Source organism: Diadema antillarum, unplaced genomic scaffold (assembly GCF_040938485.1).
Source record: "Diadema antillarum isolate AM-2024a unplaced genomic scaffold, OU_Dant_1.0 seq00000659_RagTag, whole genome shotgun sequence".
Classification (NCBI taxonomy): Eukaryota; Metazoa; Echinodermata; class Echinoidea; order Diadematoida; family Diadematidae; genus Diadema; species Diadema antillarum.
This window is the reverse complement of record NW_027271571.1, coordinates 18,782-307,139: the sequence shown is the minus strand read 5'-3', so window position 1 is coordinate 307,139 and position 288,358 is coordinate 18,782. Positions and strand designations below refer to the sequence as shown.

Below are 288,358 nucleotides of genomic sequence, written 5' to 3'. Positions count from 1 at the left end.
TCAAGCTCGCTCGCTACGCTCGCTCGCATTTAATCGTTATGCCATTATCCTCATAGTGCTGCCATCCAATTGCCAGCAGTTGCGCCCTGTGCGCCCCCCCCCCTTCATTTCCAAAGCGAAAAAATATAGCTATACAAACCGCAGTTTGGGATTGTAAAATATCAACATTTTCAAGCTCGCTCGCTCCACTCGCTCGCATTTAATTGTTATGCAATTCTCCTTTTTTTTTTCTTTTCACAAAAATTCCCCTCCCTGGGAGGGGTATCCCCCTCCTACACCCTCTCCCGCTCGGTTGCTTCGCTCCCTCGCCGAGGATCTCACACCACACCGTCACATAAAATGTACCCCCGTAATAGTCCTTCATAGTTTATTTATTTTTACTATGCTCTATAAGCGCGACTTTTACACTCTTGTTTTTGCAAAAAGTTCCTACCGTGGGAGGGGGTATCCCCCTTCCACACCCTCCGCACTGAAGGAGCGGAATGGATCATCGCCGAGGATCTCACACCGTCACATAATGTACCCCCGTATAGTCCTTCATAGCGAAAGATTCGTGTATGTATACAATCACATGTATAAAATATGTACAATATATAGAGTATGTGTAAATGTACATGATGACACAGGAGCCAATAAATCAAATTTTTAAAAAAACTCACAGTTGACTATCAAACTGTAAAAACGCACCCTCCTTGAAAAAAAGCTGGTAACGCCCCTGTATTGTTTGCCGGGTTTAACACTCAATTATCAAATCTTTCGAATTCAGTATTTGGCAATTGCGTGTTTCTGCCTGTTTAGTCGCATTTTACAGTTAAAGAAGTACATATTTTGCTACATTCCTTCGTGTGTCCTATATAGATTTATATTCTTTGCACATTGTACAATTGCTGCTGAAAATATTGGAGGGGCAGCGCATTGCTACTGGCTAGCATGTTGTATTTTAGGAATGATGCATACTTAAACAGAAGTGCTGTCTTAGGTGAAAGCAATTTATCAACACCTTCGGTAGAGTGCATAACTTCTCGGCGGCATGGAGCATGGGCAAAAGAAAAGATTCTCGTTTCTTCTCCTCTGACACCCCCATGCTACTGTCAATGACGGGTAATCCCGGCTCGTAAAGTAATGCGTAATTTGTCAAAGCGGGTAACGTTTCTTTATTCAAATGAAGCCTTTCGAATATCATGCAAATAATGCATGGAAAGCTCGGGGCTGTTGCTCTGCTGTACAGGGATTCGCAGAGATACGCCGGAGCTGACTTTTATTTTGAACATGTCAACAACAACAACAACAACAACAACAACAACAACAACAACAACAACAACAACAACAACACCTGCTCCAGCTTATCTCTGCGAAACTAGCTACTGGAAATAAAGAACGTCAAACTTGGTTTATTGTTATGAACCATTCTTAAGCATTAGCAACGGATCCGAACGCATCTCCATTTTTTTAAATTCGTTTGGGCATTCGTTATCTCGATATGCCTTTAGAGAAGGAGCGAAATCTCTTTGTGCAATTTTTTCGTAGATTCATTGCATGACAACTCTTGAATGCTTACAGACATTCCACTGTCTTTGACTGTGCTCTAAGCCGCTCTTTTGCAGAGTTTGAATATATCATGGAGACCTCCGTTCAAAAGAAATGTGGAAATCCTGTGTGGGACTTGGGGGTAACATGGCAGGGAACAAATCCCTTCAGTTTTTTTTTTTTCATTAAAAAATCTATCAACTACCTTGCGCACAAAATGGCTTCGTTTGGGAAGTTTAGAACTTGAATGTGAAATCTTTCTGATTATGAAATGTAATTGGCTAAAGCATGACCCGATTTATGTGTATCATGTTACAGTTAACAATCCGAAGTATGCCTAAATTTTTTTAACTGATTTTTGTTCACGTGTCCTGTTCTCTATCCACATTGCTGCCGAAGGTATTGAAAGGGGCTTCGAACTGCTGCTCGTTCGGTTTGCTGTGATTGAGGAACTATGCATATTTAAACAGGAACGCTGTGTTTCGTCGAAGCAAATCATCAACACCTGCGATAGATCTCATTAATTCTTCCCTGCACGGAGCGACATTCGTCAAATAGAACTTAAGATAGGGATTTTCAACTTTTCGTCGAGGCGGCATGCACACTGAAATTCAAAATGGCTGCCTTTCGATATGTTTGTCGGACATTCCAAATCCATCCGTCACATGAATGTGAAGTTAGCATGTCCAAAAGCCCTTGTGCATGAAATATTATTGCCACAAGTCATTTAGAAGCCAAGACAAAAAATTTTAAGCCCTAATTGTTTCTTCATAGCGGCCATGATATTGGAATTCAGGATGGGGGCCGACCCAGTGGTCGTGTCTCTTGGAACCGGCTATTTTTTTTTTCTTTACAATCAGCGCCCCCAAAATACCTCTAGAAACAAAATTTCATACTCTCCGCCGATGCAAGCATCTCGACCAATCTTTACAGCTACATATCTGCGCTACTACCAGTCTTATTATATACATACCAACAGTATGCATGAATTCCTGAATCTGTAATGCCTAACAAACATGCTATGTTTGGTACTTTTCCAGACATAAAGAGTCTGCAATAAACATTTGAATCAAACACACCATTTCTAATTGTCCGTTTTGCTACTCGTCCATTTATTTCCATTTGCTATTCGTCCATTTATACTACAGTGTATATACAAGGGTTTGGAATAAATCGTTCCACAGTATATAAGTGACTAATTACTGTACTTGCTTCGTTCAAATAGCTAACGAATCAGCGATTCCGTTAGATTTTCCATTACTCAGCATAAACTGCACGTATATGGTATAACCCCCTGTCAGATAAACCCTTGCAATGTCGAATGTCATAAAAGATTCTATACGGAGAATAGATTCTTTGATATCATGCGAAATCAATGCTCACTATAATTCTCGGTTTTGCCAGTATGTGAGGCACTCGTATAGACCAATTCGGTTTGGGTACTGTTTTTCTGGTAATTTCTAACCGGGGGCTTCAAGTATGCCTGACAAAAGATAATTCATGCACTGACATTGCAACGCACCTGACTCATCTCATAACCCATTGAAAGTGCTTTTGTTCTTCTTTGGAAGCCCCCAGTTACGGCTGCCATTTAAGCTACAGTGCTCTGTTACGAATAATGTGGTATTGTTAGGCAGAACAGTAAGGCCAAACAAGCAGATATTGGTAGAAGTTGAATCCAGAAATTAAAGAATGGAAAGCTTATGACTATCGAAGTTTATTGCATTTTCCAAAACTGCAATGGCCGTCTCAAGCACATTAGTAATATGTGACGAGGACATTGTCATTGCCTCACAATTGATATCTGACTTGTTTGTTCATTTAAAAAAAAATCTAATAAAAGTGTGGGGTTTTTTTTTTCAATATGGACAGGGAGGTATCACCTCCCTGTCCATATTCACAAACAACATTGTAAAGCCGAATGCCCCGTCCTACTAATTGACGCAGACTAATGGAAACTGAGGCAAACTGATGCAAACTAATGCAAACTCAATGCAAACTACTAGTTAATGCAAACTAACGCAAATTGCTAATATTTTAATGCAAACTAATACAAACCGTTAGCGGTGAAAATTAGGGAGAATTACCACACCTGGACCTGGCTCTTTGTAGGCCACTTAGTCGTCTCGAAACAGATATCGATCAAGTAAATCCATCCTATCAACGAATGACTAACGTCACGTTTACTTCAGTTCTTCAAGCATCTCATCTCAACAGTCAACTAAAACGCGGAAAATCATTTGTATTGAAATATTAAGATATTTTTTTTTTTACCAAATAGATGTCACGTAGATTCTATTTTGCTTTTAAAATGTGGAAAATGTAGAACAGAATGATTAATGATTACTTTGAAGGTCGAAATACTAATTAAAGCAAACTCAACACAAATTCCCAAGACACAACGCTATCCTATGTGAAAACCACGTAATATCAATTACAAATATCAAAAAATGACACCCCGAAATACTACTTAATGCAAACTCAACACAAACTCCAAGACACAACGCTATCCTATTGAAAACCACCTAAATCGATTCTAAATATCGCAAAATGACACCCCGAGGCCAAGAGACAACGTTATCCTATGTGAAACTGACCTAAATCGATTACAAATATCGGAAAATGACACCCCGAAATCCTAATTAATGCAAACTCTAAGACACAACGTTACCCTATGTAAAAACGACCTGATTCGATTACAAATATCGGAAAATAACACCCCAAAATATTTTAAAAATCTAGATATTTGACAACCTAGGTTTCACGGAAAGTTGGTGCAATCAAGCATCATATCTCACTCTAGCAGAAGCAAAAATTCAGTTAGCGCCAGATTAAATGAAAATTATAAGGAAGAGTGGCGCAGTGATGTATAGAAGACATTTTAATCCCCAATGTTTGCACTATCGAATTTTCAAGCAGGAGCTTCATTTTAAGAAATACCTCCAACACTGGAATAATTCACAGGGAAATTTTCATGCAAATTCCGTTGTGCTAATCACAAATTCCCAACAGTTTCTGGAAGATACTCAAATGCTTTAAAATCAAAGATTGTGTGAATAAAAGTGGTGATGAATTCTATTACCTTTTCATTGCAGCCTCTGAATGAACAGCGAAAGAAATAGACCTGCTTAATAAGATAACACAGAAAAATACCCAAAACGAAGGTTGATCATTTAATTGTGAAAAGTACGAAAAGAGGGCAGTTCTTTCTATTTAAACTAAGTTTTGTAGTTATAGATGACACATGTTAAGATGACTATATTTCGTCCTTTTCTTAATTACTGCATAAGCCTTTTTTTTTTTTTTACAGATTGTGACTTCTTTATCTGTAACGTGTCTTTTCACTCTCCCCTCCTTCTCTTCATTTTTCTTCCTCTCGCTCTCATCTCCATTTTCCTTCATTCTTTGTTCACTTATCATATGCATATATTTCCGTACGTCTTTGGGTTTTTTATTTTCCCTTTTTGTTTTTCTTAACTATACGTGACTCGTATTTCTTTCATTCTAAATTTGTACAGCTGTGCTCATGTCATCAGTTTTGGGTCCTTCTCACTCTTAGGAATTCCCTTTCCCCTCTTTTTCTCTCCCACCGCCTCTCTCTCTCTCTCTCTCTCTCTCTCTCCATATTTTCATTCTTTTTTTTTGTTCACGGGGTCGTGTATTATAATAGGCCTATATTACATATTACTGTGCATTTTCTTGGTTCTTTTCATCAATCGTGATTCACTCTGATTTACTTATATACTTATTTTTTATATTTTCAAAGTTACTTGCAACTCTGTTTGTATTATTGAATTGAAATATGACTTTACATTGGACTCCGATATCAAGAATATGGGTTATATAGTGAAGGAAATAAAATTTTAACTTTCCACTAATCACAATACTGCAAACTTGTGAAAGGAAAGTGTCTATCGATTAACAGGTTCTGAAATGCAAACTCCTTAGCGCAGTTGGTCTTAAAATAAATCTGTTTCCCCACAAATTACTGACAATTACTGTACCAAAACAATCAAAATCACATTGGCTATATTAATAGTTGCCTTTGTATGTTAGTACTTTTATCAATGTTTGTTCACAACATCAGGTTAAACAAAACCCCACATACAAAGAATATTTATATACTAACCAATTTATATTCAACCTTGACACATCGACAATCTATCATTTATTTTAAGAGACAATTTAGGAACCAAATATCACAACAATGTTATGTTTGAAATGTTGAATTCTTCTGTTCGATATCAGCTCCCCTCTCCATCTCTTCTTTCCCTTCTAATCTTAAGTTGTCTCATCTATTCCTTCTGTTTCGTATCCTTCCATCTCATTTTCTGTAATCATTGCGGGGCTTTAGTTTCAGTTGTTATAGTTATTGGCTTGTTTCTAAAGGTATGAATACTTTGCTGTTGTTGTTGTTGTTTGTGTAAATTACGGTTCTGTTATGATGGGATTTTTTTTCGGGGGCCTATCTAATATACTGGCTGTGCTTTTGATTTTGACTCCTCCACTTAGGTTCTTAAACTAGATATTTACGGTTTGTTGCAAGCGTCTATAATTTGAACATGATTTGAGATTATTATGTTTTTTACATAAAAGATAGATTTTTCCTTTTTTTCATAATCATTGTAACTAATTTTTTCCTGTTCTTGTGAACACAAAGTGGAAATGAATTCAGATCAATTCAATCAAAGTATCGATGTGATTTATTTATTTATTTATTTTTTTTTTGGGGGGGGGGGGCAGGTAATACAAGCTGCGTAGGCTCCTTTGACTACATAAATGCTCTTCTGTTGCAAAAGTTTCATGTGCTTTATCATTTTTTGTACGTCCAAAAAAAATGGACAAAAATGCTATTGTATAATCATTATAAGTCAATTATGTTTGTTTTTGTGCTAGCGAACACAAAGTGGAAATAATTTCAAATCGAATAGAATTAATCAATCATTCATACAATCAATCAATCAATCAATCAATCAATCAATCAATCAATCAATCAATCAATCAATCAAGCAAGCAAGCAAGCAAGCAAGCAAGCAATCTCCTAGACGGTGCATTTTGTTTTACCTATTGTTGTGAACAAGCATTCATGAAAGTATTAACATACAAATATAAGTCAATTATCAGTATTGATATTACCTATTATTCCATCGTTTCGGCACATTAATTGGCAGCAATTTGGAGGAATCAGATACAGTATTATAAAGAAAATCGATCTAATGCGCTCGGGAGTTTGCGTTGCACGATCTGTTAATCGATCGACACCTTCCTTTCATGACGTGTTTGCGGGACTGTAGTCGGAAGTTGAAAGTTCATTTTACTCAACAACCCATATTCTGGCTATTGGAGTCCAATTTAAAATCATATTTCATGTTATTACTTCAATAATAAAGAGTTGCACGTAACTTTAAGTCTATACAAACAGCTATGATAAAGTGAATAAGAGTGAAATACGATTGATGAAAAGAAACAAAGAAGAATGTACAGAAACACATGCTTTATATAAACGATATAGTGAACAAAAAGGAAGGAAAATATGACGACAGATGAGAGAGAGAGGATAAAAAAAGAGCAAGAGGAAACTGTAAGAAGGACACAAAGCTGATGACAAATTCCTTGGACAAATTAACGAAAGAAATATGAGTAACATAAAGAACAACAACAAAGAAAATTAAAAAACGCAAAAACGTACAGATATATATTCATACGATGAATAAAGAATGTTAAATGTTTCTTAGGGGCACCATGTGTGGGTTCACATGTCTACGGGCAATAGTAAATAACTTCTGTGTCCCCTGACCCTCATTTTGGCTCCATTTATTTCATTTTTATTTTATGTGACATATACAGTAGGCCTACAGTGCATTCCTTTGTAATGTTCATTCTGGTTTTGTTTCATGATTGAAATGTTTATGATATGTATCCTATATTCTTTACTTGGTCGAATAATTACATGAAATATGGACACAAGAGCGAGAAGAGAAAGGAAGAGAATGAGGGGAGAGTGGGATACATGTTGCAGATAAGGCACAGGCTGTGAAAAGGGTTATGTAGGAATTAAGAAAAGGTCGAAAAAATATTAGTCATCTAAACATATTTCTTTATTAACTTTAAAACTTGGTTTAACTAGGAAGGACTGCCATCTTTCCACAATTGAATAATTGATCCACCTTCATTTTGGGTATTTCCTGTGATATCTGATTAAGTATTTCTTTCGCTGCTCATTTAAGAGGCTGCAATGAAAAATTAATCACCAATTTTATTCTTATTGCAATGGGTACAAAATCTTTAATTTCTAGGAATGTGATTATATCTTCCAGAAACAATTGGCAATTTGGGATATGCCCGACGGAATTTGCTTAAAAATTTCTCTGCGAATCATTGGAGTGTTGGAAGTATTTTTAAAAATAAAGCTCCCGCTTGAAAATTCGAGAGTTCTAACATTGGGAATTAAAATTTCCTCTACATCACTACCCCACTCTTGCTGGAAACTGTTATTCAGTCTGGTGCTAATTAAATTTGCGCTTCTGCAAGAGTGAAAATTTGATACAGGAAAATAATAGTGTTTTGGAAGTATGGTTTTACATGTCCTATATATAATATCGTGTTTGTTTGTTTTTTAATATCGAGGTGTTATTTTCAGATATTTGTAATTGATGTAGGTAGTTTTCAGGCAGAAAAACTTTTTGTTTTTGAATTTGCATTACTAAAGTGTTTCGATGTGTCATTTCCCGATATCTATAATCGATTTAGGTTATTTTAACATTGGTAAACGTTATGAGTTTGCATATAATTTGTACATCGGGTGTCATTTTCCGATATTTGTAATCGATATAGGTGATTTTCACATAGGATAGCGTTGTATCTTCGGGTTTGCATTAATTAGTATTAGGTGTTACAAAAAAAAAAAACATTTCCCACTCTTGATGCTTAATAGCTCGAAAACTATATATCAGATAAAACTGTCATTGATATGAGTTGAATTGAATTGAATTGAATTGAATTGAAATGGTGTTTTATTAATCAATATCTTTCGCAGCCCGGAGGCTGAATTACAGACATTGTTAACAATGGCCATGTATACATTAAAAATGCTCACAAAATACAATGTATAGCGATGAAAAAAAAATACATTAAAATAACAAAGGGTCAATCTTATTCATCAAAACCATTGCACAATTAGATTAACATATAATACAAAACAAAATCAGATATTACAGATACAATATATTACTGTTCTCAATGATTATAAAAAAAACCAATAAATTTATATTAATTATATATACCAGTCATTTATACTATATTAATTGATACAGATGTTGTGTTGTCATACGGCTCAAATCAACACATTTTACGCAACAAAAATAATCAGTTTATCAAAAATAATCAAAAATAGTCAGATAAACAAAAATAATCAGATAATCATAAGGCTCAAATCAAGACATTTTTACACAACAAAGATAATCAGTTTGATTTAAAAAAAAATGATATCCTCACAATCTTCTCTTCGTAATATACATAAACTTCCATATCAGAATACATTCAATCTATACACAGCGCATTACATCAAATCAGTCAATCAATGATTCGCATTACATAATGTGCATTTGTATATACGAAAATAGCATCTGATAATTGCACATCTCTCCCCCTCTTTCTCTCCCCCCCCCCTCTCTTTTTTTCTCTCTCTTTCTCTCTCTCTCTCTCTCTCTTCTAACTCTCATTCCACTATTGACACACACTCTCACGTACAATATGTATATCTAACAAACAAATAGTATACTATTGTTTCTATGACCAACACTCTGTGTTATATTATTGCACATTTTACACCAAAATTCGATCTCACAAATAACTAACACCAAAACGCTAAAACACAACGTTATAAAAAAAAAATCCAACCGTTTTTGAGACAACGCATACCATGCACATCATAATTAAAACAATATGATATATATACTTTCAAAAATTACATCTTCACATAATGAAGGGAAATAATAAATGCTCTGTGGCATTTTATGAAGGAGACATAAACAAAACAAACAGACAAAGAAACAAAACACTGTACTATTCATTAGTACAATGTATGAGGTAGAGAATGGCACTATTTGAAACCATTTTGTTTGAAACCGCTTTAAGAAAGTCTGATATTTGCACATCTCTCTCTCTCTCTCTCTCCACCTCTCCACCTCTCTTTCTCTCTCTACTCTCTCTCTCCTAACTCTCATTCTACTTATACACACACTCTCCCGTACATCTAACCAGCAAATAAAACACTATTGTATGTAACCAACACTCTGTATATGATATAAATTGCACAGTAATAACTGAATAGTGTACATTTTAGTTGGAGGTGATTTGAATATGAAAACCTATATATAAGTTTTATGAAATCCTATGATTAATTTCAAAGTTAGGGTTCCAGATTTTGGTCAAATTTTTAACCCTCTGTACAAAACCTGAACTTTACTCAGGAACTAATGACGTGTATGTGAGTGTGTACATGCGATGACCCTGAACAATGGACCTGGATACCACCTGTTCAGAGCTCTGCTCCAAGGCACGTGGATGCTTTATTAATTATTCATGATGGATTACCTGGGCACTGCTAGTTTAATTCCTAGCAAAGGGTGAAATACATGCACATGAAAAAAATAAGCACATGTTTCCATGTGCTTGCATACACCACACTTCAGAATGAATAAAGACTATCTGTGATAGCCTTCTCATGAATAATGTAGCATTCAAATCCTGGTCATTGTCCAGGACCATTGACTATCTTGGTGTCAACTACACACTTCCGTCAAGGAGGTTTAATACATTGGAGTTCCAACTGGCTGCAATTATTCAAACAGTTGTCAGATTTCTATTGATGTACAAAAGAATTCCACAGGTGCACTTGTGCCTTTGATGATCGATGTTCCAAGCCGCCGTCTTCCTGAGCAATCTGAAGATTCATTTTGAACGTTATCATAATGTTGGCCATATTTTGCTTATTTATTTATTAAATGACATGAAATGTTACGTAATGATAAAGCATGTAAAACAAAAGTCCATTCCGTCCAGAAATTTGCGCAAAAGTGTAAATCAGAGCTGTATCATGTGAAAATGTTTAAAACTGTACCATCCTGGAAAGCTGCTTTTATCACTTTTCCGCTTAATTTCCACAAATGAAACTAATGTGGAATAATCTTCAAGTATAATTCTTTATTGATAGATATATCAGATTAGTGCCCGGGTATGCCTAGTCGAGTAATTTTCATCTTTATTTCAGCATTTTTGCTCAAATTCCATTCGCGCATCCTCGTGTCTGTACCACCTACCTTTTATAAGAAGGGATAGCGAAAAGTAATTACCATCACAAAGACATATCTTCCTTTGAAAGGGGCTGGTGATTATGCAATGAAACACGAGTCAATTGTCTTCCTATCTGAGCGGCAGATCCAGTTTGCCACATGCTTCAAATATTTTTGAGCGGCGGCTTCGAACATCTAGCAAAGGAAATAAGACGGTTGTGACTCCATTCTCTAGAACCTCCTTGCTTCCATACACACCAATTGACTTCTGTGCAAAGTTAAAGTTTTGTACAGATGGTTGAAAATAGAGCAAAATCTGAAAACTAGATGAAAAATTAATGTTTAATTTAATGAAACTGAATTATGCTGTCATTTTGAAATTGCCTCCAACAAAATTGTAAACCATTTAGCTATTGCTCATATCAATGTCAGCGTTATCTGATATATAGTTTTTGAACTATTAAGCATCAAAAGTGGGAAATGTTTTTTGTTACACCTAATATTTAGGGGTGTCATTTTCCAATATTTGTAATCGATATACGTGGTTTTTACATAGGATAGCGTTGTGTCTTGGAGTTTGAGCTGAGTTTGCATTAATTGTTAGTATTTCGGCCCTTAATGATCGATCATTAAAATCCGTATTTTTGTGCCTCATTCTGTTCTACATTTTCTGAATTTTGAAAGCAAAATAAAATGTAAACGACATCTGTTTGGTCAAAAAAATATGAATTCGATGATATTTCTATAAAATGGTTTTCCGAGTTTTTGCTGCCTGTTGAGGTGAGATGCTTGAAGTAGCAAGTACTGAAGTAAACATGACGTTAGTCATTCTTCGATAGGATGGATTTACTTGATCGATATCTGTTTCGAGACGACTATCAAAGTGGCCCAGGAAGAGAAACAGGCCACAGGTGCTGTAGGCCCTAATTCACCCTAATTTTCACCACTAACGTTTTGTATTAGTGTGCATTAATTAGTATTTTGCGTTAGTTTGCATTAATTAGTAGTTCGCATTGAGTTTGCATTGAGCTTGCATTAGTTTGCATTAGTTTGCGTCAATTAGTAGGACCCGTAAATTAACAAACATGTAGGAAAAAAGGAACCAGTGGGACTCGAACCTGTCATCTCCTGCTTTCCCTTCTTCTCTTTCTCATTCATGTTTACTACCTTTAAGATATAAATATTCATAAGTTATGTAATTATGTTTCAGGAGTCTGTATATATGTTATATTCTTATACACTCTGTACATCATTATGATTATTACTCGTCATGGTGACCTACAAATTTTACAAGCTATATGCTTTTAGTTGGGTCACCCCATTTCCGTTTGTATAAGTACTCTATATTCTGTTAATTCATGCTGATATATTACTGTAATATTATGTGTCAATATGTAAACATCAATGCAATGCAATGTAAATGGAAATGAAATGGATAAATTCAATTCAATTCAATTCAATTCAATTCAATTCAATTCAAATTCAATGTAAATGTAAATGTAAATGAAATGAATAAATTCAATTCAATTTAATTCAATTCCGGGCAGCGACACTACCACCAGGCTTTATGTTATATACGGCACTGACGTAGAGAACCAGAGCGGGTTGATAGATATCTATGAACCCGCTCTGTAGAGAACAATCCCACGCCCTCAACGGATTATTATCAAAATGGCCACCTTTGATTCCATAATGTTGGGCCACGGAACTCTGAGTTCTGTGTGTTGGGCCCACTGAACTATATAGAGTTCAGTGGTTGGGCCAGGCTATCGGCCAGAGTAAGCCCACTTAGCGCACTACGTGCGCTTTATCTGGTAGATAGAGTTCAGTGCAAGAAGAGCGTGCGCTTCTGTCCAGCTAGTCTAGCTTCTGGACTCTTTTTACTCGTAGGGGTGATTCAGTGTACGCGACAAGACGTATGAGGGCGTGACACCCGAGGATTGCGATACGCCGAGAACTGCGATACCCGAGTCTCTCGATTATCGCAATAAGAAAATTTGCGCCCTCTCTTGGTTTATCGCACCAAGGAAAAGGGGACGGAGCCCAGACTACTGTCCAGCATGCAGTATAAAGAAGCGAGACGGCAGCGAGTTAGTGCAATTAACAAGCGCGCTGCTGCGTGTTGGTATGTAGTGTACTGCGCATGTCCGATAACGGAGGATGATCTCTCTCAGCGCGGATTTCAATTTGCAACGATCACAGTGACATCAAAGGTAAGTTTTGTACTAATTGTTATCATATGTAATTTCGTGGTCTTATGAATGAAAGGAAATAACTGGACCTGGGCTTTTTTTCTTTTCTTTTCGCCGTGATGTTGCGTTAGTTTCACTGAAGAACAAACTTCGTTTTTTGGGGGAAATACTCTTAACAAGTTACAATTATACGGTACAGTATACCACTCCACCAGTCCCATCCTATTGCCAGTTATGTACAATTAATGTATGTTACAGTACTATGTGTGGTTTTGGTTTAGAATCTAACGCTAGCTAGACCTAGCTAGCTAACCGCACCAGCGACCCTAACTGCGAAGCCTCAACGTGCAGCGTTGGGGCTGTGCCGTTTTCGCATTCAGATTGAGGAGTTGTACAAAACGGTGCCGTTTCGGCGTTATATTTCCTTAATTTTTCAACAAAAACTACTAGGAATACTTACATGGGTCGATTTAATAAACCTAAATGATTAATTTCGGCGACTGTGTGATGCATTTCATTGCTTATAGTGCAGAAAATGTTGTCTTTCTAAGGCGAATATCTTCAGCACGCTGTGAATGTGGCAATGGAGTTATTCGTGACTGTTGTTATTGCTCCCGCTCAGCTGCGAGGCAGCCGCCAGGACCGCGCCTTGCGGCGCGGTCTCCGGGGCTACAGCGACCCTAACCCCGTCGCGGGGCGCTGTAACACGTATTTGTCCGTATGGGGACGCTGCTGCGGTTACAGCGACCCCAACCCGTAATACAACGCCCCGCGCCGGCCCGGGGTTAGCTAGCTAGCTAACTAACGTTAGCACAGCCCTGTCGCTGTACACAAATGTCGCTGGCGCAGGGTGCTACTGTCACTAGATCTAGACTAGTGTTAGTAATACTCTGAAAACCAGGCTCTCTCAGCAATGCTCAGGTTGAGCATCACTCGGCACTGACAGCAGATTCAGAACTTGACCGACAAGTATGTCTAACCGTAATTCCGCGAAAAACTTCTCATTTATAATAATAAATGACATTGGCTGGGTCAGGTTTTCGCTTCTTTGGACAGACACCATTGATAGTCATTGATTCATACGCTTCTTCTTCTTCTGATTAAGTCTGCCTCCTTCAATAGACTGAAGATTCTTGCAGACTGGTGCTATTTACATTATAATACAATTTATTTACAGATATTTACAAGCACATAGAAAATTTGACGAAAATAACTAGCCACTGTGATCAACCGTTAGACAGTTTCGAAATGATCCCACAGATGGCGCTGAAACAATTCATGGCTATTGCGACGGTTTGAACTGTTCTGGTTCAACGCAACTTCGACCCAGTTGCAGTTTCCCCCGCATAAAAATGATTATTTTTTCCAACCTGGTTTTCAAACCAATCTGGAAAAAAATATAACGTTACAGGATTAATCATACAATCACTATATCGGTACACTTACGTTTATTGACTAAAGTACTAGTGAGTTGTTCGAGCGCTAAATTTAACTTGGTAATATTGTATGGAGCATTTGACTTGCCGCGCCGTAGACATTCCTGCGGTCATTTTTCAAATGAAGGCGGCGATGAATTGGGGAGCGCTGCAAAGAAGTGGGGGAAACAACCAGAAAACAGGAGGAAACAGTGGAAGAGGTGAGTCAGAATGTTGACTGGTTAATCCTGTATATATTTTTTCCAGATCGGTTTGAAAACCAAGCTGGAAAAAATATAAATAATAACCATTTTTATGCTTGGGGAACTGGGTCGAAGTTGCGTTGAACCAGAACGGTTTAAACCGTCGCAATAGCGTATGTATCAATGGTGTCTGTCTAAAGAAGTGAAAAACTGACCCAGCCAATGTCATTATTATAAACGAGAAGTTTTTCGCGGAATTAGACATATACTTGTCTGTCAAATTCAGAACGTGACTGTGAATGGAGTGCCGCTAATTGCTAATTTAATAAGCTCGACCAGACGTCATGCTGTGGGTTGTGTATACATGTGTAGTTAATTAATCGCTAATAAAATAGAATAATAGAACTAGTCCAACAAATGCAAGTGATTTTGTAGAGCTCTTCTTGTTCTAGCTTCTTCTTCTTCTTCTTCTTCTCCTCCTCCTCCTCCTTCTCCTCCTCCTCTGCCTCCGTCTCCTTTTCCTTCTTCCTCTCCTCTTCCTCCTCTTCCTTTAAATGCAGCGTGTAGCTTCGACCATACACCAACGCAATGGCGGAAATGGTGTCTGGATGACGAGGGGTGTTGTAATTTAATTTGTATGCGATTTGGTTGAATTGATGTTGCTCGCTCTCTACCAGTCTACACATACAACATGTTGCTGCCATATCAATTGCACACTGATATAGGATCTGTCTAGATCCTATATCAGTGTGCAATTGATATGGCAGCAACATGTTGTATGATAATAATCTTGGCATAAGGGTCTAGATCCCTTATGCCAAGATATTATCATTAGGCACTTTCAGGATATTACATGTCAGAATCAAGTTGTGAAGATTAAATAATCAATTGCATTTTGTTAAATTCACAAAGATAAAAACCCAGCAAAATATGTGCCGTATAATATTTAGTGATTTGCTGAGCCTGAGTGCAGTGTGTAGCCAGTAGTAGGGGATCTAAGTTTACATGTAGGTCAATGTAGCCAATAAGCAAGTAAATGAGTAATTAACAGGTCATCTTTCGGTTTTGTATTGTATTGCTACGCCCACAAAAGGGAAAGCTTTTTGTATGTTTTAGAGTTAGCTACATTAAGTTTACAATACTCTTGAAACCTAAACAACCCCATCCATCCCCTTCTAGTAAACTAAAGACAGTATTAATTAGTAAACTTTTCAGGAAAAGACCAGACTGCCTGGGGTGTGAGTTTAGTGTATGAGTTTAGTGCATTACATTGCTATGACATGACATGATCAAACCAATTTTGACACATATTATTTACCAGTTTTTAGTTTTAATTTTGGAGAAAAAAAGGTTCAGCACATATTGAAACCCAACTCAAAAGCAAACCTTGAAGAGTTCCTCCACCCCCTCCCCCCCCCCCCCCCCCCCCCCCCCCCCAAAAAAAGAAGGCCCTAGACTAATGTATTTCAGGAAAAAAAAAAGACTCAACAACATTCCGGAAGAAAAGACTCAAATTATCTTTTAAATGTATATTTCATGTTACTATCTCATCCAATGATTTTCAGATGAGTTTCACTATTATAGTAGGCACTTTTCGATTTGCACGTTGAGCCAGGCGTCACCGTGGGTTGATATATTTTTTATGTACTGCGCATACGTGAGTGTCGACCCTCGGCTCATCACCCAATTTTCGAACGCGTCCACCCTGGTTATCACCGTCCACCCAAATCACTTGCGCCGCTCAACCCGCCTTATCTATGACGTCACACTCCTCTCACGATAGACGAAATCATGTGAAAGAGCGCGATGACTCTTGGGAAATCTGTGCTCAGTTCACCTGTTTTCCTATTTCTTTCGAGAGAATATAATTACCTGAAAGCTTATGATCTTGATACGTCACAGCAGCAGCGCTGACATGCAAACTACAGCCTCTGGTACCTATAATGTACTTTATTTGCCCGCTTTCGTTGTTCTGCAATTTGCCACTGCATACTGTAGTCCCATACATGCATTTACACGTAATGCTGTACGCAATTACCTCTCGGTGCATGGCCTGGTGCAGTGCATTTACCTTGTATTCTTTCCATGCATCATGTTTTAAAATCCACATAATTCATCCCAGGATACCTATTCGGCATCTAGTCAAAGACAAAATAGATATTACAAGTTAAAAAAAACAAGTCACAAATTCTGCATTATATGCACCCAAGGCACAGGTTGCCTCCTGCACACGTCACGAGACGTGACGCCCGAAATCAAAATGTTTTTAGCAGCGGGTCAACGTACAGACGTGACGCCTTGACATACTCTTGCACTCGGCGTCACAACCTTCATGTTCACCCAATCGAAAACTCCCTAATATATCTCTCAGTTCTGAAGTTATGTTTTTTATTCTAATGTTGGGACAAGGAATAATATATGACCATGCAAACTGCAGAACATTACCATTGCCACATTTGGTGATCACCATCATCGCATGAAATGTTTTACAGTGCACTCCCGTTACAACGAACACGGTTATAACGAAATTGCGTTATAATGTAAAGTAAAACTTCTGGTCCCAAAATTATTGACATTAAAGTCTATGGTACAAAATTCGGTTATAACGAACACGATTACAGCGAAATTTTTGTTACAACAAAGTCTTTTCCGAGCGCTACTGACAAAGAAAAACAAAAGAAATGTGCTCCGTTATAACGAAATGCTGATAGCTTTCGAAAATACGTAGCGGAACAAGCATTTATAGCGTCCCTGCATGGGCGAACGCTCCACATTAATGTGTGTTCGCTCCGTGTGTCACGCACAGTTTCCGAGGGTAGCTTGCGTTATTGTAATACAATAATCTGAAATTAGATAACATTATTTTATTCGTTTTATTGTTCTGAAGGTTCTTTACAAAACACACAGATTCTGATACACCTAAAATGTCCGTTAGTTTGGAAATGAAATAAGGCTGGTTATTACAAACATTTTGGCATGATTTCAATTTTGTTATCAACAAGGTTTGTTAATCCGGCAATGAAATAATGGTTCTTATTACGACAGTACGTTAATCGGAACATTAAAGGACAAGTTCACCTTCATAAACATAAGGATTGAGAGAATGTAACAATAATAGTAGAACACATCAGTGAAAGTTTGACGAAAATTGGACAATCGATGCAAAAGTTATGAATTTTTTAAATTTTTGTGTTGGAACCGCTGGATGAGGAGACTACTACAGCTTGTGAGTCATATGCCTACAACAGTATAAAGAAAATGTAAAAGAAAATTCAACATATTTTCACTTTTCTCGCATAATAAAGGAGCTCTTGACTTGACTCTTTCTAAAGGCAGGGGGAATAATATTACCCATAACATTTGTCGGTAACGAGTCAGGGGAATGTGTATTTTTTTCAAAAGATGGAATTTTGTGAAATTCTCTTTATATTTTCCTTATATCGTTGTACGCATGTGACATCTAAGTTATTCATACACTGCAGTAGTCTTCTCATCCAGCGGTTACTGCACAAAAACTTCAAAAATTCATAACTTTTGAACGGATTGTCTGATTTTCCTCAAACTTTCACTGATGTGTTCTACTAATATTGCTACATTCTCTCAATCCTTATGTTTATGAAGGTGAATTTGTCCTTTAAAGGTCAATAGCACAATCAGGGTATGCAAATGCGTAACAGGGTAAAAATGAGAAAACTTGGTGAAAATGTGTTTTTTGCTGTTTGTTGTAGCTGAGTGTTCAAATTTTCATTTCATGTAAAGAAAGAGTGAAAATTTTGCATTTAACTGCACATAAATTAGCATTTTAATTAGGGGTGTCAAATTACATTGAAATGACTAATATATTGCAAAAAATCATTTTAAAAAAAAGGAGAATTTTTTTTTTTCATCTGAAATTGCTTTTAGATATTCCTTTTAAATACCCCTTTTATTCACCTCTAGCACAAAGGCATGACATATCACAAAATATGAATTAATGTCATATTTTCACTACTCAAAATTGATGATCAATTTCGTAGGCATTACTTTGAATTCATATAAAACCACTTTTATATATTTTATAATATTTCACTTTTGCCAAAGTATGAAGAGGTGAAACTTTCAGGAATAGGTAACAAACATGTACTGGTCATTATTACAAAGTTTTATGAAATTAGGGCTGGTATTTTATAAGATATGGTATTTTTCATCAAAAAATTATCTGTACAGTTTGACCTTGAAGGTGAACATAATGTTTGGATCCATTCTCATATTTGTAAACACAGATAGAAGAATGAATATGAGATTTATGATGACTTGAGTTGATATCCAAGTTGTGACACTCAAACAATGACATATTAAGCCAAAATACTATGTTTTTACTTATTAAATGATATCTTTAAGAATTGAAAAAGCATTGAAATAAGAACACTGAACACTTATCATATGACCTTAATGCAGTAGAACATGGGCATGGATCAGTCTTATTTTTCCTCAGCAATTTGTAAAAATATAAAAAAGTAAGTTCTTATTGCTCAAATTTGCTCAAATTTTCACACAATATATTACTACATATATGTACAATTCATCGCTAAAAAAGCAAGGATATTCAATTGGGGGAAAAGATTCAAATAGTAGTCAAATTAGGATATACCTCACTGGAAATAATAGAAAAACGGCTGCACTTATTTTCCTCAGCATTTGAAAATGGCTCGAAACTCAAAATTGGCTGAATATTTATTGGCAAACAGCACACCATATTGTAGTGTATCTTTGAGCAGTACTTCAAGGAAAAGCAGAAAAATAAGCTGTTTCTCCATGTATAGCTGTACAGCATGGGTTAAAAGGTCACAATGTCACAAAAATAAGCCAGCATTACACTCCTACCATGACGGGACTCAGACCTCATAACTTTCTCCAGCAGAAAGGACCACTGTTTTTTATTGCATGCAAGCAATGCCAGGAAAAATCCATTGATTTGATACCAAACACATAGGGGTAGACTTAAAATTCGGACCTCAAATCTTGATTTTACATATTAAAAGTTGTAAAACGCTTTTTTTTATGCATTACATGGGTTTTCGGGCACATTTTGGTAATTAATCTTTGATAATTGATAGTAAATGAGAAAAAATTAGCTATTGTATTACCAAATGTGATTATTGATGTCTCAGTATGCTGCATGTGAATTTGAAGTCAGTTGGTGCATTCTTTAAGAAGTTACAAAATATTTTTTTTAAAGTGAGAAAGTCATGATTGCATACCCTGATTGTGCTTATCACCTAAAAGAAGAAGTTTTGTTAATCCAAAAGTGAAAAAGGTGAGTCCACTAACTAAACTTAAGAAATATAAACTTTATTATCATCTTAAGATAACCGGACCTTCAAAATAACCTTTCTCATTTTTTCTTTGATTAACAAACCTTCTTCGGAATAACGAACCTACTTCATTTTTGGATAAAAAAAAACTTCGGGACAACGAACCTTCGGAATAGAGAACCTTTCTCAGTTTTTGATTTACAAACCTTCGGAATGACGACCCTCATTTTGTTTTCCGATCAACGAACCTTTGGAATAGTGAACTTTTCTCAGTTTTTGATTTACAAACCTTCTGAATGACGAACTTCATTTCATTTTCCGATCAACGAACCTTTAGAAAACGAACAATATAGTTTTATCTGAATTATGAACTCTCGAATAACGAATCTTCGTTAGAGCGAAGCTTGAGATGAGCAAACCTTCAGAATTCAGGGAATGGCGAAACCTCAGAATAAGGAGCCTTTGGAATAACAAACTTTAGTAAGAAACGAACTTTGGAATAGCGAACTGTAACCGAATCCTAAACCATCATTTCCTATACATGTGTGACAATACAAACAACTTTATGCTCTCTTTTAAATGTAATATATAAACGAAATTTAAAGGCACCATCCCATTTAAAGGGGTCGTATAGTTTTGGTTGAGACCTAATTTCAGGTTTCTAACATTTTTTGGTGAGATAATCAGAAACCTCTTATGAAATATGAAAGAGCATGTAATTCTATGAGGAATTCAACGTTTATTTGATGAAAATTGGTTTTGAAATGGCTGAGATATCAAAAAAGAGCGATTCTACTAAAGTGTGGGACCCACACTTTATCACGATTGCTTTGTTTTACTTTGTTTTTGGATGTTTCAGTCATTCCAAACCCGATTTTCATCAAATGAACTTTGAATTCTTCTTAAAATGGTATGCTCTGTACTATATAATAAGTGTTTTCTTGGTATCTCACAAAAAGGTAAAAGCCCAATTCTCATCTCCACCAATACTGTACTATCCCTTTAACCCTAACTAGGCCGGGGGGGGGGGGGGGGGGGGGGGGGGACCCATGTATCGCTAACGCGAAAAGCTATTGCCGCGACATTTCATTACTTTTTTTTGTACGAGTCTCCCGCATCTTTTGACACCAAATTTGCGGTGCCCGGGCACGTGGTTCCGAAGTTGCGGCATAAATACGTGCATGTCAGATCAAAAATTACTCAAACACGTGAATTTACATGTATGTACAATTTCAATGCAAACTGTGCTTAACAGGCAAATTTCATAAAAGCATGGTTATTTTTGGGTTTAATTGATTAAAATCAATTAATTGCATATTTTCTTGTTCGGAACAATGTCGTGGACAAGTTTCATCGAAAAAACAAAGAAAAACAAAGTTGAACAAACAAAGAAATTTAAAAAACAATAAAATACTTAAGAATTTCTTTCTGGTGGCACAATTTTATTTCCTTCTATTTGCTCAAGACACTAAAAAGAATATTTACACAAAAAATGTGCCCATTTTGAGCTTTATTTAGTGATTTACACCAAATTGTCTTATTTCATGCATCATGATGCATAAATTAGCATAATTTAGCATAAATGATAATTTTGTTAAAATTTAACTTCGTGGGTACTTTAGATTACATCATAGGCATGGTGTGTGCCAATTTTCGTCCGCGATCGCTGCGGTCGATGGCTGAGATCTGGAGGGGGGCCGGGAGGCCCCCCCCCTCCGGCTCTATGATCTTCCTAAATAGCCCGGCCTGGTTACGGTTAACAAATTTTCCAGTGTATGATTAGTATTCAACAAGTTTTCATTATATATTGTATTTGTTCTTTGTTATAACAAAAGAAAACTGCTGGTCCCGAGCATTTCGTTATAACGGGAGTGCACTGTATTCCAGGAACCAAGTGTTTTGATGACAAGCAAGGAAAATACTGTAAAACACAATATATTTGCGGCATGAAAATTTCGCGAATTGGAACTCGCAGCATGAAATTTTCGCGAATTGCCACTGGCATCCAATGCATAGTGTGTAGGCAAGAACTTTCGTGTGCATTTTAATTTCGCGAATGTTGGCACTCGCGAGATTCGCGAAATTAAAATGCAGGGCGAACATTCCTCGTTTTACAGTACCAAATGATGTAGAATTATGACAATTTGTACTAAAACTGATGACCAAAAGGACTGTATTGACTTATTGAGTCATGTGCAGTCATGACCAGTGATTTATATTCAATTGATATGCATCAGATGACATCTACACCGCAAGGAGAGGCCAGAACTCCAGTGAGCCGAATTGCCTCATCGGCTGGCAGCACTTCAGACTACATTTCACCAACCACAAAACGTAAGAGAAACCCCTTAGCCAGTCAGTCATCAATCCTCACCGATGTTCCTGATAATGACGATGCAGCGGAGAAGCGGCAGCGGAGACACTCTCGGGTCATGGACATGAAACGTCTCATGCAGAGCCCTTGCTCATCTCCCTCTGACAGGTAGAGCATTATTCTTCTACCAAATCATGATAACGTTTCCTATTTGAAATTGATTTTAATGTTTGCTTGTGAGAAAGATGTGCACACATGCAAATACATGCAACAGAAAATAAGTCTTTGTCCTTCCTGAAGTTGTAGCGTGGGAGGAGCCTTACAAAAATGTTAAAAGAACGCTGTTGTTCAGGGATATTGGAAGAGCTTTACCTTTGAAAGAAAGAGCTGAAGAACAGCTAGGAAACAAAATGCTACGCTCTTTGAGACAGCTGGCAGGGCAGACTGTGTAGAAAGATGCACTCAGGAGAAGGCTTCACTTCAGCTTTCATAAGTGAGCCCCCCCCCCCCCAAAAAAAAAAAAAATAAAAAAAATAAAAAAAATAAATAAAAAATTGCCATTGTCTATGCACTGCACAGTATACATTTATGTCCCCCTGAAAGTGAAATATCTCTTCATGTCCTAAGGGCAGAGAAAAGCTTCCCTGATATTATAGATATATTTTGCCCATAGAGATGTTTGTAATACAAAAGTATCTGCCAACGTGTTCTGTGGAGCCTCCCTGATTTTGATGTGTGAATGTCAGCAGCCTACTTTTGCTCATATACCTGTTTGTTAATAGTCATCATAAAGTTGAGGATGTTGAGATTAAACTGGCAAAAGAGTATTAACAGTGGGGAAATGAAAATTAAATTACATTGTACTGAATCACTCAGGAGTACTGTATTAGTGTGAATTTTCATATTTTCAATTACAATTGATCTGTGTTTTGTGCTCTTTCACAATGTCTTTGCTATTTAGGAGAAGATCACTTCCACTTAGTGGACTTTCATCTGGCCAACTGACGGAGCACTATTCAAACTGCATTAAGTTGTCTGCTGAAAATGTGAGTCCTGAAATGCAGATATTGCCTTCATTAAAGAGAAGCATTGAATATCTTATAAAATTCCAGTATGTAACATTATATACCACTACTAACTCCTAATGTAGAGTAAAATCTGTAATTTTGACGGGGGGAGGGTAATATGGCTCAAATTCAGAATGGAGGTTTCACACAGATTTTTAGAAGTGAAAACATGTCTTTTCCTCTGATGTGACAATAGTATAATTTTCATTCTGTAAGGCAGCATATTGCACAGTATTGTATTTCAATATTCTGAAATGCAAATGAAATCAATGTTGATGTATTCTGTGTTTTTCGTCATTCACACAGAAAATCAATTCCACCGAAGGTGAATGAATTTTGGCACAACTTTAGAATGCAGATTTCACACAGATTAGAGAAGTAAAAACATTTGTTGTCCCCCCTGATGTGACAGTAGTGCAATTTTCATTCTGTAAGGCAGCATGTTACACATTTCAGTATCCTGAAACATAAATGAAATCAATGTTGATGTATTCTGTGTTTTCCTTCATTCACACAGAAAATCAATTCCAAGAATGCCTTTGGTCTCCACCTCATTGACTACATGGCAGAGCTCCTCAAATCAAAGCAAGGGGAGATGACAAATTTCCAGGTAAGTTTAAAGCAATATAACAATATCATTTTCTGTGTACTCTATCTGAAGATCTGCTTGTTGCATATCAAATGCAATTTTTATGCAGGTGCCTGCTGTAGATGCTGAATATGTTGTATGTGTTTAATCTTTTTTAGTGTCGTGAGTTGAAAAAAATTGCAAATTTACAATGCTCCAAGATATTGACGTCCAGGTGTGTGAGTACTAAGTATGAGAGTGATGTGTGTACATGCAACATGGGCAGGCAGCAGCTACACATAGATACAACCTATCCAGCTGTGTGCACATGCATAGCTATATGCTGAGCACATGCAAGCAGTGCAATATTCATGTTCCATATTGCATAGTTAACCACCTGTGTAATTGTCTTACAACTCTTGATTCATGAAACATTATGACTGAAATGTCAAGCACCTACAGTACAGTATCAAAATGATGTTATATGTATAATGTATTGACTTATTACTGTAGGTATTTTAGAAGTTTGGGGGTTGATATAGCAAAGTGAACAGAAACATATTTTGAGTGATTTCTTGCTCTTAGTGTTTGGTTATGCAAAAACTAAAATGCTCACACTGGATGTGTTTCATTGACCAGCCGCAGGTCAACAAGTCAACAAAAACTAAAAACTCAATAATAAGCTACAAGGAAATGGTTTTAGATATAGTATAGTAGACAATTACTTGAAATAAACCCTTGATCTCCATTCACATGAACACACAAAGAAAGAAATGGTCAAAGCACTTACATGTGATTCTTGAAATCTTGGTCTTTCACAGAAATTTTACATTCACTTTCATCATCACCATATCAGGGCTCCACACTAACTTTTATTTTTGGTGGCCCAAAGGCAAACATCCGCCCTTTTTTGATGGCCCAATCAGGCCACCAAAAACTTCATTTCTGAAATTTTGGTGGCCCGACGTGCATTTTTGGTTGCCCCGGGGCCACTGGGCCACCGTTAGTGTCGAGCCCTGACTATATATTTATATATCTGTAGAAGATAAAAAAAATAACAGAAGAAACCTCAAAGTAGCTCAAAGGGGATGGCTAGTAACTGATCAGTGGGAATCAGTGGGAATGCTGGGGGATGACTGTTCCAATCCTTGTGGGATTCATTTAAGAGTATATTACATATCTATTGTTGTGTGAAAATTGTTTGCTTCACAATGGTCTCATATTCAAGTAATGTGCAGTTTAATGTTTCCAGGTTAGCATGCCTTTGCAGTGACGGGGCATTGAACTGCACATTACTTGAATATATGAGACCATTCTCAAGCAAATAATTTTCACACAACAATAGATATGTAATGTACTCTTAAATAAATCTCACAAAAATTTGGAACAGTCATCCCCCAGCATCCCCACTGATTCCCACTGAGCAGTTACTAGCCATCCCCTTTAAATTTAGATTTTGTTTAACTTGTACCTCTATGTCAATCTGTCTACTTGAGTTGCAAGAATTCAATGCTGGCTCTGTTAGTCAAAACATTTCTGTTGTGCCAAAGTCAGTTTATTCTGGTGTGTTGTCACTGATTTACTGATTGTATCACAGTCAGTATTGCGTATGACAAGTGTAGTTGTGCCTAGTCATGTCCAGGTATAGAATACCAGGTTTGGTTTGATGGTTAAAATCGTCCTCCCCCAACATGGTCATCCTTTGCAGGTTGCCAGCTGTACTTTGGATGCAAGTGCCAAGATCTACGCAGGGCGAGTGGATGCCATCCATGCTGAAACCTACAAGATGCTTGGTGGTCTCGGACATGATAGGCAGAGCAAACGTGAGACAGATTTTTGTTGTTGTCTTTGTTTTTGTCTGTCTTTGCTTTTCGAACATCAAGGTCTACTCTCTCATGGAAGGCAGATAGCTGCTGTTATGTTTTGCTGCATATCTTTACTGAATAGTTGACATGTGTAATGGCGCACTTTGGGCCAGAAGAAATTGCACAAAATAACTATTGATCAAAGTTCATGGAAATTATTATGCTTTTCTACTTTCCCTTTTCATGAGATGTTTTGAGCAAAGAAAAGACAAAATGTCAATGCGGATTACAAATTACAGATGACAATGATATAATGTATACAGAATACAGTGATCTTCACTGATAATAATACCTGGGGATGAATTCAACAATCTGTTACAATCAGATTATCATGGAAAGCAAACTTGAGGTAATGAGGGACTTTAATAGTCCATTTCCAAATAATCTTGGAATACTGCTATATCAAGATTCAAGATTCAAGATTCAAATCATTTATTATCATGCACTAGGGCATAAAAATCTTCTCAACAGTCTCCATTTCAAAATTTCACATGTAAAGGAAAATAAGTATATATGTATACATAACTGAAAGACAAGTAACATAACACTAGACAAAGTACATCAAATACACATATTATAATAATCAAAGTATTGCACTTTGTCCCAGCATATGTACATGACTTGTGTCTTATTACAAAAAATTCTGATTTCAGCAATTTATCTCAGTAACCTCAGTCAGTTAATGAAACTCAGCTAATGAAAGCAATAAGCACGCATGGCTCGGGACCCCATCCGCCCAACACTCAAAAAAAAAAATACATGCACACCCATAACCGCCCATACACACACACACACACACACACACACACGCACACACACACAAGCACACACGCACACACACACAAACACACCAGCACCTACACGCGTCTCATACACGCCCACATCACACATCACTATATGGTCCAATAAAGTTCCACTGGATAAGTGATCCAACATTTTTGACTGCTGATGATCCACAGGTGGAACAGGCTAAAATCTTGTGTGTGAAATACCCCACACAGATATCAGAAATGCTTGCTCAGTTGCTTTCAGAAGTTAGAGTTACCAGGCCTCCAAATGTCAGTCTATAAATCCAAAATATGCTGACATCCAAACATACAACATCCAAATAGCAGGCAATGATAAGCCTCTCACTGGCAAGATCCTAAGAACTCTCATGGCTTAGGAACTCAGCCCATGTACCGTATGTCCCAAAAAAAAATTACAATGGGGCCCTCCACAACGATATCTTTACAAATAGTGAATGAATCTAAATACAAATTCAGGGTATGAAACTATAACTCATCGCCCACATCTTTCAGAAAACCCCATTCGATTTGCTTCAGTGGTCAAAGAGAAATGAGGAATTTTGTAGAGGATGTCGGGAATCGCTTCTGTCCAAATTCTGTCTATTATTCACACACAAGAACATTGAATTGCTAAAATTGGAAGAATCAGACTCATGACATGCTTTACAACAATCCACATTTCTCTGTGACTGTTTAACCAAATTGAATGGAGTTTTCTGCAAAATAAAGCTAAAATGTTATATTTCAAGACCCTAAAGAAGCATTAAAAAGAATAAATCATATTGGGTGTTATCCATGCGAAAATCCGATTGTAATTTTTTTTGGACAGACTGCAGTAAGTCGCCCCAAAAATTACAATTTGATTTTCGAATTGATAACACCCAATACGATCGACTTGTCTAAATGCTACTTCAGGGTCTTGAAATATAACATTTTAGCTCTATTTTACAGAAAATCCCATTCAATTTGGTTAAGCGGTCACAGAGAAATGTGAATTGTTGTAAAGTATGTCATGAGTCTGATTCTTCCAGTTTTAGCAATTCAATACTCTTGTGTGTGAATAATAGACAGAATTTGGACAGAAGAGTTTCCCGACATCTTCTACAAAATTCCTTGTTTCTCTTTGACCACTGAAGCAAATCGAATGGGGCTTTCTGTAAGATGTGCGCAATAAGTTATAGTTTCATACCCTGAATTTGTATTTAGATTCATTCACTATTTTTAAAGATATCATTGCGGAGGGCCCCGTTGTAATTTTTTTGGGGACATACTGTATAAAGTATCAAAAGTCTAACCTTCTACAAGATTCTACCCACAGTTATGACTCGTTACCTCACACACTTTGTTCACACAGCTTTGATTGCAAAGACTTGACCTACTTCAGCAAAATGCCAGCCTACACACACACACACACACACACACACAATACAAACTATCAGTGGGGGATTCTCCTTTATGACTTCTTGACTAGTTTTGTAAACATAGACTTCTAGTGTATTCTCCCCAGCCAAGCATAATCTAAAATATTCTAAATCATTGTGACATCACAGGTTAATTCATAGACATTCATAAAAACTTTGATACATACTTTGAGAAAAATGTACTGACAAAAAGAATAGAATAACATCTTTACACAATCTAAATGATGAAATTAATTGTATTATGGGTAATTATTACACATATGTTGATGTAAACTGTGCTACACTACACTGGGAGCATAGCCTATTCAGTGAAAAATGAGATTTAATTCATGAATTGATGAAAGTAAATTGCATGAGTAGTCTATTTGAAATTAGAAATATCACTCAAAGTTGCTTCTGTGTCGTTTTTCCAACCTCTTAGTAATATTGTTGATGTTTAATAGTGTCAATGCACCAACTTCCTTCAGTAAGATTCTGTTACACAAACTCTAGCTGCTTATACTGTATGTGCTCGTATTGAAGCAAGATCCTACTCCACCTGTGTGGAAAGCTTGTACAACCATTTACTGAAAGTATATATATGCAGTTGAGAAGAGTTCATATTTTGACCTTTCCTTGTGTTTTGGCAGATTCAGAGGGAGATGGGCTTGATGGTTGTGATGATCCTGGGTCTCAGGACAAACAGAAGAAGAAGAGAGTGAGTTAATGGTCCCAATTGTTACCATATTGTTCATTACTCTTAATTCTCCAAGCAATATGTCCCCCTCCCCTCAGGTTTATTTTCTATTATTTCATTAAAGGAAATCTGGGTGCAAAACAAAATAGGAATCTACCTGAGTTAGTATTGGGATATATTCCTTGGAGACAACCCGTGCACGTTCATATGATAACATTTTGATTGTAGTCCCACTCTTTCTCAGTAGCAGAATTACTTATGTCATCCTTTGAACACATGAGAATGCAAAAAAAAAAAAAAATGGACAAACTGTAGAATGCGTTCATGTATCAAGCTGTCTTGCACACAGGATGCATCCTTTTCATGTGATTTTTAAAGAAGGATTTCTTTTTATCTTGTTTTATTTCTGCTGGTTTCCTCAAACCATACTCGGACTCCTACAAATTATAACTTGTGTATTCCCTTTGTGTCTATTTGCTTCCTACAGGTACGTCATTCCAACACATTGGAAACCAACCTAAAGAATATCAATGTGACTAAGCTGGATCTTGGTTTTGAGGTAGTTATGCTAAATTATGGTTTGTTTTTTACTTTTAGGTTAAAACTATGATTGTACTGCCCTGCCAGTATTAAAGTCTACTGTATCAATCCTGAAAGATGCCAATAATGCTTGCATCTCTGAATTTTTCCTCAATGATTTCAACCCCAAATTGGAAGCAGCTGTAAAAATGATTTGTTTTGAAGGCATGTACTTATAAATCTTATTCTAAAAGTCCAAATTTATAGGGTATTTTGTATTGAATTTTAGAATGGATTGGGAGTTCAGCAAATTATGTATGTAATCTGGGGAAGATGGGGGAAATATCTAAACTTCTTTGGTTCATAATAAGATTTTTTTTTGAAGTGCTAAGAGCTGGATTTGTTATGGCCTTAAACCAAATAATAATATGTGTAAATCAAATTGTTATTGGCTGAGTCTCATTTTCCATTACAAAATGAATATCATTTTTAACTAGAAAAGCACTCTGAGAGCGCAGACCTCCGCCAAGCATGCAGCTCATTTCCACCACTGATCTTGTTCTTCCATAGAGATATAAGTGATTTCAACCGATACGTACAATGTACTTTTATATAGCATTGTGTGCTGAAAGTCGCCCGATTTCCCAATATAAGCCTTTGTTACGTCATAAACCCCTCAGCTGCATGGCGTGCCTCGCCCTGCAGAATCTGGAGCACGCACTTTCGTGCGCGCATGCAAACCTCAAATACGCGCAGCCTGAACTCCCAAGTTCATTGACCCTAACTGCCAAAATATCAAAAATCCTTCGTATATTCCCCAAAAATTCTCGGATCACTACCAAAGTTTAATCATCTATTACTTGTATCATTCCAAACCTTTCCTGCAAGTTTCATCCAAATCCGTTTGCAACTTTTTGAGTTATTTTGCACACGGACAAACTAACTAACTAACTAACCAACTAACTAACTAACTAACGAACATACAAACAAACAAACAAACCAACCAACAGTAACAAAAATATAACCTCCTCCCTAGGCGGAGGTAAATATTGAAACTTAAGCCTTGTGAGTGTGTGATGGACTCCTTGCTGTGAAAGCAAATATTGCAGACTTTACAATTATCTGATGAACAAAGATTTTTCTTTATGTTTCTTTTTAAAAGCCTGATCCACTGTTCCAGCGTACCTCTGCTGCATTTGATGAGGGTGGCTCCTTTGGACTCCTTCTCAACCACCTCCACTGCAGAGATGATGGTTGTGAGCTGCTCCTGGACTCCAACACTGTCCTCAGCCCAGAGGGGGAAGCAACAAAATCAGACATTGGAACACAGACGACTGTTGACATGAGTGACGTCAGAGGTGAGAATATTTCAGGGCTTATGACCAATGGCTGTTCAGGAAATGAGAATTGACCATAGGAAAAGTAGTGCCATAAGTCTTTTTGCTTCTACTGACCCCTACATGAGTACTGACTATCTGGTTCATTTTATTTTGCCCTCTGGCTCTTTCTGTTGATTTTGTGTGCATAGCTGTACTCAGCCTTCCAGTAATAACTTTAGTTCAATTAATTATATGTATTTTGCTAAAGTGGTTCCAGGGACAATCACAGCTCATCTTTGGATGTGATGAGGTCATAGACAAAAAGGTATTACAGAAATATAACATAACTTATCCATATATACTTATTGGTAATACATGTATAATCTTTGTATTAGTGTCACGCTGGAAATACTACTGTGAATGGTGGGGATGATATTAATCAACTCTTATAACACCAGGACAACTGACTGTTTTCTGAAACCATAAAATCTTGACTTACCACATGTCAGATATGCGAATGTTCTCATGAGTCTTGTAAGAGCAATAACAATACAAGAGAAGTGGCAGTAGTGATTGTTTTCTGATTGTTTCTTTGTGTTTATTTGTTTTGTGTAGAAATCTATGCTGGAGTGTCCCTTGATAATCTGCAAATATGTCCAGAGTTTGCCACTTTCGAGTTCACCAACTGGAATGATGACTGTGAGGTAAGACAGACAGAGCTCACCCTGAATATATCTACCTTTGCATGTGTGATATAATATATTCAATATTAGAAAATGTAAAAGGAAGTAACACAAATTTTCATGCATTCACATTTCCAAATCGTAAATATACTTCACTGAATCTTGACCTTATCCTGTTTTGTAATCAGTTCAATCAAATCTAATTTTCTTTTTAGAAGAGATGAAAGTGTAAAACCTGTGCAATCATTATAGCAATAATTCATTATGACTGTAAAGATAAGCTTGCCAGTGACATTAGCAAAAATGGACACGAATTAGTCATGACAGAAAACAGGTATATAAAATCAATTTAGTTCTTCTTGAAGAAGTGTAGAACCAATGAAATATTTTGTTGTCTTGACAGCAGAAGATGAGTCTACATTTGGCCAAACAATATCCCACATAATACATGTAAAATGTTGACAGTCAATTTAAAAGGCACTCTCCAATTTCAATGTTTCCACTTTTAAGAATCTTAACTGCATGGATTCTGTATGTCACCAGAGTCTCTAATATTGAGCAAATCTGAAGCCCCCAAATGGATCAAGGTTGAAAATAAATGCCATATACTTAAACAAAAAGAACCAACCAAACAAAAATCTCTTAGCCACTAGATCATCATGGTCCATAGATAGTAGTGTTGGAGTTTAAACCGTTCAGTAAATGGTTTAACAACATGATGATATTTGGGCATAATAGTGACCACATAATATTAATCAAAACTTGTATGTTGAAGTGTTTATCGTGCATTTGAACATTATTGTCATGCAGCTCAGTCAGCAAAGTTTGTCAATTTCAGACATTGAGCCACCACAATGTTAAACATTAATTGCCTTTAGGAGAGGAAAATAACAACTCAGCGCCATTTTCCCTCCTCATGTAGGAAAGAGCGTCTTCGATGCTGACCAAGACAGCATCCAGCAGCGCCCAGGCATTTGATGTGGCAGCCATCCCTGAACCCCTTGAGGAAACAACTGATCACGCGGGGATGGATGTCATGGGAGGAGGCGATCCCATTGAGGGAGGGTTCAGCGATGATGACGGGGACTGTGATGCACCAATGGACCAGCCCTCCATGTTCATCTCAGATAACTCTGCCACCACCACCACCACCACAGTTGGAAGATCTGGTTCACCATATTCAAAGAAAATAAACTTTGTTTGTTAATTAGACATGAATATCCATTTGAAACTTGCCAGACTTTGTGTGTACCTATGTAACTAGTAGAAACAAAGGATTCATAGAAATTTTAGCTGGATGACAGTAAACCACAGATGGGAGCATGGCTTCAGCTGATAACCAAACAGTTTGTGATGATAATATGATAAAATCATGCATGTATGATGTGCTTTAAACTTAATTTTTATGCCTTTTTGTTTCCATCAGATATTACAAAATAATACTGCTCACACCAAAGTGGACAAGTCTCAGAAATGTTACAATCAAGTCATATGTCTGTATCATGATATCATCTCATCACAGTTCTGTATCAGTGAACACCGGAGGAAGTCTGTGTCTTCAGCTCTCCCTTGCCCCCACGGAATACTCATACTTCAACATGGACATTCTTAATACGTGGGCTGGGCCACAGCACTGGAAGCTCAAACCAAAGTCCAAAGGTATCGGAATGTTGAAAGCTTTTGCATTTTCTTTGTGTCTTGTGTAATAGTGCCTCTAGTAGATGCGTTGCCTTCTTGCAAACTTAAATGGAAATTCCCAGTGACATTTTCAAATGTCTTTATGTCTGTATGTTTGGAAATTTTCTGTACAGTCTATTACAGGTTGAGGTTTTCTCATGCAACCAGATGTTGGAACAAATTAACAATAATTACAGCAGTAACAGTTTTGTTGCAAACAAATTTTTTTTTTTTTTTTCAAGATAATTTCTCAGGCTTGTATGGAACAGTAGAATTGCATCTCAAAGCTGTTTCTAAGTAGCATCATCTCTTTTGTGCATTATATCCTTTGAATGATAGATCAAGCAGCAGATGAGGGCCCCAAGAAGGCAAAGTCTAAGAAACCTCTCTTCAGGATAAACTACGATGAGCAAATCAACTTCGAGAACTCTTTCAGTGAATCCAAAGTAAGTGACAGCTTTTGATGAAAGCGTTTTGGTGTCTGATTCTGATGGAATGAACAGTGAATAATATCCAATTCACTCCTCTCTCAATGCAAATGTAAAGCTGTAATTATCCTGATACACAACATAGAGTATGGAATGTCTTCCAGTTGAACAAGAAACACATATTAAAAAAAAAAAGAAGGAATATTAAAAAGATCAACTAAGGCAATTTGCTATTCTGTGCAATCTCAACTCATTGATTAGACTGTTGTGTACTTGATATACAGTATACTGTTTGCTTCTTTTGATTTTAAGAGACACCTTTGAGGAATCAAATATAAAATACTTTTTTTTTCCTCGGGGAGGGGGGAGGGGTGGAGGAGGGAAAGATGATGGTATTTTGTCAAGCCTGTTGCTATGTCATCAGTGTTGTACATTTTCTTGCCTCAAAGTCTTGCTCCACCTCCTTCATTTTTGTTCCTTCAGGCTGCCACTACCCTCTCCCAGGCAACCCTTAACAAGTACAAGAAAAGTGAGTTGACATTGCCTGACCATGACAACGACTACAAGCCTGCCAGTCTCTTTCAGATGTTCTTGAGGCCAACATTTATGGTAAGAGTTTCAGTAAGATATTGTCCCAGTTAGTGATTTTGGACAAAACTGAGAAAACCAAATGAAACATGTAACATTTTAGCAGGAAGTTTGAATACCAAATGATCAGTACTAGATTAGCTTTAGCTGCACAGCAAATGTTTGAAGAAATGTTGATATAAGCCCCTGTTAAAACCAAGTTTGGTGTCTAGGTCATGTGACTCTGATATTTCTTCACTACCACATCTCAGCAGAGTCCAGAAATGTCTTGATTTCATGAATTTTCTCATGTTAGCTCAAAATATGTCAATGATGATATCAAATTATTGCTCATCCTTCAGTACATGATGCATCGTTACCTCCATCAGATTCTAGAGAAACTTGCACTCCATTCACTTATTTATAAAAGGAATGAAAGAGCTGAGCAATGACCTAAAAAAGATTAACAAATGGCTACCACTTATAAAATCAGTAGCTGACTATGTGTCTTAGAGTTTACTGCAAAAACACTACATAATATTATTATTTCACAAAATGGCAAAAAATAATGACCAGTGTGTGAGGATTTAGTAAAAGAAATTTGGATTTCTCAAGCAAGATTCTCTGAATTTGTTGGTGATGTCACAAAGAGTGATGAAAGAGCTGAAATGGAAAATAAAGCATTGAGACAAGATGTTTCATTTGTATGGCATTACACTTATCTCATGCGGTGCAGGTCAAACGTCAAATGAACAGCGAAGGTAATGATTTGATTGATGACGGGATTGAGGGCTACGACTACAACAATGAGAATGACTGTGCCAACTTCTGTCCCGCTGCTGGGGTTTGTGCTTTCCTTTGTTCATTCCCAACCATCCTATGTGAGAGCTTGTTAGAAGATATTGGAATGAGTGTGGTGCTACAGCACAGTTCCATGCCATGTAAAAATGGCTTTGATAACGAGAGTAAAATGAGATGAACACAATGATACAAGTGTAATCAAAATCAGACTTGAAATAAGAAACTTATGGAATGTTAATTTTTCACACATTTTTCACAAAATATTGTTATTGGTTGCTACCACATATATATGCAAATCGGCTGAGGTGATGATGTAATCTACTCACAGCTATACCATTATTAGTTTGTGCACAAATCTTGTATATCATATTTGGTCAATAACTTAACTATGAGAACCCTATCCTCCCTAAGATTCACCAAGTTGCTAAGTTATTGCAGCACAAAATTTGACGTGCATACAAGTTTTTCTCTGATTTCATGTCAAAAAATGGAAATTCATTGAAGATTTTATTGTTAGTCAGTGGGAGAATTGTGGTGCCACAGCATCATTTCCTCATCTGGTTTTATGGTTGCTACTGAATATTGCCATTTCATGAAAACATGTGAAACTCCTTCTATTCCATGTGTTTCATTTCACTCTGTCTATCAAAGCTTACTTGAGCAGTCATCCTGCATCAATCCTTATTTTATTGTGCGCATAATGCCACACTGCTTGATGAATATTCATGAGATAAATGACTGTACCAATTTTTCTTGTCATTGAGTATTTCAACAAGTTATTCCATGTGGAATGTGCAAAAATCGTATCATTAAGGAATCTTAATTTATTAACATTTTAGCAGCATCTAATTTCATCACTTGAAAGTTTAGAAATTCAAGGCAGTAAGATTTTTTTGCATGTCTTATTTTGTCAATCTTTTGATGTTTTCTTGGCACCAGAATCCACATTTTTAGTAGAGTGATGAAGCAACATTACATTACAATTGTTTTCCCACTAGTATGAATAGGCATTAGGAATATTAGGCCTCACGCTTTCAAGAGGCAAATGTCCAATCATATTACTTGCCCAACAGTTGTTCTATTTGTCCTTGGCAAGTGGGCAAGTGTGTTTGTAGCACCCTGCTTGTGACTTGTCCAATTTATCAAGTGTCGATCGTGTCCAGTGATATTTTGTGGCTTTGACTTTTATTTGAACATTTCATTGTTTGTATTTTTATGCCTCCACCACAAAGTGGTGCCGGAGGCATTATGTTTTCGGGTTGTCCGTCCGTCCGTCCGTACGTCCGTACGTCCGTCCGCTTTCGTTTACGCGATAACTTGAGTAATATTTACTGGAATTTTACCAAACTTGGTCCAAGTATGAAGTATGATGGGGCAATGATTTGATTAGATTTGGGGTGAAATCGGCTAAAGGTCAAAGGTCAAGGTCAAATCATGAAATTGTATCCGTTTACGCGATAACTCAAGACTGGATGGAGCAAATTTCACCAAACTTTGTTGGAGGATGATGTATGATGGGACAATTACTTGATTAGTTTTTCAGTGAAATCGGACAGAGGTCAAAGGTCAAAGATCAAGGTCAAATCCTAAAATTTATCTGTTTACGTGATAACTCTAAACTGGATGAAGCAGCTTTCACCAAACTTGGTCCAAGGATGATGTATGATGGGACAATTAGTTGAGTAGATTTTAGTGACATTGACAAGAGGTCAAAGGTCAAGGTCAAATGCTAAAAATTATGCTATTTCCCCCATATCTATGCAATGCCCGCAGTTATTTTCTTGAAACTTAGTGTAGACATGTACTACTGCGTAAAGATTTTCCCGAGAGAGTTTCATGTCATAAGGTCAAAGGTCAAAAGGTCAAAGGTTAGGTGAAAATGTTGCAATATCACTTTTCTCGCAAATGGTTCAATGTATCTTCATGGAACTTGGTACATACGTACATGTATGCATGTACTGACTGGCAGGGATTATCTAGGGAATTTAGGGGTCATGGGTCAATAGTCAGGGGGTCAAAGGTCAAGGTCAACTCCTCAAAATGTTACCATTTCCCTCATATACTAGTATATGCAATGATTGCATTATTAGTTTTGAAATTTAATATATGTACATGTATTACTTAATGGAGATTCTCTTGGAAATTTCCAGCCTGAAGGTCAAAGGTCAAAGGTTAAGGGTCAAAGGTCAGGTTTAGATGAGAAAAAAGATATACTTTGTACTGTAATTACAGTCTTTCTTCGTACCTTGAAAATTATACTCAATGCATAAACTTATAATAAGGTCCGTCAGAAGTCAAGTAAAAATTTTCAATTCCCCAAATATGTGTACCTGCACTCTTTATATAGACAATTATAGCAAACCCAGTTCGTGGAAAGTGAACATTCAAGATATTTCTGACAAACCTGTTATTTCGATATTTTGCCAGTTATGTGAAACTGTCATCACACATTGTGAAGACATTGTACTATACACCTATTGGGAGAATCATGCCTTATGGCGGAGGCATCAGTCGCCATAGCAACATTTCTAGTTTGTTTGTACAATGTATTTTATCACTTGACATGAGCATTTGACATGACATCTGCAATGAGAAACAGATCACTTGAGTAAATGGAAGTAAGAAATCACAGTAATTGATTCATCATGCAGGGTGATGATGATGATGACTATAGCAGCCAGGCACCAGGTAGCGTGACCTACGACTTTGCTAGCAGTGGAGGTATCGATCTCAGCCAAACTTCTGCTGGTAGTCACAGCGGATTCCTCAACAACAGCATCCTGGATGCCACACTCCTCACTGGTGACAAGTTGGTGGCCCAGCCCCACAAGGTTTGTTTGAATTACTGTAAAGGTGGACGTTTTTGAGTATTTCATGCAACCAGAAACTAGCACGAAAATAAAAGCGCACATCATATTTTTGCTTGTCATATGTTCCAATAGTCAATATGCCTTGATTCTGCATGATTAAAAGCACACAAAATTCACATCACCTGGCTGAGTGCGAAAAAAAATACTCATGAAAAAAATATTCACTTTTACAGTGCACATGGTAGCCATTGTCAGTCATTGTGTTTAGTTTGGATGGATTGCAAATGGATTTATGAGCTAAAGATAAACAGAACAAAATAAGGACTTATCAAAACCATTTTAGAAGCTGCTCCTGAGGTCACTGATATTGAATCAATCTGATGATATATCATCATGTTAGGTTTCTTTTCAACAACAAGTCCAGACTGATGAGGGGAGGAGCTCATGTGAGGATTCATCTAATCCTCCTTTGTAATGAAGATTCAGTTTAGAAATGCAGCCTTGGACACAGAGAAGGACTGTTTTGTAAAACAGTGCTTCACTGATTGATTCTGTGATGCAGATTATATAGCTGCACTCTAAAACTTCTGCATGTTTGTAGTTAGGTCACACTTATGCTGTGACAAAGACTTTAGTCTTCACTGCCTTCATTTTTAAACTCACCAGCCTCCCTTATCTTCCCCCGAATTCTAATTAGCTGTTTACATGGTCCTGCACTTATCTAACTGCTACACTGTCGTATTGGTATTGCATTAAATTCACCCCCCCCCCCCCCCAAAAAAAAAAAAAAAAAAAAACGAAAAAAAAAAAACGGTGACTTAGCCAAGATGAAAATAGAGCAAGTGATTGAATGGAAATCAAGACAAGTACATTATCCCCATTTATTGCAAGTTTTAGGACATCTATGCCATCTGGCAAACAGCATATTAACATACCTGTCCACTGGTAAAGAAAACATGGCAGGGGATGTCCAAAATTGTGATGACTATTCCCTTGCTTCTCATTGTGCCACAATATTTCTTTTTTTTTTTCTCTGCGAACTGCTGGCAGGTTAACAAGATTGACATTCAGTACGCCCGGACAGCCAAGAGGATGGACGTCAAGAAGCTCAAGACACACATGTGGAACTTCCTCACCACCCATCATGATGAGGATGACAAGGTCAGTATCCAATGGAAACCTTATTGTTTGTTTTAGGAGTATGGTGCATAAAAAATAGGGGGTTGCTGATGCATGAGTGTGTGTGTGTGTATCAAATTTATGCAGTCTTGCTTGTTCAGGATATTTCAGTATGGTGGTTGTTTGTTGGGGAGGATACAATATTACTTTGTTAGATAATCATTCCTCTCCACATATAGACAAGGGTATAAATTTGTTCTAGGGTCTAGGGCAATTACCTCCTGGACAATTACCTCAGACCCTTCCCTGACCCTAATCCAGTTGGAAAAAGGAGGATGCTGATATATATTGAGGGAAATATCAACTTGTGATAAAAGCATCATTTTTCACATTGCACACAAGAGAGAATTCAATGTTTGTTTTAAGGATACATAACTACAACACACGTCAAAGAAACCTCTTCCATCGTCCTCATGTAAGGACTACTGTTTCCTTGAATTCTTTCCGAACCACTTGTATTAAAGAGTGGAACCAACTACCTGTTGACATTAGGAACAGTACAACATTTTCTAAGTTCAAAGTTCAGTGTAAAAAATATCTATTAGACAATTTGAAATGAATTTGTCTAAGTACATGTTAAACATTTATTTGATGTTATATAGATTGGCCAGCCTACTGTAGTTTTGAGTGCTTTGTGTGGGTGATTGTGTATGGGGTGTGAGGGTGTGGGTGTGTGTGTGTGTTAGTGTGTTTATGGTCTCCTTTTTTATGTAAGTTTATTTGTTGCCATTGTATATAGCCTACATTATGACTGTTCTGATATATACTTGCCATGTCGTAGTGTTAGTGTGTGAACTTACGTGGTACCTTGGTCTGCTGTCGGTGGTTTCAGTGACTGTTCTGAATGCTCTCTCAACTGATTATTGTGATGGTGAATGTCACCATCTTAACTTATTTGTACCCTGCATAGAGCCTCACTCACAAGCCTTGCTTCTTTCGGGGTCCTAAAAAACCATGTAAATTTTTGTATCAGCGATTTGTGTTATCTTGTTATTTATGTTTGGTTTTTTGAATGAATTGAATTGAATTGAATTGAATTGAATTGAAGGTATATACTAAAGGGAAGTGCCTGAACGTATTGTGTGTATGATGATATGAAAGTTTCTCCTCTGGCGATGATGCCATGAGATATGATGGAATGGAGAGGGAGGGAGTTCCTGATATACGGTGTATGTCAAAGGAGAGCATGAGTTGCTTTCCTTTGGCAAGGGTGTTGATGTCCAGGGATACATTTCAATGTTATTATTCTCATCTGTGTTGGGCTTTGATTCCTGTATTTATTTTAAAGCATGCTGGGAAGGTGTTGGGTGCATAAGATTCTTTGCTTTCCTTTCTATATTGCAATGCAGGAGAATATCAGCCAAGAAGCCGAGAAATCAGATGGTGTGGCCGGTAGTCAGTCATTTTGTGACATGTACTCCATCCTGCCCGAGAGACTCAGTAAGACCATGTCCAAGAATCTCAGTGTACCCATCGCTTTCGTCTGCTTGCTTCATCTCTGCAATGAAAAGGTGAGTGTATGATAGGATTGGTGGCTTTGAGGCAGCAGAGGGTCTAAAATGTATTAAAAGTAATGATGGGTGATAGCAATGTTACTTGATGGATGTGTTGTTGAGGTTAAAAAGTGACAATGATAATAATGGTGCTAATGATGATGATGGTTATGGTAAATGATGATAAAGATAATGTGAATGATAATGATTATTAAACCAGGTGATAGTGATGACGGTGTCGGTATGATGAGAATGTTTATGTCAGTTGATCAACATGGCTGGCTGGGATGCTACTGAGGGAGTGGAGAGTGAGCACTGTCAGTGCTCGCTGGAAATAATGTATCCAGTGACTGGGGTGATAATACATTATAGTATGTAAAGCAAATTGAAACCCTTAAAAAGTCTGGAATATGCAATATAAAGATTGACTACGATAATTATTATCATTGTTGTTATGGAGATGCTGCTGATGATATATACAATGATGCCAATTTGATAATGATGGGGAGGGGGGGGGGGGGGGAGAACGAAGAAGATGATAATGACAGTAAAGATGATGACAATAATGTGATGATGATAATGATTCAGTGTCTACAAAACCAAGGATGTCCTTGTGATTACATGGTGATAATTACATTTCTTACTTACCGGTATTTGATAAGAATGAACTCAGTATAAAAGTAGCTCATCAGAAAGGCAATGGTTAGTCAAAGTAGCTCATGAGATGATGTACTTTGAGGCGTGGTAGGTGACATGATTTCATATTTGACTAAAGAATTGTTCAGAACAACACATTATCAACTTTTGATACAAATCAGTCACAGGAGGGTCTTCTGAAAAGTGGGCTGCCCATCTTCCCTTTTCATTAATTGTACATTGTGTATGACTAGACTTGGATGTGTTATGATATATTGCAATTCCCTTTCTTTTTCTCTCTATGGTTGTATTCAGAGTCTTCGGGTGAGCAATAGTGACCATCTGGATGACCTTATCATCAGCCAAGATTGAGGGCTCATGTAACTGTGTCCAAACACTTTGTGTGTGTGTATATATGTATGATACAACACACTGGTATATTGTCTCTATGTAAAGTGCAGTGTGTTTTACACACTTCTGTAATTATTACCTTGTTTTAACTGGATGAAGGTACTGCATTCTCTCCCCTATTAAGCTCATCACAAAGGTTAGAACAGATCATGTCATATGTTGTCGAATGTCACTTGTGCTTTTATTTTTTACACTAAGGCTAATAGATGCTCTTTAGTACAGGCCATTTGGTCTTCACAATCTCTGGAGGTATAACTACAAATAGTCAATCATAAGTGATCCTGAGGCATTGAGGTTCCATCATATCTGGACATGTCAAACATCATCTCGGATTTGTGGAAAAATATTGACCATAACTGCAAAAATATCCTCAGTAGATGACAAGTTCAAGTCCCTTGGTTCCTTTTTTCCGACATGTTAGTTAAATTATAGATCAGCAGTTGCGATCTTACAAATTTCATTTGTAGAGGCAGCAAATTGAAGAAAACTCACGCCTCAGTTCTGACTGTTCTCAGTTATCAAGTTTAAAGATAATATAAAGTTTTGGTACAGTGAAACCCCGTTACAACGAGGTCCGTGGGACCGGCGATATTACCTCGTTATAACCGGTACCTCATTATAACCGTACGCATCAAAAACAAGGAAAAACATAAGCACGACGTCATATACCCATGAATGAAACTTAAGAACATCCTTTGCATTGTTATTATACAATTATGGATCGTTATTATTGAGAGAATAAAGGGAAATTATCTGTGAATTAGACGAAGAAATAGGGGCTGAAATTAATTCTTTATTGTAATTCTTGTTTGTTAAGTTTTTTCTAAACACCAGCGCAAATAGAATAACATACAGGCGTTGTTTACCATAACTTGCGAGATATTTTTACGCTGTTGGTGCCCAGCGGGAATGCGATGATTTCATGAGTCATTTCGGTTGTAATCTTGTACAAAGTATGCTCGTTGCGCCCAAATGGATTAAAAATGCGTTCTTTATTTTCTTCTGAAAATCTCTTCGCGTTTTGTACAACTGTTTTTGAAAAATATGCGACAGGATTGAATGTGGAAGGTTGTCTTCCTTTTTACGCAAATCGATACCTGGTAGACCATTCTGAAAGAAAGAAAAATCTTCATTGTGAAATGCAGTGTTAAACTTGTGATAATGAACAAACCCAGATTTATTCAAACTACTAAATGCGTTTGTTTCTTTTTCTGATTTAGGTTAACATGCGTCATTCAACTTTTTTTACGCTACTGTCACCTGGCGAGATCGCGATGATTTCCGAGTAACATACATGAGTTGTTTACCGTTAATTTGCGAAGTATTTTACGCTGTTGGTGCCCAGCGGGAATTCAATAATTTCATGAATCATTTCGGCTGTAATTTTATACAATGTATGATTGTTGTGCCCGAAGGGATTAAAAATGCGTTCTTTATTTTCTTCCGAAAATCTCTTCGCGTTAGTACATCCGTTCATGAACTGTTGAATGCGTTTGTTTCTGTTTCCGAACACCGAATAAGTAGGTTAACATGCGTTATTCAACTACATTTTATATGTGTATTTTTACGCTACTGTCACCCGGCGAGATCGCGATGATTTCATTAATTATTTTGGCTTTTATCATACACACTCATATTTAGATCATCATTTCTTAAATGATAATGAGCAAACCCAGATCTATTCAAACTAATAAATGCGTTTGTTTCTTTTTCTGAACACCGATTAAGTAGGTTAACATGGGTTATTCTACTATTTTTGCGCTACTATCACCCGGCGGAATCGCGATGATTTCACTAATTATTTCTGCTTTAATCATACACACTCATATTTAAATTATCATTTGTTAAATGATAATGAACAAATCCAGATCTATTCAAATTAATAAATTCGTTTGTTTCTCTTTCTGAACACCGATTAAGTAGGTTAACATGCGTTATTCAACTATTTTAACGCTACTGTCACCCGGCGAGATCGCGATGATTTCATTATTTCGGCTTTAATCATCCAAACTCATATTTGCTAACCAGCAAAAGAACTGGAAGTCAGAACTAAAATTGGAAAGGATATAATGATGAGTTGCACACGCATTTCAATTATCCATTTTTGGCCACTACATGAAAAGTTTTTGAATGCGTTATCTATTTTTTTTTTCTCGTTGGGCTGTGGTCTGACCTAATATCACGCACGCATTTCTCGCGAAAAAGAAATGGAATGATTATGTTTAATGATTTAGTAGGAACATCGGAAGGCATTCCTGTGTCTTATTGCGTGAATTAGAAGAAAACATGGAAGGAACGGTTCTCTGCAAGACGGAAAAAGACGTGGATAGCGTGAATTCGGTTTTCAATTTTTTGTTTGTCGCATGTTTGAAAGCGGCAATTTAGTCAAGGAATGGAACCTCGTTATATCCGATCAAATTGGTTATGTTTTTCTTTATCATGATTTACCGAAATTGTCCTCGTTATAACCGGAATCTCGTTATAACCGAACTCGTTATAACCGATTCGTTCTGCCATAGGTTTACATGCAAAGGAAAAAGGGACCGACGCGATCACCTCGTTATAAGTGGTTCCTCGTTATTACCGAACTCGTTATAACGGGGTTTCACTGTACCTCAAAAGTTTCCTTGAGTTTCCTTGTCTTAGTTTGTGTTTCAGGTTAAAGTACCTTTCATATGTGTAACACTGTGGGACTTACTCGCCCCAAAGTGCTCTCATGTCTTAGTAATCATGCAATAATGGTTTCGTACAATACGTGTATATTGATTCTCTCAGTACCGCGTCGAGTCAAACTAACGGCTCGTTCTAATTTTTCAGAGCCCGCTCTGCTCTGGTACGAAACCATTATTGCATGATTACTAAGACATGAGAGCACTTTGGGGCGAGTAAGTCTCACAGTGTTAGTTATATGAAAGGTACTTTAACCTGTAACACAAACTAAGACAAGGAAAATCAGGGAAACTTTTGAGGTACCAAAACTTTATATCATCTTTAAGTATAAGTATATTAAGGATTTATGCATAACTTAAGGTTGTGTCTTCTAACTGCCGTCAAGATCTTTCATATGGCAGCCAAGGTTGCAAATGCAGTGCAAGGGCACATGCAGCGGAGATGCTATGTAAGGTATGGTGTATTCGTTTTTTATTACACATGTATGTATATATTCAAAGCTGAAACATAGATGAGATTTATTCAGGATTTGTGCTCTCAACCTTCATAATTTAAGGCTCAAAATATTTTGCTGGCAAAGAAGTCATGCATGCTGACAATTAATGGTAACGAAACACAATGTCCACCTTATTCAAGAGAATGCAGTGTTGAGACTGACATTTAGACTTGAGTATTTCTAGTTTTGCTTTGTTTTCTTCTTCTGAGCCATTTTGTTATGTGATCGCTTGTTGCAAAGTAGTACCGGAATCTTATTGTGTATATATTATACAGGCATATTTGTTATTATTCAAGAGGATTATGTATCCAGCTTGCACAATTGTACAGAATATTATGCTGTAGTTTTCTAGACATCTGTGACCCATTACATTATCTGTCCTAATGTAGATTGATTTCTCACATTAATTTTGGCCTTTATAATTGCTACTTTCATTGTTTTGTAGTTTTCACTGCCTATGCCCAAGAATGGGACCCATGTTTTCTGATTTGAGTTCTGCAAAATAATGCACATTTGTCTGTATGCTCCAGCCTGCTAAAAATGGATGATTCTTGACTGAACTTTATTTTACATTGGAAGCCATGATTCAATCATGAAATAAAGAAAACATGCCAAAATTTTGCAATGTTTGACTTTTATTTTTTAGGAGTATTATTATTATTATTAACGTATCTTTTTATGGTATAACACAGCAATGAACTTTTTATGTGATGTTTCATATACCAGCATTCAGATTTTATGATGTAAGCTCTCGTGGTCTCTCTCTCTCTCTTTTTAACTTGCAGAGGTAAAGTAATTATTGTGAACAATTTGTGTAAATAGACATGTAATGCATTGCTTGAAGTTTGTGATAATGAATAAAGACTGTATAGCACAGATTATGATCTGTTCTGCACTTTATTGCTGTTTTTGATCATCCAGCTCAAAACCCACAAAAAGTAGGCCAAAACGAATTTCCACTTTTCTAAACATGTAGTTTAAGAGAGCAAGCTCTCTTGTTACGATTGGACAATCCTATCCCGTTCAAAAAGTAATTGAAACAAGAGAGAGTTAGGTGCAATTTCATAGAAAAGGCAGAAAATGGATTAGGGTCACTCCATTGTTATGTGCAGAAGTATCAAAGAAAAGATGTGGTCCAGAAAAAAAAGAAATACAATGTACACTGTATCTTGATTTCGGCAACAAGTAAGACACAAAGTGTACAAATTTGAGTTGGTCTACCCAAATTCTCAGTATATACATGTACATGTACTTTTAACGAGAGTGATGGTAATGTTTTTAACAAGTAACTGTCATTCAGGAGACAGTTAATTGCATTGCATATCCAGCTAGTGTGTTTGGAAAAGGAGTCAACCGTAGCTGATCACACTTACTGGTCTATACCAGGTGAACACTATTAATTACCAATACTTTTGGAAATCCTGGCTGAAAAATGCTGTTCATTTTTTTTTTTCACATGGTCTCCATCATAGAGTTAAAACTCAACTTCAATCATCCTATTTATGCACACTGTACACAAATCAACAACTACAGATGACTCACGATACCAATACATGTAGTAACACCACATCAATGTGTAAATCAACTTTTTGTCTGCCCATTTAATAGATAAATTTTCTTTGGTCCCACACATGGTATTGACTTGCACCTTGTACATTGTACTTACACAAGGTAGAACTGTGTGAGTTCATGATAAATTATGTCAAGAAATCTTGAGAGCACATACTGGGCTATCCCAACCTCTCATCCCACTCCACTCATTCACACACACACACACACACACACACACACATACACATACACACACACATATAGTGGTATGATGCTGATATTTTTACCAAACGCTTCTGTCCTCTTGGGAAGAATGATATAATTGAGACAATTATGTTTATTACTCCATATGGTTTGTTATGCTCAAAACCTCTATTCCATTTTGTACAAACAGACAGAGCTGATGAAGACCTGAGGTCGAAAGCTTCTACCACCAGCCGGCATCGTGCTACATCTACTGTTTCATTGTCTCAGTTATAATAGGGGAGATTGTCAGCAATGCAAAAATGGGTGTATATATTGGATGTGCATAGAAATGGGTCATGGGGGGAATGTAGGTATATCTGCTTTTTCTCAAAAAAAGTTGTATTTTCTCATTAACCTACGGAATTTAGTGGTAGGCCTATAAGATGCATGTTGTGCTCTTGTCAATTCAATGCTTCATTGAGCCCATATTGATGCATAATTTTTCAAAAAAGGGCAATATTTGCATTTTTTCTGAATATTATTATGCTTTTTATCAAATTTTCCCCAAACTAACATTTATTCCGCATTTCCCCTCATGGCTGGAAATATATATATAAAATTGTATATATGAAGAGCTTGCAACCGAAAGGCGCTAAATCCATTGAAAAATGATGGATTAAGCGCCTTTTGGAAACAAGCTCTTCATTTATTATCATATATATATAAAACCTGCCTTAGCGGCCAGCTGTCTATACCTGTACAACATGCTACTATGCAACAATTCATGAACACTGGCATTGTTCAATGCATGAAACACACGTGTGCATATGGACGCATGTACATGTACACTAAGTACATATGCAATACCTATGCGATGTATGCAGCGATGATACATGTACATGTATAGGCAATGCACACATATAGTTGGATCCACTTTTTTCGTTTCCCTTGGGTGGCCGCTATAGACAGGTTTGACTGTATATACATTGTATATATATATATATATATATATATATATATATATATATATATATTGTTTTTGTTACAGCCATGGGCAGCACACATGGTAAGGCTTGAGAGGAATTGACGAATTATAGCCTCTTTCTAAAGCTCTGTAACTTCCAAAGATAGTTACTCTTGTAATGAACATTGTGTATGATATCTCTATCCATAACAAAAGTGGTCACACATTCATCAACAATCACTACGTTGCATCACAAACTGACATACTCACACCAGGATGTTAGGTTGGGCTTCTCACAGGAGACCAACAAAAGAAAGACACTAACTTCACCTTGATTGTGTTTAACAAGTGTCAGTGTTCAAAAGTGTGAACATTCATACAGTGTACATCAATGATATCTGTGAGTTTCAATATTCCATGCTTCAGGCTACAAAGCAATTCCACTTTTTTTTCCATCGACAAACATTTCTTGTAGTTTGTGTACATCTAGCATTAAAAAAAACCAAACAAATAAAAAAACAAAAAACAAACATAAGATGCTCAGTAACAGATATAAAGCACTAGTCTCTTCCACTAAGTGTGGGGGTACAACTCTCATTCAAATGATTATATATGCATTATTCCCCTGACAAATAAACAAGTAGAATTTGAAGAAGGAAATCAACATGAAATGTTATACAACCAAATGAATACTCCTTGCTATTCTAATAACCATTTTATCATCCTCTGCTAACAAGCAGAGGTAAATATATATAAACAGAAAACATTCTGAATTGAGTTGTTTTGAATATCACGTCTGTATCAATGATGAATGTATTTGGATACTATGTAGGAAAAACATTAAAACTTGTAATAATTTCTGTTTAATAGTCCCCTTTTTATTGGAAAAGCATAAATATCAAATTGACCATACTAACATCACATTCTTTGATCAACTTTTTTTTTTCTTTTTGGGTAAAGGAAAGCATCAGCCCCTATGATCGATCCAGGACTCCCTACATGCAGAACAGTCAAATGTCAAGTTTCTATACCTAGTTAAAAATTCTTCTTGAAAAAAAAGAGAGGATATAATCAATAAAGGAGTTACATGTAATAGCCTGATCTAATCTTTAATTGGTACTTTCAGTACATACGCACTACACACACCAGTGTATTGCACATAAAACAAAACAAAAATAAACTTAGAGAATGTAAAACTTTTTCTGTGTTCTTTTTTGTCATTCCTATATAAATCATACAGCAAGATGCTTTGCAAAATGAGGTTTATCAAATATTGCCTCTGTTGATCTAAACCTGGTTTTACACTCTGTACTGTAGGCCAGTTCATGTATGTCATACAAAGACTGTTCTTCTCAGTATGTCTTTGGCTACAACATTAACGGTGTTAACACTGTTTAGCTGGCACAGAGATGATCAATATCTGTCAGCAAGCTGTATCAAGTAGAGAAAGTCGGTATTCAATCTATTCAACTGGAGCTTACACTAGTGTAAAAAGATACTCCCATTACAGCACTTGATCCATAATTCTGTGGATTCACAACTCCCATGTACAGTGTATGCCTACTGTACGTACCAAGCTTGGATGTTGGATGCCCCACTGTGACATACAGTTATGATTTATGTTTTACTTGATGCTACGCCACATTACTACCTTGCAGAATTGATTATTCTTATGAAGCAACATGAAGTGTGAAGTAATTACCTTGCAAATTTTAGATGACATTGGCCAAAAGGAGTAAGAATTTGTTGCGTTCTAGTCAAGAATGGATATGAAATGGCATGGTAATTGAATCATGAGCTTGCTCTAAATGAAGTCCCACCTATGTCTATCCATGTTACCGGTACTTCAGTATCTTATCATTAAAGGGCAATGTTATCTATACCCTACATAACATGAAACCATAATGTGATGTGATTGGTGGATAATGAAAACATGTTCTTTCTTATACTACTATCTTAACAGGACAGTTTTACTTTTTATTCTTATTTGTTGCTAATCTTAAGTTGTTTGAAAAAGACCATCAACTGGCATTTGGATATATAGTCATGAGGTTTGTTTTTAACTTCTTCTTTTTTAATGACAAAATGCATTGCATGACTTGGCCTATCATAACTTCTTTGTTACTTTGCAATGATTTGCAATTTGTGAATGCACTAAACAGCATGATAGTTGTAGATCTATAAAATCTGACTGACAGCATATCATTTCCTGTCCATTCCTCCAGTCTTAAATGATAATCTTTTATTTAAAGTAGTGAGTTCATTTACAGCAAAATCTAAATTTCAAGCCCGTTAAGTTTGGCGTCTTGTACATTAATACAGCTGCTGGTCATCTTTGACTGCACAGACATTGAAATGCTAATACACTCTACCAGGTATTCAAGATCAACTCTTCCATTCTGATAGTTGTCATTACTCTTGGGCACTTGCATGGGAATGTGTCCTTGCATTAAGAAAATTAATTTGTACACAAATGCTAACAGATCTTGATTCTCTTACATGAAGACACGTCAACGTGAGCTGTTTACTGCAACGTTTCAGATTAGATCGTGTGCTTGTGCCTTTCCATGGTACCTGAAGACTGTATCACCAATAATACATATACACAGTGCCTTACAAAAATTTTTGAATAGCCTGTTTCAGTACATTCTATCAATTGTTGCATCAACCAATATCACTGCAAATACTCAGAAGACTGCGTGGCTCAAGGAGAGATTGACATGCAATGACACGTTACATGTAAACATATTAAAGGTAGGGAATCCCATTTGCACGCCTTAAATGAAGAGTTGTATAAATACAGTGGTATGTTGAAGAGAATATCATTTTAGAAACTCCCATAAAGTATTGAAAGTGGAAGGTAACATTTAGTACATTTTTTTGACGGTTAGAATTTGAATTGAATTGTTTTCGGGGCTCACCGTAAATTCCAGTACATTACTAGGCTACCTTTGCAGACCCATGTACTGCATGTGTGTCCATCATGTATATTTTGTGAAGAAAGTTCATCAACACTTACAAACATTTCTATTTACCACACACTCTATATGTTATTACATCAGCTCTTGTACTTTTAGATTTGTGTTTATAGATCACAAATACAGAAGAATGCAACAAAAAGGCATAAGTGTGGCTGACACACAGAACTACTGAGTAGTTGAGTTTTGTGCATTATTCAAATTTTAGATAACTGTTGACTTCCAAATTTCTAAGCAGTGGCCTAAGCAAGTCCCCTGAGGTTCATATTTAATGTTTTGCTGCATTTTGGGAGGTCTGTAAAAGGTATCCCCTACCTTTAACACACATACGCACACACACACATGCATACATGCTCACACACAAATTTGCATTCACTTCTGTACCAATTACTCTATAAATCCTTTCACTGCAGTGTGAACAGTCTGCAGATCTTCCTACTTTACCTGAAATTCCCTCATGGAAAACTCATTTTGAATCAAGCATTTCTTCTCTTGATGCAAGTTAGGCCTATACATGTCCAGTGACATTTCTCAACCTTGGTAGCAGTACACATGTACATTTTTACCAGGTGTATGTCCACAATTCATGGAAATAACCATTTTCACACATTTATACACGATATCATGAGTATAGCAAGTGCACTTTTATCATCAAACTCCCGACAAGACCCATACTTTCATATCAATCAATACTGGATCACCGGACTGAGTTATTACAGGTGTAACTTTGACATTTGTGTCCCACAGTCTGCTGTACATTTCTAACACCTCTGTGCCTAGCATAAAATTAGAATGGTTAAAGTGCAAGCAGGTATATATCTACACAGTTTCCTTGCAGTAACTCTTGGACAGTTGAAAGTATAGCAAACATAGGCATTGACATCCACAAAATCAAGATGAAAACCCCCAAACCCTTTAAATACAAAATTAATCGAAAACCAAATCATTACACAGTATTTTTTTTTAATGTTATGGTCATTTGCATGCCAGAATAGACATAATCTGGGCATCCTTTAATCACCTCCAAATAACTGTCTTTGTAATTGGGCAGTTAAATGTCACTTCCATAGCACTATCTATATGTTTAGTACACAACTGGACTCTGGAAAAACAAACAAGCATTCACAAGAAAGGGATTTCAATCTAAAATTGACTTAAGGGATTTCAATTCAAAATTGACTTCTGAATTGAGTTTCAGAGTCTTCTTGGTTTGGAGTAACAGACTAGATGTCTTTGACTAACTGTCTTCAGATTAATACAAGATGCTGGAAAACACACAAAAACCCCTAAAAAAGGTACTGACATCTAAATCAGCATTTTATCAATATTGAAAGCCTTGTTGAACATGTGAAAAACTTGACTGCTATGACTGTCTCAACAATAATGAATGATCACTATCAGGGAAAACATTACACAGTGCAAATTGCGAGACAAAAATGAGGGGGTTATGTGAGTGAAGTCACTATTACACTATCTACATAAAATGTTTCAAGGTGTGACAAGTATCCATCAAGTTTTGTTGACATACAAATGGTCATGCAATTCTCTTCATATGTTTGATTCTCCAGATTTTTCAAGTTCCATTTCTCAGTGACATTATTTTGCAAGCCATCCCAAATAACTCAAATGCTGAACAAGCTTGAGGCCTTAATCCTTCTTTGACCATTATATCAAGTATGTATTCACTCTAGTAAGACATCTTCATGTGCCTAAAATTAAGGATTCACAAAAAGCTATCAGCATGGCCACAAAAATATTGACAAAATTGAAGAAGAATCAAGTGTGCAGACTACATCCTCTTGTGTGCATCTGAGGTTAATATATGTAACATATACGTGCTGTTTACAGGAGTTGCATCTTTTTTTCTTTTTTTTTTAATACTTATTTCACATCTTTTACAGGTTGTACTGTTGTGTGTAATGCCATTTTCAATACACCACTTTCAAACTCTGTGTAACATGCACAAATCCTCGTTTATTTTGTGCACTTTACAAATAATACTATCTCTCCTTTTTGCTTGTGCATGAAGCCTACTTCACTATTCCAGTGAGTCACTGCTGCCTTCTCCAGCAAACCAATGTTATACTAATGAACACTTTGCGTACAAAAACACAATGTGCATGTGTACATGTGAGATATAAATATTTATACATTTACACGTACGAAAATATCATATATTTTGCTCGCACAGACATTACTCCAATGACAATAATTGCAGCTTTGCAGGTAAACATGAGCTGTCTCCTATATAACTCTTCTCCCCTTTTTTTATACAGGGTTGTCCAGTCACACGCTGAGTTGAAATTTGCAATGTGCAGCTTCTTCAATGTGGAAGCAACTTTTGTGTATGTATGCATATACATGTGAATGCACAATAGAGGCAAGGATAGATTGGACACACAGTGATACACCATGAGAGATTGAAATTGAAAGTGAGAGAGAGAGAGATAGTGATGAGTATATATGTATATATGCACAAAGAGACAGAGAGAGACAGACGTTGAAAGAGCAGCAATCATTGCATGGTTACACATTTTGTGTTAGAAACCTTTACACTGAAGCGAATTGAAAAGGTAAAGACTTAACAGATAGCAAGAAAGACAGAAACATATATGAATAGGGAAAATATAGATAGCTAAGAAGAGCAGAAGGAAAAAAGAAGAAATGTAGTGATAGAACACGTAAAGAAAGGATGAAACAAGGACATCTCTCTAATGGTTCTTTATCATTTCAATTTCTTTGATATATGCCTATCTACACTACATAATTCATTTAACATGCCAGGCACAATTTCATAAACCATGATTTTTTTTTTTAATCTCTTGAACTATAGTATGCAAATAAAAAAAAAAATCGAACTACCTGGTGATAAAAAAAAAATAGATTTCCCGGTCACCATTACCAAAAAAATAAAATACAAGAGACCCGCGGGTCTAGCGCTCACCTGAGTATCGCAAGTTCACCATTCACACAGTCACTAATCTAAATTATTCACAGCTCTACCAAAATTTGACGAGGCATTCTCAAGTGGAAGATGAAAATGTACAATAAGGGCCCAATTTTTTCAAGATTCCTTAATTTGGGGGAATTGGGGCCCCCTGGGGCCCTCTGGGTGGGGCATGGTGCCCAGTTTGATAAATTGAGATCCTGACCACCTAGGGATGCTACCTGCCAAGTTTGACAAAAATCCATCATGAGGTTTTCAGGAAGAAGATGAAAATGTACAATTCAGGCCCCTATTTGGACCCTTCCAACCACCCCCCCCCTACCCCCAAGAGGGGCACCCCTGGATCTCCTATGAACAAACTTGAAACTACAGTCATTAATGTACTCACTCATAGTATTATCTCAGCTCTATAACTTCTGATTCTAGAGAAGATTTTTAAAGATTCCTTCATTTGGGGGGTTTGGGCCCCCTGGGGGCCCCCTGGGCGGGGCATGGTGCCCATTTTAACAAATTGAGATCCTAACCCCCTAGGGATGCTACCTGCCAAGTTTGGTGAAAATGGGTCATGGGGTTCTCAAGAAGAAGATAAAAATGTACAATTTAGGCCCCATTAGGACCCCTCCTCACCCTCCCCCCCCCCCCCCTGGGTCCCAAGGGGGGCACCCCTGATTCTGCCATGAACAAACTTGAAACTACAGTCATCAATGTGCTAACTCATAGTATTAACCTAGCTCTATCACTTCTGGTTCTAGAGAAGAAGATTTTTGCGGATTCCTTAATATTGGGGGGTTTGGGCCCCCTGGGGGCCCCCTGGGTGGGTCATGGTGCCCATTTTAACAAATGGAGTTCCTAACCCCCTAGGGATGCTACCTGCCAAGTTTGGTGAAAATGGGTCATGGAGTTCTCAAGAAGAAGATGAAAATGTACAATTTAGGCCCCATTAGAACCCTTCCCCACCCCCCTCCCCTGGGTCCCAAGGGGGGCACCCCTGATTCTGCCATGAACAAACTTGAAACTACAGTCATCAATGTACTAACTCATAGTATTAACTTAGCTCTATCACTTCTGGTTCTAGAGAAGAAGATTTTTACAGATTCCTTAATTTTGGGGGTTTGGGCCCCCCTGGGGGCCCCCTGGGTGGGGCATGGTGCCCATTTTAACAAATTGAGTTCCTAACCCCCTAGGGATGCTACCTGCCAAGTTTGATGAAAATCGGTCATGGGGTTTTCAAGAAGAAGATGAAAATGTAAAAAGTTTACGCACGACGCACGACGGACGACGGACGACGGACGACGGACGACGGACGACGCACGACGCACGACGCACGACGCACGACGCACGACGGACGCCGGACGAAGGGCGATCGCAATAGCTCACTTGAGCCTTTGGCTCAGGTGAGCTAAAAATAAAAAATACACTGAGAAGTGAGGAGAGTAGTTTTCTGGCTACTGACACAAGTACAATGACCCATAATGTTGTTTTTGTCTTCCAACAATTCCATCCCCCAAAATGCGCACAAATACAACTGTTCAACATATACTACAATACCTTCTCAAGTACTTTGTCAGAACAAAACAACAACCATTTACATCAAGTCGACTCCATAATGTGACATCATGCTACTCTTAATACCACATTTCAACAAAAACACACACTCACATTTCGTACTTGAACCAAGAAATATGTCTCTAAAAGTAATATCATTTCTTTGTTACATGTGTGTATAGCAAGAACAGGAATGCTTCAGTTCGTGAAAAAGAGAATATCATACAATACATACCAGATAATAGACACAATATACATTTACCAGCAAGTCAAAATTCTTCCTGTCAGATAATCTTCATGATCATTTTTTGAACAGTTTATAAAAAAAAGCATTAGGCACATCAATTGTATCTACAAATTTCACATTTCATCATTCATACCATGTTTTCTTCCAGGCAAGGTGTTTTCTAACTTTCCTTGCCTTGAGTCTTGATATCTCTCTCTGCCACCACATTCTGTCACTCCTTAATTTACTGTGTACTCATGTGAAAATATGACTTTCATGTCTAATAAAGTGATCACAGATTTCTCTGGACTCATACAAAAATGATATACTCCAAAGTCTGACAAGCCATTACTGACAGAACCAACTGCATCAAAACAATGTGCTCCAATTTCTTCCTTATATAAAGCAAAGTACAACAAAAACTGAACTCCCCCCTCCCCCACCATCCAATTATCCTCAGTACAAAAAAAAAAAAAATCACACTTACAACAATATTTCACATCTGTTGACAAAAAAACAAACAAACAAACCACCAACTGATTAGCTTTTACACTGAAACACCATGAAAAGAATTCAGCAATGTGCTACTAGTATACCATGCCAGAAATAGTGCATGTAAATAAATAATCGAGTAAATACCATAGCATTAAATATGTGTTTACCATGATCACATAATTGCACCAGTCAGAAGAACCCATTGCACAAGGTACCACTTAGTATCCAAAATACAAGATCATGTACTGCTGATAGAGACAGTATCATTTTCTTTGATCATATATATATATATATATATATATATATACTATATATATATATATATATATATATATATATATATATATATATATATATATATATATATATATATATTGTATATACAATACATATACATACATGTATACATATATATATATATGTATATGTATACAACTGCAGATGTCACGCTTCTCCAGGTTTTTCCCTGGCTCAGTAACAAATAAGTCCACTTTTGACACAAGTTGAGTAACATGCATTAAATGTATCATAAAACTTTTGCCTCGAGTTATCAAAGTGTACACACACACACACAAAGAATTCTTTGTGGTGATAAAGTACAAATGGGAAAATACATTTACTGACCAGACAGAACAAGAGGGAACACTGAAGCTTGAAGGGACATATACACTTTTTTTTCCAGGTATAAGCTATTGAAGAGGAAACATAATTGCACCAACTGAAAGAAAGAAAGAAAGAAAAACCTCAGTACATGAGGCCAAATAAATGACAGTGTGGCAAGTCAGTTACATTGCAAGTACCCCAAGCATGTCAGAATTATTTGTCCAATACGTGTGCAAAGAGCAAACAAAATTTCTTGGCAAGAAAGAAACAAAATTGAGAAGATAGGGCAAGGCAATTACGCCCAACATGTTAAACAAAAATTGCCTGAATCAGAATAGCAAAACAACGCTCAATTATTGTCCCTGCCATTCCTACTGCGCCAAGCTTCTAAATAGTTGTACTGCATGGAGATAGTGCCACAAGTTAAGGTGCCGGTCATTTATACTGGCATGCACTAAAAAGCAAAACCATTCTTCTGTCTTGAAAAATGCTTCTGTTTTCAAAGAAAATACTCTCCTTTTCATTTTTTTATGATATCAAAATCAATGGCTTAATACATATCAGCTATGCATCAATCAATATGATAGCTCAAATTTGATGCCATGATATGGATAATGTATGTACAGTATGAATTGCTTTGCTGCAAAATACAAATCCTTATACAGATTTTTTTAAACGAGAGATATTTCAGATGTTTACAACATAGAAACGTCAGTTTATCTCCAAATTTTGTTTGATGTCTAGGTGGGTCAGTGTAATTAAAAGACATATTCTGCACATTAATTCTAATCTCATGCTTAAATCTGATATACCAGTATTAAAAGTTGCATGAAACTACCTTAGAGGGGGAAGGAATTAATGATTTCATTTTGTTTATCAGCATTGCATGTATCTAGTTCCATTAGGGGACAAAGTGTTACTTTTACAGAAATGAAGAACTTGAGGCATTGAATACAACATGGTGTATGCCATTAAACATTAGACCAATGAATTCTTGAAGACAGCTTTATAAAGGAATGTAACTTGAATAGAGACTTTCAGATATCAGCAGTCTTGAATATGGAGTACAAATCAAGAGGGTATTTTCCCCCAATGAGAATATTTTACAAAAGGAGCCAATTCTCTAACTCACAGCAATATACATAAAAGGTTGAATATACTGCATCCCTGCACTGCCCACAAAGTGACTTAATTCCCAAGGTGAATATATTCCTGACTCTCAACAGTAAAGGATATATGGAGGTCACATATATTTCTAGCTTTATACAACCCTACAAACCTGTGGGCATAAACCATTTATTACTTTGATCAGTGTATTGGATGCAACCCCCCCCCCCCCCCAAAAAAAAAAAAAAAAAAAAAAAAAAAGTATTGATACCTGTAGTCATGGTTTGTCATAAAATCCTTCAAAAATAAAATAAACAAATTTATGAAGCTGGGATGTCATTACTGGTATTTTTCAGTCTTTAGCAAGTGAGAAAATATGACTTCACTACAGCAGGTACAACATTTTTGACAAATTGCACCCCTAAATAGCATCAGTATATTTCTGTTTCACTTTCTCTGCATGATCTCATTCATGCTGGTAACATGAAAAAGGGGCAAGGGGCATCTTGTTTCTCACTTTGGAGATGGTCAAAATCATTTGACGAATGATGTAAGAATTCATCCGCAAAACTTTGAAGTCACTACAGTTTGACTAGGCCATGCTTGTGAGTCCATTTGCATTGCTTATCATTATTGGATAGAGTAGTGTCTAATGTATAGATATGTTTGTCATAGTAAATTGTCACAACGCAGCACATCACCCAACTTTTGTTTCTTTGGTTGGCTTATCAAATAACTTTCACTAGACTTAGCCTATGAGTGTCCTATCCTTCAAAGTGCAATTGATATCCATGTTTTGGTGGACTCTCCCCAAAAGAGTAAAAGCATATAAACAAAAGGACAGAAGTTTCATCAAACTGGTGTAGCATTTTTCCAGTTACAGACTTTCCAAGTTCACATACAATTACGGAAAAGCACATGAATCAAGGATGGGAGGCAAGGGAAAGTTGAGTAAGATTTTCTTCTTTTTTTTCATGATCGCTGCAGAATATTTTGTGGTAGCTTAATGTGAATGATTCATCCATTGTCTAACCAGGCTCAAGCTTCGCTATGGGATGCCCAAAATACATGTAATTTCATGTTTTCATTCTTTCAGCCAAAAAAGCTCTAGGACTAGAATCAAAATGAGCATGAGAGAACAAGCCCATGAAAATGAAATGATTGATCTGGTCTGTAATCATACACAAGGTGGGAGGAAACCAAATAAATACAATATGTTACTGTAAAGTGATGGAATATTGCACAACACAAAGCTCTTGTAACTGTATAATTTAAAGGAATAAATATATACTGCATATACTGGTTTTCTACTGTCCATACATGCATCATCCTTTCAGTTTGCTTCCAATAAAGGAAGTATGCCCATATCTAATGCAGTTCTTCAGGAAACTGAGCAACTTTAATTAAATGATGAGAATGTTATAATTATTTGATCATCAGTGGATCATTAGACATGGCATCACATAACCACTCAAAAATTACCTTTCTGACAACATGATCATATCTTGTCAGAAATAGTACTCATCAATTGCATCATAAACCTGGCACATATTTAGAGTGATTTTGATTAATTTCCTGTCCTCTTTCTTGAATAGTGGGTGTGAGAGCACATTTATGTCCAAGTTTGCCACAAGATGAGTCATGTAGCAAATGTTTCAACGGAGGGGGTGTAAAACCACATGTGAAACATAGTACTTGTAACATGACGGAAACAGCCATACCAAGGCCTACACAAGATGCCATCAGATAAGTCTCTAAGGGTCAAAATAATGACAGTGTTTCAGGGGCATTTCATTTTCCAAAATCTGTCCAATTTCACTATTAAACTCACACTATTCAGAGCCTTTGTCAAGGTAGCCTACTGCATTTGGCACTTTCTCCTGTTTAACTTGTCAAAGGTGGGTTTTCACACGGATAAAGATGACGATCCCCCCCAACACACACACTACACCCAATAGATGCACCCAAAACATTCAATACTACCTGACTATCCCTATTGAAATGGAAACAAATCTGACATTGATGAGTAAAAAAACAGCACATATATAATATGTACAAGTATGAAGTGCTCCTTTGTGAGTGTACATTGAATGTATTTTGGAAAAAAAGAAGATGACTGGTGACATAAGTTATCATTTGAAGGGATCATATCTGAATATCAAAGGCATAAGAGCACAGTTTTCACCAGTGCAAACCACATGTTGGCTGTTTGCCAAGACACTACCCAGAAGCCATGAACTGAATTGCACGAGTTCATCTAAATGCTAATTCACGTGGCATTTTGTTCACTAGTGACTACATGAAGGACACGAGGATTTGCAAGCACCATACCACGTGTGGGCATCTCAATTTGATGTTAATTAGCTGATTGAAAAAAAAAAAATGCTACAGAGGCTAATTGAAAGGTGTTGTCCAGAGGCAGCAAATTTTGCCTCCAACCCCCCCCCCCCCCCCCCCCCACCACCACCACAAGCATTGAACATTACAGTGAAGGTTTCATACAATGTATGATGTCTCCCACATTATACGTAGAATTCAGTGGTAATGCATGACTTGGAGTGAGAAACTAGAGATGCACACTATTACACGTCAATGCATCACTCCATAGGAGCTGTAGAATATTATGTCCCTCTTCCTTTAATTGTACCTCAGACCTGTGTGTCATCATTTGGTCAATTTCGTATTTTGTTTTTACTTTTTTCTTTCTTATGGTGAGTTACAACTTCTTTGTACATGGAATGAAATGTGTCCAAAATGTGCAATAGGTGATCATGATTTCTTCGAATAACAGCATCTTTTTTTTTTTGGTTCACAACAACACAAAATTTACAGCCCTGTCTTTGTAACTTAGGGCAGAGTTCTTTTTGAAGATCAAAATAAAATTCATGGGTGAGGTTTTCAGTGGAATTATCACTGATAAGACAACACATTTAAAAATGATGCTCAACTACATTGTCTGTATTTGTTACAAGGAATGGATGAAATTCATTAATGCAAATACATTTTCTTTTTCTGTCAAGTCAACAATTCTAGATGTGAAGTGTCAGCAAAAAAAAGAAATATAAAAAAATAAAATAATAATAATAATAATTATAAAATTGCAATACATGTGCCATCTAATCCAATGTGAATTTTTCAATCTCCTCATAGAGAATATAGTCTAGTAAATTATGTGAGACAGGACAAAATTCCAATACACTGTGCCTAATCCCATTGTCTCCTCTTCACACACACACCCACACATACATATATGTAGACCACGTACAGAGGATTATAACACAGTACCAAGGAGTTGTTACAAAGTTCTAATAACCATTGCTAATTACAGTAAGATACAATATTAACCATCTAGTTACTTGCTAAAAAAAGAAAAAAAATCATGCACTATACTTCATTGCACATCAATGTCAGCTCTTGTCTAATAAATTAACATCTCCAAAAATTAAAAATATGAGTTCTTTCTACACTGCACTTGTGTCTTTACCTGCTTTTGAAGAAAAAAAAAAGAATTCTTTTTGTTTCAGCATATGACAATCTTACCAGATATTAAACACATACAAATACAGACCCAATGCACAAATGAGAATAAGTTAATACTGGTAGGACACGCTTTACCAGTAGCGAGTTTTCCTCTCAACAAACATTCCCTTTCTGACATAGAAAACTAAAATTTAATTTCATACTTGCAAAAAAAGGTGATCTGTGACTTACACTCATGATTTGCATTTGCAATAACAGTGAGCAACTGCCTCATTGCTCTATGTTTTCAAGGCTTTCTTGGGTTGTGGGCTGCCGTCCCGCTCTTCAACAGCAGCTCTGCGCTTGACACGCTGGTCTTCAGTGGGGTCAGGTTCCTGACGTGAGCTGCTGGACTCCCCCAACCTTGCAGCACAAAGATCATGATCTGAAGGGGTGGCACTGAATGGACGATTGTAGAGGGAGCTGTAGAGGTGTGCTTCCACCAGGCGGTTGATGGCGTCACTGACACTCGGCTTCTTGCTGCTGCTCTGCTTGGGCTCCTCCATGCGATACAGCATGCCTGTTGGATCGATGCCCAGGGTGCTGGCCTGAGGCGTATAGATGTTGAAGAATGGGGTGGAAAAGATAGGTTTGGCCAACCACTGGGCCCACTGCTCTTGAGCCAGCTGTGTGTGTGCCGCCAGAGTGGACTGGGCCTCCTCCAGACGGTAGCGGTCAGCCTCTGTCAGTGCTAGGCCGAGACCATGTCCAGCCAAGAGGGCAGGCTGGGCTTCCAGCTGCTGCCTCAGGTAGGAGTAGCTATTCTGCAATGCTTGCTTCTCGCTCATGGCTCTCAACTTCTCTGCAAAGCTCTCGTAGGGTCTTGCTGTGGCTAGACCACCGGGTACAGTGTGACCATCATGTAGGTGGATTCCAGGGGGCACTCCAAGAATTGGAGTCTGGCTGGGCTCTGCCTTCTCAGTGGACTGCTGGGAGCCTGACGGACCCTTCTTTGCCATTCTCTTTAGGTGCCGCTCCTTTACTTTGTATTCAAGCGTTGAGTGAGGAACCCCAAAAACATTTCCTGCCCTTGTGACACTCATCTCTCCTCGCTGCACAGCATTGACAGCTTGGATCAGACTGTCACGATCATAGCATCTATAGCGACCTCTCTTTGGTCGCTTACTGGATGCAGGCACCTGGGAATCGTAGGAGGCACAGTGGCTGGCTTGGTTGTTGTTATTATTACAGGAGGGGGAGTAGGACTTGGTTGGACTACCATGACTGGAACTACTGCTGTCATAGCTATGCATTTTATCTTGTAATTGAGCTCCATTGACGTCACACACTACAGGTTTGAAGCAAGGCACCTTCACGTCTTGGTTCTGCTCACACGATGGCGACGAAGGCTGGCGGATCACAGAGGCGATACCTATATGCTGCCGGACATCCTTCTTACCGCTCAACAGACGGACTTTCTCTGTCTCCAGGAGGCGTCCTATCAGGTGCTGAAACACCTGGTTGGGCAGTTTGTCCTCCTCAAGGCTGCTGGCACTGCTATGCCGTTGCTGAAGATCCTCTACTGTTTCAAGAGATCCAACCTTGGTGCAGGTCATTACAAGCTCCCTCACAAGAGCCTGATCCAGCCCATGGTCGAAACCTGCTGACTTGGGCAGCTTCCCGCTTCCCCCTGCTGATCTACCCTGAAGGAAATTCCTGAGCTTGGCGACCACTTCGTCTGTGGAGCAGTCTTCATAAGCATGGCCTTGCTGCTGGTACTGCTGAAACAGAGCTGTGAAAGGGAATGCTAAATTAGGCACTGGGACGGCGTTCCTCTCAACCTTCTCTTGCTTGCCAACATTGTTGACCATGTATGGCATTCTTTTTGGGATCTTCATCTCCACTTCCTCCACGTTGACGACTCGGCTCTCCTCCTCTGCCTCCTCCTGCCGGTTCACCTTGTTTCGGTTGAGGTGATTGCGGATGGTAGAGCGAGGAATCCCATACAGTACTGAGGCACGGCGTGTTCCTAGCTTGCCCTGTCGGACCTCCTTCAGAGCCAGTTTGAGGTCGTCTTGTGTGTACGAGCTTGAGCCATTGATGCGACAGGACCGAGCAGTCTTAGTCTTGCTAGTTCTGTGGAGAGAGTATACAAAAATTGATCCTTTGTGAATATATCCATTATGTAAAGATATAATAAAGTTGAATGAGACATAATTCATCCCACAGGCAAATACAAAGCAATATTCACAAAAAAAAACATACTCCCCCCTGCCAATAGATAAGACGCAGACAAGAAATGAATGAAGATGAGCAGAGGAGTGAAGCCATTTTCCACAGATAAATCCAGTCTGTAAATCGCATAGGCAAGAGGTATTACATCTCCACTAAGATTCTTACAACAGTATTTCTCTTCTTCTCCCTTCTCTCTCTCTCTCTCTCCCGCTCAAGCCAACCTATCCAATCCCCACTATAAAAAAAAAAAAAAAATCATTAAGAAAAAGAGAAAACAAAGTGTAGTGCATACCTGTACCATCAGAAATACTCATGATTCATCTAATGGGGGTCCACACCCATTACTACGTAGTATGACTCTTGCTCCTCTTTATCTAGTGAGTGGAGGGCACATCATAATGGGCTTATGGAACAGGTCTACTTATACTATACAGGGCTATCATACTAAAACAATGCTACTTTCACTATACATGACAAACTTTCCTTAAATCACATCAGGCTACTTACACTATACAGGACAACTTATTGAAAGGTGCTCGTATTCTCTCTCCGTGCAACAAGTGATGCTGTTTTCAGCTCAGACTGTGAAGATAAAGTGTGAGCCACTAGAAACCTGCATCTGCTAAAAATCCAGGCAAACAAGGTTTGATGCCTGCTGCTTTTATCTATTTCCTGCCATAATTATTACTATACCCCTTTTCTACCTCCTCCTCCCCCCCCCCCCAACAAATCTGGCTTGACTTTAAGTAGAGCACAAATGGGCAAATACTGCTGCAAAATATGCAAGTCAGGAAAAAAAAAGAGGGCAGGGAAGCTCCTTTAATCAAATCCATCAAACACAACATCACAGTAATCAAGCTTGATTTCATATCTTCATAGGGACGAAGGTATTTCCCTGAAGATCAAACAAAGGTTCTTCCTCATTTGATTGCTGAGATCGGTCGGGACGAGTCACAAAAGTACATTCTAAAGACCTCAGAACTTTTTAATATTTTTCAAATTAGCAGAATCATGGACACTGACAGGCTCTTTATTGCATTAATGCTGTCAGCACAATGCTATCTAATGATTACATATAGTACTGTCGTCAAAACTGCAATTAGGCCAGAAAGCAGGAATGCATTGTAATTGAAATATCTATCGCATCAGATTAAAATCACTTGTGGCAGCAAAGAGAATTGGGGTTTCAGAATGTACACAATAAATGCTGTATCAAAGTTTATCTACAGACATCCAAAAATGCTTTCATTGTACCATGCCCACAAAGTTTATAGAGTTCAGCTGATCTTAACAATGGATTAGTAATATTCTCTGTCATGATTGTTGCACGCTGTAAGATTGCATACATCCCGCAAAATTACTTTCCATTAATAGATGATTACTATGAGCAAAGGATATTGAAATTTGATATGACTTCCACATCTTATGACCTGTCAGGTTTGTTTTCAGGATACCACAAAGATATTCAGAATTTTTGCAGACAGAGATGAGGATCTATTTCTTAACTTTCATCAAAGAACAGAGGTCCTTTCATCACTTTGGATGAGGAAGAGCACAATCCAATAAAAACTTCATTTATTTTTATGACTTCATTTCTCTTTGAAATAACCACTTCTCAGATTGTCACATTTCCCCTCTTCTGTTAGGCCTAAGGGAAATTTGAGGCCTTGTTGTGTTTGCCCTTGATGTAAATGTTTTGTTCATTCTATGCAATGCATTGTGGAATGGGTAACTGATAGTGTTCTTCCAAGAAAACAAAATCAAAAACAAAAACAAACAAAAAACCAGGACAAATTCTTCTATTTAACCTGAAATTAATTCAAGCCTCTAAATCTCTATATTCCTCCAGTTCCATTATGATTACTTGCTTTATGGTTCAAACTTACTTCAGAAAATACCAGAATTTGTCCTCAAACAACCTAAAGATGCTTTTAAGCCCAAATGTGTAGTTTGAGATATCAAGTTCCGGTTCCAAAGTAATGCACAATTACCCTGCACATAATGATGCTCATAGGAGAAAAAAAAAACACAAATGAAAAATTGGCTACCACAAAATTGTTCAGCATCAAAATTTGATGAAGTCAGCACACAATATATGTGTAGATGATGTTACTGTTTGATGTGAAGGGCCATGCTCAACAAAACAGAGACAAAACAAAATAAATGGGTCTTGCATGTGTCATACATATTATCTCTGCTCAAAATTTTCCTAGAACACTGCATGTATTTGCCCTTTTTTTCCTTTTCTTTTCAACTTTCTTATTATTTATCAGACATCAGCAAAAAAAGAAAGGCGCAACACGCAAGACATAGAGCAATATGCTGACAGCACGTCTGACTGAAAGATGAATTCTGTATTTCATCGTCAGGAATATGTTCCATGGAGACCATGTCCAGGCTTCACAGAATCCCCTCCTACACAGACTGAAGGCTGTGACATGTGCTATAGTAGGGGGATGCTCTTGCACGGACATCGATTCTCCAGTGATCAGTTATCAGCAAAATGCACAGAAGCAAAAATGCATGCAAGTACAAGTGTGCCATACACACAGAACTTAGCAAATCAAAAAGCATAAGATCGACTCACAGAATGTAATGCCACCCTCCTATCACCAGATCTTTTATTATTGATATTTTATAGATTTGTCATCAATAATATAGGCCTCCTGTAATAGGGAGAATCACTTGTTTACAGGGTTCATCATTCTCAAAACCTTCCCCAAATTCTGCGATCGAGGACTCCTTGGCAAGTAGACTTTCTAGATAACAGTAGAAAATTGATGGTAATTTTGAAAAAAGAAACTAGAAAAGGTCACAGAGAGCACAGTCTTCTGGCCGCCAAGCAGCTCACTTCCACCCATGGATGCATGCTGAAAATCTTCCTATTTCCCTATAAAGAAGCCTTTCTGTTGCACCTTGGAGTCTACATCATCAGCAGCTTACTGCATGCTGTGCCTTGAGCATGCATTCAGTGCATGTATGTGTTAGTTTTCACCTTCTTCACCCACATTCACTCTGTAGGCTACTCAACAGATGATAATAAATCAAGTTCTGTAATTTCAAGTTCTTTAAACAGAGGCTTTATTCTCAGGCAAACTTCTCTCAGCTCATGGCTGTGCTGCTAACAACTGTGTGCCGTAGATGGCGCTATCACATCTTGTAAAACCTTTCCTTTTTTGAACAGACAAGAACATCGTTCTATAACTATTATAACAAATTAAAAAAATTGCTTTAAACCACTTGCAATTCCAAAGAAACATTAGATATCAAAGTATATCTGTATAGTGTGAAAGCATGTAAATTAGTTCTCATAAAACCGGAAGTATAGATGACAGTGGGATGGTGACTTTATAACAACCTGGTAAACTTAAACTTCAAACTTTGCTTTGTAATCATAAAGCTTCATATCTTTGAAGAATGACATCATATATCAACATGTGCAGTAGTACCTATAATTAAAATAACTGCACTGGGCACTTCTGATTACTTCCAAAAATTATAGGCAAAACTGTACTTGTCTCCAGTATCATAAATTGAACATGTTTATAACTGATACTCCATAATTTCAAGTAAAATCTTGAAAACAAACTGATTTTACTTTTCACTTTTTTCTTTCCTTCTTTCTTTTGTTTATTTTTTTCATTTAACTCACTTTGACCAAATATAGTCTTTGAGGTATGTTGGTGAGCGTTTGTTTCGCGAGCTTCTGCGAGTCAGGCCTGGAGCTTGTACATTTTCAGGCATGACTTGTACAACGCTTGTACTTCTCGCTCTTTCTACGCTATTCCTGTTCGCTTCACTTCGCGTTTGGACTGGCTGTGGAATTAGCGAAGATGGCACGATTTCACTTTCGCGTTTATATCGCTCCGCGGTTTTTCGAAGGTGTCTCCGGTTTCTGCGACGTCGAACGCCTTGCTCAGTTTCAACAATGTACGATCTGTGCGAAACTTGCTCAACTACCCTCGCTTTCTCCCAAGTGACATGCTTTTTCTTGGGTTGTATTCGCACAACATCTCCCTCCTTCAATGGTTCCAAATCTTTCGCGGTGGCATTGTAGTACTTTGCTTGCCGATTTTGGGACGCTTGTTTTCGCGTTTTCACATCCTCGACAATCTTTGGTTTGAGGAGTTTCGCGGCCATAGGAAGATTGTTTTTAGTGCGGCGTCCAAACAACCTCTGCGCAGGCGAACTGTCCATACTCACGGTTGGGGTATTTCTCCAGATGAGTACACTGAGATAGAAATCTCCGTGGTCACGCTTTGACCGCTTCACAAGTCTTTTTGCGATTTTTACGGCAGCTTCAACTTTGCCGTTGCTTTGAGGAAATTCTGGGGAGCTCTTGGACAGTTCAAAACCATAGGATTGCGCAAAATCAGCGAATTCCGTTGAATTGAAAGGGGGTCCATTGTCACTATGAACGCAATCTGGAATGCCATGTGTAGCAAAGTGCCGTTTCAGACGACCTATGATGGCACTACCATCTTTCTTGGTAAGTTTGTCCACTTCAAAATAATCTGAGAAGTAGTCAACTGTGCACAAGAAACTATCACCGTCTACTTCAAAGATATCACATCCTACTTTCTCCCATGGGCGGTTAGGGATTTGATGAGGATGGAGTGTCTCTTTCTGCTGGGCACTAGGCATTTCATTGCAAATGTCACATTTCGCGATGAAGTCCTTCAGATCTGCCGTGATAGATGGCCAATATACACACTCTCGTGCGCGTTTAAGTGTGCTCTCAATACCGGTATGTGCGGCATGCAGTTTGTCTCTGATTTTCGTTCTCATGGCACGAGGAATGACACATCTTAAGCCTTTGAAGACTATACCATCGTCCATTGTCATTTCATGTCGTATGCCGTAGTACGGGCGAGCATCTATTGCGCATGCAGCGATTGAAGAAGGCCACCCTTCGCTTATGTACTGTATGACAGTTTGAAGCGTGCTGTCTGCGGCAGTCATCTGCTGAATTTCGCGTTTTGTTGCGTCTGAAATTCTCAGTCCCTCAATGAGATGAATGCTCTCAATCTCTGCCTCAGTGACAGATCGTTGAGTGTCATTGATGTATGCTCGGGATAACGTGTCCGCGACATAGAGCTGTGGTCCAGGCATGTATTGGATCTTGACTGAGTAGCGATTCAGTCGTAGAAGAAGTCTCTGTAACCTCTTTGGAGCTGTAGCGAGTGGTTTTTGCGTGATTGCTACAAGGGGCTTGTGGTCCGTCCAAAGGGTAATTTGACGACCATAGACAAACTCGTGATGTCTTTCAAGGCCGAAGACCTGTGCGAGTAACTCCTTCTCGATCTGAGAGTACCGTTGTTCTGCTGGCGTAAGAGCGCGACTAGCATACGCCACAGGATGTCCATTTTGAAGAAGTACAAAACCGAGGCCATTCTGAGATGCATCACCCTGGCCTTCTGTCGGACATTTTGGATCAAAGTATTTCAGTACTGGGGCTTCACAAACTTTGTGCTTGATCATGTCGAACGCTGCCTGCTGCTCTGTGTCCCATATCCATTCACAGTTTTTATGGGTGAGGCGGCACAGTGGTTCGCTCAAGTCGGACAATGACGGAAGAAACTTCGCGAGATATTTGACCATTCCGACAAAACGTTGCAGTGCTTCAACATTGTCAGGTACAGGCATATTCGCGATTGCAGCAACTTTCGCTGGGTCCACTTTCAAACCATCACTTGCGAGAATGTGACCCATGAACTTGACCTCGTCTTGCTTGAAGTCAAATTTATCAGGATTCAGCCTGATTCCGCGTTCGCGACACCTGTCAAGGAACATGCTCAAATTGTGGTCATGATCTGCGTTCGCTTCCTCCATTGTGTCACCACGTCCTACGATCAGTATGTCATCTGCGATTTTGTACATACCCGGAAGACCTTCCAGATTTTGATCCAAATGACACTGAAATATCTCCGGGGCAGGACTAATGCCGAAGGGCATCCTTTTCCATCGGAATCTACCCCATGGAGTTTGAAATGTTGTGAGATAGGATGACTCCTCATCTAACTCACACTGTAGAAAACCTTCTTTACAATCAGTCTTTGTAAAGACTTTCACATTGCCTAGCATAGGTAACACATCTTCTAACACAGGAAGTGGATAGTGACCCCTCTGTAGTGCACGATTTAAGTGTTGTGGGTCAATGCAAACCCTGATTTTTCCACTGGGCTTTTGGACTGCTACCAAACTAGACACCCATTCAGTGGGCTCAGTTACCTTGGCGATAACAGCCATGTTTTCAAGCCTATCTAGTTCATGCTTCAATTTTTCTTTGACCGCTATGGGCACACGTCTAGGGGGCATAATGACCGGATCAACACTACTATCTGTCTTTAGATGCACTTTTCCAGGCATCTTACCTAGACCTTTGAACACATCTTTGTAAGACTCTAAGACCTCACTTTTAGAGTGAACCATTGGTGAATGGCTATCAGTACCCTGCACTATTGCAATATTCTCATACTTGACCTTGATCAACTTCATGAGTTGTGCAGTTTCAGACCCTATCAGAGGGACACAGTCTTGGTCTACAACAACAAATTCAACCTCATATTTTCTGTGGTTCTTGGGGTTTTTTAGCAAGACTTTACATGTACCCTCTGCTACAATGCTTGCACCATTACCATAGAGATTGAGCTGTCTTGGACTTTGCTCAATTTGCACATTATCAGGTACACATTTCTTTGGAAGAATGTTTACAGTTGCACCACAGTCAATTTGCATCTGTATTTTCTTTCCTTTGATTGAAAATCTACCCATGATTTTCTTCTTGTACTTGTGCTGACTATCTGTCTCAACCGACATGACACTTTCATCTGACTCAGTGTCTGTGTCACTGTCACCATGTAGTGCTTTCACACTTTCTTTGTGTTTACCATATTTCTTTTTTCCATAAACAGCAACCTTGCATTTACTGGCAAAGTGATTTTGACCTTTACACTTATTGCAAGTTTTACCAAAAGCAGGACACATGTCCCTTTTGAGTACATGAGTGTATCCGCAAAATTTGCAATGGCCTTCCCCATGTCTGGGTTTTTGAGCACTTTTCTTCCCGGGCTTTTGGATCGCTTTCACATTTGCTATCGACTCACTAGACATGGCCTGGGACTTCGCCTTTGAAGATTCATGAGCTCTACAAATATCAAGGCATGACTGTAGAGTCAAATTTTGTTCCTGAAGCAATCTTTTGCGGACATTCTCATCTGTAATGCCAACCACAATTCTGTCCTTGATTAGCTCATCAGTGAGCTTCCCATACTCACATGTGGTTGCTAGACTACGCAAACGAATGTAGTAATTCTGAAAGGATTCATCTTTCTTTTGTGAACACACATTGAACCTATAACGCTCATACGTTACATTTGTTCTACCGTTACAATATTCATCCCATAATTTGAGTACAACAGCGAAATTCTTCTTGTCATCATCACAAGAAAATGCAAATCCATTTTGCACTTTGACTGCATCTGGGCCAATAGCCGTCATGAAATGTGCAATTCTGAGCCTATCAGATTCATGTTCCAAGCCAGTTATGATTTCATAATTGTCCCACAATTGCTTAAAAACAGACCAATTTTCCTTTACGTCTCCATGAAGGGAGAGTGCATGTGGAAGAGGGACATTACTCTTAACAAACCGTGAACCTGTACCACGTTCATGACCGGGTGCAGAATCTGCAGAACCACTGGCTTCTTGAGTGTTAGACATTGTTCTGTATAAACAAAACCACCTCACAGTAATTACTCACAAATGTATTACAATTATTGTGTACATGAGCAGTACAACCAACTAAAGTTACTGATATTCCTTTATCATAACTCAATTTCAGGCTCAGTCATAAATAGCTCGTCTACAATGTCATTGTACAAAATATACAATGTACATTCTCACTGTGTGAGACAAAATCCCATACAAATTACAACTTTTAGCTAAAATAAAAGTATTTGCATGTACTGACTCCTACATGTATGCACATGAGCTATAAGAGTACGACCATGAGACTAAGAGTACGACTCAACTTTGTTACGCGATAATGAAGTTTCAGGACATCTAATTGTAAATCCTGGTAAAAATATTCCAGAGATCTACACATAACACATGACAGACTCGGGCTATTAAATTAATTATATTTTGAACACACAAAATATAAGCTTAAATAGCCAGATAACAAGACCATATCCATACATAGGCATAGAATAATATCACTCTGAGTTAGACATTTACAGACATTAGTATTACTCTACCAATAAAGTATTATTAGGTTTTCACACTAAGTCCAAAGTCTCTAGAATGGTAAAATTCATATCAATCGCTCACTGAAACAGAGCATTCCATCGGTACAAACATGATCGCGTCGCGACTGTCAGAACAGCTTGACCAGCTTCACACACGCGTACCGGAAACATACGGAACGAATCGCGATCGCGAGCGAAACAGGACGGGAGGATTACCGATGGCGACATACTGTGCACAGCACCACTGCAGACAGTCCCGATGAATCCTGTACTGGAAGCATACACATGTTCATATACGGTGGGACCACCATGACCACGACCAGCAGCTGGACGACACAATTACAAACGGCCTGAGAGAGAGAACAAAAGTCACTTCACTCCTGACACCATGTTAGTTTTCACCTTCTTCACCCACATTCACTCTGTAGGCTACTCAACAGATGATAATAAATCAAGTTCTGTAATTTCAAGTTCTTTAAACAGAGGCTTTATTCTCAGGCAAACTTCTCTCAGCTCATGGCTGTGCTGCTAACAACTGTGTGCCGTAGATGGCGCTATCACATCTTGTAACAGTATGCACTCCTCAAATTCACACAGCTCAAACTCCCTATTTGTTGGCCCTATTTGCCAATGATAACCCTTCAAAAATATTTGTAAAAAAAAGTATCCTGGATCGTCTGTTCCTTGTAGCATTATCAACTTTTTCTTTAAGTTTCATCCAAATCTGTTCACAACTATTGGTATTTGAACGTTGGTATTTCAACGTTTAAATAGCAATATATGTATGATTTGTTTTCGAGGGTACACTCTTTTTGACAAGCCTCTGGCTTTCTCAGAACTGTACCTGATACATTTTGTAAATATTTCATATCCAAACGGTTTTTATTACTGAATGAATATATGAATTGAATTGAATTGAATTGAATTGAAACTTTTTGAGTTTATTTACAAACAGACAGACAGACAAACAAACCAATGCCAACAAAAACATAACCTTCTTGGCAGAGGTAATAGAGAAATGTGCAATACTTGAAGAAACCAGAGGCCGTGATGATTTATTGAAAGGTATGTCTGGTCAGCCTGGAATTTCCCCATTCTGTCTTAACATTGGCTTGCAATGAACTTGCACTTTTCCTGACCTGTCTGGTATGAAACCACGTGGCAAGATGCTGGTATATGTAGGCTGGGTATAGGAGAGAGTTAAAACAAAAGTGTACAACATGCTTTAACTTGCATCTCATAGCCTTGACCCTCAACCGCTAAGAAGACCAGAATACACAGTTTCAGGAAACTATTACACAGAAGCGGGTAGATATCTTACAGAAGATGTCAATGTAAGTCATTATCTTTTTGATTTTCTGGATTGGCCCCAACACATAAGTGGTACTGATTATGAATTATGACTGTTAAGTGTACAGAGAGGAAATGTCAAATAATAACTTTGATTCAGTAAACAGGGGCAGTATGAGCAAAATATAGTTTAGGATAAGTTCAAATGTACAATGTATGAAATGGTACTCAGTATGTAAAAGTGCTCAGCAATCTATCAGCTCACTTGGCCTTTCATGGGCACTATCAACTAGCCATGTTTTGCCACATGACCAAATAGCTCTCAAATAGTATTCATATCCTCCTTTAAAACAAAACAAAACTGAAACTGCTGTACCTCAATGAAGGATTTTATTTCATCTGCACCAGACGATATGTAAAGTCATAATATTTTTGAGCACCACCAAGAAGGAATGACCTAGAGAAAATACACTTCAGTCTGAAATTACATCTCAGTTGCTTTCTGCTGAAAGTGCAATTTTTCATCTTGTCAAGTCAAACACTGATAAAGTTTTGTCTTTGTTTTAGTATCACTGGTCATCAATGCGCTTTGTGTGATTTATGGCAAGTCATTCACAAGAAAAAGAAAATTGCATCTCAATCAAAAAAACAAAACAAAACACTATTGATTCGCAGTGAGCCTAAACTTTTAGATACTTTGTTGAGAGTTTTCCTTTCCAGCATTGCTGAGCATGGTCTTCTCCGAGGCAAGGGAGATGTGAAACTATCAAGACAATATAACAAAATGTCTGTTGAATGAAACTCCTATAAGATATCTTATATCATTTCATATGATAACAGGATCTGTATTGATTATGACTCTTAGCGCTGTTTTTGAATCAAGAGTTTCACATCTTAAATTACTGTTTTGATCCTTGGAAAGAGACTTCCAGGAATGATAAAGGGAAAGGAGTACATGTATTAAGCGAAAAGAAATTTCTGTACTCATTATCACAGTCCAAATCATATTCGAGATGAGTTGAAAATACATCTACTATTAACACTAAAAGCGCAATTGCTTACCATGTTCAAGTTCAATCTAATATTTCAGAAACAGGATTGTTACAGTTTTAATCTGAAGCGACTACAAAATGTGAACAAGGAAAAGTAGAAATTACGTGGTGCGTAATATATGTCCCCGCCGGAAGTAGCATTTTGTAGCAAAATGTGCAATATAGGTAAAAAAATCAAGGTCAAAGGTCAAAGAAGTCAAAGGTCAAAATTCTGTGTAAAAGTTTTGAAGCCCTCACCTAGTGCCATCACATAAAGCAAACGGAATCGAAATCGGGTTAGAAATGGCGAAGGAGTAGCATTTTATAGCCAATGTACAATACAGGTCAAAAATCAAGGTCAAAGGTCAAAGAAGGCAAAGGTCACAATTCTGTGTAAAGTTTTGAAGCCCTCACCTAGTGCCATCACATAAAGCAAACGGAATCGAAATCGGGTTAGAAATGGCGAAGGAGTAGCATTTTGTAGCAAAATGTACAATATAGGTCAAAAATCAAGGTCAAAGGTCAAAGAAGGCAAAGGTCAAAATTCTGTGTAGAAGTTTTGAAGCCCTCACCTAGTGCCATCACATAAAGCAAACGGAATCGAAATCGGGTTAGAAATGGCGAAGGAGTAGCATTTTGTAGCAAAATGTACAATATAGGTCAAAAATCAAGGTCAAAGGTCAAAGAAGTCAAAGGTCAAAATTCTGTGTAGAGTTTTGAAGCCCTCACCTAGTGCCATCATATAAAGCAAACGGAATCGAAATCGGTTAGAAATGGCGAAGGAGTAGCATTTTGTAGCAAAATGTACAATATAGGTCAAAGGTCAAGGTCAAAGGTCACGACTGAAATTCTGTGTAGAAGTTTCAAAGCTCCCATGTAGTGCTATCATATAAAGCAAACAGAATAAAAATTGGCTCATAAATGACAGAGAAGTAGCAAATTGAAGATTTTGATCACACACGGACGCACACACGGACACACGGACGGACACACGGACGGACACACGGACGGACGGACGGACACACACACGTACGGAGCCCGTTTCATAGTCCCCTGCTCGAACTCGTTCGGCGGGGACAAATTAGCAATGTCATGGCCTCATGATTACAGGCTCAAATCCTGGCAATCTGTAAACAAGGTCCCTGTTTACAAAGTTATTTCCTTTAAGTACATTCAGCCATTGATCTGGAACATTGCAACTCTTATAACAAAGAGCACAGGTGTGCATTTATAAAACAAGAAAAATCCCTCCAAGAAATCTTTCTCTCCCACTCTTAAATTTCATATATTCTTGCAAAATGTATGTATTCTGATTTTTTTCATTTATTTTTCTCTCTTTCTGAGCAAACAAATCCCTGTTTGCTCATCTCTCCCACACTACTTTACACCAGTACTCTTTTAAATTGATCTCAGAATCACCTTGGATGAGTTGTAGCAAGCATCAACCAAGGTTTGTTGCATATTGTGGAAAGATAACGTTACATGAAAGCATATCATTAGACGCAATTTAGAAATCAATACAAAAATTTGACAATCAGCTAATTGAATTTATCAATATCATGTCATTATTGAAGATAAGCATGATTACATTTGTTACAGATATGTGTATTGTTGCATCAGATTTGTCACTGGAAACGCCACTTCAGAGGAAAGAAGATAATGGTTTCCAAAAGCATTTGGGGGTAATACTGATACATTTTGACAGTCATAAATTTTCGATGGCCAGAACAATTGATATTGATGATATAAATGCCACTTTGGCAACATGATGTTCTTTCCTGTTTTATCACTTCAGTCCTTATTAATTTCTGCAAGATATCTGCCTGAATGATGTCTCTGAATCTCAGTTTCTTCCGTTCTGCTCCCATCTTGTTCCAACGATAACTTATCAACCCCTCAAAGATATTCCAGTAGCCTTACTACTTACCCCCCCCCCCCCTGCTCTCACTCACTCATTCTCTCTCTGTTGCTTTATCTGTTATGTCATTTTATTCAAACTTTACATGTCTCAAATGAAAATTATAACAAACACATCACTGTTGAATGCACAAACTTACTGGTAATAAGTTGTCCATTATATGCTAAGTGCTCATGAAATGAAGAAAGCAACAACAATAAAAATATAATGAAGGTCTACATTATGAAAACAAGCTTGTCTAAACTGCAGAGCACTGCAATATCAATGATGTTGTAAGAATGCTAAGCCAGAACAATGTTGTGGAATCACCAGAGAATTGACCATTCCTAACTTTTGGTTCCCTTTGTTGTATCGGGTCACATATGACCTTACCAGGGAATATAAATTTGTCTCATTTTCAGTCATGTAAAACTGGAGGGACTGATGAATGTAGAATATCAACTATAGTAACATTCTACTTATTTCTGACTTTAATTTTAACATGACTGTGAAGTACATTGTATCTTGAACGAATGTCAAACTCAGGTCAGGAAATTTTGAAGAATTCACCCTGATATTGGACAAAATTCACACAAATTAAGAAAGCGGTTTGACATTGATCCTACCAAAAATTAAAGGTACCCCTTTTATTACAGCTGAGCAGTCAAGGTAAACTTGCTGGTATAAAAAGTTTGCTAGTCAAATAACTAAATCCTGGATTTCACAATGATTCTGATAAAAAAGAGTTCTGACATTGCGATCTACTTGTGCATGGACCATTGCAATACAACTGTAGCTATCACAATGAAAAACAGCCACAGCTGATGTGAGTACCATCAATAAATGAAATGAAGTGAATGAAATGAAATAATGAATGAATGAATAAAATGAATGAATGAATGAATGATTCGCTATGTATGGCACACTAGTTTGCACCATAGACAAAGAAGGTCAGGGGGGCATTTCATGAAGGAACTTGTTGGATAAAATATCTGACAAGTCAATTATATCCGACAAGTTTTGAGAAATTCTTTAGTCTGATTGGCTGATTTCTCTGAACTTGTCGGATATAATTGACTTGTTGGACATTTTATCCGACAAGTTCCTTCATGAAATGCCCCCCTGATCTAGGGACAAAATCTATTTGTTATAGACAATAAGCCAGTACAGGGTTCCAGTTTGCACACGAGCAGAAAAAGGTCAGTTGTACTGAGAGACAAGTTGGTTTTTAAATTCACTGAGATCCAAGTTGTAAGCATCTGTGATGCAATGATTATTCATGTAATCCTCAATTAATGGTGCCTGCCAGTACATCCACCTGACAGCAAGCCTGGTATTTGGTAATGTTAACGGGGGAAAAAATTTTTTAATGCATTCAATACAGCAAAATGAAATGGTGCTTCTCAGAGTGTTGATTGACAAACCATTGTGGTCACTTGATCTACGCACCAGGTTCATTCTCTGTTTGAATATACGAGTTCCCATAAATTGCTATGTTGGGCAAACTGATGCATTTTGTTGCTTCGAATCAAGTGAAGTGCCTAACCAACTGAGAAAAATGAAAGGTTATTTGTACCCATGTGCATATGAGCTATCTCCAAACTGGCTTAGACCAATTCGGTTTGGGTAGTGTTTTTATGGTAATTTCTAACTGGGGGGCTTCAAGTATGCCTAACAAAAGATGATTTATGTACTGACATAGCAATGCACCTGGCTCATTGCATAACCATTGAAAAAGGCTTTTGTTCTTCTTTGGAAGCCCCTCAGTTATGGCCGCCATAAGTTTCAGTGCTCTGAAGTTAGATTTATCTATTGGGAAAATTTATCAATTTATCAAGCAACATGACTGTTCTTAACCCACTGAGGATGGATTGATTTTGCTACAACACGAATTTCCCACAGACACCTGGCCAAGTATACTCTGGACTCATCCCCAACAGGTTAATATACTACTTCCTGTTTATTTATTTTTTAATTCATTTATTTATTTTATTTATTTATTTTTTTTTTATTTTTATTTTTTTTTTGGGGGGGGGGTGTTTTGTGTTCATTTGTTTTTGTTGTTTTCTGTTTGTTTGTTTGTTTGTTTGTTTTTTGGTGTTTGCTGGTTTGGTGGGGTTTTCTTCTAATGGTTTTATCCACAGAACAAAAATAACTGGGAAATATAATCATTATATAATGTGGCAAATCATTACCGGTAGTTGGATGAATGAGAGGAAATATGTCTGATGTACAGCAATCCACTAATGACTAAATTTCTGATAGACTCCAGGATAATTCTAGTATTTCACAGTTCACTTCAGCATGCTCTCTAATTCCATTTGAAATGATATGAGATGCATGGAAGTTACACAATTTTCATCAATAGTCATCATGAACTGGTGTAGTGGTAAGGTATTATTTGCAAGCTTCCACTTTGAGAATATCTCACCTACAGCAGAATCAACATTTCGACCATAGAAAGCAAAAATATTTTTGTCTTGAGACGGTAATATAAATTTCACCTAATGAGTTGCTTGGGGCACACCACTGTCCTGGCAATATCCAATCATTCATGGGCAGAACGAAGATAATAATACAGCAGAGCTGCAATAGCTTTTAAGGGAATGCAACATTTAATCTCCTGCTTTCATGATTCTGTTTTGCAGGCGTGCTTGGTTTCAATATGAGAAGGTCTAACAGGCAGAGGATATCAAACCATGATGCTACAAAGCCAACCAGCAAATATTTTGCTCTTTCAACAAGCTTTGTTCATTACCTAAATGAGTTTACACAGATAATTACAGACAAAACCAGACAAGCATCTTAATAATACTTGGAGCTGCTATTTTCATTTCCTTGTTACTTCTATTCTTGTGAGTGTGTGTCTCCTTTTCTTCCACAATAAGCAGCTAAAACCACTGCTTCTGTGTGATAACGGGCACGCTCTGCAAGAACAACATATCCTGTTCAGCCTTTATAGAGGGGAAAAACTTCACAACATACCAGTGGATGGCACTAGACATGAAGTTAGTGTGAATTCCATCAACCACTTTCCCTAATAAAATTTGAAATACTGATTATATCTGAACCATCTAATGCACATGCACAATACTCAGAAAATTCTGGTTATCTCAAAACCTCGTGACTGCACATTACATGGAAGCTTCTGTACTTGCAAACTATACTAATGTAACCTTTGCTGGTCTATTAATTTCATTAATCAACTAGAGAGGGGCCGTCAAAGGCGGCAGACCCACGCCTAAGTACAAAGTCGGGGTAAACATAATGTGCATTCGGTCATCTACCAGAATTCGGCCACTTAATTGCCAGTGTGCTTTATCACCAGCCAGTGAGTTCTACCAAAGATCGTACACTGAAGTGTACGATCTTTGGTTCTACAGTCACATCACACGCAAATCACATCATTACACATACGATATTAACACTCATTCACGTACAGGAAAGTCCTTAAGTCTCCTCCAAAAATCCATCGAAAATCCCAAATTCCACCGTCAAAAGTGCAGAATCGGAACTTTTCCAAGCGCGCGCGAATTAAGTCCAGTTTTAAGAGTATTGTCTACGCCACGGGTCGCGGAAAAAGCGCTAAAAATCGAGAAATACGCCGTTTTCTTGCGGGATATTTTGATTATAGCAAGCCGAGAGTGTGATGATATCAAAGGTCGTATGAGCGTACGATCTTTGATGGTATCCACAAAAGCAAAAAAGAAAAACAAAATTTACGTACCCCCTAGGCAATTACCCCTATGATTAGTGTCTACGGGAATTATTCAATGCAAGGGTTGAATGCAAATGTCTACTGCACCAGTATTCGGCCACCAACGAGCGCCGCAACGTCCCCGGTGCAATTTTGCACCAACAGTGTAGAGCGCGATGCATTTTCAGCGGCCTTGCACACGCATTGATATTGAGCACGCATATCGTGCAGTGTGACTGCGACCGAGCAAAATGCTCCTCCAACGAAAAAAACAATCAATGTTAATTTGAAACATCATCAAATATCAAAGGTCGTATGAGTGTACGATCTTTGATGGTATCCACAAAAGCAAAAAAGAAAAACAAAATTTACGTACCCCCTAGGCAATTACCCCTATGATAAGTGTCTACGGGAATTATTCAATGCAAGGGTTGAATGCAAATGTCTACTGCACCAGTATTCGGCCACCAACGAGCGCCGCAACGTCCCCGGTGCAATTTTGCACCAACAGTGTAGAGCGCGATGCATTTTCAGCGGCCTTGCACACGCATTGACATTGAGCACGCATATCGTGCAGTGTGACTGCGACCGAGCAAAATGCTCCTCCAACGAAAAAAACAATCAATGTTAATTTGAAAAATCATCAAATATCAAAGGTCGTATGAGTGTACGATCTTTGATGGTATCCACAAAAGCAAAAAAGAAAAACAAAATTTACGTATCCCCTAGGCAATTACCCCTATGATTAGTGTCTACGGGAATTATTCAATGCAAGGGTTGAATGCAAATGTCTACTGCACCAGTATTCGGCCACCAACGAGCGCCGCAACGTCCCCGGTGCAATTTTGCACCAACAGTGTAGAGCGCGATGCATTTTCAGCGGCCTTGCACACGCATTGATATTGAGCACGCATATCATGCAGTGTGACTGCGACCGAGCAAAATGCTCCTCCAACGAAAAAAACAATCAATGTTAATTTGAAAAATCATCAAAATACGGGCCAGTTTGTGATGACGGAGAACGAACTTTCATAAATCTAGAAGGACATAGTCCCTCAAATAGGCCTAAACGTAAATTTCGGAATTCTTACGAACATTTGAGCAGCGAAGTCGGATCGTTGGGGAGTTTATGTGTTCGTATGGTAGCGGAAAATCGCAAAGTGAGAAACGGGAAATTTTCGGAATGGTCACTATACCATGGGGTCAAAACTTCAAGGTCACACAGAATTTGCAAGGGTCAACCGATTATCACCAAAATCTAATCGATTCTTTCCTGTCATTATCCAAACATTCCCTGAACATTTCGTGCAAATCCGTTTACCCGTTCTCTTGTTATCTTGTACACAAACAAACAAAAAAACAAACAAACAAACAAACAAAAAAACAAAAAAACAAACAAACAAACAAACAAACAAACAAACAAACAAACATACGGAACCCTTTACATAACCCCCTGCCGATTTTCATCGGCGTGGGTAATAAACTTAATTTGTGTAACAGACAAGCTTGAATACTTTCTTTCACTGTCTCCATTCAAGAAGAGCACAAAGTGGTCTAAAACAATAAAATTTCCACAAATATTAATTATCATTTAAGCATATGGCAAATCGTGCCTGGTCGGATAGCATTTGCTGACAATTACTAGTCACTGGGGATGAACTACAAGGGATAAGCATCATTGCCTGTTTTCTTGTGTGGGTGGGTAAGGGGATCACTTCAAGGGATGGTACAGTATTGGTGGAGGTGAGAATTGGGCTTTTAACTTTTTGCGATGTACGAAGAAAACACTTATGAAATAGTACAGAGCATACCATTTCAAAAGGAATTCAAAGTTTATTTGATGAAAATCGGGTTTGGAATGACTGAATCATCCAAAAACAAAGTAAAACAAAGCGATCGTAATAAAGTGTGGGTCTCACACTTATTAGAATCGCTCTGTTTTGGATATCTCAGCCATTTCAAAATCAATTTTCATCAAATTAACATTGAATTCCTCATGGAATTACATGCTCTTTCATAAAGGGGTTCTCATTATGTCACTAAAAAATGTTAGGAACTTGAAATTAGGTCTCAACCAAAACTATACAATCCCTTTCACCAGGTTAGCACCCTGCTCTTTGCAACAAATGAATGAAGTGGGATCTTTTACATGCATGAGTTATGACTCTCTCACATGGGACCTGCACATGCACTCCAAAAAGACATTTGTAACAGGGGCTGATCCTGGAATTCAGTAAAGAGGTGGTGCCTTTACAAAATCAAAGGGGGCACATGCGCTCCCCTCCATTTTTCTTTTTATTTCTTTTGTTTTAACAAATAGTTCAAAAAAGGGGGGCACACACCCGGTGTGCCCCCCGCCTGGATCCACCACTGTATAACGAGACACACAGAGTGAAAGAAGGAAGACTGTTGAAGGAGAAAGGAAATATACTCTCTCTGCTTCAAAGCAGCAGGGTATTTTAAGATGGTGATGGTGCAACTCCAACTTTTGATTTCTCAAATATTAATTGCTCCAAAACAACCATATTCACTTGAAGTACACATTGTACGCATACTGAATTACACAATGCACATGCACACGCACACACACAAACACACACACACACTCCTGGGATGTTTTCTATAAGATGAAGCAGATGAAAGAAAGCCATACCTGAGCATCCCGTTCACCTTCCACACATTACACACATTTTTGTAGTCTACGAATTGTAATACCTAAGAAGAACAGAGCAAACGAGGGGTGTAGTGCCCATTAATACAAATGTACGTTCTATCATCTTAGTGATAATGCCTGCCAAGTTTGGTGCAAAAAATAGATGTGCTTTTATGAAGATGACAATGCTAAAATTGGAACCTAGTTTACACCCCCAGATCTGTCAAAAACAAACTTGAAATTACAATCACTAATCTACGTACTTATAACTTTAACTTGGCTTTATGACTTCTGCTTTAAGAAAAAGAGGATTTTTTTTTTTTTTTTTTTAAATCACATCACTTGGGGGATTTACCTCTTTGTTGAAATGGATAATATGATGCCTTGACATCCCCCCCCCCTTCTCATCATGGTATCCTTTTGAAAAAATAAAGATCCCATCACCCTAAGAATGCTACCTGTATAGTTTGGTGAAAATCCGTCCAGGGGTTTCCAAGAACATGAAAAAATGGACAAAGTTTACACACGACGTATGGCGCATGACACACAACGAACAAATGGACAATGGATGCCTGATGTGGAACGATAAATGCTCACTTCAGCCTTTGGTTCAGGTGAGCTATGAATGCTCTGGAGGAAGAAGAGAGAAAAAGGGAGGACGAGGTAGATATGAGAAGAGAGAGAGAGAGAGAGAGAGCAACAGGGAGGGAGAGAGAACATATAAAGAAAGAGAAGGAGCATTATTCTACCTTTGCATAACGATGGCAGGCACTTTTAGCATGGATGCTTTCCCATCTCCATCCTCATCTTCCTCCTCCTCTGCAGGCTCCAGATCCTCCTCCAAGCCGTTCTTGCTCAGATCCAGGGGCTGCTCGGGCTTCTTGGCTGGCTGGACTGTCGGCATGGGAACTGACATGAGGATTGATGAAAGGATACCAAATACAAAGAGGGAGAGGGTTTGTTAGGGTTTGTTCTCGTATTCACTTTGATGTTTGGATCAAAAGAATGTCTGTGATCTTAACTCAATCTTCAATACAATGAGCAAACATCTTCAAAGGTTTAGTCTCAAATCCATTGACTGGGGTGATAACATGTTGTAAAACCACCTTGAGCATCACAACAAAGGAGAAAGGTACATTGTATGATAGAAAAACACACAAGCACAAATGAAGAGTTAAAATGCAAAAAGCAACATCCATTTTCATCAAATTAAGATCGTTGAGATTGAAGCTGCTGCAAAACAGAGAAAATAATTACAACATATAGCATAATCTAAATAAAATCTTCAAAAATGTATCTTGTTATGGAACAAGTACAGTATCATTGAAAAGACCTAATTTTTCTTGATTTGATAATGACCACACTTTAAAAAAAGACTTTTAAAATGGCATTTATCTGTTTTTGCATTCACACGCTTCAAATATAGTCAAGTGCTATAGAACCTCCTTTGCTTACTATGAAATTTCCATTTACATTCAGGGAAGAATGTCACATGGTGTCTCAACTACGTATCAGCTTGAGGCAGAAGTATGCATTCTCTGAATCTCTTTCATTTTCTTCAATGCATGATTGAAAAACAATCTAATTGCAATTCACATCCCCTCTCCCCCTCCCCATACCACGTAAACTTTAGCTCATGACTTCTACGGAAAGCTTACAATCATGTCAACATTATGTTTTTCCTGAAGTAATGTGGTACTTTGAATCACTTACAATGTATTTCCTTTGAGAGAGAGAGCCAGTTACCATCAATTGAACTGATAAGTTAGCTTAGTATCTGACCACAGATCAGGGAAATATCCCAAAACAGGTTATACACATACAGAGTTAATCTATTGACAAAATGATTGATTTTGACTTCCAAAACAAGTCGTTCATCACCGTGTCTACAATGAGAGCTGTTGGCTGTGGTCATAGTCTGCACAGTATCTGAATCCACAGAACACCCCAAACTGATCAACAACAACTATTCACAAAAGCACAATGGTATCTTGAATGTGCCATCTAATATGGTATTTGTCATTCTAAGTCTAGCTTGAGCAGGCCATTGTGTCAAATATATCCAACCTTCACTGGTTGCACCATTTTCAATCTCTCACTACTGGCCTGCTGAAACTCACACTCAGTGAATAGCTAGCCTGGTGCTAACAAAGAAAAGAATAGCATTTCTTGACAAAACAGCAAGACTTCACAAGGCCAATGAAACAATCACTTTTGATCTATATGAATTTCATATATACCAACCTCAGTACATGACTTTCATTCTAATACACAATATGAAACAAAACAAAACACACACACACACACACACAAACAAACACACACACACACACACAAAATCCCCAACATTTTACCATTGTGGCTTTACTACCAGAAACCACTCTGTTTTTACACTCAGTAATATTCACATCAGAAATGATTGTTTGAAATCTTTAGAAGTGCACATACAGTTTTCAACCTTTTAATCTTTTTTAAACAGAAACTCAACAAAGACTAACAAACCCAATACAATAATCACAACTGCAACTGCGGGGTATGATTTCTACAATTCTATTTTCTGAGCTCATTGTGTTGTGGAGGTTTACAGTTCCCCCTCCTTTTTTGTTTTGTTTTGGCAAGAGCATATCCTGCTGTGAAATGAGCACAATAATGCGGCCTTTTATAATGCCGGTGAGAAATCATAATCAATGAAAATTGAATAATGTTAATGAAATTGCTTGCCCGATCTACCCTTTCTGCAAATACACAAGTTGTAAGGTGCCTGCATATAATGTATGTTGCAACATGCAGAAGAGTGCTGGGTATGCTATCCACTTTTTGTTTCATGAGCACTTTTATGCCTGTGAATTGACGCTCACCGCTCATGGAACTTACAATTGCATCTACCAACACAAGCTTTTATCATTTGTGAAATAGAAATTAAATCAACTGGATTGTAAATTAATACGGTATACCTTTCACACACACTTTTCTCAGAGTGGGTTGAATGAAATAAAAAAAAAAGGGGGAGAGGCAGTCAGTGGGGGTGGAGGTGGGGGTGGGAGTGGAAAGGGGAGGGAAAACACTTATTGATATCAGAAACAATAGATCTGCCAAGTACAAATTTCAAGACATCATCCCAAGGTTTGTTTTTATACCAAACTTTTTAATAGATTTGAAAGGGGGAAAAAAAAAGGGTAAAATGGCAACCAGGAAACATTACCATGTGGGAAACCAATCAAGATTAAGACAGAAGTACTGGGGTGATGAGTACCATTCATGGTGTTGAAGGATTTCAAATGTAGCTTGTGAAACCAAAGTGGGTGGAGAAACAAAGATTGCACGGTAATACTAAGAAATTATTATATTGCATATCCAGTGAAGAGGAAGAAAAATATACCCTAACGACACTTCCGTAGCAAAACAAAATAACAAGGAAAAGAAACCTGATCACTTGCCCACAAATTCATGCCCATTACTTGATGCGTAATTAGTCAATACTTCCTCTTCCCATACAAAGTCTCAGCAAAGAAGCACCACAAAAATGAGACAGAATGATACTAAAGTGCTAAGATTTACAGTCACGTGGTGAAACCAATACTGACATAGAAAATGTATATTTTTTTTCTTTCATCCTGCTAGCACAAAGATAATTATCAGATGATGGCATACATTATAAACACATTATAATATCATTTATACATATACTACACTGTGTGTGTATATCCATCCAACTTTGTCATAAATAACAGGCATATCAATCTACAACGTGAATGCTTGTGGAGCAGAAGTTCCGCCAGTGTAATGAATAACACATAGCCATATTTAGATACTGTGCACAAAAAAAAAAAAAAAAAAAGGAAAGAGACACAAATGCAGCATGGACACCTCACTCCACATACTTGGATATATGGCAAAGAATTGAGCACACGCATATGATTACTTAGATACACTGAAACTGTGAAAATTTGACCGGGCAATATTTCTTCCTCTGTCTCTCTATTTTTTCTTCTTCTTTTTCTATTCTTTGTTTGAAGGGGGGAGGGGGGTTCATTGTTTGTCTTCATGCACAGCTTGCTGTGTGCCGGAGACCACCGCTGGCTTGGTGCACTGTGCCTCAGAGGATATTAACTACGCAATGGCCAGCTGCTTTTCTACACAAAGGCACGGAGGGACAGTCAAGACGAAAAAATCCTATCGAGAGGGTCTTGACATCAAGTGTACATTGTCTGCTATATGGTTGCCATGGGAACAGGGGGCATAAGAGTCATTCTCTGGGATGGAGTGTTCACAAGTGAGTGTGTGTGTGTGTATGTGTGTGAAAACAGAGAGGGAGAAATGGGGAGTGAGAAATGGGGAAAAAGAGAATTTCAAGAGTAAGAGAGGGAGAGAGCAGAAGTGAGAAAGGGTAGTACAAGAAATGAAAAAGCGTCTCCGGTAAGAACCACTAATCACAAAAGAGTGATTCTAGCTTGCATTATTATGCAGAAATGACAGATTTACATTTAAGTGCGAGCACCGTGTAGCAATTTCCAAGATGTCCTACACATCAGGCAATCTGCTGGGAAGGGGGCACGACTTCGTAATTTGTCCTGCATTCCCACTGATGCTCTCACTTCCCAAATACAAAACAATGTAGATAACACTTGAGATTGTCTCATCAAAAATGTGTTCTGTTCATGATTTTTTCTTTCTAATTTTAAATCTAGTTTTTTTTTTGTAAGACTTTGTGCAGGCCTCCTTTAATACTGGTTCTCTTTTTACATTATTTCTGGTTGGCGTTGAAGTATCCCATAATTAAGCGATGACTTTTAAAGTTATATCTTTTGTATTATTTGTATGTAATTTTGAATGTATTGATGGTTTCAATCTATGTATATGAAATCATTATATTTATGTAATCAATGTATACTTTTGTATGATGTACATCTGGGCAATTTGACCTTTGGTCACCAGTCAAATCTTTAATAAAGACGTTTTCAATTCAATTCAATGTCTCCTTTGACAACCTAAAACTTTATGGATTTGCTAAAATGAAAATTCAAGTCCCATTATCATCACCTACAAGTATTTTTACATACAGTATTTGTTTGGCTGTAACAAAATTTCTACATACCAAAAGTAAACTGCCAGTAGCCGAGGACTTTGCTAAAACAGGAGTTGACTGTATAGCCCTTTTAAACTTGTGTTTCTTAACCCCATACTTTTTCTGACCCAGGACTATCGTTAGTCCCGTATCAATTTTTTCAGCTTTTTACACTCGCCAATTAGTCCCGTACTAAGCTCTTGTCTGGGGCTAAGGAGAAAATTGACCTTTTTACACTCATATTTCTTAGTCCAGTACTTTCCAAACTACATGAATATTCATGATTACGCTGTGCACTGTACACGTACACGCACGCACAGGCAGCACTTGATTACCTCATTTCTGATTGGTCAGTGGGGGTCGGACTTCGTCTCCATCGCTTAGCCCCGGATTATTTTTTCGTTCTGTTTACACTCACTTGCTTGGCACCGCAATTGCGGTGCTAACCCTGCTATTTTGCAGGGCCAGATAGTACGGGATTATCGGTGGGGCTAGCCCACTTTGGCAAAAATGAATGTAAACAGAAAGTGGGCGAAAGCCCTTTTTACACTTGTGTTTCTTAACCCCGGACTTTCTCTGACCCAGGACTAGATCGTTAGTCCCGTACCAATTTTTTCAGCTTTTTACACTCGCCAATTAGTCCCATACTATCTCTTGTCTGGGGCTAAGGAGAAAACTGACCTTTTTACACTTGTATTTCTTAGCCCCGGACTTTCCAAACCACATGAATATTCATGATTACGCTGTGTACTGTACACGTACACGCACGCACCGGCAGCACTTGATTACCTCGTTTCTGATTGGTCAGTGAGGGTCGGACTTCGTCTCCGTCGCTTAGCCCAGGATTATTTTTTCGTTCTGTTTACACTCACTTGCTTGGCACCGCAATTGCGGTGCTAACCCTGCTATTTTGCAGGGCCAGATAGTACCGGACTATCGGTGGGGCTAGCCCACTTTGGCAAAAACGAGTGTAAACAGAAAGTGGGCTAAGGATAGTCCCGTACCAACGGTGGGGCTAAGGCCCCCCCCCCCCCCCCCCCTTTAGCCCCACCGTTGGTACGGGACTAAGCAAAAATTTACAAGTATAAAAAGCCCTGAAGGATAGTCCCATACCAACGGTGGGGCTAAGGCCTCCCCCCCCCCCCCCCCCCTTAGCCCCACCGTTGGTACGGGACTAAGCAAAAATCTACAAGTGTAAAAAGCCCTTATGACAGAGTGATGGTGCTCATTATAGTAGGTACATTCTGTTTGAAGGCATTAGGGTCTCAAGGTTGGTCACATAATAAAAATCCCTTTCAAGGAACTTCTCCCTCGTTAAATATGTCTAGAAATATCATCTTAAAAAATTAAGTGAATGCACATGAAAGGGCTGACTGTCATCTGTGTAAGATAAGGAAGGACACCAAGATGTAGGTATATCTACACAGAGTCACAAAGACAACATTTCTTCCTGGAAAATGTGATTTTGAAAGAAAACGTACGTCATCCTAGAAAGAAGCAATGCATCCTACACAGGCAAGAGCCCCAATGCTTAACTACCACATCTGCTATCGCATTACTGTTATACAAAAACTTCATAATTCCATAACTTTGATCTTTCACATGCAATGTGAATGAAACAGACACAGTTGTGTGTGTCTATTAAGTTGCTACAGACCCCTAGTCAACTTTATCATGGAGAGGATTTTCATTCTACTTTTTTTTTTTTCATAGGTAGCTTGGTCACATTCTTTTTCTCCCATTGATTGTATTTATATTCAATACATGTATGTATACATATACACACACACATTACATGTACAACCATACATGTACACAAACATATTTATCTACCATTAATCTTTTCATACAATTCTATATCATAATTCTATATTTAAATCTGGGCTAAGTCTTAATTAAGAAAGCACTGGGAATTATACTTGTTTGTTTGTTTCTTTCTTTGTTTGCATGTTTGTTTGTTTTTTACAATCCGTAAAAGGATCATCGAGATCAAATATCTTTTATACATCTTGGTGACTGGTGAATTTAAGAAATGCTTAGTATCTGGTATGGGGTCTAGGGCAATTACCCCCTGGGCAATTACCCCAGACCCTTCCCCTGGCCCTAACCCTAATCCTAATCCTGAACCTAATCCTAACCCTAACCCAAACTCCTAACCCTAAACCTAACCCTAACCCTAGCCAACCTTACCATTAACCAGTATTTAGCAGGGGGGGGGGGCATAATTGCCCTGATATTTCTGGTATGCACTAATTATAAGGATGAAACTGAAACTTTTCTGTTGGCTAGTTTGAATACCCTAAACACTCTCACAAAGCATGACATCAAATATCAAGTACAGTATAAAAGAATGCATGCACTGAATAGGTACTAGGCAGCTTTTCAAAGACTTGTTCTAACAAAGTCTTGGTAGTGACACAAGACTCTATTCTTGTGAGAAACAAGCTAAAATCCTTCTAGAGGGCACATGCATTTGTACATATGTGCTAGTATGGGGGATGTGACCATGAGGAATAGCAAGAATGAAATAGTTCACATGAATTTCAATATAGATATTGTTATGTATGATGAGTTGTTGACCTTTTGCTGATTCACATGACACTACCTTCATATGCCATACTGTGGATCATAAAATAATTTCCCTATCTGTATCTTATTTGCATATGGCTCTCATGATGTCTTCCATTTATTCTACTGCAAGATATTCAGAAAATAGCAATTATTATATTTTTTCTCATCTGTGGTTTCAAAGAGCCATACTCTGGCTTTAGTGGAATGAGAGAGAAATAAATCAAGTCTCTATTACCATGGTTACTGCCATTTCAACAAATGCACAATATCAAGTTTGCAGCTGCATTAACAAGAACTTCAAATCATATCACCATGGCTCTCGATTTCTGGCTGTGCAAAGCAGACAATATTTCATTTTTCCAACTATTTTCCAGCTGCGATGGGCTTTCATGTGACACCTGACACCTAACAGTAAGTATAGCTCTTTACATTTGTAAGATCATGACACATTGATCACGACTTCAACCTGTTTGCTTATTCGTTATTAAAGCAAAACCTGTGGCATCTTGTTAAGAAAGAGTTGTCATCCCAGAATAAAAATGGCAAACTGAACTGAAAAAAAATAATATACTGCATAAAATGGGGGAAGTTCTCACTGAACTTTGCATTTGATTAATGCAGCAGAACTTGTGTGTAATACCTTGAATATACAGTGACTACATTTACTTCGGAGGGGAAAACCCAATGAATGATTGCATTGATTTTTTGTTGCGTCTTCAGAGTGCTGATATCAGGTCTAGCATAATCACAATCATAACACTAATAACATGTTTATTCATATAGTGCTAAATACTCAAACATAGTTGCATAGCACTTACAAAATAAGTAATGGAAGTTACATAATTTCAGAAAATTTACCACAAATATATCTAAATCAGCAAAAATGTGATACTTATTAAATTACAAAAATGCATAAATTACTTATGCTAACACAAATAAATGACCTGAAACTATGAAATTACTAAATGGGTTTGAAACTTTCTTTGATAGGAAACTTGTGGAGTATGGGCATAATCACCCAGTTTAAATATAACTTGCAGGTACAAATGTGATCAATATTACTACTGAAAACATGTGAAACATGAACATTCCATACTATAGCAGGATTTCATGCCCAATATTGATGAAATTTCTGCTGTTCTGTGTGTTCGATTTTACCCTGTTTCTTACAGTCAACCTAAACATGAAGTGGTGGAGAGGGTAGCTTATACTTCAGAGTGTAAATGAGGATTATGATCAAAAGCCCTAGCATCGCTAAGGGTGGCATGCAGGAATACAAATTTAACAGGTAAAATGTAGGCTGTATATTTATATAAAGTTACTTTTTGATGCTGTTTAATTTAATTTTTCCTGGACACTCATGAAGTACCCCTCTCAAAAAAGAAAAAATATGACATTCCCCTTGATTTCAATGTTTATAGGGCCCACATTATGCATTATATTACCTAAAGTTAGGGTAGGAAGACAGCTAAAAAACACACACACAAAATGATGCTCTGAGACTAATGGTAATTCCCATCAAAGCCTGAAACCTGAAACATTACTTGTAGAAACAAAGAGTGATCTCATTGTGAACATGTTGTCTTGCGTCCATGTCTATGACAGTAGGTTATTGTTATGAGTACTAAAAATATACTCCTCACTTAGCTCCAAAATTCATATTACGTGCAGAAACATCCATAGAGATACTTTATGTCAAATCTTTACTAGTACATTGTATTCTCCAACTTGGCAGTGGATCACAATTGTCTGACTGTACGTGACTCAGCCTTGTGACCCATAACATTCCCCTATTTTTTGTCTTTTTTGTCTGCCATCTTTTTTTTTTTTAATGGGGGGGGGGGGGGGGGCTCATATCATCTACTGCATAATTTCTATGGAACTTGTACATTCATTTATTTCTATTCTTGTCAGGCTGTTTTGCTATCGTAATGTTTTACATAGCTTGTACACAACACATGATCATATCTTTGGAGATCTGCTGTAAATTATCTGTAACTCCACACAACTACAAAGCTATTATGAGTACAGTATAAACACACACACACACACATACACACACACATGCAGACATATGCATACATATTTGATTACTTTTTATTGAATCAATGCAGAGGGTATTGTAGCAAGTATATCATGTACTATGTACATACATATGTGCAGGGGCAAAAAATATATTTTCTCAAGTTCTCATCTTGCGGCACAGGACTGTAATTACGAAGCACAAGATAAATAGATGTCAATGTCAAGGTCATTATGCCTCAGACTCAATTTTATTATTCATCAATTTTTTATCAATTTATGATTTATTCATTTAATTATTCATCTTACAAGATGGCTGGCAAAAAAAAAGAAAAAAAAAGATAGTGTCAATTACATACTTTGTATCATGTTTCAGAAGGGACAAGAACAATGATTATGTATACATCATGGTACAACACCATGCAACAACAGAACTTTCACTGTTATTATGTTCCCTTATAGACTACATCCACTTTAGACACATTTTGCAGTACACTGTCACAGGCAAGTTTGGGTTATTTTTGTTTCCATGTGGATGATCTACCAATACCAAGAGATACCTGTCTCATTATAAGAATTCAAAGACAGTCTGTATCATGGGAACAAAAACAAAAACAAAAAGACAAAACAAAACAAACTTGAATACAGATAAAACAATATAGAAATATCACTCAAGGCCAGGTACTCCTATCTTTGAAAAAAAATATTCAAAAAAAAAAATTTTGCTTGAATATGGTTTCTTGGGGAAAATTACTGCACACTGTGTTTCTGGAATCTACAACAAACATTCTTGTGACAGCAGCTTGACTTGGGTGATTTTCAACACAAAATCTGTACCGGCACACTTGAACAGTTACTTTACTACTTTCTGCATGCAAAAATACTCTCTCTGCAGACCATACAGATATCTTTTAATTAATCTAATCTCATGCAAACCTTTACTTACAGTCAAAAATAACATTCTTACCGTTGAAATAGTTTGCACAGGCATATGTGAATGGAATGGCTTGTTTACCAGCACCCAGTCGCCAAACATGATAATACATAACTCAGTTTACTAGCGTATTAAAACTCTATGCCTGCCTTTATAACATATGGTTTGTTAATCACAAAAAGTCTTGCCCATTCTTAGACGGCCAAACTTTAATAGCAAGAAGTAATACGGGCAAACTGGCTTTCAGGTATTAAAATGTATTTCATAGGAACACTCAATGAATTAAAGAGCAATAGCTCATTACTTGAGCTCCAAAAGAAGGCTGTAATCCACTCACCTGACTTAGCTAGCCACTGCTGTGCCCGTAACACTCTCTCCTGGGATGTGACGTGCCTGGAGCCTTCCTTTCCTTCCTCCAGGCTGTCCATGTAAGCCTCATGCCGTGCTATGGATTCCTACAACATAAACAGAAAGGTGTGTGTGGGAGAGTGGGAGCAGGAAAGAGAAGAGTTGGAAATTAGTGACTTTTTTTTTGTCAATGTTTCTTCTTGTTTGGATTTTTCGCAGAGTCCTGTAGATAGTTTAACACAAAATCCCTGTGCAGTCTTTGGATAAGCCTCAATTACTGATAGGTAATTTGCTATCTTTCTTGTTTGACCAATCGTACATTATATGCACTCCCACTTCACTCACTAAAATCTGCAGATTTCACGATAAAGAGATCTCAATCTTGTTCTCAAGATTTCATGGGAGAAAATTACACATGAATAAGAGACAACATAAAATATGCTTGAATTTATAAAAATCTACTAAATAGACATTTTGGGTATAATGTGAAAGTTATGCTGTATTGCATCATGTTTCTAAAATCAAATGCTTCAAACAAAAAAAAAATCCCTACCCAAACAATAATTTCAAAAAATCCCTACCCAAACAATAATTTCAAAATGCAAGAAAAAACTATCATTTTCAATTGTCCATGGACGATGAAAAACTGTGCTATTAAAAAATCAGAAAAACTCCTGCCATCTCAATAGAAACTGCTGAACAACTTCACTGATTCTAAAGCCAATCCAAAATATCACTACAAACATTGTACACTACAAACATTGTACACCACAATGCCATAATTCTACTACTAGTACTATGTATTTACAAGAAATTTGCTGAAATGATTTGCAATGACAATGCTCATTGCAGACAAGGCATTTCTTTTCTTTTTGTCCACCTGACTTTCTCTCAATCTTTGGATTCCTCCCTGCAGTCACACAGGAAGCATACAACTAGTTGATCAAGCCGTTTGATTTAAGTCATATCATAGCCATGTTTGCAGTAGACTGCTGAACCATTTGCATATAAAACCCCATGATTTTTCCCAAAAGCCAATACGCACACAATATTTATTAGTGTCAACAGAAAAGTCAAACACTGCCATTATCAATATTGCCACACTTAGATATAAGAATGCATTTATATAAACAATGGAATTTTTAGCATGGTTTAAGACTGGTATGATAAATCAAAGTTAACTGTTTTGCTATTACTTATAAGAAAGTGTCTGATTTCAAAGTCGGGTCAGTTGATTATGTGGATTGTGTAACTCATAAATTATGTTAAATTTTCAATTTTCTCAGACTTTGTATGAAGACCATCAGACAATCTTGACAATAACATACGATAACAAGACAAAGCTTTGAGCGTGGGTCATATCATATCTCTAAACACCATGTGCAAGTGGGACACACTTCACACTACAGTTTGGCAGGATTATCAGAATTCCATCCGGCAAATCTATCACAACTAACCTGCACGAGAACACATATCAGGCAGGAGATAAACACATCAGACATTGAAATCATATCCATAAGTGGAGAATACCATTTTTTATAACAAAGAGGCTCTGACAATTCCAGATGTAATGAGAGAAAACATTTCATTATTCTCAAAAGGAATCTGTCATAACTTTCACAAGAAATTTGCAACCTTCAACAAGAAATGGGCATTGCAAATGAGACACTGAAGAAAAAAAAAAAGAGAAAGAAAAAGCTGACATGTTTCTCAAATCTAATTTGTCTTGATATCACAACCACTCCACATCCTCTGACGATGCGTATCTCCACAACGACACTGATTACCCTTCATTTTGTGAGGAGGAATAAGGAAAGGCAATCTGCACGTCACAATGCATGATGCCAAACAGATGACTGACAGGCCTGTCTTCGCCATCTGTATTACGTGAGCTCTTTCAGACAATAAAATTTGTTTTCTTCTTAATACTTTTAACCTTAAGTGCCCAGCACTGATTGAAACAGCAGTTGCCATGACATTTCAATTTGAAATTTGCAAGCATTACACAGTAACTGCATTTCTGCCATCTGAATATTGGCTATAAACCATGATGGCAATTATACAAGGGACTTCTACCTCTTATCCAGGAGAAAGATTTTAAACTTGAAAAAATTATTGAATCTGCATAAAATCAGAAAAAATTGCACAAAATAATAATTAGACAAATTTGTATAGTGCAGCTACTATGTAAATATACTCTACTGCGCTGTGATGTAACAGAGCTCCTGACATTGTCACTGATTAGACACACAAATAATAATAATAATTGACAACATTTATATAGCGCGTTATTACAAAAAACAGATAACAAATTAATCAAAGGCTTCTGAAAAGGTAAGTCTTCAATAAAGATTCGAAGACAGCAAGTGATGATGCCTTCCTCAGTTTCTCAGGTAATTTATGCCAAAGTTTTGGAGCAGCACAGCTGAAGGTACAATCCCCCAAAGTTACTTTTGTTTTTAAGTGAGATTGCTTTAGAAGCAACTTATCCTGTGTACTTCGTAAATTATGAGAATATGAGTGTGATTTCATTAATATCAATTCTGATAAATAACCAGGTGCTTGACCATGCAATACTTTATAAACAAATATCAAAATTTTAAATACAATTCTCTGTCTTACTGGCAACCAATGTAACTTCATCAAAACAGGTGTGATATGTGACAATTTTGACGAACTGGACACAAGTCTCGCACATACATTCTGCACAAGCTGAAGCTTGGTTACAACATGTTGTATCTGTGAATCTGGTAAACCAAACAATAGCCCATTACAAAATCAGAAAGAAAATTACACAAAATTGCCAAGTTCATTGAGATACAGGAACTTTCATGCCTCAGAATGCCAATTTAAAGGGACTGTACAGTTCTGGTTGAGGTGAGGATTTAGCTTTTAACATTTTGCAAGATATTCAGAAACAACTCTATGAGATGTCAAAGAGCATGCAATTCTTAGGGGTATCAAAAGTTTATTTGATGAAAATTGGTTTTGAAATGGCTGAAATATCCGAAAACAAGGTGAAACAAAGAGATCCTAATAAAAGTCGTGGCTTGTTGCCTTTTATTATTATCACTTTTTTGGAATGTCTCAGCCATTTGAAAACCAATTTTCATCAAATAAACATTGAACCCTTCATATTTCATAAGAGGTTTCTCATTATCTCACTTAGGAATGTTATAAACCTGAATCCCCACCTCAACCAGTACTGTACAGTCCCTTTAAGCATCAATTATAAATTAAGCGATTAAAAGGCTTTTGAAGATTCTGCGATTAAAACAAACAATAATATAAAAACAACAATTTTTTTTACTCTATCTCATGAAACACAAACAATGAATAGGAAAGACAATAAAAAAAGATAAATCATAAATGTGTTTACTTATGCTTGATGAGTTAAAGTATTCTATATCATTTATTCCTATATCATTGTGGAAATTGTATCCTGCTTAGCAACAGACTGATTATTGACACGTATAGCACACATTGCAGCATTCAAGTGTAGAATGTCAGTAAATATGAATAAAGCATACCTTCAGACAACTGGAAGATGGCATTGAGATCAAAATGACATATTTAGTACTATGTAATGTAGTCTCATGCTAGTCCCAAGCATTTAATATGGTTGATGGGTATGATATACAGTATATGGACATATCACCTTTCATTCACTTTCACTTGTAAAGTAGCCACAGTGTAATACCGACAGATTTTATCCAGATTTTTCTTTATAGTTCTGACTTAATTCCATTGCAAGGTTGGTTAATGATCTGACAAACTTAAAGGCTATTGTTTGTTTTATTTGCTCAGTTCTTTCTCTCTGTTTCTTTTTTTTTTTGATCAGTAAATACTGTTGGCTTCTTGTATTTTGTTACTGTAGAAGCACTTTGAGACTATATAGAAAAGGTGCTAAATAATTACTGGTTGGTTGATTGGTTATCACTCTATTGTTATGTGAAATTCTGAATTTCCAGACTAACAAATCTTGGCCATTTTCAATGAAACTTTCAGTATCAATTTATTTTGATCTTATGCACAGAAGAGTCACCTTGAACAAAGAATGGACTATCCATATCAATTTAACACATGTTCTGCTGTCGAGAATAAATTACATCTTCACATGGGCTTCAAAAGATTAGCAGCAAGTATGCAATAGAGGGCTTTTTGTTTTAACATTGAAGATCACAAGTTCCCCATTACATCAATATATGTTGCAAGAATGCTTGCTGCTACCTCTCTGATTTTATGGAAAGTAGGCCTCTATACAAATTAGGCTCCCAGGCTGAAAACTTGGGGTCAACATAGGGGGCTCACATTGAAATGAGAGGCCCGATATGGGACAGGGCCTCAAATACCCAAATTGAGCTACACAGTCTGAATGTTGGGAGCTGGGAAGAAAACAGACACAAGATGTTATTTGGCATCCTGGTGCTGAGGATGCAAATGCATTCCTATGCATCAATCTTTTCACATTCCACCTTTTCAACAGAAGTTTCATATTCAAATTTTGATGAATAAATATATCATATCATATGAATAAATAAATAAATACATATACATACATGTATACATATAAATATAAATATATATTCCACGTGTTGGACTTCGAATGTTATAATTAGAAGAAGAATGAGTCTCAAATATTGTATAAGCTGTTATTTTCGTGAGGGTTTAATTTTTGCGAATTTCGCGAATCACAGCTGGATCGCGAATTTAACAAAACACGAAAATGTCTCCATGCGCCCTGTTAATAGTGCATTTACGTAAGCGTCGGCGTCAATCCGCGAAAACAACATCTTGCGAAAATGTCTATGGCCTCATCATTCGCGAAAATATCTGTACGCGAAAATAACAGCGTACTGAGTATGCCATCATTGTTATGATGTTATGTTGTTAAGATTCATGTTTGCAAAAACTTAAATCATTGTCCTAGTATACACTACACTGACGAAGGCCCGAGGCGGGTTGAAAATTTTGTGAATAAAAACCTTCTTGTTGGATCTACAGATGGTGTATTTGAGACTCATTCTTCTTATAATTATATATATGTTTATATCATATAAATAATCATTTTACTCAATGTGGTATCTTTGCCTATCACATTGTACCTTTCCCTATCGAGTTACACTGCACCATTTTACGCGTAGGTTATTGCTGTTTTACCATTGGCTTCATCGAATAACTACTTTGTATGCTTTAACACTCTCATAAGGACATGTACAATGTGCAGCTCACATAGCCTTCATAGTGTAATTTCTCACTTCTTGGTGGTGACCTGGTTCTACTAAGTTCACTACACAATATGCAGGGAACTTCACGTATAATTCAAAGTTAATACTACTTTCCATAATCCATTCTGGTCTATCTGTGGATATCTGGCACATAAACATACAATTGTATTTATAATGTAATGTGCTATACAAATTTGAAGCTTAAACTTGAAAATGCAACCTCAACCCGTTCTTGTTTGTCAAATTTCCAATAACTTGGCACTACAGATAGATCATGTTGCCAAAACAACAAGCATTCTGCGATTTGTGACACCACAGCTAGAGAATGATTACCCTCTTGTTGATTATCTGTAAGCCTCCTATTTTGGAGGAGTTAATAATAGATTGTATAGAATGAAAGGTGTGAAGTCTATTAACTTATCACGCCAGCAGTGCTGCTATATATTTAATGATGATATCCCTAGCTTTTGGAGGCCACTTTTAATGAGGTTCATTTCCATTAAATATTCATGCACTGTAAACATTGTATTCAACTCACATTTCCATCTAGGATACCTTTTCAACAGACCATATTCTATCCTTTCCTTTATCCTATATGCAGGATGAAAATGACAAGAATATTCCTATGTTGATATTTGCTACAGTGGTAATATACCAAGACTAGTACACAAAGAGCTGTTTTCACTTGAGCATACAAATGATTTGAGAAGGACATGAATGTAAAAAAAAATGGTGAAGTCTGACATTCTGACAAGTTTTTCTTCAAATGTATCACAACCAGCGAAACGTAAACCATTCCTGTATACAGTGTATGCACACATGTTCTCAAAACATATATGTGCAAATGTTGTCCCTGAACTATGGCCAGACCACACACAAAAAAGAACAAGCAACTTAAATGCAAACATCACAAATTTGTTCTCTTCATTTTCTCCCTCTTTCATTTCTATCTGTTGTCCGTTGGTTTGTGTATGCATGCTTGTTGTGTGTGTGTGTGTGTGTATGTGTCTGCCAACTTCTTTTCTGAGGACCTATCCCCGTTAGCATCATGCTTCTCTGTAGGTTCCCCCACAAATTATTTCAGTTTTCCAATATAAATATGGTGTACTCTAGACTGATTTAGGTGCATTTTATAATATTTATCATAGCATACATGCCATTATATATAGTTTTTTTTTTACTGTATTGTTCAATGTGTAGATATACACTGTAGAAGACCTGATAAACAAAATGAAATAAAGTTAGTATGATGTCAGACACCTCGGCCATGCACTTTATAGAAGTTAGACAGCAAATGGTGTAGATTTGCCCTCCAACATGCACCACATGTTTGTAAGAATGTCTAAAAAACTATACTAACAATTTACTGATATGTCAACACAATGAGCGGACGAACTTCACTTCTATCATGAGACATTTAAAAAAATATATGTGAAACATTTTCCAAACTGTTGTGATCTGTTTTGACTTCAAAAAGACTTTGCAAAGTCTTGGGCATATGATAAAGCTTTCAATACAATTTTGAAGAAAAAAAAATCCAAAAAAAAAAAATCAGAACCAGGGATGCTGGGAATGTTTAAGAAAAAAAATCAAAATTCTTTAGATTCCAAACTCGCCAAACTTAAATGACACCCGGAAAACAGTTGACAACACTTCCAAACCCTCACACCAGTTTGGAGATCTTTTGCAGATTTAACTATGAAAGTTGGACTTAAAAATTTTTATGACATTCACATTCTTCACAAATTGTTAGCGTGCTCTGCGAAAACAGCCCTTTAGAAGTTGTGAAATAATATTCTTCTCTGAAAATAGAACACAATTTTCTTGGATGAACAATGCATCACCAGTTATGCGACACTTTCAGTATATTTCATAACTCCAAATGAGTATGTTATCATGGGAAGAAATGCACAGAGAGTAAAACTGGGCAAACCTATTATTCATAAATGTTATATAAAAAGGGATGAGATGTTCAGAGATCCAGCTCTGTTATGACAATCATATAGATGCCTGTATTAGTGATAAGAATGTTTCATTGTCACTGTTACTGAAAAACAAACTTGAAATACCTTGTCCTGCACATTGGAATCTTTATCAGTATATCCTATCATAGTTAACTTTCCCATATCTGCATTTTGTAAAATCACAATGAGAATGTATCAGCATAGTGCATATTAACCCGCTGAGGATGGTTTGATTTTGCTACAACACGCAGTTCCCATAGACACTTGCCCGAGTATACTCGGGACTCGTCCGCAATGGGTTAATAGGACATTTGGAGTGGACAGAACAAAGTTTACCACAAATCCATTTTTATCCCACCACTTTCCATTACTTGGACTTTAATGAAATTGCCATCTTTCTTTATTACAACTACTCATAAATTTTGTTTCTAACTGCCCAGAAGTGATATGATTGGACAATGTGTTTGTTCACACCTCATTCATGTTTGCTTATTTTTTTCTAAGTTTGTTCTGCAATGCACCAAGTAAATTTTTACATCTTGTAAACATGCACTAATTAATCCCCTAGATAGAGTGGATGATTATAATATCATAATATTACTAAATGTTTTCAAAGTATTGTAATTGTCATTATCACAATCATCAAAACTGGCACTCCCTTAATATGCTTACAAACAGCTATGAAATCTCACACATGAAGTGAAGGTAACGAAATATGAACAATGGACACTTGATCGAGATGGAAACAAAAACAACATAATATCGAAACTGCCTTCTGATTCTAAGGTTTGATATTTCTCCTTTCCGTTCACTTCTCAAACGACAAATACCACCAGAACAGACCACTAGATATATTTTGATGAGAAACAAGCTGTGAGAAAGATAAACGGTGACTATTCCCACACTACATTTATGTAACTGTATCGGAGAGGATTGTGGTGGTGAGTCTAATGTAAATGATATGCACATTAAGCTATACTCAACTGCACCAGCAATTACTTCACCCCCTCTTCCCCATTTGTCTCGTCAAAATGAAACATCACATGTCTCCGCGAGTCAGTGACACTAATGGACGAGCACTCCAAAAAAAAAAAAATCTCAATTCAAATGCCAACAGCAATCACAGTTCTGATTAGACTATGAGCAATACGAAGAAGATAAACCAAAGTAGGGGGTACACCAGATCATTCGGTGTAAAACATAGTCCCAGGGTGACCAATCCCCCCATAAATGTAAATGATTCTAACATGCAGTGTGAGAGAAAATGTCAAATCACTTCACTCACGGTATCATTAAAAGTAACATCTAGCATATTGGTACTTAACTCAACCCAATCTCCAATATGCCACACTGCTTTTTCAGTTTCTTGAACAAAGGTCTTAAACACTGAAACTTCATTATCTGATATTGCCATCTGATATACAGCAACATCCACTAAAACTTATTCACAAGTAAACAAACATGAGAATCAAAATTGTTATTTAATCATCAAGGTTGCTGTGAAAAAAAGAGCGATTACAAAACTCATCACATGGGTAGGACTGGTCACATATCTCCATGCAATACAGATGGAGTGACAGACAAGTATAATGAAGGTAAAAAAAAAACAACAATGTCCCTCTTTAACCTGCTGAAGACTAGTCCTGAGTATACTTGGGCAGGTGTCTATGGGAAATGTGTGTTATAGCAAAATCAGTCCATCCTCAGTGGGTTAAGAATATCTGTGGCAGCTATGTACAAGTCTTATTTTAACACCAGGCAATATAGTACCCATTGTCAGACCATGTATAGGTACAAAATAATATCCACAAGATGTCACCATATATAATATAAAACGAAACATCAAAACAGAAAACCATGGTATGTAATCCCATTCAAAATTTGTGAATAAGCAATTCACATAAACTGCTTTCAGATGTTTTCATTACATCACCTCACATTTTTATTCCTTTTATTTTACTCAAGTGATGAACTAAAGTAATTGAAAAATGCAGTAGCTGTGTATTTATAGTTGTCTACCTGATTCTTGATACTCGTTGTTGCTGTTGTATGTGTGTGTGTGTTTTAAAATAAAATCTATGTTGAAATGTCACAACCTGAGCATTACATTTAATTTTTCAGAAGTAGAATCATGGCTGAGTAGCCATTTATCAAAGATGTACTTTCATCCTTTAAAAAACAAACAACAAGCAAACAATATTATGATACACATATGTTTATCAAAAATAAAATGGCCACTCCTAAACTATGTGAGGAATTTCTTTGGTTTTTTGCTGCTGCTCTTTACACCACTTCAATGCATAGCCTGTGGTCTGGGGATTCTATTAAATTGAAATCAATACATCACGATATGTTTGCTGGAATTTTACTACCAATTTCAAACATTTGCTGGCTGCTGAAAATGATGATACATTGTATGAACAGGCTTTAGAAAAATTCAATGACTCTTTCAAAGAAAGGAGTCTCCAAGAGTACTAATGCAGATAAATGAATTAAAACACTTTGAGCTTTTGTGTCCATGTACGTACAATGTTTGATATGGGTACTGCTGCTTACAATGAATTTCAGCAACCTTGTGAATTTCTAAGAATAATATACTAAAATGACGGTGGGGCCAAATAAACTCAAAAGAAAGTGCCTTGACTTGAGGAAATGAATTCAAAATGATTCATTACCAGATGAGCAATCTCTCAATATCTATTGTATGCCATACATACACAACATTAATCACACCTGAACGATCTCTATCTGGGAATACACTAGACATATGAAATGGTCGTGATACAACAAGTGGTGTGTAAAGGAATTCTACAACACTTGAACATATAGTCGTAAAAATGCTATCACCTTGACAATTTATTCCTGTATTAGACTTTAACCACAATTATCCCCATTAACACTGTAGATTGTACTAGTAATCTCTTCTAAAGCATCATATGGCGCTGTGGCATAGTGGATAAGACTCTCGACTCCCGATCGGAGGACCCTAGTTCGAATCCCGCCTAGCGCTTATGTCCTTGGACAAGATGTTTTACCCACAATGTCCCTCCCGACCCAGGTGTATAAATGGGTACCTGGCAACACTAGGGTAATAATAATGGCAGGGCCCTCTGGTAGAGCAGTGGCAACACTGAAGAGCCTACCCTGGGTAAAATTATTATATGATGTTAGTTTATCTTATTTTTGACTCTGCAGATTATTCAATACGATAGAGATTTAGAAAAAAAAGAAAGAATCACTCATGTCTGTGAAATACATGATATCAAATAAAACATTCCATTTTGTTACAAGATACACATTGTACACATACATGTGTGTCTAACATTTGCAGGGCCTTGCCTCTTCACCCTTTCATATAAAGAATCCATCCACAAGATGTTTGGGTAGGCAACGCCAACAAAAGAAGAGTGGGAGATATCAGGGCATTTTGAACTGCGCCTAAAATTGTCAGTCAGTAGTTGCCACGGTAACACAGCCATGAAGCATATTTATCATAAATGGGCATACATTGTATGCTTGTCCTTGGGGTGCGGTACTCCATAATGGAGACTGTTTGCCATGTGCCCGGATTGCGTTTGTCCAGTATCCTTTGCAATTTGGATGTTTGCTTGAGTGATACATGTACACTGTATATCCGTGAATCCCAGGTGGCGTTTCTATGAACTGGCTAGGCTTACATACAAAGGTTTATAATTCCCTCGCAACAATTTTGCCATATTTCATATTTGCATGATGAAGATCGGGGGGGGGGGGGGGGGGGGGGATAACAGCCTGCACGCATCATCCAGCGTAGGCAGCCCTACGATTAGGGTGAAAGAAAAAAAATTGACTTTTGTCGGCGTACTCATATCACTTTTCTTCTGTAAGCAGATACTCTATAAGATGAGATTGGACATCAAAATATTCACTATGGGCGAAAGATTATGGGGAAGACTAGCTTTTGCAGAAGACATTTTGTTTTGTTGCTCTACATACATCAGCCTTTTGAGGAAATTTCATATCTTGTTTTCTTTGAAGATCTCTATAATTTGATTCTACATTGCAAGAACCTATTGGCAGCTTTTTTTGAGGTATGCAATTTAAATGGATGTGACTCTTTAAAACAATCTTGAAACAGAAAAAGATGTGTGCATTAGTTCATCAATACTCTTCTACTGTTGATTACTTTGCCGCTCTCACATATGCAGCTCCTATGTAGAAACCCTCCTAAGCACAGGTAAGAAAGCTTACTTACAAGGCAGAAAAAAACCCTACAAGAATTCAGTGTTTGCGATAAAATGGGCATTGCTTTCAACACAGTATGTTGAAGCTTGTGGTTTTTAATGTGCCATGAAGTCTCAGATCTAAACTTGGACAATGGAAATTAGATTATACTCTGTACGTCATCAGCAAAACACTTCACACATTTCAAAATGCATGAACTAATCACATTGAAAAGGGAAGAAAATTTCCCCTTCAAGAAATGGAAACATGACTCTTTATATTTCATACAGGCTCATTGTGCAAAATTTGACAGAGATGTGTCTGCTTTACCCCAAGACACATTCTCTTCACATATTCTGATTCTCAGTAACATAGATATCACAAACAAATTGCACATATACCCGAGTATCTCTTTCCCCATTTCATTTCTCAGTAGAAGCTGAGGTCAAGGGTACACAATTCTATGCTCAATAAAATGACTGTACGCACATATATGCATACCAGCCAGGGAAAGTGACATAATTATTTTCCAACATGTTGCTATCAAGGCAATATGGACCCACGCATGTATTACTGCACAGATGTTCGTGGAAATGGAAGATTGATTGGATGATTTCCACGACAATGCCCTCATCTACAATGGTGCGTAGGTATCAAAACTGAGCAAGAGACTGTGAGTTATCAATTACTGTAGAATGATATGAATTCAGTGAAAGAGGCAAGCCATGTATGGTAAAGGCAGAAAGAGACGGGGAAAGGGGTGGGGTGTGTTGAGGAGGTGGAACAGCATACAGATACCTACAGGTATATTTACAAAAGAAAGAAAGATAGATAAAGGAGGAGGCAGATTGACTCACAAACACAGCAACACAAAAGTGATATGTAAAGGGTTTCACACATGGACTTGTCTACTACTGGTCCTGAGTTGATTGTGTGAGAGATATCCAATATTAGAGCTTTCATAGTGTTCCAGTCGCATACAAATTCTTTGCATTTATACCATGGCCTATTCTTTAAAGGGGAATTCCATTGCAGCTGAAAGTTAGTCTGAAAAGAAGGAATAATATTTTCTTAGCAAAATGATGGAAATTTGATCAAAATGGGATGAAATATAAAGAAGTTTTATATGTCATTTTGAAGTTTTCCTTATTTTTCATGAAGTAATTCTTGAACAGTCAGTATGGATATGCAAATAGCCAAGTGATGATGTCATCGCTTCACAACTTGCCATATAGGTTGTACATAAAAGTTTTGAAATTTCCAGTTTTACACTAATTAAAGCCCCATTATGCCCCAGTCTCAAATCCCGATATTCAATACTCTTGATGTTATTCAACCAGGAATAACATTGTGTTTTTCACTTTTAACAAAAATATTACATTTCCTTCATATTTTGTACATGATCAATGGAAAATTAAGAGGCAATGACATATCATCTGTTCAAAAACCATTTTGCAAACATTAACAAATTTTCAAAATTTCATAACTCCCTTATTTTTTATCAGATTTTGACAAAATTGTCACTGTTGTGCTATTCATATTCTACTCTTTCTTTACAGATTATCTTTTATCTAGACCAGAATCCACCTTTAATGACATTGGCTGTTTTTTAAAACACATTTCAGTATGATTGAAAGCTTGATACGCCACTCCAGCAAAATAAGATGAAGAGTGGCTCAACAGACTATATATTATTCACCAGTGATAAGGCTGTAGCACCGTGTGAGCAAATCCCAATTCTGTTGACTTTAGAAAAAGAAACAAAAATCCAGAAGGATGAATATTATTGCCATCAAAATCTCTCATCACTTTTTAAAATTTTGATAACAAACTTGATATGTTTTGGCATATTCATTTTCTTTTTTCTTTTTTTTTTGAAATCTACAGGTGCAAACAAAATGACACAAGCTTCCTTGCAGGATTTTGAAGAATAATCGAGCATGTGAAGTGAAGGATAATTCACCATGTCATGCATGTATAAAATGTTAATGTATCAAACTTCAGAATAAAACTCAGGTGATCAATATCATAAGACAGAATATCATATATTTGTGCAATATGAACAAAAAGTGCAATATGAAATGCAATAACTTTCATACCCTCTATCAATAAAGACTTGAGTTATGAACTATGGAATTGAAATCAGTCATAATGAAGAAGCTGAGAACACAATGACTTTGAAACAGCCTTCCCTTACAGTTATGTATAAAACTCATTGAAAGGCCCAGGTCCTAAACCTGTCACCATTACACACAGATGCATTTCACTTGAATAACTGCTGCTTCTGATAACAATTACATTGGTAGTGATGATAATTATAAGAATTGATATCATTAATATCATCATCATTATTTTTCTACTTCTATTATCATTATCAGTATCATCATTATCATATTATTATTATTATCGTAATTTTACTATGACTATTCAACATAACCTATTACAATGTACAAGACCCTATTCCCCAGACTGAATTTAATTTCTACTATTTCCACTCATGATCATCTGGACTGACATAAGAGAGTGAAAGTAGCAAAACTAAGGGTATGTCACCAGAATCAATTAGCATTATTATCATCACTATCTTATCATTCAGCTTGTACAATCTGTTGAGGACAAACATAGGCGATGAAAGTATCTTACAGTGTGACGTCAGCAGCAGAGCTTTAGAGAGTAAATGACAAAAATATATTATGTACTGTAAAACCAGACAGTTTTGCATGCATTTTCATTCTGCGAGAGCCAAAATTCACAAAATTAAGATGCATGTGAAGTTCCTGTCTATGCACTGAATGCCAGTGGCTATTTTGGAAAATTTCATGCCGCGAAAAAGGCCATCGGCTCCAATTCGTAAAAATTTCATGCCACGAATGTTTACGGTAACAGATTACAGTTGTTCAATACATCTGACAACATACCTAACAGCCCTGTACACTCCCACATAAAATGTAAAGGTAAGATACAAGGAGAAAAGAGAGAAATAGGGAGTGGGAGTGAAAGGGGAGGAATTAGAGACATGAGATACTAGCCTAATGGGGTTCACACCTCAGTTTGGAGTGGGATTTGAATCTCGATCCAAACAAATGTTTGGATCATGATCTAACTCTCACTAATTTTTCATATGAATACCTGGAAATCCATAAAATTGTGATTTGGATTTTGATTCGGATTACGATTTAAATCTTGCTATTTGTTGTGTAATATTTTGCAAATTATCACGATTGCTCACATGCATCAATGTTTTTGAGCCCACAATGGATCGGCCATTTTTGCTCAGGTGGCCATAGCACGGTCTATTTCTTGATGTATCAAGCCAATTGAGCCGAATGTTAACAGGACAGCAGTGATGAGCACACAAAATATATGCCAATGATATGTGTGTGTGTGTGCATGTGTGTGCTACATGCTGGGTAGTTCTAGTGGCTGGTGGTCAGGCTGAGATCATAGGCGTTCAACTCCAGTGGGTTAGTGAGATATTTTGGTAGTCATGTGAACGACTACCAAAAAAAAAAAAAAAAAAAAATCAATGTTTCGATCACGATTCATTGGTAGAATTTTTGTCTTGTTTGGAATGGTGATTTGAAAAGTGAGATTGGGATCAAGATCCCAAATCTCACTCCTTCTGCCGTTGGAATACGGCAACTGAGGGTAAGAGACTAATACCCCTTTCAGTAACTCACACATTTTTGGCCAGCTCCTGGCCCGAGCTAATTTGGCCTGTGCCAAGCAGTAAAAAATGCGTTCAGTAACTATCCCAGAGCTGCGCTACTTTTACGATGACCCATTCACGAACTCGGCCACATAAGGGATAACTACCATGATAACTCAATGCATGCTCCGGCGGAGGGCACGGCCAGGTAATTTTGACCTTTGACCGTGCAAGGAATTTTGGCCCAAGCCTGGCACTGGGTATCGTTCATACACTCTTCGATCACCACCAGGCCCGAGCCTGGCCCGAGCCTGGCCCGAGCCTGGTGCTAGCTTCAGCAGTGCCAAAATAGCCCGCTCTTGTTGTCGGCCACTTTGGCCCGACCCATTCATAAACTCAAAATTTTACAACTTAGCTCGGGCCTGGCCCAAGCCAGAGGAGTTACTGAAAGGGGTATAAAGAAAGAAGATTCCATGCATTTTAAAATGAAGGTAAAGGCAATGGCATAATACAGTATCATGTGAGAGAGAGAAGAGAGAGCGAGAGAGAGAGGTCAACTGGAACTGCAAACCAAGAAGGAATGAAAGGCATATGATACACAGAGACTCTGTACCCAGTGCTCTTCTAACACTTTCATTCATTTTCCCTCTCTTTCTTTCTTTTTGGCACTCACACACACACACACACACACACACACACATGATTTTTTTTTTTCTGAGTGCTACTGAACAGTAAAAGTACAAGTGATGTCCACATATGACCCTCAGAGTGCATTTTTTTTTTAAATCTGTGGTTTTGTTCAGACAGCATTTGCATTATTCATGTACCACTTGTGGCTGTCGGAGAAGTTCACTCTATATGCACTGTGATTATCATAATGGGCATGAATAAGTATCAGTTTGTGAAAAGTTGCTTTTAAAACACACAGACCGAGATGTCCAACACTGCATACAATGGAATGAGAGCATGTCTTTTTCATGGCAGCATCACATGTTCATTGGTTTTTTTTTTTGTGTGCATATATGTATAATAAATAAATAAACCATGTACACACACAAACAAATTCACACATAAGTGTGTACACAACACGTAAACAGTATCATCTGCAAGTGTCCAACAAAAGGTCAGGCTTTTGTACATTTTCTGCTTTAAATAGCCATACTCGATGCACAAAATTACATAATGTACTAAAATCAATTTAACAAAATTGTGATGGCTTCACTACAACAGGACATGGAAAAAGAAACGGGTCTTAGTCTGAATTTCAAAATAACACTCAGCTGGTAGCAATTTCCATATATATAAGGTTGCAACTGATATCACTGCTTCTTAACAGCATGAAAAAAAAAAAACTTCAGACTTCAAACTTTCTTCTTTTTTTTCATCTTTGAAGCAAACTCCTACCATTCTATGTGTTTGGTTTACTCTACAGTATTCTCAGTCTCCTTGATCACGAGTGACATTTGATAACATTTTAATGATTTATTGGTAATGTATTCACAAGAAATTAAACTTTTTAAGAGCCACATCCATTGGGATTGGAAATTTGATTATGAAACTGTTGACTGCTTGTGTATTGCAACAAAGTTCCTTTGCACATAAAAAACTGCTATCCTCGTGCTTTGTTGAGCATTTATGTTTAGGAAGGTTAATGTTGTAATCAATGATGTGTTTGATGATATGTTTAAGCTGTTTGTAACCAAAACTTTAATTTAGATTTGCTGTACAATCCCTTATCTGAGTGATATCTACATGCTCTGATTATATATTCTCCAGACACAGCATAAACCTGATTCATATACCTTTACATATGTGCAAATTATAAAAGCTGCACTGTTTGCTGTGCAATGCTCTGGCAATCAAACTATAGATTATTGCCTGAACATTCGAAATCTTGGAATTTTGAAACCAGACAACAGGCGAATCAAAAGCATTATGAGGAAGTTTGCTCATTTACTCAGAAGCATTTCCTGCAAGCTTTTCTAGAAAATGCCTGTTACTGTCTTTGAAATACTGAAATCAAATCATGTTTTCTCCAATTGCAAAGGCTGTGAAACACTATGCCTCAGGGAAATTCCATAAATCTGAAAATTTGCAACTCTTTTCTACCAAGAATCCCACACAACTAAAGTGGAAATTACTCATATCCACTTTCTCCTCACTCTATCACAAGTGTAATGTTTGCAGGGGAATGAAACCTAAATATACATGTGGAATGCACCAATGTCAGTAGAACACGGATCGTCCAGTTTTCCTCAAACTTTCACTGATGTGCTCTACTAATGTTGCTGCATTCACTCAATCCACATGTATATTTGGTTTCATTCCCTTTCAAATTTGAATTTCTGACTGAGATTGCTTTGAGCAGGATCTTATTACAGTTGAAAAGGATGTACAATCTTATATATGCATGGCATTACTATAATTTATAGCATGGTTGGTATTTTTGTTTTGAGAAGCAACATTGATCCCTACATCACCTCTGCAATCCATGGGGATTTCATCCTCTGTAAGCACAAAGAAAAATACTGGTGTACTTAATATCATGTTTGCACAGGTTTACTGCAACCAGGAGTAACTGGCATACCAGTCATTTGATTACAAATAAAAAGGGTCTTACTCCACAGCAAAGACTAGGCATTCATGCACAACAAAGGAATGCTTTTAGCTCACAGAGCCAAAATAACCAAGGTTAGAATCTGTGGGATACAGGCGATTCTGATAAAGTCAGTTTAGCGTTCAGGCTGACAGAGATCAACTGAACAAATTTCATAATACAGTGGTCACATACTCTCTGTTTGTATGTGCTGCTGACTCGAAGAGTACACAAATTAAGCAATCAGGCAGGAAAGAAGCAAGAGCAGAGAGAATCTTCCCTGACCTCCTGTCTGCTGCATAATTCTAGGTACAGCTTCCTAATATTCCCCTTTCACATGCCAATTCAAATACTATTCCTTTCACTGATCGACAAATTGTGCAATGATAGATTAAAAAAGAAACAAGAAAATATACAGAGGTATGCAGGCAGTTGCAATGCCCGTCTACTTCTTGGCAAAACATCTTGTTTTTTGTTATGTCAAAATTTTCACACAGTACGCTCAACCAGCAACGCAGATGGTTGCTTTATCACTGCATCATATTGATTAAATCAACCTACAGGACTGAGTGTTGAAGACATTACTCTTTTTCATCAACAACAATGCACCCGTGCTGCTTTCAAAACCTCCCACATTTCCATGGTGATACAATTTTGAATGGCTGTATCAGTACCCTGAATATGAAGACAGCTAATTTCTCTTACCCAACTCTTAAACCTGTGTTGGGAGGGGGGGGGGGGGGGGGGATATAAAACACTACAACATATGAGTTCCAGAAGCCAACTGCTCACACCTGAGAGGTACATGTACATATCTACAGTATGTGTCCTTGTAATATGAGGCCTTGGATGAATGTGACAATCTTAAAGTTGCCCTTCATTAAGAAAAAGGGCATAAAAAGGTACCTAAATTATTACTGTGAGAGTTTCAGAGAATCATGATTTTGTTGACAAATGCTGGTTACTACCAGACAGTGAAAATGACCCCTCCACTTACTTGCACTATTTCTTGCCTGGCTTTGCACATTGCACAGTTTTCCTTTTCGCCTTGCCAGTCACATGGTTCGTGCTCGTGTGTGTCATCTTGCGCTACATAAAAAAGTTTCAATACAACCATTAGCAGACACGTGACCAAATAGAATTCATGGCAGTAGGTAAAGTCAAAAGCACATTCACAACTTCTTGATTAAAATGACAAACACAAAAACAAATACATGTTGGTCCTTTTACAAACACTGTAATAACAACATTTTGCTTCATGGTCTGTGGCTGAATACAATACATTTGAGGGAATAATCTTATAGCAAATCATACTTGAAAGATTTTGTAAGCAGATTGTCAAATTTCATTCAATGTTTTCCATACCTGGCCATGAAAAGAGAATTACACATTGTTTAATCATTGCCTCATTCCTTCTGAAATACTTTTTGCATATCAATATAATGCAGTGAAATAAGCATCAATTTAACACGAAATTCAAGACATCAAATTTGATTACAAATTTCTATATCAAATTTATACCATTGCATTAACAATTCAGTTTCAACAGTGGAAAGGTTGACAATTCATGAGCTACTCTCCACATAATTGGATGAACATGAGATAGGTTTCCATTTTTTTTTTTTTACTCTCTATAATGCAAAATGTAAGAACACTACATACAGCTGTAGTGTTTATTTTCACATTCACCTTCAGTGAAACCAATGTGAAGTTCTCTACCTTTATTCCATTCTACTTCTGTATTTGATACTCTGCAGAATTATTCTATGTTATGCATGGCTACCAACATTTCAGACATCCCCTTGTCCAATTTTGCACAAGATTTCACCTTATTTCTTGTTTTCATTTCACAACAGCACTGGGAGAGATCTTTTCACATGACAACACATATTTTCCTTTTTCTTAAATCTCTGTTTATTTGTCTATCACATGTATACCGTTCAAGGCCAGTCTACGCTTTAGACACTGACTCTTATGGTTGTTGTCACTAGATATTCAAATAATTCATGACTATTGTCTTACTGAATCATAAATGCAATCTCTTTTAAATCAACCCTTCACTCCATAAAATTTCTATTAAGAGCACTTCAATGACACCCAAGTTTTATGTGAATTTCTGAACTCTGTGAAGTGATATTACATGATGCATTGGGTATCCATATGGTATTGAATATTGTTTGATATAGATAGAAGTGCAGCACTTTATGATCATATTGATGTATACTTCATCTTTACATGATACAATCTCAACCCCATGCAATGCATTGAAGATTGGTCTGGTTGTTGAGGGCACTTGAATTTAATATCCCATCCCAAAATTTCTAGGTCATAAGATGTCACGAGGTGGACACATGGAGATGTATTTCCTGCTCTCAAATCTCTCCCATGATCATTTCTCTTTCACTTTCAATCACTTACCTTTGAAAGGTGAAACCTTCTGAAAGAAGTCTGATCCAAATAAACTCTCTATTACACATTCAAGGCCTGTATACAGAGAAGGACGAGAAAGTGGAGATTAACATACAGAGATGTACTTCGTGCATTTTCTTTCACAATGTACTGAATTTGAGATTTCATGTTTAGAATTTTACTTCGATGCAAAGTCATCATATGGAAAAAAAAATCACATATGGCTTTTGAAAAAAAAAAACAGCCCTTAGAATTCATAGCTGCTCACATAACATCGGTACAAAAGCTCACTGCATTGTTAAGAAGGTTGCACATTTTGGAAGAAACTAGCAACAAAGCTGAAAGTGAAACAAAGGAACATGAAGAACAAAGTATTAAAATTAGTGTGCGGGTTCAATGGTAATTATGTATTTGTGCAAGATAATTTGTCAGCAGAAAATTTGTACTATTGTCGCAATGAATTGTACGGTTTTTTAAAGGTTTTTGACTAATATTTGTAATTACATAGATGCTATTCTGTTCTCTCCCATTGTTGCTGTTGTTGATTTCCTTGTGGTAGTGTCCACACAAGGTAACTGAGTTTTTTTTTAAAGGTTATGAAGGGAGGTTTGTATGGAATTTGAGGAGCAAACCACTCTTCATAAAGCCATCATTGTTAATTCAAAAAGTGAGAGGTCCACTAGGAGACAATTACGATGTGAGTCTCAATAGTGCTATATCTATTTATTACTTTTCTCACTTTAAGCTGTATTATTTTTCTAACTATGTAATCCTTTGTTAGTTTTTGTTCTCCTTCGTAAGACCTGGAGTAATACAAAGATTTATTCGAGAAACTGCAAGATATTTTGGAGAAAAGGAAAACACCTTCTCAGTAGATTCTCCCTTTAATATTGGCATAGGATATGCATTTACATGCAATGCACATGCATGACCATAGGACCATGACAAACATTACCTCAACAGGGGAAGGATGTGCATGTCTGCACCATTCAACTTCAGTTTATCAAAAAACTTGATTGGAAATTCCAGCTGAGAAACTAATGCACCTTTATAGTAAGTGTCACACATTAGCACATATTACATTCCTCATACACGATGCTTGTCAAATCACAAAACACATGCGTACACACACACACACACACACACACACACACACAAACAGTGTAACAAAAAAGCCCTAAATGAGAATCATTAATAATTGACACATAGCACAATGTACCTTGTATGGGGAATGAGTACACAAATATAGAAATCTCACACTTCAGGATAATTCAGCAAAAGAGGGGTTTACAATGGCAGGGGGGGGGGGGGATATAGGAAAGCACGAACTTGCAAGGACAACATCTTCTAAGAGGGTACATTTCTTTTTGGCAATTTAAGCTAAGTCACTTCCTCCTGGCAAATTAGAGGGAAAAATTTTATTGAAGATGGACACATTAGCAACTGGGGCTACAGTTTCACATGCAGACAGAGGTTCCTTGTTAATTCATATTTCTTGGCAGAGGATCAGCTTTGTCTTTGCCATGGCTTTAGTATTCACTTTGAATGTAAAGTAAAAAACACACACACACAAACACATAAGATACATGCCAACAATAATACACAAAGTCAAATTTAATACACATTATATGGATAGGCCTACAAATTGCCCTTGAGGAAAAAGAAGATTGAAGGACATGTGTGTGCATGTACTGTCATAACTGGCAAACTTTATACAAACCTTGTATTTCATATTGTGAAGAACACTTTATTTGAAGTCGGGTAAAAATATCCACTTTTACAGTATTCCATTCCTCTTGGCCTAGTTACAATTGTACTAACAATAGCCCTTGCTGTTTCACAATGTACAACTGTTTCTGAGGACAAAACTTCAAATAACCATGCAAGACATTATTCATATGAAAATTGACAAGACTTTTTTTTTCAACCTACCAGACTACATTTGGAAGGGTGTTTGCTCCTTCATGCATATAGACAGGGCAGAGCCAGGCAAAAACTGCCTTTTATTCCAGTCAAGGTTTTCTCACTTGATTCTGGTACTTTAGACCATACTTAACGAAATAAGCTTCTGCGCCATCTTGAAATCTGTCCCGAATCCAAGATGGCCGCCAAAAATCCAAAATGGCCGCCAGAGGACCTAAAAAGTGCCTTCTGTGGTTAAGATTTGTCTGGGGATGGGTTTTTTAAAACTCTATTTGATGATAAATGGTAAGAGAAATAAGATTCAGTGGATTAAAATCAGAATCAGTTTCTTTTTTATTGCGAAAATCCAACATGGCCGCCAGACGCAGCTCCCGAAATTAATAAATGTCAGAACAACCGGAGGGCCAAACCCTAAAAACTCGCTTACTTAACGAGTGAGTTCCACTCTCTCTACAAACTAAGTAGACCATGCTTATTTTCAAATTTCTATTTTAACAAACAACATAACGCTGGTCTACCTCAAAAAAAACTTGTTGCGAAAGCCTCCAAATCCAAAATGGCGTCCAAGATGGCCGCCATATTTACTGAATTTGCAATTTGAAAGATAGAATTTGATAGAAACATCAAATTTCAACAAATGTGATGTCATATGAAAGAGAATAAAATTTCCTACAAGTTGATACCATTTTTGTGGGAGATTGTGATAACTGAATTGAGATTTTAAGGAAAAATTCTCATTTTTTGATATTTTTCTGAAAAAAGGAAAATCATGAAAATGCTTGATTCAGCATAAATCAGAAAAAGACTGAAGGATTATCTTGAAACGTTTTTAAGAATTTTGTTTAACATATAATTAATATTTGGAGAAAATTAGGGGTCAGTACCATATGCGGTTCAGGAGTTATAATGTTTCAAACTTGAAAACTCACTATGTAAAAATTTCCACTTTAGCTGTGACAAGACCTTGTTGGTCGTAAAGAGAGTCTGCATACGCCAAGACTACTACACGCACCACTGGCACTGACGCTTGTAGCAGTGCCAGTGGTGCGTGTAGTAGTCTTGGTGCGCGCAGACTTTCTTTTTTGACAAACAAGAGTTTGTGCCTGCAAACTAACTTTTCATACCAAGTGGTAGCTCAAGTTACGCCGATCGCTATCATTTCAAAGTAGATTGTTCTGGAGCAGATGAGATGAAGCAAAAAATGTCTTACAAGTAGAGGTAGAAGCTTGAAACAACCATGCTATAGAAAGTTTAAAACAAAATTTGGATCAATCACTCAAAAACTTCAAGATTGCAGGCCATCAAAGCTGACATAGTTTATTGCGCCAAATTAAATGTATCATTTTAATTTTGGTACAATTTTGTCTGTTGTGCTATCTATTTATAGTTTTTATATATTTTGAACATTGTAGTGGTATTTCAAACCGTCATGGATCTTTATGGATATATTTTTAAAACCAGTGATATTCTACTCAGAAAAAGAAAAAAATCGAGTGCAAGTTTCATTTTTGAAGGAGTTAATAACGGAAATCAGTAAATTTAAAGTAAAATTGGAGTGAATTTTGAGTGAAAATTTTCATTTTCACTCATTTTAGAGTGACCTTAGGGATCACTCGTCACTCTTTGAGTGATCCCTGAGATCACTCTAAAAGGAATGAAAATGAACATTTCCACTCTCGAGTGATCCTGATATCTAAAATGTGAAAGCATCTACCAATGGCATTAGTTAAATTCAATTTTGACACTATAACCCACATGAAATCAGCCTAAAACGAAGTAAGAAAAATCTATTCATAGTGAATACACTTTCAGCATGCTTATTTGTAAATTCAATTCAATTCAATTCAATTCAATTCAATGTTTTATTTCATTTTTCGACAAGAACATACAAACATCACTTCTTCTTTTTTGATCACAGAAAATCAGGTGCGTAGACCTATGTGGGATGAAAAGAATATACATTAATTGTAGCACCTTGCAATAATTACACATTATCATAAAACTCGAGTGATTTGAAGTAAGTAAACATTGTGGATAATTCGAAAAATGGAGGGACCCACTAAAAAGACAAGTCTTGTAGAATGTGCGCCCCTCAGAAATGTGAATATACAGCATGAATAATCATTTTGGACAGTGTTATTTGAACAATATACTGAAAAGTAATTTCGCACAACACATTTAAAAGCAACTTTGAGAAATTGCCGCCATGTCGGATTTTTCGGGGGGGGGGGGGTGCTCGGATCAGAAGGGCTTTCAAGGACATGTACGGATCAGATATTATTACACATAATATGCCATCATCATTCACGTTTCTACAACAGCAGAGTAACATACAAATACAAAAGCATATCTTTGATACAGAAGCATTTCTTTTTAAATCAAAGGTCGGTCCTTACCCAAACACTAAAATGAGCTCCATCCCCCCCCCCCCCAAAAAAAAATAAATAAATAAACCCTCAATATGGTTTAAACAAGGACAATATATATGACAGACAGCAGTACAAGAAATTCTAAAAATATATCAAATTATTAATCAAGATTTGACTCTGACGCAACACACTAAAGGTATCGTTTACCATTGGAAGATATATCACATTCGATTTATATGTGCAGGTTAGTTGTATCACAAAACATTCTACCATGTAGAAAAATATATAATAATGAAGCCTAAAACATACGGACATATCACCAATTTTTTTCAAGAAACCATAACATTGATAACTGTTGACAGCTTAGTATAAATAAACTAGAAATGTCGCTACGGCGACTGGTATGCCTCCGCCATAATGCATGGTTCTCCTAATAGGTCTATAGTACAATGTCTTGACAATGTGTGATGACAGTTTCACACAATTGGCAAAATATTAAAATGACAGGTTTGCCACAAATCAATGTCTTGACAATGTGTGATGACAGTTTCACACAATTGGCAAAATATCAAAATGACAGGTTTGCCACAAATGTGCTGAATGTTCACTTTCCTAGAACTACGTTCAACTGGATGAATGATTATAACGTCTGGGTGCAGGTATTTGGGGAACTGATGATTTTTACTTGACTTTTGACCCTTTTATAAGTTTATGCATTGAGTAATTTTCAAGGTATTGAGAAAAAGTATAATTTCAGTATCAAATGGCAAAATAGTATTATCTAAACCTGGCCTTTGACCTTTGACCTCACAGTTCCAAAGAGAATCACTGTTAGGTAGAACATGCATAAATATGTAAGTTTCATGATGATACCTTGAGTTACTTTCGAGATATGGAGGAAAAAGTGCAATTTAGCACTTTCACTTGACCTTTGACCTTTTGACATTTGACCTTTTGGCAAGAAACTTCCCACAGAATATATATTGGGTAATACATGCATACATCAAGTTAAAAAAAAAAAATCTTTCAGGCATTGCATAAATATAAGGAAAGTAGTGATATTTTGAGGAGTTGACCTTGACCTTTAACCCCCTGACCTTTGATCCATGACCCCCAACTTCCCTAGATAATCACTGCCCATCGGTACATGCATATATACTAAGTTCCATGAAGATACCTTTAACCATTTGCGAGAAAAACATGAAATTTCAACATTTTTTCACAAAATAACGTGTGACCTTTGACCTTTGACCCATCACCCTAAAATCCAAACAAAGTATTATCCCCCAGGATATACCCTCATACCAAGTTTGATGTAAAACCACCACACGGTTCTTGAGATATCGACAAAAACAAAACGGGACGGACGTCCGGACGTAGGTACGGACGGACGGAGGGACGGACGACCCGAAAACATAATGCCTCCGGCCACTTCGTTGGCGGAGGCATAAAAACACATCAGAACAATCTACTTTGAAATAATAACGATCAGCGTCACCTGAGCTACCACTTGGTATGAAAAGTTAGTTTGCAGGCACAAACTCTTGTTTGTCAAAAAAAAGTCTGCACACACTAAGACTACTACACGCACCACTGGCACTGCTGCAAGCGTCAGTGCCAGTGGTGCGTGTAGTAGTCTTGGCGTATGCAGACTCTCTTTACGACCAACAAGGTCTTGTCACAGCTAAAGTGGAAATTTTTACATAGTGAGTTTTCAAGTTTGAGACATTATAACTCCTGAACCGCAAATGGTACTGACCCCTAATTTTCTCCAAATATCAATTATATGTTAAGCAAAATTCTTAAAAACGTTTCAAGATAATCCTTCAGTCTTTTTCTGATTTATGCTGAATCAAGCATTTTCATGATTTTCCTTTTTTCAGAAAAATATCAAAAAATGAGTGTTTTTCCGTTATATCTCAATTCAGTTATCACAATTGCCCACAAAAATGGTATCAACTTGTAGGAAATTTTATTCTCTTTCATATGACATCACATTTGTTGAAATTTGATGTTTCTATCAAATTCTATCTTTCAAATAGCAAATTCAGTAAATATGGCGGCCATCTTGGACGCCATTTTGGATTTGGAGGCTTTCGCAACAAATTTTTTGAGGTAGACCAGTGGAATGTTGTTTGTTACAATAGAAATTTGAAAATAAGCATGGTCTACTTAGTTTGTAGAGAGAGTGGAACTCACTTGTTAAGTAAGCAAGTTTTTAGGGTTTGGCCCTCCGGTTATTATAATTTCAGGAGCTGCGTCTGGCGGCCATGTTGGATTTTTGCAATAAAAAAGAAACTGATTTTAATTTTAATTCACTGAATCTTATTCCTCTCACCATTTAACATCAAATAGAGTAAAAAAAAAACATCCCCAGACAAAACTTAACCACAGAAGGCACTTTTTAGGTCCTCTGGCGGCCATTTTGGATTTTTGGCGGCCATCTTGGATTTGGGACAGATTTCAAGATGGCGCAGAAGCTTATTTTGTTAAGTATGGTCTAAAGTACCAGAATCAAGTGAGAAAACCTTGACTGGAAAAAAAGGCAGTTTTTGCCTGGCTCTGCCCTGTCTAATATATTCTGTACTAAATCTTACGTTCGAGGCGGAATTTACCAATTACAAACTGGAGAAAATTTTTGAGGAACAATACATAAGAACAAGCATACAACTGAGTGAAATCAGACACTATGCAATCAGAAAGAAATATAGTACAATTAAATGTAAAACCAACATGTTATTTCTGAGTCACAATCATCATTAATTTTTCATTGTTTGCTTCAATACTTCCTTGCGTCATATACCAGTACACTGTGTGACTAAATTTATCCTTTAGTAAGCCCTCAAGTTTCCATGCCATTCACTATTAGCAATGACTAATGATTGCAATATCTAAATGTCTCACACCGTCAAGGACATTACTTTGCCAAAAAGGCTACAAAGAGGATTAGAATTAAGATTGGGACTAACTTTGGGGATTTGGTCTAACTATGGCTTGGGATAAGACTTAAGATTTGGATTTGGGCTCAGTCGAGGGTGGGGGATATCATTTGCACAATGTACAAAATGTCCTGGTAGGAAAAGCACAGAGTCCTAAAAGGTGTTAAAGTACTGGTACATGTAACTGGCTGAACAGCCCCCATGTTTGAGGTACCATTTTTTTATTCTGATTTTGCAATGTTCAAGGTCATTTTTTATTTGTTTTTGCCAACTTGAGCAGGTGAAATGACTTTTATATATCTTTTTTAATGAATTTTTGATGCCCAGCAGTGTAAGGAACCAAATCTAATGCCTGAAAGCATCTACCATACTGAAAGCTTCCTGATTGACCTTGACTAATGTTACTCGGGCTTCTTGTTCGTTTCCCCACACTCATGGCTATTATAAATCATCTGTGACATGCTTGCTGATGAGATCTACAATTACTAAAGCATCATATCATGTATGGCCACTAGGGTAAATATAAAAGGTGTAGCAAAATAAAATAACATATTATAAGCACAACTGCACACTGTAGCTGGCTATGGCATACGGCGATTTATGTTTCTTACGCCAAAAAACTTACAATACTGGTATTAATATTGATCAACCCAAAGTAAAGTCATGCACTCGACATATAGCAAAAGTAAACAACCTGCACTAACTCGGACAGCAAAATGATCACTACACAAGTGAATAGCTGAAGCCTGATACTGTGCAATTATTCAGAACTTAATATGAAAATACATTAACATCTAAATAGCACTCAATATCTTAAATCAATAAATGAAATACAATTCCTTCCAGAAAACATTCTTGATATCACTCTGCACATCTATTATATGAAAATACATCAAAATCTGACAAGCATTCAATATCTTAAATCAATAAATGAAATACAATTCCTTCAAAAAAACATTCTTGATATCACTCTGAACATATCAATATAAGGACTTTTGGTGTGCAAAAAACCTTAGCCCTTTAACATGCAGTTCAATCTGGACTGATGATCAAGTAGTCTACATATATGTGAATGTACACAGACATTATGCCACTCTTTTAAGTTTTATTAGATTTAGGTAAATATGCATCCTTTGCTCATGGAGTTATGGTATTATGGTCCCACTAGTCACTCTGTAAGAAAGCTTTCAATATCATGTTCTTTTTAGATACAGACATTATCACAGTATGCAGTTGACCTGCATGCATGCATGCAGATGCTTAAAATGGCTGCCTGTAGTTTTGCTTGTACCATCACAGAATGCACATTTATGGTATGCCATACCAATACTATATCAAGTACGTACAATGTATGCTGTACATCAACAGTGATTACTTTTTCAAGGTTGCAGACACAGGAAACTTAATTAATTAAACATAATTGATGTTATCAGACAGGCTGTCATCAAGTGCTTAGAAAGAGATGTGCCTGTTTGTATACGACAAATTCAATATTTTTTGCACTTTCACTCAAAATGATTTTAATGTGCTCGGCAAAGAGGAAGCATCGTAAAATTTGGCGAGGCTGCCATTTGCATCAGGCAGAACAACATACCATAATCATGGCCACAGCTAAATAACCGCTGGGGGCATTCAAGGAGATAGGGGCCCACTCTTACCACCCTCTGCTAAAGGGGATATCTTTCTACATTATATCAGTGTGTGCACAATTTGCAGTGTGCATGCCTGCTCAGAACAAGAATGGACTCAGTTAAGCTGACACAAAAGGTAAAACTGCAAAAGAAAACAACTTCCTCCATATGGTGCTTTTTTCAATAACATTTCCAAGAAGTAAAAGTAAATGTACACTTCCATACTGATCATTAAATTGGTTAACAATTTTTTTTTCTTCTAGATACACAAAATGCATTCTGTTTTCAATCCACAAATCAAGTAATTTTGACTGCCAAAAGAACACCAAGTCACAGTTTTAATGATTAGTATCCAACAAAGATGGCATCGAATATTTGTCAAAAACTTCTTAGGCAATGTATTGATCTTTATTGAAGTAAAGGAAGAGTATTCAGCCAAAGGTAATACTTGTCAACAACTGACAACTTACTAAGAGCCTGCCACACTGGGCATAGATTAAAACCTTTTTAGCCTACTATCCCAACTGGCAAATCTACTGTTTTAATGGGAAAGCCCATCCTGATATTATTTTGCTTTGTAAGACAGCTGAAAAATCAGAGAGGTACAATGTATATCAGTGAAAATTGGGGGGGGGGGGGAATCAGAAAACACATAATCAAGTTTGGAGAGCAAGGCAACTTGGCAATTTAGTATGATGTCAGTGTTCAGCAGCTCTTTATACATTGTTTTGCATGCAATATTTCACACATCTTATTTTTTTTCTCAGATACTTTGGTATCTCAATGCCACAGAACTTACATGTATGCTGAGGACATGCAAAATCATATTGCAGCTGTACTTACATACCAAGAACAGATTTGAAGACAACTTTTGTCATTCAATTGTAAATTTTGTGTAAAAACAGAATTGAGAGCTGCTCAACATCTATGTCACAGAGAGTTGTCAATTTGTCTTGCTCTCTAAACTTTAACAGTTCATAACTTTGTGTGTGTGTGTGTGTCTAATTCTTTTTTTATAACCAAATGTTTCACAGATCTACTTTCTGATTTTTCTATTTTCATGTAAAGCAACATGATATCAGGATGGAATTCCCTTTTAAATTGAAAATACACGACCAGTCCTGATCATGACCACACTTGGTCATTTACTCCACGTAAATATGGCATCAATGAGCCAGTTTGTAGTTCACTCGTATGCACAAAAGTAAAAATCATCGTTCTCTTTTCTCATTTAGGAAGGCACTTTACTCTTCTTCGAAGCAACATAATGCATAAAATTACTCAATGTAACAATTTATGAAATTCATGTTCAAACAAAGAATGAACTTGCGTAGATCAGATGACCACAATGGTCCATCAATTAGTACTTGGGGAAGCATCTATTTCATTGTTTTGCACTGACTGCATTAACAAACTTTCTCTATTAATATCGCCAAATACTAAACTTTAATGAACACTTTGTTGCTGTCAGCTGGATGTGCTAACAAGCACCATTTATAAGGAGTACATGAATAATCACTGCATATCACAGATGACCACAGATCTCAGTGAATTTTAAAACCCACATGCCTGTTAAGAATATTACAAATAAATATTTTTTTCTGCTTATGTACAAAGTGGAAAGTACAAACTGGCTTTACTTTATTCAGGGAGAAGGTACTCTCCTAAAGATTTGCTATCACAACTTTGTACCTGGTCAATAGAGGCCAGGTACTACTACTAGAGTGAATTCTAATTTAAGTCTTTTGAAATTTCTTTATTATTTTGAATGTCTTTAAAGAACTGCTAAAAGTACATTATCTTTACAATGTTTGCATGTGCTTTGTTGATAATCCAATACAAAAGCTGTGACTTCTTATGAATTTCAATATCTTCTCAACAAAGAGGAACAGATAGGTGGGCATTATTTTTTACAGAACTCTTGGTCTTAGAACAGATCTCCTTCTGAATAATTTCCATTCATATTTCTTTGCAATTTTAAAAGGAAAGTCTGAAGAGCAGGGAGCCCCGGTTTTTGATGTCACTGACTTTGATGATGAATTTATTCACTAATCCTTGAACAAGGTGTTTACTTTTGTCAAGTGATCACATTTAAAAACATAGGACTATAGGTAGTGAGATTCTAATTACCAGAGCTACTGAGGATACTAACATCTCCACAGAGGCAGAAGGGCAGATTGTAAGAGGAAGATGACCACTATATGCACACTCTTTGTGATCACAAGACAGACAACAAATTGATGCATAAAATCAAATGATATGGTTTAAATTTTATTACCATAAAAGTGGAAATTTTCACGGTGCTGAAATTTTCACGCATTTGACACATTTCATGCAACCAGAAACTAAAAAAGAAATAAGAATAAAAAAATAAAAGCACACAATTTTTTTTTGCAATTTTTTTTTGCAACAGAGTGAAAAAACACACACACACAAAAAAAAAAATTACTCACATGAAAACCACTTCTACAGTACCACATATCAACAGTCAACAAACCTATGGTAACTATCAATTTTACTTCTTTCTCTAACTCAGTAGCTATTGGTGTTGTATCATGGACAACAAATCTGAGCTGATTTGCCATGTGAATGTGTGGCACACACAACATGATTGTATGCATTTGGACTGCTGTGATACAAAGTATCTCAATCTCAAGTGCACATGTTCTCTCCTACACATAGTTCAATCATTAGCTGCTTTTGGGGTGGCTCTGGCATCCAGATGGACAGTTCTGACTACATTTGTAAAGTAATCCTGCTCTGGGTCATCAACAACCCAGCACTGTCTCTGCCCCTTACCCATACAATGGTCAAGCATTTATCCCGAAGTTGATTAATCCCTCAAGTTATGTCAGATTTAAAGGACAAGTTAACCTTCATAAACATGTGGATTAATCTGCAAGAATCTTCAGGATTGAATAAACAGAAGAAGAAGAAGAAGAAGAAGGATTGAGCAGAATGCAGCAAAATCAGTAGAATACATGATGCGTGAAAGTTTGAGGAAAATCAGACAATCCATCGAAAAAGTTATGAATTTTTAAGCCTCAGTTCATTGATCGTTGGATGTGAAGGCTACTATATCCTTTCAAAAGAAACATATTTAAAAATCAAAAGATTTTTTCATTCTGTTTGAAAGGTATAAACGTCACTGGGCAGGAAATTCAAAATAAATTCTTGGCTGTGTACAGTGACTGTTCTCAAATATTTGATTTGCTTCTGACTAAAACTACATTGCATTTAAAATATATATTAGCCTGGTTTGATAATCATGTTTAAGAAATTTAAAAGTAATCACCATGATATGAGGCTATCATATTCATTTTACTTTTTTCCCCACAAAAGCAGTAGAGTATCTGTATCTAGAATTTTCAAACCATAAAGCAATGAAGCATAATGTATTGTTAGGCCCTGGAACCATAATGCTCAAACAGCTCTATTTTGCAGTATATGGATATGATCAAGATATGACTTGTACATCTGTACTATAGCTATCTGTACCTCCTGTGTGGTAAACTTTAAGAATTGAACAATAAAAGCCAATGTTCTCCTGTCTAGCTGTATGTTAATGTTTAATTTTGAAAATGAAGCTTTGCTAGACATTTCCTGGATAGAAAGTAATTTAAATGACTTATAAGATAAACATAATGCTGATGTCCCATTTCTTGGTAAGTGTGGTACAAATGTTTCTGACAAGAAATAAAGAAAGGTTTGTTTCTTTGTTGTTGTTTTTTAAGGCGAAGGGGAATCATATCGCCATATACCCTTAAATTTAATGGGTCATTGTATACAGTAATTAGCAAAGCATAACTGTGCCTCATTGATGACTTTGAATGTATAAAATGCCAGCACAAACACCTGTATAATACCATCCATTGAGCTGAAATGACCACAGCACACACCATACATGTTGTGACTAAATCCCTAATCTTCATTCCATATCCCTCTCTTGAACTCACACTTTGGGTATGAGCCAACTTTATTCCTAAGATGTAAGAAATTTATTATTTTCCTCCATTCTTTTCATGAGGGCACATTTTGGAACTCTTGCCAAATATGACACACAGATCACATATTGTTTAATAATCCAATACACAGGAAGACTGTTTTCTTATAATTTGCTTTGAACTTCTTTGCTTGAACAGCAGTCTTCCTTGCTAACCGCTGCAGTTCAACAGTGGACAATACGGCTGTATTTTAAGCACAATCCGATCATCTGTTGCACAGGCAACAGCTATCTAGTCTATGGCGTATGAAAAATTTGTCTGCTACAAACCTGATGAAACATGCAGGACCGGGATGCATATCAAGCAAGGCCATTTCTATTACACCGAGTGTATTTTGCAGAGGTTTAGAAAATAACAGCTAGGCCTACACTTACAGGAATTCAGGAATGGGACTTCTTTCATTTGGCAAAGGCATAAATCTTTATTTTTGGTATGCCCTGCTTGGTTGATATTCTAAACTTCTACCACAAACTTATGCAAGTGAAAGCACAGAAGATAAGGTTGTCTAGACACCAGTCTGGAGTAGGAGCAGCACTCTACTCTTTTTTTTTTTTTCATCTTTTTTGAGTTGTGGGTCAACATGAAACTGTAATAAATTTAAAAGTTAACACTTCTACCGTACGTGGTATTTTCTATTGTCATTGACGTATTCAAGTGATGGATCTGGCAATTAGCTGGACTTGCTATGTAAACATTTACTACATAATAATACTAGGGTCTAACAGTTAGTAATAGTAGTTTTATAAGAGTTAACAACAGCCGGGTCTTCATTTGCCTGTAAATTCATTGTTCCACAGCCCAGGCTTGATACCATACTACTATTGTTCTCATTCATACAGGCGAGCGCTGCGCATGAAAGGGCTGCACGAGCGAGAGTTTCAGCGAACACACCGGATCGCCTGAGCTGAGGGGCATTTTAGCAGACAAAAATAACATTGCCTGCTTTCCTTGCGATCGGATAGCCCTTGCGCACGTAATTGACCCTACCAAAAACCGGCGAGACTTGCTTGCTAATAAACTCGGGATTACATGCTTAATCCATCGCCGTACATGACAGAAAAGCAGACAAAAATGTTCGTCGAGGTCTATAGATACTTACCGATGTAAGATGTAAGGTTTTTCCTGCCTCGGTCGAGCTCCTTTCGCAGCTGTTTTCGTTCTTGTAAGCAGCGTTGGTTGCCACACTTTACATACTCGGCCATTTTCATAAATATGAGTATTTAATAGCCGACGTCACGCGTGTGTGTGTGTGTGGTGCATAGTGTACTAGTATGTGTGCCCAGACAATTTTTTTTAAGGTGACGTCATCTCGCGGGAATCACCCTTTATGCGATATGCGATCCTCGTTCACAGACGCGGCAAATTTGTAAACTAATGGTAAGAATAGCACAGTCTTGTCTTTCGTACAGGCAGGATCTGGCTAACCCTTCAAGTTGTTATCAATTATCCATTGCTTTCGACACCATTCAAACTTTGTTTGTACAAATCCACATGAAACCACCATATTATAACTTGAATTCTACAGAAGAGGGAGATTGGGAAACTGTGCTGTGTGACGTCGTACGCGCTACGTTCTATACGCTTGTGCATTGCGAGTATTCATGGTGTGGACTGTGGTCAGCTGGCTGGTGGTGCATTTAACACTTTCAACAACAGCCTACAGGCTTCCAATTCCATAGCCCAAGGTATCAAGGACTGGGTGAAGCTAAAGCTAGTAGTAGAAGTAACACTTGATCTTCAGCCGTCAGTGCAGCTGTATGACGTACCCTATACTAGGTGACTTCTGCAACTGATCATGTCATTCGTGATGTCTGTCAATTTACATGTAAAAATTTGTTGCATTGACACTGTTATGAATCTCTCATGTTTGAATTTCTATTACTTAGATTAAACTAGATTTAATTTAGAACCTACAGTGCATTTTATGATTGTGAATTGAATGGCTAAGTAACTTATAAGAAATTATAACTTGTTGCAAGTATAAAAATTGCTATTAACCTGTTGAGGACGGGCTGATTTTGGTACAAATTAACACTTATTTCCCGTGCCATAGACACCTGCTGAAGTACAGCCAAACCTGCCCTAGCGGCCACCTGCCGCATGCAGCCACTGAAAATTTCCCCTGAGAGGAAAGCCCTGTTAAAGACCCTGTGTATATCAGCCACTTGTCTATAATGGGGCCAGCCAGCAGCCACAAATTTTGTTTCCCGCGGTAGATTTTAACCTGTCTAATTGCGGCCACAAACCCACATTATCGGCACAGCACATCTTGGAGCTGTAAGTGTAGTAGCCGCGAGCCGATAATTCAGCGTGCTTTTTTTGCTTTGTTGCCATGCCAGTCATTCATGGGCAATGTTCAGTGATTGCCACCGCTGCATGCATCACACATTCAGTCATAATAATGCACTAGTGTAAAGCTTTCTTCACTACTGTACACATGCGACTGTGCAACAACTTGATCAAACCGGCATTGTTCAATGCATGAAATACACTCGTGGATACGTATACACATAAAGGCCATGCAAGCACTTATAGATTTACATGTATACAACGATGATACATGTAGGCATTGCACACAAAAGTCAGATAACCAGTCTATAGCAGTCACCTGTCTATAATGGCCACATTTTTCGTCTCCCTTGCAGAGCTACCAAGTCTCACGCATTCTGTGTGAGACTCAAGCATTTAGGGGCCATCTCACGATCTCACGCATGGCACCCATTTTTCTCACTCATTGGGCAAAGTCTGCAACTTGGGCCTATAATAATGAGCATAGCTCAAAAGATTAAAGTGATAGTTACAAATGAAAGTAAATTCCCGTTTGTCTTTCAAAATAAGTAAAAAATAGTCACTGAAGTATGTACCTGATCGCACCATGAAGAGCTAAAAATTGAAAAAGCTCCCTACAGTGGGAGGCCACAGGGGGGAAAAACCCCTCCCACACTATTGCTCGCGCGCCTTCGCATGTCGAGATGCCTAGTCATGAAAATCTCACTCATAAAATTGTTTTGAACTTGGCATCCCTGCCCTTGGGTGGCCGCTATAGACAGGTTTGACTGTATACTCTGGACTTGTCCTCAACGTGTTAAACAATTAGCAGCTGCTATTGATTTTTCTAGCTGTGGCAGAGAAATTATTTCCCGGTTTGGACTGTGACAATGAGATAGGACAATGATAGGAGGAGTGAGATGTGAAGTGAGCTAGAGGAAGCAGAAACTGATATAAATTTTACCGACAGCATGTTTAAGTCTTGACTGATCTTTGAGGTTTGATGGAGGGCAGGGCTGCCAACATATATTGGAAACCATATAGTTGAGAGTGAGACTCCCATAGGCCAATGCTATAATTGGGAGTCAAAATAATGAGTGAGATCAATAGAAATGCACGCAAATGAAATAAAGTTTTAGAGTGAGAAAGGACCAAAATGAGTGAGTCTCACTCTCAATGAGTGAGAGTTGGCAGCCCTGGGAGGGAGATTAGAACAAGACAAAAGCCATGTTTATAATAAATTTATTGCTTTTTGAAGTAGGACTGTGGCATGGATTTTCTCAGTGACACAAAATGACAGGAGAAAATAATGACGGCTTTCAACATAGTTCTCAAGTATGATTCTAGCATATTTGAATTAGATTTAGTCTAAATATATTCAGTGTAGGGCCTACTTCTGTTTGACAAATAGATGCCACCCATAGATATAATTGTGAAGTGTACTAATACTAGCAGTACCCTTGCTTATCATTGTTACAGAAATTCTTCCCATAAATCCTGCCATAATGGATGAGTCATCTGAAATTCATGATTGTACCATCATGCCAAGCATGGAACAACCCGAAGGCGATGCTCAGATGGAGGAATCTTCCAGCGTTGTGAAACAGGCCATAAGTGTTCGAAAAGAATTGCAGCGACGTGTTGCTGAGAAGGAAGATATTTGCAGAAAACTCAGGATGGTGAAGATGTACAGAACAAAGGTGAATTCAATTCAAATGCCGAGGCTGAATTCGCAGAATTAAATGAGTTTAATCATGATTCCACAAGAGTGAAAGAATTATCAGATATATACCACTCTATGTTGTATTTGATTTGCTGTTCTTAAATCAATTCTTTTCTTTTGCCTATGGAATATTGTGAATATTATGTGAGATATAAGAACAAGGAAGCCTTTTGAAGTTGATTTTACTTGTTTGATCAAAAATTGTACTGTGTAGTTACAGTGTACATGTATTACAATACACTTTGTATGCCCAGATTGATATGACCTATTTTACCCTGACAATCAGTGAAGACAATCTTTCAAAGCATTTTACCATGGCATACAGTTGTAGTCTCTATAAGAAAGCTGTTCCGGTGAAAATTTAAAGACCATTAATGTAGAAAGGAATTGTTTTCCATGCACCACACAGTGCTCAGTTACCTTCATACATGATTGATAGACTGTGTGTAACCATGTAATTTTAGGTTGAAATTGATACGAGACCATTGCACACACCTGTCATTGCAAACTTCTTGTGGTTTTGTGAAGATATGATAGGGTGATAAGAAAAATTTGGGATTCTTCGTTTACTTGTTGTCATGTATGTATGCTATGGTGCGTGTTCTCCCTCTTGCAGAATGATCTGAATGCACTGCAAGAACTGATTGACAAGTGGAGAGAGGCATGCCAGTCTGCCATTGTACGTCTCTATGAGAAACACCCAGATCCAAAGCCATCGCTCGGAGATTTCATCAGTGGATGCAGACTGGACAAGGACCTGATCAATTTCAATGATGATGAAGAGACATTTTCATGATGAGTTCCACTGGTTAAAGGTCAGCCATAATGTTGCCAAATCATCTTCATCAGCAGATGCAGACTGGATGTAAGGACGTGATGGTGAAAACATTTTCAAGCTGATTTTCAGCTTTTAGAGGTCGGCCATAAGGCAGCCAATGCTCCCAGATTCCAAACCACCAGGTGGAGATTTTAGCAGCAGATGCAGAATGGACAATGGACCAGATCATTTTCAGTGTTGATGAGAAAACATTTTGAGAAGATATCTATTCCGTGGAAGTCTGCCACAGTGCAGACAAATGAATAGATAATCAAAATATATGTACTGGGATATGACAGTGGAATAATGTTTGGACGGGAGTGTACATAATTTACAAACTAGATGTGATTGCTAATTAGATTGTACATGTTCATATTTTGAACATCTCAACGCTGGAAACAAACATAATGTGACCACAAGATGGCAGTATTCAGCAATTATACTGACTGGAGCTCCCACTGGGAAATTAGAGGTTCCCTCTACTTGATGTGTGTGTATTTAAAAAAAAATAAAAAAATTAATGCTTCTTTGTACATGTATTGTTTTGCAGTAAACTGTACAGTGTATGTGTATATGGGTAATTGTGATATAGCTGTCAGCAGTTGATCTTTGTCGTTACGTATTTCTCTTACACATACCCAAAACTAACAAAATAGTTGCTTTGGTGCTTCAGGGAAATTGTTTTATGATTATCATGACTTTAGTGCAAGCACATATATTTCCATTTTAAGGGGGAACCTTGGCACTTTTATGTGAAAACATGCTCATACACTATACACCCAATACTGTATACGCCATATATTTATAGCGAGTCTAAATTTTCGCGAATCGGGACTTCCCGGCGATTTCGCAAGTGGTTAATTCGCGATCATGGAGTTGTGTACTAAATGGAGAAATGTATACGTGTATGTCACATTCATATCGGGATTAGAGGCAATATTTTCGCGTGTCTTTAATTTCGCTTATAGCACCTGACTCGCAAAATTCGTGAAAATAAAAACCTCATGAAATATTTGGCGTATACAGTATCTGTGCCATGTTTTGCAGCTTCTACATAAGTGACATGCATCCCAGCGTAATGATTGTCTGACAGTCAGCTTGTGACAAAGGCACCTGATTGCTTGAGAGCAGGCTTACCTTTTATCAGATACCAAACTGATAGCAGCTGATCATATATGACACATTTATCAAATGCATGTTGGTGATGGGAAGGCTTGGTTAAAGCTGTAGTCTTCCACCCACAAAAGTGTTTTGTGTGCTCTTCTGCCATTTTATGTAGATCAAAGTTTTTAGACTCTTATTTGTTCAGCACACATCTCCTTTAAATATGGTATCATTTCCCGGGATGGGTTGCATGTATGTATTTTGTACTTTGTTTGGAATTTTTTTTTTTTTTTTTTTTTTTTTTGGGGGGGGGGGGGGATAGAGAAAAGGGGATTGTCATTCAAACAGGCAGTGTTCAGCTGGATGTGTGTATGCTTGTATGAGTATCAAATGCAACAATAGATACACATGTAGACCGACATCAATAATTGAGCATGCCTCATCTATCTATGTATACACTATACCAAACATCTCAGCCACCAAGAAGTACCAATTGACTATCCATCCCATCTTACTGTGCAGTTGAGTTTAGGTCACACCATAATTTCATTGGATGGTTCCACATTGTGAATTTTATGTATCATGTTAAAATAGTCCAGGGTACAAGGTCTACTATAGGGGAAGGTCGGGACCAAGACACTATCCTTGTTTAAAAGCTGATATTTTGTTATCTTGGTAAAGCACATACTCATAGCATGAATGTCGTGCTATGTTAATATGTTTTTTTTTTTATTTATGTTGCTATGTTAAGATTGTACTGTTATATATATATATCAGACCATAGATGATCAGACTGATACTGCAAAGTAGTTTAGATCACAAGTACCAATAACCTTTTTTTTTTTTTTATTTATGTTTTATTGAAAAATTATACAGAATCACAATATTTACAGCAATCAACTTGATTAGAATTACGTAATCACTGAACAACGTTGAGGAATTGTAAAAAAAGAACAAAAAAAGGCAGAACATTAAGTTACCATATACAAATCAGATCTTGTTCAAGAGCGATAATCCGAGATGGGGAAGGAGAATATAACAAACAAACAAGTAAACAATTTAATGAGTGACCAATTAGCAGTTTCATCCTCCCTTCCAAAGTACCAATAACCTTCCAAATTTCAAATATGTTTTAAATTGCTTCACTAACAAAATACCAGTCTTCATTTTTTCCTGGATGTAAGAATGTTTGTTTGTTTTGTTTTTGATACATGTGGATGTAGTAATGCTCACAGAGACAATCGTTACCATAAGTAATGCACTCATTGCAGGTACCGGTATGTACTATGCATACAAGTTGTGTCCAATGTATACAGTATTGCTGCAACTGTTTGAGCATGCACTACAGGTACTTGCAGAGCTACCAAGTCTCACGCATTCTGCGTGAGACTCAAGCATTTAGGGGCAGAGACTCCAACTCTCCCGCTTTCGACGGGAGATCTCCCGCCGAAAGCACATTTTTGCAGAATCTCCCGTTCTCCCGCTTGAGATTTAATTTCTCCCGCTTGAAATGATTTCTTGCTTAATTTCATTGTATGTTGAAAAATAAGCCTTAGATAGTGCAAGAGAGCATCTAGAACCCTAGACCGCAAGGAACTTCGCGCTCGTGATGTGCCCTTCACGCACATCAAGTTGGAGTCTCCCGTTTGCTAGGGGCTTCGGGCGGGAGAATCTCCAGATCAGAAGGTGCTTGGGGTTGGAGTCTCTGTAGGGGCCATCTCACGATCTCGCGCATGGCACCCATTTTTCTCACGCATCGGGCGAAGTCTGCAACTTGGGCCTATAGTAATGAGCATAGCTCAAAAGATTACAGTGATAGTTGCAAATGAAGGTATATTTCCCTTTTGTCTTTCAAAATAAGTAAAAAATAGTCATTTAAGTATGCACCTGATCGCACCATTAAGAGCTAAAAATTGAAAAAGCTTCCTACCGTGAGAGGCCACAGGGGGGGAAAACCCCTCCCACACCCTCGCCCGCGTGCACATTAGCATGCCGAGATGCCGAGTCATGAAAATCTCACTCTTAAAATTTTTTTGAACTTGGCATCCCTGTACTTGTAGCATGTATGGTATGATCAATACACAAAGAGATAGATGGTCAGAGGTTGCATCAGGTTTAAACATCTAAGACATGTTTACTGCAAGATTTCAGTGGCTCATACAATACTACATAGACTGCCATGAGCACTGCATAAAGAATACTGGTACACATCCTTTTTTCTAGCAATATGGCTGAGGGGATAATGCCACCAAACATGTAGGCTCTTGGACCTTTTTTGTGGTCATGTAGGCAGTGGGGATTTCTTGCTATAACAGGTTTAATTAACTATTTCTTTTTTCGAAGTTACAAGATTCAGCTAATAGCATTTCATTCATTATAGCCGATTTTGGTGTAGATGTACGAATTCACTAGTGTAATACATTGTACCTTGACTCATATGGAAGAAAAATTTGGACATTACAAATTGCTGTTTAACATCCTATTTCAGCTAGTGTTTGCCATGTCAAGTTTTTCTCTGTTTATAGACCACAAAGTCAGGTGGTAAGAAAGCAAAGTAAAAAAAGTCAGGTGGTAAGAAAACAAAGTAAAATAAAAATTGATGGTAATTACTCAAACCTTCATGTATAAGAACAGATAGGTTTAGGATATGCTGTACATTGTGTACCAGAAACAAATTTAATACTTGGTCTATGTACAAGTACAAAGTGTATATCTGTTTGAAAGCATTAAAACATGATGTATTCGCGGCATAAAATTTTCACAAATTGGAGCTGATCACCTTTCTCGTGCCTTGAAATTTTTGCCAATTGCTACTGGCATTCAGTGCATATAGTGTAGACAAGAACTTTTGTGTGCATTTTAATTTCGCGAATCTTGGCTCTTGCGAAATTAGCGAAATTAAAATGCATATGAACATTCCTCGTTTTACAGAAGCATGTAATTGTGTGTGTGTACAAAGTATGTTTGTGTCATGAGTATTTGTTTTTGTGTGGTTATGATATTTCTCTGAGTGCCAGTATTTTTCTTCGTAGTTTGCATGGTGTACGCCTTCATAAGATAGCCGTTGGATGTTTGGATTGACCCCTTTTCTTCTTATTTTCACCCATAATTTTTCTTGACTCTTTGCAGAAGGAAGGTTGCATGATTTAGAGGGTCATGTTTGTGGGTAGAATTTATGTTTGGTTTAGCGTGCAGATATTTCATTATGGAGCAATTGTCAAAGAAGCAAGTGTCATGGAACCTGCTGTTACAGCTATCTGCAGGAAAAAAAAAGAAGATAATCCATAATGAGTATACAAAGGGGAAAAAAAAACCTGCCAACATCTGAAATGCCAGGCTTCCCCTCCAGCTGTAAGCAGACTACAATTTAGTCAAAATGAATGAAAATATGCAATATGCACAAATACTGCTCGACATATCTGTACAGTGAAGCATACACTCAATGGCTCCCTAGATGAAACTTAAGTACAATTTATATTATCTTTCCATGCCAAAATGGTGATGGATTACACGATACAAGTCAAAATCACTTTGCTTACACAAATGCTTTCTAAGACAGATGGGATTCATCCAAACCTGTGTTAAAAAACAAACACAAAAGATGTGATTGATTTGCCAAAATGTTTCATGTCAACAATGCATGGTAGACGACTGCACAGAATCAATCCCAGCTCAACCAACCAGGCCGGGGCACTAGCTGTTGTACCAAACAATAGACTGCATGTTTTCTACTTATCCACAGATAAGTACAGTGTATATTGAAATGAATAGCAAAGCAGGAGGGAAAATTGAAGGTGAAGGTCTCTCCAAGGGAAGGGCAGGGATGCCAAGTTCAAAACAATTTTATGAGTGAGATTTTCGTGACTAGGCATCTCGACATGCGAAGGCGCGAGCAATAGTGTGGGAGGGGTTTTTCCCCCCTGTGGCCTCCCACTGTAGGGAGCTTTTTCAATTTTTAGCTCTTCATGGTGCGATCAGGTGCATACTTCAGTGACTATTTTTTACTTATTTTGAAAGACAAACGGGAATTTACCTTCATTTGTAACTATCACTTTAATCTTTTGAGCTATGCTCATTATTATAGGCCCAAGTTGCAGACTTCGCCCGATGAGTGAGAAAAATGGGTGCCATGCGTGAGATCGTGAGATGCTCGAGTCTCACACAGAATGCGTGAGACTTGGTAGCTCTGGAAGGGAAAAGAGATGCTGCCTTTGGATGCATTACCGATGTCAAAAGCTGAACAAAACTCACCATCTCAAATCCATCTTGATTTGTTGTTGAGGGGAAAATCCCAGAGAATGAGACACAAACCAATTTTGTTTGAAGAGTACAAATCTACTCAATGAATAAATTAGGCCTTAGGGACCATTTATTATTCAACAGGTTTAACCCTGGTATTTACTATTTTTGTCATAACCCAGAGGGTGTTCAACCAGAAGAGACTTTATACAAATGTCTTAGTACAACAGAAACACCGATTACTGTGACTGGTACATGTATGACAAATAATACCTGGTCTGTCCATTTCGTTTTTGTTTTGTCTAACAGTATCTCCGACTTGTTAGGTGATACGCTATCAGCGTATCACCTATTGTGATTGTCAAAATCTCTCTTTATTTTTTTAGGTGATACGCTTTTAGCGTATCACCTATTGTGTTTGTCAAAATCTTCCTTTCTTTCTTTTTATTCTTCTTTCTTTCTGGCACATTTTGTGTCGTGAATATCTCAACATTGACATGACGGAATAACATGACATTTTCAGTCAACATGTCTCATGACAATATCTAGCCACAATAAGGTTTTCATGACAGTAACATATCTATGACGTCATCTAGGCGCCATTTTGTGATTTTCGGACCATGTTACATGATCGATCATAACTTCATAACTAAAGGTCATTTCTGTATCATTTTCGTTGGACATAAAGTTCAGGTCACGCTCTATCTTACTTTTTAATGCTAATTACCTAGGACATCATTACGCGCGCATTAGCGCGCGTCAAAGTTTTTAAATGCTTAAAACGACTTCCCAATGGAAAATCTCGAAGTTTCAGACAATTTTAAACGTTCCGCGCGTTCGCGTCCGTCCGCGCATTTCCGCTCTTAGCAACATGAAAATGCACATTATTTGACAGATTTGGATTCCTGATACATTAAGTACCAATATCCATTGATTTTTGATCAATTTCGACCTATAACAAAGGAATGCGCTGGAGTCAAAGTTGAAATTTCGTGTCCGCGTCTATGTGGAAATATAGCGAAAAACATGTCTTTGTTTATTTCACCATAGCTCTTTAAAACGTCAGGTGACCCTACGTTTTTATTGCATATTACAAAAGCATATGAATTCAAAATAACGTTTCAAGTATCAATATTTCCCTAAATACATTATGACGTCATCATATCATCATCTGAAATCAAAAAAGTGGAATTAATTTTTTTGAGGTACTGTTTCTGACATTCATTTGCTCGTATCTCTGTTGTTTAAGCTCAATATTATCCCAAATTCAGATATGTTGTACTTTGAACATTTGCCTTTTAAGTCCAAGTCATGGTTTTGAAATTTGATGACGTCATCATACCTGAAATTGTGATTAAAGGTAAAGATGCAAAATCGGACAAGTTTACGTGTTATGTCTATGGGAGGTGATTTTTTTTTAAACCATGCATTGACTTGACAACGTTTAAGCACCTTTATCTCAGCTGATTTTGCTTCATTTCCTCTGAAACTTAAGTATGTTGCAGCTGAGACAATAAGCTTCAGTAATCATGCATTTTATATTTTGAAATCTCATCATCAGGTTGACAATTTTGCAGTTTAAAACTGAAAATGAGAATGGAATGTGGACAAAACGATTCCCGATTCAGCTTTCACATACATAAGTTTACGTTCCTCATATTTTCTCGCCGAGACGTATGGCCGAGTGGTTAAAGGCGACGTCTCAGAGATGTGAGGTTGCGGGTTCGAACCCCACAAGATCACGAAACAAAATACTTAGCTATTTTACTTTTTTTCTTCAATTTTGTATTACATATTCGTCCATGTAGAAATCACGTTCGTATATAAACGCACCTATACACACACACAGACACACAGACACACACCATATCCCTCTTTTTTGTGTTGGAGACCACATTGCTTCGACTGCTGCAAAATTTTGCAGGCTGACTTTGTCAAACCGATCATAGTATGTAATGACGACGACGGAGGTGTTGTACTTTGAACAATTGTCTTTCAAGACCATGTCATTGTTTTGTACTTTGATGACGTCATTACACTGAAAATTGTGATTAAAGGCAAGGTATCAAATCCAGCCGATTATAGGCTTTATGTCTACGGCGCGTATTTTTCCCAAGTTGCCAGAAATGGCATAGCGACATCAGTCGTTACAAGGCCACATTTCCGTCTAGCAATGCAATACATGTTCACGCGGCCACGATTGTTGAGTGGGCATTGACTTTTTCCCCCTGTAATATCTATACATTTCTTTTTTGCCTTACCATTTCCGGGGATGTCCCGTGGCCGAGTGGTTAGAGAAACGGTTTTGCATGCACGCTAAATATAACTTCAAGGTGCCTATATCACATTCTTTTCTTTGTCGATCACAGATGACCGACACCTGATGACCCCAAGCGTATCACCTAACTCGTCAGCGTGACGAGTTTCATATCTCGTTTTTTATTCTTCTTTCTTTCTGGACAATTTTGTGTCGTCAATATCTCAACAATGACATTACGGAATGACATGAAATTTTGAGTCAACATGTCTCATAACAATATCTAGCCACAATAAGGTTTTCATGACAGTAACATATCTATGACGTCATTTAGGCGCCATTTTGTGATTTTCGGACCTTGTCACATGATCGATCATAACTTCATAACTAGATGTCATTTCTGCATCATTTTCGGTGGACATAAAGTTCAGGTCACGCTCTATCTTACTTTTTAACGCTAGTTACCCAGGTCTTCATTACGCGCGCGTTCGCGCGCGTCAAAATTTTAAAAGGCTCAAAACGACTTCCCAATGGGAAATCTCGAAGTTTCAGACAATTTTAAGCGTTTCAAACAATTTTGCACGTGCGCGTCCGTCCGCACGTTTTCGCGCGCACAGCGCGTCAGTAACATGAAAATGCACTTTTTTTGACTGATTTGGATTCCTGATACTTTGAGTAACAATATCCATTGATTTTTGATCGATTCTGACAAATAACAAAGCAATGCACTGGCGTCAAAGTTGAAATTTCGCATGCGCATCTATGTGCAAATATAGTGAAAAAACATGTCTTTATTTATTTCGCCATAGCTCTTTAAAACGTCAGGTGACCCTATGTTTTTATTGCATATTACAAAAGCATATAAATTGGACATAACGTTTCAAGCATCATTATTTCCATAAATACATTATGACGTCGTCATATCGTCATCTGAAATCAAAAAAGTGGAATTAATTTTTTTAAGGTACTGTTTCTGACATTCATTTGCTCGTATCTCTGTTGTTTAAGCTCAACATTATCCCAAATTCAGATATGTTGTACTTTGAACATTTGCCTTTTAAGTCCATGTCATGCTTTTGATATTTGATGACGTCATCATACCTTAAATTGTGATTAAAGGTAAAGACGCAAAATCGGACAAGTTTACGTGTATTGTCTATGGGAGGTGATTTTTTTTTAAACCATGCATTGACTTAACAACGTTTAAGCACCTTTATCTCAGCTGATTTTGCTTCATTTCCTCTGAAACTTTAGTATGTTGTAGCTGAGACAATAAGCTGCAGTAATCATGCATTTCATTCTTTGAAATCTTCTCATCAGATTGACAATTTTGCAGTTTAAAACTGAAAATGAAAATGGAATATGGACAAAACGATTCCTCATGTATCTTTCACATACATAAGTTTACGTTCCCCATATTTTCTCGTCGAGACGTGTGGCCGAGTGGATAAAGTCGACGTCTCAGAGACGTGAGGTTGCGGGTTCGAACCCCACAAGATCACGAAACAAAATACTTAGCTATTTTACTTTTTTTTTTCTTCAATTTTGTATTACATATTCGTCCATGTAGAAATCACGTTCGTATATAAACGCACCTATACACACACACAGACACACACACACGCCATATCCCTCTTTTTTGTGTGTTGGAGACCACATTGCTTCGACTGCAGCAAAATTTTGCAGGTTGACTTTGTCAAAACGATCATAGTATGTAATGACGACGACTGAGGTGTTGTACTTTGAACTGTCTTTCAAGACGATGTCATTGTTTTGTAATTTGATGACGTCATTACACTGAAAATTGTGATTAAAGGCAAGGTATCAAAACCAGCCGATTATAGGTTTTATGTCTGCGGGACGTATTTTTCCCAAGTTGCCAGAAATGGCATAGCGACCTCAGTCGTTACAAGGCCGCTTTTCCGTCTAGCAATGCAATAGATGTTCACACGGCCACGTTAGTTGAGTGGGCATTGACTTTCCCCCTGTTATATCTATACATTGTTGTTTGTTTTTTTGTCTTACCATTTCCGTGGATGACCCGTGGCCGAGTGGTTAAAGAAATGGTTTCGCATGCACGCTCAATATAACTTCAAGGTGCCTATATCACATTCTTTTCTTGTCGATCACAGATGACCGTCATCTGATGACCACAAGCGTATCACCTAACTCGTCCTCAATGTGACGAGTTTTCATGTCTCGTTTAATAGAGGGATGGTACAGTTTTAGTGAAAATGAGGCTTCAAGTTTCCATAACATTTTTTTTTTTTTTAAATGAGAAACCTCCAGTGAAATATGAAAGAGCTTATAAAGCTTAAATTCTAAGAGGAATTCAAAGTTTATTTGATGAAAATTGGTTTTGAAATGGCCAAGATGTCCAAAACAAAGTGATCCTAATAAAAGATGGGACCCATCTTTTATTTAAAGATTGCTTTGTTTTACCTTGTTTTTGGATATCTCGGCCATTTCAGAACTGATTTTCCTTGAATAAAGTTTGAATTCCCCTTAGAATTGTATGCTCTTTACAAATTCATAAAGTAGTTTCTAAGTACAATCTGTATCTCGCACACACAACAAAAGTTAAAGGCTGAATCCTTACCTCAACCAACACTATACCATCCCTTTTGACTAGTTCAAAATTCAGGCCATTTGGCTTGTTTTGCACAGAACTGTTTTGTTCATTGTATAATAAACATGCACAATTTCTTTATCTATTGAGCCACTAGTCTAGCCATAAGTGGATGCTTGTCATGCTACTGGCTACACAAAACCCTTCCCCCTCCCTGGAAAATATTGTCTATAACTGGCCTGTAATGCCTACTTATCAGAAGTGTATTGAGCTTGTTATGGCATGATGTAAGTCTATTAACAATTATTTCTGCAGGTTATCATAGCTCCAGTATCATGAGCATCCGTATGAGTATCGTTATCAGTCATCAAGAGAAGCTGCTATGTCTCCCAATGTTGATGATACTTGTATCATAAAACATGCTCGTGTTGATGAAAATTTGTGTTTCATATTTCTTTTATTTTACCTGGGATATAGAGCAATTGTGTTGGAGTTCAGCAGTATACAGTCTGACCTCGATTATCCAACCATCTCTCATCTAGACTTCTCTATCATCCAGACTGCATGTCAATGTACTGCATAGAGTTATTCACTTTTAACTGTCTTTTTTTTTGTAATCAAAACATGTCATCAGAGACTCCAACCCAAAGTACCTTCTGATCTGGAGATTCTCCTGCCTGAAACCCCGAGCAAACGGGAGACTCAAAGTTGATGTGTGCGAAGCGCGAAATTCCCAGGGTTCTAGACGCTGTCTGGTGCTATCTAAGGCTTATTTTTTCAACATACGATAGAAATATGTAAGAAATCCTTTCCAACGGGAGACAAAGAGCCAGGGCGGGAGAAATCAAATCTCAAACGGGAGAACGGGAGATTTTGCAAAAATGGGTTTTCGGCGGGAGATCTCTCGTCGAAAACGGGAGAGTTGGAGTCTCTGTGTCATTTTCATATTGCTATGCCTCCAAAACGTACAATTTTTATAGGCTTTATTTTGCTTCTTTCAAAAGATATATGGTAATGCATGATATGGTACCAATATCAAACATGTTATGAATTTTACATAAAAATGTTTCTATTTCAGTCAAAAAAGGACTACAGTATTATTCTAAGTGGCTTACACCTCTATACCAGTGTATATGTTACCTACCCAGCTACCTCTGGGTTGGCAGCTACATGTCATGTACATGTACATGAATATTATTTCTTATAAATTTGGCCAAATTGCTCATCCAGATGAGCGCCAGTCACGACATGGCCAGATAACAGAGTTCAGACTGTAAAGCAAATGTATGGGCGTAACACAAAAAGGCTTATTTTCTCCCGATGCTAGTGCTCGAGTTACAGACCTGATCATGGTCTTCATGGTTTTTTTCTCATGACAGCACAAATTGTCATTATAAGACACAATTGATGATAATAGAATTTAAAAAAACAAACAAACAAATGAAGGGAATATTGTAGTTTGCCATTTCCAGAGGTACAGGAAGTTTATCAAAAATGAAACCAGTATTTCTAATGGCCAGCTACAGGTTGATTATATTTGCAAAGCAGAGTGATTACCATTGACCACACTAAAAATTCATATCTGTTTTTCGATTTAGTTGTGTGAAGGTGTAAATTGAGTTCATAATTAAACTGAAATCCACAGTTCCCATACATGTATTGTGTTTGCCCTGAAAAAACTACACTACACCCTTTCTCACAAATGAGTAAAGCATTGGGGCAAAGTAGACAAAGTAAACCGTACTTGGGTCGACATGCAAAATGATACTCAGTAAATCGTAGAAGTCGATGCAAAACTTCAAATTTCCTCCTGTCTATGTCACTGCTGCTATCTTGAGTAAGTCAAATACTTCAGTCATTCCAAACGAGGAAAACATTTTTTAACTGTTTTGTGTAAGTTTATTAATAGTTTGGCTCTGATAGGGCACAAGAATATACCTGATGATGAGACATTCCATTTTTAGATTTTGTGTCTACAATGTAAAACTGCAAGTGGGTACACTGTACAAATGGGAGTGTCATCGTGCCAAATGTATACCGGGTTTGTGTGTGTTTGTGTTTGCGCATGTTTTGATGTTCATTTTTATACACTTTTTGGTCTTTATTTTAGTATAGTGAGTGGGGATCCGAAGAAAAAGTGATAATGTATTCTGTCACATGTACAAGTATGTACCAGCATCTCACGAATTTCACCCTTGATGTGCATTTGGACTTGGCTATAACCTGCCATTTCATCTTCTCAACTTTTCATAACCACTCAGTTAATCCCTCAAATTTGACCTACAGTTAATTGTAAGGTAGGAGGCTCACTGAGATGTAGAATGTGTCTTCATACATGTCCCACAGGCAGGCCATGCCAATACATGTACAATGGAAATTAAGGTGGTTTCCAGACATTTTTATGTAGCGAATCTGCCATCACACACCTCCTGTTATTTGTGTTTCACAGTAATGCACTGGTACAGTTTGTACTAAAGATAATGTTGATTCGATAAAGGGCACTATGTGTAGTTGCTAGGAAAGTTTTGATGGTTGAAGGGATTTGATCGTGAGTGCAGATCACAATATACAGAAAGAGTGTTTATCGAGATAATCTTGCACTCAAGCCTTAGTGTTTTTTAATAAAGCAAACCAATAAGCATCACAATCATGCTTGCCCTTCACTTTTACTGAAGCTTTGTGACAAAGTTATGGTGGAGATTTTAAAGATTAAAGGAAACCAAAGCCCAAATATAAAAGTGGATAGAGTGAAAGCATTGGTAGAACACATCAGTGAAAGTGTGAGGAAGATCAGGCAATCGATACAAAATTTATAAAGTTTGAAAGTTTCGGTGTTGTCATGACTGAACAAGGAGACTACGAAACTTCATGACTACATGTACTAAACTTGTGGACAGCAATATACAGAAAATATAGAGAAAATTCAACATATTTCAAACTTTTCCAGCAAAATAAAAGAGTTTAGCACTTGACTTGCCTCTTTCAGAATGCAAGGGGAATAATATTCACGTTAACATATGTCAATGACAAGTCCATAGAATTTGTACTTTTATAAAATGTAATACATGTACTGTGGAATTCTTATATTATCTTGTCGTCATGAAGTGCAGTAGTCTTCTTACCCAGCAGTGATGGTGCCAAACCCTAAAGAATTTATAACTTATGACTTCATTGTCCAATTTTCCTCAAACTCTCACTAATGTGTTCTATTAAAATTGCTGCTTTCAATCACTCCACATTGATATTGGGGTTTTGGTTTCCTTTTATACTGTAAAAATGGAAATTTTCGCGGTGCTGAAATTTTCACACATTTTGCGGAACTAGAAATTAGTGCGAAAATAACAGCACATGAAAATTTTTGTTTCCCATATGTTCCAGTAGTTGATGACTTGATTCCATGGATTTAAAAACATATGAAACTTGCCTTACCTGGCCGAGCGCGAAAAATTTACCGGCAAGAAAATATCCGCTTGTACAGTAAACTGAAAAAAAAAAAAATCTACCTGTACATTGTTTTGTACAATATCATTATACGAATGATGCACAGGTCTGAGTGCGTCAGTCGGAATTGTGTGCATAAGGTAACTATGGAATGCTTAACCCACGAGGGGAAGGCAAGTGGGTTCAGGCTAAATTCCATAGTTACCGCATGCTCACTATATTCCGACTGACGCACGAAAAGACATGTGCGTCATCTGATTTATAGAATGGGTAATTTTCTTGTCAAAAACCCATTTTTCCATCGTGTTACCCGATGACAAAATTACTGAATGCATTTCCTTTTGGCTTGCCGTAAACGAGCATGCATCAGTTTTTACTGGACGCACGGCCAGCCGTGCATCAGTTTTTACTGGACGCATGGCTAACCCAAGTGCGCGAACACTTGCTTTAGTGCGCAAACGCTTGCTTTAGTGCGCGAACCTTTGTTACAAGTACGTGTACTCTTGCTAAGTGCGCGATAACATGTTTACCACTGTGACTCAGCGTGCGCCCAGTAAAAATCAACACATAGCTCTCGACCAATCAGATCGCAGGATTCTCGCTACCCATGCTATAAATCATCCTGCTACACTACAGTATGTTTACCATCAACCATATACATGTATCAATCAAGCTATCGCATTGATATAAATGCACAATTTGACTTTTTTGTTGATACATGTAAATGCATAAATTCACATTTCCCAATTCTAGGAACATTGACCTCTGCGAAGTTTGCTGTACATGTATTTCTTCTGTGCAGATGTTGGCATGCATAAAGAGATAGATTCCTTCACCTTTTGGTACCTCAAGCTTTAATATATTGTATCAAGCTCAGAAATCTACTGGTGATTTTTAGATGCAACTGCACCATCAGTTAACCACCAATTTTAAGCCCTTTCACTTGGGGCATGTGGCAGCACAGAGGATGTAGCGAAAAAAATAAATAAATAAATACATAAAAACAGCTGTGAATGTGCCATGATATATTGTGCACACCCCATATAACCATCCCCATCTGCAGTATGTATGGATATTATCAGAATGGGAAAAAACAGGAAATATATCAATAATAAACAAATAAGTTTTGGTATAATTACATATTTTTAATATTCAAATTTCCCATTGCATATTTGCAGAGAACAATTCACTAGGTACACATGTAAATCAATCAATACTCTGTTTTGAAGTGTTCCAGACAAATTGTTTTCACAAAAAGACAATGAGGATGCTCACTCCATAATATAATCTACTTGAAATATCTCAATGCATTTGACATTAGTGAACTCCACATTGTAGACTGCATGTCGTGGTCAAATAAATGGGTCTGTTTGAACAGAAAGCAATTGTTGATATGGGTCCCACCACAAACCTTAAGACAGTCATTTTTACACTGGTGTTGCTTAGCTAGGACTCAAACTGGGCTGGGAAATACACTGTACTTCTGTTGTAAGAAGGTTATCTATGCACGGTTCAAGTCATCCCTGTTTGTCTGCAGTAAGCAACTATTTTGTTAATGTTGGTGCCAACTATTGGAGAAGTTGTTTTGGTGTAGCCATCAGAGCCATCAGTCATCAGATGAGTGTTTATTTTGTTGTTCATATCGTACAGGCAGGTGTGGAGGACACAGTTCAGACAGTTGTAGTGCTCTTTGGAAGGGAGACCTTGAGCACTCTTAATTTCTGCTACATCTAGACCCAGGAAGTCATCTACTTGCTTGGTGTTGCTGCGGCTGCTATTGCCTTGTTCTTGTTCATCCTTCTCCTAATGTACCAGACCAGGAAGAATGTTGTGGCATATGTTGCAACAACACACTGTAACAAGAGAGAGAGAGAAAAAAAAAACAACTTAACATAACATTATCTAATGCATGCAGTGCTTGATAATTCACTTGGTTCTTGCATTTTGCTTTATACAAAAGTGGTAATAAAATCATCAATGACGAGTCTGTTTGACATTATACACAATTCTCAAAAAATGAATATGAAATGGTGCAAAGGGCACATGGCTGTATAAGTTACAATACATTCAAGAGTACACAATAAAGGAAATACTACATTATGGCCTCTACAAACGTAGTGTGGGTTTCATGTACAAAGCAATTCTTCAAAAGATCAGTATTGAGCAATAAGGTCTGCTTTTCCCAAATAACTTGGTTAGTTTTTCTTTTTATTCTGTACTTCTTTACATTGACACAAATTTTGAAATGGGGTGCTCTTCTTCAATACACTCAATTGAATTTAATCAACAGCTCAGCATGGGCCAATCTTAAGCATTCTTTGAAAAACTCAATAAAGAAAAAGAAAGTAAAAAATAAGAAAAGGAAGGGTTGGAAAGTGCACAGCTTCACAAGGAATTGAAAACATGGATACATTACAACAGCAAGGCTGTCATATTTTCCTCAAAATTAAACACAAAATGCACAGCTTTCTAACACAACCTTTTTTTTTTGGGGGGGGGGGAGGGGTTACTGTCTCATTTTAATTTCCTGCTTCCTTTGTTTGGTGCCTCAAGATCTGGAAAAAAAAAACCCAGAAGAAATCAAAAAAATATTTGCACTTCTCTTTCCAAGGAATGACAGTAGTTGACTTATAAGTCATAGTGTAGCACTTGTCTTTCCAAAACTTTTTCCTTTCATGCAAAGGACATACCAGCTACCATAATGCAATGCTAGCCTTATGTAAATTCATGCTAACCAGCATAATTTCCTCTGTACTGTATTTGTCAAAGCAATCTCCTGTGTATCTATACTTCTGGACCAGTAACAGACTTTAGATCGAGAGGATTACAACATTTTGATCATTATGCTCAACAAATATAATTGACCTGTTTCAACAAGTTATCCGAAACCAACCCAGTTAATACCGAGATGATGTAATGCTACACACTGAGTACTCACATTCCTTTTGCCAAATGTGGTGTCAGCATTGAACCACTTCTTGAAGCCCGTGTAGTGGGCAAACTGTGATTCATCAACATATCCTCCACCCATGGTTCTGTGGAATGGACAACACAAAGATGTAACACCTTCATAATTAATACAGACAGAGTATCTAAAAAAAAACACACACACAGGATCACCACAGGAATAAATGTGTATCGTAAGTAGGTATCTCACTGGGCTGGAGACTAGTTGGTAACCTGGTGGTGACTAGAGTCCCCTGGAATCTAGCCGAGTCTCCAGGGAGTCATGAGAGAATCAAATGGGTTCAGTTGTTTGTTTTTTTTAAAGACTCTTTCTAGTCTCGTTTAATAGTCACTGCCAAGTTGTGGAGACTGATTTTATTCACAAGGTCTCCCAGATAAATATCTCGGCACTTTCGCGGAGGCCCATTGAATTGGCGACCTACAGGAGACGTCACAGAGCAGATACGTCTCTGCGACTGAGAACAAAAAAGGCAGTGAGAATGGAGTAAAAACTATTATTGTAAGAAAATGTCTTCTTTTTCTTTTGTAAAATTGTATCCTTCACAGTTGATGATCAATGTACTGCAGAGTGTTGCACATGCCATCATCATGGCACTATCAGACCCTCACCATGTGAAAATCATATTTACATATGTGAGCAAGGACCAAGGTGCCATATGCATTAATAATATTCATGTCTATCAGAAGGTACTCAGAAGCTTCTCCAGCCAAGCAAGGATACAACTCTAAATTTAGTTAGTGAACGCCACTGAGCACAATCTGAGACTGGCACACTTGTCCATTATTTTTCACGCACAGCTCGCCAGAAAATTGGCTTGGGTGTTGCACAGCAAGCTATGACACTGGTGAATTGATATCCTTTTTCCTGTAATGTTATTCGGTCCCACCACTCCGGTCGTAGTTTTCTGTACGCACAGAGATACATGCCTGAAATTACCATACAATGTACCTGGGAGTGCATTCGTGAGTCGGAAAAGTCATAAAATTTCATCGGTTCTAATCATTGCAAAGTCAATTTACGCCACTTTTTTTCAGTCAGTTCTGTGAAATTACATCTTCATCTCACAATCAGCGGCAGAAAGCAGTCTAAAAAATCTTAATTCTGAATCAATATTTTTCTACCACAGTCGGGCACTAAACTCACATTCTGTGCACAAAATGCAGCTTGTCAGCCAAGATTTTGGTAAATTTCATCGCATCGCCTCTCGGCAGCAACCACTCTACGCCAGCACACCCGGGCCCTGTTTCATAAAGCTGTTCGTAAAGTTACAAACCACTTACAAGCGACTGGTGATTAGTTCTTGTGCTGAATTATGGAAATTCTGAAAGTACAGTAAACCTCGGATAAGTCGACGTCGAGTGAGTCGAAAATCACTTAACTCGAAGCAAAATAAAAAGTCCCGATTTTTCCCTATGTATTTTCTCTAAGAAATATTTGGATAAGCCGAAGTACGAGAGTCGAATTTCGGCTGTGTCGAAGTAAAACATTCAGTCCCTTTTGTACAAAATACACGTAGTTTACATCACTTGAGCCGAAGAAGATTTGTCTGGCATTCTCATTACATTTAGAGGAGAACAAAAAAAAAAATCGGCATGTCGCAGAACCCCGTCCCTGGCCTGCTGCAGGTAAGCATGCACACTCACCGTACCGCTCTGCACGCATGTCGAATACTAGTACATACACATGTATACATGTATACACACAGCACATCGATCCATATACTTTATCCATACACACAGCACATCCATACTTTATCCATGTCAAGCCATAACTCCTTGGTCAACCAATCGCTGCTTTAATATTTTAGTGACAGGCCAAGTGGGCGGAGCTTGTTTGTGCGTGCCCGGCAGGCTGTATAGTTTTGTTCAATGGAGTGTGGGATGGGCCTGGGAGAGTGTTTGTCTCAGGGTAGGTTGACAGAGATGGCTACCTATGTTGCACCATAGACATTATCTTCAAGAACAGACAAATTTGAATGCAAACACACACACGCACGCACACACACACACACACACATGCATGCAAATGTACTATAATAGATGTACATAACTGTGAGTCAAAAAAAAAAATCGACTCTCGCGAGAGTCGAATTTCACTTAAGTTGACGCATTTTCGTCAGTCCCGAGAGCTTCGACTCATGCGAGGTTTACTGTATAGCACATCAGAACTGATCACCAGTCGCTCTTAAGTTGTTTGTAATTTTATGAACAGCTTTATGAAACACCCCCCCCCCCCTCCAGTAATCTAAAAGTCGGGACAGTGCCCTGCAGATCCTATCAGAAATTATGGTTTTATATTGAGGGCCCCTCTCTTATGATGAGGAAATATTACTTGCAGAGAAGTCAACTCTCATTTCCTTATGTTTACTGTCTTCTGTGTTATAACAGTAATAAATTAATACCAAAAGAGTGGATGCTGACAGTGCAAAAGAAAGGTGCCTTCAAACAAACATGAGCTTTGTCTTTTGATACGGTATTACAAAACCTATAGAAAAATTACAACCTGGTGGCAGTTTTCCAGGGGGAAGGGGATTGCCCTGGAGGGTAACTGTCCTGGATGGGTAGTTGTCCAGTGGGTATTTATCTGGGGGTAGTTGTTCTGGGGGGAATTGTCCCGAGGGTGATTGCCCTAGAAGGGTAGTTGTCCAGGGAGCAGTTGTCCCACTAGGGGGCAATTGCCCTGGAGGATAATGGGGGGGGGGCAGTTGCCCTAAGGGGCATAGAATAGCCCTGGGGCAATTATCTGTATTTTGCACAAATAATAGGGCATAATTTGTCTTCCTGCCAAACTTTAATTTTTCTCATGGTGTCGACTACTAAAAGTTAGTCCCACGCGTGTGGCTATATAAATTTACAGAAGACTTTTACATTAAACTAGACCACTGTTACAGTACACAGCTATTCCAAAGACTTTAGAGGGAGCAAAAATGTTCCACTTTTATCCATACTGCAAACTACTTTTAGCTTTAGACTCACCCAGTCAAATACACAGAGGTCACAGTTAAGTGTGGAAAAAAAACCCAAAAAAACATTGTGTAATACAGTGAAGTGTGTAGTTATACTTAGGCCAAGTGAAAAAAGAAAGAAGTTTCTTGATGTCGCACGCATCCGATTTTGGCACCCTTTAAATTTTTTACTATTTACTATTTTTCAAGATTGCGATGAAAGTATAAAAAATTTGTGTTTCACATCACCATCCGTTCGCATCTTCTTTGAGTTGCCACATCAACTTTTTTGACATTTACTACTTTTGGGCAGCCAAAAAAAAAAAAAAATCAGAAACTCACCTACCAGTACCACAGTTCCCTGTGTGATTTCAAGAACGTATTACATTACAATCTCTGATAGTATGTATTCACTGTCGTACCACCAGCCAAAAATCCTATAAACTTGCCGCTACGGACTGTGGGCTTGGACGGCACACTGTTCAGAACATCGACTGAGCATACCTTGTGAGTTAAGTCTCCACAAACATTCATACTCATGAATGCATATCATTGCCATGGCTTGGTTTCAAACAGCGATTATAGTAAACCAAGTTGCCCATAATTCGACCAATGAACGTCAGACGTCCCAAATTTTTTACTTGTGTGCTGCTGTCTCGTTAGCAAGCATAAAGTCTGGTACCCTAACCACCCTAGGCTAGGGCCTAGGTCATGGGGCCTGGCACATATCTACAAAAATCAACCGATGACATGGGCAAAATCTCCCCAAAAAGTGAAATATTCTCACCTAAATGACATCTCGCATTCAAAATTTCATTTTCAGTACTTCTTAACATAACAGTTAAGGAACAAGGGGTCTAAGAAACTTGATTTTTTCGTCATTTTCCCGATGTTCATGGATTTTGAATACATATCCTCACATAGAAATAGAACTTTCGCAAGCCGATGTGGGCGGCCATTTTTTTCCGGAAGTGGATGTTACGATCGAAAAAATACAAAAAAACATTAAAAAGACAAAAAAACATTAAAAAGACAACAGTAACACCGCCACAACTGCAATCCCTGTTCGTCATCAGTGCACGCGCGCCAGCCCTTTTCACATGCTTTCGCAATGGAACTTGGTGCTTACGCAACATTCGCGAGCCAAATGAAGGCGTTCAGCAGAAAATCGCGGAGCACAAGTGTATCGCATACAAGTTGTACCTAGGAATTGTACATCAGGCCGCGATCCAAGCTACCACTGTACCGGGTCGCAGCCGTGGTCTTTTTTTTACTATCGCGCTGGACATTGGTTTTGCGGTGGTGACAATAATGTGAATTGGTAAGTGGTCAACCTCCACAACAAATGTCTTTTATGATATAACCTGGGTTAATTTAAAGCAATTTGCAAGTTTGCGTTTCAGAGTGGAAAAACCCTTGGGCCTTATACGGCCGCAAACTCAGACACTTACTCTATTCCTAATTAGTAATATAAATTTAAGCTTTTCACGAAAAACTGTTCGGTTTTCATCACAGTTTGCTTGGTTGTGGTTGTAATACCTACATGGTAACCCTGCAAAGTTTCAAGTGTACTGAACACAGTGCCGGGCATAAATTTTTGTTCAGTGCCCTCGTAACAATTTTAAAGGTGCATGGTCCCGGTGTTTTAGTCAAATGCGTAACGGGCACACGGCGCAAGTTTCCTATAATAACCTACGCTATCGACTCCTCTTTGGCACTTACGCTGTGGCCCACTTCCCCGAGTCCGAAGAAGTCCCATTCACTGTAGTCAGTGGTCCGGTCATTGTCATTTATCTTAATGAAATTTCTTCCAATATTTGTTAACGTATCGACAGAATTTTGGTCTGCTGATATTTTGAGGCCTGAAACACGATTCTACCGCTGTTTCTCCTTAAAATGAAGAAAATGAAAAGAAGGCAAATTTAGGGTTTACTTGCTGCTGGTCTAGCTGCTTAGAGTAAAAGCCCCAATTTTCGGACACTTAAGCTTTTTTGCAATATTTATTCAACTCAAATAATTTTCCACAAAATGAAATTTATAATAATGTTTGTTACATATATCAAACTAATTTTTCTTAATATTGATTTTCTCAAACCGATCATAAAATTTAACAAAATCACCAAATATTATCACCTTGTCAATTCCCCAAAATTCGGACAGCGTCTCCAAAATCCGGACACGCGTGCAATGTCAGTACGCATACAAGGTCGCTGAAAAATCCGCGCGCGCCATACCTTCTTGACGCAAGGTCGCATTGGGGATGTTGCGGCGCCCGTTCGTGTCCGAATTTTGGGGACTCTGCACTTGCATTCAGCCCCTGTACATTTATTCACTGCATCGGCACGTACGGAGATTTTGTTTTTCTTTTGTGTTTTCGAGGATACCATCACACTCTGAGCTTGCGATAAGCGAAAAATCTCGCAACAGAACGGCGTAATTTTTCAATTTTTAGCGCTTTTTCGGCGACCCCGATTCTTTACACGGGCCCTAATTTGCGCGCGCTTTGGAAAAGTCGCGGCGATTCCGCGATTTTGATGGCAAAATTTGGGATTTTAGATGGATTTTTGGAGGTGACTCAGGCATTTTCGCGTGGTGAACGAGTGTGCTAGTGTGTGAAACGATGTGATATGCTTGTGCTGTGACAGTCGACTTTGCTGCCTTGTGATAAGTGGTAAGTGTCCGGATATTGGAGGCCGGCCGAAAATTGGGGTTCTTACTCTATGTGGTAAGAAGCTCACGATATAAAATGGCCGCCGTTGGGCTCCATACACGGGGCTCCATGGCGTACTACACCCGTTTGCGTGCGAAATCACGAGAGTATACGAGAGTATACCCTCTTAGCGTAGCTTCTATACTCTTTGGACTTTTGGTATTCGGGCCCCGGCCCCGACCATGCTGACGAGGTGCACCTCACTTTAACTAGCTAACAAGTTAGGGTACATCTCGGGCATTTGTCTATATCCTGGGCTCGGTGGGGGCATTTCACAAAGCATTTTGGTCAGATATTTTTCTGACAAGCTGTTACACGCTACTAAATCCTTGCATCTGATTGGCTGAGAGCAAATTTGTTCGACAACTTTGTCGGACAAAATGCTTCATGAAAAGCCCCCCTGCCGCCCTGGCCCTGCGCAGCAGGTCAGTCCCCACTCCATGCCATTCACCAGGGAGCCCGGGAGGTGACCTCCTGCATTCACCGCCATTCATCCCGTGGCTGCTATCCACCTCCATAGACTTTGCACATAGTGAAGACGCACACGCAAAACAAGTGGGGACCGATATCACGATTTAGCCACATCTCAGGCATGTTAACAAGCCATAATCCACAATGCTGATACCAGACATATCACAAGAATATCTATACTCAATCATTCTAGCAACAAAGAATTAGTAAGGTCTGTAATTAACATATTTTCTTTGACTTTGTCTCACCCTTTTTCGCCGGTAGGTACGCTTTTGGACAGACAGCAAGTTGTTAAGTTGGCAACATCGCATTATTACGTACGTACCTGAAGGTTTAAATGATATAGAAATTTAAAGCATCATAAATTTGATTTAAATTTTATGCACCATAATCTTTTTTGTATTTTTTACTTATTTTTACCCATTTGACAGTGTAGTATTGTCGAGTAAGATGAATGATGTTTTAATTAAAAAGTCTGTTGCCAATTTGTAATCGATAATTTCAACATGATGAAGAATCGATAACTGTAGCTGTAGAAGAGTTCAGTGTGAGCAGCATAACACACGTGTGTCGAGTGCGTGGTTTACATGCATGGTAAGTGCGGCGTGCGCCTCTCATCAGAGCTGTATGGACTACTAGTATGTAAAGAGGTGACTGCTATATGCTATCTGCTTTTGCGGGAAATCTGCGCATTGTGAGTAAATTTTGATTGCGTATGTACTACATGTAGTGTTGTTGACATTGTATGAAATACATGAGTAAATTTCATATTATATTCTGCTAGGTGCGACTGATTTTGATGGCTAGAACTTAAGCACTTGTTTAATTTTAGTGCTCATCCTAGCCTGACCAGACACTGTGCTGCGCACAGGGTCTGACATGTGTTAGTGTTTCAACGTTGTAAACGACCGTCACTATTGACGGCAAAATCACATAAAATACCTTTTATTTTGTATGATTTTAAGAGTAATATAATTTGCAACACTTACCTACAGCGTATTTTCCTGATGGTTGAGTTGAATTCGGCGCTTTGTTGGTATCCAGACCTTATTGTTGAATTTTTCGGAGTAGATCGTGCGGTGGCATCTTTTCCTTCGAGAGCTTCACAAAAGCAACAAACTACTACGCATGCGCATTCAGAAGTGGTTGCTTTTTACGTACGCCCGTGCGCCCGTGCGTTTCATGTGTTACGTAAAGCTTGTAGTAGATCCGCGCGTGCTGCACCGGCAATGATTTGAACTTTTTTAGTCGGGGTCATCCGACTATCTCATCACTTCCGCCCCGACTACCTACGTTGTAGTATACGAGAGTGAATGCCATTCATATAACACGCAGATGAGGAGTGAAGCAGTAAGGACGTTTACAGACCTGATTTCAGCCATAGATTTCGGTAAGTTTTAGACGTAATTAAACAAAAAATCGCATACCGGTTATTGAATGATGGTCATAGATTACGATAATTCCTTATATTTTAGTTTTCCACGATTAATAAAGATATTCATGAAGGAAACAGTGAACGATAACAACGTCCGCGAAGGAAAAGAGGTGCAGCGCTGTCGCCAGCGCTGCGTGTAGTTATGCTCATCCATACTATCGAGGACAGTATATTCTAGTAGACCGAGATTCTTCAGTCCCATATTATCCTATCTTGTGTAGGTAATTTTAATGTGATCGGATGATAACCTGTCAGTGTCAGATTTCAGACATTGCATCGTTATGTGATTCATATCATCGACACTATTAATCAGCTTTCCTCATGCGAGAGTGTTACAAGTATATACATCGTCATAGAGTATTTTTGTGTTTAACATGCTGACATCTTTAATATCTTGGAAAATGGTTAAAAGGGGCATGAAAACAACACCAAGAACTTGAGAAGTTATTCTGTGAAATAATGTAATGATTCTAGTCTAGAAAGAAATCCAAAATCTACCCGATTCATTAGTTTGTTGTGTTTATGTCATCTACACAGTTACTGATTTACCCGCGCAATCAGCCCCTACCAGACGCCGTGTTAATCACGCACTTGTGTACAGCAACAGGGCTGTGTTTTATCACACACAACGTAATAGGACTACAGTGTAGGTGTATGGTGTGGTGCATTTTTTCAGCGGCCTTCTAAGCGCATTAACATTGAATTGCGCGTCCGAATTCTGGAGAGGCCAGATGGATTCTGGTTGATTATCAAGGTGATAATATTTTCGGTTTTTGTGAAATTTTGTGATGTACCGGGTATTTAAAAATCAATAGAAAGTACCTGGTAGTTTGATATATCTAACATACATTGTTGTAGATATAATTTTGTATGTATTATTTGAGTTGAACAAATATTGCAGAAAAGTGTCCGAAAACTGGTGGTTTTACTCTAATCATCCCTGTTTGCAACAGATGGACAGGGTGCCATGCCAGTGCCGAATAAATTCCGCCAGAGGCTGTTACATTCTTCTTCTTATTAAAGGGGATGGCTAGTAACCGATCAGTGGGAATCAGTGGGAATGCTGAGGGATGATTGTTCCAATCCTTGTGGGATTCATTTAAGAGTACATTATATATCTACTGTTGTGTGAAAATTATTTGCTTCAGAACGGTCTCATATTCAAGTAATGTGCAGATTAATGCCCCGTCACTGACCAGGGACGCTTACCTGGAAGCATTAAACTGCACATTACTTGAATATGAGACCATTCTGAAGCAAATAATTTTCACACAAGAATAGATATATAATGTACTCTTAAATGAATCCCACAAGGATTGGAACAATCATCCCTCAGCATTCTCACTGATTCCACTGATCAGTTACTAGCCATCCCAGGCCTCGAATTAACCGACAGCCACCGACGGCCATGGCCGTCGGTGCCCCTCTCGTTGGCCGCAATGCCTTTTGTTTTTTTATCAAAGTTACGGCCAAAAAAAAATGTGCCCTTTTTCTTGGGGCCGTGGTGCCCTTTTAGAATGAAAGTTATTATTTATGACGTATGATATGCCCTTTCTCAAAGTCTCTTTAATAAGCTTGAACAACTTTCCTGATCTCAAATATCATACCTTCAGTTCACTTGCGTCCCGATATATCTGATTCAAACTCAAAGTATCTTTCCGAGATACGAGACGACGTGTACCTACATGTACGCCCGACCGGCTTTTACCGTCCCGACTGCCTCCGCAGCGCAGCGGCCGCGAGTATGTACTAGCTAGGCAGCGCATATTCAGATAGAGTAGTGAAGAGTGAACTCCAAGTTCACCAAGAAAAAAAGAAAAATCCCACGATGCCAAGGTATGCCAGACTGGGGAATGGGGAGGGGTGGAGAGAGAGAGAGACCAATCAACAGAAGAAACCGCGCGTACTGGCACATTCTTGGAGGTCATGAACTGTCTGTCACAGACTAATCATAGCAATCTACACACGCACGCAAATTCCTTTGCCTTGTGGTTTTGCCAGCCAGCTGTCGGAATGTGCTTTGAAGTTTCATGGCAGCCTGGCTGGCCTGAAAGGGTGTCGAGTTTCAATCAATACCTACTGTTGTTTTATTCCTGTTTAAAAAAATGTTGTTTCACTTATAGAAACGCGGAGATATGGAATGTGTTACAGCTGTAGGGAAGAGGTTTTTGTTGTGTTTTGCACTTTGTGTGTGTGTGTGTGTGTGTGTGTGTTTGTTTGTTTTTCTCGGTTTGTTTTTCTTCTTTCATTTTTCATAAACACCAAACATGCCTTTTCCAAAGTGGCCTTGGTGCCCCTCTGACTGACTTAAGTGCCCTGGCCTCTTGGAAAAAGCGCCCTTTTCTAAATGGCCGTGCCCCTCCAAAATCCTATTTCGAGGCCTGCCATCCCCTTTAAGGAAGGGGTAGTGCACAATATTGCTCTGTTATTCCTTGTAGCTTGAATCTTGGTTACGGATAAAGTTGGTCATGTTAGTAGATGAAAAGGCCCAATCAGGTGTGAGATCCCTCACTTCCCATTCACTGAACAGTAACTCCCCCTTTTTGTTCTAAAGTGAGACTAAGCCTCCTTGACGCTCTTAGTACAAAAAGCTGTTATAAAATAGCAATAGATAAAACTGCCCCTATTGCAAATGGGGATAATCTTCTAGAGTATAAAAGCTGACCAGAATTCGGCCATTTATGCTTTTCTTATTAACTAAGATTATTCATACAAAATCATATCTGCAACAATGTATGTTAGATATTAACTATACACAATCCTGTCACTGTACACAAGTGTCGCAACAGGGCTGTAATGCAAACCGCCCATGATTCGACCATAACGCTGTCCAAAATTTGACCGCCTGCTACATGTAGAAACTCACTCTATTATCTGCTTTGCACACGGTCGAACCTTGGTGCAGGTGCCAATACCATTTCAGATCCGAAACCACACTATATTCCGACCGACAATATGGATTTTGAATTCAATACACTGTACGTGATGTTTGTTACTTAGACCTATTTTTGCTATCTTGATCAATTTAGCTTGCCATTTTTAGTGTCAATATTGACATACACAATTTACAACTTACCGAAAACAAAGATTTAAATGTTGTATGCACACTGAATTCCCATTTCTCCACAAGGTGTAGATCACATTTTCTTTGCACTTCTGTTGTCGGCCCTGTCTCTCAATTCTCATTTCGAAGAGATTCCTTCAGTTGCAATTGGAAGGATTGTCAAATATGGTTGCTATGCGCTCAGCTGTACAAGCTCTTATCTCTACGGAATACTGTAAAAGTGGAAATTTTCGCGCATTTCGCGCAACCAGAAACTAGCGCGAAAATAAAAGCACGCGAATATTTTTGCTTGCCATATGTTCCTGTGCGTGATGTCTTGATTCCGCGGAATTTAAAGCATGCGAAACTCTTCTTACCCGGCGAAGCGCGAAAATATCCACTTTTACAGTAGTGTATACAAGGTTTGCGCAACTCTTTCAATGCACATGCTGCGCTCTCATTATATACTGAGCACTTCCATTTAAAGCAAGTGTCTTTGGTCAAAGCTGTTACAGCATATCTTGAATAAACACTGCGATGGTCAGGCTGTACTCTTAGGAATTGAAATTTTGCTCCATGGATATCACGCAAATATACATGTATTTATGCCATGCTCTAATTCCATGTGAGTATACATAGTAGAATTTGTGCTAGAATGTAAAAATTTCAACACTTCAGACGGGAACTATACATGTTCAATGTCAAAACACGTTCAGGGTCGCTGAAAAATGCGCCACAGCATGCCTTGTTGGCGCAAGGTTGCATTGGGGACGTTGCAGTGCCTTGATGGAGGAATTACGCAAATCGACACATGCATTTAACCCTTGTACTTATACCGTAGTTATTGCATTGGCCCGTATTGAGGTTTTGCATTTTTGCCAATACCATCACACTCTGAGCTTGCGACAAGACTCACACCAGAGCAAGTTGTTTTGAGTGACAACATGGAAGAGACATAGATACCAACAATTCCCAATGACCTATTTGGTTCAGATTTATTTGAGTGATTGGAAATAAACATATCCAGTGACTTTGGTGCAATCTGGGTATCCAGAATTCTAGATATCTAAAAGTATATGGATACAAAAGAAATTGTACATTGGCACCATGTAGATGTGAGGTGCATTGTCATGACATCATCAGTACATTATTGCTACAAGTGTACTTTCATATTACTTAAGTAAGTTTCCCTAAAATTGCACCCAGTAACCACCATATTCATCACTGCATTGAGGAATCGATGGTACCTGCACTCCCTTTTATAGTCAGTTTTGCTTTTTACTAGTATAAAATGAATTGTGTGCGCATTAATATCTAATGTCACAAAATTTTATTCTGTATTGTCTGTGCTTTGTCCAGTCTCCAGATCACAGAGCTGGAGAAAACACCCAATGTATGCGTAAGCTGCTGCCAAGTCACTTGATATTCATTGGCTCAAAGATATTCAGTGATGGAGGAAGACTTTCCTAGGGGTACTCCTGCCAGGCCAGCTGGCCCAAAGGTCTTGGTGAAGGACAAAGTGAAACTCTCTGCAAAACAAGCTGTGAAGAGACCTGCCAGGGATGTCTTGTTTCAGGTACCAGTAATCTTTTCCTTTTTCCTATTAGATTTGCATCCTTTCCCCACTTTTGCCTTACCTTTTATCTTGAAAATGATTTCCTCCTGTTCTCGTTCATTTTAAACTGCTCTTGAAGCAAGATGTTTGCATGATGTCTGCTTTTTTGTCTGTCTGTCTGTCTGCCTGTCAGTCACATGTGTTGATTATATTGTCCCCTTGATTGAGTTCTTATTGTCTGTATGAACATGTTTATTGAGGTGTGATTTTTCTCTATTTGTCTCTCTCTGCAAATGACATTTGTAAGATCACAACTGCTGATCTGTAATTTAACAAACGTGTCGAAAAAAATGAACCTGGGACTCGAACGTGTCATCTACTGCTTTCCTTGTTGGTTAAATTACAGATCAGGAGTTGCGATCTTACAAATTTCATTTGTAGAGGGAGACAAAGTGAAGAAATTTCACACCTCAACCTTCACCCCTCTGATTAATATTCTCTTGCTTTCATCATGTTTATTCTCTGTCTTTAGGAATCAGGAGAAGAAACCTCAAGTAAAGTCAAGAAGAAGAAAAAGAAAATAAAAAAGGATGAAGAGACAGCAGCAGAAGCTGAGCTTGAGTCTGTGGTTGTGACTGAGATGGAAAAATTCACTCCCAGAATTTTCTCTCAAAAGGTAGAGATATATGCTATTTCAGAATGTAATTATCAGGAAAAAGCAGAGAAATAAACAATACATGATGCAACATCAGTTTGTTGTACTGGTTTTTGCAGCTCCTGTCAAACAAATAACAAATTTGTATTGCCAAAAGTATCATGGAGCTATGTGAAACAAACATGACATTACAATGAACTGATATTAGCAATTCCAAACACATCTTGTGGTAGATCCGACAATGCAAACTGCAGATATAGATACATAATCTTTACATCAATAAAAGTTTATTTGAGTAACAATGTTGATATGATCAGGATCTGTTCAGATTTTTAGATTTGGATGGAGATGCTCTGAACAGAACACTTTGGAGGTGAAAGGTACATTACTGGTGATAGGCTATATGTAATTTGTGAAGATTGTGTACAATGTGCAGGGAGCCGACTGGCAAACTGAGCCAAGTAGTAAAAACTCATGCCACTGAATCTTATGCAGACAATCTCTGAGGGCATGTTGGTACTGGCAGCGGTCAAGGAGGTCCACGAGTATGAAGTCGTGCTCAGCCTGCCCAATTGTCTAAAGGGGTTTGTACAGATCACAGATATCTCGGCCGCTTTCACACAGAAGCTGCAGGAAATTAATGTGGAGGAAGGAGCTGATGAGGAGGTTTGTTCACATTTGAAACCTACTTTACACATTGTGAAGTTATGCTCAAGGTAACATAGCTGTCAGTCAATTTGATTTTCGTTTTTGTTCATTATGATTCATCCTAAAACCTTGTACTACTTTCTTTAATTTACAATATCAGTTTTATCAGTGCTTTTTTACAGAACTTAAAGGGATGGTACAGTATTGGTACACGTGAGAATTGGGCTTTTAACTTTTTGCGAGATATCAAGAAACCGTTTGTAAAATAGTACAGAGCGTACCTTTCTAAGAGGAATTCAAAGTTTATTTGATGAAAATTGGTTTTGGAATGGCTGAGACATCCAAAAATAAAGTAAAACAAACCGATCGTAATGAAAGCTGGGTCCCACAATTTTTAGAATTGCTGTGTTTTGGGTATCTCAGCCATTTCAAAACCAATTTTCATCAAATAAACGTTGAATTCTTTTTGGAATTACATGCTCTTTCATATTTCATAAGAGGTTTCTCATAATCTCACCCCAAAATGCTAAAAACTCGAAGTTAGATCTCAACCAAAACTATATGATCCCTTTAACATCTTACATGAACTCTTGTTGGCCATTTTAATTGGCAACTTATTTTATTGTTTAAATGAAGCAGTTGGTGCAACCTAACTAACATTTTGACAATTTGATATTGTAAAAGTTTAAGAGAGATAATCAAATGCTACATTTCAGTTTGTAGGACTGTACTAAGAAATTACATTAATTCATTGTAGTCACGCTGAAAAGAATGGGGATGGGAAGAATTCTGGTGTATGCTATGTCATGTAAATCTTTTGTGTATGCCATGCTATACTTTGGAAGATCTAAATATCACATCAGAAATTATCCACACATTCCATACTTTCAATGATGTGTGCAAAACATACAAAAAGTAATATACTGGCAAAATGCACTAATGCTATTGATTGTTTTATTTCACGTGAGCTCTATTTTTTTACTATTATTCTAGAGTCTGCCTAGCATCGGTGCCCTGTACTCCATCGGGGACCTGGTGCAGTGCAAGATCAAGTCACTAAGCTCATCCAAGAATGGTCACCGCCGAATCCAAGCCTCACTGGACTACACTGAGATCAATGCCGATCTGAACTCTTCCTCAGTGAAAGCTGGAATGGTAAATTGTGCTGTTCTCAAATGTGTCTTCACCATTTTGCATTCTTGGAGAATGTCATCCATTTTTAATGAAAGTTCTTGGTCCAAGTATCTGCTTGTTCTGTATGTTTTGTTTGTTTTGTTTAGATATTTTCATGGGCAATGTTATTACCTTTTACCTAAATACACATTAATCCATATCCGCTGATCTACGGGATATCCCGTAGTTCGCGCAAATGCTGCGAAATGCTGACCTACGGGATAATCTGTACTAGAAATGGCTTATTTTTCATAAGTGTTGGTGACATCACCTTGAATTTGAGGCGGCACAGTTTTTTGAACATATGTGAAATAGCCTCCAGCAGCAACAGCCTTTAAACTGCATTACAAGACCAGCGGATATGGGTTAAATGAATTCTTGCTTTATAGCCACTATACACATCCAGATGTGTTAGGTACATCATGTAAGAAGACAACATCTTCAAACTATGTCATCTTGTAGTAGTTGGCTTTGAAACAAAAATGCATGGCTGTTAAATCCATTATTTAATTTTTTTACCCCATCATTGTGGTTCTCCTTGTGACTAATATGCAGGTCATCAATGGGTGCGTGACAAGCATCGAGGACCATGGCTACACTGTTGATCTGGGAGTGCGTGGAACAAAGGCTTTCCTTAGCAAGCAAGATGCCAAGAAGCTTGTGAAGGTCAGGCAGCACAACTTGCAGACCGGTCAGCCAGTGACTTGTGTGGTCAAGGAGGTCAAGGCCAAAGGACGCTCTGTTCTCTTAAATGCGGACCCAGCAACAGTGAAAAAAGCCAAAGCCACCGTCTATTCTCACACTACATTATCTACTCTGTTGCCAGGAACAAAGGTTGATGCCACAGTAACAAAGGTCAGTGACCAGTTACAGCTTGCCTTAAGTATGTAATTGAATATGTTTTGATTTTATAACCAAGTGTATGTAGATGTAACTTTTTGGAGTGCAAGTTACTCCGAAGAATATTGCTCTTACTTCTGAGGAATATTATCCCGGAAATGTGATAATTAGGGTCTTGCTTGTGTGCCCTTCAAGAACATCTAAATTGCCATTATGAGATTATGATTATTTTCTTGCTCTTTGGCACAAGTAGTGTAAGTTTATTTCATGTGCTAACATTTGCATCAGTGCTTTTTGGGATTACCGTAAAAGTGGATATTTTTGCGCTACCAATTTTTTTGCACTCGGCTGGGTAAGAAGAGTTTCGCGTGTTTTTAATTCCGCAGAATCAAAACATCATTTACTGGAACATATGGCAAGGAAAAATATTCACACACTATTATTTTTGTGCTTGCTTCTGGTTGTGCGAAATGCGCGAAAATTTCAACACCACAAAAATGTCCACTTTTACAGTATGCAAAACTGGCAGCAGTAACCCAGTTGTGACCCTGCACCACAAAGCCAGCAAGAAGTTGCCAGGCATGGATTTTTAGTTAAGTGCAGATTCTGAAAGAGCAAACTCTAAGCTTTAAAATGATGTATAACTCAACTCAAATGGACTCTCTTAACCTATCTAAATATTGGAAAGAAAGCACACACTCTGGAAAAGTGTGAACTAAGAAAAGAGGCTCTGAAGTACAGGAGCTATTCAAGCGCTTAGTCTTTGCCAAGCCATGCTACCTGTGAGATGAATAGGACAAAAACAGGATGTAAACGACTGTAGCAACAACAATGAAGGGATTATCAGATTAAGCTGAAATTCAGCATGCTCTATTAACACATTCTGTCCATGACTAATGATAACTTTCAAAGCAGTAGCATTATCAACCCCCCTTGACATTTTTCCACAATTTTTGCATGCTTCTTTTGTTCTACTTCCTTTACACCCAATTGTGCATTCTTATCTGAAGCTGCTACATCATCATCCTCATTCATTGGGACTTGTTATGAATTTTGAAAACAGTTTTATTCCTCATTGCAGGTGCTATAAACTATGAAACTCTGAACCCAGTCTAACCATTTTAACCCGTTGAGGACAATCCAGAGTATACTCGGGCAAGCGTCCATGGGAAATACATATTGTAGCAAAATCAAATCATCCTCAACGGGTTAAAGATGTTCAAGCGAAAAGATCTGAAAATCATCTAGCAGTCTCCTTTTAGTGGGAGCCCTGTTTAAACAAGAGGAAAGCTTTTCTCCTGACCTCTTCTAATTGAGCAGGGGCCACTTTACCAAGAAAGAACAATTCACCATTACCATATATTTCCCAGCACCATGTTTAAACCACATCCTGCATGTTAATGACACCTCCCTCTCCCCCTCTCTCTCACTCACTCTCGCTGTTTCCATCAGATTCTTCCAAATTGTTTGGCAGTGGAAATCCTTGGGCTGTACAAAGGCTGTGTGGATGTCATCCACGTGAAAGACAAATCTGAGGATCTTGACACTTACAGGATTGGCCAAATGGTAAGACTTCATGGATGATCCACACTTGTGTTAGGTTATCAATCACCAGTGTTTTTTGTTCAATGATTCTTACAGATCGTGGTAATGTTTCTATTTTGATGTACATCATGTGTAGGTAGATGTTGCTGAATTGTTGATTGCCCATGGGAAGAATTATAACAAAGATTGAAATGAAAACTGGCTGTGAATGAAATGATTGACAACCTAGGGAGCACATACTCGTGAAAATTGACTGCATGACTGTGATTGTAAAGAAAGTCCAGTGATCTTAAATGTGGCTTATCATGCCTACGTAGATTAAAACATAACACCCAACTGAAGTTACTGTCTGATGAAAATGATATTTGCATGATTATGGCAGCACTATTATTGTCAAGGTCATCGACGTTGATGAAAGTGATGGTGAAAACGATAATTCCATTAATAATGGCAATGAAGATGGTATGAGTGGCCATTATGATGAAGGGATGATACTGATTGTAATATTTTGACTATCTTGTTGGTTTTGTTTACTTTCATCTATTGAGGTTTCGCAAAAATTTGTGAGTCAAGCACTTATTGTGAATTTTAAAATGTGCTAAAAAATTAACTGTGATCCTGACATGAATGTGATGTGCACATGTTGTTCGACATTTCCTTATCCATTATTGTACTCCACAACTGTGAATTTAACCATTTCTGAAATTGTTAGCAAGTTCCAAGTCACAAAAAAAAATAGACTCACTGAATATATAATGTATACAATATTTTGTGATGTGTTTTCTCAGCTAACAGGTGTCGTTCTCTACAACTGCCCCACCACAAAATCTCTTGGACTGAGTCTGACTGCCGTCCATCAGAAGTCGACCTGCGACCCTGACGGGAGGCTTTTTGCTGATGTAGCACCTGGAGATATTTTCAAAGAGGCCACCATTGTGAGAGTGTTTGGGAAGATCAGCGTGTTGGTGCAGCTCACACCTGAGACAAGAGGAATCGTCTATGTGAGTGGATTTGAATGAAATACAACATGTTAATGTGTGTAGACATGTGATTTCAAAAGATTAGAACTCAGTTTAGATCAAGCTGCCATCCCTTATAAGGAGGTGAAATTAAGTGACGCATTGTAGGATATTGTCATTGGAGGTAAATCTTGTCAAGTACGGGTATACTGTTTGTTGATATTGGTGACCCACTATTTACACTGGGAGGATGCCCATACTTTTCAGTTCTTTTACCTTAACATGCTGTACATAACTTTGACATTTCTTTCACCATGCTCCCTTTTCCCAATCCTGATATTATATATATGAACAGATTTAAACGTACAAGTCAAAGGACCGAGTGATCACATGATGCAGTCAAACAAATCTGGATTGATTGTTGTTGTTTTTTTTGTTTTTGTTTTTTGTTGGTCATTCCATATGGTTGGATCCATCCAGGATTTTAATGCTGTTCATGGTGATAAAACCATATCCTAAAAACTTAGATTTTTCTTTAGTTATTGTTTTATCGCGTATGTCTTGTATTTTTGTTGTCAAAGTTGTGACATGATTTTCTTGAACGTTTACAATGTGATTTGGAAATCTATGTCCACTCTATGTAAATGTTTTATACTCAAAATTAGATAATAGGGACACTGTAAAATGGGTTTGCATGAGGCAGCTTAAAGATTCAATGAACAGATTTAATGCAAAAATCAAGAGAAGAGGGTAGTAAAGATTAGTAATAACTTGTTTGATTCTTTTTAAGATGTAAGGGTCTTACTCTCCTTTTCATTAAGTAAAGGCTGCCTCCAAGACCTGTCGTGTGAAACGGAAACTTTCACACAAAATTTAGGTATGATTTTTTTTTCTACTTTGACCAACCTCACTTGTTCATAATTTTATTCATGCAAGGACTCATCTACAAAAAAAAAAAAAAACAAAGTTCCTTGTTCGAATTTTTCAATAGTTGGTTGTACATAAATCTTAATGAGATTTCAGCACTGAAGCATTCCTAATATACAATATTGTTTCACATACTTTGTTGTTTCATCCAGCAAACACACCTTTGTGATGACAAGCAAGAAAGACACTCAGCCAGGAGTCTAGGGGATAAGGTCCAGTGTAGAGTCCTGGACGTTGGCTACTTTGACCGGCTGGCCATTGTCTCCATGAGACAGAGTGTACTGGACAAGCCATTTCTGGGCGTCAAGGACATCAAACCAGGCATGCTGACTAAGGTATGATCTGGTCTTTCCCATAACTTCCTCTCAACCTCTCTTTCTCTCTTCAGATCTCTTTTTTATTTGTCTTGCATGGAAGTCAACATTTAATGTGAATTCCCCTTACTGCCAAAAGTTCTGATATTTTGGCTCATTGGATTTCAGTGTAATAGTTCTTCTGTATCTATGAATCACTGATAAAGGTCATGTTGTATTCTGGCTTGATGGTATGACTTCTAGCTGTTTGTCCAATGAGTAGCTGAGCCTTATTCTCCCGCTTCTATTCATGTCATCCCCCTGTCCTTTCCTCTGCTTGAATGTCTTCATACATTGTATGTTCTGCTATACATTTATATCTCTCTTGCTGCCAGGGTGTGGTAGAGATGGTGACCCCAAGGGGTGTGGCAGTCAAGATCCAGGACAGGGTGCATGGCTTTGTCCCACGGACCCATCTTGGTGATGTGCCAATTCAAAAGCCACACGAGCGGTTCACCGTGGGATCAGAAATTGAACTGAGGGTAAAAGAATTGTCAACAGTGAATGTTTTGGTAGTGTTTGTAATGCAATTTCAGTTGGATGCAACATGTAAAATGGTTGGGGTAGATGCTGCTTAGATGTCTGTGATGTTTGATCAGTAGAAGATATATTTCAGAAGCATTCATTCTTAGTCAATGTATTCATATATTTCTGGTATTTATGACTTCTTTAGGCTTTCTAAAGTCTGATTTAACACATGAAACTGACAAACAACAAATGGTTGTAGAATCACTCGTAATGAGTTGGAACTGCTGTCAAGTACCAGTGGAGGTGACTAGCTATTTGTTAGTGTTCTTGCTATCACTGTGTCATGATGCCATAGGGTAGCCTGTCATGCTTTTGAAATGCAGTTCTCAGTGTAGTGTGATTTACTTATTCACTGTTTGTCCAAAAGGATATGTCCATTAGCCTCAAGTATGATTGATGAAATTCTATACAAATGCAATTCTACACAGATTGATGGAACCTCAGTGCTGTATAGCAGTCAAATACCAATGTCCCTATAAGGAAATAGGGATTGTGGCTGATCCATGGGCACGCAACGTGTTTAGAATGTACATAGGTAGCCAGGAAGTGGCCAAAAATTCATGAAATTGATGACAGTAACGCCTCCTACCTCTCCATAACACTGCCTAGATTATGCATTCTCAGAGAATCATTGATCTGATGATCATTTCTCATATCCCAACCAGGTCATAGTGGTGGAGCCAGCCAAGAGACGTGTCCTTCTCACCCACAAGAAGACGATGGTGAAATCCACCTTGCCCGTTCTCACATCTTATGTTCAGGCAACAATGGGAATGTGGATCCATGGCTGTGTGGTGGCTGTGAAAGATTTCGGGCTGATTGTAAACTTCTACAACAATGTCAAAGGTACAGACAGAGCAGAGAACTGATATGGCTTTTACCATCATGGCATCAAGCTTTATTTTTTTGTCCAAAAGCTTTTTAGCATGCCTGATATTTCCAATTTCTCAACTTGAAAACCCATTTTTTTTCTTTGGGCCTCAATATGATTTTATCGTATTTCATTATTTGTAATGTGCTTTGATTTAGGTGTGCACGGTTTGGCAAAATATTAGTCATTATTTTCTAACATGTTTTTATTATGACTCCACAGCATGGTCAAAATCTTGTCTGATACTGTTTTGAATTTTTCCCCTTTAAGGTATCGTTCCAAGAGTAGAGCTAGGAATCAGGCAGGAGGCCTCCCCAGCAGAAAACTTCTACGTGGGCCAAGCACTGAAATGTCGTGTCTTCAGGGTTGACCCAGAGAACGAGAAACTCGCCCTATCACTGAGGAAGGATGATTCGGCAGCAGAGAAGACCAAGAGGTTTGAGTGTCTTAAGGTACGTTGTAACATTCAGGCTACAATTCAACAAGGTAGCCGTAATCTAGTCCGTGGATATAGGTATTTTAATCACTAAAAGGCATTTGACACATAGCATATGCCGACGGACATCCATGTATTAATACATGCTGACACGGGGCATGTGCAAGGTATGCCTACTTCACGCGTACTAAGCCAATGGAGTGAATTTCAAACTATGGATTGGATTAGACTACCTGGTATGTTTTTTAATTCAGGCCTCAATATTCTGATCTGTGGCATGTGGTGGGGGATTAAGGAAGAGGGGAGGGTAGGGGAGGGGCAGAAAGATGAGAGCACATTTCTATTCCTTTAGTGGGTGAAGTCTCTATTGTGAAGTAGAACGTTTGAATAATTGCATACCTTTGCAGTCAATTTATTTCAATTTTGATCATCTTAGATGCATTGTCTGAATGAAATTTTGCAACTTTCATTGTCTTTCCAGTCATCAGCTTCCAAATCATCTTCAGAATCTCCTCCAGAAAAATTCATCACCTGATGTGATTTTTTTTCCTCCTGCATCGTATCGTCATGAAAACTTGGGGCACGTTTCTTTAAAGCCGTAAAATTACCAACCTGGTCTGTTGTGGGGTAGATTTGGTAAGTTTGATTATTCTGTTAAATATGAATATACACATGAGTACATGGAGTAAAACCTTTACATCTTTGACATGTGCAGATGGTCAAAGTGAAGGTGACCAAGGTCCAGCCAGAGGGTCTCTCTGTCACCCTGTTGCCCAACGGCCAGTCTGCTTTCATTCACAAGACGCACCTGTCAGATCATGTGGAGAACTGTGAGGCTTTGATGGCTAGCTATGCTGTGGGCGATGTGATAGACCAGGCAATGACGTGGTCCCACAATGCTAAGACCAGGATGACTGTATCCTTCTTCTTTTTGGTTCATATTGACTCTAAGCTTATGCATTTCACATTTAAAAGGGATGGCTAGTAACTGATCAGTGGGAATAAGTGAGAATGCTGGGGGATGATTGTTCCAATTCTTGTGGGATTCATTTAAGAGTACATTATATATCTATTGTTGCGTGAAACTTATTTGCTTCAGAACGGTCTCATAGTCAAGTAGTGTGCAGTTTAATGCCCCGTCACTGTACAGGCATACTGACCTGGAAACATTAAACTGCACATTACTTGAATATGAGACCATTCTGAAGCAAACAATTTTCACACAACAATAGATATGTAATGTACTCTTAAATGAATCCCACAAGGATTGGAACAATCATCCCCCAGCATTCCCACTGATTCCCACTGATCAGTTACTAGCCATCCCCTTTAAGATAAAAATAGTGTTGTATGATAGTGTAGAACAAACAGTACTATTGCAGAACAGCAACAATGTTAAAAGTTGTCTAATTAAAAATGTCTTTGGAGACAAACAAGTAAAGATGCAAGGCTCTATGAAAGTCACCACCCAGAGTTAACAAAAGCATAATTCTCAGTAATGATTTGGAGCATATTGTATGTACTAGTTTAGGATAATTACTTTGTCATCATTTCTGAAATATGTTGAAATATGATACTGACAGAAAAATTATATGGTTGATATGAAGAACAGTAATTTCATTACGACACATTGCATCTCATTTTTTTCTTGATGTGACATAAAAGCATCATTATGGCCTATTCTGTAAATTGATTATTAGTTGTATTTTGTGTAGCTCATAGCCATGTAAGTCTGTGACTCTGTTTTGGAAATCCATCATGATATAAACTAGAGTTGTTTAAGCAACAAACCTATGACCCATCTTAAATTTGGTAGATTAAAAAAAAAATAGTGTGCTGTTTATGTTTTTGAAGTTGTTAATTTCTTAACTAACCACCACTTGTTACTTAGTTTGTGACATGCAAGCCCATTTTGATCATGGCCTCTCGTAACAACACTGAGATTGTGAGGAACTTTGAGGAGTTGCAGGCTGGCATGGACTTGGTCGGTGTGATGCGTCATGCAATGTCATTTGGGGTCTTCGTCGAGTTTCCCAACAAAATTGTTGGTTTGGCTCCTAAAGCTGTAAGTGTTGACCCAACAGTGTATGCTTTACACATAGTTGGATTTTAGCTCTCGAAGCTTAGCTTCCCCAGGTGCCAGTATGCCACCTGTTCACCTGTAATCATTTGAATGTGTTGAAAAAAAATGGAGATGGCGATATAAGATATATAAGAAAGATGCTTGAATGCTGCCCTAGGTACATGTATGAATACCTGGTAACTGTGTATGCCCCATCGACAGAGAAATGAGGGGCAACTTCAAAATATTTGCCAGGATGAATGTAACAAGTTATCAAATTATTCAGTTTGTGCATCATAGATATAAATCAAGCTTGGGCACCATAGATGTGGACTTACCCTACTCCAGAACCTCTAATGTGAATGTCGTGCGGTGGATATTCACTTTGGATAAAATTGTGTGAGATGTGTATTTGACTTTAAAATGTCATCTTTACTCTGAGTTTGCCTTACTAAACTTCTCACAGAGCACTACATTTATTACAGCCTCTTTGGATTGCAGTAGCCATTACTGCTCATAAATTTCACAGATTTTCATATTTTTGGAGGAAGTAGTGTTGGGCTGATGCTGGCTGAAATGGCAGATTATATCACAGTAAAGTGTTACACAACTGCGTGAGACATAGACTGTGTGTACAAGTTAAAGTGTGAGCTTATAAACCAGTAGACACAGAGAGACATGGTGCTGCCATGTTATTGAAATAATTCAGATATTTCGAATGTTACATCAAATATCTCGATGTGCCCTACATGTGCAGTTGTCTGAAGAATAACAAGTAGGTGCATCTTTGTTATAAAATGGAATTGCTTTGTTCGTTGTCAGGCCATGGCTGATGAATATGTCTCCGAAGCATCCAAGATCTTCCAAGTTGGTCAGACACTGAGGGCAAAGGTCACTGAGGTGGATTTGGAGAGGAAACGCTTTCTGGTGTCTCTCAGGGTGTCTGAGTGTCACCATGGCGACGACCTGTCTGGCGGGTCTTTGACTCGTCTGGAGACATACTTTACAGAGAGAGACCGTGTGGGGTTGATTCTCAGAGAAAAGAAAGGTGAAAACAGATGTTCTACAGAAACGATAAGATAGAAGAAACATGTTTTGTTTTTAAAGTGTGAAAGTCTGGTACTTTGGATTGATGTGTGTGATTATCTTACAATAATGATGTCAGTTGTATGGCAGTCCATAATTATTTAATCTACAGTGTCACAATTCTTGCACAAAGACAGAATGATGTTATTTTCAGTTATATGCAAGGTTATATAATGATTTTTAGAGCTTCTCAACCATAAAAAGAGTACCCCCTAAAAAAAAACTCTTTTAGTTCTCTTATTTCAATGCAATCTGTCTGCAGACATCAACTTCTGCATTGTTAACATAACATAACATTTAACACAAAAGCTCTATGAACACTGAAATATATGTGTAAGTGATCATACATCTGAAGTATTATTTGAAGTAAAGATACAGAAAAATTATCCTCCCATGATGTACTGTCTTTTGTGCCAGTTGGAAAGTGAAGCATATTCTAAGCACATTGTTTTCAATGTTTACATTTTTATGCCTCCGCAACGAAGTGGCCGGAGGCATTATGTTTTCGGGTCGTCCGTCCGTCCGTCCGTACGTCCGTACGTCCGTCCGTACGTCCGTCCGTACGTCCGTCCGTCCCGTTTTGTTTTTGTCGATATCTCAAGAACCGTGTGGTGGTTTTACATCAAACTTGGTATGAGGGTATATCCTTGGGGGATAATACTTTGTGTGGATTTTAGGGTCACAGGGTCAAAGGTCAAAGGTCACAGGTCATTTTGTGAAAAAAAATTGAAATTTCATGTTTTTCTCCATATCTCGCAAATGGTTCAAGGTATCTTCATGGAACTTAGTATATATGCTTGTACCGATGGGCAGTGATTATCTAGGGAAGTTTGGGGTCATGGGTCAAAGGTCAGGGGGTCAAAGGTCAAGGTCAACTCCTCAAAATATCACTATCCTTAAAATGCAATATGCCTGAAGGGTGTTTTTTTTTTAAACTTGATGTATGGCATGTATTACCTAATATATATTTTTGGGGAAGTTTCTTGCCCAAAGGTCAAAAGGTCAAAGGTCAAGTGAAAGTGCTAAATTGCACTTTTTCCTCCATATCTCGAAAGTAGATCAAGGTATCATCATGAAACTTACATATTTATACATGTTCTACCTAACAGTGATTCTCTGTGGAACTGTGAGGTCAAAGGTCAAACGAAAGATTTAGATAATGCTATTTTCCCATTTGATACTGAAATTATACTTTTTCTCAATACCTTGAAAATTACTTAATGCATAAACTTATAAAAGGGTCAAAAGTCAAGTAAAAATCATCAGTTCCCCAAATACCTGCACTCTGACATTTTAATCATTCATCCAATTGAACCTAGTTCTAGGAAAGTGAACATTCAGCACATTTGTGTCAAACCTGTCATTTTAATATTTTGCCAATTGTGTGAAACTGTCATCACACATTGTCAAGACATTGTACTATACACCTATTAGGAGAACCATGCATTATGGCGGAGGCATATCAGTCGCCATAGCGATATATCTAGTTTATGCCTCTGCCACGAAGTGGTGCCGGAGGCATTATGTTTTCGGGTTGTCCGTCCGTCCGTGCGCTTTCGATTACGCGATAACTTGAGTAATATTTACTGGAATTTTACCAAACTTGGTCCAAGTATGAAGTATGATGGGGCAATTATTTGATTAGATTTTGGGTGAAATTGGCTAAAGGTCAAAGGTCAAGGCCAAATCATGAAATTGTATGTGTTTACGCGATAACTCAAGACTGGATGGAGCAAATTTCACCAAACTTTGTTGGAAGATGATGTATGATGGGACAATTACTTGATTAGTTTTTCAGTGAAATCGGACAGAGGTCAAAGATCAAGGTCAAATCCTAAAATTTGTCTGTTTACGTGATAACTCAAAACTGGATGAAGCAGCTTTCACCAAACTTGGTCCAAGGAGGATGTATGATGGAACAATTAGTTGAGTAGATTTTAGTGGCATTGGCAAGAGGTCAAAGGTCAAAAGGTCAAGGTCAAATGCTACAAATGTTGCAATTTCCCCCATATCTATGCAATACCCAAAGGTATTTTCTTGAAACTTGATGTGGACATGTACTACTGCGTAAAGATTCTCCAGAGAGAGTTTCATGTCATAAAGTCAAAGGTTAAAAGGTCAAAGGTTAGGTGAAAATGTTGCAATATCACTTTTCTCGCAAATGGTTCAATGTATCTTCGTGGAACTTGGTACATACGCATGTACTGACTGGCAGGGATTATCTAGGGAATTGAGGGGTCATGAGTCAATAGTCAGGGGGTCAAAGGTCAAGGTCAACTCCTCAAAATTTTACTATTTTCCTCATATACTAGTATATGCAATGCTTGCATTATTAGTTTCAAAACTTAATACATGCATTACCTAATGGAGATTCTCCAGGAAATTTCTAGCCTGAAGGTCAAAAATCAGAGGTTAAGGGTCAAAGGCCAGGTTTTAATGCCCCCCCCCAAAAAAAAAAAAAAAAAAAAAAAATCTATTTTGTACCGTCATTACACTCTTTCTTCATACCTTGGAAATTACTCAATGCATAAACTTATAAAAAGGTCCACCAGAATTCAAGTAAAAATTCTCAATTCCCCAAATATGTGTACCTGCACCCTTAGAAAATTATAGCAAACCCAGTTCAACACATTTCTGACAAACCTGTCATTTCAATATTTTGCCAGTTATGTGAAACTGTCATGGATCACACATTGTGAAGACATTGTACTATACGCCTATTGGGAGAATCATGCATTATGGCAGAGGCATCATTCGCCATAGCGACATTTCTAGTTGTAAATTTGTTTTAATATTTTTTTACATCTGTTCAACATGATGCTATGAGACATGTTGGAAGGACATAAATTTGTTACATTACCATCCAAAGCAGTTTGCGATTTACTTTGTCCAGAAGTTTATTTCTTGTTACCAAAGTGAAAATGATATCAGTCTTTATATGTTTGCTCTGCAAATTCAAACAAGTTTAGTCTCATCAGAAAAGTGCAGCAGAGTGTATCGCACAATATTTCCCTTTTGTTCATCATCTGATGCTGAGGTATGGATATAGAGGTGTCTAAAGTCCACATTTGTGTCCTCTTAACTCTTCCTCATCTCCTCCCCAGAATTCAAGCATCTCATCTCGCTTACCGTTGGCTCAGTTGTCCACGCGACAGTCAGGCACACCCAGGGACAGGGGCTCGTCTGCTCCCTTCCCCATGGTGTGGATGCGGTCATTTCTCAGCACCATATGACAGGTAGGATGACTTTGACATGATCAAAAGGTCAAGAGATGCTGAAAGGGTCAGCTGATGTCAGTTAGGTTGACCTGTTTGTGTAAGCTTAAACATGCAACAGTATGGGCTTCTTTTTTTTTTTTTCATTTCAATTTCATGAGGATAAGACATACAGCTGTATAGTGGAATTCCTTTTGAAGTGTGTGCAATTTCTTAACAGTTAAATAAAAAATTCTTTTGACATTCATTCATATCCGCAAGGCATGCTATGTCAAAGCCATCTAATATTATATTTAATCGAATGATGAGTCCATTTCTTACAATCATAGTAAATATCAAATTAGGTCATTTTAAGACAAAACATTCGGTATCATGAACTTTGTGTTTATTAAATTTGACATTATGGCATGGGATAGCTAATGTAATATGACTGAAGTGTAAAGCCTGTGTCATTTTCTTTTTAAATACATTCCGTCCATGTCTGCATTAGACCTTCAATATGTGTACTACTACATGTGAAGTTATTGATTGTCTGTGTTTATATTTACCAGGGGTCAGAGATTCCACTAGCCTTTGGCTCTGTCATTATCATTGCACTAAGTATTACATAGGCGTATTCAACAATATTTTGGTATGTACATAATCCTCACACATGGGTGCAGAGTATGATATTGTTCTGGCTTTCAAAAGACTTATAAAGATATCATCAGTCCTTGTTATTTTCTTGTTATCTCAAAGGGAAGGCAAAACCAAATGTTGGGGATACCTTAGAGGCCTGTGTACTCAATGTGGACCTGACCAATAGAGTTGCTGAACTCTCCATCAAGGAAACACTTGTTGCAGAATGCAAGAAACGGGCAAAATCAAAAAGCAAAAAGGTGAATTCTGCACTTCTCCTGTGACTGTTGTGTTGTGCTTACACCCTTTTTACTTCAGATTACTTTGTAAATAGTAAGATGCATAAATATCATCCTCTTCCTGTTTGTGTGTGTGCATTTGTGTTAGTGTTTGTTTTAGTATGCATTTGTTTGTATGTAATCTTTCTCTCTTTCTGCAAGCAATCCACATGTTACTACATAGTTTAAATCAGGGATTTATACTAGTCTTGCACTTGTGTATACTTCTTTGTTTTGAGTGTTTGTTTGTTTGTTTGTTTGCTTGTCTCAGATGTGTCAGTATCTTTAACATTTCCATCATCTTTGTGTACATGTGTTGTGTGCCTAAATGTATGCATGACTGCCCAGACCATCCCCTTGCATAATGCTGATTTGACCAATAAAGAACTATCTATGTGGACTAGTTGAGAATACAGGGGACTTTAAGGGGCATTATGCACTTGTCCATTGTAATCTTGACCCCTGGGTACCCGCAGATGGCATGCTGTTGCATTTTTAGGATGTTACACTAGTATGCAAAGTCCTGGTTAAGTCCCTGACAAGCCGCGCAATAGTTGCATAGAAATCTCATGCCAAGTCTCCGACAGGCTGGGCAGTATTTGGAGCACTCAGAAATATTTCTCAAAGTAAATGTGTGTTCTCAAACCTCAGTATATTCCCAGCCCACCTGGGCAAAATGGTGAATTTCTTGCAAAAAACTTTTGCATATTCCCTACCCACCTGGAAAAAAATAAACAAATTTTTAAAAAAATGCGAAAGTCTCTTGCCAACTTGGAGGCAAGTCCCGGCAATCACCTTGTAGGCAGGGGGTAGGACTACAGTTGAAAAGTGAACATCACAGTGATCAACATCAATGTGTAATAAAACACGTGAAACCTCAAAGTTCTGTAACTTTCTTTTGATACATCTTGCATTCTGTTTGTCTGATTTCACTTAATTGATCAAAGTCAACATACAACTGTCCATTACAGTGACCACTTACACTATTACTGTTTCATGAAAACACATAGAATTTCAAAATTCTAATGTTCAGTTTGTCAGACATGGCTGCATCATGTGGGACGGCGTGATGTGCTTTGACGGTAGTGTAAAGTTATGTGTAAAATGGCAGTGTTTTAATTTTGATTCATACACTGCTCTGTAATGTACTCCTTTCAGAGCAGACTTTGCACATGTTTCTTATTCTGTGCATGTAAAAGGTGCAACTTTAATACTTATGAAATACAATGAATATTATGGCATATCTGAGACTGCCAACAGGAAACAAAGTGTTTCTTCCTATTCAGGCAAAGAAAAAATTGGAAAATCTCACCACAGGAGACAGTGTTACAGTCCTGCTAGTCAAAGATGACTTTGCTTTGGTCCAGACTGCATCTGGCGTCTTTGTGTACGTGCCAGCAAAAGAGGTAAGTTACATCATGTTCTACCATCTCTTTTGCTCTATTTCACACTCTCGGGTTAATAGCAGATATCCTGTAGTTTAATAAGTGCACAGATTTTGGCTCTTAATGTAGAGTCTTGTGTCAAGGTCAGCTTTGTGGTCCAAAAGTGAAAGCATGTTTGCATGAATTACAATATACTGGTAGTCATAATGAAATGTTTGATAAAATGTGGCCATAATGATCTGTTGTGTTAATGTATTTGGATAGCTTGTAAGTATGTTTGAATTTTAATCAGAACAATTTTCCTGCCAAATTTTATGTAAATCCTCCCCTCCTCCATTCCAAGAGCCCCCCCCCCCCCAAAAAAAAAAAAAAAAAAAAGAAGAAAGAAAGAAAGAAAGAAATGTTCAACATAAAGGAACAAAGACCTCCAAATGTAGACATTGTCAGTCAAGATGATAATTTGTATTTCCAAAAGTGTGCTAGGGCCGTAGTGAAAATTTGAATATAAAAGTCTTTTCTGTATAGGAAGAGCTGGCATGTGTATACATATAATGGATTATTTTGTGAATTATTGCATAACTGCATCCTAATTCCATTGTCTTCACATCTTTATCCTAAATTGTGTAGCATCTGAACTCGACACCGTCAGACCGGGATGAAATAACAGTTGGGCAGTCTGTCATACTGGGTGAAACCAGGTCAGTTGAGAAGAGGGATACTCAAAGAAAACAGAGTTGCCAGACAATGTCCACATACCTTCTTGTCACAAAATCATAATATACTCTTGTGATAACATTTGCTCTCAGTAATACTTGATGTGCAACAGGCTTACAATGTATAGTAATACAATTTCCTTAACTTTATGCAGACATGGTGACATTATCAATGGAGAGATCGCAGAATGTTTATGGAGAGAAAGTGGGTTGTGCAAGAACATTCTTTACTGTACAAATATTTTTAATGTAGAGCCTAAGTTCTTGTTAGTGATATGACCGTATGATTCATGCCTTTTGCTGGTTCACACATTGCCTCTCTATTCACCACACACTATTTGCACTGATTTGCAAGTTGTATTGAAATTATGCGAACAAGCAGCTTATCAAACAGAAAATAAGTTGATGTATTTACATCACTGTTCTTCTTTTTTGCTTTCTCTTCATCCTTTTTTGTACTTTTATCATTACTTTTTTGCTGTTGTGATGATTATGTTGATTGTGATAATGATGATCATAATAATGGTAATAATGATATTAAGAAAAACAATAATTGTGACCATTTTATGTTTTCATCATAGGTACTACCTATCCTCATTCTTGTTATTGTTAGTATTTGAAGTATTAATAATATCACGCTTTGTTAGTATTATCTCAAAGATTGTCATTACCATCATTATATTCATCATCATCATTATCATTTTGTATTATCATCTGCTTTGATTAATTGCTGTCATTCTCTACTGAAATCTGTCCAGGCAAGTTGATGGTCGTATCCTTGCCCCTCTGAGTGAGAGCAGTCGTGGGAGAAAGGCAAACAGGTCCAGGAAGGGAGATGGTAAACCAAAGAAGGCCACAGCCCCCACTGTACCCTCCGAGGTGTCTTCTCCTCCCATTGGACAGATCATCAATGCAGTGTATGTATTAACCCTCTGATGGTTGTGTTTTCTGGTGATCCTTTATGCCTGACAGGAGGGCATTAGGTGATGATGATAACAAAAATATAACTGTCTTGTATGTACTTTGTAATTTGAAGTTGCCTGACCCAAAGGCTAAAATGAGCTATTGTGAGCATTCACCATCCGATGTGTGTCACCCATCGTCCATCATCCAACACAAAGTTTTAACATTCCGATCTTCTTCTTAAAAACCCATAACAGATTTTTACCAAACTTTGTGGCGAATCTGGGGGTGCCCCCCTTGGGACCCAGTTCCAAATTAAAATTGGGGTCCTTATTTAACATTTTTATCTTCTTGAAAACGCATTTTGAAATTTTCACCAAACTTGGCAGGCATTATCAATAGCTTCATAGAATTTGTATCTGTACAAATTGGCACAATTCCCCATTTGGGCCCCAGGGGCACAAGGGGGGGGGGGGGGGGGGGGTGGGAACAGAGCCGCCGTATTCAGGAATCTTTACGAATCTTCTCTCAAACCTTTTATGAGCTAAGTAGGCTACGAGTTAGTAAATTGGTGACTGTAGTTTCAAGTTTGTTCATGGCAGGTCAGGGGATGGGCGGGCAAATTGGGGCCCAATAATTGGGGCCCAATTTTCACACTTATATCTTCTTCAAACTAAATCCGATGCTGCGTCCACCCACACCATTGTTCAATTCCCTACTGGGTATCCATATGTACTGTATAACTGGATACAGTGGAGTATTGTGAACTCAAATTAATACAGTGCACTCCCATTATAACAAAGTCCTTGGGACAGGCTGTTTTCTTTCATTATGTTGAAATTTAAGTATACAATGATATATGGATGACAATTTGGGGACCTGAATTTTTACTTTGTTTTTAAATATTTTAATGTGTTTGTTGTAGTGGGAGTGCACTGTATGTCTTTCTGATTGGCAGTATGTTCTGTAGTAGATCACATGCCTCCAATACTGACCGAGACTCATCGTCGTCTTGTCTTTATCTCACCAGGATAAAGTCTGTCAAAGGAACACAGATCAATGTGGAAGTGGAAGGAGGTACCTTTGGGAGAATCCATGCCACTGAGGTCACAGATGACTTGCAGACGGTAACAATTCTTGACAGTTGTGTGCCCCATGTGTTAGAAGATTGCCATGTTGTAGTAGAAAAAAAAGTTTCCTTTTTTATTACAACTGTCTTTCACAAAACAGTGCCATCTTTGTAAAATAATTTTCTAGCTGACTATGGAATCTGACAAATATAACCAAGAAAATTATGGAAGTCAGAAAGCAACGGGACCAAGAAGAATTTGTAACTCCTTTAGGAAAGAAAGAGTTCAATTTGTTTTCTCCAGTGTTAAGCATGTTCATGTGTTTACTTACCACAGTTGCTTGGGTGACAAGATCTTGTATCTCAAATTTTTGTGAAAATCACTTTTTCAGAGTAATTGTCACATGAAATCAGTTGAGTGATGCCCTGTCCGAATCTTAGCTGTCTTACTCCAAAAATAAAGCCACAATGGCATGTGAAAGGAAAGATGATCCTATTTGCTGTGGGTACTTTGGCTGCAATGTTGGTGTTTATGCTCTCCTGAACATTTGACATTTTTCAGATACTAGGTTTTGTCGCCCCAACAGTGATGTTACCACCATTCATTTCTTCCGTGTTCTCCTCCAACTTGTTACCCACAGGGTCAGTACCCACTAGAGGCACTTACCATTGGCAAGAAGGTCAGGACAAAGGTCATTGGTTACCGTTTTGGCAAGAGGCAGCAGCACTTGGCTGTGTCTCATAGCCACTGTGGAGTTCACCTGCTGGAGCTGAGTATGAGACCAAGGCAAGTACCTGGTACATGTTTCTTCAAACTCTTAGAGAAAGTCATCTATGCAAATGAGTTCTTCATGTGCATGTCGGTCAAGCACTGAGATGAAAGAAACAAATCTATGAAAATTTGAGCAGAATCAGATTGATGACAAAAGTGATATATATTCATGATTTCAAGTCAAGTAGTACAGCGACCATCCAAAAGTATTGCTTATCCTTTTTTTAATGACAAATTGTTAACAATGACAGGTAAACATGAAAGAGAACTTGTCAAAACTTTTCCAAGAATGGATATCATGGACTGCTCTTTGATGCCATAAGACATTGCATAAAGATTATTGCATGGTGTGTTTCTCCAGGCTAAGTTAAGAAAAATATGTATATATAATAATATATATATATATTAAAGTACTATGTAGTTATTGAGTGATCTCTGCTGAATACCCTTTACAGTTTGCTGGAGTCAAGTGATCCACCTGGAGAGATGGATGCAGAGGAAGAGCTGAAGGGATTCAAGCCAGGACAGAGTGTCAACTGCATCGTCAACATGGTAGCAATAATTCATCGCTTTAGTTGATGTTTCAAATGACATTATTTGATTTACAGACCTTCTATATTCATTAGGTCTTGATTTTGAGATATTTCATTTGGATATTTTTAGAAAATATGCAAGTTCACGATAGTCGGTTGCAATCATTTGTCAGTCCACCTCTGTGGATGCAAGTGGTAGTAGTGGTCCTTGAGGCCATGCTGCCCTATCTCACATTTTGTTTATGATACTGAAAGTGGTGAAAGAAATGTAGTACCACCCATTTATACTACATTGTAACCGTATTATGGTTGAACTGTGTGTTATGTGATAGTACATTTAGTCAGTTACAACTTTCTATCGTGTCAAGCTTCATGCATTTACTTTGAGGTGTCTGTCATTAAGAAATGTGATTTATACCAGGTCACCTTTCAATTATCATATGACAAACACTATCACATATATAATACAATGTATTTGTTTATCTTTTAGCTTCATTCTTGCCAGGATCTATTATGACTAAATGATGTGTTAATGATGTGAAGGTATGCTCCACTTAACACGTAGCGGTTCATATTTGCTTATTTTAAGTATGTATTTTAAGTTTCCAGTGCAATCTAGAGTTTGTGTTCACTTGTCATATATCAACTGACTCCCTATGCATAAAATACTGTTTTCTTCATCAGTACGATGACCAAAATGACCTCCTGTGGGTCCATGTCTCCCGGTCAATCGAGGGAAAAGTCCACTGCCTGAATCTGTCCAAGCACGTCTACACACTGGAGCACCCGGGCTCCTTCTTCAAGCAGGGGGAGGTCCACAGGGCCAAAGTTGTTCGCCTTGACTTCAAGCACAAGCTACTGGAGCTTAGCATGACTGGTAGGCACACATATCAATGTCACTCAAATATCACTCATGTAGAGTATTGAGACAAAGTCTGGTGGGAGAGAGTACTGTATACACCTTTATGCCTCAGCATTATAGTTTGCAGATTTGATCACAGGTGTTTGAGGGATAAGTAAGCTTCTTTCAAAGAATCGATGTCAGTGATTTCCCACATTGGAGCTGATGTATATTGCACTTGTGTTTAATTAGGCAATGTTGAGCTGTATTGTTTTTATGGATATCAGATGACCCATGAAATTCACAAAATTTAAAACTGCTGAAAAATATATGGCATATGCATTATATATGCTATATATTCTGCAGCACATGTGAAACTGCTTTGAACTATTTTTAGGGCTCATTTGAAGAATTAGATGCCAATATGTTTACACTGCCCACACATCCATTCAAGAATTTCCCGTAGATTTTTTTTATGCAGCCACTCGGATAAATCACTCGTGCCAGTTAGGCCTATATTTCATTTGTTTGAAAATTAAACAGCATAGTGTGTTATTTGCAATGCTATTGTGAGAATTGCTTTGTGCTTTTATAAACCTTGCCTTCAAAGACTCAAACCACCTCTAAAACTATTCCTCATAGAAGATTTGAAAACATTCTGAGAGGATTGTGAATATTCTTATCAGTGAACAGACTGTGAAAAATTTAAAAGAATGTTATATGACTTCATCCATGTAGGAAACATGTCGGAAGATATTTCAGCTGGGATGACCCTCAACTGTAAGGTGACACAGCTCCAGAAAGACACAGCTCTTCTGCAATTGCCATTTGGTTGCCATGGCAGCGTCTTCCTGACAGACGTAAATGACAAACTTGTCGAGAAGCCACTTGAAGTGCTGAAAGCGGGCCAGTTTCACAGGTAAAGACTTTCACGAGATGTCATCTTTCTTTCTTATCATGTAGGCTGCTGAAATCATTCATATGAAAGAGATCAAACTTGACATTTCTTTTTCTTGTTAAGCATTGAATAGAATTGTATCTTGTTCTCCACAATTGTTAATTGTTAATTAGAATACCCTCACTCTTCTCATGCATTTCAACACATTTGATCAGCAAGTCGGCTTCATTTACATTATTTACTGAAGTGATGGTATTGGAAAAAGTTTTGAAACATTCACTAGTATGTTCTGTTTGTATGTGTGTTTGTGTATGTGTTTGTGTGTGTACCCTGTATTGCCAATATTTTCCAAGATTACTTTTGTAATAAACAAACAAACAAAGGTAATGTGTACGCGTTTTTGCCATTGTTCAACAGATGCCGTATCCTAGAGAAAAGAAAGGATGGCAAGTTCTCTGTCTCTCTCAGGAATTCACGAGTCAAGAATGTCCCAGTCCCCCTCGGCAGTGACCGGGACGTACAGGTGCTGGAAGACCTGGTAGTTGGGCAGAATATCCGTGGCTATGTCAGACACTGCTCCTCCAAAGGCATCTTTGTCAGGTGACCAAATTATCAGAGCTACCAACTAGTATGTCTTGAGGAAATTCCATGTGTTCTTTCTGCATAAAAGTTCGGAAGTATAGATTTTGGATGAATAAAAAAAAAACTGTATTTGTCTTCTCTCTTTTTTTTCCCCCTTTTTTTTGGGTGAATTTTCCCATCTTCATTCGAAATGTGATTCTAATTTTCAAAATATACTTATTGTCTGTGTATCAGTATTTTCTGTAGTCTACAGAAGTTTGCAGCTTGGACTATGTATAAAGTTCTGTTTCTGTCAGGTTTATGAGACTGTTAGCACCTACCTCCCAAGTATTGTGGGAATGGAAAAGGAGTATGGGGGGGGGGGGGAGGGTCAGAGAAATCTCAACTTCAACTTCCTCTGAAAAGACAACATGCAAGTTTAAAGGAGTATCAGTGAATACAATGCAATGAACATTTTGGTCTCATAAAATTCAGTGTGGGTATGTAGTGATACTGAATTTTAGTCAGTCCTTTTTGTTGTGAATATTCTTTTTGTTTGTCGTGCATGCAGCACAGTCCCCCAAGTAATGTTAGCAATTGGCTCTTCCATTCAGTTTCTTTGCATTGTTATTTTTTTCTGAATTAGAATTGGTTTGGTTTTTTTCAAGAGATCGGGGTCAATGGCTACGACACAATTCTGTCAACATCTCCTGCAGTTTTGTTCCCATAAGATGTGTGATTGCCCCTATTGTATGCTGAAACTTGAAATCTAACTCTTATACACTGTATTTGCCCTGTGTTTCTGTGTAGTCTTTCACGAAACATTCATGGACGGATACTCCTTAAGAATTTGTCCAACTCCTTCGTGGAGGATCCTGCCAATGTCTTCCCTGTCGGGAGGTTGATCACTACTAAGATATTGAGGTAAGTGAGCCACATTATTTACACCTTTAATTATTTCCATCTTCATCTGCTTTTAGTGATAAGGAGTCATCGGAGTCATTGATATGTTTAGGTGGATGAGTCTACGGGTCAAGTGCCTGACTTTTAGCATTAGGTCGCAAGTTCAAATGTGGTTGATGAGGCGTACACTGTGATGACTTCTGCCTGATGCCACGCCACACTTCACCTCTTCTGTTGGGGCGACAGGAAGAATTATTTTGGCTAGTCCCAACTAAGCTTTGATCAGCAAACAACAAGCTCTCCCTATCCCTAAAACCTACCTTGGGAGCCAACTCAAAATACATATGTTATGTGATTGTAGTGTGCATTCATGAATGTATGCAATCATCAAGGATGATTGCAGGGTTGCAGATGAGTACATACAGGTGCTGGAAAGGTGTTGTGATAGACGTATGTTGACTACTTGGGAGAAGAATATCACAATGTTACTCATGAGGGAATGCAAACATTGCTGTCAAGGATATACAGTAAATTTTGTGCCAGTGTGGTGTGCATGCCTCTTCTTTATTAGCATGCGATATTAGGCCAGAATGTGACTTTGTCTGTCCAATGCAGCTGATGTTTGCGAGCAACCCTGTGATATTATCCAATTACTCTTCTCTTTCTCTCCATGTTTAACAAATTTTAGTGTCGATGCAAAAACAAAGCAAGTGGAACTGTCTTCTTCTGGGAAAGATACCGGCCTACAAGACCCTGTGCCAGCGAATATGAGAGGTAAAGATCATTCACCACAGCTAACATTCTTTTGTTTCTTATTCAAGGCTACTTAAGGAAAAGCTCAACAGTGTGAACATAGATTAGCTCCTTGCATTGACTACAAACACAAACAAACATGATTTTGTTATGATTTCATTCAATTATTTGCACAAAAGCAACTGAAGAATTGTATTACTTTAATATTTTATTATAAAGGTGTCATTATTAGTGAACTTAAAGAAAAACACTCAAAGAAAAAGACAACTGTAATTACCATGTGGTGATCCTTTATACAAAAAGAGTGAGAAAAAAAATGAAAACTGTTTTGCTTGTTTTTCCAGGCAAGAAAAAGAAGAAAGGGAAAGGTCAAAGGTCAGCTGATGATGGAAATGACAGTGGCCTAGGGGAAGTGGACACTTTGAGTGACACTGAAGCAGAGGTAAGGTTGATTCTTGTTCACAGCTAGTACATTGTCTGAATTCCTCCAAATACTACTCTGTGTGGTGAATTCATAGATGTGATTGTCAAGTTTTGGTGAATAGTAACTCATGTTTCATAATTTAAGTATGGATATATCATGTGTTTCTAATTATACTATGATCACATGTCATTTATTCCTGCTGTAAAACTTTTGTTTAATGTGCTGTTATCAGATGGTTGATAATTTGTTGTTTGCTTGGTATATTTATGAGTGAAATATATTTTTTTTGTTCTTAGGTTATTGAACTAAACAATATTTATTAAGCATTTCATTTTCTACTTAGGATGAGGGAATGGACAATGTTCATTGCTGTTTTCGTCATTTCGTACTTGTCTTTCCTTCTGAGTGAAAATGTCACTGATGTATGATTCTGTTACATAGTGTATTTTGATCTGTTTGTATGCACTTTCTTTCTGTAAGATTATCACTGTGACCAAGACATCAAAGAACGAGGCCCCGCGTCTTCAGCTGGCGGCCGGCTTCAGCTGGGAGGAGTCCTCTGCCAAGCCTGCAACGTCAGGGAAACGGTCGGCATCATCCAGGATGGCTGAAGACAGTGATGAGGAGGAGGAGGAAGAGGATGAAGAGGCAGAGAACATGGGAGGAAAGAAACGGGATGAGGTAGGCAATGAGAAGGAACATATGAAATCATTTAATTTTGAGTGTTGTGTTGACAAGAATGCGGTTCATTGAAACTACTGAGGTGGGAAAGAGGGAAAGTATGACGGTGAGAGTAAGTTGTGTCCTCTTCTTTCGGCTTCCTTGTCGGTAGCACTTATTTTTCAGCCAGTCTTGGTCATGTAAGCTCCCTTGTGACTGAATTTGTATTAATCTTCTTGAAGAAAGAAAACTTGCTTATCATTCTTATTGACTGATGCTGAATTCTTCTACCATTGTACCTACCTGAAAATATTCATGAATCAGAAATATGATGACAACTTCTACCTAGGCTGATTCTATGGTAAAGAAGCATTGGAGTCACTGGAATGCTAAGTACATTGTAACATTTCAGGATTTGTCTTGATAACATGCGTACCTGAACAGATTCCCCTCTACGCTAAAGTAACATGATATGGAGTCTGAAGCGTTCCTGGCTGAATGTTCCTGAAATGAGTCAGAGTACTGCAGTTGTATGAAAAACATTACTAATTTTGTGTACTTTCTATACCTTTTTTGCAACCCGCATTGTTCCCAAGCCACCCTCAAAGAAAAGTAAGAAGGAGAAGGCTGAGGATGACAAAGCAGAAGAAGAATATCTCTACAAGGTTAGTTTGATTTGATTTTAGAGTTAAGGTTAGTACCATGTGTTTAAAGATGTATCAAAGATTTTCCTGATTTTCATTTCACAGTTAGGTTACACAGGCCACTGAATTCTTCATATATGATGAGATATAAATCATGTGTAGTTGTGCATGCAGAGAATATGTTCATTATATTAATTGATCTGTAGATTTGCACCAAACTTGTGACATTATGAATTATACATGCATCCTGAATAGCTATGGGCAAATTGTTCGAATTTTACCCATATTGCCCGCAACTATATACATCAGGGTCAGAATACTGCTTATGCACCTCATTCATATTGTGATATCTAGTAGAGGATTCCATGACATTTGCTCCTGCGACAATTGCTCCCGTGAAATATTTGTATGCTAAGCCAAACATAAATTCTACCCTAAACATAACCCTGACTTTAATCCTAATCCTCACATCAAACTAAACCTAAAACCCTATCACAACCCTTACCCTAAGTGCTTGGAGAAAACAAGACTTGACCAATTGTCTAGGAGCAAATGTCATGTCACCGTAGTAGAGATGTGATGATGTTTTTGCTTTAAGGAACTGACAAAATGGCACATTTATAAAAATACATGTCATGTAGTCAATAGTAGTGAAAAGGTTGGAATTCATGACTTCATGGCAAATGCATTTCATGTCTGATGACATGACAGAGCATGGACCCTCTGAGATTTTAATGTTTGTATATTGCATCCACAATTCAAAAGACATGTATACAAGAAAAAGGTATGTATAGATCTACATTTCCCTGCTGGTGTAGGCTCAGAATCAAAGGGATGTAATGTGAGAAGAGTGGGATGAAAGTGAAATTGTCTTGAAATATTCTCTCCAGACCGAGCGTGCCTTGATGGATGCAGAGCGAACCCCAGAAACCATGGATGACTTTGATCGCCTGGTTGCTAGCTCCCCGAACAGCTCCCTCGCCTGGGTACGGTACATGGCGTTCCACCTGCATTCTGTAGACATCGAGAAAGCAAGAGCTGTGGCAGAGCGTGCATTGAAGACTATCAATTTCAGGTAGCACTCGGATGATTTCATTCTTTTACTCTGATAGATAATAAATGTCCAGCCTGAATGACAATCGTTTAATTCACTGGTGTAAAAACATGTGAAATGTAGAACCTTTATTTTGCCCACTTTAATATTTCTCTTTCCTTGCTGTTTACAAGACCGATTACCCAAAGGAGCTGGTAATCTTTTAGTCCAAAATGATAGTGCTATCATCAACAAAACAAAACATTGTCGCCCGTGTATATTTTTGTGTTTAAGCTAGTTTGTAGTTTTGGGAAGCCTTGGAAAAACAGCATAATGTTTAAGTATGTGGAAATATAGTTTAGAGGAGATCTCACTCTCAAATCATGACATAGGAATGACTGACACATCTCCAATGAGATATATTGGTCCTTCAAATTCTTATCCCAGTTGGTCATTATTAGCACAAGTATTAATTTGTGGCAAGCTGCATTTTTATAGCTTTATTTTCATGAGCTGGTTGCCGTGACTAGCATGTCTTATTAATTTAATCAGTAACCTCAAATAAACTTGTTATATCATGCTTTACCTTGGCCTAGTATCGGGCATGAAGCTGCTAAGCAGCTGTGGATAATCTAATGTCTCAGAAATGGTCAAGTCAGTTGTTACAGCCAGTTATAACTCTAGAAAAAAATTAATTGTGTTGAAAGGAGAGACTTCGGGCCCCACTAATGAGAGCTACTTTAATCATGATTGGTTTAGAGAGGAGCAGGAAAAGCTGAATGTGTGGGTGGCATACCTGAACCTTGAAAACCTGTACGGGACAGAGGAGGATGTCATGTCTGTCTTCCAGAGGGGGCTGCAGCAGTGTGAAGCCATCAAAGTCTTCCAGCAGCTTGTCAGTATATTCATTAGGACTAACAAAATGGAGGTATGTATGTGGTTTGGACACCAGAGTTTTGCTGTGTAGGGTCAAGTGTTTTTTTAGTAGTAGATGAATGGAGTGCACTGTGAATACAATAAAACTCACAGAAGTTGACATACAAAGAATCAGAGAAATCAACTCATGTTACATGCAATTTATTGAATTGCCAGTGTTTTTAGTGACCTTTAGCTGTTGATTAATACATGTGTGGTTATAGAATGATATGATCTTTGGATTAGGCAGAACCACAAGTTGTGACAAGTCAAGTAATATATTCACAGGTTGAGACACATCCTACGTCAGCTCTGGAGACATCCTCTCCTGAAGATGTGATCCAAGTTGACATTGATATAGCTGCACTGTTTCCTATGCATTTCTCATAAGAAATAAGATAAGCCAAAATTGGGACTTTTTGATTGTGCTTGAGAGGGATGTCATTCGATTTTCTTCAAGTTTGTAATGTGGGGTTTGTCATGTCTCAAATTTCATCAAGAAAGAGTATGAAATCATTTTTTGTCTGTTGAGATTATATGCTTCTAACATGATGATTTTGCTCTGAATCACTTGTAGCAAGCAGAGCAGCTGTACGAATCCATGATCAAGCGATTCAAGTTCAACCCTGATGTCTGGACTGGGTTCGGTACTTTCCTGATGAAGAATGGTCGTCATGAACAGGCCAGGCGTCTCATGCAGAGGAGCTTTAAGAGTCTTGTCCAGAAAGATCGTAAGAAAAAAGAAAAATAGTTATTTACGTCTTTCTTTTTCCTTTTTTTTTTTTTTTTTTGGTTATTGTTTATTCCACATTTGATTGTCTGTTTCTAGATCAGGATTCTGTTGATGATGCAGAACTGATATTGAGTTTTAAGTTTAATGATATGATGCTCCAGCCCTACAGGTGTCACATCCCCTATGAGGGAGCTGTTGATTTTGCTTTCTGTATTTTTTGAGCGAGGTCATTTCTTTGATGATACTTTAGAGATGCAAAATCACTGGTGAATCTGGCTAAATGTGGAACTGAATACTTTGTTATGTAGGAGATGTTGTAATGCATAAATGTTTTTCTTCATATAGAGCAGGGCTGTTGGACTTGCAGGATTAGCAACGGTCTTTATTTTTTTAATGCATAAACTATCCAGTCATGAATTATGTAGCCGAATACTGTTCTTGAAATGATTTTCTTGGTTTGGGGGTTTAAAATATTACTTTGGATAAATTTACCTAATAGTAATAGCGATTGTTACTGACATTTTCATGCCTTTAGAGATTACAGGTTCGAATCAATTCAGTATACAGTTCAAGGTGTCATTCATTTCTAATAATGCAACAAGTACATTAGATGTGGTGTTTGTTATTACTGCAGTCCGTCAAGAATTCTCTTTCATTCACTGTGCTGTCTTTGGTGGGGAACCAATTATTTCAGACATTGGCGTCATTGTAAAGTTTGCGCAGCTGGAATACCGCCACGCTGAGCCAGAGAGGGGAAAGACGATGTTTGAAAATGTCTTGAGCAACTACCCAAAGAGGACAGACATCTGGTCAATCTACCTGGACATGACCATTAGGCAGGGAGATGTAGAGCCTTGCAGGTAAGGTCACTATTATTCTTGTAATTGTTGTTGTTATTATTATTACCTCCGCCAAGGTAGGAGGTTATGTTTTCGTTACCGTTGGTTTGTTTGTTAGTTCGTTAGTTAGTTAGTTTGTCTGTGTGCAAAATAACTCAAAAAGTAGTGAACGGATTGGGATGAAACTTGCAGGAAAGGTTGAGAATGACACAATTAACAAATGATTAACTTTTTTTAGTGATCCGAGAATTTTTGGGGAATTTATGAAGGATTTTTGATATTTTGGCAGATAGAGTCAATGAACTTGGAAGTTCAGGCTGTGCGTATTTGAAGTTTGCATGCGCGCACTAAAGCGCATGCTCTAGTTTCTGCTAGGGCGAGGTGCGCAGCTGTGCAGCTGAGGGTTTATGATGTAACAAAGGTTTCTATATTGGGAAATCGGGCGGCTTTCAGCACACAATGCAGTACGTATGGGTGGAAAATACTGATCTCTGTGGAAGAACAAGATCAGTGCGGGTGGAAATGGGCTGCATGCTTGGCGGAGGTCTGCACTTTCAGAGTGCTTCTCTAGTTACTGTTGTTATTATTGTTAGTATTATTATTGTTGTTGTTACTGTTTTAGTTCGATCTAGTTATCAGTGTGATAGTACAGTGTTGTTGCTCCATTTTACTTTTCCTTTTTCCTTGCTCAACAGCTTCTATTCCTGTTTCTTTTGCTGTCGTCAGCATAAAAATTTAGAAGAACAAACTTTAATATATTTTGAAAGACTTTTTAATGAAACCATTAAGCTTTTTCTGCTTGTTTGCAGTGCTGCAGTGGCGTATCTAGGGGGGGGGGGGGGGGCAAGGGGGGCACGTGCCCCGGGCGCCACTCCTTGGGGGCGCAAAAAACGAAAAAAAAAGCGAAGAAAAGAAGAAAAAAAAAAACGAAGAAGAAGAAGAAGAAGAAGAAGAAAAAAAAAAACTCGCCCGGAAAGGGGGGGGCAGAAAACCAAATCAAACAAGATAAAAACAAAACATGATGATGACGCGGACAAAATGACAATGTTTATTGTGTTCACACAAGAATTCCATGTTCCGTAAGCTGAAATACAAAAATTTTCGGCGCGCTCGCTGCGCTCGCTCGCCAAATATATATAAAAAAGAAGGTAAGAACAAAACTTGATGATGACGCGGACAAAATGACAATGTCTATTGTGTTCACACATGTCATTTAATATTTAGCAGGCAAAATGTTTCACTGAGCAGCGGCTGCAATTTCTTTCGTTCTGAAACGATCACCAATTGGATCAAAAGGCGCCAACGGTTTCGAACATACGGGGGGGGGGGGGGGGGGGGCGCAAAAAAAACCCCAAATCAAACAAGATAAGAACAAAACGCAATGATGACGCGGAAATATACAAATTTCGGCTCACTCGCTCATACTAATTTAGAGTATTTTTTCAAGTCCTCAGTTTGGTGGTATAAATCGTTATCTATAAGGCCGTCACTATATCTTCGTTAGAATTGTAAGATTTAATAGCAAAAAATGACAAGAGTTCCATGTTTAGTAAGCTGAAATATAAAAATTTTCGGCTCGCTCGCTGCGCTCACTCGCCAAAATTTATCAAAAAAAGGAAGAAGAAGATAAGAACAAAACGTGACGACGCGGACAAAATGACAACGTCTATTGTGTTCGCACATGTCATTTAATATTTAGCAGGCAAAATGTTTCACTGAGCAGCGGCTGCAATTTCTTTTGTTCTGAAGGCGATCGCCGATTGGATCAAAAGAGGACGCCAACGGTTTCGAACATACGGGGGGGGGGGAGGCGCAAAAAAAATCAAAAAAGATAAGAACAAAACGTAATGATGACGCGGAAATATACAAATTTCGGCTTCAGTTTGTTGGTATAAATCGTTATCTATAAGGTCGTCACTATATCTTGATTAGAATTGTAAGATTTAATAAGCAAAAAATGACAAAAATTCCATATTTTGTAAGCTGAAACACAAAAATTTTCAGCTCGCTCGCTGCGCTCGCTCGCCAAAATTTATATATATTATTTTTAAAAAAGAGAGATAAGAACAAAACGTGATGATGACGCAGAAATATACAAATTTCGGCTCACTCGCGCGCACTAATTTAGAGTATTTTTTAAAAGTCCTCACTTTGTTGGTATAAATTGTTATCTATAAGGCCGTCACTATATCTTGATTAGAATTGTAAGATTTAATAAGCAAAAAATGACAAGAATTCCATGTTTTGTAAGCTGAAATACAAAAATTTTCGGCTCGCTCGCTGCGCTCGCTCGCCAAAACTTATATATATATATATATATATATATATATATATAAAAGAGAGATAAGAACAAAACGTGATGATGACGCAGAAATATACAAATTTCGGCTCACTCGCGCGCACTAGTTTAGAGTATTTTTTTAAAGTCCTCAGTTTGTTGGTATAAATCGTTATCTATAAGGCCGTCACTATATCTTGATTAGAATTGTAAGATTGGCAAGAATTCCATGTTTTGTAAGCTGAAATACAAAAATTTTTGGCTCGCTCGCTGCGTTCGCTCGCCAAAGTTTATCAAAATTCGCTACATTTAAATCACCCTCAAAAGACCCCTTTTAAGTGCTTGAAAAAAAGCATATCATGTAGACTTTGTTTAAAGTCCCTACCGGGATGGGGTTGGGGTTGAACACTTTTTCAGAAATTAGGGGCGCAATTTTCGCGCTTGCCCCGGGCGCCGTTTCCCCTAGATACGCCACTGCAGTGCTGTGTTAAAGAAACTCAGAGGTCTTGTCTAATTTTTACAAATTTACATGCTGTCTTAAGTAGCCTCCTTAGGCTACACATAATTCTTCAAGATTTTCAATTAACTACAGTTCCTGTAAGAAATAGGAAACACAAGTCAGGTTACTTATTATGCTTTGTTTTTTGTGTCCAATGACAGACATCTGTTTGAGCGGGGTGATCCACCTCAACCTGTCGGCCAAGAAGATCAAATTTTTCTTCAAGCGCTACCTCGATTTTGAGAAGAAATACGGCAGTGAGACCAGCATGAACGCTGTCAAGCAGAAGGCAGTGGAATACGTAGAGTCCAAGACAGCAGTCATGGGCAGTGACTTATAGCATAGAGAATGTTGACTGCTGTGGGGACCGATATTCAAGCTATAGCCCACTCTCATTTTAGAGCAGCACAGTGAATGCACTGTGATGCAGTCTGTAATGTAGTTATCTGAGCAACTGATCAAATAAAAATGTGAAATAATGGATATGTTTCATGGTTGGCATAGTCACGATGAGAAATGTTGGCAACCTTGTAGTTAATGTTATTGACAGTCGTCACATTGACATCTGAAAATCATCCTGGTAGATAATCAAGGGTTAGATTACAACATGGGTCTGAAGTCGTTACCACACTGGGTGATTTCAAGTTTGGTGTTTTTTATAATGCTAGTGTGAGTGCTAGTGCTATCTCAGCACTAGCACTGGCAATAAAACCGAACTTGAAATCAGTCGGTGTTGGGAGGTTGACCTCAAAATTATGATGAGTTCTGGTTGCTGGTGCTGGGCCAGGTGTTGAATGTTGTCTGCTGAACCGTTAGCAATTTCCATGGGGTTTTTTTTTTCATTGGCTAACACTAGCCTCTAGGGATTATCATCTTTGTCATTTCAAATTCGGTGCTGGTGTTAGCATTGCCATGCGAGACCCACACTCACTTCCATAATAGATGCACGTTTTACATTCAAAGTCTATATGTGACCCTGCACCTCAAAACAAACAAAAAGTCGCCAGACATGAATTTTTAGTTAAGACCATATTCTGAAAGAGCATACTTTAAGCTTTTAAATGATGTATAACTCAAATCAAATGGACTCTCCTAACCTATCTAAATATTGGAAAGAAAGCACAAACTCAGGAAAAGTGTGAACTGAGAAAAGAGGCTCTGAAGTACAGTGTATTTTCAAGCACTTAATCTTTACCAAACCGTACTGGCTGTGCGATGAATGGGACAAAAAACAGGAAGTAAACCATCAGAGTAACAACAATGAAGGGATTATCAGATTAAACTGAAATTAAGCATGCCTCATTAACACATTCTGTTCATAATTAATGCCAACTTTCAAAGCAGTAGCACAATCTTTTCAAAAGTTATTAGAGTTGAAAGTGAAGAGTGTGGACAGGGTTTTTCAGACATGAAAAAGGGATTCTAAAGACACACCTAATCACACTATTCTACCAAAAATGTTCGAGATAAACTGCTAAAAAAGCACACTTTCCTGCCCGTTTTATGATACCAAATTTTAGCATAATGTTAAAGAAAACCCGCTCTTTCAGAAAATATGAAAAAGTCAAGTTCAGCTAGGTTGACCCATTTCACTTAATTTCAGTCCTCACGCAAAATCAGTGTGTGTGACTTAATGTTCGTTTTGAGGTGCACGGTCACATATGCTAATGCAATGGTGGCCCACGTACATATAACGTACATGAATACTCTAGACCTGGCTACATAAATCTGAGCCTGGGAGCAAAATTAAATTGTTGTACTGCAAAAAAAGCATGGCTGCATCTGTTAGTATTTGACTGTAATCATGTGCGTTCACATTTTATCGCGGTGCTGTGATTCCAACACCTAGTGCTGGGGATCGATAATTTTGATCAGTAACGTTGCATTTATCTGACTGTCGGTGTTGGAGCTCGATTCAAGGCACTTGGATGGGAGCTAGCACTAGCACCGAATTTGAAATCACCCACTGTATGGTCAAAGTCTCTGTCATGTGTGTAATGCTGAGTGATAGTCGGAAGAGACCAACAAGGGATATATTTTAGCACCATCTGCTGGCCAGGGGTAGAATTGCTGAAAAGGTATGGTGGGCATTGTTGTTTTCACTTTTAATGATGGCTATTGATGTAGGGTTTAGCTTGGGTACCAATACCAGTATCTCAAGTGTGATACAAGATGGATTCAGTGGTAGATATAACTATAAGTTCAGCTCAAGCTACTTTGAGCAACCACTGATAGCAGGGAAAATATTTGTTATGTGCATTTCTGCAGTTACATAAGATGTCTGTCTCTTAATAAAATGATCCTATAAACTCCTAAAGAGAGGCAAGGTTACTGGAGGAGAATTTTGTGACAACTCACTCATTGACTCCTGGAGCTTTGCTTTCAATAACTGGAATTTACAGAAGAAAAGATATTAGCATTCTCCATCATGCAGAATATCCTAAACTCAAAGTTACACAAAAACCTTATACTCCTGATACCTATGTAAGTATGCTTTATGATAATATTATATTAGTGTACATTTTGTAATATTTGTCAAGTGAAGCCATGTCTACCAACCCAAATTTCTGAAGAAACTGTAAAATGCCATTTACACAATGGAACCTCATGGCCAGAAAGACCTTTGGACCATGATTATTACCATTTAATATGAGGTTTCTTGTTATGTCAGGGTAAACAAAAACAACAATGACAACAACATACAGAGTTGGAAGCTGCAAAGGGATTTTGTTATTACAGGCTTTTGTAATATCAGACGGTTACACTATGGTGCTTTTTGTTCCACTGAATTTGTACAGTGTATTACTGCAGGCTTCCAATTGAATGCAGATTGTGATTGATTGATATTCTTGTTATTATGTATGAAAGAACCATGTCAGAAAACATTTTGCCAAGAAATTTTATTGAATTGTGATTAAAAATATCATCATGCTTGTATCTACATTTTTTTCTCTAGGTCAAAACTCTTCATATATTTCTCAATTTATTGCCAGACAACTCTTGGTGGTCTATGTCTTGTGATGGGTTGTATCAAGGTACATATGGTGTATGATTGGATATTGCTTGAATGGTGTGTAAGGTTGATAAGGATCAATAGTCCCTTCATTCCTATGCATCAAGTTCTATGCATATGAATGTGATTAAGTAAATATCTTATGAAACAGTTCATGTACAGTTAAGGGCATTATTTATCATTTGCAGATGAAACAAAATCCAGCATTAGTGTGTCAAAATAGTTCTAAATTGTGAGTTAGGGATAGAAACAACAATGTAAAAATTTGAGTCAGTACAGTCAGTGTTAAGTATTGTTTAATATACAAAATGTAAACAATAGTTAGAATATGATAAAAATGTTTCTAGAGTAAACCATCTACAGTTATGGTTTAAAGAGAAAATAGTGATATCTGCTCATATTTTAGGATTTATTGCAAAATTTTGCATGGTAGGATGTTTTGTGATACAACTGATCTACACATATGCATCAAATATATTACCCTGAACATTTTTATAATCACTGCTCCTAATGGTAAACAGGACCTTTAAAGCAAGCCTCATATATTTGCTTCTTTCTCAGACTGGTATTGACAGAGAGGGCTTGACACTTTCTTCCTCCCCACCCCCTTTGTATCTTTCCATCTGGAAAAAACGAAAGCATATTTAAAAGCATGCATGTATCTCCTATGACACACATTAAATAGCAGAAATACAGGGTGATCTCTTGCGATGACAGTGTATTTATGGTGGTTTTGTTGTTTTGTTTTTTTTTGCTACTTGTGGAGAATGTTATATAACAACAACAAATCAAACAGTACTGAAAGCTAGATTGTCATTGCATAAGTGTACCAGTTCCTTTCATTTAAATGATACACATCTATATGTATATTTTTCTTCAATATTTTTTGCTATCAAACACTTGTTTACTGTCCGTAGGCAGTTTTGGGATGTGTGCGTACATGCTAGCTTACGTTCTCACTTTCTAAATGCAAAACACTGGACATCCTTGGTTAGTAATAATTTTTGACATGTAGCAGTTTTTTCTTTTCTTTTAGTGGATTCTATTACAGAAAGTTTTTTTTTTTTTTTTACCGCAGGCATTGAATGGAAAGGTTTGTGATGGCTGTGAACCTTGTGTGTGTGTGTGTGTGTGTGTGTGAGTGTGTGTATCAAATAAATGAGGAATAGAACCCAACACCAGTCGTGGAAAAGAGGAAACAAAAACAAAAACAAAGATACAGTTTACAATCTCAAGTGATACAAAAAAGAAAAAGAAAAGGGTGCTTAATCATCAGAGCAGTAAAAATTCGGTGGACAATCATACTTTTACTTAAATTGAACTGGCATGATGTTTATTCTACCGATATTTGGATATTCTTACTCATTGTTGTTAAGAATTTTTTGTTTTTTTTGGAACAACCGAAAATAGTGTGTTGCCTCCCACCATTCTACCACTACCACATTCAGCGGCCCCTGCACTGTATTCTTTGAAATTACATAAGGAGTGCTTATAAAATGCTAGGATGCTAATACCATTCATTGCACTGGGTACAAGGAACCTATCGAGCATGCAATACAATGACTACGCCATGTTTCACCCCCCCCCCCCCCCAAAAAAAAAAAAAAAACAACAAAAAAAAAACACCAAAAAACAAGAGAAACTTTGTTTTATAAGCTGCGAACTACTGACAAAAGCTAAGTGTTCCTTGCGGCTGAGGGAAAAGAGAGATACCGTCAAATACATACAAACAGCAACGGATTGAAAAATTGCCCTTCATTGACGTGAATTAACATCGATTATTCAGTGTTTTGAGAAGTAGCCATGATGAAAAATCCTGGGCCATACATACAAGGATGGGATTCGAACCCAAGACCTCCTGATTGCTAGACAGGCGCCATATCTACGAGACTATATACCGAGCTTTCGCCCGATAGCCAGTGACGGTTATATTCCGAGTTCTAATGCAAAGACTGCTTTCGACGAACACGGCGCCTTTTGTCATTCCCATCACACACTGGTTGAATTTGTTTCTTCTTTTGTTCGCTTGTTTGTCCACTTCCCGGGACTCGGAGCTTGCGATTGCAGTTTGCGCATTAGCGGGGTGTCTTGCCCAAATGCCCCATGTGAAAACCAACTGATCACCAAAAGGAGACATAACATAGAACTCTCTCTGTCATTATATGCAGAGTACATACCGCCCCGTGCAGAGGATTGCGGTGTTCACAAATAGTGCTGGTAAAGACGAAACGATTAAATCTATACTAAATCCACAGGCGACTGTACTTCATTGAAACATTAGATGACAGTGGTGTTTTTGAAGCGTTGGTCCTGAAAGGTTTAAATGAACCCTGAAAATACATGTTATACTGTAAGAAACCTTACCTTTTCATTTGTCGAGTGTTTATTTGCGTTTCAGGATCTTCTTAAGACGTGTTCAGACTTTAAATTCAACCATACCCTCCGTCCCATGTTACATGTGTACTTTATTCTTTAATTCGTATTCATGCAATGTGTTTATACCACCTGGGAAGGAAAAGTTCGTGACGTGATATGACCAAAGGGATTCTAGACATGAAGTCATAATACTCTTCCCTTTGAAAGACAATTGTCGGGCGACAATATTCATGTCTGATTTTATAATGACCTGCCACTCTTTAAGGAAGATATCTCTTTATCATGGTAATTACATTCGCCATCCCTACTTCTAAAAGATGAGCGCTACATACAATAACGGTAAAGATCCGGGGATGCGCGAATGGGGATTGCGCAAAGATTGATGAAATGAAAAATGGAAATAGTCGACTGGATATGTCCGGACACTAGTCTCACACACAAGAACTTCTTGAAGATTGTGCCATGTCAGTTTTATTTACCGAAATTAATCGGAAAAGTGCTCAGATCGGCTTTCCAGGAGAGTATAGTATCAAACACTTTCACAACATGCGTGCAGGTATCTCAAAGTTAAGTTTTTGCACATATTTCTGGAATGGATTGACTTCTGTTTTATGTGTTTTATCATCAGGGCAATTTCATTTCATAAACAAGCAAAATATACCCGACATTACTATGTTTTCGTTCACATGAATGAATTTTCAGATTGCCCAGAAAGATGGCGGCATAGAAACACAGAGGACAAACGCACAAATTCACTTGTGGACGAGAATTCTATTGTGCATCCCTAATACTTATAGCTTTTTCAGTGATTATAGCCAATACGAATTCCGTCTGGAACCTCCTTGGTATGACACGTATTGATGATAATTATGTTGAGATTGTGATACCTAATGAAAGGTAACTAGAGACATGGGGGACAGCAGTTTGAAATCAGTTATATATCAACAGAGACAGCTTAAAACGGCAGCAGTGAGTACAAATTAATTTTTAATCAGTTTGATACGTTAAAAGACCTTTACATGGATTTTCGCACTGAATTACCCTTCATATGCGAATTCGACATGCAGTGGAAAGTAATAAAATGTTAATGAGATTCAATCACACTGATGTTGAACACTTCTTTCTACGCAATCATTCACATCACACGAGTACTGTTCACGGATATATGCAGTCATGTAGCTTATTTGAATTTTTGCCATCCTGATTACATGTGCTGAGCATGTATGCAAAACGTATATCGCTGAAAGACTTATTTAGTCCTGAGGGTTATGCCATGAGTTTTAGTGCAATTAATTGCAACGCCATCATAGATCCACTAAAATATTTATTTCCCATTCAGCCTTAAAAGCAAATAATACAACAAAAAATAATTGAGATTTGAATCAATCTATACGGTTGACAGGTCGCATGCGTTTATGTAATTATATAAACAAATCTATTTCACGGACACAACATAAGATAACTTTAGTTGATTAGGTAGTAGAAAAGGAAAGGAAAGGCAGTCTAATGATAAAGAAAAACTGTAATACTAGTAGATGCAAAGGGGGATGAACTTACGAACATTTGAAAGCGACAATACATGTTTGAACAATGCACCCTTAGGCCCGTATTCTACTGTAGACCAAGGTTTAAACCCATTTTAGACTCACCTATGGTTTAGCTAGACCCGAGGTTTAATTTTGTATTCTGCTAGCGAGGTTTAGTTAAACCCAAGTCTATTTCGGGTTTAAATTAAACCCGAAATAGTCTTGGATCAAGCCACCATGGTGCCCTCTAAGGAAGAAGAAATTCTCCCTCTCTGAGTACTTTTCTCTCCGCAAATCCACTTAAATTTATTATTGGCAGTGTATCAGCCACACGAGCGTGAATTTCTTGGATTTTGAATAGTTTTTACGGGTATTTATGTCGAATAAGGGCATGCTGTATTTTTGCTTGCGACGACTCGTGAAGCACTGTACATTACTGTACAGTTTGTGTACGTGTGCGACGCACATCACAGGATACATGGTAAGCGTACTAGTATATAGCGTAGCGCTATTTATATTCCTGGCCTGGCTAGCTAGCTTTGAATGGTCAGTAGTACCAGCAGAGCCGCCGCGCCGGCCGGCGGCACGGTTGCTGTGTGCGCTGGATGGGACATGGCTTTTTATGTCGATTGAATCGTGAGTTCGGAATGGATTGGCGATTGATCAAACCAGGACTTTGAGGTAGGAAATTGAATAAAAGCTTTTCTCTTAAGATTGTCAGTTTATAAAAATGGAAACCATTCTAAAATGTAGAAATAGATAGCAATATCTAGGCCTATATCAACCCTGTCTCGATATACATACCGTACTACACTAACCTTAAACTTTTAATAGATCTAACGTTAGTCCTAACGTTATAATAATGTACTCTAGCTATTCGAATAGGTTCTACTAACGTTAGTAGGACCCTACTCCTAGTCCTAACGTTAGTCCTACGATCTAGGTTCTCACTGTTTATTATAGTCTATCTATGCCAAATCGACCTCGGCCATCAGGCTCGTTACACTCTAGTCCTACATTGAGTTCTTGGTCTAGTCTTCAGGTTATTTTCATCGTAAAGTTTAGACTAACTACAGGTAGTAGTATTTCTAACATATACATTGTAGATCTCGAGTCTCTTCTACGGTGTATAAGTGTACAAGTACTAGATCTAGTACGTAGTAGGCGTATCTCGTGTGTACACGCGTGTGGCCAGCAAGCTAGCTGCTGTACGTATCCAGCCAGCCACTCGTTTTGTGCCATTGGCATTGATCTGTGTGCTGGTACCCTTACCAGTCATCGTTAGACTCGATTTAAACTCGAAATAAACCTCCTCCTGGGTAGGTTTAATTTAAACCCAATTTAGACCACAGCTGGACTTAGTAGAATACAAATTAAACCTGGGTTTAAACCTGGGTCTAAACTGGTGGTTTAAACCCAGGTTTAAACCCCAAAAACCCACTTTAGACCCAGGCGTGGGTTTAAACTCGGGTCTAAGTTTTTAGCAGAATACGGGCCCATGTGTTCAAAACGTAGACACGAGTGTCACTTTACGCAAAACGCCTTCAGTGTTCACAAACATTGTGTAGGCCTATCATGTGAGAGAGTTAAAATGCAGTCGTTACTCAGTTCAGTATCCCATTGAATCAGTAACAACGCCTAATATACATCTTTTGATTGTTTGAGTGAATTGAGTCACTCATATTCAATGATCCGTTAATGTATTAACTTATTTCTCATTCTTTCGATTCATAAGTTCGACTTGTTTAAGGTTGGCCTAACACACTGATGGACACAAACATAAAAGCACACACCTACGCAGACACACAATTTTTATACAGTATACATTTTTGTTAATGGATGTAGGAGGTATATAGTTGTTGTTTTTTTCTATCTCTCTACTTATACTCTACATTGTGATAAAATCTTTAGTGTATAGTACGTGAGACAAAATGACATAGTGTAATTTTACATTCAATTATTTATCTTTTGATCATTTCCTCATTTTCAAGCAGGATAAAACTGATACATTATTTTGTGATTTGCACAACGTGAGGTATATAAATCATGTTTAATACAATATTTTTCATTTCAGTTTTATGATACAAAGAAAAGACATCTAGACAATAACATTGGCTCTCCTGCCACCGCCCAATAGTTACATACATTGTACTTCTGTTACTAAGTATTATCTTCGTTCTGAGTGTACTCGCATCAGGGAGGTGGAAAGAGAACCACCTCCCTGACCGTATCATTCCTATGTGCGTAATGCGTCTGCTTTTTAGTCAGAGTATTAAAGAGAATATCCACCCCAAAAATAAATAAACTCCAAAAGAAAGGGAAAAATCCGTATAAGAACGTTCCAAACGTGACAGAAACTGGATGAGAAATAAGGGAGATATGCCATTTTGAAATTTCAGATATTTTCGGAAAACATTTCTTGACCAGTCCTTATGAATATTCAAATGAGCGAGTTGATGATGTCATGCCCTCACACTTTTTCATGTATGTTATATATAGAATTCTGAAAATTGTTATTTTCAGCTTATGCAGGTAAAAGCATATTCTCTTACCAAAATATATAAGAGGTAACATTTGTTCTTTTTTTATTATCATTTGGGTCGTTTTAAGGCAAGTTTTATATCTATACAGCTGACGTGTGAGATTTTGTCATTTCTGTATATGAAATGAATAAGAAATTGTGAGAGCATGATAATCAACTTGCTGATTTGAATATTCATAAGGACTGGTGAAGAAGTGTTTTAAAAAATTAAATTTTAGAACGTCATGACTTCCTTATTTCTTATCCTATTTTGATCATTTTTGCACGGTTCTGTGGGTTTTTTTTTTCTCTATCTTATGACATTTATAAAATTTTGAATTGATTTTTTTTTTCTTTAATCGTGAGAGGGTCTACAGAGAATGGCGTCGATTGGAGGACACTGTCGAGAAGGCTCAGTTGCTCTCGAAGGCTGGGTTGGTGTACTGCTCTGTCTCTTCCTCGCTCTTCTCTTTCCGCTTCTCTTTCATCTCCTCTGGGGCATACACCTCCTTCATCTTCTCATCCTTGATCGTCTTCTTCTCGTCATCGCCCTCATCGCCGTCGTCCTTCTTGAAGAATTTCTTGTAGGGCAGGTAGATGGCCGCGATAGCGATGCCCTCGAAGAGCGTCATGAGAAAGATGAGGAATGGGACGCGGGCCGCCAACTCGGCCTCGGGATGTGGGTAGAAGAGCGAGATGATGCTCGTAGCCATCAGCGCGTTTTGCACACCTTCACAGCAACACAAGGATGCAATCATTCAGGACAAAATGACATTTTTGCTGTTTAGTGTGTTTTGTCATAACTATGCGATAAGGGAGGAACCAGAAAGTGTGATGAACGACCAGATAAATTTTACTGATCCTTTAATTTCGAGTATGAGTAGACTTGATAACTTGTGCCCGCTATTCCGTAACTATTTGTTTTATTCGCCCAGTCGACAAAATGAGATATGGATGGAAACGGGTGACAAAAAGTCAAGAATTGGCACAAATCTGTCATGGTCTACACATTACGTATATTGTCATTTCGCTGCTTGAGAAGGATTTGCCTTACTTTCAGAGAGTACAAATACCTTTTGATTTCGCTTTGAACATATTATATATCTTATATTCCCTCTAAAATCCTGAGGCCGTATTGCCAAAAACTCTACTTGCCATTGGATTTAGTTTGACTCGTTTGTGGATATCGAATATTATTAAAGATCTAATCAAAATTTCAATTCACACAGATAATACTATGTGCAAGAAACTTGGCTTTCGAGAAACCGCATTCATACAAAGAAATGATATGTATAGTAACGTACGTCCTGCACATGAGGAAAGAAAACACACAAATTCTCTCTCAAGTACTTTCACTAATTCGGATAAAAAGTGAATTTACATCAAATTGTTTAGTTCGTCGCTTCGTGACACTACTGAAGTAAAGCCCGTCCCTGTCAAACTCACCTGTTTCCAAGGAGATGGTGACGATGGCGGCATTTGGCTTGATGCACGTGATCTTGGAAATGACGCTCCCACAAAAGGCGCCGCAGAGAGGCAGAAGGAATGCAGCCACGTAGACGTTCCAGGGAGCAGCGAAAATGTAGAGCTGGAAGGGAAGACTGGTTGCCAGGGTGATGGCTAGAACAATGGTGGACACTGGTTTCAGAAGTTTCATGGCCTTGTCCTTGATCGAGGGCCACTTATATCTGATGATGATGATGATTATAATGAAACAGCATTTATATAGCGCTATATAGTTATCTGTGGAAATATTCAAAGGCGCCCGGCTTCCACAATGCGTCACACAGCATACACAAAGTGAAATACACATTCGAACGAGTAGTATATTTTGTTTTATTCGTTTGGTTGTTTTTTTTAAGAAAACCCCCCAATTACTGGCAGTAACAATAACTTATGGGAGTTTTCTCAGTAACAACCCAAATACTCTTCTGGTAAATCAGTTGTATTCATTGTAAAACGATTAATTTCAACTATGCGGTTTTTGTAATGCTTCTTTTGAGCAAAGGAATTGAATGATGACAGTGATTTTTTTTTATTTCACCCGAGTTTCATTCATGTGTCTATAATGTGATCTAAAGAATTGTACATGAAAAGTTTAAAACATAAATGATTATTTTGGTGATACCACAGAGAAAGGACTCCACAAAGCAGTTTGCAGACAGGGACTAACGTGGCAACATACCAGGAAAGGGGATAGGTTTAAGTATTACATTTTACATTTACAATATGATTTTGAAATGTATACTTTGTATCATCATTATCTTTCGTTGGTTGGAAATATAGTGAATCGAGTTGAAATGAACTGAACTGTTTATAATTATTTTACTATTATAAATACATTTCCTAATTGGGAGCAGGTGGCAAAATCAAAACCGATAGCTGAAGCTCCTATTATCTGAAAACAAGACAACAGAATTTCGGCCCTTTCAGTTTATATTAAAGCAATATGATAAATTGATTTTTGTGTGCGAGATCAGGGGATTGGTGAGACCATGACGATGTCACAACATTTACTTTGTATAAAAATGTGTCTGACTTATGAATTGTATTTGCTTTGAAAACTTGAAAATATGAAACTTTTCGATGTTATTTTGTTCTCAAACTCTCGTTTCAGTATTCGCTGTTCTGTTTATACGCATTTTATTAAGACATTAAAGTCAGTATAGAGTGTATTTTGTGGAACCTTTTGGTTGTTGTTGTGTTTCTTTTATTTCCTTTCTTTATCAGGGGTCAAGAGACATCAATTCTCTGAGAATGGAACGAGCACTCAATGCCTCAATCTCTGGGATAAACAAGCTTTACGCCGGTTCATCGTGCTGGGTCGTGGTGGGACATTTATCTGCTTATTGTGTATTGCGTGCAAAGATATAGGTCGAAACAGTGTTGGCGTTCGAAGTTTGAATCAGTGTAGCCATTGATCTGTAGTCTCACTGCTAGTATAATATCACCTGAGGCTGGTTATGGCAAGAGACGCAATTATTTTTAAGAGGTATACGCAAAAACAAACACATAATACAGTAACCATAATAGACTAAAAGAAGACAGGAAAGAAATAATACCATGCATGAAAATCATTATAGGCCTACCTTTGCGAAACTGTACCAGTCGCAGCCTTACGTGGAGTTTTAGATTATGGGATGACGTCACTGCCTTTCAAGGTTTCCATTGATAACGTTTGGATATTAACAACTAAACATCAACACTTCAGCATGTCACAGGTTGAATTGCCAAAATTCATGAAAAAACTGGCACATGGATACGCCAGAGACTGTAACCATGGTAACCACCTACCGGATGATCATGCCGAGACCAATGGGAATGATGAGGATGATAAGTTGGATGGCGATCTCGACGAAGGGTGTGTCCAGCGACTCGTTGTCGTCGGTCAATCGTGTAGTGTAGATAAAGAGGTTGAGGGGCATCATGCCCATGGCCAGGACATTAGAACAGAAGGTCATCGTCAGACTAAGTACGTAGTCCGCATCGAGAATCACGCTAAGTGTGTTGCTCAAGTACCCACCTGAGAAGAAAAACGAAGACATTAACAAAAGTGGAATATATAAATACAGTATGATATATAAAATATCAGCAAGGACCAATCAACACCCCTCTCAGCACCCCAGCCATATCTAAACTTTACTTGCCTTTCGTGAGTGACAAATCAGTTCTGATTCGTCAACATGGCTTTCTCGACGGTTTTCATGCCTTCAAGCTTTGCCTTTATAACATCCTAGTGACTTCTTTTAGTAACCATTCACTTTAATCGAAAATAACAACGTGATGCACGTTTAGAGTGGCATGTTAAAAAAATGATTTCTTAGTATGTTTTTCACTACATTGTGACAAAAAAAAGAACAAATAGAATTTTAAAAAATGAATAACGACTGTAAGAGTGTCATGTCTTATCAGTCACTGTAAAGGCAGCATCTTATTTTGAAGAAAAAAAAATCAAATCAAAACTTTGTTTTCATTTTCCGAAAAAAAAATCGTTAATGGTGAATATACATTTCACTCTTTACGTACCAAAAACGAAGAATGTGGATACTTTGTTAAATGAACACAGTATACATTAGCGAAACATTGCAATAGCAATAGATAATAACTCATTAAGCGAACAATACGTAATGTACTTGAATAGAAGGGACCTATAAAAAGGCAATGCTTCTGAAGAAGGAAATCAGTACAGAAATATATAGGTTCGGAAGCCCACTGAAGAGACACGGAGTGTGACAACAGACACAAGAAGAACAACAACAAGAAAAACATGAGGCACGACAACACAACTACTTGAGACAAGACTAACATGACAGCAAGGCAACATACAGACAAGTAACTACGGCTGAGACAACGACCTGCACAAGTAGGATCTACTGAGAAATAATTGTACAACATGAAAAGTAATACATGGAAGGAATAGATTTGAAATCTTTATGCAGGAAGTTCTGAAAACATCGACCAGAATAAGTAATACGTAAGTAATACGTAATAAGTAATAAAACTGTTGATATTTGGGAAACATGATTACAATCGAAAATTGACGGAAGTTAATTAACATAATGCATATCCGAGTACATGATTGTCTTTATAATTTTTGAACAGCTAGAAGCAAACCATATATTTGTATGAGAACGTATGAGAAAAGTGCAAATGGTATAGAAACCTTTCCATCTCCATAATAACACTAGAGTCTGAATTTGGTGATTATTGCCTCCTGCTAAAATTACAGGATTACATAAGAGATCAGGAAATATCAAGCATGACAATATCGTAAGTACTCATTTTTTAGGAACATGAAATTTTGATCTCTTAATCACGTCTACCTTAAGCGAAATAGTCTGGCAAATAAAATCAAATGTACTTTTCAAGAAGGTTTATTGCCTACAATAATTCCAAGTAATTTGAAATGTGATACACTTTCTAAACAGTCTCTGTTCACAGCCTTATTTGGAGTGTTGGAACTGAAAAGTTTTGAAAACTTTTGACTCATGAATACCAACACAGGAATGTGACAGTTGTGTAGGTGTTATGACGAAGAGCAACAAGGAATTCAACAACAACAAAAATGGCCTACTGATGGTTATGTTTCTAAACATGGCGACGGGAGCAAAAATATTTGAAACCTGCATGGCTAACATCGAAATCATGTATAGTTCAAATGTATAATGTAATAGGAAAAGCCAGGTAAAGCCCTGCACCAAACTCCCTTTCCCTAAGCCATGTGTTGTTCTTTCACGAAATGCGATGAAACAAAAAAAAAATACTGTTTTTATTCCGTTACATGGGTTTCTAAACGATCTTCGTGACTTCAAACTTTGCTTGTATACAGCCCGTTGGCTTCTTTCATTCTCTTTAGATTTGTTAATTGTTGATTTGCATTCGTTGCATTCTGGCATAGATAAATCATTGTAAAACAAGGTTAATTTTATGCTATTGATACAGAAAAGAGTCATACAGGTATAAGGTAGATATTCAGACGACTGAAAAAAAAAAACTTCCGAAGGACCCAATATTTTGAATGATCTGGACAGATAAATAATTTAATCACCACCTCTTTACTCAGTTAAGAATAGAATCATTTTTCCCCTCTTAAGTCATATCGGGTGCAATTTTCTTTACCATGCTGGGCTTGCTATGTATGCACTTTGCATTTTCTCCATCGCATTGGTCTCATCCCCTTCTCGCAAATGATCACGCCGCTCTTTTGTAGGTTAATGTAACGGACAACCATTTTTTTTTCATATTGTTTTCTTTTTATTTCTTTGACTTAGGCATTTACCCACTTCATAATTTGCCACTCTGTACCACTGTTAATTTCACGTAAGAATTCGCTCTACATTAGTTTCTGGGAATGTACGTCATAAACAAGCATAGCTTCTGCGGAACTTCTTCATATTTCACATAAAACATTAAATTCTCTTATTTGTTGCATTCGACAATTCACTCATTCAATTTCATGTTATCTTTACGGTTACTCGTGAAATGTGGAACATGGAACAGAAAATTGTAATAAGTGAAAATGAGAATTACATAATGCATGATTTACGAGCTATCGTTGGCATGCGATGAAATATGTCCTTCCTCAGTTTTGTTCTTTGCTGTGCGATCTCTTTTTGAAACCCCGAAAAAAAAAAAATAAGAGTGGTTCGAACCAGGTGGTGTCATGCGTTATCAGTCACTGCAAGAGAATATCTTATTTTCAAACAGACTTTATGCACATCCTTATTTGGAGTGTATAGGCACACGTCTGTGCGCCATTGAAGAGTTTTGAAAACTACGCCTTACATTGTCAACATGCGTGTTTTGACGTATAGCACAGAGGTGAAAAAAAAGAGAAGTATATCTTTTGCATTGCTCAGATAACTGTTTATTAAAACAAGGCGGAATGCGCGCTCTGTCAATGGGACAAATACTGGCATGCGCCTAGAGATATGAGACAGGAGAAAGGTGGTGCATGAATTTTAAATGAATACGATTTAGAAAAGAAAATCAAAATATAGGCAATGACAAAGAGAGTTTCATGGCAATCAGAGAAGAAACGATAAACTTTGTTGAAATTCAAAGTTAAAAAGGAATTACGGAGAAAATATCAGTGCTGAAACACATCGTTCCACTGTGCCAATGTGACGTCACGTCCTGTTGACCTCCTATTTAAGACATACTCACTGACAAACGTTTTTCAACAATTTTCTCTGACTGCTGTGACAAATGGTGTGAAATGGATGAAATGTAGTCCTCTAGATACATAGTCCCAGAAGTATGAATCTCATGCATTTTTTTAAACCTAATGTCGTCAACGCAAATAGCTACCTTTAAATATATATATATATATATATATATATATATATATATATATATATATATTTATTTATTTATTTATTTATATCGTATTCCCTACGGATCGGCTCAACTCTCAAGTTGTCTTTCGCTCTCAAAACCATTTCCCATGAGATAGATCACGTCTCTGGTGCATGCTAGCCTTTGAGTTCCACAAAGATAATATTATACCAAATTGCTGTGGTTTTTTTCCTCCCTCGGTATATCCCTGTTCGTTTTATCTCTCTGGCTGTCCAAGGAGGTACTGCTCGCCTAGTACCACCTTGGGCTTTTCAACTTTGGCCGCAACTTTCATTCAGCTTCTTTAGTGAATTAATTTTCACTCATTTTCCAAGAGCGTTGAACATGTCCAAGCTCGCAGACTTCTATATAACAATCGAATACGACTGAGACGCTGCCAATCTACAATACTAATACAGTTTCACTATTAAGGCCTCCGGGGCACCAGACACTGGCATATGTGCATGTATTTTATGAATTTTCCACATTCTGTTCATGAGCAAACTAACTCCCAACATCCACAAACAAAACGAAGCACAGCAAAGTCGTAACTCGACAAATTTATATTCAGAATACTGATTTTCCCTGGTTAAGTCGCCATTAAATTTTGTATGGCACGTCGGTACCTTTCTTTGATTTGTCATAGAAATAGATAAAGAAAACCAGGCCTTCCTTCGGTCAGAGCCCCCCCCCCCCCCCCCCCATTTTTTCTCATTTTAATGCCAACTTATAACCCCCACATTGATATCAAAATCCAAGGTATGATATCCTGGCCATTTACGACAGAAAAAATATATGTCCCTTTTCTTCGTCCGATAAGTCTCTCCGCGTTTCAGACTCTTGACTTTTCACCCTGTGGTTCGATGTCTATCAGTTTCCATGCAACTATCTTTATCGTGTTATATGATAAAACCTTCTAAGTGCAAGGAAATGAGAAGGGACGGACGAGATGAGAGAGTGAGGAAAGAGCGAGAGGAGAGAAGGAAAGAGGCAAAGAAGATAATTATAAAAGAGAGAGGAAGAGGGTCAGCCGAGAGGGAGGGGGAGGGCAACAAACAGACACACAGACAGACAGACAGAGAAAATGGAGGTGTTACCCGGACACGACCCGTCGAGGACAAGGCCGATAGCTGAGGCGCTGTCGAGACTGAAGGCCTTGGCCAAGCCGAAAGCGAGGGCAGGCATGATGAAGAACTGACACAGCATGCCGATGAGCACGGCCCAGGGACGCCGCAGTCTCTCCCAAATGAGCTTCAAGTCGATAGTCATCCCCATGGTAACGAAACTGAGGATGATGATGCCTAGAGTGACGTAGTTGACGATGACGTAGACCGGATTGGGAACAAGATTCGTCTGACAAATACAAATGCATAATTACACAGGTCAATCCTTTGTACTGATCACACATTCCTTCATTTTGTCAATTGGTTGAATAATCTTGTCTATCAGATTTTGATCTGTACTGATTTTTTCCTTGTGTTAACTCTAACTTTAAACAAAGAGACAAGCAAAAACTCAAACAAGTGGTTGCGGTGACTTTGATTCTAGCATTCTAACATGTTGAGTTCTACTGAGGGAAAAGGTGCAACTTTTGAAACACGGTTATACTGCGGAATTGTGGAGAATAAGGAGGAGGAGGATTATGAATTAGAGGCGGACAGTAATGGGCAAATGTTTGGAGAAGAAAGATTTTGACAAGGCAAGAATAGCATACTTTTGTAGAGGTCCAAATGGGTTTTAGCCTGTTTTTTATGTGTTTTGTTTTGTCTTGTCTTGGTCTTGGGGGTACTTGTACTTCACCCTAAAGGTCAGCTTACATTAACGCCAGTCTTGCCAGTCTCATACGAGTTTGTTGCCAATCTTTGTATTCATATGAAGCAAAATAACTTGTAATTTCAACGATCGTCTAAAGTTTCGCTGTTATCGCTCCCCCATCACTCCAAGTCATGTTAACGGTGTGTAACCGAAACCTTATCTGAACAAATAGCCACGATCTGATCGTTGCAAGTTAGTGAAGCTGAAGACGGTGTATGCATTCTCTAACTTTCTGCAATGTAGTATAATTCCTGATTACCCTGTTTTTCCCACGATTTAAGATCTAAGTCAATTGGAAACGTGATAGCAAAGCAGCTCGACCCCTCGTCTGTGCCTATGCATATGTGTGTGTTACTTTATACTGTTTGTTATTTTGATGCTAACCCCGTTACCCCCTGACGACAACCGAGACAAAGGTTTGCAGACCAACATGACAATGCTTGAGGGTAAAGTCAAACTCCTATGTGGGCGGTTTTCACTTCGTGAGAGGGGGAATAAGAGGACATAGGAAGAGGAGGAGGAGGGGGAGGAGGAGAGGAGGAGAGGATGGAGGGAGAGAGAATGTGTAGAGGGGAGGGGCTGATTAGAGGTGGACAAACTGGACTTTTAGTTGTTTTTATTTCATACACCTATTATTTAAGAATGGGCAAGTTCTAAAACAAAGGGAACATGAGGGACAGGAAGAAGTAGGAAAGAAGATGAACGAAGAGATGAAAATTAAAGGAAAATATGATGAAGGAGTAGGAGAACAAACAAATAAGGAAAGGGAAAACAAAAACAGTAAATGATAAAAAATAAGATTACGACGACGAAGAAGAAGAAGAAAAAAAAATAAGAGAAGATAAGAATTCGTTCTTTCCGCACTATTGAGGATCAATACACTGGTATAGGAGAAGGGGGAGGGGAGGAAAGGATTTAACATGCAGGGGACGCGGAACCGCAGCCTGCACCTCCCCCCCCCCCCCACACACTTTTTGGCTGGTCAAAAATAGGGGAACAATAGGGAAAAAATCACAACATGCATGAATTTCTATAGGTTCCGTCCTAAAATTCTTCCCATGTAAGCGGGGCCCCGGGGGGCTCCTGACATTTACAATTTTCACTGGTCATAATGGCTAATAAACAGTTCGGGTATATTATTAACTATTTCAGATAATCCCTGTTCTCTCCCTTCCCCCTAGAGATTTAGATTCTGAATCGAACAGCATTTTGCCCTCCTCATTTTGACGCGTTGTTGCTTGCAATTGCCATACCGCCATGTCCTACTGGGATAGAAGATGGGATCAGATATCTGAAAAATGATTATTCTTAAAATGTAAGAGTCGCTTTACATTAGATACCAGTGATTTTTTTTCTTTTTTTCCCCTGTTTTGCCTCTGCCCGACAATCGGTTAAAACGAGGATGATGCATGCGACTACAAGTGTGTACGTCGTGATGTCAAGACGGAGGTTTGGACCTTTGTGCGAAGTACGTGACCCATTTTCTCTCAGGAGAGCAAATGCCACTCCTGATTTCAGAACATTTGACGAAGCTTATCGCCTGTCTGTATTCAATTATTACTGCTCATACTGAACTTTACAGGTAAAGAAAGCTTAGTGCAGCTCCTGTCACAATATGGAGCTGTAAGTCCACTTGCAATGACATGTAATATATGCCGCGCGCAAAATATTAATAATATAACTAATAAAAAAAAAACGGTTCCCAGTTGAAGGTGGTTAAATGTTTCATGTAGTTGTATCGATTTGAATAAAGCACAGTGTGTGTCTGTGATCTTATAGCAAATTAAATGGCTGAGATGGACAAAGGAAACGTGTTTAGATATGGGAGTCTATAGTTGTTCACGAACACAGTGCAGAGGATGAAAGGAAATATTAGAGCGAAACATCTTTTTTTCCCCTGCAACACTATCGATGGACTAATCAAAATTGTTGGTATCTGCCTCCCTAAAACATGTCATAAACCAATACGAGATCACTCTCCCCCGTAAAGTCATTCTGCCCTTGATTGTGCTGGTGCACTTCGCAGCTCAATTGAGCGTCTTCGAGAAGAAGATGACTTACTGTAATAGACTGGAAATGTATCAATTAAACATCTTTCAAGTCTGTGCAATGTCACGAGGAATTGTGGGGATGGTATATTTTTGGTTGTGATCGGGTTTAGAAACCACTTATGAAATAAGAAAGAGCATACAATTCTAAGAGGAATTCAAAGTTCATTTGATTAAAATCGGTTCTGAAATGGCTGAGTTATCAAAAACAAAACAAAACAGAGTAACAAAGTAAAACAAAGGTAACCTTATAAAAGGTGGGTCCCACCTTTTATTAGGGTTGCTTTATTTTGGATATCTCAGCCATTCTAAAACCAATTTTCATCAAATAAACTTTTAATTCCTCTTAGTATTCTATACTCTTTCATATTTCACAAGAGGCTTCTCATTATCTAAAAAAAAAAAAAAATGCAGCCCCATTTCAACTGAAATCATACAAGCCGGCCTTTTAATGTTGATTGTTAGTCTTGACCTTACGCCAGCTGTAAGATGTCTTAAAGCAAACTGTACTCTAAACTCTTAAAATGCAATAAAGTGCACACCGTATTCAAGTTGACATTGGTGAAAAGAATAAGACCAGAACAACAGAATGGTTAACACTTCGGAAGCTAGACTAGATTTAGGAAAGTTATGAAATTTGCAAGTTACACTGGCTTCTCTTAAACGAAAAGCAATTTCGATCGCAAACACGCATGCAAATTAGCTTGGTTGATCACACCATCAACTATTAAACAGCAGACCCATTGGTATGTTATTCAATTCAATTCAATTCAAATGAATTTATTTGGAATTTTCTGCATTGAATATATATTACAAATGAAATACAGTCATTTCTTTTTATTTTCATGACAATAAAACATACAGTGTGTAGGCCCTACATCCGAACATAACTGAGATATACGTGTTCACATTGAAGAAAAGAATAAGAGAACACGTCAATTGGGAACCACTCGATAAGGGCTTTTTACACTTGCAAATTTTTGCTTAGTCCCGTACCAACGGTGGGGCTAAGGGGGGCCTTAGCCTCACCGTTGGTACCGGACTTTCCTTAGCCTACTTTCTGTTTACACTTGTTTTTGCCGAAGTGGGCTAGCCCCACCGATAGTCCCGTACTATTTGGCTCTGCAAAAAAGCAGGGTTAGCACCGCAATTGCGGTGTCAAGCAAGCGAGTGTAAACAGAACGAAGAAACAATCCGGGGCTTAAGCGACGGAGACGAAGTCCGACCCCCACTGACCGATCAGAAACGAGGTAATCAAGTGCTGCCGGTGCGTGCGTGTACTTGTACAGTGCACAGTGTAATCATGAATATTTATGTGGTTTGGAAAGTACGGGACTAAGAAATACGAGTGTAAAAAGGTCAGTTTTCTCTTTAGCCCAGGACAAGAGCTTAGTACGGGATTTATTGGCGAGTGTAAAAAGCTGAAAAAAATGATACGATATTAACGATAGTCCTGGGTCAGAGAAAGTACGGGGTTAAGAAACACAAGTGCAAAAAGGGCTGACTGAATTATGGCGCATGTATTGGGAGTTTGAATGCAGAAAACTTAGTCAAATAAGCATATAACTTGAATATACGACATCCTTAAAAGAGAAGAAAAAAAAGAAAATGGGCAAAAAACATCATGTATACTTATCGAAAACAAAAGAAAAGAACCAAAAAAAAAAAAACCCAGAGTCATTGGTATGTTATTAATCAAGATATTGACCCCCAAAAAAATGATCTGTCAACTACACTCTTTTCCCAATGTCAACAATGGAAGGTTCTTTTAAACAACAACAAAATGTTGATGCAACGAGATATCTTATTTTTTTTTCTTGTCGACACATAAAAGTATAACACAAGAGATCTGTGTATATACGTCAATGGGACACCTGTGTGAGGCCATCATTTCACCGTCTCATTAGCTTTCCGAGAAGTAACTGCAGTGTTTCGTAAAAACATCTTGAATTTTAATGTGACACTTTTACAATGTTGTTTGTTTGATTCTACTCTGATTATCAAAACCAACCTATAATTGCTTTTTATCAAACGTACAATAGTGCTAGCAAGAGGGGTGGTCTGTGTATACATTCTCTCCATATTAGTTTATTTCCACTTTTAGTGAAACACCCAATTAACGAAGAAAACAAAATATCTAGGATGTAAATGAAATGAGAAACCGTGACATTTAACAGGAAATAAGATATTCTACTCAGAATTTTGTACAATGATAGCAATATCTGATTGACAAATTTGATTGACGTACTTATTTACGTCGATGTAGGGCAATTTGTCAATCAGTTGCAATGAAAACTTTTATAGTTTAGGTCCCATAAAAGAACTCTCAGGCAAATCTTAATATGGAAAATTAAAAAAAAATCTACAACAACAGCGAGCAAGCAGTGAAGACAAACAAAAATATACTAGAAGAGGCAGAAGGGAAAAGAAGTAACTTACTTTAGATAATGTCTTTTAGTCAAAAAAAAATCCTTCGTACCTTAACCGTGGTCGTACTGATCTCGAAGACGGACTCTCCCATTGACATCAGCACGGACAACTCTGAAATCGAAATGTGATTTCCGCGTAACGTCACCTGCATTGTCTTTGGGTAATCGTCGGCTGGAGAAATCGCGATCGTAGCATCGGAAGCGTTAACCACCTTGAAAGCAAAGTCGCTGGCGCTCAGGAAAGCAATCGTTGCATTTTCGGTGTCGAGGTAATGAAGAATCGTGAAATTAAATGTTTCCTCGCGACCTGTACGACCAATTACGGGTGTGTGAGATCAGAATTTTAAAAAAAAGATAAACTGATATGAAATTATGTTCATTAACTCTGTCTTACATAGATAATGTATCATAATAATGTAGTTTTAATAGCGATGCTAAAATTCACAATGAATTCCATCAGTGGCGTGATATACCCGTTTCGTCTCAGATGAACTCTTTAAGCGATTTCCTACGTGTCGGGCTTGATACATGTTGATTTTCTACTTCAGAAAATTAACATTTAGGACGTCATGCACGTCACTTTCATTGACACAGGGTTCGTTGCTAGCTCTCACCCACAATCAAATAGATCTTTGGAATTAATATCCAGAGTTCTAGGCCTTACCAATCGCAACTTATGCGTAAGCGGTTCATTCTTTTAGTTGTGAGTGTCGTTTTATCCCTTTTTAAATCTCAATTCACATCAAGTTACAAACAATAAGATTGATTAAATTGCTATGCCAAGAGGGATACCTGACATTTCATGTGTTACTCGTCTTTAAATGACCTTACATCAAAATGTGCAGAGAGCCGCCTTTCAGGTTATACTACTTTCGCTTAGATAAAGGAGACCTCCGAATGATTTTCAGATTTTTACATTTGAACAACTATAAATAAGTTGTACTGAGGACAGAGTTTAAGAATTTGTAATAATTGGGATGAAGAATAAGAATATTTTCAAAATTTAGAACAAATTGCAATGATCAAGGATGATGACATGGCCGAGTCACCACAAGAATGCATGAGTTGGGGCTCAAGGAAGCAGAACAAAAGAAGAAGGCATGCATAGATTATACACAGGTGAACTCGCAAGGCAGCGGTTTTGTAATGAAATTACACTGTTACATTTCTGAAATATGTGAACCTCCTATGTCATCATCCTTGTTCAGTGTAATTTGTTTGAAGTTTTTCAAAGTATTGTTTCTCCGCTCAAGAACCACAATAAATGCCACAAATCTATACATGGAGTTGTTGATTTATGTAATACATGATGTGAAATTATGAAAATCGTCTGGAATGTCTCTTTGAGCAGCAACTACACAACTTCTTTGATGTTGAAGGTGAAGCAGAAGTGTTTTGTCACACTCGCTTTCTACGTTACCCTCCTATACTCACCCTCAGTCAAGTAAAGTACTTCCGTATCAAAGGTGACATTTATGAGAGCCAGCTGTTGTTCCGATGCCTCAGTTGCGTCAACAGCCGAGACTTTAACAGGAATTAAAATCACAAGGAGCGAGAGAAGGACACCGACAAGAACTGGAATGCGTGAAATGGGATTCATCGTGGAGGACGCACTGGATGCAGTTGCCATAGTAACGAATCCTACCTGTGAAACAAAGTGAAACAAATATCAAACCCGTGATGATATGAAGATATTGGTTGGCAATAACAGTAGCATTTCGCATTTACTGTCTGTTTATATCAGAGAATCTCATGTTTCTAGTTTTCCAAAGTAATCATGGTAATCTTGCAAAATGTAATCGAAAGGACAACTTCGACATCCTTTACACATTCTCGTTCGAAGTCGAATCGTCCTTGTGTTTTCCCCATCGTTCGAGGTTCACTCGATTCTGATTATAATGGCCTTTTCCTCACGAAACCATGTTATCTGCCATATGTCATAACCGCATCTGTCAGCAGAATGTAACCCTACTTAACATGCATTATTTTCGTCTTGAAAACAACGATAATAATAAGAACGATATATCGTCATTATCATCATTGTCACAGTGATCACCATGTAAACTCACATTACAATAATAACTGGTGTTGTTGTTCTTATCAATTTAAATGTCACCATCATCATCATCATCATCATCATCATTATCATCATCATCATTATCATCATCATTATCATCATCATTTCCTTGTGTATTGGTCCGTCTTAGACGTTATTGATGATTCGCATGCTGTCTCGCTTGTGATAAAATGCAAGAACTGAAAATTTTAATAGGACCTACTATTCCGTGGCCATGCCTTTGCCCCGCCAAAAACCGCCAAATTACTACGTCATCGTCAATGACTATGGGACTTAATGCCCACACCCCACCCTTGGAAAATTGAATATCCCTTGAAGAAGCAGATAATTAACCTATATATTCGTCACTCAAACAAATATCACATACCCTGAAAAGGGTACGTACAACTTTTTACAAACACAGTCGGGTTTGTTTGTTTGTTTGTTTGTTTGTTTGTTTGTTTGGTTTTTTTTTTTGGCCTCTACTGTATCAATGTTAACATTCATTTTGGAATCCTCGGAAAGATATAACATAGGAAAAGAAACCCTCACAAAAGTGAAACTATTATAAAGCAGTTTCTTTTAAGTAATCATCGAGAACGTAATTAATCGTAATCATTGAAAACAGTTGATGAACATACGCACACACACACACACCTATTCACACAGATATATGTGGGTATATATGTATATATATATATATATATATATGTATATATATATATATATATATATGTATATATATATATATATATGTATATATATATATATTTATATATTACTATATAGAGTATATGTTCTTAAGTTTTTCATCTTTTCCCTCAACCCCATTAGGTTTGTTGGGTTTTTTCCCTGTATGTGACAAAGCCAGAGCACACTTTTTTATGAGTAGCAAGGGTTGCTTAGATTTTTGTTTTTCGAGATGGGGGCTGAAATATAAGCCTATTAGTAGCAATCCCCACCATTTTCAACCTGCTACCTACTAATCCATTGTTTCATTATACAACGTTGATTGATTCCACGGACATAATTTCGATTTCACTATTTTTATCATGCAAATGTTCATATCCAGATGTAAACATTTAAAGTAGCGTGAATATTTGAACCAAGTTGTGTTTATGATTGTATGTGATTCTGTTGGAAATGAAAAAAAAAATGAAATGAAAAGAAATAGAATTTAAGCGAAATGGACTAATATTTCGAGAGCTATTAATGAATGATGAAGACATCAAGGCTCTCGTAAAGTGCTCATCTAAGTAATAATGGTAATTTGCCTGTGATGTTACTTAACTAAATTCTTTCAAAGTTTCAGTAATCAATGTCTTCCTGGTCTATGATATACATTTTTATTTCCAAGAAAGTCAGACTTTCTTCCTAACTGGTAACTTTGGATCATGGCTGACTTGTCCTTGTCCTTGACATGACACACCCTTGCTTACATGAAAATTGTTAGTTTGCACTTTGATTCAGGAAAATCATTTCACCTTCCTGGTCATCCTTTGTCTGTTATGTGAAGAAGAGAAAGACAGGCAACAGAGAGTGAGAGAGAAAGAGGGAAGGAGAGAGAGAGTGTGTGTGTGCGCGTGTGTGTGCTGAAAACGAAATGGAATGAGACACTTTTTTTTTTCAATGAAAATAATGTGTATAGAATATCCGCTTACATCAGTATTTCTAACTGCTTAAAGCTACTGGGAGGCTTGACTTTGGCTTTGACACAGGCTTATCTAATTCCAGCGACATCTTCAAAATAAAACTGATTGACTTGCCACTCGCGGAACATAACAAAAAAACGAATAAAAAATAGTTCCTCGCATAGACGCAGTTTAAGGATCTTAAGGAGATACCACACACGGAGCTTCAATGCCAACCACACTTTGGACGAGAATAACAAGTAAAACCATGTTTATAAAGACTTGTAAAATTTATTCAGAAGGACTTTCATAACTAAATTTCAGAATACATCACTGACATTATTTGACAAATTACTAGTATTCACAATTACCTCAAGGAATAATTGGCAAGTAGCATCGAAGTGATTTGCATCACTTTCTTTTTTATTCCAGCAGTTCACAACGCAGCATTCAAATGTCACAAGGTAATTGATGTCGATACATGCACGAAGATCGAGTACTTTATCAATAGTGACTGCGTTTTGCTCATTGATGAAAAGTGCATACGATTATTTACACCCTAGCTATATTCACAAATTGTGGGGACTTGTACATCTGCAAGTGAATGAATAAATGTGCACCGTAGATATCGTACAAAGAATTGTATTACTCCCTCTGAGGTCTTATAACGTTGACCAGAGTAGCCTAAAGGTAGTTCCTAAATAAAATCAAAATGGTACTACATCGATGACGTCACTGTGTTATGAGATCAACTTTACTTGTAGATGACGCGTCATCCTTACAACTTTACCAAGACAACTCTTGGCGATGTCTTCTTCTTTTTTTTCATCCATGATCACTTAGTTCTAGCGCTTTAATTTTCAATGCAAATGGATTTGATCTACTAACAACATTGTTGCTGTTTATTTTTGTGCTTTGGCGGTATTCAGTTATTCAGAAATTTAACTATTGCTTATACGCAGTGTTTGAGATTTTATGCCACGGTTGATTACGGCATGTTTTGAAATTCTGTTTTGCTTTTTCTGGTGAGTTTGCTCCTTTCTTCTTCTTTTCTTCTTTATGTGTGTCTCTTTCAGCTTATTTTACTTCTGTGAATTGAAATTTTCTTTATGTGTGTCTCTTTCAGCTTATTTTACTTCTGTGAATTGAAATTTTCCTTTAGACCACACAGACGAATGACATGTTATTGCCTATCTAAAACATTCTGTGGATACGTGCACAAAATCTGATCTCAGTCATCCATGATTCATTGTAAGGCAACAAATGATCTCTTTGTCAGTGAATATCATACATAATTATGTAGAGAAGTTCATACAGTGGACGAGAAGGCAACGTAGGCACTCCGCTTAGGACGTTGAGACGAATGGGCGATTTCCTATAACTCACCAAGTCACCATGGCGACTTGTTAAATTCGCCTAGTTTTCTGTACGACAACAAAGCTCGTCTTTCAAAACCCGCTTTATATTTGGGCAGGTGGAGAAGGTCAGAAATTTCTTTTTAAGACCGTACACTTTGTTACAAACTGACAGGCGAGAATGCAAGAAGGCGACTTCTCAAACTCTCCTAAGCGTCTTGGATCAGGAAGAGAAAGGGCGAAGACTACTCGTTAAAACTCACTAAGTTGCCTTGTGCAAGACAAGAAGGCAAGAAGACGACTTGCACAAACTCACTTAGGTCCCTCCATTCTTTGAGACAAGATGGCACCTTGCCCTCTTGACGGATTTTGATAAGTCATCTTTACACCTTCTCGTCCTAAAGATGAAGCCTTGGCGAGTTTCTACAAGCCGCCTTCTCGCAGCAAGTTAAACTTCCGTATATTTGAGATCAAAATTATGTCACAATAACGGTCACTTGTTTGATTCACATGACGAATCTTTACAGAACCGTAAAACATGGTAGAACACCGGTTTGTCTTGACTCAATAAAACAGTTTTCTCGTCGTCAGATTTGTTGGAAAACATAGATTAAGTTGAAATCAAGATGGCGTAGACAGGTGTAAAAAGCAACCAGTGTGGTAAAGACTCAACCTTACAATTACTACACAAGTAGTTATTCGTTTAAAGGCATTGCGAAAGAGATCTTTTTGCATATCATGGGAAAGTATGCTAGAAGTTTCTCATATTACTCTGCAATACTGTGCAAAGATGGTCTGTTGAGCGCTCCACTAGCTCCCGTTTCCTTGATCTTCTACCCTTTTATTTGAATATCAACGTAATTACGTAAATCAAACTAACACAGATAAAGCACACCGATACAAAATCAATGGAAGATGATATAACAAGTAAAACAACTAGGACACTCACATTCTTGCAACCTTTGTCACAACAGACTTAGCAGTGATATGTCCGCCCTTCACACAATCTGCATGTAATGTTCCGTAGTCAGTACATTATATTTTGATACTAGTGGAATACTTTACACCATTCCTTTTAAATTACAAACAAAAAACATTGAATTATCGGCAACGAAACATCGTCACTAGGTTAGTATCAAACATCTTGTTTGAAATGAGGGCAGTGAAATTTGCACGAGTGTCCTATCATGTAATTTATACAAGCTTAAAGACAGTCAATCCCTTTTACATGCAAATTTTTGAAAAATTGGTGAGAAAACTTAGGTATTGAAGAAAACATTATTTGGAAACCTCCTGTAAATTTTTAACTCAAGAGGGTCTTTATTTGTTTAGTAAATTGACCGTTAGAATTTGAATATTTTTTTGTACTACGAAAAATTACAAATCTAAACTACTAGTCTAGTTTTACAGACCCGTGTGATGCACTTAGTTGCACGTGTAGTTCATGTAATTGGTGTGTTGTTATTTGCTATCGACAACAAAGTAAGAAAAGTTAGTGAATTCTTCATTTCTAGCTGACAGCTTTAACATGCATATCTTTTGTTCGAAGTATAAGTATAATTATTACAACCACACGAGGATTAATGTATGCAGCTGTGTCTAGTACACAGAATACGTTACGGTGAGCGTTTGGTGCATTATTTGAATTTTAACGGCTAACAACCTTCTAATATCACATAAATGTTATAGATTTATAATAGTCTTGTCGTTCTAATAAAATATATCATGTTCAGTACAATTTGGGAAGGAATGTAAAAGGGAAGGGCTATCTTTAAAGTGTTAAAGAAATTTCAATGGAATAAATGTATAAGCAGCAAACGAGAGTACAGACGGTGCGATGAAGGAACAATGTAACATTATGTCATCTTTATTGCAATTGGTTGACAAATTGTCCTACATCGACGTAAAGGAGCACTGAAGTGATCCGTGTTTTAGTGGTAGTCATGACAAAAGAAATCATGGGCGTAGAATAACTTCATCAATTCGAATTATTTCATCTTAACTGAACAAGGAAACAATCACAGATTACAAAATAAGTGAATTACATAATGGTATAGCATAAGTAATGCAAAGGTACTAATTTGGGGTTATTGAAACGTCTTTGCGATATACAGTACTTCATAAGAATACACATTACTGAATTCGTTAATCACGTCTGTCTATACTACGATCACATCAATCCATTGTCAAACATTTTCGTAATGGAATGCAAAGAAGAAAAGCACATTCTTTTTGTTTCACATATTGGTCTATGTTATTTTCAATTGACAAATGCTAGGTTTGGAACTCCCAAGTCTCCAAAATCCGTTTGGCAGGCGCACTGAAGCTCGGTCTTCTTCTTCTGAATGTCGACGTCTATTTCGTTTTCGTTCACTTCTCTGATCACACCATTCTTTATCATTTCCGTCACAGCCTGCTGACTCTTTTCTGCCTGGCCATCGTCTTTCTTCGATACGATGGCCTCTTCGTCTTCTCTGGGCTTCCATAAGAACTTCTTCACAAGCATATAGCCGAGGACCAGAACAATTCCCTGGCAGACTGTCATGAGGAAGATGAGATAAGGAGCTCGGGATGCGATCTCGGCCTCCGGATGCGGGTAGAAGAAGGTGATGATAGTCGTGGCGAGGAGGGCGTTTTGGACGCCCGTCTCAAGGGCGACAGTCAGTGTGGATTTGAAAGGAAGACACGCTGCCTTCGAGATCAAGAAACCAAGGAGGCTGCCGCACAGGGGCAAGAGAATAGCACCAATGTAGGTCGACGTCGGAGCAGCGAAGATGAAGAGTTGAAACGGGAGACTTGTTGCGAGGACGAGAACGAGAAGCACGGTGGAGAGCGGCTTGAGGAGCTTGGTGCAAATGCGGTTGACACGTGGAGATTTATACTTGAAGAAGATGCCGATGGATATTGGAATAAACATGAGCACAAGCTGCAGACCTATCTCTGTGAAGGGGGTCTCGAGCTGCTTGTTGCCAGCCGTCAGCGGTGGAGTGTAAATGAAAAGATTAAGTGGCATCATGCCCATGGCTAGTATATTGGAGCAGAACGTCATCGTGAGACTGAGCACGTAGTCGACGTCGAGCATGACGCTGAGGATATTGCTCAGGTACCCGCCGGGGCACGAACCGTCAAGCACGAGTCCGATGGCCGATGGCGAATCCAACTTCAGGGCTTTTGCCAGGCCGAAAGCGAGGGGCGGCATGATCATGAATTGGCAAACCATCCCTATAACCACACCCCATGGCCGTCGCAGATTATTCCATACCAAACCGAGGTCGATGGTTCCTCCCATGTTGACGAACCCGATGATTACAAAGACAAGCATAACGTACTTGACTACGACCATAATCTTCTTCGGTTGGAGGTTCACTTTCACGGCTATTCTTTCTACAACTTCTACAGGATCGGTTCCTCCTACTTTACGAGCAACCACTAGAAGGTCTTCGATACCGAGGGCGATACCACGGATATGAAGGGTCTTATGTTGTGGGAAGTCGTTGACTTTGGATATTGTCATATTCGTTGAACTTTGGTTGACGATTTGGAACACCCTTTCATCCGTTGCATTGAACTGAATGAAGACGTCTGTTTTCCCATCGTACGAAAACACTGTCACATTGACACTTCTCTCAGCTCCTTCGAATGTGTACAGTGCTGACAGACCATCGAATGTGATGTTGATCTGATCACTCATCTCCGTGTTTGTTTCAGTCACTGTCGCATCAGCAAGTGTTACCATGACGACGGTAAGGATGAACAGTAGCACACCAAACTTACTTTCCATGATGAAACTTTTTGGTTGACGTTCTCTTTACTGCTGACAAGAGATGATGTCAGGCGCTTATTCTGTAGAGACGAAATCGAAAGTTTGATTACAGGAGATTTTCAAAGCTATAAGCGATTATTCATCGTGAAAGTATAGATTGTTCTTAAGACCATTGTAGTCATGTCAACATCGCAACAGTTTTCTTTCTCAGCTTAACTATTTCACGGCTCATTTTTATCATAATATATTCCAAAGGGATAAGAGTTAAACTGTTTGAAAATAAAGGGATGTATATAAAGAAAAACCAGAAAAATGTGCAAATGCCTTACAGATTACAAAAGAAATTATGTAGAAAATAATTGCCAAGTATAAGTTAAACGACAATAGTTTACTCTAGAAACTTACTGTTTTACTACCGTCGATCGGGCGTGAAGCTTGAGGTGACTTGAGCTGAACCAGGTTTCTTCTCCCAGCTAACCACGATGACTTATTGTGCCGAACAATGCAACTTCGCTTCATTTTAACAGGTAGCGAAATTGGGTTTTTTTTTTTCTCACTCACTCACAACAAGTAGAAATATATTAGCGTGAGGAGCGCCCGACTCGTATTGGAATATTTTGCCTAGTCTAAAGGAAAGCCGGATTACGACTGTCTTAAAGTTCATAATTCATGTATTATGAACTTGTACGCCGCCGTGTCAGATAAAATGATGCACTAACGATATGAGACAGTTGACTCAACTTTTCGCTTGCAAATGAAGAGTCAACTGATCATTTTCTTGAAATTTGTAAAATCTTCGAGACAGCACTTGGTCTGAGGTATTAGACTAAAACATGGTGGTGACTTTGCAAACTGGGAAATCTTTTGACCAATCAACGCTCTTCCTGACATCGTGTAGGGGCGGGACATCATCTTGCGTGTACTGCCGCTATCAACGGCACTTCACGTCAGAAGTTTTGACTAGCCGCGCATATCGTTTTTGTGTTTGTCTACAAATCCCTAATCCCACTACGTAGAGTCACTTACATTAAACGTATATGGTTACATTTGCCTTTGTGTTTGTAGATGATGATAGACAAAAATGTGCCGTATAATATAATTCCCACAAAAAGTGTATTCTAATTAAAATGTCATTAACCGCAAAACTCATACAAATGTTCACGAAGACTCCATTGTAATCGCAATAGCGTAATGTACCACATGAAAAAAAAACCGACGATTTCCCACATTCCAAATTATACCTTAATGTTATTTGATGGACCGCAATTCAAGCTTTAAACGTCACAATTTAGATGTGCATCCTGAAGTTTCTTTAGATAGAATATGTTTTGTGACAAATATTATCATATACATCAAGATGACCGCAATTAACGTCTTATTATCAAATGATAATAACTCCACGTACTTTGATCCAGAACAAAGGAAGCCGCTGTTCTACGTTCATAATAATTATTTTATAGAGTGTCAATGAGTGTGAACACCGAGTAATTTAGTTATAAAGATACTTTACCGCGTACGGCAATAGGATTCTGACGCCATGTTTTAAATCTCTTGTAGGCTGCGCAGCAGTATTATTTCAAATCCAATATCTGTGGCACGAGGTCTTGCAAAATAATAACTAATAAGCAGTATTAGTAGGGCCTAAGTGAATTTTGCTCGCCTCTTTCTAAAGGAGTTTGCTACGCACCAAAGCCCCTTGTCCTCATCTTTTTTTTTCTTTTGTGAGCGGCCCTACGTATTTACATGTATACGCAGTGTGTGACTGCATGTGTGCGTGTGTTATCACGTGTGTGTTGATATCGTACAAAGTCGTAGAAAATTCACCTCCGGGTCACGTGGGAGTTGACCCTTCCGGGTCAGAATGCTATAGATCATTCCCCAAGAGATGAAGCCAGGTTCACTAGGGAAATGCGACAAGGAGCATTTTTGCGTTGTCTCCCGCACAGCCTTCACCTATTTCTCACTTTGTGCACTCTCTTCTGCATAATCTCAAACACACTGCTTATTTTATCCCATTTTAGAGTAATGTCCCAGAAAATCTGGACATGTTTTGAGTTATTCCATATTACTAAGTACTCGACCGCAGAGTCATCGTCAGTCATAATCACACCATTTTTTTTTGGCTGCATTATAGACCACTTGATATTTTTGTCATTTGATGATGTAAGTGTAATCTGCTGTGGTGTCGTAGGGTGATTATGTCATTCACCCAGCACGTTTCTCTCTTCCTTTTAATAATTTGCACATGTGACCAATATTGCTGTTTTTAGTTGTGCAACAACAACAACCTAAAAAACCTTCAAAATTACCCAATTTCCCTTTGTGCCGATTATGATGAAACTTCTGCCAGTCTGTGTATTATTTTTTTCAGTTTCATAATCACACACATATCTTTTTTTTTAAATGTTCAAAATGAACAATGAACTTTGCTTCGACCATCAAGAGCAATGCTAGGAACACGGTGCGTCGATTCGAGCGAATGATTTCACGTTGCTTGTGCAAGCCGGCGGCAAGCCGTCTGTCCATCAGCAGCCTACATTTAGACAGGGAATCGTCCTGCAGGCTCGTACTAGAGGGCGACATTGCTAGCAAACAACTCGTAAATTTAACCTTGTCACCCTTTGAACTCGTGCGACAGTAGTGACACGCGGCGAGCAGATTATTGATAACTCTGCTCATCTTTTGTCAACGGTGTGATGCACCTCCCAGTTCACCGATCTTCATCATCCTCTGGAATATTTTCTTTTTCTTCTTCTGATGTTCTTCTCTCTCTCTCTTCTCTCTCTCTCTCTCTCTCTCTTCTCTTCTCTTTTTTAAAGGTCATTTCCTTGCGTCTGCTACAATTACTGTTGCTTTTCCTGAAAATAAAACCATTCTTTGTCTTCTTTCTGTATTAGGTTAGTCCAATCATTCATTCGCCTCTTACCATTATTACCTCTACCATTACTATTTCTACTGCCGCTACCTCTTCAATCCTCCCATTTTTTTTTGTTCGATCTCATCTAGCGTCCCGATGCCACATTCTCAATCTCGAGCTGCAATGACGTTCTGCAGGTCATCACTGCATCAAACATGGCTTTGTGATAGTTGGGGTGAAATGTCAAGCACCATGTTTTTCATTCCTGAGCGTAACATGTCGATAACGAAGAGAAAATGTTGACTATATGGATGTTTCCATAATATGAAATGTAAATAGTTACATATGAACACACACACACACACACACACACACACACACACACACACACAAGCTTCTTTTGCTATGGATTTAAAAAAAGTTGATTCTCATGTCTACGACTTGACATTTATACTCACTATATAAAAAATAATAATAATATTTACGAGAGTGCTATATTCTTCCAAACATGTGGACTGTCATCTGATGCTTTTTAAAAAATTGTCATTATCTTTTTATTACTGATTTTAATTTGATGTGATCTGATTTGATCTGTTGGTTTCTGCATCATCATCTTGCTCGCATGAGTCAAGCTAAGCATTATGTGTTTGTTCGCAGGAAGTACAACCCCTTTTGTGTACGGACACATGCAATAAGTATAATAATGCATAAGCAAGTCCAACTAAGTCATAATATTATAAGTGCGTTCAAGAAAAGAAAAGAAAAGAAAAGAAGAAAGAGAGAAAATAGAAGGTTGCAAATATACATACGTGAATAAAATCATGTTAAGAGAACTTCGGAGTTTAGCGTCTGGTTCAGAGTACGTAATTATGTATCATAACTCTCAAAGCGATATTGTTCACAACGCAGCTTTCCTGTACATGAATACATTAATATCAAAATTCTGTTGCCAGCAGGCAAAAACTACAAGAGGTCAGGACCTATATTAGTTCAAAGCGGTTTCATGTTTTTGAATTAAAGTAAAGTTTGTCGAATTTGCTTTGTGAAAGCGTGACACCAACGGTATGGGCAAATGACCATTATGTAAACCAAACATAAAGAGCGCGTTCAGTATAAGAAATGAATATCTGTCACTACTACCACATGATGTGAAATTATATAAATCGTCTGGAATGTCCTTTAATTTTCCCATTAGTATATCCATCTCCTCCAGAAACGCCCTCTATATTTTAAATGTGCCTTCTCCTGGCAGGTATCATGCAGTTGTCTGGTCCTTCCTCTGCACACACCTCAGAGATGTCGACGAAAAATAGACCACATTATCATCACAATGAAACAGTTTATATGCCGATCGTGGCTTCAAAATTTTGTTCCGTGCAAGCATATCCTGCGTGTGAATTGCAAAAGGCCGTGTCTCACCTTTCCGGGCAAGCCTTGCGTGCGACTTGCGAAAAACAAGTTTTACTACCCGGAGGTCCCCGCAGATGACCCGCACATGACAGTACCTAGCACGTATCTCACCCGTAGTCGCCCGGAGGTGCGCGCACAGACGATCGGCAATAGGATAACACGCAGTGCAATGGGACTAAAATAACCAATGCACACGTGACTCATTTCAGCGCTTCCTATTGGCTACATTCTTGAACCCATTTTATAATAGCAACTACTGCATGCCGTCGTCAGTTTGAATACTGACACGTATTCAACACTGGGACGCGGTTTCACTGAGTAAAGTATAAAAGGGCTGTCGGGTGATAACAGCACAAAATCTGAATATATTGAATTGGTTAACTTGCCGTTGTGTGATTTTTAAACATGTCATCATCATTACCCTGGCGAGCGTTAAATCGTCTGCTTATTTTGATTTTGACTCGATTTTATGCCTCTCAATAGCTACATTAAAACAGACCTGTGTACCTTCACAAACCAAAGAGAATTATGGAATTTGACAGAAATTATTCCGATGTCGGCACCCATTTGCGTTTCGCTTATTACGCTAATCTTGCAGCTTGGTTTGATAATAAATAGATGCACAAGTTCGAATATTCCTTCTTGGGTTCACTTTAAACAATGAACTTTAAAACAGACCAGTGTGTGAGCCAAAGGAATCGACGTCGTCAATTCATCTCATGCTCATACCTGGCCGGCTGAAGCTGATATTGCTGCTTGTATAGTAAGGACATGTAAATCTATGTTCTCCATTCCATAACAGAACGCTGACACTTTTAACCCACCACGTCTCTTTCTTTTCCCCGCATATTTGTGTATGATTTTACATATTCAGCGTTAGTGTTACAAAACGATGTACAAAAATCTATTCCATTGAACTCTTGGTTGTTCATACATGATATAATTTCCTTCTGTTGCAAACTTCATAAATGCCTCGTAATTATTAGATCTGTAATTAATCCTTAAATTGGCAACATACTTAAATGGTTAGAGAAAGTGTTTCTTTCTGATATTGAAAAATGTAGTATACCTTTTTCCAGTTTTTGTGCATATTTGATGAATTTAACCGTTGTCTGTAGTTTTTCTCCAATACAAGACATGCAGTGAAAGTCAGTGGTACCAATCGAAGATGACAAGCTGATAATCTCCTGCAGCAAAAATTCATCTGTGATGACTTGATCGGTTGAACTGTTACTATTCCACGGGAAACCTTCCCGTCAAAAAGTGTCACCAAATTTCCGAGCTGGTGGTCCTTCGGAGGTTTATTGACCTCTCAAGTACATGTAGAATTTATTAGCAAAGAAGAGTACTTCGTGTGGGTCCTATTTGGGCCGAGAACAGTTGTGCCGGTACACAAGAGGCCATACTACTTAAGCTCTGTTTGTTGAGCAGAAGTCACTCGTACCCGAAATTAACGTTTCTCTACAGATGAAAGAGAAGGTTTTTAGTGTCAATGTTTTGAAGCTGTGCACTTCACATTTGACGGCACACCGTGACCCAGTGACATTGAACACGTTCTCTGTTACTCTGCATGGAGACATAGTTTCGCTCCGAACCCAGATGTAATCGTTATATCGTATTCGTATGTCAATTTCAAATGAATACCCGTATGACACAATGCCTAAGAACTTTCAAGTTTGTCAAGAAATAAAAAATCAACATCTTTTTATTTCTGCTATGCTATTAATTTTCAAGACTGGTACGGTAACATCATCAACGCCCCTCAAGATATTCCCTATGAAAAGTTGAACCATAAAAATAGTCTCTTGTTTTGCGTGATCTTTCAATGAGGATATGAAACCGCATATTTCCTATCGGATAGCTAGGCACAACTGCTGCAGCCATAGGACCTTGAAACTAGGACCTAGCGATCGATAAATGCGTAATGCTATCTCTGAGCCACTTTAGCCCCTCCAAAATAGAATGGGAATAAAATAGAATTGAGTCAGTTAAGATTGCAGGCATTAATGAGTTCATTTATAATGATTCCAAAAATGGAATGTTTTTGCAGATGAACGTCATCATCTGGCTACGTTCTTCTTCACCTTCCTCGTTTTCATTTCACTTCGGATCCCCGCCCGTTAAGCCAACAAACTTACAAACGTGTGCATATATTAATGACGAGAGAATAGACCTTATTGAAACTACAGTTGACCTAAAGGATTCGGCAAGTTTGCCGTTCGAGCGGACCAACAGCAAATCGAAAGGAACAAAGTTTACGGAAGAGAGCGATCCCGCGAAAGGCTTATCCTGAATGAAAGAAGGTAAAAAGAAAAAAAAAAACTATACCCTCATAATGATAGACGACTAATGGCATGCAAGTGGCGAAGGCTCAATAACTCCGATCCGTATTTCCACTAGCTGCCAAAATTCTCCTCTATTATATAGATTTAGGGATGTTTTAAACATGTAGCATAGAGTTAAGGATACAAAAACTGTGTAGGATGTCCCGTTATCGATTTCACAAACTTACATGCTCTGAGGCAACTTTTAAAACAGGCAATCTATTGCCGTTTAGTGCAATAGATAGGGCGAGTTCTACTGCTCTGTGGCACATCTTGAGAAAACGAAAATGAGAGAGTTATTATTGTGTGTGTTCCAAAACTAAGACAGAAATTATGCATTGCAAAGTAGGTTATGTGCTACACATGAAAAACAAATTGAAAATGGGTAGCTTTGTATGGAAACTGGAATTTGATGTTGATGTCATATAAAAACACACGACGTTTTTTCCATTGAATTAAAAATCATCACAATTGCGAAAGATTGCAAAGTCGCGAACTTAAAGCCACTATTGACCATTTGAAGATGAAAAGAAAAGAGCTTTAGTTCTTCAAAATAATTCCAAATATAAGTTGGATACAATCAGTGCAAAAATGTTAATCAGTACAATTCATGCTAAGTATTGTTACATATACACAATTTGAACAATAGTTTTACTAAAATCGTTTCTAGAATTAACCATCTGCAAAACTTTTACATGGGAGGATATTTTGTGATACAACTGAACTATACATCTGCATTAAATGTGATAACTCGAGCATTATCATTAAGCACTGCTCCCAATGTTAAACAGTAGCGTTCACCTTTGCGATCTTTTACCAGTGGGTTTTTTTTTTTGTTGTTGTTGTTGTTGATAATTTTTTATTCGAATTTCGTTCAATTTTATATCATAGAACAAAAACGTTCACAGAAACAAAACAAAACTTCATACAAAGACAAACTGCATTATACACAAACATTGTACACAATAACGTCAATCTTACACTTTATAAGGACAAAATGCAGTAACACCAACATTGTGCAAACTAATGTCAAACTTACATTGCAACTCTTTTAAACAAGGAAACGAAATCCGCTTTTTGTTTTTTTTACACGTATTTAACACAAAAAGCCCGTAAAACGGGAACATAATAGATAATTTACTTAAAACACAAAACGGGGCATATTTCACTACTTCTCTAAAGAAAAAAAAAAGAACAAAACAAACGAGGCCATTCGTGAGAATACATACACACACGCACACACACATCCCCACACAACGCCAACATGCACCCCTCCCCCCCCCCCCCCCCCCCCCGTGCCTTCAGCCCTCAGGTTTCAGTTTTATTCACACTTGAATAACTTTGCAGTGTAAATTGCCATTTTGTTTCTCATACAATAGAATACTTCCTAATCATAATGTGGAAGTGATGTGGAAATGGTAGAAGTAATAAAGATGAAGAAGAAAAGCAAAAACAAAACAAAAAACGACAACAATATAACGATAACTCGCAGATACATGTACAGCAAATTCAAAACAGAAAAAGATAATCACATAGGATTATCACCCTCGGTATACCTCATATATTCCCACTTTGACAAATGTATTCATTCATTCATTCGTTCATTTCCTTTATTTCATTCTTTCTCTCTTTTTCGGCAAACATAACACGAAATGAGTCAGAAGATATAACATAGGCATGTATTCGACTTTACACGGTAGGTAATAGTTAACAAATACAAAATTATACATGCATACCGACAAAATACAAAGTTATGTCTGGAGAAGAAAAAAAAAGAACGAATTGAGAGGTCCACTGAAAAGCATGCTTGTAAATTGTGGACCACTCAAAGGATTCTTCATGTGAACATATTTGTTTACAAAAACAGGATAGAACAAGACAGGAGAAACACACGACATTACATGACTTGACAGAAGGGCATACCATTGAAAGTAATAAAGCACAAAAGAATAATGGAAAGAAAGGAAAGAAAGAAAAGGAAACATGAAAGGAAAAGCCTACACGCTGAACATGGGGATCGAAAGAGGGAATTGAGGTGCTTCAGAGCTCGAGCAGCTGAGCAAAGTTTGTACAAATAAGATAATGTAAAAAAAATACACAATGATGAATTAAATGATTGACGAATTAAATGATTGACGATGAACCCTTAGGTTGTAGAGACCAGCTAAGAAATGAATAGTATGTTATCTTAGTATGAATTCATCAAAAAAAGTTTCAACTTACGCTTAAACGAATTCAAAGATAAAGAGTTTTTTATATCACAACTTAAAGAATTCCAGAATCTAGGGCTAGTGTAAATAAATGTATTTTGCGCCAATAAGGTTCTCAGAAGGGGTAAATGAAACTCATTAGATCGCCTGGTGGGATAACTATGAAAAAATTGATTTCTTGGAAACATTGAATTAAAGATGCTGGGAAGTGCATTTGTGTTATAATCAAACATAAACTGACCCAGCTGAAAGAAAAACAAATCTTTAATTCTTAAAATCTTATACTAGTATTTCAGAAATAATGGATCTGCATGAGAACGTGGTGAAACGCCACAAATAATACGAAGTGCCTTTTTTTTTGTAATAACAATAGTTTATCTAATAAAGTTTGATGGGCACCACCCCATGCTAAAATTCCATAATTATGATAAGGTGATATTAATGAAAAATACAACGTCAACAAAGAAGACAACGGGATATGAGATTTAAGTCTATCAATAATACCAATATTACGCAAAATTATTTTACTAATATAATATGAGGCTTCCACGAAAGTTTATCGTCCACTTTAATACCGAGAAACTTTATGTGAGATACACGTTCTAAATGAACGTCATCAAAAATGATATCTGTGCCTAAAACTTCTATAGACTTACTAAATAACATATACTTGGTTTTCTGAAGATCTAGTGATAATTTATTGGCTCTTATCCATTGAGTCACTTTTTTAATTCAGAATTGACAGTATGGACAAGGGTAAATGGATTTTGGAGGGAGAAAAAAAATATTTGAATCATCGGCAAAAAGTATAAAAGAAAGTGTGTCCGATGATCTGCAAAAATCATTAATGTAAATGATGAAAAGTAAAGGCCCTAATATACTACCCTGAGGGACGCCACATTTAATGACTTCAAGACTAGAGCTGTGCTCGTTCAAAGATAGATATTGTTTTCGGTTTTGCAGGTAACTCCTGAACCACTCCAAGGCCCTCCCTCGTATACCATAATGAGACAATTTATGAAGTAAAATTTTGTGATTAATGGTATCGAAGGCCTTGGAGAAGTCCAGGAAGATACCAACAAGATGAGAATGGTTATCAATAGTGTGTGCGGCGTTATCAATAAACTTCAAAAGAGCATGAATAGTGCTGTGTTTCTGACGAAAACCAAATTGGGAATTTGTAAAAACATTATGATAATTAAGAAATTTAATCGTTCTTGTAAATATCAATTTTTACAAAATTTTAAAAAGGGATGAAAGTAAAGAAATAGGTCTATAATTACTTATATCAAAACTGTCTCCTTTTTTAAATAAAGGAAAAACCTTAGCAATTTTCATACAATCAGGAAAAACACCATATAATATGGATTTATTAAAAATATGAGAAAGTGGATCAGCAATAGAAAATATAATTCCCTTTATAATAAAATTACTTATATCATCATAACCGGCACTTCGATTATTATTCATTGCAGTAACAACGTCTATTATATCATATTTCGTAACTGGAGCAAAGAAAATAGGATTGGGATTGGATTGACCTAAAAATTTTGCAAAATGCGTATCAGACTGTGGTACTTCTTTTGTCAGATTCTCTCAAATCATTGTAAACTCTCCAATCATTGTGTTGGAATCATATTCCAACTGTTCCTCTTTTACTCGCTATCTTATTTTCTTCTTCTTTGCACATCTTGAAATACTTCATAACATCATTAAAATTTGGTACCCCCTTCTAATCTCGCTAAATATGCAATATTTTTGTGACCGCTGCTATTGTCACACACACACACACACACATAATATTATATAAGATAAATGTATCATTCTACCGTATGCAAGACAGTGAAGTTATGAAGTTTGTCATGAAATAAAAAAGGAGGAGAAGAAGAAGGAGAAGACAAAGAAAAAGAAAAAGAATGCTTGGTCAGTGAAAACACTTTAGAGCGTTGACGGAAATCGTGATCAAAATAAAAATATGTATAAAAAAAAGAAAAATGTCCTTTACCTATCCCATCCCGAGGAACCTCTGTAGAAGTCAGGAGTGATTTATTAGTCCGAAATGGGCTGTTGTTTTCATAATCGCGATAAATGGCCAGTAGTTTTCTATTTATTTACATTAAAAGGTGATCTATGGAATATTTCCACTTGAGAACCTATGTGGATCCTTTTCTGAACTTTTGAAGCTATAATTTACGTCTTCCACGGCTGCATTTAATCCTTGATTTATTTGATCATCGAGATGGATTTTTTTCTTGCTGCAGAGCAAAAAGAAGACTCCGATTAACAAAGAAAGAAATACAGACATTCAACGTGAAGTCAGTAAATTTGTCAGCATCCGCTCGACACCGAATCAACTGGTGGTCAAAATCTATCTATTTCTGTACATATATTTCTATTTTTGTACATGTTTGCATGTCCAGTCTTTACTGACGTTACTTTATTTACATGTTGTTTAATTTTCAAATGTTTTACATTATTGCACCCCAAATATCGAGAACTTGATTTTGATTTTTTTTTTAAAGTTTCAGTATTGTTTTTCCGAAAATAAAGAAAAAAAGAGTCTTGCTTAATAGCTTTGTTACATCACATGGCATCAAATCAATTCATATTCATCTTTTCATCTTTAACTCTTGCTACCAGAGCATATATTAGCAACATATATACATTACAAGCCTTTAAAATTATTCCGAATTTTATTAGTGATTTTTTTTTAATCTATGTAATTGTTTTGCACTGATGTCAACTTGACTTTAAAAGAAAGGAAAACAAAGTACGAGGAAAATGTTAGATATTTTACGAAAAACAAAAGAGAAAACAAGAATTGGGCCTGGCATCAGCATCAAAGAGGAACCTAAGCTGTTCGTAATATGTTTGTATGTATATAACGTATAAAATATTTCGTGAAGAACGCACACTATCTTGCGTCAGGTATCTGAGAAAGACGTTGAATTCAGGTTTGGAATACACTGAATCAACACTTGCATCCAGCACGTCAACCAATGGGTTGAACTCTTTCAAAAGGAAACAGATCACGATGTCATCAAAAACAAGTCTACCTCGAGCTCGTTATGCGCCAATGTTTTCATATCTTTCCCTCACATAGCTATGCACACTCCAGACAACAGCACATTACTTGTAAGACATCATACATAATAATAGCAAAACACACAGACAGGCAAGGCGTAATTTTGTTGTGACGTTCGAATCCCTTTAGACAGACATACAACATTTTGTTTTAAAACCGTGTCCTGGAACCGTTCTTCAGGGGATTCAAGGGAGTGGTAAAGTCCCCCCCCCCCCCATAGATCCAAAGGCTTTCAGTAAATGTTTGACCTTCAACCTGTGTTTCCATCTTAACCTGTACTCTTTACACCAAAAGATACCAGGGACACACAGTCTTTAACCATGGATTAACCCTTATAAGCAAAGGATGTCATTGTTATATTACCAAGAGTTATCAGTGGCACTTACGGCAGATGGGTCCACACAGTTAAAGAAGTGTCAAACGCGCTGCTGCTTTCCAGTGCCTTGGAGTAGCGATTAGGATGAATGTTGCTAAAGACTTTTCTCCTCCAATTACTGCAGTCTCGAATGAATGTAAATCACGATGAACCTACTCCTAAACTATCACTTCTCATCAGGTGTGGGTAAGCCTCTCGCGTCCCAGCACAGGCAAACAAGGGGATTTCTATTCAAACTTCAGAGGGGCATTGATACCCAAATTCAAGAATAAACAAAACGTTAGAGCAAATTGGTATTGTCCGTCTTTAGCCTTTAGCCTTCTTACAGGAGGTTGGTATATGTAAGCATGTAGAATGATGACATGTTATTTGTTGAAACTGACTGCACAGAACCAGTTTGGCCCTGTGATCGCATTGTTTTGGTTAATAATCTCCTCGTCATCCTGTCGTCATTCGTGCACCGTCTATTTCTGTCTTATGCAGTTATTTTTTGTCAAGCTTTTATTTTCTTTCTTTTTTTATATATAAACAATATACAAATTAATTCATGAGAAAACAACACATATTTCATTATGACTACATAAATTCCACATTGTCAATATTGAGAATGAAAAAGAGAGAATTTTGTATGTAAAAAAAAAAAAAAAGGAAAAGAAACAAATACATCAAACAGAAGGGAACAAGACACCCCCAACCTAATATCCGGTGAACCCGCTCACAATCTCACTTACTCAAATGCTTAAACTACAAAATTACAGTTAAGCAGAAGACGAATCCAAGTTTTCACACACACCTACCCACACATACACACGCACACACACACACACACACACACACACAATCATCTGTGAAATTGTACATATTAAGATTTGATCATCAGTTGGTCTGTCTGTCCGAGGTGTGCTAGTTATATGTGATATCTTTCTGATGGCTTCCTATCTATTATCTATCTATCCAAGCATAGTATTTCTTTGACAAAAAAACAGATGCCTTTCAATGTGTAAATCTCGGAGGTGTGCTTTTTACCTGTTCATACTTATGGTTTTGTTTCTGTCAAGTTTGGATGAAATCGGTCTTTGTTTTGAGCATCCGACACGGTTTGTGTATTTGATGATGATAATGATGATGATAATGATGATGATGATGATGATGATGATGATGATGATTATCATATCGTCATCATCATCGTTATCATTATCATTTTGTCTTCGCTTTTAGAGAAGTTCTGTTTACAAACCGTGTAAAATTCCACTTTTCGAATGCAATTAACGCTTATCGATAAGAGAAAAACGTTTATTTCAATCGATACGTGGCTTTGTGCAATCCATATTTAAAAGGTTATAACTCGCGAGTAAATTTTGCGGAGGCTCTCGCAATGTTTCTCCGTAGATGGCAGCAAAGCGCACAGCTCACACAGCGATGTTGAGTTCGATGGTAGCAGTGGCCCATGCATTGAAAGCTACTGATGGTATCGCCGACATTATAATACAGTACATTAATGTATGCATGTTCTTGCGTATACATATCATGTAGGGCCATGTTTTCAACAATTCAAATCATTGGGAAAAGAAGGGAGCGTTGTTCATTGACTTCGTAAGAGAGATCAAGAAAGACTGTCTCATGACGTCTTCCCCCCACCCACCCCCCCCCCCCCCCCGTCTTTTGTTGCATCTTTACTACCGTTAAAGTATGAATCATACGGGTCTTTTAATGCCTTCCTGCAAAAAATACGATAGCAAACTTTTGATTCCTCAATAACAGAATATGTCAACTTGATGGTTTAACATTGGAAAACAGTACGGAGGGAAAGTGGAAGGGGAAGGGAGACTGAGTGTCAAAATCAAACGAATAAGATTTCCCCTTCTCTGTTATCCTTGTACTGACTTTTAATCTTTATTCTGTATCGATTTACAGTAATCGGTTTTCCACACAGTGATCGCCACCATACACCATTCAAGCGAAAGCGAACGGGCCATCGAGGATAGATCAACCACACACCTTCACACACATACCCCAAACAACAACAAGAACAAGAACAACAAGAACAACAACAACAACAACAACAACCAACCAACCAACCAACCAACCAACCAACCAACCAACCAACCAACAACGGCAACAACAAAAGCAACAACAAAGTCCCGCGGCCCTTGACAGGTTATATGGTTATGGTTGTGTATATGATTTAATCTTTTCAAACTGCTGCTCTAGAAGTTCTATGCGGAGTTGGAACAGTCATAAAGAAAGGAGATACATGTACAACAAATAGGCTTGACTCTTTACTTTTACATGAATGAGCGAACGTAATTCTGTGTGCTACGCAGTCTTCATTCTACACTTGAGATAGGGTTGACTAACAAAGATCCTAATTCCTTTGCTTTAAGTTTAGTGTTTTCATTTGACTTTGTTATTCTGTTAGACAGAAATGAATAGCTTGTTCATTTTATATAAGTCACCTTTCAAATTTGAACTTATTGATGAATAAAACGAATCAAGTATTCACTACCAGACTTGTAACCGTGTGGTTATTTTCCTAACCCTCGTAATAAGTTTCGTAATTCCGCAGGTTCGTTAGTACGTACCGTCTTTACATTTTCGGATTAACAAATCTTCGGAACAACGAATCTTATCTCATTGTTCCGAATTACGAACCTTCGGAATAAGGCACTTACAGAGTAACAACACAAATATTTTGATTTACGAACCTCTATAGGTATAGGGAATTTGTGTGTTTCGGAAAGCGAACATTCGGAATAACGAACCTCGGATTCACGAATCTTTGGAATAACGAACCTTCGGAAAAACGTCACGTATGTTTCAATTAACGAACCCTTTATCGTTTTTGGATTAACGAATCATTCATAGGTGAAGGAAATTTGTGTATTTCGGTATGACGAACCTTATTTCATTTTCGAATTAACGAACCTTCGGACTAGCGAACATCACCCATTTTTGTATGTGATAACTGGATACAGGACTGAAAGGTGCGCCGATACTTGCCACCCGGTTGCCACTGTAATATTTCTCAATAGGGGATATATTTCATTTAATTATTCTTATTTCAACATTATCAACTATCAAAGCATGTGTAAGCTATTCGATATTCCGAAGGTTCGTTATTCCGAAGGTTAGCTTTCCGAAACACACAAATTCCCTATAACCATAGAGGTTCGTTAATCAGAATATTTGTGTTGATCCTCTGTATAAAAGTACTTTATTCCGAAGGTTCGTAATTCCGAATAATTATGAGATAAGATCGTTGTTCCGAAGGTTTGTTAATCCGAAAATGTAAAGACGGTATAATCACACTAACGAACCTTCGGAATTACGAAACTTATTACGATGGATTGGGAAAATAACCAAACGGTTTCAAGTCTGGTATCTAGTGAATACTTGATTCGCTTTGTTCATCAATAAGTTCAAATTTGAATAGTTATATAAATATTAACTGTCAACGTCTTCTCACTGGTCATTAGGGAGATCGTCGAAAAAAAAATCAATAAACGATTTTGAACTCCGAAAGCAGTTGTTCTGCCACAAAATAGCAGCAATAAGGTCTTCAAAAATTCTTCCCCTGACTTAGATGAAAAATGATTGAAACATCATTGCAATAAGCACACACAATGGAAAGACGCACACACATTATAACGCGCACACACACAAACACACAAACTGTGTACCTTCGAATTGCGATACTGTATTCCAATCACAAACAGAGAGTATTCATTAAAAAAAATCGAGAAGGGAAAATAAGATATCAAAGCGCCTACAAAATGAATTGTTTGCAAGGAGTGTTTTGAAAGAAAATATCCTTTGATGCTGCAGACAGACATAAACCTTCAGGAGAGAGGAAGGTCGAAGAATATTGCAAAACATCACAACCTTGGATCAAATATCTTTACAAACTTTATAAACATTTTTAAGTATATTTCTTAAATGTCTTTTACTGATATAAATATCTGAATGTTTTCTCCATCTCTAAACAACCTTCCTCTGTAAGGTCTTTCACTGAGTATTCATCAATGGACCTTGAAAGGTAGAAGGTCGCATTTTCTATTCTTTACGCCTAGAAAACGAGTATGTAAGTTATCCTATTTCGACCTCTAATTTTCATCTTTGATGTTCAAGTGATGGAACGCTTATTGGAGCTCCACCACTGAATTAAAGGGGCATTCCAGACGATTTTCATAATCCCACATCATGTAGTACATATAAATCGACAGCATCATGTATAGATAATTATGTGGAATTCATTGTGATCCTTGAGCGGAGAAACCAATACTCTGGAAAATCTGAAACAAGTTACACTGAACAGTATTGATGACATAGGAGCCTCACATATTTCAGAAATGTAGCAGTGTAATTCCCATTACAATACCGCTCGCTTAACAAGTTCACCTGTGTAGAATCTATGCATGCCTTCTTCTTTTGTTCTGCTTCCTTGATCCCCAGCTCATGCATTCTTCTCGTGAGGCTGCTATGTCATAATCCATGTTCATTGCAATTTGTTATAAATTTTGAAAACATTCCTATTCCTCATCCCATTACTATTAAATCAGAAACTCTGTACTTAGTGTTACTAATTCATAATTGTTCAAATGTAAAAGTCTGAAAATCATCCGAAGGTCTCCTTTAATGACGCCTGGAGCATGTGCAATGCATGCTTAGTTCACGAGCATTGAGAAAGAGCTACCTACTGAGGCCTGTCTGTGAACACTACAACGGAACGAGAGCTAATAATACCGTATGTCCAAAAAAAAAAATCACAACGGGACCCTCCGCAGTGATATCTTTAAAGATATTGAATCAATCTAAATACAAATTCAATTCAATGTTGGCAGGAAGGCAAATTAGCATTTAGACAATTTAATCATATTGGGTGTTATCAATGCGAAAATCTGATTGTATTTTTTTTTGTGTGTGGACATATTGCAGTATGGACCCAAAAAATTAAAATCAAATTTTCGAATCGATAACACTAAATATGATTGACCTGTCTACGTGCTACTTCAGGGTCTTAAAATGTAACATCTTAGCTCTATTTTGCAGAAAACCCCATTCAATTTGGTTAAGCTGTCACAGAGAAATGTGGATTGTTGTAAAGCATGTCATGAGTCTGATTCCTCCAAGTTTAGCACTTCGATGATCTTGTGTGTGAATACAATTGACAGAACTTGGAGGGAAGAGATTCCCGACATCCTCTACAAAATTTCTCATTTCTCTTTGACCACTGAAGCAAATCGAATGGGGTTTTCTGTAAGATGTGGGCAATGAGTTATAGTTTCATACCCTGAATTTGTATTTAGATTGATTCAATATTTCCAAAGATATCATTGCGGAGGGTCCCGTTGTAATTTTTTTTTGGACATACTGTATATTGCGTTCTATAAATTTGCCTATTGCACATTATTACTTTAATATATTTTATGCACTTCTTTATTTTAGCAATCTATATTCATACGTTTCTGACGGAGACGGAGAATAAATGAATATACGTATGAATGAACAATAATGGGTAATATCGATTCCCTCAATTGTCACAGAAATTCTTCAAAGAAAAGACTATGTGATTCATCGATACGACAATGTACCATATTTCACAAATAAACAAATAAATATGATAAATCTGAAAAAAAATTTTACGATGAAACGAGAAGAAACATAATAATGGAGATTCAAACACATCAGATTGAGTATAGCCATTTACTGGTGGCACAACGCTGAAGTCGGTGAATAATATAAGACCTCACATTTGTGAATAAGGAAAAAATTTTCAATTTAATTTACAAAAACATATCACAAGAATGGTAAGAATATGATGCCACTAGCAATAACAACAAAAAAATGGTTTCGAGAAAATTGTCTGTCATTTGGCATTTTAACAAAAAAAGGGTAAGAAAAAGTGGCATGTTGCAGAAAACCAGAAATAATTGAATGCAAGACATGCTGAGACCTTAAGATCCGCAGAAATGTAATGCATTAAATTCTTTGTCTTTTTAGCAAGTGTCAGAATTCTGATAAATTCCTCATGTCTCTTTTTTGCGTGTTGATAGTTTAAGGTTGTTGTTGGGTGTTGTTGTTGTTGTTGTTTTTTTGTTGTTTTGTTGTTTTTTTTGTTTGCTGTTGTTGTTGTTGTTTGTTTGTTTGTTTTTTTTTTTGGGGGGGGGGAGCGCTGTGGCATAGTGGATAAAACTCTCGACTACCAATCGGAGGACCCCGAGTTCGATTCCAGCCAAGTGCTTACGTCCTTGGACAAGATGTTTTCACCCACCACGTCCCTCTCGACCCAGGTGTATAAATGGGTACCTGGCAACGCTGGGGTAATGATAATAGCAGGACCCTCTGGTAGAGCATGCAGTGCAACACTAAAGGGGCTACCCTGAATATATAAGACCTTTTTTATTATCATTATTCCATTTAGTTTTGACAATTTATTGATATCTGATTAGATGATATTAATGTATTGATATGTTTCAGTGTATTGATATTGATATTGTAAATACAGATACTCAATATTTTGATGAAAGTCTTTAATCCTTGGGATACAAACATTCGTAGAGATTATGCTTTGAATGTCTATAGTGCAAGGTAATCCGTAAACTAAAACGAAATAAAATCCTTTTCGATTCTCTGAACTGTGAGGCTATTATTCCTAGCACCACTTTTGTATGATTTGACATGTACATCAAAATAAGTATATAAATATTTTTTTTTTCCAAATAGGGCGGAATTTGATCCATAAAGTTAAACCTTTATGAATATCGTACCAAATTCCACTTCTTTTCAACGTTTGCCCTTGGGTTGTCTGACGATGGTTTTACCCATCTACTTCCAGCCAGTGCATTCAAATTTAGCCATGATTTGGCGAAACACTTACAATATATATTTGCGACTATATATATATATATATATATATATATATATATATATATATATACACACACACACACACACACACATATATAGTCTTATCTTATGTGAGGGAAACAAGAGGCGTGGCCTAGTGACATGGGTATCTCTGATGTTCTGACATCAATCCTCTGTCATCGATCAAATATAGCACAATAAGTTCCAACAACATACAAAACAAAACAAAACTAAACACCTCGACGGAAGAATTTCATGAATTTGAATACTTACGCAGTACCCGCTGCATGCTATAAGGATTAGAACCAACACTTGCTGTCGGGCGAAAGCTCGGTGGTCTAGTGGAGATGACGCCTGTCCGGTGATGAGGAGGTCGTAGGTTCGAATCCTGCTCGAGTATGTACGCCCATGATTTTGTATCATGGCTACTACTAAAACACTGATCAATTCAGTCCTTATTTACGTCGATGTAGGGCAATTTGTCAATCAGTTGCAATGAAAACAAAACTAAACACAAAAAACACACAAAACAAGATGCCAAACCAACAAACAAAATAAAAACAAAAACATAACCAAACCAATCAACCAATCAACAACTTAACACACACACACAAACACACACAGATACACACACAACAACCAACAAACAAACAAAACAAAAACAAGCAGAATATGGAAACTGAGCCTGTCAGCCCAATTTACTCAGAATAGAGAGGAAAATCTTCGTAACAGGCCTTAATTGTAATCTACTAGGGCTGCGACAAAAACCTGTAACAATTTAAACCTTTGGAGCCCTGGAATTCACCGTAAACGTGTTATTTCTACGATATTACTATCAATGTAAGAAGGCACTACAAGTACATTGTACCTACAAGTAACATTTTATGTTTTTCAGTCGTATATCTGTTCTCATTAGTGTCATGATTATAATACTACTTTGACTGTTGACTATCTATATTTGTACCGTACTATAACTCTACTACTACTACTACTACTACTACTATTACAGTTATTGTAATTTTTGCTTTGAATTGTAGAGATGGAAAGGGAAAACACAAAACTTAATGAAAACAAAATAAAATACTGCATTATAACATACACCCGCAAAAGTTAGGATTTTAAGGCCTCTTCAGGTCTATGTCGTTTGTTTTTTGTCAAAGGCAACTACAAGATAAATTAGATTAAGATTCCAAAGTTTACATATTTACAGAGAATCAATCAAAAAAGAGAACAAAACAGGAAAAAAATCTTTGAAAATGAATTCCTACGACTTCGTACCACTTTCTTACTCCATGAAACAGTCGTAAATGTCAGAAGGAAAAGAAAAGTGCTCGTGAAAAGAAAGGTGATTGTATTTCAGTGAGTGGCGATATGATATTCCATGTCCCAGGGCTGCATCGGCATAACAAAAAAGGTACTCTTTTGGAGATTCCAGATTCCCTAGCGAGAAGGACCCGTACAGGTAGTTTCAAGGCTGCCGTATAGTTAGTCCATTGCCTGGACTGTTTTGTGTGATCATTTACCGCGCGCACACACCGCTACAGCACGCGTATGTCCCACCGTACGCTCGTGTATTATTTGCCACGCACGCACGCATCTCGACCTCCAAAACAGTCCAGTCTGGTTTGCCAAGTCTCCCCGAAATATTTCGGAAAAAATTGGCCCCACCCCCACCCGCTCATTCATTTCGAGCATCCTGATTGGTCGATGAGATCGCGTCCAGCAGGCAATTTGCGGGATCGAAAAAAGTCGATCGATCTCTAATCTTGTAGTCTTATTGCAAACAGGTACATTGCATTTAGCAATATAACATACGTATTTTACGCCAATATTGGTATTAATCTCAACATATATTATTGGCATTTCAAAATTATTTTTCTTTTTATTAAAAATTGCTCAAATAGTATATCTTAGAGATCATAAGAGGAGAATGAAATTAGAACGTACATAAACCGTGCGTAAGATTAAGACTAACTTCTCGTTTCCATAACTGTTATAAATTGAATTATAAATATCACAATTATCAACATTTTGGATCTATTTTTCGACAAAAAAATAATGATTTAAAAAAGTAATAATTAAAAATTGATAAATACGTATAGAAAAAATATTTGCCCATTTAGAGAATCGTGACCTATCATACATGTCAATTTCGAGGTGGCTTTTACTTCTCGATCGGGGATCCCCCGGATCGCGTGTACAGCATACAGCTTGTGCAATGTGCTTTTCGTATTGATTCCGAGTCTTGCGTTTTCCGACCAAAATCTGTGCAGCATTTCAAGTATTTCCTCCAAATCTTGTTTACATGATCAATGGATGTCAACATCAGCGTCTCTGCGTCGCTTTTCTGACAGTGATAATGAGAAGAGCATTCAATGCAATGTGCTACTGAGAAGCTTGGATTCGTTGACGGTTTTGTATGGGGAGCAGCAGCAGAACTAACCCCGTCGCGGGGCGCTGTAACACAGTACGTATTTGTAATGAAAATTGTTTTTTAGAGAATTCATATGATTGTTTTAAAACAAGAATCCACTGTGGGTGTTTTTCCTCCTTAAGGTTTGTAATGGTGAGTGGTTGGTACATTGGTTTCTGGTCCACCTAAATTTTTGCAATTCCATGCTACATATACAATAATTTTCTTTTTATCACTGCAATTACTGTACCTTGCTCTTATTCATAGAAGCAAATGCAATGTACATTTGTACACACCTACCTTTCATACTGTACTTTGTTTTTTAGGCATGAATATTTTCATTTCATTGGATATTTTGATGGGTACATATCGTAATTACAAGTGATAAGATTATGGAAAAGTTGAAATATTTTAGTTCAAGGTTGTGTTTTTGTGATGTAGTGGACTACATGTATGTACATGTATGTACATACAGACCATGCCAAGTGGGGATGGGCTGTGTGTTTTGGGTGTTTGGTTGGGTGTTTGAAAATTGAACTGTTATGCCGTTTGTCTGCACACGTAATTGTACATCGCATATTCATCTATGCATACATGTACATACAAGTGTACACATGTGTACGGTATGTTTTTGAGTTGTACAACTACCAAGAACTTGTTTACATATACTTTCTTTACATACAAAATCATTCATGAGCAGTACAGTATGTTCTTTGGCCCATTTTGATAAAAATAAAACTAGTTCTGTTAATGCACATGAACATTTGTACCTGTAGTTTGAACTGTGTAGCAATGAATTTATTTTCTTTTTTTGGAACTTCGAAGCAATTTTTTTTTTTTACCAAGAATTGTTGTAAAACACAACAAATGAAAAAACAAAATCTACAGTGGGACCAGGAAGATTTCTTTGTCATAACTTGTAACCAGTTTGTGTTAATCCTGTGTTTTTGATGTGTAATGAGAGTCTACTACACATGGTAATCAGACTGAAATGTGACATATCATATTATTTCTCTGACATCAAAATTCAGAGTCAAACAGTTTACAATGTATTTGTTTGAAATAATGCACTGTTATTGAACAATGATCATGAACTATCATGAATATACAGTAAATGTATTGTATATTACAGTACTTGTACATGTACATATACAAATGAAAGTGTATAATGAAGGAATTTCAAGAGCATGGAGAAACTATAGAACATTTAATTTCAGTTCCTTATGAGTACTTGGTGGCACAGAATATCCAACTTTAAAGGCACTTATACACCTGAGGAATTATTTTGAACATCCTTCCCAGAGTGACAACTTTTTGAACTCATTATTGGCAGTTGGGAGTGGGATGCTAGCTTTGAAACTTCCTTGGTAGTTGGTACAACATTAACAGTTTTACCATCATGGCCAAATTTTTATAATGAAGGCTTAAGAAGTAATGTGATTAAAAAATGTACAAATTATATGTTCAAATTACACTACTTGTAGTCCATTTGTTTTCACTTTGCTGTCTGCTCTTACTGGACATGAAATGATGAAGACTACACAGTGTATTTAACAGAACATATATTGCACATGTACAATGTACATGTACACTGTACATTGTACATTTCAGAGTACAACAGTGATAAATTGACGTATTTCCTGACCACGCCTCAACACTGAAAAAAAAAATCTTAACTTATTTACCAATAATCAGCCGCCATAAACGTGGAAAAAAAGTAAAGTCTACTACATTGTAATTACGGTGACACGACATTTGCTCCTGCGACAATTGCTTCGGTCTTATATTCTCCAAAGACTTAGGGTTAGGGTTAGAGTTGTGATAGGGTTTTAAGTTTAGTTTGACGTGAGGATGAGGATTATGGACAGGGTTATGTCTGTGGCTACAATTTATGTTTGGCTTAGTGTACAAATATTTCATGGGAGCAATTGTCGCAGGAGCAAATGTCATGGAACCTGTAATTACAGCTGTATGTACAAAGTATATGTACAATGTTTTAATTTGGATGTGAATTGTAATAGGGGTTTAATCAAATTGCTAACATGTGAGTGTGTGTGTGTGTGTGTGTGCACATGCGTGTATGCGTTTGTGTGTGTTGTGTGCATGGCCCACACATTTCCCAAGCATAATTTCATGCTGATATCCCCCTTAAATGTTTGTGAATTAGAAACAAACAAGTTGCTCTGTCATACAGTCTTTTGATATGAATAGGCCTACTTATCTAATAATGTATATATACATGGAGCTACTATTTTGAGCAAATACAGGTATGGTTTGCAAAAAAAAAAGGAAGATATGATTGGATATATATATATATATATATATATATATATATATATATAATATATGCATATGCAGAAGGGCAGTTCAACCAAACTGTTCACTTCTGTAATTGCAGAGACCCCTCTGTAGCAAAAATGCCCTTAAGCCTCTTCATCTTGCTTTACTAAATTTAGCTTTATTATCATGAAGACTAACAAACAAAAGACTGAGTGACGGGGTATTCTTACAACAGGGATATTAGTCTGATTGTCTCTGTTACAGAAAATTATCAAAGCAAATAGTTTCGGTCTAACTGCCAAGTAGGCCCTACATGAAGTGGTGATAAAATGATAAAAGTTTTACAAACTTAGCGTAATTCTTTAAATTTAGACTGCTCTCTACTAACATTTGGGGAAAAGAACAAACAAAAAAGGCATTTTCTGGTTCCTTACATGTACTTCAAAACTTTGCACTACAAATTGTGTAATGTATCCCCTTCACCTTCTCCACCCCTGAATATGCTTGATATCTTGTATACCATAGCTAAGTACGGTTCATAGAACCCACATCTCACAGCCCTGAGCTTACATTCCAAAATTACATTGTTACTTAGTGGGCCAGATAATATTGAAAACAGGTGCATACAAGTGCCTATGTCAATTAAAGAATTTCTTTTATTTCTTTTATTTCATCATACAATATTATTAATGAAGAATAATTAATGACAAAATTATTTCCTTTAATGAACATGATTGGCACAATCCCCCCCCCCCCAAAAAAAAAAAAACACATTGATCCCCTTTACCAACAATAACATCGCCAAACAAATCTTCCAACTTTTCTTGAGGTCCACATCTCACGACCTTCACAGAGTTCTTTGCAGTTTTATGTAGTGTTTGGACGTTAGAAGTGGCACATCACAAATCATACATCGGCGAGCTGGCGATTTGTAGCTAGCCATTTCCAATCTCAAGAATGATATTCAAGTCATCATCGAATCTGGGCACAACAAAGTCCAAAACACAACGTGAAAGTAGGTCCTAGATGACTGCAACCATAACTTTCAGCCAGTCAAAAACGTTGCACGAATCAGCTGTGCAACAATGCATGGTACGGGTCACTGAAGTACTGAGTTTCGCATTGCATTGTGATCAAAGAGTTGGCTCTTTGATTGTGATAATGTGTGTTGTGCAAAAATGCAGGCATCTCTGTGCACATAATTAGTACTGTTGCAGATCGCACTGTATTCACGGTGCAATGCACACAGCTGGCTGCAGATCGATCGATCCCACAAAACTCTTTTCTGTGATCGATCCCTTAGTTTTCATGCATACGCAATGAGCTTGCGAGAAATAGGGCATTACGTCAGCATACCTAATACAGTGTATAAACTTTTGACCCTACCCACTGTCAAACCATTCTGGACGTTTTTTTTTCGGACAGGTTTGTTGGCGCCCTCATCGATATCGAGCGGTTACAGGGGATAGCGCGATAAGCTGTGGAGCGCGCGTGGATGCGTAATGATAAAAAAACGTCCAGAATCTGGACTACCGTATAGTCCGCTGACCGATATGCAAGACAAAGCAAAGCTGTCTATAGATGTTTGCAAGACCCGATTATCGGAATTACACAAGCTCTACCGTCCAAAGTTCAAATGGAAAACATCAAACAAACAAACAAACAAACAAACAAACAAACAAACAAACAAACAAACAAAACAAACCCAGATCATGATGAAATTCAGGCTGGTCCTTTCATAATTACGGCCAGTCTTAAATACCGGTATTAATGACTGTCGGTGTTTTGGTAGGGCATATGGGTTATAGTCGTCACACGGCTGGTTGTTTATCTCACATTCAAGCACAATTTGATTAAAGTGAAGGCCACAGACTTTTTTAAACTCAGAGTTCTTCTTTTTGTTACTTGTGATATGCGATCTTTTTCTCCCTACCTCCCTACTACTTTAAGTATGTCTTCAACCACAGAGTTGTCAGCAGCAAAATAAACCTATGCCGTATAGTTCTTCTCATGACGAAAACAAAGGTGATGTTTACTAATATGTAACATGACTGAGACATTGTAACCAATGTTTTCATTTCATTTCATTTCATTTCATTTCATTTCATTTCATTTCATTTCATGGATTTCCCCTTTAAAATACATACAACAAGGGTGACATTTGAATAGTATGAGAGTGTAGTGGACCATCTGACACCGATTTGTGTAAAATGCTCCAAATGACATAATACATGATAGTCAGAGATAAAATATTGTGTACACAATGAACATAAGATACATAACGATAGAAAGAGACAAAAGAGAATAAAGTATAGAGAGCTGCTTGGTTTAAAAATTTAATGATAAATCGAATTTGCGACAGTAATTTAACTTGTTTGTTTGACTAAATCGTTTTAACATTTTGACATTTTTCAAATTATCCGAAAATGATTCTAAATCAATGGCCCTTAATAGAATATCATGAATTTGAATATTTCAGTTCGTAGCAAGGGTGGGTGATTGTCATTCCTATTTCTTGTATTATACAATGTATATAACAGAAGAATTTGAGATGAAATTGGTATAATCATAGTAAAATTTATATCTAAAAATGTCTGTTAATAGAATGATATTACTTTGAATCGACAGTACCTTCATTGGTGAAAACAATGGTACTGATGGTGGCACATTAATGTGAATGGGTTATTAAACGTAATGCTCCTCAAATGATATCAAAGTGTAGTCAAATAACTTAAGCATAGTCACAGGCAAAAACTAAAATCTTGTGAGTATATTATGCCAATAGTTCTTCATATCGTATGGCACAACTGGCCTATATCAAAATTCAATGACGGTTTTGACTTTTTATACCGAAGCAGTTTGTTGAATATATTGGTGTCCAATGAATATGAATGTCTAAATGGAACATATTGCTGGCGGCTTGAGGAGATGTGCAATTTGTCCATAGGGTAGAATGGTGATACGTACATAGGTTTAACAAAGCACGCGCAGGAACTCTTTGCAACAAAAATTATGAAGGCAGTTCAGCATGTTGCTGAACTTGGCCGGTTGATGAACTTGAATAAAAATGATAATACTTTCTCACTTTTTGAATAGCAATTTTATCTACACCTGTATATCCTTCTTCTCCCCCCCCCCTTATTCTCTGTTGTTGTTGTTGTTGTTGTTGTTGTTGTTGTTGTTGTTTTCCTTTTCCTGTTGGAACATGTCTAGGCATCATTGCCTTCCGCGTTGCTACATGACAGGTCACATACACACACACACACACACTCACAAATATTTTTAAAAATGTGCCATATCCTTGTGTCTGCGTGGATGATCGGATATTATAGTCTGAAAACAAAGCCATTGAAAAAAAAAGACAGAAAGGTAAAACATAATACTTTTTCGTTAAAAAAAAGACAAAAAAGTCACAAACAGGAATGGCCTATCACCGGGTGGGTGAGGTTCCCAGCGGTACTTGACGTGGCGTCGCGTCGTAATGACCCTGATCCCATTCAGCTTTCACTTGCTGTTTTCTAGTTTCTGGTAGCTTTACTTCTGGTTGACATTCTGGCTGATTTTATACTGCTGGAATTTGGGTCTAACTACTGGGTTAGACAGCTTGTATTTGTCTGTAGTACAGATAAAGTCTACATTACGATCTACTGGAGGACTGGCAAAACTTGCTAATTGACATGTGAGGAACACTACATGATAACGTTGCTCACGCAAAAGCAGTTGAGCTATCATTGATGAAAACTGAATGGAATATTTATTTGCATTGTATTCAATAGGAAGATTTGTCTTGATTGACAAACGGAATATTGATAAAAGTGATGTAAAATATTCATCTATTCAGGTTTTTCTCAATTTCAGTAATTACTCCTTTAAATCTCTGACTTAAATGTGTTTTATTACTCTTTTGTGTGCCTTATGGTGATGTTATTCTGGATCTGCAACAACAACAAAACAGAAATAAGGATAATAAGTAAATTCTATGCATGCCCGTAATAGTTGTTTACAGAAAAAGATAACAAGAATATCCATTCTATTACAATTCAGGTGTGTGCTAAAGATGCAACTCAATTCTGTGATCGAAGGGACTTGAATAAAGAGTATGATTGTTAAATCAAGCAGAAAGTGGAGAGAAAAAATAAAGCAATTCATTCAAAAAGTTTTTTTAATATGTTTTATGAAACATTATTATTCTTAACAATCACTTATGAAATAAGAAAAGTTGATGGCATCGCTTTTTTAGCCTTCCACTGACCTTCACTTGTTTTCTTTTTCATAAACAGTATCTGAAGGAGAAGACAAAGAAAGTGAAAAGAGCACATCTGTATCTCATATTTGTAAATAAATGTGAAAGACTTACGCTTTTGAAAGAAAATGTGGTATGTAAATTGGCGTCAGATTGTCGCGTTGCTTCTTAACTCCAACGACTTGTTGTTTATGTGTGCACCGCCTCCATTCATCAAACTCACCTTGGTGCAAATAAAATGAATAATCAGCGACCGATAGATATGTATGTTTGTCATCATTATTTTGAGATGAAAACGGTAAATAATACTCGTTTAAATATATATCAAAATATTGTCCCTGGTGAAACGATTTCAAGGTTTTGTTTTTGGCTGGCCATATTTTTCTTTTTCTTTAACATAGACAGGCGCGATTTTGCGTGGGCTTTTTCATTCATACCATGTTTACCTTCAACAATCGATGAATGACCCCACCCCCTCCACCTCAACAGCATTCGTCTAAGCTTTAGTCCTTGCAACGTATACTGGAGAAATTAAAAAAAAATGATATGAGAACATTCAGAGACGATATGAAGGGGTATATAGAAGGTGTGTCTGTCTTACTTGGTGCATTCAGTCATCTGCCATATCTTTGATCAGGACGCCACTTGGAGACAAATCTTTAGTTCGGTCAGAGGGGACCAACCATGAAGACGACAGGTGTGTGGGTAATGCTTACCCTGCTTGGGTTAGCCTATGGTAAGTAGATTATCTTCATCACCGAGCAAAGTCTCGATGAAAATTTGAGGGGAAATTTTATTTTGTGGTTTTTGCTGTGTTCTCTGAGCTATTGTTTTAATAGTTTGGTAATCAAATAGATGAAAAGTACAACTCAAGATTAAGCATGAATCACTAATTGAATAGCTAAATTGGATGGATCTGAAAGTTGTCATAAGAATGATGCTGTGCTTTCACTGTAGAACTTGAGAAAGATGATGTGTGATTTCTGTCATAATTATTAATACACATATTCTGACCGTGGCCATAATTAAGAAGGTCAGCGTGATAATTATAATAAATCTGTATGTATATATATATATATATATATATATATATATATACATGTGTGTGTGTGTGTGTGTGTTGTATGGGTCATTGGCAAAACTGAAGAATATGCATGTATTAAGTACATATTGTAAAGAAGAAAAGAAATCTCCCTCAGAAGAAATAAATTTGGTTTACATTTGTTGAATTGGGCGTGTTTTGAACGTTACAAACAATTTCCATCCCCCGTAGGTGCTTTCGTGTGTGTGTGTGTGTGTGTGTTCACCTTTTCTTTTATCATAACAACGGCGATACCTGATATCTCTTTCTGACAGGTAGGTTTGTAAGTGGTTTTATAATTTCTCTTTTTATCAAAACAATGGCGATATCTCAGTGGTTAAATAGTAAAATTGTAGCGAGTAGGGTGGGAAGGAAAGGATGGGTAATTATGTAAGGACGGAGAGGGATTTCCCTTTATTTATTTTTTTTTTTGCTCTCTCTCTCACTCTCTTTTTGGAGGGGGGGGGTAGTGTATAGAAAAGTATAGTATATTATTTGTTTAAGAATGGTAGTGAGGTGAGTGATTATGGGGGAGTGCGTTTTATTTAGATGTAATGTACTTCCATTTTTCCTTCTGCCATTGCTGTACTATTGCCATTTTATTCGTCATATTGCAAAATGAAAATGTATAATCATTTCAGTTACGTTGATAAGTATTATTCACTTATGTCTTTACAGTAATACCAAAGAGGATTGATGTATTGTATTGTTTGATTAGAAGTGACTAGATATTATATTTAAAAAAAAATGTTTGTGGGTGTGTGCGCGTGTATCAAAGGTATCAAGTTGTCAACATATCATTTTTTAATATTGTTGTCGGTCTCTTCTAGGCAGCGGTCAACCAATTAAAATGTTGGGTATGAAGGATGGCCGCATCACTAAGGAACAACTTACTGCAAGCTCCTGTTGGCACAAATTCTACTGCGTCGATCGGGCGCGACTTGATCAACCTAGAGGTAAAGATAACAGTTCAGTCGTGGGTTTAGTCGAAATATTTCGTGTCATATTCTCAAGTACTAAACAAGTGATTTTTTACTGACGTTCAAAAACTTGTGATATGAATTATTGTGATTATTGCTGAAGATCATCAAATTTCAAAATACAATTACACTGTATTTGTGAAAATTGTGAAGAAGGATATGTTTTTATGGTTATAAGCAAAGTTTCATTATTCTTGTGGCAATTCCTAGTGTATAAATGTTTTGTGTGAGGTGTTTGTCATCATACGTTAATTAAATTGCAGAAAATTGATGTATTTGAAAAAATGGCACTGAGAGAATAAATCAAATCAAATCAAATCAAATCAAATCAAATCAAATCAAATCATATCACAAGTTTTTGAACTACAACATTGTAAATCATTACGGTATTCGTGGAAAGGCCTTGGAGTGGTTCAGAAGTTATCTTAGCGGTCGATCTCAATTTGTTTCCGTAAATAATCATGAATCTGATATAAACTCGATTTGTTGTGGTGTTCCACAGGGCTCCCTCTTAGGTCCTCTTTTATTCATGTTATACATCAATGACTTCCGTAACTCATCCTCTCTGCTGTCTTTTCTTCTGTTCGCAGATGATACAAGTCTCTTTTATTTTCACTCAGATCCTTATGTTTTGCTCGATTCTCTGAATAATGAACTTAAGTTGGTGTTTGAGTGGATTCAGGCAAATAAATTGTCGCTTAACATAAATAAGACCAATTATATGGTTTTCAGTAACACAATAAAATTTCTTCCAGGTTTAGTTTTAATGAACGGTTTACAGTTAAATCAAATAGATTCAACAAAATTTTTAGGTATTTATATTGACAGTAACCTTTCATGGAAGGTACATGTTGATTATTTATGTAAATTGTTGTGCAAGAATGTTGGAATTATTCACAAACTGAAATATCTCTTCCCAAAGCCAATATTGCATTCTCTTTATACATCTTTATTATTACCTTACTTGAATTACGGAATATTAGCCTGGGGGAATTGCTCAAAGACTAAAATTGATTCGTTATTTTTGGTTCAGAAAAAGGCCTTGCGGATTATAAATCGAGCACAATTTTTTGATCATACTGATGAATTGTTTGTTTCAAGTAAATTGTTAAAAATTTATGATTTGTATTTATATCATGTTGGAATTTTCATGTATAAGTTGAATACTGGTGACCTTCCCAGTATATTTTCCTCAATGTTTGTGAAAAACAGTGATATTCATACTTACCCTACAAGACACAGTGAATCCTATCATTTTTCCCCTGTTCGTACAGTTTTAGCCCTTAAGACAATTACATCTACCGGCCCTTCTTTCTGGAATGAGTTAGATTCGGTTCGGTTGCACTCAAGTTCTTTAAGCTCCTTTTTTAAGAAAAATCTCAAAGCCAATTTTCTAAAATCCTATGTGTAATTATTTTGCCGTAATCGCTTAAATTTTTTTGTGTGTGCATATACTTAAATGATGCCTCGCTCGGATGACCTCACCAGTTTGATTAACTTGCTACTTTTTTAAGCATTTATACCATAAGTTAATCATAAAACATTATATACTATACTTTGTACATCCCGTAAACATTGTAATATTCTCGATATTTTGAATTTTGCATGTTACGTCACTTCTGACTTTGATATACTGTACTAAAACCCTATGTTATATTTTTGGAACCTACATCCTACAAGCTTTGCTTTTTAGTGGGTTCCTCATTATTACACGTTAATTATATGTCCTTATACATTTGTGCATTATTGGTTCAAACTGACCATTGTGTGAAAAACATTTCTGCTTCAAATCAAATGGAATATAAAACTTGTACGAAATGTGGAATATGGAACGTGAATGAAAAAAAAAATCAAATCAAATCAAACCACGTGTTCACTGATAGAGTCGCGCTCCTGAGCTTATGATGACAGTGAATGAAATCCTTTGATTAATTCTTTAACTGCAATAAGATTGAAATTATACTTGAAATCATTACTTCAAAAATGTATATTCAAACCATTCATTCATTCATTCATTCATTCATTCATTCTTTCATTCATGTTTTATTTCCATTTCTAAACAATATACGTGGTTATATGATGGTATAGTATGGTATCATGGTATTTTATGATGGTATAATTATTCTTGAAGAGGAGAAATACATCTTGTTTCATTAATGACTTGATGGAAATGAAAATTGAGGAGCTGAAAAAGCGAACTTCCCCTCACTTACTTACGTTACATTACTACAATAAACCTGTAAAAACAGCCTTGTAATTTGGTAATCATATGGTTATCTTGATTTGAAAATTGATTAGAGACACTTTACATGTCATTATATAATTATGAACCATGGTATGAAAGCCGATTTTGCTACAACACGCATTTTCCATAGACACTTGCCCGAGTAGGCTCTGGACTCGTCCTCAACGGGTTAACAATTATGGTTAAGACACGCAATAAATATGTCTGTATATAGAGACTGGATAATAACATTATTGGCTGAGGCTTTCTATGAGTTCGCACTAAACCACAATGATCTATGATGGTAGAACTATTTTGGCGTTCTTTTATTTCACGAATTGTTTCATATATCTTAGATATACCCATATCTATATATTCAAACGTCCCTGCGTTTTTGTTTTTGTTTTGTTTTGGTTTTTTTTTTTTTTTTTGGGGGGGGGTTCTAAGGGTAGTGTAATTGCAGTAGTGAAATTTTCATCAATCTTGTAATTTTGCTGTATTTCCCACTTCATTCTCATTCACACGTGGGAAAGAGTTTTACGCAAATGAAAGGGAAGTTCACATAACTTTCAACTCGACATAAATCAAGAAAGAAAAGAAAAAAAGAAGGAGAAAATGTAACGCAACTGAATGTTGCTTCACATATTATTATGCATATTTGGTTGTTTTACGTGATAACATATATCTAGCCGATTGTTTTGCCAATGAAGGTTACGAATTTCTTGGTGTGACACATGGAAGTAACTGCAAGCATTTAGGCACTTGCTATATAATAGGTTCATATTCTATAAAAATGATTCATCCTATTGTATATAATATATAATATATATATATATATATATATATATATATATATATATATTATATTTCAAAGTGAATTCTGACAAGGTTTCGAGCAAATCGGGTTTCTTAAGCGATTACATCAATTTAATGAGATTTGTATGTGAGGTAACGATGCACTATTTCCGTTTGGTAAAACATCTGAAGCATTTCATGTATTTGTACGAATAACTAGAGTGAATTCAAATTAGCAGATTAGCAGAGTATTAAAGAAATTCTAACGGAGAAAATATTGGGGGTTTTAATTAGAATCAGGTAGGGCCTACTTTCATAAAACAATGATTCTGCCCAAGACCACAGACGCACATCGGCTGAGGCGATGACCTCATTACATCACAAGTATCATTCTGGCGAACACACAAATATTCACTTTATGCTCTTGTTTGGATTTTTTTTTTTCACGACATGAAATCATCCCTGAGTATAAAAGGGAATTCATAAAAGAGACGTCTGGTTACAGGCATTTATTCCGAAGATTCCTTATTCCGAATATTCATTATTCCGAAGATTTGCTATATCAGAAATAAAAATACGGTTTGGAAGATTTGTTAGTATGGACCGGCGCGGCGTTTCATTTTCGGATTAACGAACCTTCGGAATAACGAGTCTTATTTCATTTTCGAATTAACAAATCTTCGGAACAACAAATATTAGTACATCACCTGAAAATATAGTTGAATCTCTCTTAATATTACAGGTCAAGTTGCGGTAAATACCAGTATTTTTACATGAGATATAACGTGTTTGTTGCACGTCCGATATCATTGAAAACCTGTACCATCATGGTTGTACAATGTTACTTCATTGATTGAACTCAACTCGAACAGTAGATGGAATGTCATTACACGTTGAAAGATTCTTGAGTAATTGAACCTTTAATCTTTGTACTTCACGAACATGTAGTGGGACCTCGGGCGGGTGCATGGAGCACGAAGCAGAAAGACGATCATCAATACATCCAGATCGACCTCTTGACCTTGCACCAAGTCACTGGTATCATTACGCAGGGCAGACAAGATGCCAACCAGTGGGTGACGTCATTCAAAGTTTTTCACAGCATAGACGGGGTTACATTCACTCCTGTCATCAGTCCTTCTGGGACTGGAGATGAGGTAAGATGTAGGTAGTATCATTCATAGCATTGATTGTTATTGCTATGCATATACCATTGTACCTTAGAAAGAAACGGTATGAATAAAGGGTCTACCTTAATGGAGGGGACGTTGCGACCGCCGAGACTCATCAAGTCGCGGCTACTCGTAAAGAGTGACAAAATCAATGGGATGCGCTGAGCTCTCACCTAAAAGGCGTCTCCATGCAGGGCGAGGTCCGAAACGTCTCCACACAAGATTAAACCTCTTTCTACTTCTAGTACTTGCATTTATAGTTTTCGTTCGATTTTCTTTTAACTGTTGCAAAGACCCGGCTAGTCACCAGAATGCGTCCAGCAGACTCGAATCGCACAGGCTAATGAGAGACCTATGTAAGAACATCATTCCGACTGTCTTTTATTTTATACTCATCCACGAAATGTTGTCTGGGTATTCTAGGCATTCATTTATTTCGTGACGGGGGTGAGAGGCCCCTAGTGTTGTATGCAAGCACAAGTACATGTACTTAGTATTGCGAATGTGTGAAAACTACCCAGTATTAATTATTTTCCCTCTTTTTGAATGCAGGTGTTCCACGGAAACCGTGATCGTAACACGCACAACACCAACGTTTTCTCCGTTCCCGTAACTGCGAGATTCATCCGAATTATGCCCGTGTCTTGGCACGCTCATATTTCCATGCGATTTGAGCTGCTCGGAAGAGTTATGCTAAGTGAGTTCGAAATATTTTCCTTTTTTTTTCACCTGCCACGCAATGTCCCATCGGCACTTGTTTGATGCAACTACGAACAGGATAAACACGCAAGATGTTCTTAAAACAAAATGTTACTATACGATATTCCTGTAGTTTTTTGGGGAGCGAATAGTTCATATCGATTCGGATCTCATTGCTTCCATCGCATGTGTTCAGCTTGTTAAGCCTTGAATACATCGTTGTGTATTCTGCTGTCAACATCAACCACTATGTCTTTGAGTTTGACAACTTTGACAGCCACTAAAAGAATGGCAGAAAGTCTTCACTACCCACATACGAAACGTAAAAGGTAACAGAGAACCGGCATATATACTTTGATGCTATGCTTATGCTTAGGAGATTTGTGGTTTACATATACAAACCTCTCCACGTATCGTATGTCATGACCCAAGGTCACATATTTTGCAATGACATAAATTTGCATCTTATACTATGTTTACATATTGTTCAGCAGAGCAATTAAACTTTAACTCTGCAGTTATTATGATTTCGTGTGATGTTTGATATGTGTCCCAAGGATGAAACAAGCGACCTTTTGACAAATAATCAGCCATAGTTCACATTATCATGTAATTAACTTTGCTATTTTTTTCTTCAAATGAACAGTGCAGGAAGCCGGAGAACATCACTTGGGACTAGAGAGCGGGGCCATCCCCGATAGCGCCTTCAGTGCCTCCAGCATGTATAACTATGGCCACAGACCGGCAAATGCTCGCCTCAACTTCCACAAGGGTAACTATAAATTAAATGATATTCTTCGAGGATAAAAGGACGAAAACAAGCGCGTAACAACAAGTAGGGAGATTTGCCGCTTTAAGAACGCATGCATTCTCTATTATCATCAACAAAAACTCATAATCACTTTCTGCAGAGTTCTTCGGTTTCATCTTGTCTAAAGGAACTAAAGAAATGAGAAGGTGGTACGAAGCAAATGCGAATTATTCATTTACAAAAAATATCTTTATTACGACAAGTATTATAATAACGCACATAAGATATTGTTGGAGAAGTGTTACTAAAATGAACATGATAATAAGATGTGTACCATCTATGTTCATTTCACAATCACCACTGCCCTTGGGCTTTGGGAAAATACAAGACACTTGCACTGATTTCTCCAGTTTTCAGAGTCTACCAAAACATGTGTGACGCGGAGAAAAATCTCGGTTATAAATCAAATATGACCACCTACCTTGTATCTTACCTCTTGATAAAGCGGTATCTTGATATATTTCTACAGAAGATATATTCTTTCGACATATACAATAGATGTTATTTGTATATCGTACTATTATAAAATCATCCAAACAACTACAAGCACTTTAATTCAGACCTGCCAATTTAAGGTTACTTAGAAGGAAGAAAGAGAGAGAGAGAGAGAGAGAGAGAGAGCTACAAGCGTCAAAACCCCTTTCATGCTTTATTTACGTTCAACAACTTTTTTAAATGAAAGAGATTTAAGCGTAAAAGCAACCATGTCAGAAAGTTGAGTGAATATAACACTTTAATTTCTGACACGAGTCATCTCAATTATCCGTACGTGATACGGCGTCCTTCCAAAGCCATGGTCCTTTAATTATCACCAATAATGCCGTGAAACCATCAGTGGAATCGAATTTACACCTTCTCTTTGAATGCTCATGCAGGGCACAATTCACTAAACTATAACACCTCCGCAAATTACCATCTTTGTATACCTTGTGTCTACTTACACATCGAGGTAGGAAATATCATGTAAACCTTTCAAAACTACACCAGCAACATAATCCCTGATAGAATTTGTGCACCCCCCGCAATAATAGTAATGCTGACATATACATAATCATCTACCTCTCTGACTAAAATATCCCCATTGAATATATTGTAAACCAACGTGAAAATGAACATAAGGAAAGCAAATGAAATGTTCGTTTTAGCATACTTTCTCTCCCTTTCTCTCTATGTCTTCTCTCCATTATATTTCACAAATAGGTAGGGGAAGAACAGGGGGATGGTCATCTCGGAAAAATGATGCGAACCAATACATCGAGGTGGATCTAATGGGCTTTTATATTGTAAGCGGGGTGATCATCCAAGGACGGGAGGACTACTCGCAGTGGGTGACGACGTTCAAAGTCTCCTACAGCAGGGACGACAAGCGTTTCTCGTTCGTTCCAGGCTGCGATGGTAACCCGATGGTCAGTAGGTTTTTTGTTTTGATTAAAAACTTCATGAACTCTAGAAAATAAATATCAGTACTGGGTATCTCTAAGCCGACGGGCTTTAGGCTTTTATGCTATACAGGGTTTTTACTCATGCTGTCGCAGCACGTAAAGGCAACTATTTGTATTTTCAGCATATTCATTGGGCCTTTAAAATATATATCTTTACATACATCGGCAAATATTACTATTTCGATGATGTAGTTAAAGTGCCTTGGACTTGATAGCAAGGCTAACGATCAGGAAATAAAAACAAGTGATTTTCATGGAGAGAAAACACAAGGGATTTGCCCTCTAGTCATTGTGATTTCCGAGATGGAAACAAAATTCCTCTCCATGCATTTGTCTTCCTGATTACTGAAATCAATAACATCTCGTAAATTGATGGTGGATGTGGAGTAATGAAGTTTTTTAAGATGTATATCGGAGCTGTTCAACGTATTTTGCGATATAGGGGTATTTCATTACTCGATGATATCGCTTTAACTTTTTTTCCATAATACGTAAGTCATAATGTTGAAGAATCTATATGCGTATCACTGAAGAGTAGAGCATAGGAAAATCAATGACCGATATTGTAACTTCAAACACGTTCAAAACAAAATTCATTGAATTATCATTACCGGTATATCTGATTTTGAAAGACATTTAAAGTAATCCCGCTTTCTTCTCGTGAATTGTTGAAATAGGCCTAAGGAAGACTTTTTCGTTTGTTCTTTATCTTAACCCACTTTTTCAAGGTTTTCACGGGAAACAAAGACCGGAACACGCCAGTAACAGCCAAATTTCTCAGGTCTGTCACCGCTCGCTACATCCGCATTCATCCAGTAACTTGGCATAGTCACATCAGTATGAGATTCGATGTTATCGGCACAGGACCAGTGGTTGGTAAGATCATTCTAAGATGAAAATCAAATTTCAGTGTTCGAAGTAGCATTTATATCCTTTAGTGCCAAATCATACCCATGAAAAGTAATGTACGATGACAGTTTATGTATATAAAAGATATCGATTAATTTCAGAGGATACGCTTTATATCCGGTCGTAACTTCTGTCGTTGACCGCAGTATGACCTGATGAATATGATTGTGTTTTCAATGCCATCATACTTTTGTAGACGGGAATAAATGGACTATACGCTGTAAATTACTCTTTGCGCATGATGTTGCTTAACTTGCCTTGCCTCAACTTCGAATAAAAACAAACAAACAAAAAACATACAAACTTGCCTGTAATATACCAGGAATCCTCATTTTACTGTACTAGACTGAAATGCTTCTTCTTATTTGGCTTCACTATCCTTGACTATTACACGTGGGGAAGAAATCAAATGACGGTTATCCTGATGATGTTACGAGCATCCCATTGCCGTCTGTCAAATATTCACCGCTTAGCTTTGTTTGAATGAATCCCACAAAGAAGATGGGATTGAAAGATAGAACTATTACGTTCTTATTGGATTATGCTCGAGACTTTGCGATCGCATCGTGGTAACAGTCCACAAGTAGATGTCGTGATTGCAACATTTTTGTTTGCGACGACGACATAATATGATTTGCAAGCGTGGGTATGACCATCATAACTTTGTATTTCGTCAAATCTTCACGTGGCGTCTCATTTGTTCTACACTATTTTTTTTTTTTTTGGTCAAAGTCAAGTTCCTATTTCAGAGCACATTTCTGTGGGTTCAGTAGTAAATTTTCTTGTGAAGTTACTTGCTCCTTTCCTTAATCCTTCACGTGTGACATGTATGACTGATGACTGCCCAGCTTGATCTTAAGTTGGTGTTAATTGATGATGAGACATCAGACAAAGATTCAGCGATGTTATTACAAGAATCTCAGCTTGATTATGCTAATTCAGTATCATAATTCATCTTGTATATACACACTTACTCACCCCCACGCACAAATACACATACACACACATATTGAGAGGGATATACGTATGTCGACTGATTTTATTGTTTGACACGAATTGTTGTATTTAATGTAGTACTGTTATATTTTGGTAACGTCTCTGTTTGACTTATGTGCCGGAATAATACTTTACTATCAGAGATTCGTCGGGTCATCCTGTCTCATAGAAGGCATGACCTTTCATCCATCAATCTTTTCATTCATTTTGTTGCAATAGGTCAAGAGCCACAGGAGAAGAGACTTGGGGTTGAAGATGGTAGGATCAAAAAGGAACAACTATCGGCCAGCTCTTGCTATAGCGCTCGTTACTGCGTCGACCAGGGAAGACTGAACATGAAGAGTGGTAAGTAGGTGTAAGGTTATCCTAAAAGCGTGTAAATTAAGTTTGCTCGACTGAAATTACTTGTTAAAGTGGCTGAGAGAACAATTTCGTGACTCGACATCTTTAGCTCTGACTGGCTGGCGAGCATTCACCCGTGATTGATGAAAGGGCGATGTTACCCCGGCGATGTTATTTCCTTTATTGTCTGTAACACATAGAGGAATTTTCCAGATCACCGACTTGTATGTTGGTCAAAAGTTGTGTTGGAGTCCCCCTAGCTCCCCTGTTCTTTATGTGATTTTCACATGTAAGTCCAGTCCAGCATATCTGATTTACACGCTCTTATCATTCTTCTTGGGGGGATCGAAATCTACATCGATATACTGTTATTCTAAGTTTGCTAATCATAAATGAAAAGCCCTTGCCGTACAGAAGGGATTTGTAATTAGAGTAAGTTGTACATTAAAAGAAGAGGATTGGTGTATTGATTTGACAATCTAGATGAACCAGTTTATTAGGCGGGATGTAGATATACGTAGTTCATTCAGAGTTGCATTTACATGAATGCATGTGTATTCTGCTTGGGGCGTGTCTGAACACGTTTCGTCTGTGTCAACGAGATTATTACATAAGACTGATGTTATTTGTCACTATTGGGAAAATGAATGATAAGCAATTACATGTATATTAAATCTAGTCTTTGGTGTTTTGCTTTTACTTCATATTTTTATACTTCGCATAAGGCGTTGAATGATATTTTTATATATGGAATCCCACCCCCTCACCAAATCGCTATAATCGATGTGTACATTGATTGCAAACATTCTTCATAATTATTCTTGTTTCTACGCAAACGTAACTACGGCGTCTTTCTGTCAGTTGGCGGAGCCTGGATAGCCAAACGGAATGACCACTCACAGTGGATTCAGGTGGACCTGAAGACCGATTATCTAATCCAAGGTGTCTTGACCCAAGGTCGATCCACCGCAGATCAATGGGTCCTGACCTATAAGGTCATGTTCAAAGCTAACAGTGATAGCGAGTGGCAAAACGTCGTAAGTCAGACTGGGCAAACTAAGGTATGTACTCGCTAAAACTTAGTGAAAGTCATGACACATCGTCAGCATATTGGAAATATCGCCAAAAATCATCACCGTTTTGCATGCATGGTATTTAAGAATTTCTGACTAGGAAGTCTTCAATTTTTGTGTCCATTCAATTTAAAGTTTTAAATTTTATAACATATCGCTTTGTTATTATCTTAATTGTTTGTCATGATGGTAGAGCCCCCCCCCCCCGAGAACATTTTTCGTTGAGAAAGGAAAATGAAAGATTTCACAAGATACTCAAACGTGTTATGACGACTATTGTAATTATTCCATACTGCATAACTGATCGTTAGGGATTTATGGAGGAGCATTGGTGGCTTTGGGGGATAGCAATGAAATGCTCAAGTAAAGAATTTCTCAAATAAATTGTGAGTGTGTTACGACCAAAAAAAGAAAAAGAAAAAAAAGCTGCCCTCGTTCCGTCGCCCTTGATTTGCGCAACCTACGATAAACAAGGATATTCAATTTAAAAAAATGTGATTTTACATTTGTGACAGAAAGTTTTCTTACAACAAAATGATAATTCCGTCACTTTGCTCCATATAGAAGTACAAGTCACCAGTTTGGTTCATTTTGATTTTTCGGTCCTTTCATTTCAGTTCTCGCCTCTTACATCTCACTTTTCATCCTCTCAAATGAGATGAACTCACACGTCGACTATATGATCTGTATGCATGAACCTGACCTCCCTCTCAATTTTCAAATTTGAAACTACACTAGATCTTCACCGGAAATACCGATAGGAATGGTGTGGTGAGAAATCTACTCCCGAGTCCTGTGAGGGCACGCTTCGTTCGAATCGTGCCAGTCACGTGGAAGAGTCGCATTAGCATGAGGTTCGAACTCTTGGGAGACGGACCCGTAACACGTAAGCGCTGTCATCAAAATAATGTTAAATAGTGCAATTGTTTACAAGAGATTAGATTTTTTTTTTTGTAAGGACGTACACAGTTATAACAATGTATAATCAAATAATCATACTTTGTGTATGTGTGTGTGTTCGCGTGCGTGTGCGTGTGTTATGAATGTAATGGATAGGAAAGGTTTACGTTCACGGAACAATGAAATTTGTTATCAGTTGCATGCTCATCAAAGTACACCAGGGACTAGTAGTTGAGAGGTTATGAAACATTTTTTAGCAAGGGCTTCAACAGTGACTTACACTGTTTAATTGACAGAAAAAGAGAGAAGCAATAACGTATGGCTAAGAATCTTCTCTACTATACAATATTTAAGTTACTTAACAAGACAAAGACTAAGTTCAAGTTCCAGTTCAAGTTCAATGACATTTATTTCCATGAAATATGAATATATAGAAATACAAGTAACATGCGGCCAATTTAAAAATACAATATAAGCAATCAAAAATTGAAGTGAAAAATTGAACATGAAGTATTCAACGTGAGTTTTATCGTGCTGCATATAGGAAGGGCATGTTGATTTACCGAGCATGTTAGATAATGTCAGGGCTTGTAAAGTACACGTTTCAGAATATGCAAAGAGATAATATGCTACTGGCCACTAGTTTGGTAGCTTAGATATATTCGGAAGAGCGAACGCCTTTAGTGATAACAAAAGACAAACACATCTTAATTAACGCTGAGTTATGGACGAAACTATTTATGCATAGAAATAGCCCTGTCAGATCTATGTACCTAGAGGCTATTTATGATGTCACCCTTTGGCTATGAGGGTTTTCAGGTTACTGTTAGTCATCACTATCACGATGATGACGATTGTTTTTATGAGTATAGTATCATATATTATTATTGATATTGAATGTTATCACTATTGTTTTTATAACCATTGAATTCAAGGATTGAAATGTTTGAGAAAGTTGTTTTTTGTAATCATATTATTGAAGTATTTATGAGTGAAGTTTCTTATGTTTCGGTTGTTATAAAACGATGATGATAATAATGACACACGCCTTCACTTCATAAGATCAAATACCCTTTCTTTTTTGAAATAATGAAATGACCATTGCTTCTTGAAAAATTTTGTAGCAGTCACAGATTGAGAAAAGTAGCAAATTTACATGTAACTTATCGCCACTTTTGCTTTGCTTATTCCAGCGGACATGAGGATTCATAGACTTGGTATCGAAGACAAATCGGTTCCTGACTTTAGTCTCTCAGCATCATCTTGCTATCGAGGTAGTACTCGATACTGTGCGCCGAGGGCACGACTTAATATGAATCAAAAGAGCTATTACGGTGGTGGTTGGAGAGCAGCGGTGAGTGGAAGTAAACGTAACCAAAAAGAGAAATAAAGTATCAAACAACAGCAAAACAAAAATCCATTCTTTAGAATGTGTGGCAACCGACAATCCTCGTCTGCAAAAATGTTCTTTCTTGTCATACATTTTGTCTTTTCAAAGGCATAATGATTTTATTGTTGCTTTCGTTACTTTACAAACTCTTCAAAATAGGTAACAATAATAACAAAAACAAATATGATGAAAAGGAGTTGTGCTGTGATGTCTCTTGATTGTGTGAAGTAGTGTAGACGTTAGAAGGTGATGGTACTTATGATGAGAGGACAGAAGATACTAACATGGTCTTATCAAACAGGGATAATGGCTTTTTCAATGAATAAATCCACTTCCAAATTTTATCAATTTCATTAGAACAAGGAAAATTCCCCTGCATGCCAGTGCAAAAATGATCAAAATCAGATAAGAATAAGGAAGTTGTAACATTTTGACATTTTGAAGTTTCTCGGAAAATACTTCTCGATAAGTCTTTATGAAATTCAAATCAGCAAGTTGATGATGTCATGCTCTCACAATTCATTAATTTGATATACAGAAATGATAACAAAATCTCGTATTTTAGCTGTATTTATATAAAACTTACCCTAAAACTACCCAAAAAAGACAAAATGGTAACTCTGATATACTTAGATATGGGAATATATGATTTTACCCGTATTTTGCCAAAATTAACATTTTTCCGAATTTCATGTATAACAAACGTGAACAATAATGTGAGGACATGACATCGTCAATTCGTTCATTTTAGTATTCATGGTGACTGGCTAAGAAATGCTTTCGGAAGAAAAGTGAAATATCATAATGTCATATATTTCTCTTCCGATTTTTGTCGATTTTGGAACATTCTATAGGGATTTTTTTTCTCTCTTTAAGAGTTGATTTATTTATCTTTTTTTGTGGATTTCCTCTTTGATATCATGACAGTTCTACCAGTCTGCCTTGTCATTAGTAATACAATACCCAAGCATTGCCATGTATTAGTATAGATCTTGGTCATGAGGGGCACTTAGAATCTCAGCTCAGGTCCTGCAATGAAATTTCAGTATCTCATCAGTTATCCCAAATTGTAGGAGATGTTTTGAAGAAAAAAAAATATTTATGTAAATCTTACCCACTCTAGAGTACATAATTCATCAATTATCACCTTTAAATCAAAAGCTGATAAAACTGAAACTGTTTTCTTTCATCTTTTGTTCAAACGATGGATCTTCTTATTCAAACTCCACTCCTTTGTCAAACAGAAAAGTAATCCTAACCAGTGGATCAAGGTCGATCTCGGAGCGGTGTACGAAGTCACTGGGGTGATCACGCAGGGCAGGCAAGAAATTCGCCCGAGACTCAACCAGTGGGTGACAACCTTCAAACTCTCTTACAGCTTGAATGGCAAGGACTGGCTCTTCGCTGCGGCTTGCGAAAATGGCGACAAGGTGATTGGAACATGATTTTGAAAGAGCCACTAGCTTACTACATTCTTTTTTTTTCTTTTATTTTTCTTTCATTTTCATATAAACAATATAGGACTACAAATTAATTCATGACAAGATAACACAAATTTCATTATGACAACATAAATTCCACATTGTCAATATTACGAATGAAAAAGAAAGAATTTTGTATACAAAACAGGGAAAAGAACAAACAAAGAAAAAAATGTAGTACACACACACACACACACACACGCACACACACATGGATACTCAGATTACGCGTGAAATTAATACGTAGGCTTGGATGCATGTCTGTGTACGAACCCGTATAATTCACTGCAAGGTGAAAACATACGTGACATGCACTCATACACACGCACATTCATGGTTTATCTGCGAATGCTATATTCATAAATATACTAAATCTCTTTAATTCAATAGTACCCCAAATTGATAATATACACAGAGAGGCTATAATTGAAATGATAGATTCCAAGATGGCATATAGGACTAGCATGACTTCCTAAGGGGCACACCTCCGGAAAAAAAATCGTGATATTTCCATGCCACCCATGCACGAATCCTCCGTTTTACTATACAGGCTTGAAATAGTGAATGGGGTATTATATTAATTTTGTCTAATATTCCTCCAATGATAAACATGCATATTGTGTTTAAAGACTAAGAAATAAATCTAAGAAATAAAATATGTTTTCATTCACCATAACATCCAATCCTGGTGGCATTGTATCTTTGACGACGTTCATGGTATATTTATTTCATTTATTTATTCATTTATTTATTTATTCATTTCAACATATTTTGACAAGACAACAAGATCAGCAGGTGAGTGCTGTTTTACATCAAGGTCATGTACAATCCAACTAGATATAAAATCATGTTGCATAAATATAGTTACAAAAAAAACCCACCACAAATAAACGATCAAAATTAAAAGGAGCAAAACATCTAGTTAAAATCCGTAATAACAGGATCAATGTACGATATATAACAAAACAATGTAATGAAAAAGAAATGTTATTAAAACAGCGATTAAAATTTCACTCGCTGTTTTAATTTGATTGTGTAAGATTATGTACAATCAAACCATTGGTGTACAAAATAAGTTTAAAAACTCTTCCAGCAGGAGCTTGAATTCACAAGCCCGCAATCATAAAAAGGCAAAAAAGATGCCTATGTAAAAGTCTACACCCATTACCCATTAAACCCAAACAGTAAAAAGCTTGTATACCCATATATGAACTTGCAAAAGTGTTAACTTTCTTTTCATTTTTTGCTGAGTGTAGATATGCGATGACAGTCTATAAGTAGCCCAAGTGCAGTTTTGTTTAACAGTGGCTTTAGATCCCCTTTCGATCAGTAAAACATGCATGAAGACTGATAAAGGTTGTTGGGAAGAGGGAGGGGTGAGCAATCATTGACCCCCACCAGGTGAATGAAAGTAATGTAATTTACGACATAAACTTTGTGATACTAACTCATGGCGTTCACTAAAAAAAAAATGTTATGGAGCACATAGGATTTAGCATTTAAGGGACCCTGGTGCTCTGGCTGCAGGTCGGAGTCTGTTCTCCTCCTGCAGTGAAACAGTTTTTTTTTCTTTTTGTTACTACACCAATCAGTGTATATACGTGCTGAATACATGGATGGGATGTAAAAAGTTCTAAATTATTGCATTCCTACGCATAAAAAGTCCAAAACTCAAGTGAATCTTTATCAATCAAAAATCCCCGTTTAAAATGAAGAGTAAGATTCTCAAGAAATGCCAACTCTCGCTAAAAAAACCACCCCAAAACAAAAAACACATCCAGGGTAAATGAGACAAAGTTTTAACTAATTCCTTGTCTGTTTTTCTTCATCATTTCTGTTCTCATGTTACTTTGGTGACGTTTTCGCTTACTGTTCAACCAAAGATTTTCGTCGGCAACAATGATCGTGACGGCGAGATGGTAAACGACATCAACCCGCCACTCATGGCTCGATTTGTCCGTATCCATCCCCTAACATGGCACAACGCTATCAGTTTGCGATGGGAGTTGAGTGGGCGTGGACCTTTCATTGGAATGAGTACTACTAGTATGTTGTCTTTTCCATTACCTTCGTTATTCTTTATTCATGTAGGCATCATGTTTACAGGACAGTGAGTTGGCTCAGGTAGCGCGTCCTGCCTCCAGATCCAAAGGACCCGGGTTCGATTCCCGAGTCTCACTGAGCAATGTTGTGTGTAATCATATCGTCCCCTCTAGTAAGAGGCAAAACACTCTGTCCCTCGGATAGGACATAAAATGGAGGTCCCGTGTGTGAGAGAGTCACACCTCATGCACGTTTTCAAATGATGATCAAATCTATGTTTTCACACACTTCTTCTTATTTAGGGGTAATGCTTATTAATTTTGTCCGTTTGCAGCAAATGCATATCAACAAACTTCAATACCAAATGCAAGTTTGTTAATTCTAAGTAGGCCTATTTAGCATTGAAGTAAAGCAGTTTACCTGGGACAGAATGCGTACAACAGTACAAAAGAATTGCGTGTAACGCTGTAGATGTAACGAGGCAAAAATAATGTTACACAGAATTTAATCCTTAAATCTTTCTTGTAAAGTAAATAAAAAGTCTTGTCATGTCCCTGTAAACGTATTTAAGAAGGCGCATACGCATTATTGTACAGTGAGTATAAAAAAAGTTATCCAACTTTGGAATGCTACTACTTCAGCTATTTGTCAGTTATGAAGAGCGCAATGTGGGTTGTGAGGAAAGGAGAACTCTTCCTCTTTCCATTGATACCTGATTATATTGACATAATAGTATGTCATGCATAACTGAACTCATAAACTTTAAAGATAGCCATGACAAATTACACTTTTTCTCAGTTTGAGTGCCACATGAAGGCACAATGAATGTCTCACTGAATCGATGAAATCTGTCAATGAAAGTGGCCAAAGAGGACAGCTTGTAGAAGCAGGTTTGTTTTGGGGGTTTGTGTTTAGGGTTTCTTTAACATTTTATGGTCCATAACCTTTAACATGGCCATCTGTCCGATAACTTTGTTACTCCCACAAAGGCAAACCCACATGGTCCATTTTTCTCTGTTCATATTCAACACAGCTTGCTGCAACAAACCATGTCTTGAATATGAAAAGAGAAAAATGGATAATGGGTTAGCATTGTGGCAGTAAGCAAGCTATCGACAGCCATAAAGGGTTAAGAAACTCTAAATACAAACCTGCAGGTCATGCAGGCTGGCCTCTCAGTCTGACCACTTTCATTGACAGATCTCATTCATTCAGTGAGGCATTCATTGTTCCTTCACGATAACACTCAAACTTGTGCAATTTGTCATTGTTGTCTTTAAAGTTCATGTGCTCAGTCATGCATGATGTTTGTCAACATTACAGGTATCAATGGAAAGAGGAAGAATACCTCTTCCCGCGCAATCAACATTACGCTCTCCGTAGCTGACAATCATGAAACAGTAGCCCTACAAAATAATTTGATTGCTTTTTTATATACACACTGTATATCTTGATTTTACGAGATCTGAATTGACGTATTGGGGACGTTCGTCACAATATCTTGTGATAAAAGTGAATGAGCATTTTCTTCTTAAGATTATGCATTCATGTTGTTTCGAACCTGCTGACGGCTTTTCACCTGAATGACATACCTATACACAGCCCATTTAAAGAATCATCCCGTATGGTGTACCATTAGAGGAAATGAAAAGAAAATACATGCATTTCATCACTGTTTTGGTCGTGTACTTGCAGCAATGAAGCAAAAGGTGAGCTTATCAGCTCGACGCATTGTCGGCTCGGTGTTCAGCGCCTCCTCTCAATGGAATGCGAGGTACTCGGCCAGTAAGGCTCATGCAAGCTCCCGAAGAAGCGGGGGCTGGATCGCCAAGACGAATGATATGAACCAGTGGCTCCAAATCAAATTGCCGCAGATGTACACAATAACTGGAGTGATCACCCAGGGTCAAAGCCGCTTCTGCCAGTGGGTCGAGGCCTTCAAGGTGATGTACGGAAATGACGGCAAGAACTGGAAAACGATCACTCAGACGGGGAGCTCGAATCCAGAGGTAGGAGTTATTTTCAACTTGGGTTCAAAGAGAGGGGAAAATTCGTCACAGTCTGTTTGCAATTGACTTTATTCATTTCAAAGAAAAAATTCCACCCCAAAAATAAATAAACCTCGAAAGAAAGAGAAAAACATTCCCTACAGAACGATTAAAAAATGACAAAAATCGGATATGAAATGAGGAAGTGATGACCGTGGATTGTTAGCAGTGTCACTACGTGTAGCTTTTCTCTGTAAGTCTGCGGAACCCACATCATTTTTGCTATATCAGTGTGGACATCACAAGTGTATCCTCCCATACTATCAGCGTTGGCTCGCTCAAAAGTACTGTTAGTACCAGGAAACTTGGGCATGTCACTGTTTTGTAAGTGCAAACAGCACATCTTCACTTTAATGGAAAAAAAAAAACCTCTTGACGGACAGTCGAGATGACTAGAGATTGCAGCTATCAGTTAACCTGAAAAGAGGTGAATGAAATAGTTTTATCTGGTATACTTCATCTTATCGGCAGTCTTTTAATGTTCTTTCTGTAAAGTATAATAAGACTTGGTGAATAATCTTTAAACCGAGATGAAGCTGTCTAGAAAATGTCTAAAATAATTCTTTGCTCCTAATTCTTTTATTGTTGAAAACTGTTTGAACTTTGACATCTATCCCTCACAAACATGTTGTGTGTGTGTGTTTTTTTTTTTAAATCTACAGAACGAACTCTCCTTCAAGGTAAAAAGAAAAAAAGAACCCACATATTACCGTCTACCTGTTTCATGAAGACTTTTAATCATGCATAATAACCTTAAATGTTCAACTCCCTTGGAATTACAGATATTCATTGCCAACGACGATCGGCGCACGAAGAAAACAAATATGTTTGTCCCACCAATCACTGCCTCATACGTGCGCATTGTCCCTACTGACTGGGCTGGTCACGTCAGCATGCGCGCGGAACTTCTAGGGTCTCCCCTAGCCCCGGGTAAGTCCCCTAAGTTGTATTTATAGCTTTGTGTTTGCGCATTTTACCCATTGCTGCAAAGAAAATTCACCTGTGTATTTTTCGGTCTCTTTCACTCTCCCTCGTGGGTTGAAATTACTAGGTAAGACTTTATGAGTTTCATTAAATTTGTTGAAGTTTTCGAAGTTGACATTTCGCTTTTTCTTACGACTGTAATCTTAACTGACTGCGTCAACACTGCTGTATATAATGTATCGGCACCGGTCACATATGGGCGAAGACCGATAACCAACCGTTTTTATACCTCGGATACCACTGGTCGGATGTTGGTATAGTCAAAAGTGGTGGCTAGTGGTTTTCAGTGCAATCTTAAAAACTTTATATCGGTATATTGAAGGCTTTTGGTCATTAGTTGACTTTAAAAATGGTGAGTATAAACCTGTCGCTGACTAAAGTCGCCGAATGGTTGCCAAGCCTTTACGGTCAGGGCCCTGTTGCATAAAACCCTTACCGCTGGACTTACCGCTCCTTTCTAGCGGTAAGTCTTCAAATTTGCGGTAAATTTTATAATCCTTGATGCTGATTGGCTGTGACGCCTAATTTTGACGGTAGTTACCATTGAAATTCAACGGTAAGTTTTATGCAACGGGCCACTGGTCTTCAGTTACTGCTAGCTTTTGACGAGTAGATGAAAAGAATTATAACATAGTGAAGCCAATGGTCATTAATCACTGATTAACCGACCGCCGATCAGAATAACACAACCATTATTTCTAGTATGGTATTGTAAATAGTATCTGGACCCCATGGAAGACCGGCTTAACGTAGCTGAATATGGGTTATCCATCTCAGATGGAAATGGACAAACAAACAGACAAGCAATCCAGATGCCAAAACAGAATTGATGTTTTGTGAATTTCATTATTATCAGTTCTCCCTTTCCTAATCAAGCCAAACAATCCACACCTAACCTCAAACTGCCAAACTTGTCTTTGACAAAGATCTTCAAATTTCGTAAAGAGAGGTTGATAAGAATTATGATGTTTACACACTCTTCAATGCCAAATGACAGCATGGGCTCTCAGAGCCATGGGGGTCGCTCTCAAAAGATTGCGCTATACTAGTACCTCCCCATATTGCGAGAGAACAGGTACCAGTGCATTGAAGCATATAGGCCACATACCTACAATCAAGGAGGCTCATGCAGTACGTACATCATGTATATAATATGCAGTATAGAGAATACATATACATATATATATATACATATATATATAATTATGTATTTATATAATTCCTTCAAATGCATGTCGAATTTATACTTTTTGTACATTCTGTTGAAAGAAGTGAAAATAAAACCTTTGAATTGAATTGAATCCTGGTAATGGAACGAACGATTCTGAATGGGGGAACATCAGTTAGAAGATGGGCATGACAGGTCATCAAACATCAAACAAGCATTATTTAAGGGGATATAAATCAATATAAGGATTTCACTTCCCTGGATGTTGATGATATATTTTGCTAATCACCACCCTAAAATGTTGATAAAGAAGGAAAAGTCTCCCCTTGTTCGACTTTACAGCTCTCTCATGAAATTCATAATCCCAAAACAGCATCCTCTTTGCGATTTGGACTGACCCACTTCTTTCCCGTGCTTCTACTTTTTTTTTCTGTAAGCGAAGAGATAGTGTAGTAGTTTTTTTCGCTTCCTGTAATACGTAACAACGTATCGTTGGTTTTTTTAGGGTTGTTTTTGTAGGAATAGCGGAACTATGCTGACTTCTTTCCTTATCAACCGCTTATGGAGCACAGGTGCATCAGTCATACGTGTCTGATACCTGTGGTCAGGTGCATCAGTCATGTGTCTGATACCTGTGGTCAGGTGCATCAGTCATGTGTCTGATACCTGTGGTCAGGTGCATCAGTCATGTGTCTGATACCTGTGGTCAGGTGCATCAGTCATGTGTCTGATACCTGTGGTCAGGTGCATCAGTCATGTGTCTGATACCTGTGGTCAGGTGCATCAGTCATGTGTCTGATACCTGTGGTCATCTATGATGTGAGTACGAACGTCAGCAATCAATCACTAGTGGTCTTCATTATCATATGTAGGCGAAAACTTCCAAAATATTTGAAAAACTTTCGGATAGCAGTCGTCAATTTATCATCAGCTTTTCAGCTCACACTGTATGATGAGCTGTATGTCTCAAGTGGTACATTGCGATTGTTCATTTTTTTTCCGGCGTCCGTTGTGCGTAAACTATTTTCTCTTTTTCGTTACAACTTCATCTTTCTGAAAACTAATAGACGGATTTTAACCAAATTTGGCAGGAATGATCAATGGGGGAAGGGACCACAATATGTGGAAATTTTGGCGGTGCCCCAGGGGTTCCACGGTACCAAGGGACGGTGGCCAGCCTTTGCGTACGTGTGATGTTTGTTTTTTTCGTGCAGCTTATATTACAAACCTTGCACAGCAGATTACCGAAAGGATTCCATTACATTTGCTCCTAAGACAATTGCTACCATGAAATATCTGCGCGCAAAGCCTAACATAAATTCTACCCACAAACATAACCCTAACACTCATCCTAATCCTCACATCTAAACTAAACCTCAAACCCGATCACAACCCTAACAAAAAAGTCCTGTGGTACTCCCTGTGGTACTTGTCGGTACCACACAATGTACCACACACTTGTAATGTTACCACAGGAACTGTGTGGTACTGTACCACAGGCTTGTAGGGTACTCCCTGTAGTACTTGTCAGTACCACACAATGTACCACATAAATAAATGTTACCACAGGAACTGTGTGGTACTGTTTTACAGGCTCATGTGGTAATCCCTGTGGTACTGGTTGGTACCACACAATGTACCACACAAATATATGTTAACACAGAAACTGTGTGGTACTGTGTCACAGGCTCGTGTGGTACTCTGGGATGTACCACAGGGCAGTACCACAGGAAAGTACCACAGGAAAGTACCACAGGACAGTATACACACAAATTGTCCTGTGGTATTTTGGGGCGTATACCACAGGACAGTACCACATGAATTGTCCTGTGGTATTTTGGGACGTACCACAGGAGAGTACAACAGGAAAGTACCACAGGATAGTTCCACAGGACAGTACCACACGACTTGTTCTGTGGTATTTTGGGACGTACCACAGGACACTACCATAGGGCAGTACCACAGGACAGTATCACAGGATAGTACCACAGGACAGTACCACAGGAATTGTCCTGTGGTATTTTGGGACGTACCACAGGACAGTACCACAGGACAGTACCACAGGACAGTACCACAGGAAAGTACCACAGGATAGTACCACAGGACAGTACCACACGACTTGTCCTGTGGTATTTTGGGAAGTACCACAGGGTAGTACCACAGGACAGTACCACAGGAAAGTACCACAGGATAGTACCACAGGACAGTACCACACGACTTGTCCTGTGGTATTTTGGGACGTACCACAGGACAGTACCACACGAATTGTCCTGTGGTATTTTGGGACGTACCACAGGACAGTACCACAGGGCAGTACCACAGGATAGTACCACAGGACAGTACCACACGACTTGTCCTGTGGTATTTTGGGACGTACCACAGGACAGTACCACAAAACTTGTCCTGTGGTATTTTGGGACATACCACAGGACAGTACCACAGGACAGTACCACAGGAATTGTCCTGTGGTATTTTGGGACGTACCACAGGGCAGTACCACAGGACAGTACCACAGGATAGTACCACAGGACAGTACCACAGGGCAGTACCACAGGATAGTACCACAGGACAGTACCACACGACTTGTCCTGTGGTATTTTGGGACGTACCACAGGGCAGTACCACAGGACAGAACCACAGGACAGTACCACACGACTTGTCCTGTGGTATTTTGGGACATACCACAGGACAGTACCATAGGAATTGTCCTGTGGTATTTTGGGACGTACCACAGGGCAGTACCACAGGACAGTACCACAGGATAGTACCACAGGACAGTACCACACGACTTGTCCTGTGGTATTTTGGGACGTACCACAGGACAGTACTACAGTACTACAGGGCAGTACCACAGGACAGTACCACAGGAAAGTACCACAGGATAGTACCACAGGACTACTGTCCTGTGGTATTTTGTCCTTGTCCTGTGGTATTTTGGGACATACCACAGGACAGTACCACAGGAATTGTCCTGTGGTATTTTGGGACGTACCACAGGGCAGTACCACAGGACAGTACCACAGGATAGTACCACAGGACAGTACACACGACTTGTCCTGTGGTATTTTGGGACGTACCACAGGACAGTACCACATGACAGTACCACAGGAAAGTACCACAGGATAGTACCACAGGACTACTGTCCTGTGGTATTTTGTCCTTGTCCTGTGGTATTTTGGGACGTACCACAGGACAGTACCACACGAATTGTCCTGTGGAATTTTGGGACGTACCACAGGACAGTACGACAGGAATTCCTGTGGTAATTTTCAATATATACCACAGGAGAGTACCACCTAACCCTAAGCCCTAAGTCCTTGGAGAAAATAAAACCTGAACAATATTATCGCAGGAGCAAATGTCGTGACACCATAGAAAGAAGACCGACAATGTAAAGTGGCTTGTGTACCTCACGACGCTTTGTTTTCATTTTTCTTGATAGGTCTGCCTCCAAATGTGCCTGCCTCGAATCTGTACAACATCGTGCCACTTGGCATGGACAGTGGAGTCATTCCAAACTCACGCCTATCGGCATCCACACAGTATAACCGATATCACGGCCCCACCCGCGGTCGTCTCCACACGGTAAAACATGGAGCCTACAGAGGAGGGTGGTGCGCCCGTGTCAACGATGTACATCAGTACATTCAGGTATGGCGGCAAGGGTCTGGCAAGAGTCTTGCACACAGGTTATTACCTCCGCCAAGGGAGGAGGTTATGTATTCGTTACCGTTGGTTTGTTCGTTAGTTTGTCCATGTGCAAAATAATTCAACTACTTAAGTAGTTACGGATTGGGATGAAACTTGCAGGAAAGGTTGAGAATGACACAAGTAACAAACGATTAACTTTTGGTAGTGATCCGATAATTTTGGGGGAATTTATAAAGGATTTTTGGTATTTTGGCAGGTAGGGTCAATGAACTTGGGAGTTCAGGCTTCGCGTGTTTGAGGTTTGCATGCGCGCACCAAAGTGCGTGCTTTATATAGTTTCTGCTAGGGCGAGGCGCGCCGTGCAGCTGAGGGTTTATGACGTAACAAAGGCTTCTGTATTGGGTAGATGAAAAGAATTATAACATAAAGTGAAGCCAATGGTTATTAATCACTGATTAACCGACCGCCGATCAGAATAACACAACCACTATTTCTAGTATGGTATTGTATAATTATGGCGTCTGGACCCCATGGAAGACCGGCTTAACGTAGCTGAATATGGGTTATCCAGCCATCTTCTCAGATGGAAATGGACAAACGAACAAACAAGCAATCCAGATGCCCAAACAGAATTGATGTTTTGTGAATTTCATTATTATCAGTTCTCCCTTTCCTAATCAAGCCAAACAATCCACACCTAACCTCAAACTGCCAAACTTGTCTTTGACAAAGATCTTCAAATTTCGTAAAGAGAGGTTGATAAGAATTATGATTTTTACACACTCTTCCATGCCAAATGACAGCATGGGCTCTCAGAGCCACGGGGTCGCTCTCAAATGCCTGGAAACTTGTGGTCGGTATTTCTCATGATTATCGATATCGCTAAACGATAATTAAGTGGCGGCCGCCAGTTAGCTCCACTGAAATTGTTATCCTTGCGTGGCACGAAACGGATTGGGATGAAACTTGCAGGAAAGGTTGAGAATGACACAAGTAACAAACGATTAACTTTTTGTAGTAATCCGAGATTTTTTTTTGGGAATTTATACCAGAGTGCGTGCTCTAGTTGCTGGTGGGGCGAGGCGCGCCATGCATGCATCTCAGGGTTTATGACGTAACAAAGGCTTCTATATTGGGAAATCGGGCGACTTATGATAGCACACAATGCTATCTGCGCTCTCAGAGTGCTTTTCTAGTTAATTAGTTAGTTCGTTCATTTGTCCGTGTGCAAAATAACTCAAAAAGTAGTTAACGGATTGGGACGAAACTTGCTGGAAAGATTGAGAATGACACAAGCAACAACCGATTAACTTTTGGTGGTGATCCGAGAATTTTTAAGGAATTTATGAAGGATTTTTTTGATATTTTGGCAGGTAGGGTCAATGAACTTGGGAGTTCAGGCTGCGCGTATTTGAGGTTTGCACGCGCGCACTAAAGTGCGTGCTCTAGTTTCTGCTAGGTGCGCCGTGCAGCTGAGGGTTTATGACGTAACAAAGGCTTCTATAATGGGAAATCGGGCGACTTATGATAGCACACAATGCTATATGTACGTATGGGTGGAAATCAATGATACCTCTATGGAAAAAAAAAAACAAGATCCAGTGGTTGAAAACGTAACAAAGGCTTCTATATTTAGAAATCGGGCGACTTTCAGCACACAATGCTTACGTACGGATGGAAATCACTGATATCTCTATGGAAGAACAAGATCAGTGGTGGAAATGAGCTGCATTCTTGGCGGAGGTCTGCGCTCTCAGAGTGCTTTTCTAGTTGTGTCTGAAATACTCCTAAGTTAGGCAAAGACGGGTTTATATTGAATCTCAAACGTATCATACAGTGGGAAGGGAAGACAGGCGAGAACTTGCATTAGTGCCGAGTTTAAGGCCGTGTCACCTTGCTCTACATGCTCTACATGCTCTAAGAATAAGTGCACTCACGACGGCGCCAGGGCACTTTCTTGTACTTAGGTGCTTAAAAAGACATCTTACTTCTGTTTTACTTTATGTCCGTTGCTGCCGAGAGGTCCCTTACTATTTTTACTCATTCCATTATTCATTATTATTATTATTATTATTATTATTATTATTTTATTATCATTATCATTTTATTTTAATTTCATTTTATTATTATTATTTTAGCTAAGACAAACGCGATGTTTTTAAAAAAAAATGCTTACTTCATTTGGTGGAGCAGTCAAACTTCTTCATCCTTTCCGGCGCCCATACAACAAAATGGAAGGATTGAAATAGCTTCACCATTCAAAAATCACATTCTTTCCTCCCCCTTCTCTCACGTTCTTCTCATAACCGTTGTCACCATGGCAACAGGGCAACGACCGATCATTTGCAAACATGAACATTTCGGCTGAGGTAGCCATGCCACGATTGCAAGCTTCAATATTCGGTATATGGCTGTTTTGCTTTTAAAATTTGATGAATTCACCATCATGATGTTTCCATTTCAAATATGAATGATTTTTGTTTTGACACTTTCATGTGTGTTATACAAGCTTGACTTTTTTGAGAAAGAGTTTTTGTTTTAGTTTACCTATCTTATCTGATCTGTTCTCTGTGATTTGATATAGTTTCGATCCTTTGACTTAAATAGATGTCTTGCAAATTAGACATTACCATAGACGCCAGGGCTGTTTAGCGTTGCATTATGTAAGTGTTTGCAGACTCTTTTGTCACAACTACAGAAGTTACATTTTCATATACGACAGCCGCGTCTCGAAATCAAACAATAGGGAGCTTTAGATTTTAGACGCGCGGACGTTCAGAGGGAAAAAAAAACATGTTCTGAGCGTCGCCTGAGTTTTTCACTACGCGTACTGGGCTATTTTTACGTCCGCACAGTTTGCAACGTAGAGAACTACTTCATGCACTGATCATGGGGGCGCGATTTCATTTTTTTATACGTTGCGTCCCAGCGTAATCTAAAGCTACTTTTCAGCACGACGCAGGGGAGGGGAGAACGTTCAGTCCACTCGTCGTCTCAAACGTCCGCGCATCAAAATCTAAAGCTCCCTAATAATGGTTAAGCATGAAAACGGATATGAACAGACGGTCAAAAAAGTCGTGGTTGCATTTGTTGAATATTCATAGGTGGATCTCCAGTACCCCTACATCATACACGCTGTGGCAACCCAAGGACGTCAAGACTACGCCAAGTGGGTGACTGCGTATAAGGTTGCTTGCAGCTTGGACGGGAAAACATTCCAAGTTGTACAGACGGTCTGCCAAAATGCTGGTCACGACAAGGTAAATGTCACTTCAAGTTTAAACAAGTGTATGTCAAACCTTAGCCTTAACAGTAGTTCATCACGAAATACTCGTAGTGTTTATCTGGGTCTCATGTTTGAACGAGTAATTTGAGAAACTTCATGCCGTCAATCCCCACTTCCACGAAGCTGATGGGGTGCTATACCTCGCTAAAGATTTTTCGTTTGGGAGTTGGGAGTCGAAGTATTTGTCCATTGCAAATTAACTTTCTGCTCAGGCGTGACAAACCTGGAGGCCAAGCCAGGGTTTAATGACTCCAGCAGCTGTCGTATTACGTAAGAGCATGATAAGGATATCTGCCTGTGGCAGACCATTCAAAGTAAACTCAATTTTCTCTATGCTTTCTAAAGTTTTCAATTTTATATTCTATTCAGAAATTCTATGGTCATCCATTTTACATTTCGAACGAAAAAAATTGACCCGTAAATAACGAAAATACAGGAATAAGAAGGAGCTACACAGCCCATGCCAAAACCAAAACAATCTCCTCCTCTCGCGGTGCCCCCCCCCCCCCCCCCCCCCCCCCCTGTGGCGCTGTGGCGATGACTGATGCTTAGATTAGGCCAGGGTCAAGAAACAGGTGTTTTATATCTTTGGTTTTTAAGTCATTGATTGCCAAGATATACACTGGCATTATTTACGGGGGTGTAGCCTCTTCAAACGAGAGATTTGCGTCATGGTCAGAAAACAACAACACTATTTGCTTTGTAGACTGCAATCCGAAGAAGTGAAATAGACACTAGACTGAATTACGTTCACGTATATAATAGCAGTGAATGGTAATGTCAGTACAGTTGTAGATGAGAGATTATATCCCACATAAGTATGTTTGACCAATGGGATTACTTGATTTGGAACACGTGACCGAGAGATGTTTTTCTCCCAACACCAATACTGTGGTATTATCACATGTGTTATATACTTTTTCGTTAGAACTTTTTAATCATACCTGACATTTCAATCAACTAACTTCTAGTGGCACACTTCCGTGCACATCCTATACACAGACACACACACAGACACACAAACACACACACACACCAAAAGAATACCAATACGTCAACATCGCTTGTTATCGTTTTAGCTCTAACGTTAGCCTCATTCATTTGACTGTTGCCTATCGCATTACCTCCTGTGTTGTGATATTCAGTATCATAAAATGATATCTTCGTGGATGATGGAATACATTCTTATCAAATCTCAAGTTTGTAAAGCGATGAAGGATATAAAGCAAATAATCATCTCCGATTCCTCGGCAATGGATACAATCTAATAGCCCTTGCAGTCGATGATTATTTTGTGCCAAGTGCCAAGTCTATGGGAGTGAAACGAGTTAGGGGGGGGGGGGGGGGGAGAGGGGTCATACCATTGCACACAGGTTTTTTTTTTTTTTTTGTCCATTTTATAGAATTGAAATACCACGATCTGGTGTTCACTCTTAATGGAATATTTGCATAATGATAATAAAAAAGTTAAATGTGAAAATTTGAATGGCTTTAATCGCAATCTGTCACCTCTTGTGTCTTCTTTGTGTACTGTAAAGTCTGTGTAGATGAAAAATGGAGAGCACTAGTAAATAGGAGTGATGATCGATAGATACCATGTCGATACTACGCGTGTTCTCACACTAGGTTAACGAGAAATTCAATTAGCAGACAAAAGAAAAACGGCAAACATTAAACTAGATTCTTTAATTGTTGTGCAATCTTCTCATTTACTGATCAAATCATTTGAAAATCCAATATCTGAGTCTACAAAGGAGGGAGAATGAAAATTTTGGGGAGACAACTGCCCTTACTTTACAGTATGATATACCATAATTTACTATCTGTCTAATCTGCCTCCCGTCCCAGATCTTCAAAGCCAATTCGGATCAAAACACTGTGGTGACAAACCGGCTCTTCTATCCACAAACATGCCGATACGTGCGAATCATGCCAACCTCGTGGAATCGCGGTATTTGTATGCGCCTGGAGCTCTATGGGGAAGGCCCCGTATCAGGTATGAAAAAGTAAAACATAAAACTGATGATATGATAGACGTCTCAAAGGGAATGGTTGTGTAGTTCGGATCTTTGGTTTAGATTTCCTTCTCTTGGTTACGGCAAATTTTACCGACGTTATTATTTTCCTGTTTTATCTCGAGGAATATTGACTCAGTATACCAGGGTCATACACGTAACATGAAATATTCTAATGATAAGTATTTCCAAGCAGTAAGTTTCGTATTTCTAATTCCTTTTGTGTCTTTCCATATTGTATTCAAACGGGAACATACCATTTTCACTTGTAATCTGAAATTGAATCGTTCCACGAATCATAATGGCATTTGTATAATCAATTCTGGGGCTTCCTAGTTCCTAGAGATGTACATGATGTAAGCATAGTGAGCTTTAGATCTGCGACGCGTAACACTATCAGGTGACGCCCCCTCCAGGGTTGGACAATGAAAGCAATTGTCTCGGGCATGTACAAAACATCATTTTCCCCTTGTTTTTTTGCTTGCTTTTGTTCGTTTGCCCTAAAGTCTCTCGACTCGCCGATCTGAACTTGTATATTGCTCTCACATATTCTTTTCACAGGATAAGTGTACCTGAGACTATATTCAAGAATTTCCAGTTCAACATCCGATGGCAAGCACCGCTGCTTTGTCTACATTGAACTGCTCTCTCTAATCGACTGCGGTATTTTTTTTTAATGGGTGTGTTTTGTTTATCCTCTGATAGTAAAGTGAACAGATCATAAATTTTCAGTCACATTATATCTACATTTATATAGTCATGTATTTGCACTTTAGCATAGAAATTGGTGACAGAAAGCAGTACTTAATCTCGTTCCATATAGATTATATCCAACAATACTTCTTGTAAGGTAAAAACAGAAACAGTGGCAAAAAAGAAATAAAGGAGCTTGCATTTGAATTTTCGTGAATGTGGTGTTTTTTGATGAGGGATGAGAACATGTTATGGGTTATATGATATCGTTATTCAGCTTAGGGTCCAGCTTGTCAGGCATTGCGTAAAATTTATCTTACCTTCGACTTTAACATCGCCATTAAAATCTTAAATAGGTGTTTGCTGTCCTTTTTTCCTTGAAATAATCAAATTTGACACATTTTCGCTTTCACGAGTATACAAATATGTAAGCATTGTGTTAGTGAGATGATGGAAGAGTTTCCATTATGTATTTCTTCGATAACTTTACTCGAGTCTGTTTAATGATGCTCTATAGGAAAACAAGAACTGTTTCATAATTGTCAGTGGTTATAACAACACTTAAAGTATACGCCAAGGGCCTCGGTACTCTAAGAACTTCATGAAAATAAGTGTTCGCAAATCACGTTTTGAGGTAATTAAAGTAACTTTCAGAAAAAAAAAACCCTGCCTGATATCCGAGTGTGACAAACGTTTCGATTTGATTGTCATAATCCCTAATGGCTTTCGGCAATAAAGATCTTCATATCAATTATCTTTCTTCTTGTCAAATCAGTGGCTCGAGTTCTCTGTGCATACTAGTATTACTTTTTTATTCCTCTCTTCTGCCACTTGTCTTTGTTTATCTGTTTTTAATTCGTTGTAAACGATGCATCTCACGCAAATTACTGCATGGTAAAATAAAGTGTGAGCATTATTGTGACTATTTTCTCCGAGCAGCGTTTGGAATAGAAGGTTAGAAATTATTAGTTACAAATGGATAATATTACATTGACACTTGCATTACAGTACGTACTGTATACCGTAACATATACGTTTGAATTGAACTACAGTGTACACTGTTGTAGGTCCATGCTCTGGTCGGAATAACACAAGCAGATTACACACAAAACCTCTATTTCTGTATCATCCAAAGGAGTAATAGTATATGATAACCAACAACACTGACACATTTATGAGCATGCCAAAATCTATACATGGAACTGTCAATTTATGTATTACATGATGTGAAAAAAAAAAACCGTCTGAAATTCCCTTTTGGAAATAAAACGAACGAAGGGTCCCCGAAAACAATATAGGTGTATGCATTGATGCACATTGCTGCGATTTTACAGCCCTTTAGACACCTTTAATATACAAATGATGCACAGGATAGAGTGCGTTAGTGGAGGCGTATAGTGCACTCGAGGGTATTTACAATTGTGAAACATGCACGAGGCGAAGCCGAGTGCATGTTGCACTACATTGTAAATACCCTAGAGTGAGCTACGCCTCCACTAACGCCACGAAATAATCCTGTGCATCATTTGTTTTATAAAATGGGTCGAAAATTCGAAAAACTAACAGCATTTTTCAGCGTTTTTCAAGTCCGAAGATGTTCGTCCCAAACATTTACGCACGTCGCACTTGGAAATCCCGCACATACAGTATAAGTATGATGGGGGTTGGGTTTCCGGACACTTAAGTTCCCGCATGAAAACTTACTTATTTTACATAGAATATGCACCCTTTACCTCAAAGACTTGAAATAGACTCCTCATATAGGCCTAATAGACAACATACTCTGAAAACGGCGTGAGAATTAACCTGCTAAATCGTTGGATTTGCCCTTCAAAGTGACTCCATGTACGCGTCCGATCCCACAACGCTTGGTCTACTGTACTGTACAAAGTGTACGTATATAAGAGTATACGTATAACGCTATACATGTTATGCACAAGGGAAGAGGCCGGTGTAGCGGCAGATAGCGTTCCGCGGCGTTTTTTGTTCTAAAACAGTATCCGCCGGCAGATCGTGTCCTAACACTGGCGGATACTGTTCTGAAGCGCAGGTATCGTTAATATCGTTGCTTCTCACTGTGGTTTCTTCTTTTCGCTGCTTCTGCCAATGCGCCCCTGCTTGTTCGCTGCTTCCATTTCGAGTTTCACGTACAATACCTCTATATTTGCTGCTTCCGCCCCTCGCTGCTGCTGTTTCGCTGCCTCCACTTACACTCCAGACCGGTATTCCGTGGTTGATGTGGAGCAGCTAGCTCTGGTCCGCACGTATCTTTTTTTTTTTCGTAGCCATGCGAGAAATTATCTTATAAATATTCATTACGCAAGCAGGAAAAGCCTCGATTTTCGTCGAATACGTCTAGTTCTGCGCCATATCCCTGTGTGTGTGTGTGTGTGTGTGTGTACGCGTGTACAAATCATTTGGCACTGTAGCTGTCTGCACCAACCGCGATCTGTTTTCTGGAAGTAAGAGTTCTCTTCCGCGGTTTGGGCAATGATGATTGTACCTCCATGGTAGAGCGATGGAGCTTCATACACGTGATACTGATATACGGGTGTGAAGTATAAGGCTATGAAGATATTGCTAAATTTGAAAATTTTCACTGACACGTTTAATAGAGGATTATAAATGTACTCCAGGGGGGGGGGGGGCATTTCATCAACGAGTTCGTCGGAGTTTTCACCGACAAATTTGCTATCAGCCAATCAGAGGCAAGGATTTCATTAGCTTTTAACAGTTGTCAGATGTAAATGACAGGATATTGGCTCAGAACTGTGAAAGGTCAGGAGGGCAACACATTTTATTGATTTATCGTTGTTTTATTTTTGATATGCACAAAGATCAAAATATGTAGTTCACGTCAAAATGATGGATGAGTTAAATATGCCTTAAGATACTAGGGAAAGCAGCTTTGAATTTTCTTTTAAAGGATACATGAAAACAAGATTGGCATGCAGCAACATGTTCAAATCGTCTTTGTTCGAATTATAAGATGATTTGTATTGACAAGATTCTGTTAGTGTCCTATGTATTTTTGCCTTTCATTTTTGTTTTTCTTTATTTTGGTCCTACGTTGCATCCGTGCTCCAGGCTTTACACCGTTCAGAATTTGGGATCTACGTGTAGGTTCCATCATATTTCTTATAGCGTTATACGTCATAGAACCAAACGCACAATGATTGACCGCTATGTTTTACATGCTTACATTAATTTACTGTGCTTCAAAGCCCGATTTTATGATTCACTATGTTTTTATTAGTGATGTACATTTCTTCATTGAGAAATATGAAAATAAATTGAATTGAATTGAATTGAATTGAATTAATCAAAAATTACTTGGCATTTGAGACGTAATTCCAGTTTTTAAGTCATACTGATCGATGCAACTATACAATGTGTAAAATTCAAATGCACGTCTAATAGGTTACCCTTCACTAACAATCGATTTCTGGAGTTTAGTGAATGCCGGAAGATTTAATGAAGAGTAGAGTTCCATTATTCATTTGTGTGCTCTTTCTTTACTAGAAAAAGACAGTCGCTGTACATTATACCAACCGGAATATTTCATCTAACCTTCTAGCTTATATCAAATGGATAGATTGCTTTGCGTGGCGATAAAAGGTGCAATAAACAAAAGTGAGATTCACTACAATAAATGTTGTAGTCTTTAAATCGGGGATGAGAGTATTCCTTTTATTTTTTAATGATAATAATACAACAGTTATTACACTGGTGAGCGGCAGCGTGGTTAAACAACCAGTGCGTTTACAATGTAATTTTGCTAAACACAGCAATTGTTATAGCTCCAGGGTTTTTTTTTTAAATTATATCTTCATTTTTAGGAGATATTCATTATGTGAAAATATGCTCATTAATATACACTTATTCATTATTGTAAATGTTTTTGTTGAGACTGTCATACTCCCGATCGGGCGTCGGCAGAGTTTAATAACATCTTACAAATCTTACAACACTTCATAGTGGAACTGAGGATTAACAACTGGACTCACTTTCATGTGCACGTAATGATTTTGATGCAGCATTTTGCTTACTAAAATGGCTGCCGTAAAGCTCGCGCAACTATTGGTAGCAATCATAGAGATGGTAGCAATACAGTAGCCACTTGGAACCTAATCCGCGCAGCGCGGAACTCTTTTGACAGTCCCTGACGAAGATCACGTGCACGCGGCAGGTTAAGCAACGCTATTACAACGTAGTAGCCTGTACGTACAAAATCCGCCGCTGTACAGTATCTGCCGTAACTAATCGCGGCAGATTTCAGCCCATGTCGGAACGATAACTGCCGATTGAAACGATAACTGCCGGCGGATACTGTTTTAGAACAAAAAACGCCGCGGAACGCTATCTG

General features: G+C 37.8%; 8 protein-coding genes and 1 long non-coding RNA gene across 9 annotated transcripts; 5 read left to right on the top strand and 4 right to left on the bottom strand.

Annotated features, from left to right (window-relative positions):
- Positions 1 to 12,996: 12,996 nt before the first annotated feature.
- Positions 12,997 to 41,107, top strand: LOC139736642 (condensin complex subunit 2-like). The gene is made up of 18 exons (XM_071647391.1): positions 12,997 to 13,033; positions 22,162 to 22,406; positions 23,200 to 23,284; positions 23,823 to 23,915; positions 25,582 to 25,696; positions 28,577 to 28,644; positions 29,111 to 29,182; positions 30,305 to 30,500; positions 31,077 to 31,165; positions 32,067 to 32,317; positions 32,664 to 32,803; positions 33,161 to 33,267; positions 33,733 to 33,858; positions 34,553 to 34,660; positions 37,269 to 37,448; positions 38,478 to 38,588; positions 39,956 to 40,117; positions 41,051 to 41,107. Exons 2-18 carry the CDS (start codon positions 22,162 to 22,164, stop codon positions 41,105 to 41,107), a joined length of 2,205 nt encoding a protein of 734 aa, XP_071503492.1. The 5' UTR covers positions 12,997 to 13,033.
- Positions 41,108 to 59,434: 18,327 nt separating this feature from the next.
- LOC139736626 (ligand-dependent nuclear receptor corepressor-like protein) lies at positions 59,435 to 126,512 on the bottom strand. Its single transcript, XM_071647377.1, has 6 exons — positions 126,380 to 126,512; positions 112,424 to 112,489; positions 111,003 to 111,094; positions 92,355 to 92,472; positions 82,175 to 82,334; positions 59,435 to 62,509 (listed from the first exon to the last, which is right to left on the bottom strand). Exons 1-6 carry the CDS (start codon positions 126,486 to 126,488, stop codon positions 60,673 to 60,675), a joined length of 2,382 nt encoding a protein of 793 aa, XP_071503478.1. The 5' UTR covers positions 126,489 to 126,512; the 3' UTR covers positions 59,435 to 60,672.
- Positions 126,513 to 126,894: 382 nt separating this feature from the next.
- Positions 126,895 to 130,335, top strand: LOC139736641 (swi5-dependent recombination DNA repair protein 1 homolog). The gene is made up of 3 exons (XM_071647389.1): positions 126,895 to 126,965; positions 129,028 to 129,248; positions 129,888 to 130,335. Exons 2-3 carry the CDS (start codon positions 129,054 to 129,056, stop codon positions 130,065 to 130,067), a joined length of 375 nt encoding a protein of 124 aa, XP_071503490.1. The 5' UTR covers positions 126,895 to 126,965; positions 129,028 to 129,053; the 3' UTR covers positions 130,068 to 130,335.
- A 14,487-nt stretch (positions 130,336 to 144,822) lies between these two features.
- Positions 144,823 to 153,084, bottom strand: LOC139736640 (uncharacterized). Its single transcript, XR_011711268.1, has 3 exons — positions 153,040 to 153,084; positions 146,637 to 146,733; positions 144,823 to 145,551 (listed from the first exon to the last, which is right to left on the bottom strand). It is a non-coding gene; the product is annotated as an uncharacterized lncRNA (long non-coding RNA).
- Positions 153,085 to 153,443: 359 nt separating this feature from the next.
- On the top strand, positions 153,444 to 192,980 carry LOC139736632 (protein RRP5 homolog). The gene is given in 37 exon segments (XM_071647383.1): positions 153,444 to 153,485; positions 158,629 to 158,845; positions 159,357 to 159,500; positions 159,975 to 160,145; positions 161,121 to 161,282; positions 161,856 to 162,155; positions 163,593 to 163,706; positions 164,474 to 164,686; positions 165,724 to 165,906; positions 166,260 to 166,406; positions 167,118 to 167,298; positions 167,594 to 167,775; positions 168,475 to 168,675; positions 169,651 to 169,824; positions 170,644 to 170,869; positions 174,012 to 174,143; positions 174,861 to 175,000; positions 176,305 to 176,424; positions 177,031 to 177,101; positions 177,875 to 178,033; positions 179,050 to 179,146; positions 179,730 to 179,875; positions 180,316 to 180,412; positions 181,078 to 181,270; positions 181,973 to 182,153; positions 182,550 to 182,732; positions 183,504 to 183,617; positions 184,285 to 184,370; positions 184,694 to 184,791; positions 185,254 to 185,454; positions 186,030 to 186,098; positions 186,968 to 187,152; positions 187,870 to 188,038; positions 188,603 to 188,756; positions 189,453 to 189,618; positions 192,536 to 192,551; positions 192,553 to 192,980. Coding segments are annotated over 36 exon segments (5,463 nt in total). The 5' UTR covers positions 153,444 to 153,485; positions 158,629 to 158,719; the 3' UTR covers positions 192,715 to 192,980.
- Positions 192,981 to 202,223: 9,243 nt separating this feature from the next.
- LOC139736631 (ileal sodium/bile acid cotransporter-like) lies at positions 202,224 to 216,569 on the bottom strand. Its single transcript, XM_071647382.1, has 6 exons — positions 216,374 to 216,569; positions 214,990 to 215,246; positions 209,745 to 210,000; positions 205,105 to 205,333; positions 203,257 to 203,498; positions 202,224 to 202,540 (listed from the first exon to the last, which is right to left on the bottom strand). Exons 1-6 carry the CDS (start codon positions 216,567 to 216,569, stop codon positions 202,224 to 202,226), a joined length of 1,497 nt encoding a protein of 498 aa, XP_071503483.1.
- Positions 216,570 to 222,241: 5,672 nt separating this feature from the next.
- LOC139736630 (ileal sodium/bile acid cotransporter-like) lies at positions 222,242 to 223,717 on the bottom strand. Its single transcript, XM_071647380.1, has one exon. The coding sequence runs from the start codon at positions 223,715 to 223,717 to the stop codon at positions 222,242 to 222,244; it is 1,476 nt and encodes a 491-aa protein (XP_071503481.1).
- A 30,023-nt stretch (positions 223,718 to 253,740) lies between these two features.
- On the top strand, positions 253,741 to 268,068 carry LOC139736629 (lactadherin-like). The gene is made up of 11 exons (XM_071647379.1): positions 253,741 to 253,846; positions 257,838 to 258,046; positions 258,614 to 258,758; positions 259,407 to 259,532; positions 260,772 to 260,977; positions 261,742 to 261,889; positions 263,138 to 263,263; positions 264,122 to 264,321; positions 265,072 to 265,219; positions 266,427 to 266,587; positions 267,868 to 268,068. Exons 1-11 carry the CDS (start codon positions 253,741 to 253,743, stop codon positions 268,066 to 268,068), a joined length of 1,776 nt encoding a protein of 591 aa, XP_071503480.1.
- A 3,776-nt stretch (positions 268,069 to 271,844) lies between these two features.
- LOC139736623 (EGF-like repeat and discoidin I-like domain-containing protein 3) lies at positions 271,845 to 283,865 on the top strand. Its single transcript, XM_071647371.1, has 6 exons — positions 271,845 to 272,156; positions 272,978 to 273,125; positions 277,790 to 277,998; positions 281,103 to 281,258; positions 283,133 to 283,280; positions 283,861 to 283,865. Exons 1-6 carry the CDS (start codon positions 271,845 to 271,847, stop codon positions 283,863 to 283,865), a joined length of 978 nt encoding a protein of 325 aa, XP_071503472.1.
- Positions 283,866 to 288,358: the final 4,493 nt, after the last annotated feature.

Excerpts from the sequence above, each read along its gene's own strand:
- LOC139736642 (XM_071647391.1), top strand. The coding sequence starts at position 22,162 with ATGACATCTACACCGCAAGGAGAGGCCAGAACTCCAGTGAGCCGAATT. Across the intron at positions 22,407-23,199 it reads TGCTCATCTCCCTCTGACAG|GAGAAGATCACTTCCACTTA; the intron begins GTAGAGCATTAT and ends TTTGCTATTTAG. Across the intron at positions 34,661-37,268 it reads ACTTCTGTCCCGCTGCTGGG|GGTGATGATGATGATGACTA; the intron begins GTTTGTGCTTTC and ends TTCATCATGCAG.
- LOC139736629 (XM_071647379.1), top strand. The coding sequence starts at position 253,741 with ATGTTGGGTATGAAGGATGGCCGCATCACTAAGGAACAACTTACTGCA. Across the intron at positions 258,759-259,406 it reads GCTCGGAAGAGTTATGCTAA|TGCAGGAAGCCGGAGAACAT; the intron begins GTGAGTTCGAAA and ends TCAAATGAACAG. Across the intron at positions 265,220-266,426 it reads GGGAGACGGACCCGTAACAC|CGGACATGAGGATTCATAGA; the intron begins GTAAGCGCTGTC and ends TGCTTATTCCAG.
- LOC139736631 (XM_071647382.1), bottom strand. The coding sequence starts at position 216,569 with ATGGCAACTGCATCCAGTGCGTCCTCCACGATGAATCCCATTTCACGC. Across the intron at positions 210,001-214,989 it reads TCAGTACGACCACGGTTAAG|ACGAATCTTGTTCCCAATCC; the intron begins GTACGAAGGATT and ends TGTATTTGTCAG. Across the intron at positions 202,541-203,256 it reads CACCATCTCCTTGGAAACAG|GTGTGCAAAACGCGCTGATG; the intron begins GTGAGTTTGACA and ends GTTGCTGTGAAG.
- LOC139736630 (XM_071647380.1), bottom strand. The coding sequence starts at position 223,717 with ATGGTAACACTTGCTGATGCGACAGTGACTGAAACAAACACGGAGATG.
- LOC139736641 (XM_071647389.1), top strand. The coding sequence starts at position 129,054 with ATGGATGAGTCATCTGAAATTCATGATTGTACCATCATGCCAAGCATG. Across the intron at positions 129,249-129,887 it reads TGAAGATGTACAGAACAAAG|AATGATCTGAATGCACTGCA; the intron begins GTGAATTCAATT and ends TCCCTCTTGCAG.
- LOC139736626 (XM_071647377.1), bottom strand. The coding sequence starts at position 126,488 with ATGAAAATGGCCGAGTATGTAAAGTGTGGCAACCAACGCTGCTTACAA. Across the intron at positions 112,490-126,379 it reads AAACCTTACATCTTACATCG|GCCTTGAATGTGTAATAGAG; the intron begins GTAAGTATCTAT and ends CTCTGTATACAG. Across the intron at positions 82,335-92,354 it reads GCAGTGGCTAGCTAAGTCAG|TTCCCATGCCGACAGTCCAG; the intron begins GTGAGTGGATTA and ends TCCTCATGTCAG.
- LOC139736623 (XM_071647371.1), top strand. The coding sequence starts at position 271,845 with ATGAAGCAAAAGGTGAGCTTATCAGCTCGACGCATTGTCGGCTCGGTG. Across the intron at positions 272,157-272,977 it reads CGGGGAGCTCGAATCCAGAG|ATATTCATTGCCAACGACGA; the intron begins GTAGGAGTTATT and ends TTGGAATTACAG. Across the intron at positions 281,259-283,132 it reads AAAATGCTGGTCACGACAAG|ATCTTCAAAGCCAATTCGGA; the intron begins GTAAATGTCACT and ends CTCCCGTCCCAG.